Below are 277,083 nucleotides of genomic sequence, written 5' to 3' on the forward strand. Positions count from 1 at the left end.
TGCAAACCTTTGAACATCACAAAATGGGTTCATTACAGAATATTTTATAACCTACTTTTTTTTACTGTTAAGTAAATGGTAAAATTGAACAAGAGTCATTGTCAGTACTCTTCCATGCTAGTAAATATTGATCAACACTATTTACACATGATATTCACAAACACATCATGGTCTGCATAACTAGGTCTCCAATACTGGGCATTTATGTTGTTTTTGCACTTGCTGTGAAGTGTAATTTAAAATAATCATTCCCATTGATAGTTATTCTTAACTTTCTTAGAATAAGTTTTTAGAATTGGAATAAATTAGCAAAACTGTGAAGACTTTTTCGGACTCTTCAGCAAGACTGCATTTTGGGAGCAATAAAAATTACTCCACTTAAGAAATTAATTTTGGTAATGGGGATTTCTTTCGTTTGAGAGCAAAAGTGAGTACTAGGTTAAAGGACTGCCCCAGTTTATAGTGGAAAAAGTCCACATTTTGGGAAGAGACACCTCTTAAAAAGCTTGAGAGATGTCCACCTATTTGCCTTCATAAAATCTATGCTTTAAAGAAAGTTTAGATGCCTTCCTCTTTTGAGGAAAAAAGAGTGCTTTATATTGTATGAAGCAATATCTTATGACTATTGATATACCATTGTTTGAAATTTTGTATCTATATTTGCATGAGAGATTTTTGGGAAGAATCTCATGTTTCCCTAGGAAAAATACAAAATATCAATGTTGAGTTGATTGTGTAAAGCTCAATGTGTAAGAACATCTTTTTTTCTACTTTTTATTTCTGCTCTTTATTGAAGACAGGCATTTACCAAAGGAAAATTTTTTTAAAAGTTTTTACAGAAACTATTTTTCTTTGACAGGAATATTACTTACTATTTTGGCCTACTCGGCTTTCTCTAGTCAGTACTTGAATTCCCTGTGCTAAGTGTTCAACCTATGTATTATTCTATAGATACTCTGGTTAGTCTGTGTCAAATTGATTTCAAAATTACTACAATGAAAATAAACTAATGATTTGATTATTGTTTTTCTTTATAAAGGCTGTATTTGGCATCTTCACAATTCCTAAAATATGCCTGTACATCAGAAATGTCAATAGGAATGACTTTTTTATATGGCTTTAGGATGGCTTCATTTTAATACTACATGCACATTGTATTTTGTTTTATAGTAATAAGTAATGAAAAATGCAGACTTTATATTTTATACAAAATGTCCTGTAAACTATATATATATTTTATGATTTATACATAAATATGTATGTAGTTTTAAGCATTCTCACCACAAAAAATGGTATGTGAGATAATGCATGTTAATTAGCTTGATTTATTCATTCCACGATGTACACATTATTTCAAAACAATATGTTGAACATGCTAAATATATACAGCACAAATTTTATTTGCCAGTTAAAATAAATAAATACATGTATTTTTTAAATGTCCTATATATAAAATTTTGTAAGTTCATAGGAACAACAAAACTAGGTAAAGGGTACAATTCCTTTTATTCAGAATATATCTAACTTTATGCTTTTAACAAATGTTAAAAATCTTACATATATTTTACATCTTTTAATTCAGAAAACTTTATTTTGACAGAAAAACTTTATATATTTGATATTTAATATATTCTTTTATCTAATTTTTAGAAAATGTTAAATGCTGTATTTTTTGGACTAAATAAAGAACACATAAGTTAAAAGAAAAAAGGGTGCTAGGTGTTTAGAAGCGCTCCCCAGGGACTTTGAAACATCCCCAGGTGTCAGTTCCTAACACTACTCTGTCTTCCTTAACAAGTCTGGACTCCAGCCTTCCAGCAAGCAAGCTCTTGCACAGAAGCTGAACTTGAGCCCAGTGATCTCAGTTCAGGCCATCCACTGCCTCAATGTGCCCAGCTTTTCCGGGGTTTCCAGTCAGGACAAATAGGGCCCTCTTCAGCCTGGCCCATGGTCAACACAGTCAACCTCTACGGCGGCTGACATAGCCCACTCCCTAAGTATAACACCTTTTTAGCAGCTATGAGTTTACAGTGTTTGACAGGCGGTATTTTGCTATTGGATGGTATACACTTCATGATACAGCATAAATAATAAGTTGTTCCTTTTATTTATTCCTGTACAGATATCACAAATAATATATTAAAATAAAATTAATCTAAAGTGAAGGAAATGCAGTGCTGATTTAGTAGGAAGTCAAGAAATACTGCCCAAACTTCAGGAATGAAGAAATAGAGTTTTAATTAGAGTATTTAAAGTTATAGAGGTAGCCAATAATGATATTAAAATAAAAAATATGTCTAAATAAGAAGGAGGGAGGGAAGGGATGATGAATGTGAACTTAATTCTCTGTTTCTTATTGAGAAGGTAAATAAACACGGCCTAAGAAATAACCGTATAAGCAGATTATTTAGACTGTTACTTAATTTTTTCATATTACAACTATTTGGATTACCTGACTTTAAATTTTCATTTAAATGTATTGCTTTTCTATAAATAAATAACTAAAAGCACATCCCCTTTTTTCACATGCATCTGTAAGAGTCCTAGGCCAAACCTTCCTTAACAGAGCAAGTACAAGTTGAAATCCTGTCAGATGAAACTCACTTCAAATCTTTGACAACTCTGTGGCTTTATGAAAATTTCTGTACCTCTGAAATCTTCCCCATCTAAAAATTAGATAAAAATTATAGCATCTGCCTTGTGAGACTGTGGAGGAATCACACATGATATCATAGGTAACATGTACTGCATGTCTAACTCAATTTAACTCCAAGTTGTAAGTTCACTGTAGTTTACATTTGGGGTACACTCTATTTTTTTAAATACACTGTTTATTTTATAATAATTTTAGATTTACAGAAAAATTGCAAACATAGTTAAGAATTCCTGTATATCTGCACCCAGTTTCCTTTGTTAATATCTTACATTAATAGTAAATTTGTTACAATCAATTTTCTGTGTTCCTGGATCCCATTTAGGAAATCAAGTTATAGTCGGTGGTCACATCTCCTCAGGTTCCTCTTGACTGTGACTGTTTCTCAGACTTTTTTTATTAAGTTGGTGCAAAAGTAACAGTGCAATTAATTTTGCACCAGCCTAGTATTTTGGATGACTTTGACAGTTTGAGCAGTACTTGTTGGGTATTTCGTAGAGTGTCTCTCAATTGAGATTTGTGTAGTGTTTTTCCTATGATTATAATAGGATTATTGACCTTTGGGAGGAAGACCACAGAGGTAAAGTGCCATTCTCATCACATCATATCAAGGTTATATAGCAATGTGACCTCACTGCAAACACTGACCCTGGACAGCGTTCATCAAGTGTCTCTATTGTAAAGTTACTTCATTTCTTTCCCTTTCTGTACTCATGTCTTAGGAAGGATGTCACTCCACATCACCCATTCCAAGGGCAAGCCACCTCCTTATGGGGCTGGGAGTACATGTTATATTTGCTGTATAAATTATTTGTATTTCTTCTCTATGAGAGATTTTCCTATTTTCCCTCCCTTTTGAAGAACTATACAATCATTTCTTCTTATCAGCATGAACTGATGTATTATTTATGTCATACTTTGGATTATAATCCAATATATGTCATTTACATGTTGCTCATATTTTTCCAGCCTTGGGAGCTCTTTCAGTTGGCTCTTGTGTCTCTTCCCCCATAACACCACCACTTCGTTTTCTGAGCACTCCCTGGCTTTCTGGTCCTACAAGATGCTTCAGACTTATCTTGTATAGTCTCTGTCCTGAACCTGGATTCACTCATTGCTCTGGTGAGCTTTGGTTTCTGTTATTGAAAAACTATGTTATAAACCAAGTGTGTTGGTTGTGCTCATTGCTAGTGGAATGTCATTGCTTCTAAGCTTTCTCAGTGGACAGAGGTTAGAAATATATGTGCATATACTAATCAGCGTATATCCATAATTATTTCAATAGGTATCCAACTTTTTCTATATTAAGCTAACCATTAGTTTATACTGATGTCTTTAATTCTAATTTAGTAGCACATGGTTTATTCTAGCCTTCCTTGCTTATCTATCATTTCTTACTCCAATACTGAGAAATCAGGCTCTCACCACCTACCATATATTCAATTATATGTTCAATCCCAGTTTGCCTATATGGTGTACTCTATTTTAAAAACAAAATTATAAAATGCTCAGTAGTCAGTGTATCCTATGTAAGCAACATTTTTTTCTTGCCTTTGCAGGTTATATGATTGTTGATTGAAAAGAAAGAATGAGTGAGCCAGGGTTCTTGAAACTGGGTAAGGATGGGATCAAGGTAAAGACAGAACATTCTGAAGGTAAAGGAGCTGAACAGAGGCTCAGCATGGTGGCTTAAGGCTGTAATCTCAGTACTTTGGAAGGCCAAGGCTGGAGGATCGCTTGAGCCCAGGAGTTTGAGACCAGTCTGGGCAATATAACAAGATCTCATCTGGACTAAAATGGTAAAAAAAAAAAAAAAAAAAATAGCTTGGCATGGTGGCATGCAGCTGTGGTCCCAGCTACTCAGGAGACTGAGGCAGGAGGATCCCTTGACCCAGGAATTCAAGGCTTCAGTGAGCTATGATTGTACCACTCGCTGTACTCCAGCCTGGGCAACAGAGTGAGACGGTTTCTTAAAAGGAGGAGCAGCTAGTGGGGGTTGGAGGCTGAATAGAAGTAGGCTTTCACTCCATGGGGACCTCCTTCTATCAAAATCTCCTACTTAGCTTCCTCCTCCTGCCATTCCATCTTAAAAGACCCACTTCTGAGAACAAGCTTCCTTCATATAGTTTGGACACAAAGAGTAAGGTTATGGGTATCTTGTATGGAGTTATGGGCATGAGAGAGCCTCACTCCATATAAGGCACAGGTTGAAACAGTTTGGATTTTCCCTATGAAGCAGGACAGGTGTGAGCATAGCATCTCTGTTACACAACTATAAATATGAAATCAGGAAACCATAGGGAACAGGCTGTGAGTAGATAAAAGAGCACATGATATTCAATCTGCAACCTACATAGTTGCTATACCTCAGCCTAATGAGTAGTTCTGAACTTCCTGACACACAGAATATAAAGAGACAGTCTATTATACACTCTTTTTTTCTTCAAAGGAAGGATAGACCATCATAACAGTGGATTCTAAAAGAAATTGTTTGCAATAGTCAGCAAGACACTTAACAACACTCTTACAACAAATACACAGATGGTTGACAAGCCCATACTGCTTTGTCTCCCATTGAAAAATACACAGTACATTGAAACAGAATGCTACTCATGATATGGCAGAAAGGGTCAAGAATGCAAGGAAGCAAAAATGCAGATGCCTAAAAGCAGAAGGTCTCTCATGCTAACCATAGCTTGGCTCACAAGATACATAATTTACCCATCTGCGAAAAGTGGACAATAAAAAACTTAATGCATCACTCTAGCATAAAATGATGTCCAAATAAGATAAAAGAGCCCTAACTAAATGTGTTTCTTACTACTTCATTCACCACCCTTCCCAGATATCATCTAACATCTAGCCAGGGAAGATTTCAATACCACCTACACCTTTTACATACACACACACACACACACACACACGCATGCACGCACACACAGAGTCCATAACTCTTCTCTCTCTAGCAGCTCTGCCAGTTCTCTCGAGTCCTTGTTTCTCACTGACCTCAATCCTCCTCCCCTGAGCTCCAATATGCCCTCCCTACATGGACGTAGAGGTGCCTCCTTCTCTTTCTGATAGTCAGTCCTGGAGTTACATCCTTATCTCTGTTAGAATCTCTCTGCCCTGCTTTGATTGCTGGAGGGGTAGAAATGATTGAGGCATCCTGAACCTAAGGAGAACTCAGCCACTGCCTAGACCAAGGACTAACTCTAATGACTTCTCTAATGTCCAGTTCATTCTCACAGCCTACAGGTGAATATTTTAGGAAACTTTCCCTCTTATGGCTTTATACAATAAGCCTGATATGTGAAAATGGTTCCCCAAGTGTAAGACTCCAACCTTGAATCCTTGCCCAATCCATGTCAGTATCCATTGTCATGGCTGCAGCCCCAATCTATACGTGACTTGGGGTGATTTTTTATAAGGAATGGAGGTGGTCCTGAGAGTGGATTAGGGAGGGTGTTGTGAAACCAGCTTTGCTTAGTCACCAACATGCTCTTTTGGCATTCATGGGTATTCGTAAATCATGGGAGAAATAAAGAGATCATTGAGGGACACTGAACTAAACAAATGATAATAATAATAATAATAATAATAAGAAGAAGAAGAAGAAGAAGAAGAAGAAGAAGAAGAAGAACAGCAACAATCTGTGTTTATATAGTGCTTACTACGTACCGAGTACTCTTCTAAGCACTCTACTTATATTACTTATTTAATTCTTACAATAGCTCTATGAAGGAGATGTTATCACCATTTTACAGATCAGCAACTAAGGCAGAGATGTCAAGTGACAAGCCTAAAGTTTACAACCAGTAAGTGACGAAACCTAGGTTTGAAGTTAGGCGATCTGGCTACCAACACTAAACACTGAGCTGCTATGCTGTGCTCCCAGAAGTGTTATGCTGTGCTTCTAGAAGTGTAGTGCTGGATGGGCATGCTCTCCTCTTGCTACCTTGCATCCCCACTCCTCCTCCATCCACCTCTAGTCATAAACACCGTGTTGGAACTTAACCAACCCTAGGTTTAGTCTTGATTCTGACACTATTTTAACTTTGTGGATTAAGTAAGGTGACTTCTGTGAACCTCCAACTCTTGTTTGTGAAATGAAGGCCTATAACCAAACCCAATGAAATATTTTATTTGTAATTAACTCAATCATTCAATGAACCCCTAGTAAGTACCAACTATATGTAAAGAACTGCTTTATTTAGGTATTATGGTGATTATCTCTTTATAATCGGATCTTATGCATTTATTGGAGAAAAATTTCTTTTCTTTATTATACTTTAAGTTCTAGGGTACATGTGCACAACGTGCAGGTTTGTTACTTATGTATACATGTGCCATGTTGGTGTGCTGCACCCATTAACTCATCATTTACATTAGGTATATCTCCTAATGCTATCCCTCCCCACTCCCCCAACCCCATGACAGGCCCCAGTGTGTGGTGTTCCCCACCCTGTGTCCAAGTGTTCTCATAGTTCAATTCCCACCTATAAGTAAGAACATGCGGTGTTTGGTTTTCTGTCCTTGTGATAGTTTGCTCAGAATGATGGTTTTCAGCTTCATCCATGTCCCTACAAAGGACATGAACTCATCCTTTTTTATGGCTGCATAGTTTTCCATGGTGTACAGGTACCACATTTTCTTAATCCAGTCTATTATTGATGGACATTTCGGTTGGTTCCAAGTCTTTGCTATTGTGAATAGTGCCGCAATAAACATATGTGTGCATGTGTCTTTATAGCAGCATGATTTATAATCCTTTGGGTATATACCCAGTAATGGGATGGCTGGGTCAAATGGTATTTCTAGTTCTAGATCCTTGAGGAATCACCACACAGTCTTCCATAATGGTTGAACTAGTTTACAGTCTCACGAACAGTATAAAAGTGTTCCTATTTTATTGGAGAAAAATTTCTAACAAAGACAACAATGTGGAAAGGAAGGGACTGCCTTGTGAGGTAATGAGTTCTCCAACTAAAAGCATTTTCATTTAGGCCAGGAAGCTCACCACTAGGCATGTGGGTGAGGAGATACAAGCTCCTGGTGGAAAACCACACTACATTCTTGCTAAGGCCTCTGCAAGGCTAAATAAGTTTGTGAGTTTACTATGCTTCCTGCATCTTTCAATTTCCTAGGAAGATCCCTAGAGGAGCTCAGAGGAAGGTGGTAGGACTGTGGAAATGTTGTTACCAGAATGTTTCACGGGCTGGCTATAGTTCTATGGTTCTACCAGAACATGCCAGGACAGTGGCTACCAAACTAGGTAGAATCACCTGGGAAATAGTTAACCAATGTAAATCCTTAAGACCCAATCCTTGGACATTATGATTCTGTAGGTCTTAGTTAGAGACCAGGTGTCTGCTTCTTTGTTTTTATTCGTTTATTTTATTATTATTTTCTTTTCTGACAGAGTCTCGCTTTGTCACCAGGCGGCTGGAATGCAGTGGCACTATCTCGGCTCACTTCAATCTCCACCTCCTGGGTTCAAGCCATTCCCCTGCCTCAGCCTCCCGAGTAGCTGGGATTACAGGCACGTACCACCACACCCAGCTAATTTTTGTATTTTTAGTAGAGATGGAGTTTCACCATGTTGGCTAGGATAGTTTCAATCTCCTGACCTTGTGATTTCCCTGCCTTGGCCAACCAAAGTGTTTGGATTACAGGCATGAGACACCACGCCTGCCCAGGATCTGCATTTTAAAAGTACTTCCAAGATGGCTCATGTTCACAACCAGGTTTGGAATTCTTGATCTATAACAGCACTGAGAGTCCAGGACAGCTTCCTTGCTTTGCGCAGTTCTTTGCCAGGCTTGCCTTATTGCTCTGCAACCTTACAGACTGTGTGATATGCACTTGCTTTTAACTGTCCAGTATTCAGTTTTTCTAGATGCAATAATAACAAACTTTCAAGGTTGTTAAGAAGAGAAAATAAAGTATGTGAAATGCAATACAGTGCATTACAAAGCATGTGAAATGCAACACAACGTATTACAAAGCATGTGAAATGCAATACGTGGAGGGATGTGAGGGGCTTTCCTTGTGTGACCATCATCACTAAAAGAATGAATGGTTTAGAACTACAGGCCCACAGAGTGATGGAACATGGGGTCTTGGTGTCACAGGTGAAGGTATGGGCTCCAGAAAGATTGAGCAACTTGCCTAATGCTTCTTAATGGGTCCCCCCATACCCTTAGGAGTTTTGTAGTGGCTTTCCTAGGTAAAAATACTACTGAAAACAGGCTTTGAGGTGAAGGGTGGTGATAAGAGGGATTCATCTTCCCTACCTTTCTCTTAAGATGTGTTAATTGCAGGATGGAAGATGCAGTCCAGCTGGGTTATTTCCTTTAGGCACAGTGGAGAAAATGATGGAAAGATCAATGGCATGGGGTTGTGATGAGCCAGAGATATTATCAGGACAACTATTTCCAAGAATAGGAGGGTGGTGGAGCCAAAGATCTGTTCTGCTCACCTTAGTTGGTAGAATTCATCTTTAACATCAGCAAAAAGGCATGAAGTTTCACAGGAGTCAGAAAGCTCTGTCATTGTATTCAGTGGAGTCTCCTTTCTTAGAAGATTCAGAAATATATTCTTGGGATCTTAGAAATATATTCTTATTTAAAAATATATTCTTGGGTCTGGAGGAAAATGATAGGCAAGATGATCACTCTTTATCCCTTCCTATTTTAAGATTAACAGGCATCACTTGATGGTGACATGTGTAAACACAGGCTCCTGATAAGATGTTTTAGCTATTGCTCCATTCACCAAAGTCAACCAAGAAGCCAGGGTGGGGCCTAGGATCCAAAGAGGGCATCGTTCCGTGTGTTACATAGGAGAAGGATTGGCGAAGCTATCAGAGACAATAAATCAGGGAGTCACCCAGGCTCTAATATGGTCTAGAGCAACCACAAGTACAGAGATCTCATAATTACCTTAGTGATCAAGATGAAAACAACAACATTCATTTTACAAATGAAGAGCCTGAGGCCCAGAAGAGGCAAGTGGCTCATAGCTGGTCAGAGTAAGGACTAGGCTTGTGCTCCAGGGATGACCTGCTTCTTCTTTCCAAGGGAGTTTTCTACAGCTGGAGATATTAGGGAAAAGAGGGGCCAGAGCACTGGTACCAGATGATATTGGTGTGCATCCCCCAATCCTAAAGGAATAGAGCTCAGCATCTGGAGAATAACTGGGACTGTAATAATAATGCTTATAGTTGTAACTGCAGCTTATGGAACATCAATTAATTGCTGGGCACTGTGTTGGTTTCTTTTCTCACAGTAATTCTTTTAGCCACCATATTATACATGATGGGCCTGCCTCTCTAGTTCACACTATACAGATAGAATTCAGTCACTGTTTTGAGGCCACCTAATAGAGGTGATGAGAATATGTTATGCTGAATAGTTATTGTCCCTTTCTTCTACCCACTAATTCAGATGGGCACAGAACCATGAGGCAGGTCATCGATCATGGGTCATCACTATTCTCTGTGTTCCAAGAGAAACACAAGCAGCATTGGTCCCTCAGTGGCCCTGGTATGAATCCCATCATCCTTGGGCGGACCAAAAATCCTCTCCCAGTGCTGTCCGCCAATCAGACCCACATATGCTCCCTTCCCATGGAGATTCTGGCCCATAAGAGGACTGTTCAAAGAGTTGATTGCTCAGGCAGAAGGATAATCCTTGTTTTCCTTTCTCTCATCACTTGGGAATTAGCTTGATAAGAATCCCATGCATACCAATGCTAGCTTGGCTGGTAACTCACCCTTTTATTAAAGGGCACACCCAACCAGATGGGAGTCCTTAACATTCTTGAATCTTCAGGCAGGCAGGATGGTGAGGAAGTGCATGGGCAGATGAGAGTGGAGTCCAGGAATGCACCAGCTGTGCCCAGATGGCCTGGGCCAAGCAAAGACCTTCCAGTCATCTTCCAACAATTCCCCTTTTCTAGAAGCTGATTAACAAATCTCCTTCCCCCAAGTCCATCTCTGATCCTCATTAAACCATCAGGCTGGTCATTCACCACAGGCTTCAGCTTTGTAGATAACCAAATCAAAACAACTAAGACCACCTTATCCTAGTAATCTTTTTAAAGTGTAAATCTGATCATATTTCTCCCTTGTTTAAATGGTCAGGGATGTCCAGTTGTCTCTGGTCAAACTTTTGAAAGCAGAATCACCCTGTTTTCACATTAAATCATATGTATACCTCCAATATATAAAGAAGGTAAAGGTATAATTACTCTGATTGCAGCAGGGGGTAGGTACAAGGCCCCCACTATTGTCTGCTCAGGGTCTCCTTCCCAGGCAGCCCAAATAGTCAGGGATTAATGGTATTTTTAAGTGGAGCTCAAATTTCTGGAACCCTCATATTAATGAGATGGGAATTAAAATTTATTCTCAACCTCCTATCCATCAAACATGTTAATTGCATTATCACATTACAATAGCTCTGTGAGTTTCTTATTGATAATCCCATTTTATAGATTTTTTAAATGAAGCTCAAAAAATGTTAAATAACATATCCACAGCTCAAATGCCAATGCCCTGATTCTGAGACCCATATTCTCCCAGACTGTATGCCATATAAAGACATGAAGCAGATGCAATAGTCTATGGTGGAGGCATGGAGGGAGGGCTAGGGAGTGCACAAAGGCAGAGAAACTCATGTTGTCTGGAGGCTCTCAAAAGAGATGACAGTCGAGGATCCTTGGCAACAGCATTTTAGGAAATATAATTTGGAAGCCATAAATGTATGCTAAAATCACACAATGCATCAAGTAAAGCTTTTAATGTTTTGGGCCTGTCCTTCCTTTCTGTCCAGCAAACATCCCATCTCTGGTTCTTACACACCCAATATTATGGCCACTATCTGTTTCCAGAGCAAACCAAGCTCATGCACATCTCTGTGCGTTTGTCAATTCTTCTTCTGTTTACTTAGAATGCCAGTTTCCCCTTCACTCCCTGATTAACTCCCACTGATCTTCCAAATGTAACCTCTTCCAAGAGATGTAGTCCAGACAGTACAAGTTTCTGCCTTTGTGCAATCTCCAGCCCTCCCTCCATGCCTCCACCATTGCCTACTGCATTGGCTTCATGTTTTTACACAGCATAGAAGCTGGAAGAGTATGCGACCCAGAATCAGGGCATTGGCACTTGAGACATAGGTATGTTATATAATGTTTTTGAGCCCCCCCGTTTTTTTTGAGACAGTCTCACTCTGTTGCCTAAGCTAGAGTGCAGTGGAGCTATCTTGGCTCACCGCATCCTCCACTTCCCAGGTTCAAGTGATTTTCCTGCTGCAGCCTCCCAAGTAGCTGGGATTACAGGTGCCTGTCACTACGTCTGGCTAATTTTTGTATGTTTAATAGAGACAGCGTTTCGCCATATTAGCCACGTTGTCTCGAACTCCTGACCTCAGGTGATCTGCCCGCCTCAGCCTCCCAAGGGGCTGGGACTACAGACATGAGCCACGAGCCTTATTTTTTCTGTAAAATGAGATTAACAAAAAGACACCCATAGAGCTATTATACTATGATAATTCAAATAACATATTTAATGAATGGTAGGTTGAGAATAAATGTTAATTCCCTTTCTTTCTCTCATATCATCTCACTTGGACCATTCTCTAAGGACAAGAAAATATCTTAATTTTCTTTGAATTCACAAAACTTTGCACATATCAGGCACTCAACAAATGAATTAACATCTTTAAAGTAGCATTTAAAAAGTTACTACAAAAAAGGAGTTTCTGTGGACATAAATAATTCTTCATTATTGAACCGGAAGGTCATTGATGGGTACTAGACCAACACAATAAAATGGTGTTGTCCAACCTTTTTAAATATACTTGTAATACTTTTTGTCAGAAATATCACAGGGAAAGAGCACCATTTTGCCTATCTCTACAGATCTGGGCTTCAGTGGCTCAGAAGAAGAGCCAGAAGAGGCACAACCAGAAGAGAACCACATATATACACTATACTCTGCTTTGGCACAGCAAGGCAAGATGTTAAGTCATTTCCTCTGATAAGTGGGAGAAACTGAATAGACTGTATGGAGTTCCTCCCTCATAATGTGACTTACTTTCAACTATCTCAACTATGTTGGCATAGTCAACATTCCAGCCATCATCTCCACCCTCTTCATCAAGTTCACTGCCACTTCCAATCCCAGATAAAATATGTTCAGGGACAAGATCAGACCTGTGCTGAGTGTAAGCTCCGTGGAGGTCTGAGGCTCATAAATAAAAATACCTACTTGAAGATATACCTAAGATAATCTGGGCCAGCCTCTCCTGAAACCTAGAAGGAGCAGCAGAGCAGGGACCAGAGCACTGGCTCACAGTGCAAAGCTCCTGCTGCTGACTCCGTCCCCAGAGCAGCTTCCCACACCTGCCCCACAGGCCTGCCACTGACCTGGCCTCCCAGGCTACCCTCTCTCAAGGAGTGAAAGGAGGGGAGACCTTTGCCTCAACCACAGATCGCCCATTAATTCATTAAACAAATATTTTTGAGCACTTATATTATGTCAGATTCTGTGTAGGTGCTGGAGATAAAGAGTGAACCCATGAACACTGAGATTTCATTCTATCCAGGATGACAGATATTGAAAAACAAATACAAGCAAGTGTTACCAGGAATACAAGGTGCCATAGGAGCATTTCATAGGAGAAACAATACAATTGAGATTGAAGATGCAAGGATCCAGAGCAAAGGGGTAGGGATAGGTGTTGGAAAAGACAAGGGGCCACTCCTCCCCTGTAACACAGGAAGCTATGAAGGATGGCTGCAGATGTAAGTGGGCTTGAAGACTTAGGAGTAGGAAGCGGAAGTACTTTATGTTTGACAGCAGCTCTTTGCTCCATGTGGTAGAGGCAGTACCATCTATCTAGAGGCAGTAGTGAAGGTTTGGAAGATTCAAGGGAGGAGAAAAGCCATGAGGTATGTACATGGTGAATACAGGGAGGTATATGGGGATCATCAAGCCATGTTTTGGACCAGCCAAGGTGATGATGATGAGTTTATGATGGTGTCATCCTGCCAAAATGTTTATTTTTGTTTTCATTTTTATAGCAACTAGGCACAATAGGGAGAATTCAGCCAGGGATAAGGCTTTGCCAGTCAAATGCAGTGACAAGCCAAATGGGTAACAAAAGAAAGTTTATTATATTGGCAAAAGAGTAGTTGAAACAATGAACTAAGAAAAGTGAACTGGGTGGGGAGTGGCACGAAAAACGGAGGGAGCTTGTGGGCAGGAGAGAGACTAGATCCTAGTGGATGTACCCAAGCAAATCCAAAAGAAGGGGCTGCTGTGAAATGGGGGCCTGAATTCATGATCCCAGAGAGTTAGAAGGTATGGTTTCTAGTTCAGACTCTGCACAACTTTGAGGTCTCCTTTGCCCACTCTGGCCATATGTTCCTGGCTTACGTAGAGTGGAAGTATCCTAAATCTGCTTGCAGCTGGGACTTTCTATGATGCCACATTGTTGATCAATATTTTAGGCACTTTGGTATCTGAATCAAATACACTGAGCCCTCAGTAGTGGCCCATGTGTGCTTAGATTATTGGTTCCAATCTTACTGATAATGCCTGCAGAAACCCCGATCAGTGCCTGTGTTGATCTAACATCTGTGACTTTAGATGCCCAGTCATGCTTTGGATTCCTCCAGAAACCCTAATTTCAATTGCCAAGCTATGTCCTTATAAATACCCTTCTAAGTCATAATCTTCTAATCTTTATGGAAATACCATGAGGGTTTATGAAGGGGAAGGATGCTCTGGGGGATCTGGTAGTGACACATGGTGACAAAGTGAGAGAATGACAGAGCCACTGGAATGTGGGAAGTTGACATCACAACCACCTGGTTGGGAAACAGTTTTCACATCATCTGTGGCTCATTCCCTCGAGTTGAATGCAGTGTGTGTATAAAAGTCTTCCACTCACAGTGTATCTATCCACAGTCCCACTGTTTGCCCAAGGTTAAGAGGACAAGGTGAGTGTTTTTACTGATCTGACGGCAGTTTGGGGATGACTAGGGCTGCTACACCTCCTTTGGGAAAAGCCATTCGAAGTTGGAGAGAATGGAAATTGATAATTCCGGAAAGACCAGGCTCATGGCAATCATCGAGGTGGTTCAGAAGCAGCAAACCCAGAAGGAGTGAAGTTAACCAGAGACTGGGGCAGTGCAGACTTGGGAGTGGTAAGAGGAACTAGTTTGTAGGACAAGAGACAGCCATGCAGGGCTGAAGAGTATGGCTATAGGCACAGCTCATGATGCAAGAAAGAAAAAAAGGGAGATGATGATGAGAGGTGACATAACCATAGACTCAGGTTAAAAATATGGTTTTTAGAATGCATAAATTAGAAGATAGGATAATAACTAAATGAAGATTTGGGGGACTACATAGTGCCCTAAGCGACTGCATAGTGCCCTAAGCGACTGCCTTTGAAGTCAGGAGTCTTGAGAGAATCAGGCCAGGCACAAGAGAAGGTGTCACCAGACTCTAACTTACTCACTGCTGAATTTCTCCTATGTCAGGAAAGCAGGGCTGCTCTGCTATTATGATGTGGCTTCTGGAGCCACATATTCAACTGTAGAATTTCAGGCTCTGTAGAAAAATGTTGATACAAACAAGGTTTACATTAATTAGACTTTTGAAATGTTTGCGTTGTTTTTTAGAATAACTGGCCTTTCTCCAAGATGTCCTATCAGAAAGACCAGCAGAAGTGGCAGCTCCCTGCCAAGTGCCTCCCCAAATATCCATCCAAGTGGGCCCCTCAGGCTCCTGCTTCATGTCCAACTCCATGCCCCCCTCCAGCTCCCTCCTGCTGTGTTCCCAGTTGCTGTATTTCTGGCTTTGGAGGCCACTGCTCTCTGGTTTCACTCCGGTTTCCACGATTCTACCTGTGTCAGCCCCAGCATTCTGACTGCTGCGAGCACGAGTCTTCTAGATGTTCCACTTGCCATAGCTCTGGAGACTGCAGCTGACCTGTGACCTTTGAGGAACCAAAGAACCACAGCCAAGGACCCGCCCTGAGTTGATGTCTTCCCTCACTCTTACCCTCCTCCTTCCTTCTCCTCCTGAACTCAGCTGCCTAGCTCCATAGGTGATGGGCTCCCCATTTTGCTGAGAATCTCAGGCCTCTTGGCCTTGGCTGTGTTCCTGGATCAAGGAGACCTGCATGCAACAGAAAAATCTGCTTTTTGAAGCCTGATCAGTGTGCTAAAATAAAGCTTATCTTTCCTGGTGCCCTATATGTTTGTCGATACTCCATCCTCAGCTCTGAAAAGCTCACATTAATCTGAATTATTTAAGCAGACTCCCACAAGGTGCCAGGCAGGTGGAAATTCCTACCAAGGTAGACCTGGAGTCTGAGCTATCTGAGAAGGCTGTGAAAAGCAGATATTTAGAAGGGCAGAGTAGAGGGAGTTTCCAAAATGTAAGTGAGTGACCCTGTTCCATGGCTGCTGCAGCAGGTGCCACCATCACAGAGTTTTCTTTCTGTTTATCGAGGACATTTTGCTGCCCAGACCCTCCTTATCTGGGAGAATCTCATGCTCAGGAAGGAGATGGTACAGCAGTGCTTGTACTTCTCAGATCTCAGTTTCAGAAGCCATGAGAAATACTCTGCTTGAGCATATTCACTCAACTGAGTCCCTCGCTCCATGTCTTCACACAGAAGCCAGGATGAGGGAGGAATTTGTACGTGGTCCAATCAGCACAATACCCAGGAGACTTCTGGCCTTGGTGTTGCTATCTACCCTTTTCAGATTTTCCCTTGTCTATTCAACAAGCCAAATGGCATAGGTGTAGGGCCTGCTCTTAAAGCAATGTCCTTCCTGACCCAACAGCGGGCATGGGTCATAAGCCACAGCAATGCTTCTGTACATCCTCCAGGGCTATGGCTCTTAGCCACAATCTTGAGACACACGGTGCCTATCAGGTCAGTGGGAGACAAAGAAATAGGGTTATGGCCAGTACCCCAGAAACTGCACATATCCACAGCTTAGAATAACTAAACCGTGGCTATGCTGTCAAAACATCTGGTTTCAGGCAGAGGAGTGTCACACACTTGAATGCCACCCACTAAGTATGTCCTAGCAGAAGAGAGACTGTTCCAGGCTGTCCCTTGGCCCAAAATCAATTACTAAAGGTCATGGCTGGCCCAGGGCACCCAGGGCACTGGGAGTTCTGAGGGTAAGAATGAAGGCAGATTTCATCACCGTCCTTGACATCCCTATGCTCAATCCAAGAGAAGGACTTCCAGATCAGTGTTTTCCAGCCTCTGACAAAAGGAACAGTAGGGTTCCAGAGAGGTTCTTCAGGGGTTCTTGAGATTTCTATTTGTATGCATATGTGTGTGTTTATGTGTGTTGACACGTTGGAGAATATTCAGAATGCCTGTTAAAAAATGTTAAATAACAGGTGATAATGATAACACCTGGGAGATCACCCAGCTCTCCATGTTCATCTGGGCTGTTAGTTTACCTAGTTTACTGTTAGCTGATCTAAATAGTAGACTGCAGAGTAAAAATCGTGTAACATCTTTGTGTGTATTTTTAATTTTTTAATCACAGTTATTGATTTAAGGGGAAATGTTATTTTTATCCATATTATAGCCTCATCTTTAAAATAATATCTTCCATTTCACATTCATTCCTTTCCAATGGAGAGCAAGTGAGTTGTCTGAGAGGTGAAATGGCAAGAGTTCTGCCTTTCTTTGTCTCTGCTTTTCTACTGTGCTCACTCTGGTTGCTGGAAGGGTATCTCTCTGTGGACCAAGTTCTATCCCAATGCAGGCTCCAAGGTTTAGACTTTGAAATAAATATTATGAAGTTCATTTTGGCAGTGGTACAAGTTACATTTGCCAAAGCTCTGATTTATAAACTCTCTGTCTTAAACCATTCTTTTTCTCAATTGTTTAAGAGTTTGGGAAGGAAAGACATATGATTAATTAACCCTCTCAAAAATCCCAATATTACAAAGAGTGTGACTGTGTACAGAATCCACCCCACCGTTTATACATCTAGTTATGTAAAATTTTATTCACACAAAATTGTATTACAGCTCATTGCATTAAATACAATACCAGATAAGTCCAAGTGCACCAATGTCTCATGATAAATTATTTTAACAGCTATCCCCTAGTGACATGGTAATATCATAGTGCAAGGCATTACTCATGTGCTTGTGGTGATGCTGGTGCAAAAAAACCTACCTGGCTGTCAGTTGCATAAAGGTATAGTACATAATTCTTGATAATGATAATAAATGACTATGTTGTTGGTTTTTATGTATTCACTGGATTTTTATCATTATTTTAGAGTATACTCATCTACTTACATAAAAAAGTTAACTCTAAGACAGCCTTAGGCAGGTCCTTCAGGAGATATCCAGAAGAAGGAAGGCACTGTTGTCATAGATGACAGCTCCATGCATGTTATTGTCCCTGAAGACCTTCCAGTGGGACAAGATGTGGAAGTGAAATACAGTGATACTGATGATCCTGACCTGTGTAGGACTAGGCTAATGTGTGTGCTTGGGTCTTAGTTGTTAACAAAAAAGTTTAATTTTTTAACTAGGAAGAAAACTTTACAGAATAAGGATATAAGAAAGACAGTATTTTTGTACAGTTGTACAATGTGTGTTTTAAACTCCTATTACGAAAGAGTCAAAAAGTTAAAAAAAAAAAGTTTATAAAGTTAAAAAGTTATAGTAAACAAAGATTAATTTATCATTGAAGAAATAGAATTTTTATAAATTTAGTGTCCCCTAACTGTATAGTGTCTTTAAAGTCTACAGTAGTATAATGTCCTCGGCTATCACATTCACCCTCCACTCACTCACTAACTCATGTAGAGCAACCTCCAGTCTTGCAAGCTCCATTCATGGTAAGTGCCCTATACAAGTGTACCATTTGTATCTTTTATACTATATTTTCCTGTAAAAAATACATTGGTGTATATACAAACTATATATATACTGTATATATATAATTTTTATATATACTATATATATTCACTGTATATATAATTTATATATACTGTATATATATACTATATATACTGTAGATATATTTTACTGTACCTTTTCTATGTTTAGATACAAAAATACTTACCATTGTGTTACTACTGCCTAAAATATTCAGTATAGTAACATGCTATACAGGTTTATAGCCTATGAACAATAAGCCAGACCATACACCATCTAGGTTTGTATAACTATGCTCTATGATGTTCACACAATGACGAAATCACCTAAAGATGCATTTCTCAAAATGTATCCCTGTCCTTAAGTAACACATGACACTACTACTAGAAAAAAAAGCCTGTTAAAAATGACATGGTATTGATACTGTAAGAAGGATGTTAGATGACCAGCTGATTTAGAAGTACAGTTAGGAGTATTTGCTGATAAAGAACTTCAGAAAGACTGCAGTATGACAATAACCTCACTTCATGAATTATTCTAAGGTTGAGATCATGAAATATTTATAATAAAACTGAACAGGAATATGCCTATTGAGAATATTTCCATTTTGTTTATTTTCATACAATATGTTCAAGCAAGTCAATGGAAAAATGACTGACACATGCGCAACTGAAGAAAACTTTAAATATTGAGATCAGCTTTTTAGCATATTATTGAATAAATCAGCACGATGGGATGTTTATACTGACATTGCAAAAGCAATGACAAGAAAAATTGCAGAAACTATGTTTTATATAGACATTATTGCTAACGTGTGCTTAAGTAATTGTGTGTTGCATGAAGAACAAATGAATTTAAGAAGCTGCAGATATATGGCAAAATGATGTCTGACAAAGCCATTCATAAAAATTGGCTTTAAATTTCCAGCTTTTCAGTGTTATTTGTATGAAATGAGAAGACATGGGATAAGTCCTGGTCACCGGCAATAAGGGACAATGTCCTGGCAAAGATATTTCAAATGAGATAAGAAATAACCATTTTTTGTTGATAAACATCATTATGTTGATAAATATCTCATAAACATATCATAGTTACAACAGCTGGAAATGTTTGCTGATTTGTTTGATAAACTGAAAAAGCTTGTCATGTGCAATATTGCAAGGTCAATATATTTCAAGTAGCAGATAAAGTGTAAACAATCAAATGAAAACTGACTCAACACAGAAAATAAATTCAGCTTTCTGAAACACTTAATCACTATTAATTCATTAAATAATTGTTTATCAAGCGCTTTTTATGTGCTAGGCATTGATCTGAGAGCTGAGGATATGGCTATAAACCAAAACAGTTCCTACTGTCATGGAGTTCAGTTTCATGGAGGCAGCAGACAATAACTACACAATGGCTAAATATATAACATATTACATGGTACTAAATAGTACGGGAAAGAAATAAAGGAAGGCTGGGGGAATGGACAGTGTGAGTGCAGGCCTGCTAGTTTATACAGGGTGGTTAGGGAAGGCTTGTGTGATAAAGCATTCTTTTGTAGGAAGTGAAGAAGCAAATCACATGGATATCTGGAGAAAGAGCACTATTAGGCAGAGAGCACCAGGAGCACAAAACTCAGGACTGTGCAAGATGCTTCGGAGGCACAGCAAAGAGATGAGTGTGCCTGGAAGGAGGGAGTGGCTGCCTGGATTACAAGGATAAGTTGGATTCAATCTATGAGGACCTTATGGGATTTGGGCTTTTACTATGGATGACATGGGTATGCATTGGAGGGTTTGGAGCAGGGGTATGCCACTACCTAAGCTATGGGTTTTTCACTTTTATTATTTTTAATTGACACATAATAATTTTACCTATGTATGAGGTACAGTGTAATAATTTAATACATGTATACAATGTGTAATGATCAAATCAGGGTAATTAGCACATCCATCATCTCAAACATTTATCATTTCCTTGTGTTGGAAACATTCAAAATCCTCTTCTAGCTATTTAAAATATACAGGGAATTATGAATTATAGTCACCCTATAGTGCTAGGACACTGGAATTTACTCCTCTTATCGAGGTCTGCTTTGCATCTGTTAACCCACCTTTGGCTACCTCCCCTTCTGCTTTGTTGAGGAAAGACTAGAAGTTAAGTGCAGACCAGGATAGCCACATAGGAGGCCACCACAATAATCAAGGCAAGAGCTAATGGTGGCTGGGACCAGGGAATTTGTGGTGGAAGAAATTTTCAGATTCTAGATATATTTTGAAGGCTGAAGCAACAGGATGTATGGGTCTATAAGAAAAAGAGGACTCAAGGATTGCTTTCATCTGGGCAATGGGAAGGATACAGTTGCATTTTAAGAGATGAAGACTTTAGGAGTAATTAGTGTTTTTTGAGGCAGGAGGGAAGTTTTGTTTTATATGTGAGATACCTATTTCCTATCCAAGTAGGAACTTTAAGAGACAAACTTGGATACTTAAGTCTGGAGAGAGAAGTTTGAGAATTATCAGCATATGTTTGAGACAGGATGATATCACCTAGAGAGGAAATACAGACAGAGAAGAGAGGATATACAATGACTCAACCCTGGGACACTCCAATATTTGGAAATCAAAGATATGAGAAGTAACCATCAAAGAAAGTTGGGGCGGGGGGGTTAGTGATCAGTGAGGAAGGAGGCCATCTATCTACGAGGGAATGGGGGCCGAGCAGTCAGGTGAAGAAAGTACTGCAAGAAAGAGGTAGTGATTATGCCAGTCACGTGCTGCTGGTGGTGTCAATCACATCCATTATATCTGGCAAAAAGCAGATCAACAGTGACCTTGACAAGAGCATTTTAGGCAAACTGGTGGGACAAAAGCTTGACTGATGAGGTTTAAAGCAGGATTGGAGACAAGGAGTACCAATAATTAAAAAAAAAATTTGAGGAATATAATGCTTTAAAAAAATGGATAATTGAGTGTTGACTTGAAGTGGTTGTGAGATCTAGGGAGAGAGAAAATGAGAGAGAGACAGAGACCAATTTTTTTTAAGGTGAGCATTATAAGTATTTTTTAGATGGAAAATATAATGTTTTATGTGCTGATGAAACAATCCAGTATAGAGAGGAAAAACAATTATGAAGGATGAAGAGCGGAGAATTGCTGGTATGATACTCTTGGGTAGATGAGAGGGATGGAATCCAGGTCACCAATGGAGGGTTGTCCCCAGATAGGAGCATGGAGAGGTTACACTTGGTAGCAAGAGGGACCACAGTAGAAAGGTAGGTGAGTACACAAAACTATATGGATGTTCTTTTATAATTGCTTCTGTTTTCTCAGTAACATAATAAGTATGCTCATCACTGAAAGGGAGAAGAGTGATGGAAATGTTGGAAATGCGGGGAGAGAGACAGCGGGGCAAGAGAGACATGGATTATGCAAGCACATGATTTTAATGATAGTTTGTGGAGCTTATACTGGGTAAGAAAAGAAATGAAGACATGAAGGAGATATTGGCCAGATAAAACATTGTGGTATCAATGAATTGTAGTTTCCAGCGTATTGAAAAACTTTTCAGAGTGGGATACCAGAGCGAGTAAGTTGGTTGGAAATACAGGAAGTCAGGTTTGGGAAATGGACTACCTGAAACTCATTTTACAGAAGGGTTGTAGTTGTTAATAATAATGACTGGTCTAGGCTGGTATGACATGGGAGTAGATGAACTAGGATGAAAAACAAGTTAGAGGTGCATAGGTCAAAGAATTGTGAACTAAATTATTAAATGAATCATTTTTGTGAATGTTAAAAACACCAAAGACCATGACAGAAAGTCTTGGTTTGAGCAACAGTGAGCAGAGTGCCAGATACTTACCTGGGGATTTGCAATGAAGAGAAGCAGTGGTTGGTGTAATGGATGCCTAGCCCATTCCTCGGCCCAATGAGTACAAAGGCATGGGCAAGAAGAAAATAGCCAGACCATGAGAGGACTATGCAGAACTCAGGTTTCACTTAGGGCAAGAAGGTGGAGGTGGCTTTGTGAGAAGAGTTGGTTGATACAGAGCATTTTTTCGATGTACAGCCTTGAGTCTTGAGGGCTTGTGGGGGGTTTAGGGCACTGGAGAAGGATGGAAGATGGAGTCCCATTGGGGACTGTGCAGACCTGTGGGGAAGGGAGGAATCCTGGTGATGGCAGGCAATTTGGGAGTCCTGAGCTTCTGCTGGTGACTGAGACAAACAGGCAGAGGGCATGACCAGTTAGTGCTGAGTGTCATCAAGGCAGAATGAGGGAGCAGGCTGTGAGTGCTGAGGAGGACCCAGGAGGGTGAGCAGAGTCCTGTCCACTCCCACCCCCACTCCCATTCCTCACCACCTCCATTCCTACTGGCTGTGGCTGGATTGCTTTTAAAAGATTCCAGTCAAGGACTGAGGAATCTTAAAATGTTAACAATAGCATCAAGGATTGTCTCACATTATAGATGTGCGAGTAATACATTACATTGCTTTATATAATGTCATATATCTTGTCAAGTTATAGCATATCAAATATTTCTCTATTCAACACTTAGATTATCTGACATAGTTGTTTTTTAAAAATTATTTTGTCATTAAACACTGTTCAGTCAAAGAATGTGAACAGTTCTTAGACATTTCTGCTGATTGTTTCCAAATCCTTTATAACTATCTTTTCAAATATTGAGGTTAATCTAATAGAAAAATATGCTGAAATTGTAAAGTAAGCTGTTGAAAACCAAAACAAAGCAAGAAACAAATCCTGACAACTGTCTAACAGCTGATGCTGTGACTGGTGCTCCCTGGGTTGTGGACTGCACAATCCGGACAGCTCCAAGCAAAGGCCCCAAGGACCATTTGCAAAGTAACTATTATTTTACCAGTACTGCCCAACCAGAAAGAAAAAATACAGAGAAACAGTAGATGCAGAGACTACTTAATAATACTACAACTATCATCTGCATTTCATGAATTGAGTTCTGTATATTCATCAAAATAACCCAATTTTTCTTAATTAACTAATTGATATAAATTTTAGTGTAAAAGATAAATTTAAATAAATAAATAAGCTCTTGTCTGTTTTATGCATAGTGGTCTCAATGTAACTTTCTATTAGACAAATGGTTGCAGTTGTTAAAGTATTTGAAGGCTCTCAGAGACTATTAGAGATTCCATGCTTTGTTAATAGGTGTTCTGTGAAAATAATAATTGCAAATGATAATTATCTTCACAAATGTTGTAAATAATATAAGTATCATTGTGATAAAAATAACACATACTAATTTTATTCTTAGCATACAATCTGCATTTAAGAAAACAACATGCCTAATCGGAGAAGACCAGAAAGTCACTGACAAATTAACTGACCTGGGAGCACATCACCTTTAACTTGGGCATGAATTTGCATGTAGAGTTTCTGGTTCATCCTTGCCTTGATGTATATTGTCTAATGGATGGGAAAAACTCATCAATGCAATTTATCTTATTTTTCTTTTTCTTTTTCTTTTTTTTTTTGAGACAGAGTCTCGCTCTGTCGCCCAGGCTGGAGTGCAGTGGTGCAATCTCGGCTCACTGCAAGCTCCGCCTCCCGGGTTCACGCCATTCTCCTGCCTCAGCCTCTCCAAGTAGCTGGGACTACAGGCGCCCGCCACCAAGCCCGGCTAATTTTTTGTATTTTTAGTAGAGACGGGGTTTCACCGTGGTCTCGATCTCCTGACCTCGTGATCCGCCCGCCTCAGCCTCCCAAAGTGCTGGGATTACAAGCGTGAGCCACCGCTCCCGGCCTTATCTTATTTTTCAATATCAGCATATACTTGAGATACTATTCAACGTTAGTAAATATGTTTAACTTTACTGCACAAATGTATTCTGCTTTGATGTGTTACTGAGAAAATAAATTTGTGAGACCTTTGCATTTTTTTCTCAACCATAATACAAAGGGGCCATTATCTGTATTTCTCTAACAAAGTTAAATGTATTATTTCATTATTAAATTTAAAATATGACATATATTGTGTTCAAATAACTTTGGGAAATGTGGTTCTAGAGCAATGTTATTCAAGCCTCTATTAGTAAGAAATGTGTATACTTTTATTTATTAATGAGTTATCTACACATATTACTATACAAATTTTAAGTACAATATAACAGAAAACAAAAAATGAAAATTTTAAAAGTTGGGACAATAATTAGAAATACTACTTTGAGTCATGGTGGACACCTTCTCGTGTCATGTAGAGTCTTCTTTGGGGACCAAAGTTGGCTTAAATGAAAACAGAGCAACTATTACCAGAGCTAAACCCTCCGCAGGGCTTGGGGCCAACAATATGGTTTGCATAGTGTCAGGTGTTGTTATACACCAGACCACAAGAGGGCAATCGCGGGAAGACCACAGGATCCACCGGGAGATGAGGCCCTCCAATCTACAAGCCAGCAGTGTGGCTTGGGACACCTCTCCGAGCCTCATCTTAGACATTTGAAAATGGAAACAACATTAACAAAGACAAGAGACACTAAGTTGATCTATTTTGCAGGTTAAATAAGGTAATATATTTGAATTTTTTCCTAAGTTGTAAAGTACTGTATAAAATGTTTATTTTCAATAAATTAGAAGACTGATGAATCTCTTGCCTACTAATCTTATTAATCTTACTGCCTATCAGTTTCTTGGATTTTGCTTTATGTGTCTATGTTCACATTTCTTGCTACCTTTTGTTCTCTCTGGCATTTTCTGGCTTATTTTTCTTTTCTGACCGTTTTTCTTTCCTCCCTTTCTCTCTGTCCCGAGTTGGTCCTATGTAACTGCTCACAAACTCTGTACCAGCACTCTTCGAGGAGCTTAATATGTTCTATCTCATTTAATCCTCACACCGACTGCACAGAAAAGTACTGTGTCCATCCTCTTTTTATAGACCAAGAATCTGAAGTTAAGAAATGTGTTCAAAGACGCAGAGCTGGTAAATCATAGAACTAAGCTTTGAGTCTAAGTTATTCCACTGTAGCAGCAAGTCTAATCAGGAGACAGAGCGATGGAGTAAGTTAGACAGAGGCAATTTAATATAAGAATTAGTAACAATAATAAAAGAAAGACTAAACTCTAAGACATAAGAAAAAAGCTCAGGGAGGGTTCCCAAAGAAAGACAAAAGTAGAAGGGGTTCTTACCTATTGGGAAAGGTGTGGTTCAGCCACTGGTCAGCAGCAGAGAAGTGCTCTGGCTTAGCTAGATGGGGTGGGTCTGGAGTTAAACCCTCCAATAGGGGACAAACAATAGGTCACCTTCCCAATGCAGGGCAAGGCTGACATCGGGAACCATGTGGCTTGGATATGCAGTGGGAGTCCAGGCTTACCTTCAGAGTACGTGGGCAGCAAGCAGGCTTGCAAAGGGGGTCGCAGCTCTGTGTGAACTGCCCCTCCCCCACCTACATACAGCTGATATAGGCAGCTCAGGCTATGGAGGGGCTTTGGTTTCAGGATGAGAAGGCTGTGAAAAGGTCATCCTCACGCCAAGGCTGCAAGGAGGCAGAGGTATGTCGCTCTGGGCCCTTGTGGCGGGCGCCACCGGACCTCCACACACTCCCCCCTACCTGCCTCCTCCAACTGCAGTGTCCCTCCAGCGCCCCCTATGGAAAAAGTTTAGCATTGTTCTCACTTTAATGGAGAAAGGATTCGAGGGATTACGTTGTTTATCCCAGGGCACAAATCGAAGGGTGTGTTTGGAGATGAGAGATAATAAATTGGTAACTGACACGCTGATTATCTCGCGCGCGTGCACGCGCGTGCACACACACACACACACACACACTCACTCTCACATACACAGTACCATGGAGACTTGGAATTCATATGTAAGATAAATCAACTAAAGAGGAGTCACTGCTCATGCTTCAGGACTGTTACGGATGGCTGTGTTTTCCACCAGGAGGCAGCAAAGCCAAGCCTTCACCCAGACTGCAGCAGCGATGTGCAGTCAGGAATTACCTGAAGATTCTTATACTTATCACCTTGATGGGTATACTTATACTGATCACCTTGATCAGGCCTAAGGAGAAAAAAGAGAGGACCACGGTCACCTCCAGGAATAGTTATTTCTAATTGAAGTTGGGATCCAAGATGTAGAGTGTAGTTAGGAAAAGGCTGTGATACTTCAACCTCTTGAAAGCGGAAGCATGACAGAGAGGACCTACTCCCAGATCCCAAAGGAGGACAGTTTAGGGCTTAGTTGAAGCCTGCAGCTTTAATTTTGGTTCCAGTTCACCTGGTGGGACACGGGAGGTACTGCTGGTCACCTAGCTACTCTATTTCAGGCTTTTTACAGACCACAAGAAGCTAATGCAAATTCAGAAATTATTTACAGATTGTTCAGAATATTGAGGACCCGAGATGGCCCTGTACTTGTTCTGATCTTGGTGGTGACTGGCCCCAGAGGTAAATAACTCACTAGATGGGCCCAGGGATGGCTTGAGAATATATGCACAACTTAGGGACCGCAATCAGAGCAGGCAAGGAAAGCAGCCAGGAGGCTTGCCTGAAAGCAAGCACCTTTGTTTTTCCTTAGATTATTCAGTGACAGTTCTTTAAAACAGCAAAGTTTGTTAGTCAGGTCAGTCTTCTTACAATATTGAGAATGTGGCAATTGCCCATATTGAACACAAAGGCGCCTCGGCAGAGACACAATCTCTGATTTTAAATCCTTACCCTGAAGAGACAGCACCCGGGAAAAGAAGTGTTCCTCAGGTCTAAGGCCCATGGGAAGGGACCACGACAGATGTGGGAAGCAAGGCAGCACTTCTGGAAGCATTGGAGACGAATCGTATTCACTTCAGTGGGCAAAAGCCAAGCAGATGCAGGGACAACCAGACCATAAATGGAAGGAGGGTCTGAGTCTGACAAAGAGACAACGTGCACCCCTTTGTAGAAGTTCACTAAAACCTGACCAAGAGAAAGCTCAACTTCAGAGCCTTTCTGCTTTCATTGCCAGAGATAGCTCTAACTTTGCCAGTGCTACCCTTGCTAATTCAGTTCCTAGAACTCTGTGGTGGAGAAGTTGTGCAGAGGGTTGTCATTCTATTTCCTGGCTTAGGTGGTAGTCACACAGATGTTTTACTTTATTTAAATGCATTGGCTGAAATGCATTGGGCTGTATTCTAGATGCATGTATGTTACAGTTCAACAAAACCACATTAAAATAATACACACAAATGAATAAATATAAAAATATCCGGGACAATTCTTAAAAATAAAATTAATGTGTAGGAACTAGTTCTACTAGATGTATATCATATTATAAAGCTATTATAGTTAGACAGTTTGTACTGGACCATGAATATTCAGACAGATCAATAGAGCATAATAACAAGTTCAGAGCTGGGAAAAAACATACAGAAGAAGATAGTACATGATAAGCACACCCTCAAATCTGTGAAAAAAGATCAATTAATAAATGATGTTGCTACAACTGGGAAGCCATTAAGAAAATAAAAACTCTCATCTTATACTAGGATGAGTTCCTTAAGGGTTAAAACATTAAAAGTTAACTCTTAAGAAAATCTGGGGTTATTCTTCTACACTTTCAAAATGGGGATCAGTTTTATAATGACAAGACAACAAACAAGAACTATAAAATAAAAAAATTTTTAAATGTTTACATAATTAACATTTTCTATATGGCTGAAATATAACAAAGTCAATGGTCAAAAAACACAGAGGAAGAAATTTAGTTTCTCACAGCACAAAAATAACTTAATTTCTCCAATATTATATAAGTGTTACAAATTGATAATAAAGTCATCAAGAATACAATTAAGTATTAGGTAAGTTATATCATCAGGCAGTTCCCAGAAAATGAATGTTGTGGTTCACTAAATGTAATAAAATATAGTTGAGCTTAGTTACTAAGAGCAACTCAAAACTACTTTGAGATCCCATTTTTAAATGGGCCCAGATGGGCCAAGAACAATTAATTTAAAAATACATCATTTTGATGAGTTTGTGGGGAAAAAAATACAGTCTTATACATTGTAGGGAGTGAAATAAATCAGTGAAACTCATATGGAAGAAACTGGAAATACTGATCAAATTACAAAAGTATTTAGCCTCTGAGTCAGCAATTGCACTTAAATAAATATATTCTATCTCCTGAGGAATGATGTATAAATAATGTGTTCACTGCAGCATTGTTTGCAAGAGCCAAAATTGGGAACTTCTATATATGCATAGGTTATTATCCAGACTGGGAAACAAAGGGAGAAAGTCTTAATGTACTGAAATGGAATGTTCTCCAACAGATGCTGTTGTGAAAAAAGCAATGAGCAAAATGATGTGGAGTTACTCTTATTTGGTTAAAAGAAGAAAAAATATATATGTTTGTGTGGGTTTTTTTGTGCATAAAATAACCCTGAAAGGATATTTCAGAAATTGATCTCTGTTAACTGAAGTAATTGGAGTTGCAAGTGGGGGATTTCACTGTGTATCCTTTGTAACTTCTGATTTTAGGCCCAAGTGAATGTGTGATAATGATCACTATTAATAATATTAAAGGAGATGGGCCAGGCTCCGTGGTGCATGCCTGTAATCCCAGCAGTTTGGGAGGCCGAGGCAGGAGGATCTCTTGAGCTCAGGAGTTCAAGACCAGCCTGGGCAATGTGGCAAAATCCCGTCTCTACAAAAGATACAAAAATTAGCCAGGTGTAGTGGCATGGGCCTGTAGTCCCAGCTACTTGGGAGACTGAGGTGGAAGGATCACTTGAGCCCAGGAGGTCAAGGCTGCAGTGAGGCAAGATCACACCATTGCACCACAACCTGGGCAACAGGGTGAGACCCTGTCTCAAAAAAAAAAAAAAAAAAAAAAAAGGAGAAAAAAATCGCATTAAAGGAGACCTGCAAGAAGCAGAGCCTCAAATGCCGGAATCCAGGAAGACAGCACCATAAGGATTCACTCCGCTCCGTCACTGGAGCTAATTACATCATTACATTAGCAAATTCCTGCAAACTGGCCTCAACTTTTCTCGCCATCAATTAACATAGCCCATGTAGCAAAGAAAGATGGCAATAGTCTTCCCCACTTTTGATAACAGAGGCAGAAAAACATAAGGAGGTAGGAGTGGGGCTGCCACAGGGCGCATTCTGCTAGTTTGGATGATGCATTGAAAACAGCCTTAAAAAATGAGTTCCCCAATTTGGACAAGCAAGTTGGGAGTTATTGGCAGAAAAACTTTGATTTAAAAAAAAAAGACCAACGATCACCATTCATGCATTCAACTAATATTTTTTGAGTATTTACTATGTGTTAGGAACTATTCTGACTGACAGCCTGAGATGTATCAGTAAACAACATTTGCCTTTTTGGCAATGACATTCTAATGAGAGAAGGCAATACATAAAACTATAATAAATAAAAATTAGGTCATTTTAGTGCTATGAGATACTGGTCTCTATATTATATGTATATTATATTGTATGTGAAAAGTACTAGCAAAGGAAAACAAAATAGGACTGTGTAAAGGTGACTGGAATGAGGGCAAGTGTGGAAGATTATCATTTTAATTAGGAAAATCAGTGTGTACCTCACTGAGAAATGGGTATTTAAGCAAAGACTTGAAATACAAACAAAATACCCTTAGTGGCATGCTTGTGCATTCGTATGCATTGTGCACATGTGCACACACCTGGCCTGCTGCAGGAACAGCAAGGAGGTGAGTGTGGCTGCAGCAGAGCAAGTGACAGGGAGAACAGTAGGAGACGAGGTCCAAGGTGTGTGCGGAGTTGGGGGTCAATAATGCAGGGCCTTGTGGGCTATTGCGAGGACTTCAATTTACCCAGCAAGGCATGGAGAGCCACTTCAGGTTTTTGAGCAGGAGAATTACATGATATGACTTCTGTTTTAAAGTCCACCCCAACTGCTCTGCTGAAACAGACAATAGGGGACCAAGAATAGAGCAGAGATACCAGTTAAAAGCTGATTAGAAAAGTCAGCAAGAGATCATGGTGTCTCAGGGTAGGTTGGCCACAGTTACAGATGGATTCATTTTGAAGTTAACAGAAGTTACTGATATTAACTGAGTGTGAGTTTTACAAGACAGAAGCCAAGGAGGACTCAAAAGTCTTTAGCTTGAGCGAATGGAAGAATAGAGTTAGCATCTTCTGGGCTGAGATGTCTAGGGGTAGAGGATGTTTTCAGGAAAATATCAATAGCTCAGTTGTGAGCAAGTTAAATATGAGATGTCTATTAGATATCCGTGTGAGAATACAAAATAAATAAGCAGTTGGATATGAAAGTCTGAAGTTCCGGAGAGATTTCTCAGCTGTTATTAACAAAGTAGACACCATCATCATTGACATATAGATGGCCTTCATGGTCAGGAGACTGAATGTTCTAACCAAGAAAGTAAGTTGGTGGAGAAGAAAAGAGAACCAAGGACTCCAGCAGGAAGTAGTCAGGCAGAAGAACAGGAACACAAAGAGTTCCAAGTTAATGTACTGGTTAAATTATTCTTCCATGTATTTATTTACTAAATGTGGACTTAGTACCTAGGATGTTCCATACATTGTGTTGGAAATAGAATGTAAATGGTGAGCAGAAAGTATATCTATCCTCACCTCCTAGATAGCCTTCATTAGCTTAATTTTAACAAACTAATATGCATCACGGTTAAAAATTCAAATAGTTTGTGTGTATTTGATTCTTCTAGGAAAATATTTATGTATACTAACATATATGTTTATCTTATTTTGTATACATCTTTATATATACATTCTTTTTATAAGAAAAGGGATATACTAACATATTGTTTACTGGATTGCTTTCTTTGATCACATAGTTGGGAGAATTTTTCATAGCATCATCTACAAGTGGACTCTGTTTTTATTAGCTATATACTATCTTATTGCATGATTGTAAAATGAAATCTCATTAACGGATTATGAAAATACCTGTTTCTCAACATATTCATTAATAACTGATGTGATCAAAATTTCATTTTTGTTGCCAGACTGTCATAGAAAAGCCAGTGTCTGGTTGATCTTCTGGTTTGCATTCATTTAGTTATGAATAAGCATTTCTTCATAGATGTGTTGACCATTTCCACCTCTCTCTCTCACTCTACCTCTCTCTCCCTCTCTGTACTCTTCCTAGAAAGAACCTAATTCTTATATATTAAGGCTTTGGTCCCAACTACAATGTTAGGCACTTTGGGAGATGTGAATGAGAGCACACATTGTACTGAGAATAAATTTTAGAGATAACTATAAGCATGAAGACCTGAAGAAGACAAGTAAAAGAGAAACCCTTGAATAGGCTATTATAGAATGAAAAGCACAATTCACATACTTCCCAAGAGTGCTACGCTTTGGCCGAGGTGGTTCTGTCCTGGACTTCAGACTTTAAAGAGTCCTTCTCTGGCTCTCCTCCAGCCATGACCCACCTCCATAGGATGATTTGATAGGTCCAGTGTACAGGCCCAGAGTTGCTGTCTCCCTCACTCCAGCTATCCAGGACCCCAGAAATCTCTGTCAAATGGCCCTGAGATCACCTTTATGTGTCTATCCTCTTGTAGACTCAAACAACCAATACTGTGCTCACTTCTAGGTCTCAATGACCAAGAGAGGGTCACTTTGAGAGATCCATGTGTGAAAAGAACATGGACGTTATGGACTAGGATATTTACACTCATGCACACCCGAGGTCCCTCGTGGCACAAGATGAAGCCAGGGAGTAGGAAGAGAACCAAGGGTGAACCACAGGGGTCAGAAGCCTCTGTTTGTGCTCTTGCCTGGTGTCCTACAAATGTTTATGGCAGGCATGCTTCCCAGAAGAACAGAATTTCCTAGTCACTGTCCTCAAAGAGGCCATGCTACAGGAAGAAAGGGAAAGAGTAAACATAATGAAATGCTTCTCTCTTCTCACTATTTTAGTTAATTCACTATTCAATTGATTCAGTTTCAGAATCTTTTATGTGCCAATTGCTCAGCCAGACACTGGGAACATCAAAGTGAATAAAATAGCGTCCTGGCCCCTAAGGCATCCCCGTTTCTCCTGTTTAAAACCTTTCAGTGGTTCCCATTGTCCTCAGGATAAAGTCCAAACTCTTTTTCTTATGGCATAAAGGGTCCTCACCAACACAGCCTTACCTACCTAGGTAGGTGAATCTCCCCCTTCTCCTTTCTCCCCACTCTGCTCCAGCCACACTGAGCTTCTCCACCAAATAGCCTATACTTTCACGTTTCTGGATCTGAAAATGTCCTCCCAGACACACCCCTATGTCCAGCTTCCTATTTCCAATTTCCAAGTCTCAGCTTAAATATCACTCCCTCCAGGAAGCACATCTGACCCCCAAACCTGACCCCTGTGCTTATCCTACCATCATTATTATCACATGGTATTGTTGGCTACTGACTTGCCTCCATATTGAATTAGATCTTTGAGAATGGGAACTACATCCCATTGAGCTACACTTCACTTTTTAGGACAGAGCCTGGTAGATAGGAGACACTCAATACAGATCTGTGTTTTAGGTCATTGCCTGCTTATGGGTTAGCTAGGGAGCTTTCTTTTTATCTTTCAGGAAAGAAACCAAAGAGACAGACTCTCCAGCAGGCAGGGGGCGCCAGTGAGTGCCCTACGCATAGAGTCCTGCAGAGAGAATTATGGTGTCATAGAGGCTTAGAATCTTAGCATTAGCAGGGAAGGGAACCCATCTGGTTCAGAAGCTTTGGCTTCTGATAGTCATGGACTCACTAGGCTGCTGAGGAAGATCAGTAATATCTACTGGAATCAGTCATGAGAAGTCAAGCACGGAAATTGTGAATTGAGAAGTGCATGGCCAGAACAGGTAACACAGAGAAACCTTGTCTTTTGGGTCTTTTCTCCATGGCTTTTTCATGTGTTCATTCGTTCATTACGTATTTACCTACTGAGACCCATGCGATGCCATTCAGCGTGTTGGATGAGAGGATTCCAGGATTCATCCTATCTTTCAAGAAAAAGCTCCTGCTTCTATTTAAGAGGAAGACATGGGAGCCACTGGGGGTAGGGATAGTGAGAATGTCTGTGCTCATGGAACTAACAGACCACAGAAGTGAGACAATTAGGGAAATAATAACCACTATAAAAATGTAATGAGAAGTATAGGGGATCCAAGAAAGCCTATCAGGGAGATGGAGGCTTTGGGTTAAGGAAGTTTTCCTCGAGGAGTGATGTGTAAGCAGAGACTTCAGGTTTGAACGATATTCAGTGAGCATGTGGGGACAGAGACCCAGGAAGGGTGGTTTAAGCTGAGAAAGAGCACGTTTAAAGACCTGGAAAGAGGTGAGAAAATTCAGCAGGTGCCTGCTCTGAGCCAGTCTGGTGCCTAAGGGAACAGTGGCTGGACATGAGGCTGGGCCGGTGGGCAGAGGGAGAAGGTGCCTTGCCAGGGCCCTCCTGGTGGTTTGGGCTCTGTATCAATCCTCTCTGAATAGAGCAATAAGAGCTAGGAAGATGGCCTTAGCCCTGGACCACAAGTGTTCGACATGATCAGGCAGATTTCCTGAGGCAGGCTGTGCACAGCATGGTTGGGAAGGAAGGGAAATGGAGCTTGGAGAGAATATTTATTTATTTGTCTATTTTTATTTATTTATTGAGATGGAGTCTCACTCTGTCACCCAGGCTGGAGTGCAGTGGTGAGGTCTTGGCTCACTGTAACCTCCACCTCCCGGATTCAAGTGATTCTCCTGCCTCAGCCTCCCAAGTAGCTGGTATTACAGGTGCACGCCGCCACCACACCCGGCTAATTTTTATATTTTTAGTAGAGATGGAGTTTCGCCATGTTGGCCAGGCTGGTCTCAAACTCCTGACCTCAAGTGACTCACCCGTCTCAGCCTCCCAAAGCTCTGGGACAACAGGTGTGAGCCACTGCGCCCGGCCAAGGAGAGAATCTTAAGAAGAAACTCTTGCAGGAGGCAGAGTGGTCCAGGAGGCAGGTTTACTGGACAGGAGCCAGGGTTCTGAAAGTGGAGGATATAGACACTATTCACCAGGCAGAATGAAGACAGTGGAGACAGCACTGGCTCAGAGGGGCAGGACCTGCATCCATGGGGGTGAGGTTGCAGAAGGACTTGATGTTTCCCTCCCTATGCTACAGTCAACACGACTGGTTTCTAACCTGCTGTCCTTCTCTGATATTCAGAACCTCCACATTCAGGACCTATTCCCAAGATCTGACTATGGGGGACATGCTTGGAGTGGGGATGTTGGTGGGACTGGTGAGGCAAGCCCCTGGACCTGGGCTCCAGGTGCCTCTGATGCCTCTGCACCTCTGGTCACTGGAATGAGAATTGCTTCTGTAGAAATAGCTCAGTCCGGACTTGTAAGGATGGACACCAACAAACTGGACTTCCAAGTGGTGATGAGACTCTGCACTTTGGTCAATTCAGGGCACTGACCTTCAGAGTATAGAAAGGTAAACCAGAGACAAAAGACAATAAGATAGAGACAGGATGAAAGACCAGAGGATGATAGAGAGGCAGAGAGGAAAAAAAAGAGCAAAAGGCAAAAGTAAACACAGACAGGAACAACAGAAAATAAAAACAGAGGGGGCTCACTCCTCCCTCGTCCCTCTCAAAACCTAGTCTTAGGTCTGACCCCTAAGGGAGCAGATTCAAACAACAAGGAGATAGGGACAGATACTGGGCTCCCTGCATACCCAGGCCCACCCAAACGCACCCCTGTACAGCTGCAGGGGCACCCACGTGTGTGCTCGTGTGTGCTTGTGGACACACACACACACACACACTTCCTGTCAAACAGCTTTGAACACTGCAAAGGTGGTAGAGAACATAGCCCTGTACTGTCTCACCTCTTCCCTATTCTTATGCTGGTCCGTCTCTGTCTTATTTCCATTTTTGGTGTGCCTCTCCATTGCTCACCTCTCTCCTTCCTGTTCTCTCTCGGGCAAGTCAAGGCATCGCAGGGCCTGTATCTGCCACCTCAGCCTCTTTGCAGCTTCCTCTGACCTAGAAGGAACAACGGGGTGACTTGTCTCCACCCCCATCCTTTAGGAGTCTTTGCTCCAGTGTCTTCCTCTTAAATAGAAGCAGGAGCCTTTTCCTGAAAGATAGGATGAATCCAGGAATAACTGGCAGAGATAGAGTTATGACTGAATTAAAGCCAACATCCTAACCCAAGTCACTGTCCCTTTTTTAGGTGGGAACTACCCTTGACCCGGTTCAGGCTGCAGCCATATAGCCAGGGACTTAGGATCGTGAAAGGTTTATACCAGGTGGCAGGGCCTTAAGAGATCACTTTTCCTTCCCAATCTTCTCTCACCCTAGTGCTCTAGTTCAGGAGATTCAAACATAGGGGTCCTTACAGGGGGTAGCACTGTGCTCCCCTCCTTCCCAGATAAAGTCTCAGGATTTCTCTGTGGGAAGGAGGCCCCTAGCATATGCCCGAGCCTTCTCAGGCACATGCCAGGGGCCTCCTTCCCACAGAGAAACCCTGAGATGAGGCTCCAGTGGTTCAGAAAGTGGAAGTGAAGAGAGTCTGGGCTGGGGCTGGGTCCAACGTGTGAGTCTGAAAGTTACTGTTTCTAGTGGGTGGTGCTGTCCGCCACACCTGGCTCAGTGGGACCCAGTTTGTACACTATGAACTGGATTTAGGTGAATCCCCAGATAAAAAAGGGTTGAGTCTAAGAGCATGTCACCCATCATTCAGGATAGCCACAGCCCTGTGTCTTCTATAAAGTCACAAGGGTGATTCAGATAGCAAAGTAGGTCATCTGACAGGCGTCCTTTAGCAACCACCTGACTGGAGAATCCTGCACACCTTCAGGAGAGAATGATACAGATTTTTGTCCTACTGGGGTGGATTAGTCCATTTCCACACTGCTATAAAGATACTACCCAAGACTGGATAATTTATAAAGGAAAGAAGTTTAATCTACTCACAGTTCCACATGCCTGAGGAGGCTTCAGGAAATACAATCATGGCAGAAGGCAAAGGGGAACGACCTTCTTCACATGTGGCGGGAGAGAGAAGTAAGAACAGGGGAAATGTCAGATGCTTATAAAACCATCAGATCTTGTGAGGTACATACACAGAGCCAAACCATATCATGGGGTAACCCCCAGAAATTATTTTATTTTATTTTATTTTACTTTACTTTATTTTATTTTTTGAGATGGAGTTTTGTTCTTCTTGCCAAGGCTGGAGTGCAATGGCACAATCTCAGCTCACTGTAACCTCCGCCTCCTGGGTTCAAGTGATTCTCCTGCCTCAGTCTCCCAAGTATCTGGGATTACAGGCACCCGCCACCACACCCAGCTAATTTTTGTATTTTTTGTAGAGACAGGGTTTCACCATGTTGGCCAGGCTGGTTGTGAACTCCCGGCCTCAGGTGATCTGCCTGCCTCGGCCTCCCAAAGTGCTGGGATTACAGGCATGAGCCACTGCGTCCAGCCCTCCCCCAGAAAGACTTTAGTGTGAGGAGAGATTTGTAGCTACTGTCCCCAGGAGTCCCTCTATCTACAGGACACAAAAGAAAAGGACAAGACAAGACATGTGGCTTTCTAAACATTAGGGAGAGTGTTTGGAGCAGGGCTGTGGGGAAGCAGCCTGACAGCAGGTCAGGATAGGATGGAGGGCAAGTAGGGAGCACCCAGCAGGAGAGAGAAGGCCAGGACAGAGGCTGGCCCCCACTAGGAGCTATTCACACTGGCTCTAACTGTAAAGACTCATGAGAAAGTTCAAGCAATCTCAATTTGCTAAACAGCCATCATCACAAACCTCAAGTTCTCCTCTCCATGTACCTATAATTATGCATGGACACATGCCTACATGCACTCATGTGCACACACACACATACCCGCACTTTCACAGAGATATGGGCATGTGTGTGCTTAGTGGAAAGCCCACAGCAGTAACTGGCTCAGTTTAAAAAACAAGTTTGGGGTCCGGCGCATTGGCTCACGCCTGTAATCCCAGCACTTTGAGAGGCTGAGGTGGTCAGATCACCAGAGGTCAGGAGTTCGAGACCAGCCTGGCTAACATGGCAAAACCCCATCTCTACTAAAAATACAAACATTCGCTGGGCATGGTGGTGGGCACCTGTAATCTCAGGTACTCCGGAGGCCGAGGCAGGAGAATCGTTTGAACCCAGGAGGCAGAGGTTGCAGTGAGCCGAGATCGCGCCATTGTACTACAGCCTGGGCAACAAGAGCGAAGCTCCATCTCAAAAAAAAACAAAAACAAAAACAAAAATAAAAAACCACTAATTTGGGCCAGAGGCTTTTCTCACAATCCCGAGGATGCCAGAGGCCGGAAGGTGGTTGCCACCTCACCTCAGCAGTTGTCACTCCAAATCCCACACCCATCCTCCCCTACCAATGACAGGGCTCTGACAGGCCTGGCACCTCCCTGACATGGGTTTGTGGCTTTGCGAGCTGAGTCCCCAGAGGGGGTACAGGCTCATTTCCCCTGCTTCTACATTTCCCTGAGGAGGCTAGATAACAACCCACTCACTGTCTGCTGTTTCCTGGCCGCTTCTAGACCCTCTATTCTGCTCTGGGACCACAACAGTGGCGTTCATCCTCTCCTCATGTGCCATAGGAGGGAAAGAGTGGAAACCATTAGGGGCTTCCCCAGGGGCTGCATACCTGGGCTGAGGCCCAGGGACATTCTCAGGAGAACTTGGACTTCCTGGGAGGAGGAAGGTGGGTGGACAGAAGTAAAGTAAGAGTTGTTTGGATTTTCTCTATACCTACAAGAATCAGGAAATTATAAAACTGCTGAGTGGTTGAGTTTGAGGGCACCTACCAGGTCCAGTTCCCTCTTCCTCATCCCCACCACTGCCCCTTTATAGAGGAAGAGATACAAGCCCAGAGAGATGAAGAGAACTGCGCAATCCCTGAGGCCTGGGAGTTGCAGAACCAGGCCTAGAACTCAAGTTCTGCTGTGCCAAGGGCACTGTACTTTTCATTTCATCTCGCTGTAACCACCACAGTGCTCCATGCATGGGACAAGATGATGTATTCAGGAAGGGTGTCACAGTTGGTCACGCTAAGTGCAAGAGTTTCGTTGCACCTGCGTCCCCGGGTGCCACATTAGAGATGAGAACAAGCACATGCTCTGGAGTGGGATAGAGCTTGGCTTGAGTAACTTACAAGCAACTGAGGTGGATTTTTGGACTTCAGTGGTCCTCATATGATGTGAAGTGGACTAAAAATGTCTACCTCAGGCTGGTAGCTGTTATAACATTAGCTGATGTTTGTGAAGTGCCTGACACTTGACTCAGGATCTAGCAACTGAGGGTCACACTGTTTGCTCATTAGCTAAGAGACCTTAGGCACATTGCTTACATATTCTGGTCTTTTGATTCTTTATCTGACAAATGACTACCTAGTAAGGAACAAACATACTGGCATATGCAAAGGTAGAATTATGGGGCTGGCTGGCCTCTCTGAGGGATCCAGCTCTGCTTTCTCAACCCTGGTCTGAGTCATTATCCTGAAGATGGATGTATTTGGTGTCAAGAAAGGAGGAAATGAAAGCAGGCACCCAGATTTCCTTCTGATGAGAATATTCTTTTCTTTTTCTAATACCTCTAAGTGTCCAGAAGATGTGTGACCAGCCAAAACACAGTCAATGCTGCCCAGCAAAGTGCAATCAATGCTGCTCGCCAAAACACAACCCGTGCTGCCAGCCAAAAGGCAATCCATGCTGCCCACCAAAACAGAACCAGTGCTGCCAGCCAAAAGGCAGTCCATGCTGCCCACCAAAACACAATCACTGCTGCCAGCCAAAACCCCCATGCTGCATTCAGGCCAGGTGCTGTGGTTTGGAGACCAAGCCTGAAGTCTCACCCCTTAACATGGGGTCTGAGCCCAACTCACCACAAACTCAGGACAAGGGCTCTCAAACCCAGCAGCAGCCCCACAGCCCAAAAAATGAGTCCAGGCCAAGCAAATGAGAGCAGAAGAAGTCAAACAAATAGATTGTCCCTGGGGCCATGGCTTCCACTTTGTAGGGTGGGGGATTACTGAGTCAGGCTAGACCTGTGTTTAGAGAAGCAGTTTTCACAGTGACTACCATTTCTGCCCAATGAGAGGCTCCTATTTCCCATCATAGCTCCCTACCCCAGAGAGGCCTCCATCTGGAAATGGGAGGATGAAGGGGCTAGAATCATCTTTCCTAGTGATCCTGACATTTAGACAGCACAGAAATAAAGAGCAATAAAAAGAACACTGCCTCCCTTTGTTCCTTTACTTAACCTGTGAAAGCATCTCACCAGCCTGGCCTAGAGCCCAAGAAAATATTATGGGCATGTCCTGGACGTCCAGGGAGCAAGAACTAGCATCCTGAAGAACAAAACGTCTGCTGAGCTGGAGCTTCGTTGACTGACTCATCTTGGTTTTAAAATGAAAGTCCTGCATTCCAGTAACCCCTTCAGTCCTTATAAAAAAAAAAAAAAAAAATGGTCACCCAAAGTGCAAGGATCCTAATTCCTCTGGGTCCCTGGGTACCACATTGCACTCCAGACCAAGCAAAAATATGTAAGTCCCTTGGAGTGATTCCATCCCCCCCATCCAGAGATTTTAGATGGAGGTAGAGTCCCCAGGACTCAGCAAAGCACAGTGGCTGGCGACAAAGAGCGAAATCTTCCAGCATCAGCACTGGCTCCTCCATCACAGAGTAGCAATCTTAAAGCAAGTGGTTCAGTGTCTCTGAGGCTCTATTTCCTCGTGTGTAAAATGAAGATAATGGTGCTTCCTTCAAAGATTTTTTTATGAGAATTAAAAGGTATAATTCATTTAAAGTGCCTGACATAGAGTCTGACACCGCGTGGCTATTCAGTGTGCATAGTTCTCAAACTCCTCTCAGCCACAAGGCCCTATTTCCCTCTAAAGAAGCCATCATCCTCCAAGGATTTGTCCCCAAGCACACCCCCACTAGTCCAGGTAGACAGGTAGAAATACAGAAATCAGCCTTATTAAGCACACTTGTAAACTTCCATTTTTACTGCTTTTTGTTGTGTAATTAACATACCACTTTTAAAATTTTTTCAAGTGCACTTCTGTACTCTCTCTCACACTTCTCCCTGTCCACAATTCCCAGAAAACTACTGGTCTACTTTTGTCCCTTCAAATTAGTGTTTTCAAGAATTTTATGTAAGTGGTATCACACAGTAGGTTTGCTTTTTTATGCTGAGAATTTATTCTTTCAAAGCAGGTCTTCCCCTACCCACTAAACACTGCATATAAGAAGTAGCTCAAAACTGCAGTTTCTATTTTCGTACCATCTAGGGTCTATGAAAGTCATTTTCAATTACTTGGAATTTCAAAATAGAGATTCCCTAGCAACAATGCACCAGTGGCACACAAAATATTCCTGCACTTTGTTTAGTTTGTGGGAGAAAATTTTTTAAATTGGAACAGTTTTGTAGTCCTACAAAGGTTATGTTGGAAGTAGTTTATTTTTCCCTCTAGGAAAGCAGGCAGCCATCTCTCCAAAGTTTTTGTAAATGCTAAGGTTCAGATTTAAAAATGTAAACAGATTTTCATGAAGCATCTAAAATGGGCCACTCTATTTCTATTCCGGGTGGTGGCAACTCTGAGTTATTTTGTATTCCCACACTGCAAAGGGCAAAACCCCATTCCTTGCATATAAACTTTCAGGAGAAGTGATGCAGCACAATTTAGGAGTTTCTTGAAGTAGCTAGCGACCTGCAAGGTCAGGTCATTCCAATAATCTGGCCAGATGGGAGAAATCTTGAGATGCTCGGCACTGGGCTCCTGAAGGCTTCCATGTCTCCCATCTAGCTGGTCCTGGGGGATTCGTGATTGCTGCAGTAGTTGGAGGGTTGCTACTCTTCGCAGCCTGGGTGGTGGGTGCCCTGCTCTCCACCCTGGGAGCCTCCACTGGCTGTCATGCTCCACAGACTACGGGGATTCCAAGGTGAGACCTCCACTCTCCCGTGGCGCCAGCCTCCAATTTGGCATCGCCCCCCAACTCATCAGTGGAAGCCAGTGAGAGTCCTGCTACACTGGGCCTCACCACCATTCTCAGGCTTAATGCGGCTGGGCAAGATCTTGGCAGAGCTGGGCCTTGGGATCTGCACCCTGTGTAAGGACAGCAAAGATGAGCTGGCTCACCCTCCTTTCCCTTGCTGGGGTCTGGGGAAGCCAGCGGTAATTACCCAACCCTCTGTGAAAGGCGAGGCTATGGGTCTGCAGGAATGGTGGGAAGACCCTGCCCAGCCTGGAGACTCCAACCTTCATCCCCGCCCCTTGCCCCACTCCAGTCCCACTCCCTGTTCTCTTCCTGAGTCTCCAGGCAGCTCTCTGGGTTGGCCACCCTCTGTGGGGTGCTCTGGCAGCAAGTCAAGTCCCCCCTCTGCCACTTCCCAGCCCAAATCACTGTGCATTCTTTTATGCCTGGCCCCTTTCACTCAGCTAAATTAGGTTGAGATTCAAACATGTTTTTGCATGTATCCACTGTTCATTCTTTTTCATTGCTGAGTAGCAAATACCCTCATTATTGTGAATATGTCGCTTTTATCAACTAATCCTTTGATGGGCATTTGGGTTGTTTCCAATTTGAGGCCATTACAAATAAAACTGCTATGAACATTCATGCACAAATCTTTGTATGAACATATGCTTTCGTTTCACTTCAGTAAAGACCTAAGAGGAAAATGACTGTGTTATATAATAGGTGTATGTTTTACTTCTCAAGAACCTGCCCAACTGTTTCTCAAAATGGTTCTGCCATTTTACATTCCCACGAGAAGTTTATGGCAGTTCCAGTTGTTGCATAGCCCTGCCGATTATTTGTATGCTCACTTTTTCTAGTTCTAGAGTTGCAGGCATTTTAATAAATGTGCAGTTCTGCTTCATTGTGGCTTTAATGTGCATTTTCCTAATGGCTAATGATATGGAGCATCTCTCCTTAAGCTCTTCTGCCTACGTATATCTTCTTTGGTGAATTTTCTGTCCAAATATTTCCTCCATTTTTTTACTATTTAGAGCTATTTGGAATCTTATTACTGGATTTTAAGGGGATGTGTGTATACATATGTATGTGTGTGTATGTATAAGTGTGTATATATATACACATATGTATGTGTGTGTACATGTGTATGTATGTATATATATCTGTGTGTATGTATGCATATACGTATATATGTATATTCTTGATACAAGTGTCTTGTTAAATAAGTGATTTAACATATTTTCTCCAGACTGTGGCTTATCATTTTATTCTCTTAAAAAATTTTTTTTCAAATAGCAGAAATTCTTAATTTTGATCAAGTCCAGTTAGTTGTTTTTTTATGATTTTGTTTTATTGTGTCATACCTAAGACATCTTTGCCTGATTCTAGGACACAAAGATTTTCTCCTATATTTTCTTCTAGAAGTTAATTTTTGTTCAGGCATACCTTGGAAATATTAACGGTTCAGTTCCAGACTGCCACAATAAAGCGAGTCACACATTTTTTTTATTTCCCAGTGCATATAAAAGTTATGTTTACACTATACTATAGCTTATTAAATGTGCAATAACATTATATCTAAAAAACAATGTACATACCTGAATTAAAAATACTTTATTGCTAAAAAATGATAATCGTCAGAGCCTTCAGCAAGTGGTAATCATTTTGATGGTAGAGGATCTTGCCTTGATGTTGATAGCTGCTGACTGGAGTGGCTGGTACAGTTCCTGTTTTGTTTTGTTTTGTTTTGTTTTGTTTTGTTTTGTTTTGTTTTTGAGACAGAGTTCCACTCTGTTGCCCAGACTAGAGTGCAGTGGTGTGATCTTGGCTCACTGCAACCTCCGCCTCCTAGGTTCAAGCGATTCTCAAGGTACATTTTCTTGAGATAAGACAACAATCAAGCTTGCTGCATTAATTGACTCTTCCTTTCGTGGAAAATTTCTCTTTAGCATGTGATGCTGTTTGATAGCATTTTACCCACAGTAGAACTTCTTTCAAAATTGGAGTCAATCATCTAAAAACCTGTCACTCTTCTATCAACTAAGCTTACGGTATATTCTAAATTCTATGTAGTCATTGCAACAGTGTTCACAGCATCGTCACCAGGAGTAGATTCCATCTCAAGAAACCAATTTCTTTGCTCATCTGGAACTCATCTGTTCCAGTTTTATCAGTTTTATCATGTGATTGCAGCAATTCAATCACATCTTCGAACTCCACTTGTAATTCTAGTGCTCTAGCTATTTCTAACACACCTGTGGTTACTTCCACCACTGAAGTCTTGAATCCATCCAAAGTCATCCATGAGGGTTGGAGTCAACTTCTTCCAAACTTCCCTTTAGTGTGGATATTTTTACCTCTTCCCATGAATCACAAATATTCTAAATGGCATCTAGAATGGTGAATTCTTTCCAGAGAGTTTCAGTTTAATTTGTCCATCAGAGGAATCACTGTTTAAAGCATCTATGGCAGCTATAGCCTTACAAAATGTATTTCTTAAATAATAAGACTTGAAGGTTGAAATTACTTCTTAATCTGTGGGCTGCAGAATCGACATTTTGTTAGCAGGCATGAAAACATCAATCTTCTTTATATCTCTATCAGAGCTCTTGGGTGACTAGGTACTTTTGTCAATAAGCAGTAATATTTTGAAAGGAATCTTTTGTTCTGAGCAGTAGGTCTCAACAGTGGGCTTAAAATATTCAGTAAACCATGCTATAAACAGATTTTCTGTCAACCAGGCCTTGTTGCTCTATTTATAAAGCACAGGAATAATAGATTTAGCATAATTCTTAAGGGCTTTAGGATTTGGGGAATGATAAGTGAGTATTGACCTCAGAGTCATCAGCAGTATTAACCCCTAACCAGAGGGCCAGTCTATTCTTTGAAGCTTTGAGGCCAGGCATTGACTTCTCCTCCTTAGCTATGAAGTCCTAGATCGTATCTTCTTCCAATAGAAGGTTGTTTCGTCTACACTGAAAATCAGTTGCTTAGAGTAGCCACCTTCATGGACTACCTTAGCTAGTCCTTCTGGATAACTTGCTGCAGCTTCTGCATCAGCACTTGCTGCTTCCCCTGGCATTTTTATGTCATGGAGCAGACTTCTTTCCTAAACATCTTGAACTAACCTCTGCCAGCTTCAAACTTTTCTTCTGCAGCTTCCTCACCTCTTTCAGCCTCCATAGAATTAAAGAGAGAGTTAATTCTATGGATTTCTGTGGATTAGGCTTCAGCTTAAGGGAATTAGTGGCTGCTTAGATCTATGCAGACCACTAAAACTTTCTTAATATCAGCAATAAGGTTGCTTTGCTTTCTCGTCATTCATGTGTTCACTAGAGTGGCAGTTTCAATTTCCCTCAAGAACTTTTATTTTGCATTCACAACTTGGTTGTTCAGCATGAGTCCTATCATTTGGCCTATCTCAACTTTTGACATGTCTTCCTTACTAAGCTTAATCATTTTTAGCTTTGGGTTTAAAGTAAGAGACATGTGACCCTTCCTTTTACTTGAACACTTAGAGGCCATTTTGGGGTTATTAATTGGCCTAATTTTAATAGTGTTGTGTCTCAGAGACTAGGAAGGCCCAATGAGAGGAAGAGAAATGGAGGAATGGCTGGTTGGTCTAGTAGTAAGAACACACACAATATTTATCAATTAAATTTGTCATCATCTATGGGCACAGTTCATGGTGCCCCAAAACAACTGCAATAGTAACATCAAAGATCAACAGTCACAGATCACCATAACAAATATAATAATAATTTTAAAAGTTTGAAATATTGCAAGAATTACCGAAATTTGACACAGACATGAAATGAACACTTGCTGTTGGAAAAATGCTACCAATAGAATTACTGGACACAGGGTTGCCATATAACTTCAAACTGTAAAAAATCACAATATCTGAAAAGTGCAATAAAATGGGGTATGTTTATTTACGGTGGAAGGTATGAACAAAGGTTCTTTTTTTTGTTTTGTTTTGTTTTGTTTTGTTTTTACTGTGGGAGAGGCAGAGGGAAGCATAGGGATATCCCATTGTTTTATCACTATTTATTAAAGACTGTCCTTTCTCTAGCCTTTGCATCTTTGTCAAAAATCACCACCATGTCATATTTGTTTAACTCTTTTACATTGATCTATTTGTCTGTCTTGACACTAAAGTCTTACTTACTGCAGCCTTATGCTAAGTGTTGAAGTCAGGTAATATAGTCCTCTAATTTAGTTGTTTATCAAAGTTGTTTTAGCTATTCTAAGTTCTTTGCACTTTCATATTAATTTTAGACTAAACTTGTCAATTTCTAAAAATAAGTGCTGGGATTTTGACTGGGATTTTTTAAATCTATGGATTAAATTTTGGGAGAGGAAATGAACATCTTAAACCATACTGAGTATTTTGATTGGTGAACATGGATTATCTCTCCATTTATTTATGTCTTCTTTAATTTTTTAAAGTTTTATGGTTTTTGGTGAACAATTTGCATGCATTTTGTCATATTTCCCCTAAAATTTGCAAGCATTTTGTCATATTTCCTCTGTGTTAGATGTACTTTGATCATATTATAAATGATATTTTTATTTTGGTTTCTAATTATTCAGTTAATATACAGAAATGCAATTCTTTTTGTATATTAAACTTGTGTATGGCTTTTCTTTCTTTCTTTTTTTTTTTTTTTTCTGAGATGGAGTCTCAGTCTGTCACCCAGGATGGAGTGCAGTGGCACAATCTAGGCTCACCACAACCTCCGCCTCCCAGGCTCAAGCAATTCTCCCACCTCAGCCTCCCGAGTAGCTGGGATTACAGGCGCATGCCACCATGCCACCTAATTATTGTATTTTTAGTAGAGACAGGATGTCACCATGTTGACCAAGCTGGTGTTGAACCCTTGACCTCAGGTGATCCGCCCGCCACAGCCTCCCAAAGTGCTGGGATTACAGGCGTGAGCCACCTTGCCCGGCCTGTGTACTGCTTTTTAGTTTTTACAGCTTTCATGTAAATGCCATAAGATTTTCTACACAAATGATCATGCCGTCTAAGCACAGATTTGACTTTTTTCTTTCCAATGTATTTTATCACTCTGTTTTGCCACTTGAAGATGTTCCTTCTTTTTCTACTTTTTGAGAGTTTATAACAGAAATGAATGTTGGATTTTGAAAAATGTTAGCTCTACATCTATTGAGATGATCATAAGATTTTTTATTTTTAGTCTGCTAATGTGATGAATTACATTGATTGATTTTTGAATGTTAAAAGAAACTTGCATACTGGAGATAAGCCCTCTTTGATCCAGTTGTGTTATCTTTTTTATATTCTTGGATTTGATTTGCTAAAATTTTGCTAAGAAGCTTTGGCTTTATGTTAATAAGGGATATTGCACTTGCTGGTGGTTTTCTTTTTTGTAAAGCTTTGTCTGATATTGGTATCAAAGTAATGCTGTCCTTATGGAATGAGAGGTGTTCTCTTCAATTTTCTGGAGCAGTTTGTGGAGAATTGGTGTGATTTCTTCCTTAGACATTCGACGGAACCCAGGTGTAGTTATCTGTTCCTGGAGGTTTCTTTGTGGGAAGATTTTTAACTGAAAATACAATTTCTTTAATTAATTTTAGTTTTTCAAATTATCTATTTACTTTTGAATGAATTTTACCACATTTTGTCTTTCAAGAAAATCATCTATTTCATCTGGTTTTAAAATTTATTGGTACAAATTTATTCATAAGATGCCCTTTTTATTTTTTATTATTATACTTTGGGTTTTAGGGTACATGTGCACAATGTGCAGGTTTGTTACATATGTATCCCTGTGCCATGTTGGTTTGCTGCACCCATTAACTCGTCATTTAGCACTAGGTATATCTCCTAATGCTGTCCCTCCCACCTCCTCCCACCCCACAACAGTCCCTGGAGTGTGATGTTCCCCTTCCTGTGTCCATGAGTTCTCATTGTTCAATTCCCACCTATGAGTGAGAACATGCGGTGTTTGGTTTTCTGTCCTTGCGATAGTTTACTGAGAATGATGGCTTCCAGTTTCATCCATGTCCCTATAAAGGACATGAACTCATCATTTTTTATGGCTGCATAGTATTCCATGGTGTATATGTGCCACATTTTCTTAATCCAGTCTATCGTTGTTGGACATTTGGGGAATATGTGGAATTTATAGTAAGCTTACCTCTTTCATTCCTGTATTGGTAATTTACACCTTCTCTCTGTATTTCCTACTTAGTTTAGAGAGGATTTTCATCAATTTAATCAATCTCAAAGCCCTGGCTTTTTGTTTCATTCGTTTTTCATGTTGTTTTTGGTTTTCTATTTCATTTATTTTTACTTTGATCTTTATCATTTCCATTCTTCTGCTTATTTGGGGTGTAATTTATTTCTAATTTCTTAAGGTGGAAGTCGAGGTTATTATTTTGAAATATTTTCTTTTTAATATAGGTATTTAATGTTAGAAATTTTTCTTTAGGCATTGTTTTAGTTACAACCAAAAAAATTTTGGAATGTTGTGTTTCTGTTTCTAGTTCAAAGGAGTTCTTATTTTCTCTTTTGATTTACTTTGATCTGTGGGTTAATTAGAAGTGTTTTTATTTATTTTCAAAATGCTGTCAGATTTTCCAAGATATATTTCTGGTTTTGATTTCTAATTTATTCCTCTGCAGTCAAATAACATACTTTACATGACTTGAATTTTTTAAAATTCACTGAGATTTCTTTATGACTCAGAATATGCTCTATCTTGGTAAATGCTTCATGTGCCCTTGAAAAGAAAGTGTATCCTACTGTTGTAGGATGGAGTGTTCTGTAAATGTCAATTAGACTAATTTGTTTGACCATGTGATTTGAGTCTTCTACATCTCTACTTATTTTCTGGTTACTTGTTTATCAAGTATTAAATGTGTGGCATTGAAAAGTCTGACCATAACTGTGAATTATTCTATAGTTTCTTTCAATTTTAGCAGTTTTTGCTTCGTGTATTTTGAGGCTCTCTTATTAGAAGCATAAAGATTTAAGATTTATTGCATCCTTTTCATGAATTGCCTCTTTATTATTACAAAATTACCTTCTTTATCCCTGGTAATATCTTAGCTTTGAAATCTACTTTGAAGTCAATATGTCCACATTTGCTTTCTTTTAATTAGTATTAACAAGACATTTTCCCCATTATTTTGCTTTTAACCTATTTATGTCTTTATGTTTAAAGCAGGTTCCTTCCAAGTAATATATAGGTAGGTCTTTTTTATTTGATGTGATAATTTATGCCTTTTAATTGGAGTACTAAGATCAATAGTGTTAATGTGATTAGTAAATATGGTCGTATTTAAATCTGCCATCTTGCTGTTTGTTTTCTCTGTCTCACCTATTTTTTGTTTTCTTTTGTCTTATTCCTTTTTTTGAATTGAGCCTTATATACAATCCCATCTCATCTCCTTCATTGACTTAATCTCTGTAACTTTTTTGTGTTATTTAGGTAGTTGCATTAGGATTCTATTGTTTAGATTTTTAACTTTGTATAGTCCACCTTATGTTATACTACTTTGCTTACAGTATCAGAACCTGTAAACTATATACTTCCATTTTTCTCCTTCTGATCTTTGTGCTATTATTATAACACATTTTTATTTTACATATCTTAAAATATTCATAATACATTGCTCTCAATTTTGCTTTAAATAGTTATTTATTCTTCCAGTAGGTTTGAAATGTAAGAAAAAAAGGTTTTGTTTTATCCAGATATTTACCATTTATGGTGCTCTTCCGTTGTGTAGATCCATAGTCCCATTTGATATTATTTTCCTTCATCCTGAGGACTTCCTTTAAAATTTTGTATAATTCATAGTCTGCTGGTGTGAAATTATTTCAGCTTTTAAATTCTGAAAAAATCTTTATCTCATTTTAAAAATCTATTTTGCTGGATATAGAAATCTAGTCTTCCAGTTTTTTGTTGTTGTTTTTTCTCTTTGTATTTTTTCTTTCGTTATATTAAGGATGTCGCTTTGCTGTTTTCTGGCTTGTATTGTTTCTAGTAAGAAATTTGCTCTCATTTTTTTCTTTTTCCTGTCATCGTGTGACTTTCCTCACGTGAAATGTCTATTTATCTCTGGCTATTTTATGATACTTTATCATATGTTTGAAGCAATTGTATTGTCCTTGTGCCTTGGTATAATTTTCTTCATGTTTCTTGTTTCTAGAATTTGTGGATTTAGAGCACCCTTCCAATTTTGAAAAATTTTGGTAATTCCCCATCTACTCCATTATTCAAGGATTTCACCTGTTCTTATATTAGGTTGCTCAAAATTTTCCCACACCTCACTGATGTTTTCTATTTGAGTTCTTTTGTTTGGTTGGTTTTTGTCTTTTTTCCTCCTCTCTATGTTTTGTGTTAGGTAATTTCTATTGCGACATCTTCAAGTTCACTATATTTTCTTCTGTACTATCTAATATACTATTAATCTCATCCAAGGTATTTTTTATTTCAGACATGGTAGTTTTCATCTCCACAAATTTAATTTTAAAATATATATATTTCATATATTTACTGAATGTGTTCAATATTTTATCTAGCTAATTAAACATATAGAATGAATTTATAATCATTGTTTCAATGCTCTTGTCTACAAATCCTGTGTCTTTTCTGCGTTGCTTTTATTTTTCTATCATTATTGATGACATTTTACTGTTTCTTTGCATGCCTGGCAATTTTTTTTTTTCTTGTTTTTTTTTTTATTATACTTTAGGGTTTTAGGGTACATGTGCACAATGTGCAGGTTTGTTACATATGTATCCATGTGCCATGTTGATTTCCTGCACCCATTAACTCGTCATTTAGCATTAGGCGTATCTCCTAATGCTGTCCCTCCCCCCTCCCCCCACCCCACAACAGTCCCCGGAGCGTGATGTTCCCCTTCCTGTGTCCATGAGTTCTCATTGTTCAATTCCCACCTATGAGTGAGAACATGCGGTGTTTGGTTTTTTGTAATTGGAAGTCAGACATTGTGAATTTTGTCTTTCTGGGTGCTAAATATCTTTATGTCCCTATAAATATACTTAAGTTCTGTATTGAGATACAGTTAAGTTACTTGGCAGCAGTTTGATTCCTTCAGATCTTTTTTAAGACCAGAAAAACATTTAATCTAAAACTAAATTGTACCCACTACTGAAGCACAACCCTTCTGAGTATCCTATCTGAAGCCATGTGAATTACACATTTTTCCAGTCTGGCTAGTAGAAACAGAAAGTATTTCTGGCCCTTTGGGCTCCAGGGATTTTCCTTCTTAATTCTTTGAAGTAATTCTTTCTCCTGTCTCATATGATTTCTTCACATGAATGTGCCTATTAGTACTCAGTTGAAGACTCAAGAAGAATCTTCTGCAGGTCTACAGAGTTCTCTCTGTGCACAGTTCTCTTCTCTCTGGTGTTCTGCAAACTCTAGCTGCCTAGGCAACCCCGCCTCCCAGTTCTATCTTCACTCACGGAGATAGCCAGGCCCTGTCTGGATTCCCCTTCTGCACAGCAGCCTGCAAACTCTGAGAGTAAGCTGGAGCAATCAGGGCTCACCTCATCTGTCTGTCAAGGTTCACTGTCCTTCGTTGCCTGGTGTGTCTAGTATCTTGAAAACCACTGTCTCAGGTATTTTTTTCTTTTTTTGGTGGAAGGGTAAATCTGCCCCTTTTTACTTTATCTTTACCAGGAGTGGTAGTTCACTTTGTTTTACCAATTATTTGTTTGAGCATCAAATAACTGCAAGGTTCTATGTGATACACTTCAGACATGGAAATAAATAAATCAAGTCTGTTTTGTGATGCTTACAGCACAGACAGCAAGACAGGAAAGCAGATACAAAGGTGTAAGTGTTGTGATGGTAGGAAGCATGTTTTTTTCTAACTCCAACAACCTAATCTTTCCTGCCCATATATCCTTTCTCCAGGAGTCTCCTTGGACTCCTCACTGACTGCATCCTCATGGAGTGAAAACCAAAGACAGGTACACTTTGCTGAGGCTCCAGTGGATATGAATCTGGTTGTGGGTTGGGTGCAAAGACTGAAATGGCTCAGGAGGCTACGGATAGGGCTGGAGGTTTTAAAATACATGGTAAGAAAGCTCTTTGGCCCTTCACTAAATACTAGTGAGAAGCCATGGTGTGGTGGAAATAAATATTGAAATTCGGGATGGATGATCCCTGAGATACAGAGCTTCAAAGCTGCCAAACTGCTGCTGAAACAGAAGACAGCAGCTCTAATATTAAGACAGTGATGCACTCTACTCTAAGAGGCTGTATGCAGCAGGCAGTGAGGGAAGGAAAGCCAAAGAAGCACTTTGTATAAAGGGGAATAATTTCAATGACAGAAAACTCAAGTTACAAAGGTGTCTCTGGAAGTCCAGTACAACTAGTTCCTCCTGCACTCAACACTGGATCAATTGATCTTTGCTTAGTTAAGCACTGGATGAAGTCGTTGTGTTTCATTTAGAACAAAAAATATAAATTCTGTTTTAAAATACCGGTATAATGTTTCACAGAGCAGAGATGTTTGTGCTGTGCAAGGCCGAGAGGGCTGCAATACCAGGTCAAACACAGAAGATTGGGTCCTTGAGCCTTGGCCTGACAAAATGTTCCTCCTTCCTCATGTAATATCACACTGCAAACCCGCTGGGTGCAGCTCCCCTCCCCCTTCACATTTGTCTACCTCCTGGAGGTGGGCACAGGGCAGACTCCTCAGGAGAGCTGGTCTGTCTTAGCTGTATCAGCCATCCAGGGCCCGTGGAAATGCCAAGTCTGCCTTTCCTTGCCTCACCCCTACATGCAGACTTCCCATTCTGTTTGGCCTCATGGCCAGTTAGCCAGTTGCTCCGAGCTGCTTAGACACAGGAGTAAGGAATTGTAATTTCTTATGTCACGGAACCAGAGGAAAGGAATAAAGGAGTGAAACTCTAAGCACAGGAAACCCACCAACCAAGTGCCAGGGCAGATGAAGGAGGAAAAAATTGGGTCTTGTCTTTGTTCTTGGGAGTTTGGAGCTATTAGTGAGGAGAAAGGGATGTTTACAAAATCATATGATCACCATTGCCAAAAAATGGAGAGAGTACTTAGGGGGATGAAATTCTGGAATACCGCAAGCCCGTCTTTTCTCTCACACGAAGCTTCCTCAGAGGCCATCCCATCTAGTCAGCAGCATATACTACTCAGGGGAGGGTCTAGAGCTGGATCCTCCGGACAAAGACTCTTAAGTTTCTAAGTAGGCTTTGGGGATTTGTTGCAGAGATCCAAAAGTATATGCTCTCCATAAAGCAGTCTTAAATGAATCTCCGGTAAGGGGAGAAGGAGCGGGAGAGGAGATTCTACACTGCATGAGGTAAAGCCAGAGCTGACTGAGTTTACTAGGAGTTGAGTACATTGTTTTCTGCAATCAGGGATAGTGACTGGATATTAGAAGTTAAGTTTATTTATGGGAAAATGCATTTATATCTTTTTGACAGGAGTACTCATTTCTTCAACAAACATTTAGAAAGGTGTCATATTGGATGTATTGGACAGACTGACTATGCATCAAGCACAGTTCTAGGTGTTGGGGAAGTCAAGAAGCCAAATACAGTCAAGGGCCCTGTTCTCATGAGCTTAACATTCTAGGGAGGCAAGAACACAACAAATAACACAAGCTCCAATAGTGGTGAGCACTATAATGAGATGAAGAAGGGCATGGGGTAGAGAATCAAATGTAATTGCGGTTTTGGATTGTGAATTTCAAGTTATTATAACTAGGCTCAAACACATCTTTATTAATCAAAATAGGAACCATTGACAATTGACACATTTTTGCCAATGAGAAATAAGTACTTTTTCCTGTAGCATTAAAATCCATGATTCAGGGTTCAACAAACTCTTGGAAAGCATTTTCTTCATCCTGCTGGTTGTGGAAGCATCTTCCCTGCAAAATGTTGTCAAGATGCTTGAAGAAGTGGTAGTCAGTTGGCAAGAGGTCAGGTGAATATGGCAGATGAGGCAAAACTTTGTAGCCCAATTCATTCAATTTTTGAAGTGTTGATTGTGTGACAAGCAGCTGGGCATTGTCATGGAGAAGAATTGGGCCCTTTTTGTTGACGAATGCTGGCTGCAGGCGTTGCAGTTTTTGGTGCATCTCATGAATTTGCTGAGCATACTTCTCAGATGTAATGGTTTCGCTGAGATTCAGAAAGCTGTAGTGTATCAGACTGGCAGCAGACCACCAAACAGTGACCATGACATTTTTTTTGGTGCAAGTTTGGCTTTGGGAAGTGCTTTGGAGCTTCTTCTAGCTCCAACCACTGAGCTGATTGTCACCGGTTGTCATATAAAATCCACTTTTCTTCGCATGCCACAATCCGATCAAGAAATGGTTTGTTGTTGTTGCATAGAATAAGAGAAGGCGACGCTTCAAAAACAACTATTCTTTTTTCTGCTCAGCTCATGAAGGATGCACTTATGGAGCTTTTTCACCTTTCTAATTTGCTTCAAATGCTGAACAACATAGAATGGTCAACATTGAGTTCTTCAGCAACTTCTTGTGTAGTTGAAAAACAATCAGCTTGGATGATTCTTTTCAATTGGTCATTGTCAACTTCTGACGGCCAGCCACTACACTCCTCATCTTCAAGGCTCTTGTCTCCTTTGCAAAACTTCTTGAACCACTACTGTACTGTATGTCTGTTAGCAGTTTCTGGGTCAAACGTGCTATTGATGTTGCAAGTTGTCTGCACTGCTTTATGACCCATTTTGAACTTGAATAAGAAAATCGCTTGAGTTTGCCCTTGTCTAACATCATTTCCATAGTCTAAAATAAATATAAAATAAACAGCAAGTAATAAGTTATTAGCAAAAAACATCTAGTGAGAAGTGTGCATTAAAATGATGTATAACATAACCACATTTACTTAAGAATGTATTCTGATATCAAATGGCAAATTTCAACAACGTAAAAGCCCCACTTACTTTCACATCAACCTAATATTTTAGAGAGGCTAAAGGAGCCATCTCAGAAAAGTGACATTGGGGTAGAGATCTGAATGACATGAAGAAGTAATTCACTGAGATATTTGCAGCAGAGCTCTCCAGAAACAGAACAAGTGGAAAACCTGCAAGGCTGGATCCAAACCCTCCGCAAGTAGGAGCTGAGGAGTAGGGAGGTGAGGTGGAAATGAACAGGGGCTGTGGAACAGTCAGGGCATCACGGGCTTTGGTGTGTCAGTAACAGCTTTATTGGGGAGGAAGGGTGGGGTAATGAGCAGAGTTTACAAGGAGCTGGAGAAAGAAAGTCAGCACTGGCTATTGCCCCATTTATCTGCTTCTCTTAACAATATTTTTAAAAATGCTCTCTATCCTCACTGTTCCCAAGCCCTCTCTTCTCATTCTTTCTTGAATCCACCCCAATCTGGCTTTCATCCTTACCACTGCCTTAGACTGCCGGTGTCAATGTCACTAATGGCCTCTGTGTTGCCCGATCCAATGGGCATTCTTAGTCTTTATCTTTTAAAACATATTTAATTAACAAAGATTGTATATACTCAAGGTGTACAATGTGATGCTTTGCCATATGTGCACGTTGTGAAATAATTGCCACAATCAAATGAATTAACACATCCATCAGGACCCAGGCTGTACCTTATATCCCCAGAACTAAGTTCATCTTATAACTGAAAGTTTGTACCCTTTGACCAACATCTGCCCATTTCCCCAGCTCCCCCCACCAGTTCCTGAAAACCTCTGATCTACTCTCTGCTTCTGTAAGTTTGACTTCATTAGATTCCACATATCTGTACAGCATTTGTCTCACTGTTTATCCCTCCTCCTTGGCAATGTGTCCACTTGTCTTCTAGAACACCACAATATCCTACCATGTTTCTTAACTCTGTCTGCTCTTTCCCTTCTCAATTTTCCTGAACTTTTTCTTCATATCTCCCTGATCACTCAGTACTGGAGTGATTCAGGGGATCATGCTTGAGCCTCTTCTCTTTCCTCTCCACATTCATTCCCTTGGTGATTTCATCCTGGCTCATGTCTTCAAATGCCATTTATATGCTGATGATTTCCAAATGTATTTCCACAGCATAAACCTCTTTCTGAATTCAGAACTAGTATCTCTAACTGCCTACTTGACAACTCTGCTTGGATGTCTCAAGCTTAACATGTCTCAACATTCACTGCTGACCTTTTCCATAAAACCAGCCCCTCGGCCGGACACAGTGGCTCACGCCTGTAATCCCAGCACTTTGGGAGGCCAAGGCAGGTGGATCACCTGAGGTCAGGAGTTTGAGACCAGCCTGGCCAACATGGTGAAACCCTGTCTCTACTAAAAATACAAAAATTAGCCAGGCGTGGTGGTGTGCGCCTATAATCTCAGCTAATCAGGAGACTGAGGCAGGAGAATTGCTTGAACCCAGGAGGCAGAGGTTGCAGTAAGCCGAGATCACGCCATTACACCCCAGCCTGGGCAACAAGAGTGAAACTCCGTCTCAAAAAAAAAAAAAAAAAGCCCCACCTGTGGTCTTCCCCATCACTGTTAATGAATCTTTATGGTCATTCAGGTTGTTCCCCACTGATACTCTATATCTTACTTTATTTGTAAGATGTAAGTCTTATTGGTTCTAGGATGCAAACATGTCTATATTCTGCTCACTTCTCTCTGCCTCTACTGCTACCACCTGACTTCCAAGTCATCGCTAGATTCCTACAGTTCCTCTAACAGTTCAACTTCCTTTCACCCTTGCCAGAGAGAGCCTTTAAAAACTGTCAGATAATGTCACTGATCTGCCACTTCTCATCTCATTGACTATAAAGCTAAAGTTGCTACATGATTTCTCCCCACCGCCTACCTCTACCCAGACCTCCAACCTTGTCTTTCAAAACTCTTTCCCTCATTCACTCAGCCCCAGCCACACCAGCCTCCTTATTGGCTCCAGAGAACTCCTGCCTCTGGGATGCTGCCCATGTTGGGCCCTGTGCCTGCACTCATCCTCATGCTGACCTCCTGGTTTTCTCCAGGTTCCTGTGTGAGGCCTTCCCTGGCTACCCCATTTAAAATAAATGACAACGCCCTCCTCCAGCACTCCATAAACCTCTTCCTTGCCACATTTTTCTACACAGAATTTCTGAACATTTAACTTGATTTAAATTTCAGATGTGTTTACTTTGCATACCTTGATTTATATTTCAGGTGTGTGTTTATTTTGCATAACTCCTCTACCCCCCACTGGAATGAAAGCTCTAGCAGGGCAGAGATTTTTGCCTGTTTTGGTCGATGCTATACCCTAGGTCCTAGAACACAGGCACACAAAGAAACTCTCCAGAAACAGCAGTTGAATAAAAAATCAACCAATAGGAAAGAAGGTAGGAAAGGCATTTCTAGCAGACAGGAGGGATGGAAAGCACAAGGTCCACAGACCTGGGACCTGGAGATCTGCCCTGCCTTCCTGTGTTCTCCTCTTGAGATTATGTCATCCTCTGTAAACTGAATGTTGAATTCCATGCCCTGAAGGCCCCTCTAGCATTAGAATCCCCAAACTCGGACCCTAAGTGGGGTAGAGAGGTGGCCCTGGGGTTACTGGGCATAGGGCTCCTGGCAGAGGTAGGGGAGGTACGGGGAGAAGGAAAGGTAGCTGGAGCTGAGCATGCAAGTACTAGTCTATGAGAGGAAATGGGCTCACCCTTCTTTCCCACAGCACTCTGACCGCTCTCTCCCCTTCCTGCCCACTCCACCCCAAGCAGGCTTTCTAGTAAAACCTGAGTGGCAAGAAAATAACTTTGCAGCTACTCCAGCAATTTCCAGCGTACCTGTCTTCTGACTTGCAGCTCCCCTGTCATCCCCTATGGAAGCCCTGGGCTCTCTCTTACTGGGGCGTACCAGGATTCAGTGTCTATTGCACATGGTGGACATCTCTGCCCCTAGTGGAGAGGGTGGCTTTGGAGCACAGGGACTTGAGCTTGATCAACCTGCTGGCTTTGAGAGCACTGGCCAGCTGCTACACTACTCTGAGCTTCAGCTCCTCCCCTGTAAAGCATAAAGGATTATTACATGAGAGTGAATGAGGGGTTGATGCACAGTGTCTACCAAACAGCAGGTTTGGAAGGCCTGTTCCCTTTGCACTTTCCTCTGCATTCTTTCCAGGGAGACTTTCCAAGCCCTGTTTCTGTTTATACCTGCATCCATGCAGGGTCCAGTTAGTTGAGTGCTCACTTGGCATGGCACTGAATTGCACCCACCTCTCAGTTTCTGCACCTGTCTGTCTATCAGGCTAGGAGTTCCCTGAGGGCAGAATCAGGATCCTCTACTACATCTAGAGCATCCTGAGATCAGGGGTTGTATCGCTTTCAGACAGGGAGGATAGGCCAGGGCCCTTCCCAGCACACTGGCTCAGCTGAGGTCTCAGAGGCCTGCACATGCCCTGACTCTCAGCATTGTGACCTAGTTTAATGTGAGACAGTAAGCAGGGGACATGTGTCTTAGGGAGGGAGGGATAGGCACTATTTTCTACTTTGGACCAGACCATCTCATCTAGTAGCCTGGAGCAGTCAGATTGCTTTGTGACAAACTGTCCATAAATACAGACTAGTTCATGGGGGGCTCACCACGACCCATGCCAGGCAGGAAAATGTGGGCAGCTCACTTTTGTTGGTAAAGTCATGAGCCACACACACACACACACACACACGCATGCACATGCACAAACACATGCATCTCAGTGGCCTCTGCAACCACTTTTAGGAGTAATTGTAAGAGCAATTATGCCTCTCAGGAGGCAGCTGATGCAGGATCAGGTGTCCTCCAACAGTCTCTAATTAGCAAGAGAGAAAGAAGGAGCGGGGAGTGATAAATCAGGAAGCTGGGCAAAGTCCTGGAAAATCCCTGATCCCTTACATTTACTTGTCTGACAATTGAGGACCCTTTGGAGGGAGGCATCATGGCTGGACTTGGTCCCTGTGCTCCCCTTTTGTTCTGTGACTGTCTATCCCCTCTGAAATGTCCCTCCCCCATTCCCTGCACCCAAGGGCCCTGCCACTCCTGGCTGCCCTCAACCAAGCTGTGCTCCTCACAGCCCTGCCTTCTTCTTGTTCACACAGCCCTGTGAAGTCTTACCCCACATGGTATTTTGCCTGTCATCTCCATTCCGTGTGCTTGGCTGAAATCGTACCTTCTACCTTTGACTTGATGGGCTGTGACTGTATGTACACTCCTCATTCTATTACTAGATTCCTTTTTCCAGATAATATTTTGTTCCAAACCACTGTCTGTCCTCTGCCCATGCATATCCCAGGCCCCTCCATGTACCATCAAGCTCTAGAAATGCAAAGCCACTTTAATGTCCCCATGATTCCCACTCAGGGGAGCACACTCAGTGCACACAGGCCATCATCAAAGCACAAGACAGAGTCTCATGTCCTGGGCTGAATCGTCACCTGAGGCCCAGCAGCAGCAGCAGACTGGAAGGAGCAGCAAATGGGAAGGCGACCTGGCTCCCCTCACCACACTACCCCCATGGACTGTGTGACTGTGGGGCTTCATGTTTTTCATGGGCAAAATGAGTTAGTTAAAGCTGATGAACTTTAAAGAACTTACATCCTTAAAACTATCTTTAGGTAGGTAACACACTGTAATCCATCAGCAAACCTTTGCAATGGCCCCCAATGATAAAATAGCCAACTTCCTGAGTACAACCTATGTGCTAAGCACATATATTGCCTCACCAAATTCTCACAGAATTCTAAGGAGTTGTTAGTATCCCCATTTTACAGACAAGGAAACTGAAATTCATAGAGGTGAAATGTCCAGATAAAAAGACATGCAAGTGCAATTCAAACCCAGGCCTGTCTGACGGCAAAGCCAGTGCCCACCATTGAACAGTAACATTCTTTCAGATTGGATTAGGCTGAAATAAGGTTAAACACCAGACCCAGCCGGGAAGTGGAGCTCCCTATTCCCAGGACCAAAGAGGGTCATCCCAAGGGCATGTTGGCCGAATGAGAGCCAGAGAAAACTGACACTCTCTCCAGAAAACCCAGAACTGGCCATGTTGGGGTAAGTGACTGACTCACAGAGCTGGAATGTGTCTTTGAAGTCACCTAGTGGAACCTGTCACAGCCATCAGATGCTCAAGCACCTAGCAAGGCAGCCTGATGGGGAGGAGAGCCCCTGACCGGAGGTCAGGACACATGGGTTCCAGCCCAGCTCTATCACAGCCTCGCTGTAGGCTTTTGGGCAACTCATGTTCTCTCCAGACTTCAATTCCTGTCAGAAGACAGATAAGCCCCAATGGTGGGGAGTAAGCATATGTGTGTTAAGAAGCTCCTATGTGTTAAGGAACACCTACATTCTAAGCTACTTGAAGGCAGGGACTTTTCTATTCATAACCCTATCTCCAGTGCCTTGCACATAGTAGAGGCTCAGTAAGTGTTGGTTGAATGAATACATCAATTATATTAACAACTTTACCTTGTGACCTGGTATTAGGCAAAGACATTACTTCTTTTTTTATTGAGGTACAATTCATATAACATAAAGTTACCATTTTAAAGTGAACAGTGCGGTGGCGTTTAGTACATTCATATATTATGCAACCACCAACCCTATGTCATTCTATAACATTTTCATCATCCCCATTAGCAGCTACATCCCATTCTCTCCTCCTCTCACTTCCTGGCAACCATCAGTTTGCTTTCTGTTTCTATGAATTTATGTATTGTGAATTTAAGTTATTATTACTAGTTATTATTAGATAGATAAATAAAGAAGCTCTTATGCACCAGGCACAGTGTAAGGCATTTCCCATGCATTCTCTGAGGACTCCTCCATCTCAGAGATTCTGCTGCTGGACAGAGAATCAACTGTACAAAATGTGATATCCCCAACAATGAGCCCAAAGGGGAGAGAATTTCCTTTAATTGGAGAAGGGGGAACTGGGTGTCTCTTTTCTCTACTACTGACAGCCTTTATGCCTCTGCTCCTCTTGCTGCCACCAAGAGCAGAGCTGTGGCTGCCCTTCCACAGCTCTCAGATCCAAGAACAAAGGCCAGCACTGGTGACTGAGATCCAGCGATCCAACAAGCCCAGGAGAGAAAGCTATAAGAAGATGTAAGAGAGGAAAGCAGGTCAGGACAGACAGATCCACCCAGAAGGCCAAAAAGGATGAGTCAGCCCTCTTGGCCCTTTCTTGGTCTCATCTCCCTTCCTTGCCCAGCAGACGGGCACAAAAGGTGAGAGAAGAGCCAAGGTCAGGCCCAGGAAGCAATGGAAAAAGACGAGGAGGATTCAAAGTTTGTGGGGAAGGTAGGGCACCGTGGCTCACGCCTGCAATCTCAGCACTTTGGGAGGCTGAGGTGGCAGACCATGAGGTCAGCATTTCAAAACCAGCCTGGCCAACATAGTGAAACCCCATCTCTACTAAAAATACAAAAATTAGCCAGGCATATTGGCACATGCCTGTAGTCCCAGCTACTCAGGGGGCTGAGGCAGGAGAATCGCTTGAATTGGGGAGGCAGAGGTTGTACTGAGCCAAGATTGCACCACTGCACTCAAGCCTGAAAGACAGAGCGGACTCTGTCTAAAAAAAAAAAAAAAAGAAGTGTGTGGGGAGGCAACTAGTGCAGGTTGGCATGTTGAGGACTGAGAGCTGCCGATGTAGGAGACAGTGCCCTGGGGAGAGCAGGAGGCCTGTGAGAGGGAGAGGAGGCTAGCAGCCTCAGAGCACGGGGCAGTGCCATACCAGGAAGCAGACGAGGCATGGCTATCTAAGATGAGAATGCATGATTTTCTGGCCCAAGTCACCTTCCAGGACCATCTGCCATGATCCCTATGGCAATCTGCTAAGAGCTGTCCTCAGCATCCCTCCCCACAGGACATTGAATCACCATAACCAATTTCTTCTGCCCCCTACCACTAAGCAACAGTTCAAATAGGTTGCCTCACTCAGGAGAGAGACAAACCAGCCAGATTCTGCCTCCAAATTTGAACTAGCCAGTGCATCCTTGGGCTGGGGCAGAGTTGGGGCCAAAGCTTCTCCGTGTGTCATGGGATATGAGCTCATCCTCATTATGTTGGGTGGGGGTTGGACAGTTACCCAGACTTGTCATGTGGACTTGGAGCTTATGAGGTCATTCACACAGGCAGTGAAAGAACCTCTCCCATATACATGAATGCCTGTCTCCCAAATGGGGCAACCTGTGGGCAGAATAAGGGACTTCTCAGCCCTAGAATGTTGAGGTTTCCCCAACCCCTCCCACACACACAAACACTCCCTCAGCTTTATCCACTGCCTTCTTTCCCACACCCTAGCTTTGCCCAGCAGTCAAAGGCTCACACATACCATGTTCTCCTTAAGGCTCTTATTATGCCGTGAGTCAGAGGGCGGGAGGCAGATCTGGCAGATACTGAGCCCCTGCTAACCCATAAGACTGGTGTGACTTCCTTGATCTGAGTCTGCTACCCCAGACTGACTGTCACGGGCTGGGAAGAGGCAGATTCCCCCCAGATGAGGTCAGCAGCAGAGCACAAGGGCATCTGGGCCAAAGTAAGGATGCTTGATTAGTTCTTCAAGGCAGAGTGGGTTGTGCTTTCTCTGCCCCAGAAAATGGCACTGTCCCTGTTCTATGGGAAAACGAATGTGAGGTCCCTGGGTGGGCTCAGGGAACAGAGAGGTCATGAGGAGAGGATAGCACTGCAGAAACCAAAGGTCCCTTGTGAGTCCTCCATCTGTCTTTTTAGGCATGATCCAGGAACATGACAAAATTAGTGCTTTAAATATATTTACTTGGGGCTAAGAGAAAGGTGCCTGTCAGGAAAACTATGGGGAATCAGGACACTTCTCAAAATTAGCCCCTCTGAGTATTGTCTTTATAATTCCTTCTTTTTGGATTAGATTGTAAAAAAGATAGTGTAAATGAATGGTGTCCATATAATAAGTTATTAACCAACCATTAAAAAGAAACGGAAGAAATAAATCAGTTTTGTTTTTACACACACACATAAACATTGATCAACACTTAAATGTTTAATAGTCATTATTTTCAGGTGGTAAAATTCACTGTTCTTCAATGAATACTTGTAGAGCACATATTATATGCAGTGGTTTTGATAGGTTCTAGGGGCATAGTGGAAAACATACCAGGTATACCCTGCTCTTAGCTTATTTTCCAGTGGGAGAGATAGACAATAAGCAAGTGAACAAATGCAAATAAATTACTCTAGATTGTTATAAGTGAAATGAAGTACCAATCCTTTAGATATGGTACACAGAGGAGGATCTCTGACAGACCCCAACATTGACACTGAAGCTGAAATGCATAAAAGAGCCAGAGACCTGGGGAGGGGCCTGTGGGCAGAAGGAGAGCAGGTACCAAGCCCCCAGGTGGAGAGCTCTGGGCTCATCTCAGGAACTGAAGGCCCGCAGTGAGGTAGGAATATACCTCTCAGGGAGAGATTGACATGAATTGGGGCCCCAGAGGAAGGCAGAAGCCAGGTACTCAGGGTCTTTTGAACCACGGCAGTGAGTTTGAATGTTACTTCAAGTGTGCTGGCGCACTGCTGGCACTGGGGAGAGATGTGCTCAAATCCCCACTCTGAAAGATTTCTTAAGCTATTTCTTCTAGAGTATGGTTTAGAACAGGAAATGGATGATTTGATTCTGATCTTTATACCTTCATGCATTTAAAAAAGTACTTAAGAAAGTAGTCTGGTTTGTCATTATAAAAAGCAATACTTATTTTTATATTGTGTATATTCAATCCTGTTTCCTTGCCTAGAGTGGGCCATGCTTTGGAGGTCTTATGAGCACGGCATTCCTGAGAACTTCTCTAACTGCAGCCTCGGGCATGGAGGCTGGGCAGCAAGTGGCAGCAGCAGAGGACTCCTAGAAGCCTTCTACTTGACTCTACTTGGCCTAAAGTCAGACTCCCCCAACAAAAGACAGAGTTTATTTCCACATAGAATGGAGTTAAAAATATATTCTGAGAGAGGAAGGGCTTGTGGCCCGAGAGAACACCCCAGAAATACCACCCCTTCATGGGAAGTGACTCTATCTTCAAACATATAACCCTGCCTGGACATCCCCAAAAGACACATAACTTTCCATGTCATGCCCTTGAAAGTGAATCTTTCAGCCTAATACTGAGAACAAACTCATTTTGAAAGTGGAAAAATAGAGATTCGGAGCAGAAGTTTGACTAAGGTCACAAAACAGTAGAATGCCTCACTCAGCTCCCTGCGCCCACATCAGAAAAGCATCACAGGAATAGTTGAGTTCCCAGAATCCTCTGGCCAGGCAGGAGCTGTGTGTCCCTGGGAAATGGGGCCCTAAAGGGTTTGCTGCTTAAGATGCCTGTGGTGAGTCAGGAAGGGGCTAGGGGAAGTTGACCAACTAGAGTGGTGAAACCTGTCCATCACCTTCAACCTGGAGGGAGGCCAGGTTGGGGAATGATATAAATAGTGCCCTGACTCCTGCTCAGCTCAGCACTCCACCAAAGCCTCTGCCTCAGCCTTACTGTGAGTCTGGTAAGTGTCGGACAGTAGAACCATAGTTGGGACTTGGAACCTCCAACAGCATACGATGTGGTGGGGGTGGGCAGCCTGGGTGGGGGTGGGCATTACTCTGGGACTGGATTCAGCTGGACTTTCATTCTGGGGGGACTGGGGTCAGAGTACTGAGAGAAAAGTGCCTTGGCACAGAAGTGCAGAACAGACAGTAATCATCCTATGTCCCATCTTTTCTTGTGACCATATTTTTGGATTTGTGTGTGAGAGAGAATTACAGAAGGGAGGAAGGGAATAGCAGTCAATTTCTTTCCTAAACCTCTTGGGTTTTGACAGACCATCATTTTGCCTTCTTTATGGAGGGAGAGGGTCAGGGAAGAGCTTCTACCTTTTGACTATGCTGCACAGAGGGACAGCAGAATGGGGAAACCTTTCTATTTGGAGAAACCTAAGCAGAGCTGGGACAGGAAAACTCAATTTAGAAGTATAAGACTTGGAAGAACAAGCTCCAACTCTCAGTAACTTTCCAGCTCCCACAGCCCCACCCCAGACACAAAGACTGCAGCTAAAGCTCAGAAGGTCAGGAGAGAAAGCAGCCCTGGGGTTGAATAGGCCAACCTGCTGGCTTTACAGAGGGGAAAACCGAATCCCAGGAGACTAAGTGACTTGCCCAGAAACACACAGCATTCCAATAGGAGATGCAGGCCCAGAGTATGTCCTGTGGCTCCAGTCTGGAGCTCACACCATGACCTCTTGGATCCTCTCTGGCACGGCCTATTGATTTTCTAGGACTTGGTGTTCTTCAAGAGATTCCCTAAGGCCTTACTCCTCACTGCGACATAATCCCAGAACGCATCTCTGCTCCTTGGTCAGTGAAGCGATGAGGGTGGATACAAGGACTAGACAAGAGCAGACAGTGAGCTGGCACCTTGCCCACCCTTGCAGAACAGCCTGCAGACAGATCTCCTTGTTGGCTCTCACCTGGGAACAAGGAGGCTCCTAGGAAGACCTTTCTCTGCCCCTCCACATTTCCACCCTTCACTCTCTGCTGCTTTTGGGAAATGATAGTCCAGAGGTGGTAGGACAGTACCCTGCCCAAGGGAAGAGGGGATGCTAAATAACCAGATACTTCTGCAGGTTTCCAAGGTTTCATCTATTTCCTTTGCCTTCGGCCTGTGCCTCAGACCTCTTCTGTCTTTCAGGTTGACAGCAGCTTCCAAGATGTCCCAGCAACACACACTGCCGGTGACCCTCTCCCCTGCCCTCAGTCAGGAGCTCCTCAAGACTGTTCCTCCTCCAGTCAATACCCAGCAGGAGCAAATGAAACAGCCAACTCCACTGCCTCCCCCATGCCAGAAGGTGCTTGGTGAGCTCCCAGTGGAGGTCCCATCAAAGCAAGAGGAAAAGCACATGACTACTGTAAAGGGACTGCCTGAGCAAGAATGTGAGCAACAGCAGCAGGAGCCACAGGAGCAGGAGCTGCAGCAACAGCACTGGGAACAGCATGAGGAACATCAGAAAGCAGAAAACCCAGAGCAGCAGCTTAAGCAGGAGAAAGCACAAAAGGATCAGCAGCTAAACGAACATCTGGAAGAAGAGAAGAAGCTCTTAGACCAGCAACTGAATCAAGAGCTAGTCAAGAGAGATGAGCAACTGGGAATAAAGAAAGAGCAACTCTTGGAGCTCCCAGAGCAGCAGGAGGGGCAGCTGGAGCACCTAGAACAGCAGGAGGGGCAGCTGGAGCTCCCAGAGCAGCAGGAGGGGCAGCTGGAGCACCTAGAACAGCAGGAGGGGCAGCTGGAGCTCCCAGAGCAGCAGGAGGGGCAGCTGGAGCACCTAGAACAGCAGGAGGGGCAGCTGGAGCTCCCAGAGCAGCAGGAGGGACAGCTGAAGCACCTGGAGCAGCAGGAGGGGCAGCTGAAGCATCTGGAGCACCAGAAGGGGGAGCTGCAGGTCCCAGAGGAGCAGGTGGGGCAGCTGAAGTACCTGGAACAGCAGGAGGGGCAGCTGAAGCACCTGGATCAGCAGGAGAAGCAGCCAGAGCTCCCAGAGCAGCAGGTGGGGCAGCTGAAGCACCTGGAGCAGCAGGAGGGGCAGCTGGAGCACATGGAGCACAAGGAAGGGCAGCTGGGGCTCCCAGAGCAGCAGGTGGGGCAGCTGAAGCAGCTGGAGGAGCAGGAGGGACAGCCAAAGCACCTGGAGGAGGAGGAGGGGCAGCTGAAGCACCTGGTGCAGCAGGAGGGGCAGCTGGAGCATCTGGTGCAGCAGGAGAGGCAGCTGGAGCAGCAGGAGGGGCAGGTGCAGCACCTGGAGCAGCAGGTGGGGCAGCTGAAGCACCTAGAGGAGCAGGAGGGGCAGCTGAAGCATCTGGAGCAGCAGCAGGGGCAGCTGGAGGTCTCAGAGCAGCAGGTGGGGCAGCCAAAGCACCTGGAGAAGGAGGGGAAGCAGCTGGAGCTCCCAGAGCAGCAGGTAGGACAGCCAAAGCACCTGGAGCAACAGGAAAAGCAGCTAGAGCACCCAGAGCAGCAGGAGGGACAACTAAAACATCTGGAGCAGCAGGAGGGGCAGCTGAAGGACCTGGATCAGCAGAAGGGGCAGCTGGAGCAGCAGAAGGGGCAGCTGGAGCAGCCTGTGTTTGCCCCAGCTCCAGGCCAGGTCCAAGACATTCAACCAGCCCTGACCACAAAGGGAGAAGTATTGCTTCCTGTAGAGCAGCAGCAGCAGAAGCAGGAGGTGCAGTGGCCACCCAAACATAAATAACCACCCGTAGTGTCCAGAGGCCCTCAGATCGTCTCATACAAGGGAAGAGAGAGCCACTGGCTCCACTTATTTCGGGTCCCCTAGGTGGCCCGTCTCATCTGTGAACTTGACTCTGTCCCTCTACATGTGTCTTTAATGAGGTGGGGGTGAGAGAGAGAGGGAATTATTGCCCAGTGACACCCCCAGTGAGCCCAATCCCAACCTCAGGTGAGCAGAGCCTCTACTTGAGGGACTATTGTTACTATAGGAATCCTTACTTCCCCAGTATTGAAGCTGAATCAGTGAGTGTGTAATGATACATAATAAATCTTGGAAGTCTTGGGATCCTACATTCTTTTTAGCATTTTCTTCTCTCACACCACATAAAAACCTGTGTATGGGTCAATGGCTGGCAAGAGACTCCCATGGCCCATTCTCAAAGGAGGACAGACCCTTTTTAAATTTTGATCCCCAAATCACTCAATAGATCCAACAGTTCCTGAAAAAGAAACAAACCCCCCCTCCCCACAAAAAAAAAAAAAATCAGCTTCACTTAATATACTTGAAAACAACACTTGCCAGCCATGAAAAGGGGATACGTTGTTCTGGTTGCATCTCAGTGCAACCCTACCTTCTACCACCACACCATACCAAACCCCTGGCAGAGCCCACCCTAAACTTCTTCTCCAGATTCAACTCCTCTCAGGACGGGGACTGGGAAGATGCTAGGAAAGCTTGGGGACTCCATCTGGTTTCTAGTCCCTTCCCTGGAAACATTTCCAGGCTCTTCTGCTTGGGTTTTCTCTCTTAGAAAATCTCATGATTTCCAAAAGTCTTACGGTCTGCCTGCTTGGCTGAGGAAGACTTTAGCAAAGCAATAGAAGTAGAATTGGGCAAGGTGGGGAGAGGAGGTGTTCCAGATTCTCTCTGAGGGAAAGTAACAGCGTTATTAAAGGAAGTAAAGGTTGGACCAGCAGCAGTCATGGAAGCCAAAACTACTGACTAGGCTGGAGAAATACAGACCCAGTCACTGCAGGTGTCACCCTCCTGCTACCTGGCTCCCTGACATTTCCATAGCCTTTACTGCCATCAATCATATCAGGACCTGGGGCTCTCCTTTCCTGGGAAAAGTGCTGCTTTTAATTCTTCAAATTGCTCACTTTTAACTATTTAACCACAGCATTTTAGGCAGGCTGTCTCAAGCTATTCGAAGCTATTTTACTGCAGGACTATTTTATCTATCAGGGACTTCCGTACTGAAGTGTCCAGAGACACTCAAGTTTAATAGATCTGCACATCATGGCACTTAGCATTCCTTCCTCCCCACCCAACCCCAGCAACGCTCACTGTGTTTCCTCCTTAGGTGTTCTCTCATTGAGTTAAGAAAACCGCCATTGCCATCTGTGTATTCACAATCATTCCTCATTCTTCCTCCTCTTCCCTACCCCCATCAAGGATCAAGTCCTTGCTATCTCCATCAACACCTTCTGAGCTCGGCCTGAAGTCATTTCTCACCTGAACTGTTGCAACACCCTTCCAGCTGGTCTCTCTTGCTCTGTATCTCCACATACCCTGCAATCCACTCATTACCCAGAGGACAGGGTGTTCTACTTAAAATTCTAATCTAACCACATCCCTCCCTAGGTTAGCACTTGTCAGTGGTTCTCATGACTTAGACCTTGAGAAGGCAGGCTCAAGTCCTGGGCAGGAAGATTGGGGACAGAAGGTACAGTAATCAGAAGCACCCAGCGTGTGTGCACATTTTCTTAGTTGATTTTTAAAAAATAGCCATTTTAGGACGGTATCAAATTTGTAGAAAAGTTAAGAAAATACTAGAGTTATCATATATTTCACACACAGTTTCCCCTATTATTAATATTTTACATGAGTAGGGTACATTTGCTACAAACTATCACAGCTCAATACGGTGTTATTGGCTGAAGTTCCTGGTTTATTCAGATTTCCTTAGTTTCACCTAATATCTTTTTGCTGTTTCAGTATCCCATCCAGCATATCACATTGCATGTACTTGCCTCCTTAGGCTTCTCCCTTGACAGAATCAGTTCCTCAGACATTTTTGTGGTTGTTGTTTTGATGATCTTGACAGTTGCGAGGGGTGCTGGTCAGATATTTTGTAGGATATCCCTCAATTTGTATTATATTTGTCTGATGTTTTTCTCATGATTAGACTGGGATATGGGTTTTTAGGAGGAAGACCACAGAGGCAAAGTGTCATTCATTCTTACCACATCATATAAAGTATACGTATATCAAACATGACTCATCACAGTTGCTATTAAACTTGATCACTTAGCGAGACAATGTGTGTCAGGTTTCTCCACTGTAAAGTTATTCTCCTCACCCTCCCCCAATTTCCCCTTCTGTACTGTACTCTGGAAAGGAGTCACTATGCAAAGCTCACCATTAAAAAGTGGAATGTAAAGTTTCCATCATGGAGGATGGAGAATCTACTTAAGTTCATAAGTTATTTGGAATTTTCAGTACAGATTGGTCCCCACCCTATTTATTTATATTACTATGGACTCATGACTGGTTATTTTGTACTATGGGCTACAACCCAGTAGTACTTTATTTATTTGTTTGTTCAAATTGTTCCAGCTTTGGCCATTGTGAGCTCTTTCATTGGCTCCTGTGTTCTTTAAAATATACTTCCATCAATATGGTTTTTTTTAATTTTATTTTATTTATGTATGTATTTATGTTCAATTTGTTTTTTTGTTTTTGTTTTTGTTTTTTTTTGCATACTGCCCTACTTTCTGACACTACAAGATACTCTAGGCTCATCTTGTGTATTTCCTGCCCCAGTCCTAGAATTAATTTCTTCAAGGAGTCCCATTTCATTTTATCAGAGAATGGTATTAGAAACCAAGAACTGCGAACTGTGTATGACCATTACTCCTGGGGTATCATTTCCTTTAGGCCCTCTTAACTGGCAAAGGAAGTATATATGTGTATACTAACCTGTGTGTGTGGGCATTTATGTGTATTTTCTAGTAATGATCTATATCTATATTAAGCTAAACAGAGTTCATACTAATGTCTCCAACTATAATTTATTACTACATGGATCTTTCTAGCCTCCTCCCCTTTCTTATCTGAAAATTCTCACTCCAGCTGTGAGAAACCTCGCCCCCAATTGCCATCTATTTTCTTAATTATTCATTTTCAGTATTCAGGAGTGACTGTACTGTTTTACATTCCCACCAGCAATGAGTTCTTCCTGCTTGTTATTTTCACCAGCATTTGGTGTTAGCTTTTTGAATTTTAGTCATATTTATAGGTGCATAGTTATATTTCATTGTTTCAATTTGCAATTTTCTTATGTAATTGAAATAAGCCTTTCTTATGTAGGCTTAACATCATGTTAAGCCTACACTCATATGCTTTTTGCCATCTTCATATCTTCTTTTATGAGGTGTTCAGATCTTCTGCCCACTTTTTTAATGGAGTTGTTCATTTTCTTTCTGTTGAGTTTCTAAAATTATTTTATATATTGGGATTATCAGATATGTGTTTGGCAAATATTTTCTCCTGGTCTGCAGCTTGTCTTTTCATTCCATTAACAATGTCTTTTGCAAAGCACTTGTTTATAATTTTAATAAAGTCCAACTTACCAATTTTTTTTCAAGAATCACACTTTGGTATTGTATCTAAAAACTCATCAACAAACCCAAGATCACTTAAATTTTCTCCCATGTTATCCTATAGAAGTTTTAATTTTACATCCTTCATTTAGGACTGCGATACTATGAATTGATAGGTCTCAAATCATTATTTTGTATCTGGGTATCCAATTGTTTCAACACACTACACCTCTCTTTGCCCCCCAACTCAATCTGCCTGGTACCAAGTGTAAAAAAACAAATTTTTCCCAACTCATGGTTTTTACAACGGAAAAAGATCAAGATGAACAATCAGCTTCCCCACAATCTTGGGTTCCATGGCAGGAGAACAGTCCCTACTTCAACCCATGGGAAACATCATAAATGCCTGAAGGGAGGCATATCTCTGAGGACAGTCAGAGCCAAAGTCAGGGGTGGGCCTACCATCCCCAGCCCTGGAAATTCTGTACTATAGCTCTGCCAAAGGAGATGCCAAAACAGACTGGCTGTTCAGCAGCATCGCACTATGAGAGGTACATTCCACAGGTCCCCAGGTCACAGGTTCCCATGTGTTGAAAAGATTGTGCGTTTATGTTTAAAGTGGGTGTCTTCCAGGCAACATATAGTCAGACATTGGTTTTTATCTATGCTTATAATCCTTGTCATTTTATTGATGTATTTAGACCATTCGCATTTGAAGTGATTTGTGATATAATTGGATTATTATTTACCATGTTTGGAGCTGTTTTTTATTCATAGCACTTCTGTTCTTTCCCTCTTTCTCTGCTTTCTCTAGTTTTAATTGAGACTTTATTATTTTCATTTTATCTTCTGTGTTAGCATATAATTATATAAATAATTATATTTACTTTTAAAAATTAGTGGTTTCCCTGGAGTTTAAAATATACATTTACAACAAATCTAAGTCCACTTTGAAGTAACACTATAGTGCTTTACAGGTAGTGCAGATAACTCATAACAGTATTCTCAACTCTTCTTGCTGTCATTCATATCATGTATTCATTTGCTATAATTATCCAATACATTATTACTTTGAATAGCTATTAGATCAATTAAGAAAAATAAGCATGTTATTTTACCTTTTTTGATACTCCCTCTTATTTTATATAGCTCCACATTTCTGACTTATATCATTTTTCTTCTTCTTTTAACATTTTTAAAAATATTCCTTCCTCTTTTAACATTTATTGCAGCTATTAGGGCTTCTGGCAATGAATTCTCAGAATATCATTTGTCTGAAAAAATATTTATTTTACCTTCAATTATTAAGGATGATATCACTGGATATGGAAGTATAGAGTTTTCCTTTCAACACTCTACATATTTTATTGAGTCTCTTTTTGCTTGTATGATGTCTGACAGGAAGTCTGGTGTAAGTAATGCTTGCCCTTGTTCCTCTATATGTAAGGTTTTTTATTCTGCAGAATTTTCAAGATTTTCTCTTTGCCTTTTGTTTTGTTCGGTTTGAATAGAATAAGCCTAGGGGTAGATTTCTTGGTGTTCTCTGAGCATCCTGGATCTGTTGTTTAATGTATCACTATTTTGGAAAACTCCAATTAGTACTTCAAATATTTTGTCTGCTCCATTTGCTATTTCATTTCCTCTGGTATTGCTGTTACATGTATGTTACATCTTTCAAAATTGTCCCACATTCTTGGATAACTCTGTTGTTGATGTTGTTGTTGTTGTTTTTAATTCTCTTTTTCTTTTTGTGCTTCGGTTTGTGAAGTTTCTACTGACATGTCTTCAAGATCACTGATTCTTATCTCAGCTGTGTCTAGCCTAACGATGAACCCACCAAGGAATCTTCATTTCTGCCAGTTTTCTTTTTTCTAGTCCTTGACTCTTTCCTAGAGTTCCCATTTATCTACTTGCATTACCCGGATATTCTTGTACGTACTGCACTTTTTCCATTACAGACCTTATAACACTAATAATATTTATTTCAAATTATCAAATTTTTCTAGTGTTCTAGGTTTTGTCTCTTCTATTATTTTGGGGTGTCCCTAAGAACTCCTTAAATAGAATTTGCACAAACACAATTGATAAACTCCCTGCTAGAGTGATCAAGGGAATAAAAGAGAGAACACACAAATGACCAAATCATGAATAAAAGAGGTAAGATCCTTACGGATTATTTAGATATTAAAATGAAAATAAAGAATATATTCACTGAGTAGAACACAAATATCTTACCAGAACATCCTGATTACTTGATAATTTCTACTTATGATATTATAATACATGATGCCATTAATATAGCAGATTAGCATGATGTTTTCTGGAATGTTCAGATGATCAATGTCCTTCCATACTTATTGTGTCAGAGAGCAAGAGAGTTAATACAGTTCTAAGGCAAGATCATAAATGTATGTTGCTCCCCATCCTAGATGAATATACCACGTCTTATTCTCCTGCCTCCTAGGTGTTGAACAGACTACACTCATCAGAGACATAGCTGCATATTACACACTAGAAGTTATATTGATCTGTTCTATTAAAAATTTTACATATTATAAAGGAGTTGCAATTGAGTCTACCACTTGGTTAAGTTTATGGAAGTCTACCATTATTGTGTTAGTCAGCATTCTCCAGAGAAACAGAACCAATACATTGTGTGTATGGGTATGTGTGTATGTATGTATGTGTGTGAGTATATGTATATATACACATTACACACACACAACTAGATATATATATGTATGCATACATATATAAATATATTTATTATAAGGAATTGGCTCACACTCATGCAATTATGGAGGGTAGCAAGTCTAAATCTGTGATGTGGGCTGGTAGGCTCAAGTCCCAGGAGAACCGATGGTGCAAATGAAGTTCCAAGGCAATCTGCTGGAGAATTTCCTTTTGCTCAAAGAGGCTGGCCTTTTCATTGTATTCATGCCTTCAGCTTATTGAATGAGGCCCATACATATTATGGAGGGCAATCTGCTTACTTATAGTTCATTTATTTACATATTAATCTCACCAACCTAATGGCATAGAAGAAAGCTGACTTCACTCTCTACAAAAATATTAAAAAGGAAAAAAGAAAGAAGAGAAAGAGAGAGAGAGAAAAGAAAGAAAGGAAAGAAAGAAAGAGAGAGAGAGGAAAGAAAGAAAGAAAGAAAGAAAGAAAGAAAGAAAGAAAGAAAGAAAGAAAGAAAGAAAGAAGAAAGAAAGAAAGAAAGAAAGAGAGAGAGGGAGGGTAGAAGGGAAGGAGGGAGGGAGGAGGGAAAGAAGGAAGGCAGGAAGGAAGGCAGGAAGGAAGGAAGAAGGAAGGAAGGAAGGAAGGAAGGAAGGAGCCAGGCATGGTGGCTCACGTCTGTAATTCCAGCACTTTGGGAGGCTGCAGAGGGCAGATCAACTGAGGTGAAGAGTTCAAGACGAGCCTGGCCAACATGGTGAAACCTTGTCTCTACTAAAAATACAAAAATTAGCTGGGTGTGGAGGCTGAGGCAGGAGAATAGCTTGAACCAAGGAGATGGAGGTTACAGTGAGCTGAGATTGTGCCACTCCACTCCAGCCTGGGCAATACAGTGAGACTCTGTCAAAAGAAGAAAAAGCAAGAAGAAGAAGAAAGAATAAGAAGAAGAAGGAGGAGGAGGAGGAGGGAGGAGGAGGAGGAGGGAGGAGGAGGAGGAGGGAGGAGGAGGAGGGAGGAGGAGGAGGGAGGAGAGAGAAAGGAGAGAGAAAGATAAACAGCACAGAGATTATCACCAGTAATATCCCAGAACTCAAATAGGAGGATGCAACAGTTCCTGTGGCCAAAGAGAAGTAAAAAATCTCTGAGCAGGTGTTAAGAGAATTGGACTTCTGTATTCATGATGCCCCCTGCTTCCCCCATGCTTAATTTTCCTGGTACCAAGTGTAAAAATTTTTCCCCCAACTCATGGTTTTTACAATGGAAAAAGTGAGATCAAGGTGTACAATCACCTTCCCCACAATCTCGGGTTCTCTGGCAAGAGGCCTGTCCCCGTCTCAACCCATGGGAAATATCATAAATGCCTGAAAGGAGGCATATCCCTGAGGACAACCAGAAACAAAGGGGCGAGGGAGGGTGAGACTACCATCCCCAGCCCTGGAAATTCTGCACTGTAACTCTTCCAAAGGAGATACCAAATCAGATAGCTGTCCAGCAGCATCACACTGTAAGAGGTACATTCCACAGGCCCCCTGGGAACAATCCTTAGCCAGCCTTTCCACACTGCTGGGACATTCCCTTGAGGACCTCCCCCATTTAAGATAAGTAGTGCTCTGATCCTTGACTAGAGCTGAGGCAAACCTGGGATTAGGTACCATCTAGTACCAAAAAGGAGGCAGCAACATAGCAGGGGGGAAAAAAGGAAAAAATTCAACAGGTAAATTACAAAGAATTTCTAAGCAAACATATCCAATAAAAACCAAAACAAGCTGGACAGAGAAAATTGGAATAAATAGCTAATCTTTCAATTCAAAGACATACACATAAATTCAGAAGAAACATTAGCAAACAAGGAACCATGGCCTTCCCAAGAGGATAAAGCAGGAAACCAGTGACTGACCCTAGTAAGATGGCAGTATGTGAACTCTCTGACCAAAAATTCAAAATAACAGTTTTATGGAAACTCAGTGATCTCCAATATAATACAGAAAAACAATTTGGAAATTTATCAAAGAAATTTAACAAAAAGATTGAAATAATTTTTTAAAAAATCAGACAGAATGCTTGGAACAGAGAAATACATTTGCTGAACTGAAAATTTTGTTAGAAGCTCTCAACAGCAGAATGGATCAAGCAGAGGAAAGAATCAGTAAGCTCAAAGATAGTCTGTTTGAAAATACACTGTCAGAGGAGAAAAGAAAATATTAATCTTATCCATGATCACACTTTAAGTTGACACACAAAATTAGCCATTACAATAATTCACCATTATCCCTGATTTTTTTTTCAAGAGCTGTAGTGGTCAATTAAATAGGAATGTATAATGGGGACTACTAAAAGAGTGGCACTGATCTCTGCTATTCTGCCCATGATATATTGTTTTCTATTTACTATCTTGGCTATTTGGGAAGGGGGTGCAGTTTTAAGGGTTTCAACTTGACCCTTCTGCTATGATAGCTCTTACTCCGTGGATCAAGGAACAAGTATGAGAAAACTTCCAGGCACTAAATATGTTTGTCCTATAAGTATGCACCCAGAAACTAAGCAAATGGCCACTGGATGTGACCACTGACTTTTTTTTTTTTTTTTAATGGAGTCTTGCTCTGTTGCCCAGGCTGGAGTGCAGTGACGTGATCTTGGCTCACTGCAAGCTCTGCCTCCCAGGTTCACGCCATTCTCCTGCCTCAGCCTCCCGAGTGGCTGGGATTACAGGCACCCACCACCACACCTGGTTAATTTTTTGTATTTTTAGTAGAGGCGGGGTTTCACCGTGTTAGCCAGGATGGTCTCCATCTCCTGACCTCGTGATCCACCCACCTCGACCTCCCAAACTGCTGGGATTACAGGCGTGAACCACCTGAGCGTTGACTTCTTAAACCCATAGTGAAAAGGACTACCTTGGCCAGAACTCTTTATATCACTAACCCCAATACACTCTTATTCTGATGGGGAGGTCAAGGTAATCCCTGGAGTCCCCTGATGTTAGTGTCAGTTCAAATTATATACTCAACAGCCCTCAAAGAACCTGGGTACTTCTCTTTCTCCAAAAGTACAGTTGCTTAGGAAATAAAAGGTTGAATCACTACTGTATACACTTAATTGGTGTTGTACAGTCCTTTCTCAATAGGACTTGAATCTCTTTCAAACAATGGGTTCTGGATCTGAGAACTGGCTCAGGACTATATATTGGGTAAGAAATTGTGACTGATCTTTGAGACAGCTGACATCAGCCACATATGGATACACACACACATACAGATGGTCCTCAACTTTGGATGGTTCAGCTTACAATTCTTTGATTTTCTGATGGTGTGAAAGCAATATGCATTTGGTAAAAAAAAACCATACAAGTGCTTCAAGTATTCATCTAACCATTTTTTTCAGTTTAAGAGCAGCATTCAATTAATTACATGAGATATTTAACACTTTATTATAAAATAGGCTTGTGTTAGATGATTTTGCCCAACTGTAAGCTAATGTAAGTGTTCTGAGCACATTTAAGGGCAGCTAGACTAAGTTATAATGTTTTGTGGATTAGATAGATTCAATGCATTTTCAAGTTATGATATTTTCAACTTACAATGGGTTTATTGGGAACATGACCCCATCATAAATTGAGGAGCATCTGTATGTGGCACGTGTGTGTAATGTCCCTAATGACTTCCCACCTATTTTGTCCCTAAGAAGACCATATTCTACTATCCATTGCTCTAGACCCCTGTGGGTCAGGACATCTTAGTGATTATTCTGACATTCCAATTTTGCTGGCCATGATGGTAGTCACATCTGCTTTGCCTCTGATGGTTAACTAACACAATCTACCCTCTGTTGTTCCCTTATTGTCCTTTCATCCACATTGACACTATGGAATCTAGTTCAGTCGACATTTCCTACCTCAGACCAAGGCAATAAAGGACAGCCACAACTGGGCCTCTCAGTAATGATAGTACCCCCACCCAATCACCAGCACATTTCTTATAACTTTAATGAAATAAGTGTCCTCTGCGACCTCCTGAAAAACATACCCAGTTTCTGAGTTTCAGGATTATGTAATAGGTTTGTTCTTATACACCTGCCTCTCAACCTTTTTATCTTTATCTCAATATTCTGCCAAGATGGTTCTGGAATCTCCGTCTCATTTAATATGGGCCATAAATTTTTCTGAGTTCCAAAAGGCATCCTGGAAGCATGTAAGGACTTTATCTAGGAAACTGAGTCATATGTATTGCCCCCATATCAGGAATTATTCCTCTAATCATTCTCATACCCCACATCCTATGATTTAACACACTCAAGATCCTCTCCTAGAGAATCCCAACCTGTGCTGGTCCATGTTATCCAGGCCCTGCGGATCCTTCAATGAATAATTCTCTCCCTTAGTAGGACAAGTACAAACCCTTGGCTCTGCTAAGACTTCAACCAATACCCAAGAAAGGAGGTGGGGCCAGATCTTGAGTTAGATAAGTATTGTCTTACAAGGCACCTATTTCAGTTCAGCCAATGGGATGTAGAGATTGATATCTTCTATCCAAGAAGGACCACTTCTACAGGCTGAGAAAAATCAGGTATATCAAGCACATCCATGAATATATTCCCATCCCAAGTCTTGAGGTCCCATTCCTTCCTCATCAGGACCATATGCCTTTGCCATAAGGATGCTGTAAAATCAGCTTCCTATAAAGGTTAGTGTTAGTTCCTGTGCCTGGTGTTTAACACCACCTTCCCTCTGCAGGAGGTGAAGTTCTCTTTAAACACTACTATGGAGCCCTTCTCACTTTCATATCATGTCTTAAGATAGTAAATGAACGACTTGAGTTTGTCCTTTTTTTCTCTTTAAAACATCAAGAGCATCCAGAAACATTAGCCAAGTCCTTTGTCCATTTCTTCCATATCTCTCAAACGTCAAAGTTATTTATCAAGTCAGTACACTTCCTTTTGCTGCATCTTGCCCTAAATTACCACAAGAGATCATAATTACAACACTACAACATGCCAAGGGCTATCACTGTTTCACTTACCACCAGCAAAGGGGTTCTTGTATTCTTCTGTGGGGAGCCAACTCCAGAATCCCACAACTAGCCTAGAACTGCAGCTACCAATTGTCATTGTTTGGGTTCCCTGGAAGCACATCCTGAGATGAGGATTTATTTGCAGTATAACTTATTAAAGCAGTACTTCCGGGAGAAACTAGTTAGGGCATAGGAGTAGCAGGACAGAGAAGAAGAGGAAACCAGATTGTCATTTTGGGCAAACGTGTGCAGGTAGCTTCATCCTGATTCTGCAAGAAAACTCTGGAATGTAAAAGAAAAGCTGTACTGATATGAGGCAAGAAAGCTAGGCTGTGATACTCTCGTACCTGTAAGTCATTGGCTAAGGGCCACTCCAGGGAGACATAAAATATCTGGTACTTCAGGCTTTGTGAATGTGAGGACATAGCAAATTCAGTTGTCAAACACATTCATCTGAAGAAGCATCAGAACGAAACAAATGAGAGCAAAAGCATACCCAAACTTAAGTGGTGTTGAACAACACCATGAGAATGAAGTCAGCAAAATCCAGACTGAAAAACTCCATATGACAAATAGTACGTTTCTTTAATAAAAAATTGCAAAGGGACAAAAGAAATAAACAGGGAACCTTTAGATCAAAATAAACTTAAGAGATATATAGATCTATTAATTAATAACAATGTATTTACATTATTTTGATGTCATTTCAAATAAGTCATTAGTAAATTAATGATTTATAGCAAAATTGGAAATGTGAACACTGAGTAGATATTTCATAGTATAAAGATGTTATCTAGTATTTTCAAGGTGTGATAATATTTAACATAACTACTGAAAAAAGTATTTATAGATATAAAGAGATGAAATAACACGAGTCTGGGATTTGCTAAAAGTAACACTGTAGGAGGCAAGTGGTAAGAGAGATAAAATGAACAAGGTTGTCCATAATTTGACAGTTATTAAACCTAGTTGATGTAAATGTGATTTATTCTACTATTCTGTTCATTTATATGTTTTAAATTACCATTAAAATGTCTTTAAAATAATATAATAATTTTATTGGAGTAAACTAACATATACAGTACAAAATTGCATCCTTTGTAACTATACATATAATAAAAAAATTAAGACTTCAACTTAAAAGTGTAACGAGCAGTGCAGAACTTTTAAAACATTCCAGAGAGATGTCTTAGGTTGGTTCCCCCAAAGAAGCATGGTCTGCGACAAGTGAATAGGCACAAGTAGTTTATTTTGAGATGTGACCCCAAGTAGCAGAAGTCAGGGCCACTAGGAAGAATAAAACAATAGAGAGAGAAAGTCAGTCCAACAGTGTGCTGTTGAGCTGTGTATTCCTGTGGGTAACAGGCTAAACCACACCCTGAAGTTTCCAAGGGCCATCCAGAACATATATTAGAACTGTTTGCTGGAGATACTGAAAAGAATGCTTGCTCTCTGTGTACTCCTATGTCTGGTAACCAGTGGTTGTCCGGAGGATGTTAACCTCCTCACGTTTCCACCCTGTGCTTCCACCAGCATGACTGAGTAGTCGGCTGTGAGTGTTCCACAGCCTGGCTGTCAAGAGCCCTGTGGCAGACGTGAGAGACACCTAGTGCAGCTGAAGTGAGGTGCTGTGGGATACTCCTCAGCATAGGTGGTTGCCATAGCTACAGCCTGGGTAAAATGGTGAGCTGAGAAAACAGGAGGTAGGGCATAAAAAATGTTAGACTGTAGACATCTAGAAAGTTTGACAGGAGATTTTTATGGACCTTATAATCAGAGTGTCTTCCTATTGCAATGGTCCGTTTCCCTCCTTGCAATAATCCTTTTGAATAAAGTCTCTCTACAGTAAGAAAGTTCAACAGCAACTGATTAATCTTCCTGTTTTTTCTTTCTCATTTAAGTCTAAGATTTATTATAAATTTGGTTATTTTTGTAATTTCTGTTTTAATTATAATTACAACCCTTTTTTTAACTTCCCAATATTAACTTTTTTCTCTTTTTTATCTTGGTCAACATTTTTAATTTTGACTATTTTTTTCACCTTTTCAAAGAATCAATTTGGCTTAGTCGATTCATATAACATATCTTTGTTTTTTATTTTATTAATTTTTCATTTTATATTTAGTATTTTCTTATATATACTTTCTTTAGCATCTATTTTTTAATTCCACTTTCCTGTATTAGATCATTAATTTTCAGCCTTTCATATTTTATATAAACTTTTAAAGTCTTAATTTTCCTTACTTTTATTGCTTTTTCTGTATATCTAGTGAGTTCTGATATGCAGTATTTATGTTACTGTTTAGTTCCAAGCATTTAAAAATCTCCTCCAGACTGTCCTGTCCAGGAGTAAAAGTTACAGTAATACCACAATATCCCCCATAGGAAGGACAGCATTGGCTCTTATCCCTCAGAAATCAACATTTGGACCATTCTGCTAGGTAATGGAAATAATAAAAATAATAAATAATTTATAACAAATAAAACAAGCTGACCAGGTGAGGCACTGCTGTGGAGGTTAAAAGGATGCCCACTGGAGTCACACACTTGAGATTGAACCCAGCTCTTCTGCTTACATTCTATGTGATCCTGGGCAGGCTACATCATATCTCAGATCTGTTTCTTCATTATTAAAATGCAGACAAAAATATCGACCTTTCAGCATTGATTTCATTATTAAATACCACTTGCAAAGTACTTAGGTTAGTGTCTAGCACACGAAAGGGGCTCAGCACATGGAAGCAGTGGTTCACACAGCATATTTGGGATTTCAGAAGTTCCTTTTGTTTCCCTCTTTGCCTTTTACTCATGTCTAATTGGACCATGAAAACGGGCTTTGCTTCTTTCTTATGTGTCAGGACTTTTTCAAAGCATTTTGCATTCTTGAACCCATTTAATCCCTTAAAATGAAACCCAGTAAAGGGCACGTAATATGTACTAGGAAATCCTAACTGATTTTGATTAACTTACCAGCTAAAGCAAACTGTCTGTGGGGAAGTGAAGAGGTTGCCCCAAAGGGCTACAATGATAGGCTTTGGCTTGTTGTTTTTGGAATGTTCCTAGCACAAAGGAATAAAAATACAGTTTGAGCAAGAAGCTATAATGGATGGCTCACCACTGGTAAAAGCTAGCCAAGAGGAAGAGCACTCAGGATGCCTGGCAGCCTTCCAAAGTATCTGTGATCTCTTGCTGCCCTCTAGAGCTGTGATGTAGAATTGCAGGGCCGAGAGAAAAGGGCTTCACCTGAGGGAGGCTCCTAAATGCAAAGCTTGGGCATCCAGGGTCTGTGTGAGACACCTCCAAGAAAACGGTGACGAGTAAGGAAATTTGTGCCCCGAAGGATTCAGACAGAGCAAGGATATGAAACAAATGCATAAAGGACTTTACTAACAATAACTGCGCCCCATTTACTGAGTGTTGCCACACGTCAATCAGTGTCAAAGGCTTTACATGCATGATCTCAACTTTCTGGTGCAACAATGCCATGATTTGGTACCATTATCCTCCTCATCTGAGAGACAAGGACACTGAGGTTCAGACAAGTTGCTTGGTCAAGGTCACCCAGCTAGCCACTGAAATTCAAATCCAGTTGTCTGAATCCAGAGCTTATACCTATACAATGCTTTGGGCACTGAGGTGGGAAATCCCACAGAGGCTTAGGGTATGCTCATGCACCTTTCTGAAGGAGATGTTATATGAACTGGGCTTTGAAGAATAGGTACTGGGGGATGAACACCAAAAGACGATGGAGCAGGGCCCCAGAGGGAACTAACTGACTTAGGCCTAGATGGGGTTGGAGGGACACTGTGGGTGTGATTGGAATGAATGGTTTAGTTTGTTGGAGCTCAGGAAGCCAAGGGAGATAAAATAGAGACGCAGGCTGACCTTGATACTATTTTGGATCCACTATGTCCTTCTATAATTCTTTTGCAATGGGCATAAGGGAGGTGAAAATCAAGTAAGTGGATGATTTCCAGCCATGTGGAAAGACAGATTCTGCCAGCCTCATGCTTACTCTTACTGGACAGTAGGGCAGCACCAGATTGTTCAAGAACTCTGAGGGGCAGCAGTGGGAGAACAGGATGAAGTTCATGTTAAAATTCTGTAGGGCTGGTCTGAGGCAGAAGCACTGCCAGGGAGACAGGCATCAGGAGAAACTCCTCTGGCAAGAGGCCATGTGGCTACAGTGAACCTCTCCTCTGGACCTCACATGGGCATCTATGGTCTGACAGAGTTGAATGTGCTTAGATGGACAAAAACATATTTTTTAAATTGATGCACTTTTCCAGAAAAACCATGATGTACAATACATGGCAAAGAGATCTGCATTTGTCACCAGTAAGTAGATCATAGCTACCTTACTAAACACTGGTCTCTTCCTGACTAAGTTTAGAATAAACATTTATAATATACATATGCATCCTGCTCCCCTGGCTGGGTTCTGATAAGGATCCCAGGTAAGGGAGAAGACAGGAGCCTCAAAAATTGCCTTGGTTCAGCCTAACTTCCAGGAGCAATCAGAGCGACATTTCTCAAACAAAACTCAGACCAAGTCACTACAAGCTCAGATCCCTCCACAGCCCCCATACCCTGGGGGAGTGGTCCCTGCTTGGCTTTCAGAAGTCCCTGCTCTTCATCCACCCTGCTGTAGTCATACAGTCCTCGCTGAACACACCAAGACCTGCCTGTCTTAGGGCCTTTCCACTTGCTCTTCCTCTGCCTCTGTCCTCAGACCTTTGTGTGACCATCTTCCCATCATTCAGGCCCTGCTTCTGTGTCTTTGTCTCACAGAGTCCTTGTTGACCATCCTAGTTAAACATTACCACATCGTAGTTTCTTCATAGCCCTCATTACTCATCTGAAATTATGTTTTTTCGATTTTTGTTACTTGATCATGTATGTGCTTATCATCTGTGTTTCCCCACCAGGATGTAAGCTCTGAGGGAAAAAAGACCATGTGGGTTTTATAACATGTACCTCGTGTTCTCTGTGCCTACAAAGTGCTCAATATGATGTAGTTCCATTTGTCTATTTTCACGTTTGTTGCTTGTGTTTTTGGTGTCATATCCAAAAATTAATTTCAAAGACCAATATCATGAAGCTTTCCCCTATGTTTTCTTTCAGGAGTTTTACTCGTTCAGATCTTACATATAAATCCTTACTCTATTTTGAGTTTATATTTGTGTATGGTATAAGATAAGGGCCCAATTTCATTCTTCTCCATGTGGGTATCCAACTCTCCCAATAACATTTATTGAAGAGACTATTCTTTCCCCATCATATATTCTTGACAACCTTGTTGAAGATTGGTTGACCATAGATGTGTGGATTTATTTCTCAGCCCTCCATTCTGTTTCATTGATATATATGTCTGTTTTTATGCCAGTAACACACTTTTAATTACAATAGCATTGTCATGTATTTTGAAGCCAGGAAGTGTGATGCCTCCAGCTTCGTTCTTTTTTCCAAGGACTGTGTTGGCTAGTTGGGGTCTTTTGTGATTCCATATAAATTTTAGGACTATTTTTCCTATATCCGTAAAAAATGCCATTGGGATCATTTCTTTTTCTTTTTTTTTAATTATTATTATACTTTAGGTTTAGGGTACATGTGCACAATGTGCAGGTTTGTTACATATGTATCCATGTGCCATGTTGATTTCCTGCACCCATTAACTCGTCATTTAGCATTAGGTATATCTCCTAATGCTGTCCCTCCCCCCTCCCCCAACCCCACAACAGTCCCCGGAGTGTGATGTTCCCCTTCCTGTGTCCATGAGTTCTCATTGTTCAATTCCCACCTATGAGTGAGAACATGCGGTATTTGGTTTTTTGTCCTTGCGATAGTTTACTGAGAATGATGTTTTCCAGTTTCATCCATGTCCCTACAAAGGACGTGAACTCATCATTTTTTATAGCCGCATAGTATTCCATGGTGTATATGTGCCACATTTTCTTAATTCAGTCTATTGTTGTTGGACATTTGGGTTGGTTCCAAGTCTTTGCTATTGTGAATAGTGCCGCAATAAACATACGTGTGCATGTGTCTTTATAGCAGCATGATTTATAGTCCTTTAGGTATATACCCAGTAATGGGATGGCTGGGTCAAATGGTATTTCTAGTTCTAGATCCCTGAGGAATCGCCACACTGACTTCCACAATGGTTGAACTAGTTTACATTCCCACCAACAGTGTAAAAGTGTTCCTATTTCTCCACATCCTCTCCAGCACCTGTTGTTTCCTGATTTTTTAATGATGGCCATTCTAACTGGTGTGAGATGGTATCTCACTGTGGTTTTGATTTGCATTTCTCTGATGGCCAGTGATGATGAGCATTTCTTCATGTGTTTTTTGGCTGCATAAATGTCTTCTTTTGAGAAGCATCTGTTCATGTCCTTTGCCCACTTTTTGATGGGGTTGTTTGTTTTTTTCTTGTAAATTTGTTTGAGTTCATTGTAGATTCTGGATATTAGCCCTTTGTCAGATGAGTAGGTTGCAAAAATTTTCTCCCATTCTGTAGGTTGCCTGTTCACTCTGACGGTAGTTTCTTTTGCTGTGCAGAAGCTCTTTAGTTTAATTACATCCCATTTGTCAATTTTGGCTTTTGTTGCCATTGCTTTTGGTGTTTTAGACATGAAATCCTTGCCCACGCCTATGTCCTGAATGGTATTGCCTACGTTTTCTTGTAGGATTTTAATGGTTTTAGGTCTAACATTTAAGTCTTTAATCCATCTTGAATTAATTTTTGTATAAGGTGTAAGGAAGGGATCCAGTTGCAGCTTTCTACATATGGCTAGCCAGTTTTCCCAGCACCATTTATTAAATAGGGAATCCTTTCCCCATTGATTGTTTTTGTCAGGTTTGTCAAAGATCAGATAGTTGTAGATATGTGGCATCATTTCTGAGGGCTCTGTTCTGTTCCATTGATCTATGTCTCTGTTGTGGTACCAGTACCATGCTGTTTTGGTTACTGTAGCCTTGTAGTATAGTTTGAAGTCAGGTAGCGTGATGTCTCCAGCTTTGTTCTTTTGGCTTAGGATTGACTTGGTGATGCGGGCTCTTTTTTGGTTCCATATGAACTTTAAAGTAGTTTTTTCCAATTCTGTGAAGAAAGTCATTGGTAGCTTGATGGGGATGGCATTGAATCTATAAATTACCTTGGGCAGTATGGCCATTTTCACGATATTGATTATTCCAACCCATGAGCATGGAATGTTCTTCCATTTGTTTGTATCCTCTTTTATTTCACTGAGCAGTGGTTTATAGTTCTCCTTGAAGACATCCTTCACATCCCTTGTAAGTTGGATTCCTAGGTATTTTATTCTCTTTGAAGCAATTGTGAATGGGAGTTCACTCATGATTTGGCTCTCTGTTTGTCTGTGATTGGTGTACAAGAATGCTTGTGATTTTTGTACATTGATTTTGTATCCTGAGACTTTGCTGAAGTTGCTAATCAGCTTAAGGAGATTTTGGGCTGAGACAATGGGGTTTTCTAGATATACAATCATGTCATCTGCAAACAGGGACAAGTTGACTTCCTCTTTTCTTAATTGAATACCCTTTATTTCCTTCTCCTGCCTGATTGCTCTGGCCAGAACTTCCAGCACTATGTTGAATAGGAGCAGTGAGAGAGGGCATCCCTGTCTTGTGCCAGTTTTCAGAGGGAATGCTTCCAGTTTTTGCCCATTCAGTATGATATTGGCTGTGGGTTTGTCATGGATAGCTCTTATGATTTTGAGATACGTCCCATCAATACCTAATTTATTGAGAGTTTTTAGCATGAAGCGTTGTTGAATTTTGTCAAAGGCCTTTTCTGCATCTATTGAGATAATCATGTGGTTTTTGTCTTTGGTTCTGTTGATATGCTGGATTACATTTATTGATTTGCGTATGTTGAACCAGCCTTGCATCCCAGGGATGAAGCCCACTTGATCATGGTGGATAAGCTTTTTGATGTGCTGCTGGATTCGGTTTGCCAGTATTTTATTGAGGATTTTTGCATCAATGTTCATCAGGGATATTGGTCTGAAATTCTCTTTTTTGGTTGTGTCTCTGCCAGGCTTTGGTATCAGGACGATGCTGGCTTCATAAAGTGTGTTAGGGAGGATTCCTTCTTTTTCTATCGATTGGAATAGTTTCAGAAGGAATGGTACCAGTTCCTCCTTGTACCTCTGGTAGAATTCGGCTGTGAATCCATCAGGTCCTGGACTCTTTTTGGTTGGTAAGCTATTGATTATTGCCACAATTTCAGAGCCTGTTATTGGTCTATTCAGAGATTCAACTTCTTCCTGGTTTAGTCTTGGGAGGGTGTATTTGTCAAGGAATTTATCCATTCTGTATTCAGGAAACCCATCTCACTTGCAGAGACACACATAGACTCAGAATAAAGGGATGGCGGAAGATCTATCAAGCAAATGGAAAACAAAAAAAGGCAGGGGTTGCAATCCTAGTCTCTGATAAAATAGACTTTAAACCCACAAAGATCAAAAGAGACAAAGAAGGCCATTACATAATGGTAAAGGGACCAATTCAACAAGAAGAGCTAACTATCCTAAATATATATGAACCCAACACAGGAGCACCCAGATTCATAAAGCAAGTCCTGAGTGACCTACAAAGGGACTTAAACTCCCACACAATAATAATGGGAGATTTGAACACCCCACTGTCAACATTAGACAGATCAACGAGACAGAAAGTTAACAAGGATATCCAGGAATTGAACTCAGCTCTGCACAAAGTGGACCTAATAGACATCTACAGAACTCTCCACCCCAAATCAACAGAATATACATTTTTTTCACCACCACACCACACCTATTCCAAAATTGACCACATAGTTGGAAGTAAAGCTCTCCTCAGCAAATGTAAAAGAACAGAAATTATAACAAACTGTCTCTCAGACCACAGTGCAATCAAACTAGAACTCAGGATTAAGAAACTCACTCAAAACCGCTCAACTACATGGAAACTGAACAACCTGCTCCTGAATGACTATTGGGTACATAATGAAATGAAGGCAGAAATAAAGATGTTCTTTGAAACCAACGAGAACAAAGACACAACATACCAGAATCTCTGGGACACGTTCAAAGCAGTGTGTAGAGGGAAATTTATAGTACTAAATGCCCACAAGAGAAAGCAGGAAAGATCCAAAATTGACACCCTAACATCACAATTAAAAGAACTAGAAAAGCAATAGCAAACACATTCAAAATCTAGCAGATGGCTAGAAATAACTAAAATCAGAGCAAAACTGACGGAAATAGAGACACAAAAAACCCTTCAAAAACTTAATGAATCCAGGAGCTGGTTTTTTGAAAGGATCAACAAAATTGATAGACCGCTAGCAAGACTAATAAAGAAGAAAAGAGAGAAGAATCAAATAGATGCAATAAAAAATGAAAAAGGGAATATCACCACCGATCCCACAGAAATACAATCTACCATCAGAGAATACTACAAACACCTCTATGCCATTGGGATCTTGATAGGTATTGCAATGAATCTGTAGATTGCTTTGTGCAGTATGAACATTTTAACAATATTATCTTACAATCCGTGAACACAGATGTCTTTCCATTTATTTTTTGTGTGCTTTATGTATTTCATCAAATTAAAATGCTTAAGCACAGCAAAGGAAACAATCAACAGAGAAAAGGCAGCTTCAGAATGAGAAAAAAATATTTGCAAACAATATATATGTAAGGGGTTAATATCAAAAATATATCAGGAACTCTTACAACTCAATAGCAAAAATAATAATAACTTTATTTAAAAATTGGTAAAGAACCTGAGTAGACCTGCAAATGGCCAATAGGTATACAAAAAGATGCTCAACATTAATAATTATCAGAAAAATGCAAATCAAAACCACAATGAAATATCACCTAGCACCTGTTTTTTTCTTTTTTTTTCTTTTTTTTGAATCAATCTTGTCAATAAACAACTTTATTTTGGTTTTTACATTCATTTATAATGCATTTACAATTTACTTACATTTACATTCAGGTCACATCCATAAATGTAAACATGTAATTTTCATAAGCCATAATCTTACTTTTGACACTTTCATGGTTTTTTCATTTAGACTGTTTAACTGCATATTCTTTTTTTATCTTTTGTATTTTTTGAAAGCAAAAACACATTAAATTTTACAAAAATTATTTAATCTATATTACTCTTTTGAGTGAATTATAAATTTACTTTTAAATAGTTTTTGGTAATTACACATACAATTTTTATATTTTGTTTGACATTTACATTAAAAGAACAAATGGATGCTAAATGCTCAAGCTCAAAATCTCTACCTTAAAATATCAACCTTGTACTGCATTATCAATTTGTTTTTCTCTGTGTGACAGAAATATTAGCTGCCTTACAAGAATCTTTCTTCCTTTCTTTTTTATTAATAGAATATTGGTTTTGCTTAGGAAGTAAATGTGTCCACTTAAAAATATTCATCAAACCAGATTCCATTCTATCTAGTGGTAGTCATGTGAGGCAGTTCCAGTGGTAGAAGTCTATCAAGTAAGACATTTGCAGGAGCTATTATTTCCTGATATAAAATGAACAGACTTCACTGGCATGTGATTTTTGTTCTCACCAATCCCTTTTTACTGCCCTAAGCACATGCTTGGATATGAAGAAGTTCATTGCTTATGAGAGGTAGGAGGACTGTCCACTTGCTAAAGGTGGCAGAGCAGGAAGCTAGAATAAACTTGGTCCTTGATGATTTCCTTGAGCAACTACAAGGAAGGACTTCCTATATCCTAACTTTCTGTAACATGGTGAAAATAAAATCCTTGTTTAGTTGGATTTCTATTACATGTAAACAAAATGCAATACTGGCTGATAGCACTGGTTTCTTGCCCAGGTCACTCTGATCTTTAAAAAGTTGCATACATAAAACAATCAAAATATATATATATATATATAATCCTTCCATGATATGATTTTAGATAACTAAGCACTTCAGATTTGTAAAGTTACTTTGATTTCATAAAGCAAAGAAGAACCCATGCTTCCTCCTTTTTTTCTGAATTAAAAAATAAAGGTTAGAAATCATTTTATGTCACAAGTAAGGATAAAATCCTTCTGGATATTTTTATTGTGTTATAAGACACAAGCTTTAATTACAGTACTAGATTTGTCTCTTTTCAAATGAGCATATGCGTCTTTAATTTCTACATTCAAGCTCTCCTTGAATGTAGAATACCAATTATATAAAATAATTGTGTGAACTCTTAAAAGGCTCACTGTTTTTCTGTTTTCATAATATTCTTATACTCATCAATAAGTGCAATGAAATGTTCTAAAACGTATATTTCAAACATTACTAAATAATTATCTCCATAGGTCCACATTTATTCCTTCTCAAGAGTTATTTTTATTGCTGTAAATTAAATAAAATATAAAACGTTTCAATGATCAAAGAATAATCAAAAGAACCTTTTTTAGTGGAAGTAATGAACACAAATGTATAGGTAGCCTCAAAAATTGTTATTCAAACAGATTTCTTTAAATCTTCACAACTCACAAAAATCATGTCAGCATTTGTTATGCCTATATCTCTTTAAGTCTTACTCCATTTGTGTTGCCTTCCATTCATACTTCTTCACAATGATTTTCTCCAATTATTTCCTCATTTATGACATTTTCAATCTCTTTCTAATCAATTATTTCTAAAAAAAAAAAAAAAGATAAGCTTTGACAAGAATGCAGAAAAATTGAAACCCTTGTACACCATTGGTAAAAATGTAAAATGGTGCAGCTACTGTATAAAACAATATGAAGATTCCCCAAAAAATTAAAAATAGAACCACCATATGATCTAGCAATCCCCCTTCTGGGCTTATAGACAATAATTTAAGTCAAGATCTCAAAGAGATGTCTGCACTCCCATGTGCATTGTGGCATTACTCACAATAGCCAAATGTGGGAACAACCTAAAATCTCCATCAATAGATGAATGGATAAAGAAAATGTGGCATAAACATACAATAGAATATTATTTAGTCTTTAAAAAAGAAGGAAATCCTGTAATATGTTATAACATAGAGGAACCTTGAAGACATTATAAGTGAAATAAGCCAATCACAGAAGGGCAAATACTGCATGACTCCACTTATATAAAGTATCTAAAATAGTCAAGCTCATAGAAGCAATAGAAACAAAGAGCAGAATGGTGGTTGCTAGGAGCTGGGGTGGGGGAAATAAGGAGTTGCTGCTTAACAGGTATAAAGTTTCAATTATGCAAGACGAAAAAGTGCTAGAAATCTACTGTACAGCATAATGTCTGTGGTTAACAATAGTACATTGTGTACTTGAAAAATTGTTAAAAGGATAGATCTCATGTTAAGGAATCTTACCTCAATGAAAGAAAAAAGAAGGTGGCCAGTTTATGGTAGGCACTCAGTCAGTATTTGCTTCTGACTAATACCCAACTCTCTGTGAACTGAGTTTTCCACATGTCGTGTGTGCTTGCAGCTCTCACTTCTCCCCACCTGACTGGCCTCACAAAGACCTTTGAGATGTAGCAAGAGGACCAGGCCCCATCCTGCAGTTTATGAGCCTAGAAATCAGTCAGTGCCTTAGGCCAATTTCTGGGCACTCCCCACAGATGCCAAATTCTCAGCCTTTTTTGGATGATGATGAAATGATAGAATGGTTTGCTAGAGCATTAGGTAGGGATAGAGATGAACATGTGGAAAGAAAAGAATTTCCTGAGGCAGAGGGATGGGTAAAGTCCCCCAAATCAAGGAACACTTAGGGAAAAAGGGAGGGTGTCCTTGACTTCAACTCACCATGTCACCATTGAGGAGACAAGACTTAGCAGGAGTTACCCCCTCTAGGAAGCCTTTGGTAATGTCACCTAGCTGGTTTATATCCCTTACCTGCTATAACAACCTCTAAATTACTCTATCATAGCATTTACTATATATGATTGAAATCATTTTCTTAGTCTGTTATCTACTTTAGATTCTGACTTATAGAGCAAAAACTTAAGTCTTATGTATCTCTGAATTTTCAGTGCATAGTTCAGTGCCTGAAACATAGCAGGTCTCACTACTTGTTGAGTGAATCGATTTTTTGAAGTACATCTAGCTGAGCCCTCTGTTTCCATATCACTCCTTTCCCACAGTCCTGAAGTGGACTTACGATGCAAATAGCCATTCTATGTTGTTGGCATTCAAGACCACACCCCTGCATAGACCCATGGGCCAGCAGTGAGAACAAGTTCTTGAGTAGCCACACAACAAGAGGAGGAGCCCAGAGAGGCAAATCCGGGACTTGAGTCATGAAGGTAGCATCCTATTTATACCCTTCCTTGAAGAGAAACAGACTTAGCTGTAAACACAGAAAAGTCTTCACACACCCAAGCCTGTAAGTATGCATGTAAGGAGGCTGGTGTGTGTGTGTGTGTGTGTGTGTGTGTGTGTGTGTGTGTGTGTGTGTGTGTGTTTTGCATATGTGTTTGTCGCATGTGTGTGTGATGTATGTGTGCATAGTATGAGGTGTGTGTGTGTGTGTGTGCATGTGTGCACCTCTTCTGGGATAGAAAGTAAAGAAGCTGTTGCCTATATGACTATCTCCCTCACCCCAGCCTCCCATAACCTTCTATATGGACCATTCATTCAACAAATATTGATCATGTTTAGCCCCATATTAGTTTGAGCTTGCTACTGTTGAAACCACTGTTTCACCTTTCCAAAAGCAAAATTCCCCTCAGCCGCTGGTCTCATTCATTGAGATCAGCATGACTTTGACCTCTGGAACTTTTCTGGGACCTTGTTTGAGCCTGGCTCTGTGTTAGTCTTGGGGAGGACATTTGTGGTCTGTCCTCAAGGGTTTAACACTATTGGGGTTAACAAATCATATACCCAAATGTCTCAAGAACCAAGAATATTCTACATATCCCAGTAGATCTGGGAAAGGCTATGGAAGTGAGAGAGTCTCTAGGCAGATACATTCCTTGCGGATGAGAAAAGCTTTATAGAGAAGATGCTGTTTGATTTTGTGTTTCAATATTTTTTTTCTTTTTGGATCTGTGAGAAACTCAGAATATCAAAAGCTGTTCATTTAAAATGGAGGTAGCTGACATCTCATTATGTTCCCACCCTTTCTTCTGGCATCTACATTTCATTTCCAAGAGCACTAGCATGTTTCTTAACTTATCTTTGACCTCCTGGCCAGACAGTACTCCTGTTTGCTCTTTGTCTATCGCTCTAGTCTCTGCTGCCTCTGGGAAACTCCAACCACAGCCCCGTTCCAGCCTGTGAGGTTTCCTCCACTCACATCCTTCCCACCCTAGACCATATCCAAATGACCTCCCCAGCTGCTCCCATCACTAGTCAGGCTTTCTTATCAACCTCCTTAAGGTCCTCAGCCTGAGGTCCTCAGCCAGAGGTCAGCTCTACTCTCTTCTTCCTGGACCTACCGTGATGATGGAAGAAAACAGAACAATTTGTGGGTGCAGCCCTGGCTATCCCCAGTTCATTCACTCCAACTTCCCAGAATTCCATTCTTTTGTGAGCAGATTTTTGAGGTCTCTTCCTCTTCTCAGAGAGTATTATTCCTCTGTCTATAGCCTGATTCTCAATAGAAACCTAGAATTCTATATTTCCATAAAAAATGAGCTCCCCCATTGGCTTGCTTTTATTTTATTCAGCTAGATTCCAGCAGCTCGAGGACAGAATCTTTTTACATGGCTTCCATTTGCCATGGCACCTGATTCTGTGCTTAGATACATGGTAGGTGCTCAACAAATACCCAGGAGGTGCATTTTATTTATTTCCCCAGTGCCTAGCAAAGGACACGGCGCACGAAGAAAGCCCCCTACATAGAAGATAGTAGTGAGGACGAACTGAGTGTGTGTGTGTGTGTGTGTGTGTGTGTGTGTGTGTGTGTGTGTAGGTATGTAGCTGACTATAGAGAGACCCACCCTCACAGAACCTTGGTATGACCCAGAATTCCAGACACAGAGCCTAATCTCTCTTCCTGGAAGCAAGCATGATACCTGCTTGTCTGGGTTCCACACACCCACTTGCCTGTATTGTCCTGGCTGAAGGGTGTGCATGGAAAAGAAGGAGGAAACGGAGGGAGCCACCACTGCCTCCTTCTACTCAGTCCCAGTTTCACTGCTAAGAGCAGAGAGAAGTTAGCCAGGGGCCAGGAGCCATGGATAGTGGGACCAAAGTCTCCTGGGACCCATACCTGGGATCCTCTCTCCCATGCTTTGTAGCATTGTCTTGTTTCATGCCTATGAGAGACGAAACCCCAACTCTTATATCTGATTAGTTACTGCCCAAAATGGAATTATATTTCAAATTGCTTATTTCATGCGTTTCTCTTTAGTTTTCTCAAGAACCAGGAAGCAAGACTACATTTTAACATTGTAAGGATGCATTTTAGGTCATCAGACCTAAATCTAGCAGAAGGTATGTGGTCCTCCTGAATGTTTCTGAGGAAACAGAGACCTGAGCTCAACTGGTCTCTCCCAGGTCAGAGAATGTACAAGAAGATGCCCTATAGGACATCTGTAGGACATCCTATAGATCGATATGTGCTATCATTTTGGACTTATCTATGACTGTGACTCTTTTCAGGCCAGTGAATATCCTTCCTCCTCTGTCACTGGAGCTCAGCAGAATGTCGTCTTGATTGGAGGAGGAGATGTCTCATAAATGCTTTTTAAGATAAGTAACTAGTTGGCAGCCCCAGAGCTGGGGTGAAGGGTGGAGTCCTAGAGGAAGAAGGCAGGTGCAGCTCATCTGACTCTTACTCCTGCTCCCCACCCTGGACACTCACAAGTACAAGCGCTCAAATGCCTTTGGCCTCCAGCTTAAACTAACCTGATGCACTGAAGTCTAAGGGCTTATTGCTCCCTCTTCAAAGGAGACTCACTGGAGGTTAAGTTATTTCTTTTAAGGAAATTGGGAGGGGAGCAGGGCCAGATTAGATGATGACTATCCTGTCCTTTGAGTGACAAGAGATAAAACCAAAGGGCCAGTGGTCTTATTGGGAGATCTAATGTCACCAAAGACACTCCTTATGTTCTCTGCACCTGTCTTTTTCCATTTAGAATCATAGGCTTCTCCTCAGAAACCCTTGTGTCTGTATTCCAGGGATAGGGGAGCCACCCATAACAAAAAGGGAAACAACCATAACCATCTAGAAGGAAAAGGTTTTGGAGAAACTGGAAGCTCATCTAGCTCCTTCGACCATTCTATGTTTGCATCCTCTGGCTTCTCATCCAGTGGCCAGCAAGACCCAGGTGGGCTTTCAGGGATGTCCAGCAGCAAGAATATGTGAGCAAAGAATTCAGGCTACCTTCTGGGAATGACAAGCAGGTACTTATTGATGGGGTGTAAAACCTGAACCAGGGAGTGCTAAGATCAGGCAGGAGAGGTAGACAAGCCATACCCTAACAGAATCCAGACTTTATTCTGTAGGTAGAGGAAATGAGGGGCCTTTGAGAGATTCTGTGTTGGAGAATGAAATGGTCTCATTTACATTTGAAAATTTTTATGTTGACATTTCAGACTTAGAGAAAAGTTTCAAGACTAATATACAGATTCTTTAACACCTTTCACACAGATTCAGCCAGACTCCTAAGTGTTGATCTTTCTCTCTCTCTCCCTCTGTATATGAATTTACATGTACTGATACATGTATATATCATGTGTATATCAAACACATGTAATATAGATTATATATATATGTTTTCTTTTTTTTTCCTGAACATTTTGAGAGTAAATTGCAGATATGATGCCCCTTTGCCCCTAAATATTTCAGTGTATATTTCCTAAAAACAAGAAATTATCTTACATTTGCTTTTAAAAACAATCATTTTGGCTTCTATGTAGAAGAGAGTTTGCAGAGAGACTGTAGACAAGGGAATGGGCAAGGGACCTCTTCAGCAGTGAAGGCAAGAGCTGGGAAGGCCAGGACAGGCCAGGGCAGTGACCAATGGGACTTGGTAAGCGGATGTAGTTAGAGGTAGTTCCCAGTTGCTGCCAGGGATGCCAGGAGGATGGTAGGTGTGGTGAGAGCAAGGAGAAGGGATGACAAGTTCAGTCCTGGACATGCTGAAATCAACGAGCCTTTGAAACAGCTAGATGAAGGTTTTTAAAATAAATGTATTTATTTTTAAATTGACAAATAATTACATACACATATTTATTAACTTATGGGGTATAATATATGTTTACATAGATCAAAACATCATTGTGCCCTAAACAGAGATATTGAGGCAGCAACTGGATATATGGTGGATCTGAAGGACAAGGTGGAGGCCCGGCCTAGGGATCTAGGGATAAAAAGTTGCTGGTCCTTCGTGGAAAGGTGGCAATTTGAACCATGGGCATGAATGAGATCACCACAGAGAGCAGGAGCCTCCTGGAGGCAGAACTGCAGAATTTCAGTCCTTCAGGGACTTCATTCCATAGCATGAGGCCATAAAGGATGAGGGTACGTCTTGGTCTGCTGGGACATCAAAGTACCCCAGTACTCCTCTATCACGATGGTCAAGTCACTGGGTCTGGGCATAGTAAAGCCAGGTGGCTGTGGGGGCCGTGGAGATGAACTGCCCCTGACCCACGACTAAAGGCTCCCTAGGAGTCGGTAAGAGAGTGGGTGATATGAAAGAGTTAATCCTCCAGGATCTGAGAGGCTGGGCAAAGGCAGAGGAGGCATGAGCCGGACTGGGTTCTGTCTCAGTGAAGTCACCGTGCAGGCCACAGCATGTCTCCCAGGCCGAGAGGGATGGACCAGAGCTTCACACTGTGTCCTGGAGAGTCTGGGAGGAGTTGGGAGGGATGGGGTGTGGCTGCTATGACAAGCCTGGCCCTGCCACCTCCGCAAAGGCCTGGCTTTGAGGAACAGGGATGCCAGGAGGGGAGAATTTCCAGCTGAGATTCTGACATCACCCAAAGTCCTCATTTGTTTGGTTGGTTGGTTGGTTTTGGGTTTCGGTCAAGCCCTCTCTATGGCATTTTATAAAATGTGACCTCAAGTAAGTCATTTCTCTTTTTTCATTCACCTTTTCCATATTTGTTAGTGATTAGGCTTGAGAAACCACATTAGTGGTTCTTAGGTGTTTGGGTTTCACTAAACCTAAATTTTAAAAAAAATAGTCAATAAGGAACAACTCTTTATTTTGCCAAGTAAGGGCAAAGGCCCTTTGTAACTACCATCACTTTACAAAATAGAGGTAATTTTAGTACTAGTAACTGTGAAAAGAATATAGCATCAAAAAATAAACAAAAGACCTTCCAAAGAAATAAAAGCCACTAATCTTATACCAACTGCTATAAAATAATGTTACACCAACTGCTCAGAGAAGAAGTCAGCCTCTGAGATGGGGCTGGTGTTGGCAGCAAGGCACTGGGGAAGACAGGAAAGGCCCCTAGACCGTGGACCCCTGAGGGCAGAAACATTTCTCATTTCTCTGTGGCTTGTTGAGAATGTCATCCAGTGTTGGCACAGGGCTTGGGTTGAGAGTTGGGAATGTTTTTTCCTGATTACTGGGCTCCTTCCAGCTCTGGTACCTGTTAGTTCAGGGCACTCTGTGGTCCTTGACCGAGACCTGCTACCAGGGCAGAGGACTGGACCTTCTGGGGCCTAAAGCTTCTTTGCTTAGGCTTCTGTCATTTATTTTCTAGTGCTTGGCACAAATCTGGTGCCCAGCAGGTGACATCCCTGACATCACTCCCTCCTCTCCAGCTGCCCTGCTGTTTCTCCCGGGTATTCTGCTCTGTCAGACACAATGTGTGTGAGCAAAAGTCTTTCTTTTTCCTCCTCTCAGGCCTAATCTCTGTATGCCCCATTTTTGTCACTTAGAATCATGAGGTCCTCTTGCCTCCTCCTTCCCTTTCCTTCCCTCCTCTCCATCCTCCAGTCCTGAGTTTTCTCATTTCAAGTCATTCTTAAGCCTGTCTTCCCTCCCCACTTCTATTGCTGCCATCCTAGGTGAGGGCCCTACCATTTCTTCCCTCCCAACTGGTCTCCCTGCCTCTATCTCATGCATCCTCACCCCTACCCCACCTCACCCTGAGTGCCACTGTCAAATCTGTCCCCAGAATACTTTCAGTCTTGTCCCTCCTTTGGGAAAATTATACTCTGCTCAAACCTGGCACAGACCTTAGGGATGATTCTGTTTACAGAATAGAAAACCTGAGCTCCAGAGAGTGGAAACCAACCATCCAAAGCACACAATTACTGGCTAAGCTAGAAGCTAGAACACCCAGGCCTTCTAAATATACACCAGTGCCTTTCCACCTCCCTATTATAATCAATAGAATTTTGAAAACTACACGTTATACTATACATTATAACATTGGTAGAAGATTCCACCCTAAAGGTCACCTCTGCACTGTTTAGAAACAGGACCCAGCCTCCCACCCTGCAATTTCAGCTCTCCTGGCTAGTCTAGAGTGCAAGGCCTTCGCTAGGGTCTGGTCTCATGTCCACTGCCCACTGCTCATCACCGCTGCTCAGCCACTACACTCATGTTGATCTCTTCTTTTTCCCAGACACACAAAGCATATTTCTACCCTCAAACAGTTTCTCAGACCATTCTTTCATTAATTTCACAGAAAACAATTTAGCTTCAATTCTGAACCATAGTTTTCCTAGGTGCTAGGATACAAAGATGAAGTCAGTGTTTCTGCCCACAAAGGGCCCACAGATAAGGGTCCTTTTCTGTCTTCCCCAGTGCCTTTCTGCCAACACCAGGCCCATCTCAGAGGCTGACCTCTCCTCTGAGCTCCTTCACCACCCTTGTTCCATATCACCCCTCAGGTCCTGACTCGCAGTGCTGGCTGCCAGCACCAGCTCCTCTGTCATAGCTGGGCTAGCCTTATTTCCCCAAGAAGACCATGAGCTCTGGGAGGGTTGGCTGCATGTGCCACACAGCTCCCCATCCCCCACAGGACTTGGCGTGGGGTCTGCCTCCTGCACATGTGCTGAGTGACTGGAACACTGCTAAGCTCTTGCCCTTACCCTCTGCCCAGATAGGTCCTGGTCTTTCTTAGGTTAGATGTGCTGCAGGTGCCCAGAACTAGAAACCAAACGAGTGGGTGTCTATTCACAAGTCAGAGGCATCCTGGTGGGTAGGGCCACCCACCCCCGCCCCTAGTATACACCTCCATCCCCGCCACCTCACCATCAAGTTCATGTTTATGAAAGTGAAATAAGGAGGAGATGAACTCCTAAGAAAATACGAAGAGGAAGATGATGTCCTCAAGAGCCATGTTGTGCCTTAGCCATATGGGAGCAATGCAGACATGGGAAGTCATTTCCTGGCAGATAGGAACCTATGGTAGGTGGTATGTTCACATGTTTTGAAAATTGACAGAAGAGGCCAGGCATGGTGGCTTGTGCCTATAATCTCAGCACTTTGTGAGGCCGAGGCAGGCATATCATTGGAGGTCAGGAGTTCAAGACCAACCTGGCCAACATGGCGAATCCTCATCTCTACTGAAAATGCAAAAATTAGCCGGGTGTGCCAGGCATGGTGGCACACGCCTGTAATCCCAGCTACTTGGGAGGCTGAGGCAGGAGAATTGCTTGAACCCGGGAGGCAGAGGTTGCAATGAGCTGAGATCGTGCCACTGAACTCCAGCCTGGGCAACAGAGTGAGACTCTGTCTCAAAAAAAAAAAAAAAATTGGCAGAAGATACCACCTTCCATCTCATCAACTTTACTGCATGTTGGCCTTATGCCCCCATAAATACCTGGGGCCAGAGTATAGGAAAGACCCCTGTGTTTATGTGTAAATGTGCATGTGTGTGTGTGTGAGAGTCAGGACTGGAGAAAGAGAAAGACAGAGAGTAATGCTAATGAAGGCCAGTGGTTAATACCATTCCAAAATCTAGCATAAGTAATTGGGTTTATTAGTGGCTTCTAGATTACCCATTAATTTTCTCTTCCCTGGTGGCAGAAGCAGTTCTGTGTTATACATTCTTGAGGTAGCTGACTCCACCACACACACACAAACACAAAAAAACCTGTCCTAGGTGGTTGGGGCACATGCAAAAAAATAATTAACAGGATTTAACACCCCAAGCCCCACAAATTAGCTGATGTTCACACTTTCTTCAGCCATGTAGGCATCGTTCCAGTGACATTTGGGTTTGATTTCTTTGGCTAATACAAACCTAACAATTGAAAAGTATCTGTAAGAGTTGGAAGTAAGAAGCTAAGAGGACGTGACACAGTTTTAGTGCCCCTTCCCATCTACAAAGGCCTGATTCACAAGGACAGACTTGCCAAACCAGGCTTTCCTCTGTCCTGTTGCCTTGGAAACAGGAAGGGCCTGGCCATCCTTGCTTCCCCCTGCGTTCCCAGCATGGACATAGTGCCTGGCACATGGAACAATTGCATCTTAATGAATAAATGGTTAGCCCAGGATAACCACTCCACATAGTCTTTCTTCTCTGCTATTAGGGACCTGAGCTGAAATCCCTCTCTCAGGCTTTCTGGGGTTGCTTCTGTCTGAGTGATACCAGCTTAAAGGGATTCTCCTCCTGGAAAGGGCTGGACTCCTCTGGCCCTCCTTAGTTACTAGCCCATGCGCAGCCTGTGATCCCAGAGAGTCAGGACCATGGTTTAAGAGAGAGAACATTGGTTTCCACACCTGTGTCTTCTAGTGTTGCAGCATGACTCCCTAAGGTCTTGGGATGTTCTAAGGCTTTTGTTAAATAGTAGAACCATGGCTAAATTTCATGGCTGAGATTTAAAATGTGCCATCCTTAGGACTAGCTTGCCTATTTCCATTTCTCTCACTCAAAGTCTTTTTAATGTATTTTTAAGGGAAAAGTAAAAATTATATATATGTACAGTGTACAACGTGATGTTTTGATATATGAATATATTGTGGGATGGGTAAACCAAGTTATTTAATACATGTATTACCTCACATATGTATCATTTTTGTGTGGCGAAAACACTTAAAATCTACTCATTTAGCAATTTTCATGTCACATATTGTTATTAACCATAGTCAACATGATGTCCAGTGGATTCCTTGAACTTATTCCTCCTGTCTCTTTCAACCAAGAGCTTATGACACTGGGTGGCAAGTGCCACTACTTGCCTTCAACTTTTTTCAACTTCCTATTCCATATTTCTAAGAGTGTGTCTTGCCCTAGTATTCAAAGCCCATCTCCATGGAGCACCCAACGACTGTTGACCATTCATTTTGTGCCAAACACTTGCACATACTTTAAATAAGTTGTCCATTTTAATCCTTACAACTGACATGGAGAATGGTGCTGTTACCCTCTTTAGCAGGTGAGAAAATTGAAGTGCAAAAACATCTGGTTCCCAAGGTCACTCAACTGGTAAAAGGCAGAGCCTCAGTCTGAGCACCACTTGGGAATTTTTTAAAGATGAGCTCCATCCTTTGCCAGGTATGGGAAGCATCCAAGTCTGTATCCCGTGCCACCCTTCTCTGTCCTGGAACTCCTAACAGAAGTTAGGAGGAAGAGCCAGCACTGGGGCCCCAGGAGCTCAGAACCCAGAACCCAGCCACTGTGACTCCTCCATGAGCTCACTCTAATGCAATGCTTCTTAGCTTCCCCCACCCCCTCCACCTTATGATAATCATTTCCCTGAGAACTCTGGAGTCATGTGTATATGTGATATATGTAGGGAGATTTAGAGATAAGCGCTATCTACTGTAACCACCCAGTTTCCCCGAATTGGGCCTAATGATTTTCCCAATAGCAGAGCAGACAGAGAGTGGCAGCTGCCATTTCTTGTATAAATAACAATAGGTAAAAAACGAAAGCCTCTTGTCTTCCCACCAGTCCAAGCTGAATGTGACTCTGAGCCTAGGTTAAGTCAAAGTCACAACTTTGCTGAGTGTGGTAGGTTTCCAAGAGAGCCATTTGCCACCTCAGATGTTTTCTTATGTTACCTGCATAAGCTGCCCGTCCCATCCCCTCCTCTCTGCCAACCAGAACATCGCGGAACACTGCCCTCACACCCCCACACCCAGCATGGTCGGAATGCTTGCTTCGGACCATCCTAGATGCCAGGGATCTAAATCAAAAGTCATGAGTGGGTTTGGAAATCCAAGGAAGCCAGTCCTCGTAAAATGATGGGGAGGTGAGGCAAGGGGAGGGTGAAGACACTGTCATCTCCAAATTCCGCCATGCCAGCCCTGGAGGTGAGTAAAACTTAAAATTTGAGGAAGGATAGGTGGATCCTATTGTGACTAGGGACTAATTAGGACACCCCAATCCTGGGTCACCTCATGGCCTCAGGCAGGGATGAGAGGTATATAAAAGGTAGACAGGCTCAGAGCATCCCAAACCCCTCCACACCTATCTGCTCCAGTCGCTGGTGAACCTTGGTAAGTCTGGAAAGGTAGTACCTCTTATAGCAGCCTTGCCTTGCCTGCATCCCTAACCAACTATGAACTGGGCTGATTCTCTAGGTGGTGGTCAGAAAGGATGGCTCTTTTGGGGCACCTCTTTTTCCCATATCATTTGTGACAAACCTATTTTAGGTCCAGCAAGTTATCCAGCAGAGTAGTGTGGGAGGCTGGGCTGAGCAGGGAGAAGGGGGTTGTCTACAAGAGGGTCAGTATCTCAACGATGCTGCTGGCATGGTGTGGGTGTTGCATCTTGTCAGGTGCTAAGAGGGAATTAGTAAGAGAGGAGAGATCAGCTCTGGGCAGAGCAACTGGAAGGGCTGTCCTTTCAAAGAAAAGAGAAGGCAAGGAGGAAAGAGAACACACTCCCTTGGGACAGCAGAGGTGTGGATGTCCATGGAGCAAAGGGCAGCAGGGACAAGATGATGTGGCACCATGGAAGGCTCTGCTCTGGGAATCAGGAGACCTCTTTTCCCACCATCTGCGCCGAGTGGCTTTGAAGCGATTCCTTCCCTCTGAGGTTTGCTTTCCTCAACTGTAATTGAGAGAGGCAAGCTAGATAGTCCATTTCATCTATCTCTAGAGTTTTCTCTTTATAAACTCCTTTAGAGAGTGGTTAAGATGCTCCTTTTAAATTGTTTATGAATTTACCTAACAAATTACAACTCTTACATAGTGTTCATTATGTGCTACTACTCTGCATGTGTGTGTCGGTACATACATACCTACACATTCGTTTGTGTATGCATGCTTATTTTTAAGTATGTATTTTTATACACTCATTTAATCTTTGCACCAACTCTAAGAGACGTAAGTATGGAAAACCTTAGTTAGTTGCTCAAAATCATATAGTTAATAAATGATTTAGCCAGAACTCAGATCCCAGGCAATTTATTCCGGATGCCACAGGTTTTGCTATAACAGGATACAACAGTTTGCTCTCATTCTTCCTCTTTCTTTTCCTCTCTCCCTTTTCTTCTCTTTTTTTATGTTTTTCTTTCTTTTCTTCCCCTCCTAACATTTCTGTTTTCCCTCCCTCCCTCCCTTCCTCCTTTCCTATCTTTCCTTCCTTCCATGTTTCTTTGTTTGTCTTGAAAAGAGTTGAAAGAGCTTGTAAACACTTAAAGTTTACACATGCACACACACGCGAGCGCACACACACACACACTCCTCTTAAATCTGTGAAGGGATCAGGGCAAGGTAAAAGCAGAGCAGGACAGGAATGTGGCAGGCGGTTCACCTGGGCTTAGGGTCTCTCTATGGCTCAAGTGTTCCTCATTTCTGTGTCTTTCTGTTTCCAGTTGCAAGTCCAGCCCAGGATGTCTCAGCAGAAGCAGAAGCAGTGTGCTCCCCCGCAGCAGTGCTGCCCCCCACCCCAGCAGTGCTGCCCCCCACCCCAGCAGGGCTGCCCCCCACCCCAGCAGGGCTGCCCCCCTCCCCAGCAGTGCTGCCCCCCACCCCAGCAGTGCTGCCCCCCACCCCAGCAGTGCTGCCCTCCACCTCAGCAGTACTGCCCCCCACCCCAGCAGACCAAGCAGCCTTGCCAGCCCCCACCCAAGTGCCAGGAGCCCTGTGCCCCCAAGCGCCCACCCCCTCAGCAGTGCCAGACGTCCAAGCAGAAGTAAGCCCTGGGCATGTGATCAGAGGCGAACCCCCAGGAAAAACAGAGCATGAAGTTCCTTCTGGGCCAGCATCTTACACTCCACAGGCCAAGCAAAGCCCTGCTCACCAGTGCTTCTGTATGCAGCCACACTTCACACTTGCAGGAGAGGCAGCACCAGGCTGGCGGCTGGCGGCTTCCTCGAGCCCTACTCTTCTTAATTAGCAGCTGCAGTTTCCATCTCAGACAAGGATCTAGTTCTAAACTATCTAATCATCTTTCCTGACTTGCATCTACATTGCCCTGCTGGAAGCATGAGCAGCATGCCCAGACATCTTCTCCTACCACGCTTCCCCTCAGCTCCTGTTTTCAAACAATCAAAATAGAATTCCTCTGGCATGAATGTCTTGGTCTGATGATTTTGTTGTTTGAAAATGTAGCATTTCTGCAGATTTTTTTTTTTTTGACGGAGTCTCGCTCTGTCGCCCAGGCTGGAGTGCAGTGGCGCGATCTCGGCTCACTGCAAGCTCCGCCTCCTGGGTTCACGCCATTCTCCTGTCTCAGCCTCCCAAGTAGCTGGGACTACAGGCGCCTGCCACCACGCTAATTTTTTTGTATTTTTAGTAGAGACGGGGTTTCACTGTGTTAGCCAGGATGGTCTTGATCTCCTGACCTCCTGATCCGCCTGCCTCGGCCTCCCAAAGTGCTGGGATTACAGGCGTGAATCACTGCGCCCCACCGCATTTCTGCAGATTTTTTACCCTGCCCCCAACCCAAAGCTCAAGCAGAGCCACGTGTGGGATGCAGGTGCAGGAGAAGGCACGGGGAGGAGCCTTCTGAGATGCCAGACATTCACAAGGCTCCTACCAGGAAAAGAGGTGGGGACTTCTGCAACACAGACGCACACCACATTCACAGAAAATGAAGATGCAAAAAAGAACCAGGGGGAGACAGTGCCCACCCAGAGAACATGTGCAAGGAAAAGCCATTGTCCTAGGCCCAGACAGAGCAAGAGAGCCTGCCAAAAAGACCTATGCAGTAGAGGAAAAGGATTGAGGGAGGTAAATTCTAACTCAGAGAGCACACTCTAAGGGCTGAAAAGAGTTGAGATGAAGCCTTAAAAATTCTCCCATAGGTAAAAGAAAAAGCCAAAGTTTCTTCAAGCTAGTCAAATGCATAATTAGGAGACAGTCTATGGAAACACTGCATACCCAACACACACACCCGACAGTAAATATTTGATCAAAATATCAGCTCCCATTATTTCTGTTCGGGGATTCTCTTGAGCAATTTCCCCCCACTGCCATCCTGCTTTCAATTCTCTAAATTCCTGGGGGATTGAAGTGACCAAATAATGCAGACCCACAGGGAATCCAAACTTCTGGTTTCTGCTATTTCAAATACCCACTCCCAAGTTTCTCCACTAGACCCCTCTCTTACAAAATAGTCCACAGATTTATGCCCTCAGAATTCAGAGGAGACAGACAGAATGAGAACAGTAAGAGCTGTTGATGATAGGAGGGAGAACTTGGTCCTCTCTGTAGTCATAGCACCTACCACAGGGCTCCCAGGAACTTGCCTGTTCAGTGATGAATACCTGGAGAAGGTGCAGTTTCTAGTGGAAGGAGAGTAGGATTTGGCTAGGACAGAGAGCATCCCAGAACTGGATACAGCAGGAGCCGATGCTGTGGGATCCAGGTGTGCCCAGGAGGGCCAGCCCTCCAGTACATATCTAAGCCCCAGGACCGAGTAGTTGGAAAGCACGGCTGCTCACATCTGCTGTAAACCACAGAAATTTGGGGGATGGCTCCACTTTTGTGATCTATTTCTCCTAACTCTTTTCCCAAGATATTGCATTCATCAGAAACTCAAGTCTTAGATACAGAAAACCAGTGAAAAGTTAAGTAAATCTTAACTGAACTCCCAGGAAGTGATGTAAAGTTTTAAACATTTCCTCATATTCAGATATATCATTGAGCAGTCTCCAAATGTCTCTTTGCTCTAGTCCCATATGTTATCTTTCCCAGATTTCCCTCGTGTAGGCTCTTACCCTACTTGATTCAGCAACTTAACACAAGGTTCCGTTTTTCCTCTCTAGGCTTCATTTAATTTTCTCCTCTACTAATTATCATAATCTCCAGGTGTGCACATGTGCATGGATACACCCGTGTGTGCACACATGCTACAAGAGTGAGCAAGCCATAATCTAGGAATGTCCTTAGAGGAGAAAAACACTGAAAGTATGTGACCTTGCTGATTCTTCTTTGAATCCCATCACACTGGGTTTGGATTCCAGAAACACCCTTCTTTTGCATGTGACCTGGAATGAATCACATAACTTTTCTATGTCTCACTTTTCTCATTTGTATAGTGGGAAAACAACTGCCTCTTTGGGTTGATGGGGCTGTGGAGTGTTCAATGAGACAATGAAAATGAAGAAGAAAACATAGCATGACCCTAGTAGGTGTTGGATAGATTTCAGCTATCGCTTTGATGACTGTTCTCCAGGTCCTGATCAAGCAGCAAGCCTGCAGATGGCACCCTCCCCTTATCCCACGAACCTCAGGACATGGGCTCCAGATCTTCAGTGACACAAAGGTGTGAGGGAGCAGAGCACATATTGAGGGAAGGGGCAAGAATCTGTTATGTGGAGCAAAGGGTCTGAGCAGGTGTTCATGGGGAAACAAGATTTAGTCTAGAGTATAGGCACTCCATTTGGTGGTTGCCCTTCTCTTCCAGAATCTTCACCTTTGTGACATCTGCCCACAATGAATCCTGTCCTCAAGACAGTCCTGGGTGGCTACGGCTCATGGTGACTTTTACCTGTTGCTTTGTAAAGTGAGCTGTGTCTTTTTGAGGCAGGCTGTGTTCCCTGGAGCCTTCTGAGATAACCAGACATTTACAAGGCTCCTACCAGGGTAAGATGTGGGTGACTTCTGCAGCACAGATGCACACCACATTCAAAGGAAAATAAGGATGCAACATATCACCAGGAGGAGATGATGCCCACCAGGAGAACACATGAAAGGAAGGGCATGCTGAGGCTGACAAGCCAAGGAAGCACCTACAGGAGCAGGGACTTGACCGACAGGGAAGTTGCCCAGCATTTATGCACATCAGCCCATTGCATTGTGGCACCATCCTATTGAGGCAGGTGTCATTATTCCCGTGACAGATGGAAGACTGAAGATCAGCAAAGTCCCTTATTTGCTCATAGTGGTAATGGCCTGTAGGTGGTAGGACTGAGGTTCAAACTCAGTGTGTTCTGGCTCTCTGGTCTGTATTCTTTGAAACACAGCAAGTGGTCTTACATTGCTAGTGGCTGGGAGAAGCGTAATGCCTGGACCCTGTCCTCTGAGAGTTTACCATCCACCATTTCACTAGAAAGGCAGAGCTAGGCATGTTTGCAGTCACACACTTACACTTGTATGTACACAAATATATTCATGCGTGTTCATACATCATTTGATGTAGACATCAAAATAATATCTATGCCTTACAGACTGACATTGAGCGTTGAGAGTGGAAGCTGGCGTCAAGTCCTAGAGGCCCCCTGCTGTGTCATGCATCAGCCTCCTTATATCCTTATGGTGTGGGGGGCTGAGTAAGCAACCAGGGTTGTGCCAGGGCATGACAGGAAGGGAAGTTGGTGTGGCAGCCACTGGCCACCTATTACAAAATATTTTTAATATTTTTAAAACCATGGATTCAGTAACATCTGTGCAGACTGGCAGATAACTTCTGAATATCAGCCCTGTGCACACTCACTCTTGCACATTCACGTTTGTCCACACACACTCATATTCCCACAAATATACAGCTCATAAACCCTCACATGAGGGCTCACCACACACCGACACACACTCACATGCTGTCAATCACACTCAAATATGATTACACCCACTGACACACACTCACAGACACCCAGATGCACACACACTCACACTGTCATTCCCACTGTTGAGCATGGCCTCAGAACATCAAGTCCAGCTCTACTCCCGTGACCTAGTGACTTGTCCTCTCCCCTTTCTCCAGGCCTCTGCCACATTCCAGCAAGGATGTCTCACCATCTGGCTTGAGTGAAATTTCCACAGAACAGAGGTCTCAGGATGAAGGGTGTGATGCTAAGTCCTAAATTTGAAGCTCAGAGTTTCTGACAGCAGTGGTGTTCTTGTTCTATCCTTCCCTCATGCCCTCCTCCACAAGCCCTAGGGAAAGGGAACCCCACTGCTAGGTGCACACCCTGCCGTGTATGCCCAGGGTGTGGGGAGCAGGGGGACCCCAGTTGGTAATGGATTTCTGCAATGAAGCTTCAGCACTCGGCAGTCAGTCATCTTTTGAAGGAAGCCCTGCCTGTGATTGCGGCCAGCTTCAGTGTGCTCCAGCATCTCCTGCAGGTTTGTACATGTGCCCTGGCAATCTGACATTCCTGGGGGAATCACAGACGCCTGGCACTGAAGACTCCCTGGGCGTGGCTTATACCCAGCTATGCTCCCTGGGCGTGGCTTATACCCAGCTATGCTGAAACTCCTTCCAGTCACTTTGGGGCTATCAGTTCAGCATGCCATGTTTAAGTGTGCTATTGTTGTCTGGGGGTCTTGTTCATATGCAGAGAACAGTCATTGTTTTACCCCAGACTCCTGACCCTTGGTATTTAGTCTTCTGTCTTCTGGAATTTTTATGTCAGCTCTCTGGAATTGGACTATGCAGCCTCCATCTCACTCTTAAATAAAATAAAAAGGGAACCATTTTCTCTGTCCTGGGCTCTCCAGGCAGCCCTTTGGCTCAAGTCTCCCCTGCCACCAAGGACCGATGATGTGTGTGACATGAATGTTCATCTTCGGTGAACTTAGGAGACACTGGAGCTCTGAATGAGGAGCACTGGACAGAATATATGAGAGCTGAGAATTGTCTTAGTTATTCTGCTGTTCTCCTGCGGGACCCTGGACAAGTCATTCCCTTTTCCCAATGTCCTCACCTGTACATGACAATGTTGGACTTCCTGAACTATTTCTAAGCTTCCTTCAGTTCTGACTCTGTATGAGGTGACTCACGCTAATCTTTGTGTTTAATCTCTTCACCTAATGAGTCATCATCATGGAAAACCCTAAAAGAGGTAAGTTTGGGGTTGAGGCCACCCAGATGCTTCTTCATGGAGGCGTAGAGAAAGCTTAGCTAAAACATGCATCTGTATTTGAAGAGCGCCCAGGCTTAGGACTAACTTTCCTCCCTCCAGGGAACCAACACATCCACAGTCTGGGGCCAGGTGTGTGTGTGTGTGTGTGTGTGTGTGTTTAAGCAGCAATTTACTACTATAAGCAAGGCACTATACTGGGATCTTAATATTTATCTTCTATAATATACATTACTACCATATAAGTAAAATATTTAATTTTGCAAATGAGGAAAGCAAGAACCAAAGAGGTTATAAACTTTGCCAGCTGAAAGAGCTGAGAGTCAAATATAGATCATTCTTGGCACAGAAAGACAAATACCACATGATTTACTTATATGTGGGATCTAGAAAGTCAAACTCACAGAAGCAGAAAATAGAAGGGTGGTTACCAGAGGCTGGGCACTGGGGAAGGACTGGGGAAATATTGGTCAAAACGATATAAAATTTCAGGTTGATAGGAGGAATTAGTTCAAGAGATCTATCCTACAGTTAATAATGTATTATATACTTGAAAATCACTAAGAGTAGATTTTATGTTCTCCCCACAATAAAAAATGGTATGTGAAGGTACACATATATTAATTAGCTCAATTTAGCCATTCCACAATTTATACATATTTCAGAACATTCTGTTGTACACAATAAAGATATACCACATTTGTCAGTTAAAAATAAATTAAATAAAATTCCTTTAAAAATTGTAAAAGAAGAAAAAAAGTCAACATTAGAGAAACTGGAATAAGGATATACAAAACCGCTTTGTACTATTTTGCAATTTTTCTGTAAACCTAAAATTATTCCAAAAAAAATGTGTTAAAAATAACAAATATAGATCTGTCTTTCATACAGGCCCATCCTTTTAACTATGATTCCCATGGCTAAGCTGAATATTTTCCAAGGCAGGCAGGGCTGAGGTTTTTCTCGTCTACATTTCATTGCAGTAGTTGAAAGGGAACTCTGGGTATGTCTAATGCAATGCCTAGATGCAGGTTATGGCCTCTGTGGAGCTGGCCATATCTTGCTCCTCATATGGCCTTTATCTTGCTCCTCATAGCCTGGAGGAAATAAAATATAAATGGCGAAACAAGTGTGCACACTAGGGCTTCTCTGATGGGAAAGGGTGAGAGGTCAGTGATTTTTAAGAGTGATAGGAAGCAGTAAGCCACATTCCTTTTGTCTTCATTGAATGTCCCTATTCCATTCTTAGCATGAGACTAGATTTGGGTGGTGGCCTTTGCCTTGGCACCCTGAGAGCAAAGTGTGTGTGTGTGTATACGTGTGTGTGTGCATGCATGTGTGCATGCCTGTACATGTGTTCATCTGTGTGTACACATGCATATGTGCATGCTATTGTCTTTGTGAACAATCAGGAAAGTGTCGCCAGCTACCATAATCTTAATAGTTTCCCATTGATCTTCCATCGTGCCCTGTTATCACTGGGGCCCCCTGTGAGGAGAGTTGTTAAATTAGAATCTTGGGGTTTTTTTGTTTGTTTTTTAAGCGGCTTATTTTGATTCTCCTTAGTACAGACTGGGAGCAGTCAATAGAATAGTGCTGGCTTTGCCATCCCAGGGGGCAGGTGACCTGTGGTTGTAGGACAGGTAGCAGAGAGCAGTGGGTAAAGTAGGAGAAACCAAATAAAACAGCAGGCTCCAGTGTCAGATGCGTATGAACCAGAGCAACTCCATCTCGAATAGGAGCTGGGTAAAATGAGGCTGAAACCTACTGGGCTACATTCCCAGACAGTTAAGGCATTCTAAGCCACAGGATGAGCTAGGAGGTGAGCACAAGATACAGGTCATTAAGACCTTACGGATAAAACACCTTGCAGTAAACAAGCTGGCTAAAACCCACCAAAACCAAGATGGCCACGAGAGTGACCTCTGGTCGTCTTCACTGCTACAGTCTCACCAGTGCCATGACAGTTATAAGCAAATGGCAATGTTAAGAAGTTACCCTACATGGTCTAAAAGGGGGCAGCATGAATTATCCACCCCTTGTTTAGCATATAATCAAGAAATAACCATAAAAATTGGCAACCAGGAGCCCTCGGGGCTGCTCTGTCTATGGAGTAGCCATTCTTTTATTCCGCTACTTTCTTAATGAACTTGCTTTCGCTTTACTCTAAGGACTCATCCTGAATTCTTTCTTGCACAGGATCCAAGAACCCTTTTGTGGGGTCTGGATCGGGTCCCCTTTCCTGTAACACCAGCATCTTGTAAAAAGGTGTACCAAGGCCAGGTAGAGCCTCATGACTCACCTGCAGATGCCGATAGAAGATGACCTGCAGCTCACAAGGGCTGATGACAAGCTCCTTCTGTCTCCAGATTGGGCCAAGAAGGGCTCTCTGGCCCAGGGCGGGAAGCCAGAGGAGACTTTGCAAGAAGACAACTAGGGTCTGAGTGGTAATTAGAGCAGTCTCTGTGAGAACTCTCCACTACCTTAAATAATTTAAAGACAATCCTCTGAGGTTGGCAATGGAAATCACCCCTGAGACAGGATCTGTGGGCCTTCAGCACAATTCATGCTTCTCAAGAAATCTCCACTTGGAGATTTCTTGCTAACTGTGGTTTCTTTTTTTAAAAGCCCTTGCTTCAGAACTAAAATGAAGCCAGAGTAGCCTTCAAACAAAAAGCATACCAAAGGCTCAGTCACAACCAAAGGTCAATGGACATAGAGGTGACACGTGGCCAGATTATCTGGTCAATAAGCATGGTTTACTCACTTTCAGCACAGGCTTCACTGCAAGGGTGTCTTCCTGGCAAGCTCCTGTCCTGCCTTGATGAGGCCAAAGCCACCATATCCTCACAACCCAGGAGCACACGCAAGCATCTCCCGGCCTTCCAAAGCTAGAACAGCACTTCATACTTCCCCCTGCTCCTTCAACAACAGTGGTTAGTGATGGTAGTGGTTCTTAAAGGGAAAAGATGGCAGAGGTCTTTGCTCAGGTATCACCTTGTCCAGAAGCCCAGGGGAGATTTCAGTATCCTACAGGCTTCCCTGGGTGATGTCTAGTGGTAAGTTGCATTTAGCTGGCCAGGAATTATCACACTCTGTCTAAATCACTTGGTCACTTTTCTCCTTGTCCCAATCACCACCTACTTGTTCCCCAAACACAGGGAGTGACACTTAGAGGTCCTTACAGGTGTACTGATGGAGAACCTCCATGTTCAAACTACTGCTGGGTTTCGGAGGATGTGGCCTCACCCTAGCTTGGGGGTGGCTGCTTTCCCCAACACAGCCTCCGGCCAAGGCCTGCTCTCTGTACACACCATTTGTCTGTGCAGCAACCCCCTCTTTCTGCACTCTACCATCTCTGCGGCTCACTCACTCCCCGAAAGAACCACATGGCATCGGGCGGCCTATGCTTCCTGAGCCCTGCCTGTCCACAAGCCCTGTGCTGGAAGGTGCAGTCAACAGGTGTGGAGAGCTTATGGTTCCCAAGAGAAGCAGTGTGACTCGGTCTAAGTTCTTTGAGCCAAATTACTCAGGCTTGATTGATTTACCAGCTACACAACTTGGGGCAAGTTACCCTCTCTGGGCTTCAGTTTTCTTATTGCTAAACAGAGGTGGTGTTTCTCCTCCTACAGAGACCGGGGCTACAATGTAGCAGCTGTTTAGTAAATGGAAGCCATTGCAGGGAGAGCTCCTGCTCTCTTCCCAGGTTGACTTTCCTGAACTCCACCGAACCCTTCCTCATTTCCCACCCCTTGCAGTGACTGAAGCCAGCCCGTCTGCATCGAGCCCCAGTGACACCTGTACCTGGCAAAGGGACCAAGGCACTGGTTCCAATGGGGAGGTACCTCCTGCGACAGGAGTGTAATCCAGCTTGAAAGGCTGTAGGAATAGGAGGAGTGCCAGCTGAGGGCTCTATGGCCCTGTTTCCCTGCCTGTACAGTGAGGTACATAGATCAATAAGGTCTCAGCTGGGTCCGAGGGCCCCAGGTCCTATGGGTCCTGTGGGTCAACCAACAGCCTCCTGCAGCGAGAACTCCGCGAAATTAGAAGCAGGTGCACCGGCTTAGCCCTGCCCAGCAGGTGGCGCTCTGCCCTAACCGCCTGGAGGGCTGACTTACGTGGTTTGAGGCAAGGTTTCCTGTGGTCAGAGTGAGGAAGGAGATGGTTTATTTAGCTTCCCAACCACAGACAAAAAGTTATTAGCAGAAAAATGTCAGCTGCCCAAAAATAGTTTTTGTCATATACTGTGTATGCCCAGGCTGGCTTCTCCATATTCCCTTCCCCTCTCTCTCTTCCTATATCCCCCACCTGTACACACACAGTCACACGTGGGCACATACACACATCTGAGTCGCCGTCTTAACTGCAGGTAGCGTACACTGGAATTAAGCACTTTCCTTCCCTTTGGCCAGTGTCAAGCAAAACTAGGAAGGAAATCTCCTTGGGAGAAAAAAGTCAGTGCTTGCATGTGCCAGTACGTCAGTCAGGATAGGCTAAGTTACCCCTCAGTAACCAATGAACCACAAATCCCAGGGGCTTAAAACAGAGGCTTATTTATCACCTTTGTTTTTATCCTGCATCTCCACTGAGGATCAGCTGCAGCCCTGCTGCACATTAATTAGATTTCAGGATCCAGACTGACAGAGTAGCCTGGGTCTGGAACATGGTCAGTCTTCCCAGCAGAGAGGAAAGAGAGCATAGTGAACCATGGCTCTTAAGGTTTACATCTTATGAACAAAGCAAGTCACATGGCCAGGGCTGCCATCATCAATGCAGCAGGGAAATGTGCTCCCTGGGGAAGAGGCGGCAAACTGTTTATGAACAATACGACAGTTTACCTCACCCACCGCAGAGATTTCTGCATTATCTGCCCCTTGGAATTACTGATCCCAGCATTGCCTTTTTTTGAACTGTGGATGTCATCTGAGGTAACCCAAGCAAGCTTTGTCAACTTCTCCTGTGTGCCAGTGGCTCCAAGGCACTGAGTGGAGGGAGGGAACCAAGAGTGAGAAAGATAAGCCCCTGCCTTTCACAGGCTCGGAACTGAGTAAGGAAGAAAAGCTCAGATTGAAAATGAAACATATTAGAGGCATGGTTGCCATGGGCCACAGAGACGGAAGGGCCCCAGGTGTGTCTAGCAAACTGCACTGTTCCACATCAGGCAAGCAGGTGTAAGTTCTCCTTTACAACCACATCGTGGGAGAGTCTACAATTATATGTACTCTCTGGACTTACCACATATTTGATTTTTCAAACACATATTCATTGTGTATCTCTTATGGGTCAGGTACGTATACTACACATAGGAGTCAATGGAAACTAGGGAACGTTCCGGCCTTCAAGGAGCTCACAGTTAACAGAGGGACAGACCAGGGGATATTCTATTCTAAAACAGTACAATCAGTGCTAGGACAGGAGCTTCCTGAACCGAGATGGGCACCTGGGTAACATGGGAAATGTTCAGGGAAGAAATGGTTCCATTTCTGAAGTGCTAAGAGGATTAGTCAGGCACAGAGTAGGGACACAGTCCAGGTAGAGGGAACGGCTTGTTGGAGAGAAACTATAGTTTTCTTTCTTTCTTCTTCTTCTTCTTCTTTTTTTTTTTTTTTTTTTTTTTGAGACAGAGTCTCGTTCTGTCGCCCAGAGTGGAGTGCAGTGGCGTGATCTCGGCTCACTGCAACCTCCGCCTCCTGGGTTCAAGCAATTCTCCTGCCTCAGCCTCCCAAGTAGCTGGGACTACAGGTGCCCACCACCACACACAGCTAATTTTTTGTATTTTTGGTAGAGATGGGTTTCACCATGTTAGCCAGGGTGGTCTCAATCTCCTGATCTCATGATCCGCCCGCCTCGGCCTCCCAAAGTGCTGGGATTACAGGCATGAACCACCATGCCTGGCCCTATTCTTCTTTATTTTAATTTAAATTGTGAGTCTTCTCAGAGTGGGGCCATGTGTGAAAGGCCTTTTATACCATGTGAAAAACTGTGGACTTTTTTCTGAGGCCTGAAGGAGTCACTGACGGGTTTAGGCTTGGAGTGGCTTGTTTACCATGGATATGAGGTATAGTCCTGCCTCTTCCCTTCTCATCCAGCTCAGGAGGGATGAGTATGCCACATGGTCTATTTGTATTTCAGCCTACTGACTACATACAAGGCCAATCTCAATCCCCAGTAGCAGCTGTGCAGATCTGTGGGTCCTGGTCCTGAACTCAGTGTCTCAGTGCTCACATGGCACTGTCTGAAAGTGATTCTGGCAGACTTTGCTTGATGCAGCTGATTCTCCAGCAGGTTTCCTGGCCAGCAGTCAGGGCACTGACTTGACAGACTGGCCCAGCTTGTGGTATCAGCTAATTTGTCTGTTTGATTTGGTTCCTTATCTCAGCCACCATCACTGACCTGAGGGACAATCAGAGCCCGAACTCTTCATTCCCAGCGCCCAAAGCATGGGAAATAATCAGGCTCCCCACTGGTTAGTGCCATTGGCAGAAATGTCCTGTTGCCCCAACCATCTTCTTCCAGGAAGAGAGCTACTCTTCCTCCATGGCTGCTGTGGCTGGTCTTTAGTTGACATTACATCCGCTGAGCTTGGTTGACCAGTGACAAAGATTCTTTGCTTGACCAAACTTTACTCAGCCTCCTGAAACTTCTTCTAGGCTCACCTGTGTACTTGCTTGTAAATTCAGTTTTAGCCAAGAACCAACCTTACTAAGTTTACCAAGAACCACCCACCCTCAATATCTGATTACCCTTGATATCTAATCAGGTTCCTTGACCTCCTCCATCCCCCACGTGAAGTCTGATCACCCTGGCTTATCTTCAGCAAGAATCCTGTTGGGTTGGTTTAGCTACAATTCCTCTTAGCTCTGCTGTTTCCTCTTAGTCACTTTTCATCCACTGACTCCCACCCTGCTCCTTGGCTATAGATTCTCATTTGCCCATGCTGTATTTGGAGTTGAGCTCAAACTCCCCTCTGCTGAAAAATTCCTGTTGCAATGGTTCCTATATCTATCACAATGGTCCTGAATAAAGTCTTTCCTCAACACATGCAACAAGTGTCATTGAAATATTTTTTCTTTGACACTAGAAATGAAAATCACAGGGAACTCCTAAGAACTAGAAAGAAAGGAAAGAAAGGAAAGAAAGAAAGAAAGAAAGAAAGAAAGAAAGAAAGAAAGAAAGAAAGAAGAAAGAAGAAAGAAAGAAAGAAAGAAAGAAAAAAGAAAGAAAGAAAGAAAGAAAGAAAGAAAGAAAGAAAGAAAGGAAGGAAGGAAGGAAGGAAGGAAGGAAGGAAGGAAGGAAGGAAGGAAAAGAAAAAAGAAAGAAGAGAAGAGAAGAGAAAAGAAAAGAAAAGAGAAAAGAAAAGAAAAGAAAGAAAATTAAGAAATAATTGTCCTGGCCAGGCGCAGTGGTTCATTCCTGTAATCCCAGCATTTGGAGAGGCTAAGGTGGGTGGATTACTTGAGGTCAGGAGTTTGAGACCAGCCTGGGCAACTCCTGGTTTCACATGGTGAAACCCCATGTCTACCAAAAATACAAAAATTAACTGGGTGTGGGGGTGCATACCTGTGGTCCCAGCTACTCAGGAAGCTGAGGAAGGAGAATCGCTTGAGTCTGGGAGGTGGAGGTTGCAGTGAGCCAAGATCATGACACTACACTCCAACCTGGGCTACAGAGCAAGACTCCACCACACACACAAAAAAAGGAAATAACTGTTCAGCTCACGTGATACACTTCTTAGGGGCTCCTTTGCAGAGCACTTTTTTGTTTTGTTTTCTACCCTTAGCCCCCCATCCTCTACAGGGCTTTCTTTCTTCTACTATACCAGGACCTGCTTTTCTAAATTAGTCATCAGTCAGCCAGCCAAACAGTCGATGTATCAACCACTCAACCAGCCAGCTAGTCAGTTGTTCAGTGAACTGGCCAGTTAGGCAGCTAGTCTATCAGCTCATTTCTTACTTATGCACCCACCTCCTCCCTCCTTCCATCTTTCACTTGCTCACTCACAGACTCACTCACTCAGCAGCATCCTTTAGTCACTGGACACCCGCTCACCAACTAGCTAGTCTATCATCTGGCCAAGCACCCATTTTTACTAGGGTGTAAGTTCTGTCTTGAGCATCCTTCCTGCCCTTAAGGAGCTTGCACTCTGGATGGATATAAAGAGCCACTCCACACACACCACACACACATCAGTGTATTAACATCCAGGCACGAGGCCTCTTACAGGTGACAGATGATTGCAGCATAGATCTTCAAAGTAGAAGAAGGGAAGGGAAGGGCTATGTATATGGTTAAGATAAACAGGGATTGCTACTTAAGCATCGGCCTGAACCTGAAAAGATAAATTAGTCCAAAACACATGCTAGGACTTCATGGGTTCTGCCTGTAAGGACAAACTCTCAGCTTATTCATTTATGTATCATCTACCCATTTATTCTTGTGTCCATTTACTGGTTCACATGTATGAAGTGGATATAATATGCCCTTGGTTAGTGTGAGGGGTAGATGAGAAACACTCAAATAGCATAAATTAAAAGCTGTGGATATTTAGCAAAGGAGGGAAGCTCATCTTTTGGGAAAGATTGGGGAAAGGAGCCACGGGGAAAGTGGTGTTTAAGATGGTTCCTGAAGACTGAATTTCACTGGGAAATCTGGGAGTAGGGCGCCATCATAGATTGAATGGTTTGAGGCAGGAAAATGTTAGGCAAGTTCTGGAAACAGGAATAATTTTGTCTGGAACTGTCTTAAGGAAGCTAAAACAGGAATTATAGGTGGTGGCAGCTTATGCAAGATCTTTAAACAGTTTATATTCCCTCCCCTTCTTCAAGTACATGAAGGACTCTTATGTATACACTCTAGCACACCGCTCCCTGCTTTAGGCTGAATCAGGAATGGTGGCTACCTGTATGCATGTGACCACTCACCTCTCTCATAGCAGACACCATTTACCAAGGAAGGCACTCTTACCCACTGACCCTGAAATCAACCTCAACACCCTCAATTCACTGTCAATTCCACCAGGATGAAACAAGGCTACCTTCCCTGACCTAATCATATATTTACAGACTCTTAGCCCTCAATGGAACCTTAGCAATAATGTTGGCCAATCTTTTCACATTGGAAACCAGGAAAATTGAGGCCCAGGAAAGTTAGGAGTTGTACCCAAGATTTCACAGCCAGTGAGGGGCGAGTATTCCCAGAGCTATCTCCCTCCTGCCTCGGCTCCCTCCCTGTGTCTCTAACTGCAACCATGTCACGTCACAGGAAAGGGGGACTAGTGCTTCAGCTCCACTTGGCTTCCATGAGGCAGATCCTAGCATGCTTCCCAGATGGGCGACTTGGCTACTCACCCCCACCCTTCCACTGCCAGTGCTCAGCTTCCACAGTGCATGGTCTGTGGATGTTCCGTGGAGACTAGTGTCTCACACATGGTCCAGGGCTGGTTTGCCCCTGAACTCCTAGTACTGCCTAGGGTCTTCTAGAAATATATCATTGCAGGATGAGGGGTGGAGCGAGGAGATAAATTAACCACATATTTCTGGAGATTCATCTTCTCACTGTTCTCCCTCCAAGGAAGTCCTTCTGTGAAAGGGACTTCCTTTCATGTTATCATACAGAATATCTAACATTGGTATCAAAACATCTTCTACGCAAACAGATAAATTAGCGGGTGAAATGACTCATGTTGCAAATGGACTTCCAACATTAAAAAAAAAAGTTGCAAGGTCTCCTTAAGTAGCATCTTCCAAAGTGTCTGTTGACAGATTGTTAAGTAATTAGTGAAGGGAGAAACGCAAAACTAAAATTTTCTAAGCCATGACTATCAACCCCAAATTAAGATAAATCAAATATTACATTATTCTGATTTTATTTTATTTTATTTTATTTTATTTTTTGGGACAGGGTCTCATTTGGTCACCCAGGCTGGAGTGCAGTGGCTCGATCATGGTTCACTGCAGCCTCGACCTCCTGGGCTTAAGTGATCCTCCTGCATCACCCTTTCGAGCAGTTGGGACGACAGACATGTGCCACCATGCCTGACTAATTTTTAAATTTATTTTGTAGGGACAAGATCTCTCCATGTTGCCCAGCCTGGTCTCAAACTCCTAGCCTCAAGCCATCTGTCTGCCTGGGTCTCCCAAAGTGCCAGAATTACAGGCATGAGCCACCATGCCTAGCTAAATCTAATTTTTAAAATGAGATGCTACTTGCTCGGTTTTGAATTTTCACTTTACAGGACAAGCAGCTAAAATTCAAGAACCCTGGCCCCAAACCTCCACTGTCTTCTCTACTAAGCTTGGTCCTCCTCCCCTAAAACTCTCTCATGATTCACCCAGGATGCTCCTTTTTGTCTTTTCTTCTTTCATTCCTGGAAATGGCATAATAAATAGGGTCCATTTGTCTCCAGATGAAGTCATTAACAACCTTTCTTTTCTCCAAAATCCAGAGACAAATAGGAAGATGTGTCTGGATTAAGAGTTAAATTATTAACACTGTCTCTGGTAGGTCCCCTCCCAGGGTTCAGGCCTCTGCCAGTTACCCCATTGTTTGCCTGCAGGGTGGAGCTGGGTTTCTCAAGCTTTGCCTCAGCTTCAGAAATGAGTCTTGCCTGCGCCCTCCCTTCCCTGATGGAGCCACAGGCACGCACCTGCTCCCAGGTGCCTGCTCCCCTGAGCGGGAAGATGCAGAGCCCGGCTTTCTGGTTTTTAATACAGCATGGTCCTTTGAAGATGAGAGAGCAGATGAAGAACTCCAGATTGGCCAGGACACAGTCCCATGGCTCGGCTGGGGCAGTGGGGCTGGGAGGGGTGACTGCAGAGTCACCATTCCACGTAGCTTCCCAGGGCCCGCCTTATCTGGAGGGGTTGATTTGAGGGGTGCCAGGAAGTCTCCCCACTCCTTTGAAAGCATAATCCACTGCCCTAGCCAGCCAGGGTGTTTGGAAATCAGCTATTACCCATTTAAGAGACTTGGGTGAACCCTCCCTCCTGGATTCTGGATCCAGCAACCATCAGAGCTAGTTTTCTCGCCTATAAAATGTATAATACAATTAGCTTTCTTCATAGTGTATTGTGAAAACCGCATGTGGAAGTGTTTGATAAGCTTTAGTAACTAATAAAAAAGCAGCTGTGCCTGGCAGTGTGAGACAGGGATCAGTGAAGATCTCTTAGAGGGGGGAGGGAGGACACGCTAGCGCTAGCAGGGAAAAGAGTACCTGGCTTCCAGGGAGGGAATCGGGAGGAAGATTGGGGCAAGAAGAGGTGGAGCCCACCTCAAGCAGCTTCGTAATTTGTCATCAGTGCAGCCTCTGCTAAGAAGCTGCCCAGTATTTCACTCCTATCAGCTGACTGAGAGGAACTGTGGTGTCAGGAGACTTGCAATTCAACCCTGGCTTTGACATCAGCCCTCATGTGACCTTGGGCTAGGCATGGCCTCATTCAAAGTCTCAGTTTCCCTCTCTTTAAAATGGTAATAATGTAGCTGACAGGGAAGTTGAGTGTGGAGGTTTTGAAAGGTGTAACTTGTTGAATGCACATGAGGTTGACTGGGTCTTGAATGTGTACGATCTATGACACATGGTCCCTTTAAGGCCAGCCATATTTAGGTCTCTATCTGGGTCACTCCGGGGGTATCCTCTGAGATGATAGCTGTTTTATAAGCTGAGTTTTATCACATGACAGACTGCTTCAAAACTAAGCAGGAGTTCTTTATTAATAAAATAAAAGGACAATGATTAAATTGGGAAAAATAGGAGTAAAATTCATTGCAGTAAACCCACATGGGTGACTGGAACATGAGGGATGGAGCTGCCCATCTATTCACAGGCGATACATACATACCAGTACCTTCGAGGCACCAGGCATATGAAAAGCCTTGGTCTATGTCCATGCAAATCTGTCTCACTGCGTAGTTTCCTTGTGGAGTGTTCATATCAGCAAAAGCACAGAGGACTGGGGGTATGTGGAAGTGAGGGCTGCAGGTGGAGATGGTGTTCTTCTTGGAGGTGGAATGCAGAACTGGAATCTGGAACCCAGGATATTACATTCTTAATGTTGCTTGGCTTGGGAGGAGGAAGTGGGGGAGGTCTGGCCTGGAGGGGAAGATTAAGGGGCTGATTAAAGTGAGGCTGACCCTGAAACATGAACAGTATTCCATCCACATAAGACAGAAAGCTCAGGAGACGTTATTAGTCATGGTCCCCACCCAATGACAGTGTGACTTGTCCACCATGGAGATGCTGGCCGTGGTGATGGAGTGGAAATGAGCCCCAGGCCAGTCCCCCACCCAGCTCCACTCCAAGCAGCTGCATGTGGTTGAGCAGGTCCTTTAACTTTTTTGGGCCTGCCTCTTTAAACTGTCAGTAAAATTGTCATGAGGATTAAATGAGGCGAGGGATTTGAAAAATGCTTTGGAAAGTACATTAAGGTATTCCTATCATTTCTCAGGCCATCCTACCGCTTCCTCTGGTAATGGCAGTGGTGAGCCCTTGCGTGGCCTCTTGTTCAGCAGCGTCCTGAGGTCCATCTTTGGGGTAGAGGGCTAGAGGTAGACCAGCTTCCCAGAGGCCCTGCCTTTCCCCATCCCAGGGCCTAGGAGGCTAAATGGAGGACCAGGGCTCCTTCTTCCCACCTAGATAAGGCCCTGAGTAGGATTGCTGGATTTAGCAAATAAAAATAGAGCCTGCCCAGTGAAATTTGAATTTCGTATAAACTACAAGTAATTTTTGAGTATGTTTCCTGCAATATTTGGAATATACTTATACTTTTAAAATATTCTGTTATCTGAGATTCAAATTCACTTAACTATATTTTATGTGGCAAGCCTACCACAGGGACCAATTGTATCCCACGTTCTGTAACCACCACGAATACTCCTCAGCACCCTGAGTCCCGATGGGCAGATGGGGACAGCACCACCGTGTGCTGGGGCACCATTCACATTGTCTTCTACCTGTGCCCCAGAGAATCCTCACAGAACACTTCGTGAACTGTCCCCCTGGATTAGGAAAGACACTTGCACTGTGTATTGAGGAAGGCGGATGAGTGGTACCTGGGGCTAGGCATTGAACCATCCAGATCTGAATTCAAATCCCATCTCTGCTGTTTACTACCTGTTTAATCTTTCTCAGCCTCACTTTTTTCATCTGCAAAATGGTAACGACAACACTTTCCCTAGAGGGGCTATGAAGATGAAATGAAATAATAAGCATGACGGGTGGTCCTGGTGCTAGCCTCACAGTGAGTGCTCGAGAAATGGCAGCAATTTGCAGCAAAAGGGATATTCACGTTTTTGTCAGAATTGCCCCAAACCCCATCCTCTCTCTCTTCCTCTTTTTTTCTTCAATGTTTCTTATAACTGTCTGTCTGCAAACAGCTCCTTCAATTTGTACTATATTTAAAAGATCTTGAATCCCTGAGTTTGAGCAAACACCTTTGGTGAGTTAAATCAGCTCAGGTGCAGAGACTTGGAATGCTGAAAATATATGGTGGGTGGCTTTCATCAAAACAGGTCAGCAAAGCAAGTCCCTGGAGGAAGTGCAGGTGGGAGAAGTGGGTGAGGAATTCCCTGGGAGGTGGTAATCAGGACCACACCAAGTGCCCAGGGCAGGCTTGGAGCCCTATAAAGGCTCCTGGAGTGGCTGCCTGTGGACCAGGGCTCAGCCTTCTCTCCTGGGATCCAGCTTGCCGCCTCTGGTAAGTGGGAACTCATCTGTTCTCCTGGGATTTGTGGGGCTCTTTCCTTCTCCTTTAACTCCTTTGAGCCGCTAGGCCAAGATCCTCTTCCATCCTTGGGTAATCAGGGAAGTGACACAAGTCTCCTGACAATTGCGGAAATGGCACACTAATTGGTACTTAGGAAGTTTAATCGCCATTCCGCACCATTGCTCAGTATGACTTATTTTCTGATCGTGGGTTTGACTCCCCAGCAAGGAGATTTTTAATGTTGAAGAAGGAGATATTTAGAGCTATAGAATTTTGTAGCAATTCTGAGCCCTGTTTAAAGGTTTCTCACACCCTATTCTGCATTTTGCTTACCAGTAAGCTTTAAACTTTTCTTCCAGGTGTATGCAAACAGGTATATTGAACATTTTATCCAATCCTATGCAGCTCCCATGCTTCCCTATTCTGATTGCCACCTCTTTACTTCCTGAGGCCTGCACTTCCCATCTATAATCATTAACTTAGACCATAAGGAACATTGCCTACAAAGATAGCCAGAGACACTCATCAGAGCTGGAAAGGCTTCAGGGAACTTCCTGACCAGCATGCTTCTAATAAAGGTGCTGAGGCCCAAAGAAGGCAGGTTGCCCATGCAGTGAATGGCAGGATGGACCTAGAACCTATGCCTGAGCCTTCTTGGCTAGCGCTCCTTCCTTTGAACATCCTCCTGTCATCCTTTGGCTCCAGTGATCTATTTGGCTGGCCCTCAAGCTTCCCAGTTCTTTGTAGAGGGCTGGAACCACTATCCTATAGCCACATAGGACTTGCCTTAGTCTCCCATGGTGAGTCAGGGGTGGAGCAGGGATTAGAGATCAGGCCTCTGCATTCTTGTACACCCGTTCTCCAGCCCGATCACACACACACACACACACGCACACACACATACACACATACACTCACACACACACCATGATGCTTCCCTGTAAGACAGAGACTGTTCTTGTCCTCTCCTCATACCCCTACATTCTTTCCCATTCTCATTGTCTGCATTATCCAAGGGAGCCAGTTGACATTGTCCAGATCTGTCAGCTAAGATGGCATGCTTTGACCTGGTAAAATGTCTGGGCTACTTTTTAACCATCAGACACCCTTCTCATGGTGTCCCTGCCCGGTTTCCTTTAGGCTCACCTGTTCTTAGAGCAATGTCTTCCCAGCAGCAGCAGCAGCAGCAGTGCCCACCCCAGAGGGCCCAGCAGCAGCAAGTGAAGCAGCCTTGTCAGCCACCCCCTGTTAAATGTCAAGAGACATGTGCATCCAAAACCAAGGATCCATGTGCTCCCCAGGTCAAGAAGCAATGCCCACCAAAGGGCACCATCATTCCAGCTCAGCAGAAGTGTCCCTCCGCCCAGCAAGCCTCCAGGAGTAAACAGAAGTAAGGATGGACTGGATATTACCATCATCCACCATCCTGGCTACCAGATGGAACCTTCTCTTCTTCCTTCTCCTCTTCCCTCCAGCTCTTGAGCCTACCCTCCTCTCACATCTCCTCCTGCCCAAGATGTAAGGAAGCATTGTAAGGATTTCTTCCCATCATACCCCTCCCCACACATACCACCTTGGCTTCTTCTATATCCCACCCTGATGCTCTCCCAGGTGGGTGTGAGAGAGACCTCATCCTCTGCAGGCTCCAGCATGGCCACAGCTAAGGCCCATCCATTCTCCAAAGTGAGGAAAGTGTCTGGGCTTCTTCTGGGGTTCCACCCTGACAAGTAGGGTCACAGAGGCTGGTGCACAGTCTCTGCTTCATTCCTCTCCATGATGCCCCCTGCTCTGGGCTTCTCTCCTGTTTTCCCCAATAAATATGTGCTTCATGTAGTAAATGTGTCTGCTTCCTGGGCTAATTGTCCGCTCCCAGTCCCATTCTGTGATTCATTCATTCATTCAGAGGGAACATTTTAGGGAAGTGAAGGTGCAAGTACACACATGCCTGGGAGTTCAGGAAGTCACTCTTATGGACACAGTTACACTCTGGTAACCAACAATGGGGATACATATCCAGACGTATCTCAGGTAAAGGAGGACAGAAAACAAGCTCAGCAACTCATTGGCAAAAGTCTAATAGAGTCTTGCATAACTAATCCCATCTAGGGAAGATCAAAAGGGAGGAAAATTTGGCTCCTACCATTAGAAGCCCAGCCCACCTGATGAATGCAGTTTTTTCCTCTTGGAAGTTGTCATTCTGAAAAAGCAGACAAAGCATGCATATATGACCTGAGCCCTGCAAAACATTTCTACAAACATGTGCAAATGACTTTTTCATGTATTTGTTTATCTTTTTGTTCATTCATTAACCCACGCTCATTCACTTACTTATTCATACTCACTCATCTGATATTTGGCAAGTTCTAGAATGACCTTAGCTTGCCACTCTTAGTGGCAGTCAGAATAGGGAAGCATGGGAGCTGCATAGGATTGAATAAAATGTTCAATAAAATAGAAATATCATTAAAATAGTGGAATTTCCAGAGCTATCCAGAGTCAATTTATCCTGTGTCTCAGTGTACTGTTTGGAAGGCAGTCATTTTCTTACACAGGGAAATATTGTTCCAGGGATGGCCACATACAGAGAGTTTGTGCAAAGTATACGGGGCCTGGTTTTGTCAGTTAGTCTGACTTTACACAGCTTATGAAAGAAACCTGTCTTTACAACTGGCTTCCTGACCCTCCTAACCCACGTGTGAGACCAGCTGCCTATATTGGAAAGAAGCAGCAAGCCTACCAGATATAAAGAAAGGTAAGTATTTGAAGAAGAGACCCTGAGTAGGAAGAAGCAGCTGAACACGGAGTCCGATTTTCTCCCCTTGAGCTTTATTCTTTTCCTGGGATTTGTTCACTCAATTTCAGTTGCCACCATCAAGCATAAATTGCTTTCTCACTTAACACGCTAGCCTAAAAGGGAACAAATAACCACCTTCTCTACTTCCCCTTAAAGTATCTATCCATAGCTGATATTTCCAAGTAGTAGTTGCTTAAAACTTAGTGAGTACTGACATTAACCAGGAAAGCCAAAGTACTGTAAACACAATTAAGATTCAGAAAGAATGCTTCTAGCCCTAAGAATTCATTGACAGCCTTTCTGTGCCCCAATCCCTGCATCCTATAATAACTCCCCTCTGTCAAGTAGAAAGGCCAGTCTGTCTTATTCCCCTTCCTGGCTTCCTTCCATCTAAGCCCTATCCAGTTTCTTGGACACACTGTTTTTCAGAGTTTTCATGTCATTTGCATGTCTCCCAAGAAGGCCTTGGCAAGTCTTCCTACAGACTTTTGAGTACCAGGCTGATAGATTTGCATAGTCTTCAGCTAATTGGACAGATAAGGGTGACTGAAACAATGCATGCTTCTGCTGTGATCTGTGCCTCAGGTTATTAACTCAGTGAGGAAGGGGAGACACCCATGTTTTCCACACCAGTGGCCAAGGACAAAGTCCCATCTCTGCATGAGTAGGTGGGCATCCATTCCCCACTATGAAGAAATTCTTTTATGTAATTCCACCCTTCAGAAGTTCACAAAGCAACATTGGCTTATATCAAAATCCCAGCCATAATTAAACACATAAAGTTAAATTATGAGCCCTTAAAGCACCGGAGTCTTGTTTATCTCACTATCCCCAAATGTGCGATGACTAGCTTTTCAAAAGTACAGAAGAAAGAACTGCTTCTGAGTGGAATAGGACAACCTGTGGCAAGCCAGCAGCCTAGTGTACATCTAGACCAAATTACAAACTATCTGCACCCACCTGGGGACCCTACAACTCCAGAGATAGGAGAGCCTCAGAGAGGTGAGCCAACAAATGTTTACCTGGGATAATCTGTGGATTCTGGGCAAGAGTAGAAGAATGAAAACCAAAGCTTTCTACTGTGGAGGACCATTGCTAGGGACAGAGAGACCAGGAGAATTTATGGGTGCTCTGGGGGGCGGTCTTTAAGCAAGTAGTTGATATTCTACTTGGAACATGTAATGAATTTAGGAATGGTCAGGTCAGGATATTAAATACCTAACCATAAAGTCTTTGAAATGTAGAGTGGAGTTTTTAGTAGGTTTATGAAACAATGAATGGAGTTTGCAACCTGCCAGGTGGAGGGCCTCTGGCAAACACACCAGATAGAGAGTTAAAAACTGAAAGGCCAGGGGTAATTCTAGTCTGTTGGATAGAAGTCAAAATCATGGCCATCGCTGGGGAGAGTACCGACTGGAAGGGGATATGATGAAGCTGTCTGAGATTCTGGAAAAGTTCCCAGCCTAGTGGGTGGCAGTTACCTGGGTTCTTACATATATCAAAACATACACTCAACTGATTTGTGCATTTTTCTTTTTGTTAGTTTAACCTCAATAAAATAGAAATATCATTAAAATAGTATCAATTATCTTAAATAAGTTTAATGAAAGATATGACGTTTATACTAAAAATATAAAACATTACTGAGAGAAACTAAGAAAGAACTCACAAATTTGGAGATGTTTCATGTTCATGTATTAGAAGACTATTTTGTAGAGATGTCAATTATCCTAATTTGATCTAAGATATGCAAATTAGAATGAAAGTGTGATACCACTACACAATGCAACATATTGGCTAAAACTAAAAAGACAATACCAGGTATTGGTGAGAATATGGATAAACAGGAGCTCTTATAAACTGCTGATGGCAACCATTTCAGAGAACTATTGGGCAGTATTTCTAAAGTTGATCATATGCATCCCCATCCCAGCAATTTCACTCTTTATTGTATATGTAACAGAAATGTGTACATAGAATTGCTAAACACATGTATGAAAACAGTTATAGTAGCAGTATTTGTAATAACCCCAATTAAAAATATTCCAAATATCCATTAAAAGTAGGATGGATAAATTAATTGTCAATTTTCATACAATGGCATACCACAACACAATGAGATTAGACAAGCTCTACACCATAACATGGATGAATCTTTCAAACACAGTCTTGAGAGAAAGAAAGCAGATATTAAAAGCATATATTGTATAATTCCATTTATTTTTATAAAGTCAGAATGACTGGAGAGTAAGCTTTACAGGGATCTGGCAAAGTTTTGTGTCTTTATCTGGGAACTGATTAGACAGATGTGGTCACGCAAATTCATTGAGCTGTGTACATTTTCCTGTATAATAATATTATATTTCCTTTTCTTAAAAAAGAGTTATATAAAGTTATATAAAGAGTTATAAAAAAGAGTTATATAAATTTAAGAAGTACTTAGGCAATATTTAAGCCTGATTGGCTTAAACAATTATTTTTCTCACTAGTTGTGTGCATACTTTAACCATTTTCTACCCCATTGTATCTTCATAGCCCATCTGCAACATATCAACAAAATTAAAACATATCTGTTCTTTTGAGGAAAGGAGAATATATTTACAAAACCTCCAAACACTGCCAGGGGAGAAGGGATAGCTCAATACACTGTCCTCCCAGTATTCCTCCTTCTCACCATTTTATTACCTAGAAAATTCTCTCTACCCCCGAAACAGAACAATGCCCCACCAGATCTATCTGTCACAAACACCCAGCAGGCTCAAATTCCCTGCCACCTCCTGTTCTGGCCAGGAGGCCCTCAGAGAAAAAGTGAGCAGGCCCGGGCATCTGCATTGGAGCTGTTCTGACATTCCATTTCCTTTTGCAAAAGGGGCAGGGGCTCTCAGACTGAACAGAGTTGAATCCCAGCTTCTCCATTTCCTGGTTGTGTGATTGCATCCTGTCACTTAGATCCAAAGCCTGTTTTCTCATATGTGAAAAGCTGTCAGGGTCTAACAATTATTTGCAGTATTTTGGGGAGGATTGGTGATAATATCTAGAAAGTGGCTGCGTATAGCATATGCTCATTAAACGATTAATTTTATTTTCATCTACAACTGGGGAAGGTGGCTATCAAAGCATGAGCTAAGGATACTCTTCTGCCTAGAAGTAGAAGGTGGCCATATGGAAGTCTTTTTACTCTAGCTCAGGAGTCTATGCTAATAAGTAATTGTTATCTGTTTCCCAGCCTGGGAAGACTCCATGCTAGAAAAGAGGAGACTTAGATTCTAGTTTTGGGTCTGCTATTGAATAAATCTGTGACCTAGAACAAGTTCCTTAACCTCAGTCCTTTATCCATAAAATGAGAGGTTGGGCTGGATGCCTTAAAATGAGGTCAATCTATGAATTCTTTTGAGTTTTTGCATATGTATAGGTCCTGTTCCCTACCCCACCCTCTCTAACCCCATCAGGGTGGATCTTGTGGTTTCCTAATAAGCAGAGCACATACATGTGTTTGGGGCATGAGCAGAGCTCAAAAAATAAGAGGAGAGTAAGTAAATGAATGAATGAAGATCAGATTCCATGAACCATTTCAGGCTATGGTAACTAGAACATTTAAAAACAAGTGGCAACTATGAGTTTAAGGTAATTTTGAAAAATACAGATTTATCTTATATAGACTGGCAGAGGAGGATGGAAGGGCAGTGATGGGGATCAGGATATGCCACCCTAAAATGTCCCACTTGGCACAAGGATTATTTTGAGCTGAAGGCAGTTGAAGGTCAACAGGGATATAAAGAGTTTTCTGCCTTCCACTTATCTGCCTAAAGGCAGAGCACAAATTTATCCCCTCTCTTGTGCAGGATGAGAGGACCAATTCTTATTACTAGAAATGGAGAGCCAGCACTGAGATGAGTCTGCATGAACAAACCTTACTAAAGTAGCCCTTATATTCCAGAAGTTTCCCCATATAATCCCTAGTCATCTTCCACAGTTTATTCTCTCTTGAAGCCCAAACCCTTTTTCTTTCATAGGAAGAATATACAGGCTCCTAAGCCTAACAACTTCTTTGGGTTTTCATTTCTTTTCTGTGAAGCACCTATGCATGTAAAAATATTGACATCAATATAAATCATATGCCTTTTCTCCTATTAATCTGTCTTCTGTCGGTCAAGTTTGCAGGCCCCCATTACTGAACCTAAGGGGATAGACAAAAAGTTTTTTTCTCCTCAGCAGCAGTATACTTTGTTGGTACTTTGTGCCTCCAAAGGTCATAATTTGGCCCTGCCAGAAGGTTCTGGAGGTAGGAAGCATGAGCCTTTAACCCACCAAAAGGTCTCCATCCCATGTGCATGATGATGTCCAGGAAGGTGGCAGAGGATCATCTCCTGGCCCCAGGACCAGCCTGCCATGCCAGCTTGAGCTAGTGCTTTGATGATTCCCTGCTTGGAAGGGTGACGTTCAAGGGTGTGTGTACTTTGCCTTCCTCAGATGGGACTTAATTACTTCCCAAGGCTCCCAATATCCTCAGGCCAAACACCCACATTCATCAGCATCTAGTTGCATCAACATCAGTATCTGCCCAGGTATCTTAGCACCCACCTGCACCTCCTTCCACCTATTCATAGGACTGGGACTCTCCAGTTGGATTCAGGTCCTAGAAGTTGAGATATTCTGGCAAAGCAGTGACTTTTCAATCCTGGTTTTATCTGATAATTAAAAAACAATCAACTGATTAAATGAAACTTTGGAATGGAGCCTAGACATGGATATTTTTTTAAAGATACCAGATGATGTCAATTGCAATCAAGGTAGAAAAGCCCTTGTGTTTAAAGTCTACTGTTTGCCAACTTGTTTGATTTTAAAAACCACCTGATGCACTTTAGAAATACAGATCCCCAGGGCCTTCCCTTAGCTATTTCTATTTCATTGGAAGGAGCATCCTAAGTCACTCTTATGTTTAGGTCAGTTGGGGAAACCCTCCTCATTGATGGGGTTTGGATCCCAGAAACTCAAAGAATGTTGTCTACTTCCCTACTAGACTTCATAAAGCTGGGACTTCATGCTTGACATTTGACTGTCATTCAGCAAATATGTGTTAAACGAATGACTGACTGGCTACTTCAAAAATGAAGGAAATGATTAGATTTTTCTAAGTCATGGAAGATCAATTTCTAATAACAGGTGTAGTTCAGACCCTAAGGAGAAGAAGTGCACTTGACATCTATGATCCATCTACTATGTTCTAGTCACTACAGTAGTTGTTTTGCATATGTAATCTCATTTAGTAATAGGTCTAAAAACAAATTTTATGGGTAAGATACGCTGAGATTCATAAAGCCTTCAGAGTTATGGTACTGGATTTGCATCTTGGCTCTGCCACATTATTTGCCACGTAAACTTGAACAAGTGATTTATTCTTTGTGCTTCAGCTTCCACATCTATAGACTACGTTTAATGACCTGGTCCTTGCACTGCTATTGTGAGAATTAGTGTCAAGTACCTAGAACACGGTCTGACACTTTGCAGAAGCTAATGAAATGGTAGCTGTTTTTATTATTAGAATACTTTCCTGATATCACACACATAGCTAGTAAGTAGTAGAGTCAGGATTTGAATCCAGGACTTCATGTTTCCAAACCTGTAATCTGTGGAGATCACTCTGCACTCTGGAGAAGGTGCTTTCAGAGGTGGACCAGGGACAAAGCAGGCATAGTTGAGCAAACAGAAGGGACTGGCAACTACACAAAACAGCCACTTCCAATGGGGTTTAGATTCTCTGCAGAAAATTTTTAGCCATGCACTTGTTCCTTTGCCCCCCTCTACAGCCCAGGAGGCAATGATTGATAGGAGGGATAGTACATCAGTCTGAACCTTCCCAGATTCCAATACTTTGCATTTTAAAATATGTCTGTGTCTTTTGATCATCCATACCCGGAGAAGCTCTACTTCTAGTGGAAGATAGGCAGTCGATCAGCTCAGATGTGTGAGACTGTAGGGATCCAGACAGTGTCTCTTCTAAGAGTCACCCTCTGATTTATAGAGTGTTTCACTAGTCTTGAGAAGCAATACAACATAGTTCTCAAGGGACTGTACCCTAACACATCAGACCTTTATGACATGTTGGGAGAGTCACTCAACATTTTTCCGCCTCAGTTTCCTTATCTAAGGTATGTCCGGGTCTTTGTATTATCACCAATAATTTTAGCCACCTCCCATGCCCCAACTCATATAAAACATGAACTATGCAGTCATTGTCACTGTTCAGTAGCTCAAGATATAATTTGATAAACATGTAAACCTGAAATCGAATGTAAAAAAATGAGGGGAGATAAAGCAATCACAAAGGCCAAGAATGTTGCTCCACTGAACGCTGTCCTTGGGCACTCTCTCCCTGCTCTCTCCCTGCTCTCTCCCTGCTCTCTCTCCCTGCTCTCTCTCCCTGCTCTCTCTCCCTGCTCTCTCTCTCTCTCTCTCTCTCACACACACACACACACACACACGCAAACACAAACACACACACCACAAAGAGTGAGAAGGATAAAAGGAAACTCACAGTCAAAAGGAAGACGTTTCAACTGATTTCAAGTGGAAGGGGAGGAAAGAATGAGACAAACTAGCAAGAATTATTACGCTAGATGTATTTAGCTCATTCATCTTAAAGAGTTAGAAGCATCGTTGCATTTAATCTTTACAGCAACTTTGTGAAGTAGAATTTAAAGTTATCCTTTTAAAGATAAGGACAGTAGCGTGCAGAAAGGTTAGGCAACTTGCTCAAGGTCATCCAACTAATAAGGGCATAGCAAGGCTTTGAAACAACTGGGCCAGACATTAAGCCTGGGTCCTTTTATTTCTATATCCCTCAGGCAAGAGAAGCCAGATTTAATTTTTTATCCATCCCTTCAAGGACCAGAAATAAAAAGAGTGAGGGTGAGGGGCATGCTCTGTTCTTAAAGAGATGGTAGAAAGGAAAGGGAATTGAGCATCCCAGGTTTGGGTCTGATTCTGTCACTATAAAGGCTGTCAAGCCTGGAGCAAGTTCGTTCCCCCACCACAGCAGTTCATTCCCTCTCTATAGGATGAGCGGCTGAGTAGAGTTTCTCTGGTGCTGTGATTTCATGTCCTCCCTCCACCTCTGCGCCCACATTTGCAAACTTAACTTTTCCTCCCTGCTGGGCCAAAGTGTTCAGGAGGCTCCTAACACCTGGGATCTGGTGTTACTCCTTTTCCTGCCCTTTCTCAGATGAAGGCCTTGTGTGTTATAGAGACTTTTTTTAAATTATCATGGCCTGAATTGAACAGCCGACACTCTGGGTGTCTCCCTAGCTTCTCAAGGTGATCAGAGAAAGGGAGGGGGGTAAACCTCTTAATACTGCATGTTTCTAAATGTTACTATGCTTTAAATATGCAATCCCCACAGGAAAAGGCCTAGAGTTCAAATTCTGCATGACCTCTTTGCAGGGTCTGGGCTTTAGGGAAGTGGGGAGTAGAGAGTAAACTATGCTGGGAAAAGCCTGATCACTGATTAGACTTAGGGCCATCAATCTTCCTTGCTCTGGGAATGACTGATGAACCTGAGGCACTGCTCAGAGTCAATGGAAGTTCCAGGGACAAATGAGAGCCAGTTTTCGATGTCAGAAGAGCAGCAGCTCCTGGGTCCTAGGCGAGGCTGACCTTGGCCTCAAGTTCACCGGCTGTGGAGCCAGCAGGTGCTCCACAAACATTTAGGTGTCTGTTTGGGTAAAGGAGGGGTTAGATGAGGAGGAGGAACCATCTGCACGCCTGAGTTTTAAGGATGATTTGGATTTTCCAAAGGCCACACCTAGTAACAGTTTGTGTTTTGAGTGCAGCTCTGAATCAGGGACCTCGGTTTTACAGGAATTGCCTATGGAAGGACTGAGGGAACCCCTGTTCTTTTGTCCCCAGGAAAGAGAAGTTCCTTGGCAGGGCAGAATCTGACCGTCGTGGAGTGAAGGCAAGCATGTGCAGGCGCTCAGGGGCTGATCACCTACTGCCTGCCCCAGTGCCTTCACCTCAGCTGTGTCACGATGTCACTCTGAGAGCTCCCCTAGAGTGAAAGCAACTCAGGATCGAAGCAGACATTTTAGTTTTGGCTTTAGTTTTGGCTTTTCCCTTCCTCTCTCAGACCCTGGTGCCCTGAGTAACGATAAACTGAACCTTATTTCCACCTATTGTAATTCATGCCCTTCTTACTTTAGCAGAGCTAGAAACACCCACTGTTTAGAGCCACTCAAATATTAAGCATCTTTATTTCTACTTAAAGGGATTTATCTTAGCACCGATTAAGGCTTACCCACAACGCAAGGCTCTTTCTGTGTCCTCACACTGCCACTCCTAAAACTTGCCAGAACTACAAGTGACCCAGCTCTCAGTCAGGAAGGGCTCCCCTTTCCACCTCTAATCAATTTTCCACCTGGGCTTAATTTCCTCCATAGATATTAGGGAGTCACAAGGAATTAAAACAAAGGAGAACACAGGATTCCTGTGTATAATTCTTTTCTTCCTAGGGTTTGGTTTTTTGACCTTGGTGAGTTATTTCACCTCTGATGGCCTCAGATTCCCCAATCATCCCTTGAGGAGTGTGAACTAAAGGCTCTCTGAGATCCATAATCTCAGTGGCTCTCAACTGTGCTCTGTCTCTTACCCTGGGGAGTTCATGGTCTGTAGGGGGAAAGTGGGCTTCCTCATCAGAGAGCTCCTAGAATGACAGGCATGATGGGCATATGTTAGGCTCCCCACTGAGATTTGTTGAATAAATGAGGAAACAAACACTGTGGTGGGGACACCATTGCTTTGAGCAGGAACAGCTTTGACCCTCGGAAAGCCCCCAGGAGACACAGACCCAGAAGGAGGAGGAAAACCTTGCAGCCAGCAGGATCTCCAGGTATTGGGGCTGGAGCTGGAAGTGGGCAAAAGTTGAGAATGATTCAGCATTGAGGACCCCATGGATGGGCTGCAGGGAAGCAGGTAGAAAAGGCTTTTGGGTTTTCAGGTGGGGGCCAGTCTAGCCTGATTAGAAAGGAGGAAAAGGCCAGGGCCAGATGTCTGGGTGGAGTGGAGGGAAAAAGCGATCCCAGAAGAGGCATTAGCCCCTGAAAGTCCCTGAAGTAGGAGAAGGGTAAAGGTGTGGTTGTTGAAGGAAAGCAGGTTTTCCCAGATTAGCAACCAGTCATAGGGAGGGAAGTGAGGGTGGGAGAGTCATAAGTAAATTACTCTGAATGTGTGTAGTTTAATGGAATTGGGAAGAAGATGGGGGAAATGGATGGAAGGGTCTTGGACTCTGAGTCAAGGGGTCTATAATCAGTCCATTTCATTATTTCTAGCTTCCACCTTCACCAAGGCAGACAAGGAGTGCCCCCCTCAGCTCCTCTGCTCCCCCTCCCTTTCCCACCTATTCATGTGTGCAAGAGTGCCCTGTCCCACAGAACATGGGGAACAACCATCTCAATGACAAGGACAGCAGGTGGCAAGGCCTCAGCAGGACTCAGATCTACCCCCAGGGTTAACTCATGAAACCCTCCACGAAGCCTGCTGCTCACCCCTCCCTCAAGGCAAGCCCTGCACCTGGGTCTGAGGATGAGGGTGGCAGTGAAAATTAGGCCAGTGACATCATTGTCAGCCAGTCAGTGCCAAAAAATATCAGGTGGTGTTCATCAAAAAAGCCGAGCCAACCGGTGATGAGGATGGTAGTGTGAGTCATGTGTGACAGGTGAGGAATGAAAGCAGAGCGCCTGAGAGCTTCTATTTCCTTGAGGCAGGGTTCATTCATCTTATAAAAGCCAGCTGGCCATTCCCTTCACACCAAACCCAAGGGACCACACAGCCCATTCTGCTCCGTATACCAGGTAAGTCTCTGATTGCAACAAACTGGCAATTCTAGTTTACTTTTTCATTATTAGAAATTAGCTAAAGGCAAATATGTGTAAGAAGGTTAATCCAGGATTTCAATGGGAGATAGAGAATAGTGGAATATCTTTATTTTAAGTTAAATTACAATATGGATTTGAAAGGACCTTAGAGATGGTTAGGGCTCCCACCTCAGTAGATAGTCATTGAACTGGGAGTCCTGGAGAAGACTGTTCAAATGCCATGAGAAGTTCATAGCAGAACTAGGGCTCAGGCCCGGAGCACTCTCAGTAACACTGCAATTTCCCCCTGACAAGATATTTATAGAAATTTTAATTTATTAGATGGATCTCTACTGGGCATTTATGCCATTTAAGGCAGTATGCTAGGCACTTTGGACAAATCAATGCCTAACGTACTTACTTAACAAACGTAAAACCTAGCAGGAAGGTAATACATATATATAAGTAAATGAAATGCAAAGTAGATAGTAATTGGCATGAGGGAGATGGGCAGGGAAGGGCTGTGCACTTTTGGGAAACCTTGCTCAAGGAGACCCTCCTAGGGGTGTCAAGTGATGTGAGCTATGATGGAGGAGTATTTGGACAAGCAAAGATGGGAAGAAAAGCATTTGGAAGGGACTGCATAAGCACAGACCAGAAGCAAAACCATAGGGGCTTAGATGAATATAAAGCCATCCTATAAGTCACAGGCTTTCTACATGGTGCTAGGAGAGGATAGACTGCAGTGGTCTGATGCCACTTTCCAAAAGACCTAATATGCGGGCCTCATGTCCCTCAGAAGCCAGCTTTCATAGGGCATTTTTCCAGAACAGATATAAGGTGCCTTGGGTAGGAAGGAAGCCAAGAAAAGAACTCCAATAAAATGGAGCAGAAGAAATTGCCTTTTAGCTCCTCCTCTTAAAAGGGCCTGAAAATTATCCAATCTTATTTCATTTTTAAATGTAATGGGGGAGCTAGGGGAGATGAAAGGCTTTCTCTTCTAAAGGGTCCTGAAATAAAATCTGTTTGGCGTTGAATTTGTATCCATCTTTCTTTACTTGAATCACTGTGTCAGCTTTCTGTCTCTAGAAAAAAACACCTTCGAAGCATGAATTCTCAGCAGCAGAAGCAGCCCTGCACCCCACCCCCTCAGCCTCAGCAGCAGCAGGTGAAACAGCCTTGCCAGCCTCCACCCAAGGAAACGTGCATCCCCAAAACCAAGGAGCCCTGCCACCCCAAGGTGCCTGAGCCCTGCCACCCCAAAGTGCCTGAGCCCTTCTACCCCAAAGTGCCTGAGCCCTGCCAGCCCAAGGTGCCTGAGCCCTGCCCTTCAACAGTCACTCCAGCACCAGTCCAGCAGAAGACCAAGCAGAAGTAATGTGGTCCACAGCCATGCCCTTGAGGAGCTGGCCACTGGATACTGAACACCCTACTCCATTCTGCTTATGAATCCCATTTGCCTATTGACCCTGCAGTTAGCATGCTGTCACCCTGAATCATAATCGCTCCTTTGCACCTCTAAAAAGATATCCCTTACCCTCACTCTGGAGGGCTCCTGAGCCTCTGCGTAAGGCTGAACGTCTCACTGACTGAGCTAGTCTTCTTGTTGCTCAGGGTGCATTTGAGGATGGATTTGGGGAAGGATCAAGTGAACCATCCCTGGTCTTCCCTCAATAAATAACTTTTAACTCCACATCTGGCTGTGTGTGTCACTGGTTGATTCAACCTCTGTTGCTTTCTCAGCATGAAGCAGGAACTAACACTGTGAAGACTGGTTGTGAGGTCTGTAGTCAGAAGGTGCCTGATCCTGACACTGAGAATGTGTGTGAATGTGTATGGCTGCTGTACACACAGGACACTCCTGGGCTGGCAATCGGAGTGTGTTCAGGGCCACCCACCCAATCTGTTACTTTGGGTAGGCACAGCTAGAGCAAGGCTTTTTTCTTTCACCTTAATGTTTATATCTTAATGACTTGCAGCAAGTCACACGTGAGTGTAGATGGTGCCTGCTTCAAGCCATCATCATCTTTGTTTAGTTGATTCCTTTTTAAAAATTATTCTAAAGAAACAGTGCTTGTGCATAGTCCAGCCTAGTGATCTGTTCTGCACTCATCTTCCTTTTCTGATGCCCCCAACACATGGAGCCAAGCACTTGAACACTCACACCATATCCACAAACACATATTCAGTCCCACACTCTCACACAAGGATATACTCGCATGCAGACATTCAAACACACACAGACACACATATGTAGATCTCTAAAATCCCAACACTCACACACACACACTCCTTCACACACTTGGATCTCCCAAACCACCCAACACTGACATACACACACACATGCACTTTCTGTCTCTCTCTCTCTCTCTGTCTCTGTCTCTGTCTCTCTCTCCCTCTCTCTAACTTAATCACCTTAGTCCTATGTTTTTTTATCGAGTGCCTATTGTGAAGATACCTGATGCTGCAGCAGGAAGAAGGAGAGTTGATTCTACACCACCTGCCCTAGAAGAACCCTAAGAGAGGTGATCTTTAGTCTCCTTCCCATACAAACATAAGCTCTCAAAAAAGTAAACATATGCTCCTCTCTCACACACACATGCATGAGCACACACACACTGTACTTCTGTAAGTAAGACATAAAAGTTGAATATTTTATCCAACAACTGCAGAATACACACATTTGTCTCATCAGCACATAAAATATTACAGACCACATGTTAGGCCACAAACAAATCTCAACAAATTTTAAAAATCAAAACCATATCAAGGATATTTTCTTACAACAATAAAATAAAACTAGAAATCAATAAATAATAAGAAAAACTTTAGAATCTGTGCAAATATATGGAAATTAAACAATATGCTCCTGAATGATCAATGGGTCAAAGAAAATGAAAAACATTAAAATTTAAAAATTAAAAATTTTTTGAAACAAATAAAAATAGAAATACAAGATACCAAAACCTGTAGAACATAGCAAAAGCAATACTAAGAGGAAAGGGGTTTTTTTTTTAGCAATAAATGCCTACATCAAAAAAAAAAGAAAAAAACGCTTTAAATGAAGAACTTAATATGCATCCCAAAGAACTAGCAAAACAAGAACAAACCAAACCCAAAAAAAAATAAAGATAGAGCAGAAATAAATAAAATAAAAACTAAAAAGCTTTACAAAAGATTAGTGAAACAAAAAGTGGATTTTTTTGAGAGAAGACTCAAATAAATAAAATCAAAATTGATAAAAGAGACATTACAACTGATATCACAGAAATACAAAGCATCATAAGAGACTATTATAAACAGCAATACACAAACAAATGGAAAACCTAGAGGAAATGAATAAATTCCTGGACACATACAACATACCAAGATTGAACCAAGATCAAACAGAAACCGTGAATAGACCAATAACAAGTAATGAGATTGAAGTCGTTCTAAAAAGTTTCCCAACTAAGAAAAGCCCAGTGCTAGATGGAATTACTGGTGAATTCTACCAAATACTTAAAGAAGAACTAATACTAATTCTTCTCAAACTATTTCAGAAAACTGAAGAGAGAATTCTAAAATCATTCTGTAAGGTTAGCATTATACTAATATGAAAATAAGACTAGAACATGAAAAAAAGAGAAACCTGCAGGCCAAAATCCCTAATGAACATAGATGCAAAAGTCCTTAAAAATGTTAGCAAACCAAATTCAACAGCACACTAAAAAGATCATCTACTAGCCGGGCGCGGTGGCTCACGCTTGTAATCCCAGCACTTTGGGAGGCCGAGGCGGGCGGATCACGAGGTCAGGAGATCGAGACCACGGTGAAACCCCGTCTCTACTAAAAATACAAAAAATTAGCCGGGCGTGGTGGCGGGCGCCTGTAGTCCCAGCTACTCGGAGAGGCTGAGGCAGGAGAATGGCGGGAACCCAGGAGGCGGAGCTTGCAGTGAGCCGAGATGGTGCCACTGCACTCCAGCCTGGGTGAGAGCGCGAGACTCCGTCTCAAAAAAAAAAAAAAAAAAAAAAGATCATCTACTATGATCAAGTGAGATTCATTCCAGGGATGCAAGGATGGTTCAACATATGCAAAGCAATAAATGTAATACATCACATTAACAGAAAGACAGACAAAAAACTTATGATCATTTCAATAGACACAGAAAAAAAGCATTTCACAAAATTCAGCATACTTTAATAGTGAAAATTCACAACAAATTAGTTATAGAAGGTACATACTTCAACGCAATAAAGGCCATATGTGACAAACCCACAGCTAACATCATACAGAATGGGGAAAAGCTGAAAGCTTTTTCTCTAAGATCTGGAACAAGGCAAGAATGCCCACCCTCACCACTTCTATTCAACATAATACTGGAATTCCTAGCTAGAGCACTGAGGAAAGAGAAAGAAATAAAAACTTCCATGTGAAAGATGAAGAATGGGAATGATGATCTGCAGTGAATGTGAAATCCTACCTAACAAGGATATCAAGCCCCTCCTCCCTTTGAGTCTGCTGTCTGGAAGGCACTCCCTGGTCTACTGTTCTCTGTGCCATATAAGTATCTTCTGTGCTCATTAACATCCACGGCCATGCTTGTAAATGCTTAGATATCTTAAGAGAACTCTTGGACAGAATTTACTTTACAGAATTTGCAAAAATTTGAAAGTTTTTACTGAGTTTTTCCTCACCTTCTCTACTCTTGCATGCTGGGTAGGGGCTGTGGGTGAAGATAATTGGTCTTTTAATATAATAATTTTCTGGAACAGGAAGAGTTACATAGGACCTGATTGAGAAGATTGTATATCTTGAACAGGTGAAAATGAAGCTCTTTTGTGGGTGCTATAAAGCATATTAGCAGAGTACTGTTTCCCCAACTTTAGCATCTGTAGTTGTGCATTGTCGCAATGCACATATGCCTCATAATTAGTTTGTATTTTGCTTTATCAAATAAGAAATGATGAAAAAATTAGACTGGCCTTAGGTTAAAAATTACCATGAAATAAGAGCATCGAAATGCAACTTATAAATTATTTTAACATAGATTAAAATATGTATCATAACAGCAATTAAACATGTTATTATTTATCAACTAAGAGTAGTCTTAGTTGTTTATAGCAACACTACCCACAGTAGCCAAGATATGGAATCAAAGACTCAGACTACTCTTAGTTTATAAATAATAACATGTTAATTGGTATAGTCTACGTAAGAACTGATGTCTGCTAATGGAAAATATTCTGGACAAATACTATTCCTATTCTCAAAAGACATTTATACATGACTTTAACCCTTATGTGGCAACTCCTCCTCTGTAGGGCAGAAGCTCTCAAAAATAGAAATATCTGAAGATTGTAGGAACATTTGGGCACTTGAAGAGACATTCTGTGGTGTACTTTACTTTGAGCTAATTGCTTCTGCAGACTACGGAGCTCAGAGTAGAATCCACAGGAGAGATATCATTGAATATTCCCTGGGCCAGGCAGATACCTCAGAGCCCTCAGCCTCTAGAGTAAAACCCCAGAATTCTTCCCTATCCCTTTCACTCCTTCACTCATTCCTGTCTCTCCACTCTGGCCTCTGTACACGCTGGGCATACTTCTGTCTTCAGGTTGTTTTATTAGAAATTCTCTTTGCCTAAATATTTATTTTTCCAGACATCCGTATGTCTCAACTCCCTCACATCCTTCTTTCTCTGCCAAAATGTCAGCTTCTCAATGAGGCCTAACTTGGCAGTACATTCAAGTCATAACAACCCAGTCCACCCATTCTCATTCTTGCAATTACTCACACTAATTTATTTTCCTAAGCAGTAATATATATATTTTGCTTTATGATTCTATGTATTATTTATTGCTGTTCAACCTCCAATCATTGCCACTAACATGTAAGCTCCAAGAGGAAAGGGAATGTCATTTTTCTTCACTCATGTGTTCCAATTAGTGGGACACTTTGGGTGTCCAGAAAATTTTATGAATGAATACATTAAAGAGAGAGCTTCATTGACCTAAAATTAAAGAATTCTCTAATTGTCCAGTTACTACAATCATTCAAACTGCCAGGTGAAGTGGGACCTCCAATCCTGAGCCTTTGCCCCAGTGTAGCAACACAACTGCCTGATCCTTTTAGGAATTCCAGAGGGTTTTTTTGTCAGGTGGGAAATCACAGCCCAGCCTAGTATAGGCTATTCCACTTCTTTATGACTGGGGCTGCCTGACCTTATAACTGGATATTCTTCATAGCTACCATTCTTAAAATCAGATTCCAGATCTGTATTAGAGAAGCAAGTAAGTCAGAACTCTTGGTTCTGTCTTCATGTCTTTTTAAATTTTATTTTTATTATTTTTGTTTGTTTGTTTGCTTTTTGAGACCAAGTTTTGCTCTGTCACCCAGACTGGAGTGCAGTGGCACAATCTCTGCTCACTGCAACCTCCAACTCCAGGGCTCCCACCTCAGCCTGCCACGTAGCTGAGATTACAAGCGTGTGCCACCACACAAAATATAAAAATAAAAAAAAAATTATACTTTTAGTAAAGATGCGGTTTCACCATGTTGCCCAGGCTGGTCTCGAACTCCTGGCCTCAAATGATTCACCCGCCTTGACCACTGAAGTTCTGGGATTATAGGTGTGAGCCACCACACCCAGCCCATGTCTTTTTTCTCAAGAAAACATACAAAAAAATGTCAGAGTATGAGATAAGAAAGTTCTCCTGTGGCAGCATCTGTATCATTTTCTAGACCACTTTAGTTTCATGGTACGTAATGATGATAATTATTCTGAACACAATTCAGAATTTGAACCAACATTTATTGTTTCAGGAAAGCAGTATTTCCTTTGAATGATGGATAAGAATGGTGAAAAAAATGAAAATGGTGAAAAAAAAAGAAAAATGCCAAACAAGAAGTCAGAAGCCATTTATTATCATAATTATAGATTTAGATGATTAGAGACTATCCTCTTAGATTAGAGAATTTCCCAGCATTATACGAGCATTGATTTATCTTACCTCTACTAACGCCTTCACCTATTTCCTTTAGACTCACCTGAGTTTGAGTAAAAGCAAGGGCAGTGCAGCCTTTCCACTGCCACCTGTAATTCTACCTACATGGTCCTCTCCAATGCTTAGAGACATGAACCCGAAGTGCCCAGTACACACCTCCACGGAGCTCACCTTGCCACTGTCAGGACTTGTTCATTCAGCATCCACCTATGGAGTGCCCAACTCTGAAAAGCCCACCTCCCCACTGTCCACAACACAGTGTTCACCCAGCAGTACCCACCATCCACCACCACAGTGCCAGCCAGTGGGAAGGTGCTTCTGTCTGCCTAGTGGCCCTCCAAAATGCAAGAAAAGCCTCAAAAGCTTGCAGGACCCAAACACAACACACAGAAATGGTGCTTTCCTTTGGGGAAGTTCCAAATGAACACATTTTCTTCAAAGCCTGTTATGGCTTGAGGTGACATCCTCCTTAGGTTACAATAGTTGGATTTTTATATCTTCCTCTGCATCCAATCTGTTGTATTATGTTATTTTGGCTGAAGTATGCAAAGAAAATCTGGTCTCATAAAGATGTAGTTTGCAAAATGGATTAATAACTTTTTACATAATTATGGATATTCTTTGACACCATGCCAAATTCAGCAAGTAGTACATACTTTCTTAAAGATTAGTTGCAACATGGAATCTCAAACCACATTAACTAATTGTTCATAGTCTGTTACATTAAAATCCATTCGTCAGAAAATAAAAAATAAAATAATCTCTACAGAAAATGTGATTTTCTATGTAGATAATGCCAAGAGATTTTCTAACATCTTAGAACTAAGAAATGAGTTCAGCATGTCACAGTATACAAGATTAACACAAAAAAAATCAATTGCATTTCTATATGCATACAATGAAGTAAAAACTGAAAAAAAATGCTTATTTAAAATTTCTCTATAGAAAGTTAAACACTATACATTTTAAAATGTGTACCAGAGTTATATGATGAATATAAACTAAATGGGTAAAAGAAAGTGAAGAACACCTAATTGGAGAGACACACTGTGCTTATCTGTTACATGATTCAACATGGTAAAGATGTCAATACTTTTAAAATTGATCTATAACTTTAATACAATTCTTATGAAAAATTAAAATGGCCTAGAATAGCCAAAACATTAAAAGCAAGAATAGAATAGATTCATTCTTTCCAATATTAAGGATTACTCTATACCTCCATTAATCAAGGTGGCACAGCACTAGGGAAAGGACAGACACACAGATCAATGGAGCAGAAAATATATACTCTGAAATCCACACGAATATTCCAATTTTTTTTTAATACAAGGTTAAAGCAATACAATGAAGGAGAGGCCACTTTTTCAATAAATAAATGGTGTTAGAACAACTGGACTGCCATAGGAAAAATATTTAACTTCAATCTAAGCATTACTCCTTACACAAAAATTAACTCAAAATGGACAATGGGCTTAATTAAAAACATAAAACTATATTTTTTACAAACAGGAAAAATCTTTGAGACTTAGGACTAAGTAAAGAGTTTTTAGACTTGGCATCAAAAGCACAAGTCCAAAAAGAAAAAAAAATGATAAGTTGGAATCCATAAAAATTAAATAACTTTTGCTTTGTAAAAGACCGTGTTAAGACAATAGAAAGACAAATTATAGACAGGTAGAAAATATTTCCAGATAGCATAGTCAACAAAGGACTTATATACAGAATACATAAAATGCCCTCAAAACTTAACAATAAAAAATCCCATTAGAAAATGTACGAATGTCATGAGCAGACATTTCATGGAAGACATGCAGATGGCATATAAACACTCAGAAAGACATTCAACATCCTCAGCCATTAAAAATCATACATTACAGCCACAATGATGCATCATTATGGTGAGGACATGAAAAATTGAGTCTTTCAGACATTGCTTGTGGGAAGTAAAATAGAACAACCTCTCCGGAAAATAATTTTGTAGTTTCTTTTAAAATTATGGTGGACTTAGTATAGGACCCATTAATTACACTCTTGGGCATATATCTCAAAGAAATAAAATTTATTTATTTCCAGATACAAGATTGCACATGAATGTCTAAAGCAGCTTTATTAGAAATAACCTAAAACCAGGCCAAGCATAATGGTTCATGCCTATAAACCCAGCACTTTAGGAGGCCTAGGTGGGAGGATCATTTGAGCCCAGGAGTTTGAGACCAGCCTGGGCAACATAATGAGACCTCACCTCTATGAAAAATAAAAAAATTAGCCGGGCTTAATGGTACACACATGTGGTCCCAGCTACTCAGGAGTCTGTGACAAGAAGCTCATTTGAGCCCAGAAGGTCTGCAGTAAGCTATGATCACACCATGGCACCTCCAGCCTGGGTGACAGAATGAGACCCTGTCAAAAAGAAAAGAAAAAGAAAGAAATAATCGGAAACTGGAACCTTGCCAAATGTTCTTCAAAGGAGAAATGGTTAAACAAACTGTGATACATCCATACCATGGAATACTATTTAACAACAAGAAAGAAGAAACTATTGATAGAAATGATTGCCTGAATAAACCTTAAGAAAATTATACTAAGTGGAGAAAAACACCAATTTCAAAAAGATTCAAACTGCAAGATTCTGTGTATGTAATATTCATGAAATAACATAATTATAGAAATGACAAACAGATTATTAGTTACTAGTGGTTCGAGATACAGGGGGAGAAGGGAGAGTGCGGCTGTAAAAGGGTAAATGAGGGAGTCTAGAGGTGATGATAAGGTCTTGTCTCTTGATGAAGGTGGTGGTTACACAAAGCTACATATGTGATAAAATTTCACAGAGCCATACACACACACACACACAAATGAGTGCATATATAACTGGTGAAATCTGAGTTAGCTCAATGGATTTTACCAATATTAATTTTCTGGCTTTGATGTTGTTCTACACTTATGCAAGATGTTAACATTGGAGTAGGCTGGGTGAAGGTGTACGTTTCTTGTATGTTCTTGTGAATCTACAATTACTTCAAAATTGAAAGTAAATACTTATAGCAACAGATTGAATGCAGAAACTAACATGAGAATCTAGCAAAATATTGATGAGATCTGCAAAAATGGAAAACAATTGAATAAATTGATTACAAAGTATTAAAGGAAGTATTACATGTGGAAATGATATAAAACTTCAAAATAAAATGTTTACAGTTTTTTTTAATTAATTGCTCTTATTGCACTCTTACCTATCACCTGTACCTGATTTGGTAGCATCACAAATTGGTCACAATATTTTGAAAATATTGGTTCACTGAGTTATATAGATCTTACAAATGTTGACACATTTCTTTATACAATAGAAAAAGATCGCATTCATTAATCCACCACCAATCTCATGAGAAAATTAATTCTGTATTGGGAAGCTGTGAAACTGGTAATGAACTAATTGATACATTGCAATGAACTAATTGAGTTTTTCAATGTTATAACTTTTGTTTAAAAGTTCACATTTTCTCACTGGCAATAAATATTGTACCAGTTTTCTATTGCTGTATAATGAATTACCACAAATTTAGCACCTTAACACATATTTCATAGTTTCCATGGTCAGGGGCTCAGGTTTCACAACAAGGCTGCAATAAAGGTGTCAGCCTGGCTGCATTCTCATCTGGAGCCTTCACTGGGGAAGAATCCACTTCCAAGCTCATTCAAGCTGTTGGCTGAATTCGTTCTCTTTCAGCTCAACGACTAAGGGCTCCAACTTTTTGCAGGCTTCCCACTAAAGTCCTCCCTCAGGTTTCAGAATGCACCTGTGGTGCCTAGAGGCAGCCCACAATGAAGCAAACATCCCCCCTCTATGGGCCCTTATATCAACAAGGCTGCAAGGAGAGTCCCTTCCTCCAGCCTGCCTGCTGTCAGTCTTGCCTAGGTCACATAATCGTGGAGTGATACCCTGTCACATTTGTTACAGCCTGTTGATTAGAAGGAGGCCAACCTCAGTGGCTCATGCCTATAATCCTAGTGCTTTGGGAGCCTGAGGCTAGAGGACAATCTGAGCCCAGAAGTTTGAGGCTGCAGTGAGCTGTGGTTGTGCCATGGCACTCCAGCCTGGGTAACAGAGCAAGACCCTGTCTGAAATAAAAAAAAAAAAGCGGGTCACACACAGGATTATATAAAGGCATAAATGCCAGGAAGGAGGCCACTGGGGCTCCCTTAGGGGCTTACTGCCACAAATATTGTCTGTTGTTTTCCTCGAAGTGAAAGGCTCATTCAGTTCGTTTTCAAGGAAATGTCTGCCAAATACCCAAGTCTGAGTAAACACAGTTTGCCTGGCTGTTGTTCTTTCAAGTAAAATTTTGTTTTATAAAAAACAGCTAGTTCAGATCAAAATTCAGTTTCATAAATGCTTTTTCTAGAGACAGCCATTGTACTTTGAAATGCAGCAAAATAACTTTACGTGTGTTTCCCATTTGATAACAAATAATTTCTAAAGGGTGAAGATTTTTTTAATGACTTTTATTCAAACAGGAAGATTGAACAGGGCAAGTGATCTGCACAGTGAGGGTCTCTATGGTTCTCAGATTCAATATTTTTTGAAGCTGCCATGCCTATTTGAGGATATGAGCTTTTTTGTAAATATCAGATTTCTGCATTCAAAAATGACAGACAAATAACCAGTTCCTAATATCTGTGAGGACAGGGCATGCAAGTAGATAATAAGATGAACTTTTTTTCCTTGTAATTTGGTCTTATTTCTCAAATCCTCAATAGTCATTTTAGTCCTCCTTCCAACTAATCCTTCTCTAGAGTAATACAGCCTGGCAGGATACTTTATTGAGACAGTAATTGTATAGTTTCTAGGTGTTCCCCATCTCAAGATTTTGTATGTTACCTTGCCGCAGGGTCCAGTGTGGCTGGGCCAACAATAAGAATTGCCTTCATTCTACAAATCCAGGCACACTGATACTGTTATGCTAGATCAGTGTTTCCCAAAGTGTGGTCTGCAGGCTTTCAGGGATCCTTGAGATCCTATCAGGGAGGCTGTGATGTCAAGACTGATAACAAGATAACAATAAGACCATCTGTCTTTTTACGTTGCTCATATAGCACAGATGGCTCCATAAAAATGGGGGGAAAGGAGTCAAATATCTGGCACTTTAGCAAGAACCAAGGCAGTAACATGAAACTGTACTAGTAAACAATGCAGGACATTATTTTATCTACATCTGATTTACAAGTCCTACAGAGCAAGCAGTGCAGGAAGCATTCAAGTTATTGGTACAGGCCGGGCGCGGTGGCTCACACCTGTAATCCCAGCAGTTTGGGAGCCTGAGGCAGGTAGATCAGTTGAGGTCAGGAGTTCAAGACCAGCCTGGCAAACATGGCAAAACCCCATCTCTACTAAAAGTACAAAAATTAGCTGGGCATGGTGGCAGACACATGTAATCCCAGCTACTCAAGAGGCTGAGGCATGAGAATCACTAGAACCCAGAAGACAGAGGCTGCAGTGAGCCAAGATCATGCCACTGTACTCCAGTGAGACTCTGCCTCAAAAAAAAAAAGCTATTTGTACAATCCACTTTGTTATCAGATGCTGTTCAATTTCCACTGACATCTGAAACATGGGATCCTGGTGGACACATCACCTTGTGACAGCTGTGCATCCATCATTGCGGGGCAGCCATGCGCTGGTGATTAGAATCCTGCTGGGTGGTGGGAGCCGTTTTCACTAAGAACAGTAGGAAGATTCTGATGGTAACAGAGATAATGATATTAGACCACAGAGCATGCTTCGGAGACAGAGAATCAAGGCCTAGCTCCCTGAGCCAGCCTCATGCCTGGGGCATCTGCACATAACCCAGACCTAAAGTTGCCAGTGCACTTACCTCCTTTAAATCATGATGTTAACTTGCACTACTTTTACCAGGCCAGCTCCAGGGTTTTAAACTCCAGAAAAATAAATCAGGATCAGAAAATCCTGTTTAGAGGAATATACATAAATATCTGATAACAGGATCTACACCAGAGTTCCAATTGCTCAGAGTGGCCACACTGTTCTTCCACAATCCAGATCCCAAATATCTATTAATACATTTACATTTCAATATTTACATATGACTAGCGCTTACTTTATTGGACAGCTCAGTACCACAGTCTCCAAAGACAGGCCTTACATCAGTTCCAAATTTCTTATATTTACCCACCAGATGATTCCTCTGACCTTGGCCTAGGCACTGATTTCCATCACTGGGCAATGTTTTTCTCTTTCTGTATCTTAAATGGGGCATGTATTTCATTATATACTCTAGCTTGGGTTCCCCCAAAACTAAGCCTAAGACAATATCTTATGTGGAGCTAGTTTCTTTGAGAATGTAATCATAGAAAAGAGGAATATGAAATAAACAGGGGTGAAGCTAGGCAAAAGGAAAAATCAATATATAGAAAGAATATGTTACTAAGTAGGCAACCAGTAAGGGTAACTGGAACTTGATCCCCAGGATCTCAGCTGACAGAGAACTATGTCACAGAAGGGTTTCCCCTAGAAATGAAAGAGGAAAGCATTATCTACCAGCTCATATCCTCCACTGGTGGAGTGTGGCCACCGGATGCTAACACTGAACTTCAAGCTTGCATATCCACAAGTGCATTACAGATTCCTACAGACAGCTCATGCTGGGGCATCAGAGGCCCTCAGGTGAGGAAAGAAGGGGCAGAACTCTAGGCAATGGGTGTGAGTTGTCCACATATCCATGGTAGAAAACAAGAGCAAGATCCAGCAGATTTGGAGAGTGCCTAAGAGGCACCCAGTACCATCCACACACAAGTCCCAATAAAGTCCCAGGACAGTGCAGTTGGATGACTCACAGCCTCCTGCCACCAGAGAAGGGAGCCAGTGGGAAAGATTAAGGTACCTGGGGAAGTGGGACTCGCCTTCAGAAGCCACTCAATGTACCCTCTCTAAAACTGAGGCCAGACTTATCAGCACACCCAACACTGCTCATGAAAAAACAAAGCTTCTCTGAAAGAGGCTTAACGTTCAGGTGCTGAGTGTGTTTGACTAAACAGGAATAACAGGGTTGGGGTAAAACGAGAACTTCAATAAGCTGATGGCAGAGAAGCTTTTGTTGGGGTGAATGAGGCAAGAGTTAGAGAAGGGCAGGTGAGAGCCCGCCCAGGGAAGGAACACAGGAAATTAGAAAGGAATTTCCTCTAGAACCAAGGTGCAGAATCGAGGAAGAAAATGAGGGAGACCAGGATTCATAGAGGAGCTGCCTTCCTCTGGGGAGGAAAATCCCAGGTGGAGCAGCAGGGTCTGGCCGAAGCCCCCTGGGTCTGTGGCTCCTGAGAGGTGGATTTGCTGAGGAGAGAAACTTGGACCCAACCCTGAAAAAGAGCTAATGTGATGACAGAGCCCAGAGTTTAGGCATGGCAGTGGCCCTGGCCCCATCCCAGAGGGAGGTGGCTGGTCAAACAAATGCTAACAGAGAGGGAAGGACATGGGTGTGGAAGGGAGGGTAAGCCTCTTCTCCTTCACGAATTCTCAGCTCACACCTCTTCTCAGCTCACACCAGGAGGCCTGGCACAGGACAGTGAATCATGCCCAAGAAGCTGCCTTGTGGCTTCCTGCCTTCCTCCCTCCCTCCCTCCCTATCTTTCCTCTTTTCTTTTCTCTTTTCTTTTTTTCTTTTCTTTTCTTTTCCTTTCCTTCCCCTTCCCCTCCCCTTTCTTTCTTTCTCTCTCTTGTCTTTCTCTCTTTGTCTTTCTTTCTTTCTCTCTCTCTCTCTTTCTTTCCTTTCTTCTTTCTTTCTCACTTCCTTTCTCCCTTCCACGAACCTACAGCTCTATTCAGGAGAACAATGACTGTCCATTGACTTAACACCCACAATAACCAGGCGCTGTGTGACACTGAAGTAGAACAAGTGGCTTTCAGAACCTGGTGGAAGGAGCTGATGGTGGAGACTGCCTGGGCATCAGGTTCAAGGGAGTAACACAGTGTGGAGTATTGGGAAAGGAGGAGCTATTCACATGCCAGAGATGTAAGGACGTCTGGATTTCCTAAAGGCTGCACCTAGTAAGACAGTGTGTATTGAGGGCAACTCTGAGTTAGTGACTTGAGGTTCACCCTGTAGTGATCAGGGGAAATGGCTGGTGTATGAACCCAGGGAATCAGCACTCTCCTGTTCCTATGTCACCCCTGGAGAAGAAAGATACCACAAGAGGCAGGGTCTTCAGGGCTGAGCCACAATGTCACACAGATCCAGTCAATCCTGCCTGTCCATCTCAATGACATCTGCTATCCCTGATCAACACGGCACCTTAAGGCACCCTTCACAGTGAAAGCAACTTATTTCCAAAGCAGGCATTTTGCCTTCCATTGCCCCTCCCAGGTCCGAATCCACTAAGAGATTGAAAATCAGATGATTCACTTATTCTGCACCATCCCCATGGCCTCGCAGAACCAGAAATGTCTATTGTTATTTCCATGTCCACTTCAACCATGAAGAAGCCCAACAGGACTAATCTGGCTAAAGATTAGGGCCCAGGCCAAGAGGCATGGCTCTTTCTGGTCCTAGCAGCATGGAACTTCCTCCTAATTTAATCCATTGCCATTCAAGAAGATCATTGCCCACAGCAACCATACCACAAAGGGTGGACAGTGAGTCAGGCCCAGGTGACATCACTGTCAGAGCTTAAATGACAAAAAATGTTAAGCCAGAGATATTTATCACAAAAGCTGGAATGAAGGTAGAGCAGTCTTTTAAAAAAATCCAATTTTCTTAAGGCAGGGCTCATTTTCTATATAAATACCAGCTAACAAGAGACTCTTCACCAGAAGAGGTGAACATCTCGACCTTCTCTGCACAGCAGGTGAGTCTCCCCATTGGGAACATCTTAATATTCTCCAATAGTTCCTTTATTTTGAAATAAAGAAACTATTTTCTTTATTTCTATATTTCTTTATTTTGATTGAGATCTCTCTGCTATGCAATGAATATATTTATTTTAAATGCAATAACAACTTTTGTTTAAGGTGACCTTATACATATTTTGACTTTCCACTCAGATTACAGCTGTGGAACTAGGGATCAGAAAAGGGGAGTGATTTCTGTAAAGGCTTGCTAAGTTAGCAAGACAATATACCCACTTCAAGAGCACTCTCCTGTCAACATGTATTGAAAATTTTTAATATAGAAGGCACTACATTGGCAATTTTGATGATCAAAAGATAAGTTTTTCTTTACTGCATGAATGTATAATCCATTAGAAAACATATACTTGACTAAAATTTGCAAACATACAGCATGGGGAGTGATTAGTAGAGAGGGAAAGCAGGTACCACGCTGTGGCAAAACGAGGAAGGTGAGAGCATCAGGGAGGACAGCCATGAGAGGTGGGCATGTGTGGGGAGGCAGCGATGATGTAGAGAGCCTGCCAGAGAGCATGTGCAGCAGGCACAGTGTGAATGGAGGCTCCCAGGTGGATTGTGGGAGCCTTAGGGGGAAGTTTAGATAAGAGTTTTCCTGGGAGAACTATCACACTCTATAAGGAGGACATGAGTGAGTAGATTCTAGACTGCTGACCTTAAAATCTTTCCAACTTACTGAAAAACTGAGGTGTCACATCAATCTTCAGCCAATGACACACAGCCAAGAGAGGTATTAAAAGTGATTTAATCACGGCAGAGCAAGAAACATGCATTTCTTTTCACTCGATTCCTCAGATGAACCCTGAGCAGCTGAAGACCAGAAAAGCCACTAAGACTTTCTGCTTAATTCAGGGGCTTCAGGATTCTTCAAAGAGTGTGTAAGCGAAAGCTTCAGAGTATATATTTGCATATTTGTATGTGTTTTCATGTTGTACATAGGTTTTTAGATGTACCAGGAAGAAAAGAAGCATAGAGAAAGGCTCCATTTACAGGATGTGGAAGAAATCAACTTTACCTTATTCCCTGGAAGATATGTGGGGATCACCAAAGCATCCCATGATCTCAAGTTCAGGGAAAAAGAAAGAAAAGAGAGGCTCTCAGTTCTGAAGGAGAATGAAATGACAGATGTTTGTCATTAAACTGGGCTTCATTCCTATTTAATCAAAGCACTGAATTAGCTGTTTTGTCTCTAGGTCCAGCATCCTTTGAAGCATGAGTTCTTACCAGCAGAAGCAGACCTTTACCCCACCACCTCAGCTTCAACAGCAGCAGGTGAAACAACCCAGCCAGCCTCCACCTCAGGAAACATTTGTTCCCATAACCACGGAGCCATGCCACTCAAAGGTTCCACAACCTGGAAACACAAAGATTCCAGAGCCAGGCTGCACCAAGGTCCCTGAGCCAGGCTGTACCAAGGTCCCTGAGCCAGGCTGCACCAAGGTCCCTGAGCCAGGCTACACCAAGGTCCCTGAGCCAGGCAGCATCAAGGTCCCTGACCAAGGCTGCATCAAGTTTCCTGAGCCAGGCGCCATCAAAGTCCCTGACCAAGGATACACCAAAGTTCCTGTGCCAGGCTACACAAAGGTACCAGAGCCACATCCTTCAACGGTCACTCCAGGCCCAGCTCAGCAGAAGACCAAGCAGAAGTAATTTGGTGCACAGACAAGCCCTTGAGAAGCCAACCACCAGATGCTGGACACCCTCTCCCCATCTGCTTCTGTGTCTTAATTGTCTGTAGACCTTGTAATCAGTCCATTGTCACCCCGAGTCATAGTCTCTCTATTTGTATCCTAAAAATATGTACTATGAAGCTTTTGTTCACACACACTCTGAAGAATCCTGTAAGCCCCTGAATTAAGCAGAAAGTCTTCATGGCTTTTCTGGTATTCAGCTGCTCAGGGTTCATCTGAACATTCGAATGAAAAGAAATGCATGTTTCCTGCTCTGCCCTCATTAAATCGCTTTTAATTCCAGTCTTGGCTGGGTGTGTCATTGGCTGAATCTTCCTCCTTCCTTGTTTCCCCATTGTGAGTCAAGACCTATAGACAGAGAGGAGTTGATGTAGAGGTCGTCTATCTAACCCCAGTACTGTTTATTTCTATGGATGTAAGGGGGTACATTCAAGGTGTTCCTGGAATGGCAATGGGCATGGTGTGATGGTGAATAGAGATTGTCACTTTGGGCAGCCACAGGCTCTCCTCTTGCACTGGACTGAGTCATGCCTGACTCCAAGCCACCTGTTCCAAGACACCTCTGATCCTTAGTATCCTGACAACAAATCTCCTGTTTGTCCCAAGAAAACTTTACTCCTACATATTTTGACTTGATAGTCTATTTTTCTTCATTTGTTTTACCTTCTAGATACCCCACCACACACATACACACACACACACACAGAGTCATTCACAAAGAGAAACATTCATTGTAAATAGCCACACACTCACATAATCACTCACACAAGCTCTACCCTCTCTAGCTCAGACAATGTTATTTTTTCTAAGTAACTTTTATGTGCAGAGATCCCTAAAGATGGACCAGCAAGGGAGAGAGAGAAAGATACACAGTGCCTCCCTTGTAGAATTTGCAGTCTTTTTAACGAGTTAGGATATTCATACCCTTCTAATACAAATGAGTACACAACCATATACACAAACACACACACACACACACACACACACACTCCCAGTGGTGTTCCAAAATAACCCTCAGAAATCTATTAAGTGATTTTTAAAAGGAGATCAGTTTAAACAGGGATTGCAAGGAGAAGGGGTGCTTGATCCAATGTAGGTGAATTATTAGCAACAAATTTGTTAGAAAGCAGGTCATGAAGCTACAGAATGTCAGGCAGGAGTAAAAAGAGAGTTAAACAGTCTATAATAGAGTCCCTGCATTTCAAGATCAAAAACTGATTTCCGGAAAGGCAGAGAAAAGTAATTAAGATCAATCAAAAATTATTTCTGAATCACACCTGGAGTCCAGTTCCCTAGGTTCCCAGCCAGCCCTCTACTCTTTCTCCTGCAGCCTAGTCTTGATTTCAGGAGTGACTGAGAAAGTTTGTGGACTCTGTTGAGCTGGTCTGGAATACTAGGGAGCTGTTTCCAGAAGCAGTGAAGCCAACATAAAATTTCAGAAGGGTCATTGCAGTCACTGGGGGGTGAACCCTATTTTTTGAGAAGGTGGGTGGGCCATAATATCAAACAGGTGTGAGGTGGGTGATAGGTAGCACCTGCACAGTATAGCATTGGCAAGAACTCAGAGACACCTGGAAACTGTAGACTGTAGAAATTGTCCAACAAGGTAATAAGTAGTTGCGAAACTGGCAGGAGAGAGTAAAGTCACTCAGATCTGCTAGATACGTATGTGTTAAGATGGCTTCATATTACTGCAGATTTCAATGATGGAAAAGTCTAGAGACAACTCCAGGACTAACTACAATCAAATAGGCTAATCCAGAATGAAGAAATGTGTTCTATAGTATGCAGCTATTATGCATATAAAGTAGTTCAAACATTTTAAAGGGGAGTTTGGACGGGAAGTACAAAAGGATTTAAAGATCTGCCTGACCGTTGAGCCATGAATTCTATTCTAGAAATTAAGAATTATTCATGCATGTACACAAAGATTTATACATCAAGATACTCATTTCAACATTGTATCTAATAGTAAAAAGCTGATAACAACCTAAATGGATACTAGTGAATAATGGCATCCATAATTGATGGAGTGTCCATGTATTAAAAGCACACAGCAGCTATTAAAGGAAACATTACAGAAGAATTATTAATCATATTGAAAAATGATCAGGTTATATTTAAAAAGCAAGCCTCAAACAATATAAGCGAAAAAGAATCTTGTGAATAATACATGCATGAAAGTGGATTTAGATAAAAAAAAATCCTGATACAAAATTCAGCAAAATATAACTGGTTATTTCTTCCTGTTCACATGATATTGCTCATTTGCTTTTTTGAATGGCTCTGTTTTTTCTTATTATATAATATGTAAAGTTATTTCATTTTTAAAACATTTTATCACGTATTAAAAATACAGAAGTCAGTGAAGATGCTGCTGAGCTAAGGAAAAATGTGTGTCCTACTTATCCAGAACATTCCTCAGGCTCTACACAGATCCCAGATGAACAGTAAAATGGTGGGGGCCTCCCTTCCATGTTGAAGTAGGGTCCATGGAGATAAATGCTTCAACATGCCTGGTAGAAGGCTGATGCCAAGGAACCCTAAACCTCTAGAGTAAATGGAGCGGACAAAACTACTCTCCTATCTTCTCACCCTTCCTCCCTTTAGTCATTCTTGCCTCTCTACAAAGGTTAGTTGGAATGCTTCACCAAAAAGTGCTTTGTAAGCACAGACTCCATAAAATCAATCTTAGCTTCTTAAAAACTGTCTGGTCACAACTAGGTCTATGTGTCATTTTCAAATATGACATTTCAGTCAAAGCCTTGGTTATATAACCAAGATTTTCAGTTATATCCAGTTACAAGAAGGATAAATTCCTATTGGACATATGCAAATAGTTATGTTGTCATGAAAATAAGAATTCTCAATGAGTGCCAAATTCTAGAGGGATTAGGCAAGGAGAAAACGATAAATATTCTATTTCTGTTTATAAAAGTATAATCTAATTATTGTTGCAACTTATGGATACTATAAAAGAGAAAGAAAATAGAACATAAAAGAATCAACAGTTTCAAGTAAAAATCCATAAATATTATAATTGCGCTTCATCAGTTCATCTGGTACCTGTAATTAATTTTTTTTCTGGTTGATCCTGGGTTAGCAGTTTTATCAACCCATCAGCTTCTCCAATATAGTTCCGGAAATCCTTACTCAGTCTAGTGGAATGGTCTTAAAGTCATTTAAGCAATGCCATCAGAAGCCTGTACCCTAGTGCATCTGTTATAGATCTTTTTCCATGTGTCCCTGAGACTTTTCCTTTTTATTTAAGATTAAGCATTTTGGTTTGTAGCTTATTAAAAACATTTTCATACAGGAATCAGAGTAAAACAAAAACTGTGCATGAGAAGACTTAAAATGGCTATGGTTAAAGATACGATAATGTGTCCGGAATTTAGTCCTTCCGGTGGCTCCTTGGACTTGCTGACTTCAAGAATGAAGCCGCGGACCCTCGCGGTGAGTGTTACAGTTCTTAAAGATGGTGTGTTCGTAGTTTGTTCCTTCAGATGTTCAAATGTGTCCGGAGTTTCTTCCTTCTTGTGGGTTCGTGGTCTCACTGACTTCAGGAGTGAGGCTGCAGGCCTTGCAGTGAGTGTTACAGCTCTTAAAAGTGGCGCGTCCAGAGTTGTTTGTTTGTTCCTCCCAGTGGGTCTGTGGTCTCGCTGACTTCAGGAATGAAGCTGTAGACCTTGGCCGTGTTACAGCTCATAAAGGTAGTGCAGCCCCAAAGAGTGAGCAGCAGCAAGATTTACCGTGAGGAGCAAAAAGACAAAGCCTCCACGGCAAAAGCCTCCACGGCAAAAGCCTCCACAGCAAAAGCCTCCATAGCACGGAAGGCAACCCAAGCTGCTTGTCGCTGCTGGCTCGGGTGGCCAGCTTTTATTCCCTTATTTTTCCCGGCCCACATCCTGCTGATTGGTCCATTTTACAGAGCACCGATTGGTCCATTTTACAGAGTGCTGATTGGTCTGTCTTTGCAGAGTGCTGATTGGTGCATTTACAAACCTTTAGCTAGACACAGAGTGCTGACTGGTGTGTTTTTACAGAGTGCTGATTGGTGCATTTACAATCCTCTAGCTAGACAGAAAAGTTCTCCAAGTACCCACTCTACTCAGGAAGTCCAGCTGGCTTCACCTGTCAATAAGAATTTATTATTAAGTAATTGACAAGGAAATTTGGTTGTCTCTGTCATAGATATTTAAAACAACAACCAGATTTATGACTAAAATTATCCCAAGGCATATCCTGAGCAGTGGAGGTATTGACAAATTCCTATGAATGTCATACAATTTCTGAAATAGTCATATTAATAACATTTATCCATGCAAATATCACATAAAGTTAAGCATCTCTTCTCATTTGACAACACATTTAATGCAATTTAACTATTAAAAACCATTACTTTGTTTAAAATTTCTCTTTTTACAAGGTGAAAGAAAAAAATCTTTCAAGATTTTCCAGGGGCCCTCTGGGAAATATCACGGTCAATTTGAGATCAAGATTTCATTTCAGGTTTTATTTTGGGAAGGCAAAACTGCCAAAAATGTTAAAAGGTTTGAACACTTGACTAAATAAGATTGTTAATCACTATGAAACCATACTTGCCTACCTAGTTAACCAAAGTGACTGTAAAAAACTACAAAAGTAACTATAGGAAGGAACCTTATTGTAAAATACCTTAGTTTTTTTTTCAAAGAGAGAAGACATGGTTATTTTAAATAGGACATGGCAAAGGTCAACATAAAAGCACAGGACATCATTCTGATAAGACACAGAACCTTTGTTTCCCAGGCAGTTACATACAAGGTAAACTAAACAAAACCTTTTATAGTCTCTTATTTTTTTTCTTTTTTTCCCTCTGCATTCCTCTAGTCAATCTTGGCTGCCACAATCACAGACAAAAAGCATGAGGACATTTTTTTTCTTGTATCTGTGGTGGAAACTTTAGCAGCAGACAGTACCTGCTCCAGGCATGTCAGATAGATGCATTTCAATCTCGTAAGGAGCAGGACATCCAACCCGGGGGTTACAACTCCTGGCTGACTGACCACTGTGCAACTATAAACCTTGATGATCAAATGAAGGAAGATCCTTGGTTATAATAGACACAATAAGGCAGTAGGATGCTCAACATGCCACCATGTGCTGTGGACAAATATATATCACCCTTTTTGTTGTAGATGGAAAGTTATTGAACAGAATCTAAAATCACAGCCAGTTTCTGTTGGGGTTAAAGAAGTAGGCATTGCATGGTGGATCCAAATTATCCTGGAGAATGTCCCACCCAAAAACAAGGGAGACTCTGAGAGGCCTTATGGAATACTTAGACTAAACCACATCTGAATGTGACCACCACTCCTTTAACCCCAATGTAGGTGTCCAACATTTTGGGTACAAAACATGGCTAACTGATCTCAGGCCATTAGTACACAATGGCAACAATAAGCATGGTGGATTAAACAATATCGGCCCACCTGACAGAAAAGAGCTTTAGGGAACATAGGTGCTGATACAAGCACTGTGGGACAATCAAAATTCCTCACCCTTTCTTAAACAGTTTTATGAAGCTATAATTCACATACTGTACAATTCACCAATTTAAAGTATACAATTAAATTAATTTTAGTATTTCACAGATATGTGTAACCATCACAACAGTGAATTTCAGCACAATTTCATCACTGAAAAAAGAAAATGCCACCTTCAGCTATCATCCTCCTATTTTTTTACCCTCTCCCCCAACCCTAAGCAACCACTAATCTAATTTCTGTCTCCGTAGATTTTCCTACCCTGGACATTTCAAATGAATGACATTATATAATACATGGTCTTTTGTGACTGCTTTCTTTCACTTAGAATAAAGTTTTCAAGGCTCATTTATGTTCTGGTATTAATCAGTTCTTCATGTCTTTTTAAAAATTTTTTGTTGTAGTAAAATATACATAACATTTATCATTTTAACCATTTTAAATATATAGATCAGTGATATTAATTACACTCGTATTGCTGTGTAATCATCACCACCATCCATCTCCATAACTCTTTTCATCTTGTAAAACTGAAATGCTATACCCATAATAATAACAACCCATTTTCTCCTTTCCCCAGGCCCTGGCAACCACTACTCTATTTTATGTCTCCAGAATTTTGACTATTCTATGTACCTCATATAAGTGGAATAATAGAGTATTTGTCTTTTAATGATAAGCTTATTTCACTTGGAATAATATCCTCAAGATTCATCTATATCATAGCATATGTAAGAATTTCCTTTCTTTTTAAGACCAAATGATATTCCACCATAGGTATATGCCACATTTGTCTTATTCATACCTCCATTGATGAACACCTGCGTTGCTTCCACATTTAAGCTATTATGAATAATGCTGCTATGAACATGGGTATATAAATATCTCTTCATGTCCCTGCTTTCAATTCATTGAAGTATATACCCAGATATGGAATTTATAGTTCATATTGTAACTCTAGTTTTAATTTTTTAAAAAAAGGTCATACTGTTTTCCAGAGCAGCTGTAGCATTTTAAACTACTACCAACAGTGCACAAAGGTTCCAAATTATCCACATCCTCATCAACACTTCTTATTTTCTGTCATTTTGATGGTAGCCACCCTAATGGGTATGAGGTGGTATCTCATTGTAGTTTTGATTTACGTTTCTCTAATGGTTAGTGATGTTCAGTATCTTTTCATGTTCTTGGTGGCCATGGTATACCTTGGCCAATGTTTTCTGAACTTATTTAAATAAATGCTTAGGCAAGTTATTTACCTAGTTTTCCTATTTTTTAATTGGGACATTTGGTTTTTTTGGTCGTTGAGTTTCAGGACTTCTCTATGCCTTTTGGATATTAATCCCATACTATATATATGACTTGCAAATACATTTTCCCATTCAGTGAGTTCCCTTTTTCACTGTTGAAGACATTCTTTTAGTATACATTATTTTTTTAATTTACTAAGTCCAATTTATCTATTATTTGTTGTTGTCTCTACCTTTGGTGTCATATCCAAAAAAAATCATTGCTAAATTCAGTGTTGTAAAGTTTTTACCCTATGTTTTCTTCGAAGAGCTTTATAGTTTCAGGTCTTACATTTAGGTCACGAATCCACCTTGAGTTTAATTTTTGTATGCGGTCTTAGGCAAGAGTCCAACCTTATTCTTTTGCATGTGGATATCCAGTTTTCCCAGCACCATTTGTTGAAAAGGCTGTCCTTTCAAAAATAACTTTGTCATGTATTTGATGGTTTATTTCTGGGCTCTCAGTTGTATTCTACTGGTTTAAATGTCTGTATTCATGCCAATACCATACTGTTTTGATTATTAGAGATTCATAGTAAGTTTTGAAATTAACAGGTGTGACTCTTTCTGCTTTGCTCTTATTTTTCAAGTTTCTTTTGCTATTCAGGATCCCTTGAGATTCCAGATGGATTTTAGGATGGGTTTTCATATTTCTACAATAAACATCATTGGGATTTTGATAGAGATTACACTGAATCTGTAGATTGCTTTGGGTAGCATTGACATCTTAACAATATTAAGTCTTCCAGGTCATGAACACAGATGTCTTTCCATTTATTTTATGTCTTCTTTAATTTCTTTCAACAATGTTTTATAGCTTATTGTAAAGTCCATAACTCCCTCTGTTAATTCCTAAGTATGTTATTCTTTTTCATTCCATTATAAATAAAATTTTTTCCTAATTTCCTTCCAGATTGTTTATTATTAGTACATAGAAACGTAATTGATTTCTGTGCATTGACTTTGTATCCTGCTATAATGTGTTATTAGTTCTAACAACTTTTTACAGACTCTTCAGGTCATATCATCTATTAACAGAGATAATTTTACTTCTTTTCCAGTTTGGATACCTTTTATTTTTTCTCCTGTCTAATTACTCTGGCTAAAATGTCCAGAACTACTTTGAATAGAAGTGGCAAAAGAAGACATCCTTGCCTTTTCTTCATCTTAAGGAAAAAGCTTTCAGTCTTTCAGCATTGAGTGTGATGTTGGCTGTGGTTTTTTCACATGACTTTTAGGATGTTGAAAGTTTTCTTCTATTCTTAGTTTGTTGGGTGTTTTTATAATAAAAGAATGTCAAATTTTGTCCAGTGCTTTCTTTGCATCAGTTGAGATGATTATGTGATATTTTTCTTTGTTATTTTAATGTGATATATTATAACGGTCAATTTTCATGTGTTGAACCATTCTTGCATTCAGGAATAAATCCCACTTGGTCGTGGCATATAGTCCTTTTAATATACTGCTGAATTCAGCTTGTTAATATTTGTTAAAGAGTTCATGTGCTTTGTAGGGACATGGATGAAACTGGAAATCATCATTCTCAGTAAACTATCTCAAGGTCAAAAAACCAAACACTGCATGTTCTCACTCATAGGTGGGAATTGAACAATGAGAACACATAGACACAGGAAGGGGAACATCACACTCCGGGGACTGTTGTGGGGTGGGGGGAGGGGGGAGGGATAGCATTAGGAGATACACCTAATGCTAAATGATGAGTTAATGGGTGCAGCACACCAGCATGGCACATGGATACATATGTAACAAACCTGCACATTGTGCACATGTACCCTAAAACTTAAAGTACAACAATAAAAAAAAGATATTTTCATCAATGTTCTTAAGAGATATTGGTCTGCAGTTTTCTTTTCTGTCAGTGTCTATATCTGCGCTTGGCATTGAGATAATGATGACTTCATAAAATGAGTTAGAAAGGGTTCCCTCCTCTTTAATTTTTTGAAAAGTTTGAAATAGATCGCTGTGAATTCTTCCTAAAGTTTTTGATAGAATTCCCCAGCGAAGCATCAAGTCCAGGACTTTTCTTTATGGGGATATTTTCAATTACTGATTCAATATTTTTACTAGTTATAGGTCTTTTTGGATTTCCTGTTTCTTTGTGATTTGGTCTCAGTAGGTTTTGTGTTTCTAGGAATTTATCCATTTCATCTAGTTTACCCAATTTGTGGGTGTACAATTGTTCATAACACTCCCTTATAATCCTTTCATTTATGAAGAATAACTATAGTGTCCCATTTTCATTTCTTATTTTAGTGGTTTGATTCTCTTATCTTTTTTCCTATTCCATTTAACTAAAAGTTTGCCAATGGTGTTAAATCTTTTCAAATAACTTTCAATAACTTTATTGATTTTCTCTATTGTTTATCTCTGTTTTGCTTATCTCTGCTCTAATCGGTATTATTTCTTTCCTTCTGCTAGCTCTGTGTTTAGTTTGTTCCTTTTCTAGTATCTTAAGTTGTAAAGTTAGGCTGTTGATTTGAGATCTTACTTGTTTATATAAGGTAAGCATTTATATCTATAAATTTCCCCCATGGCACTGCTTTCACGCTTTAGGTTTTGGTATGCTGTGTTTTTGTTTTCATTCATCTCCAAATATTTTCTAATTTACATTGTTACTTCTTCTTTGATCCACTGTTTGTTTAAAATTGTGTTACTTTCCATAAATTGGTAAATTTTCCAGTTTTTCTTGTTATTGACATCTAACTTCATTCTGCTCATTGAAAAAGATACCTTGTGTGATATATATTTTTTAAATCTACTGAGAGTTAATTTTTGCCCTAACATATATTTTATCCTAGGAAATGTCCCACATACACCTGAGAAGAATGGCATTCTGTTGTTGGATAGAGTGTTCTGTGTATATCTGTTAGATCTAGTTGGTTTACTGTGTTGTTCAAGTCCTCTATTTCCTTACTTATCTTCTGTCTGCTAGCTCTATTCATATTGAGAGTGATATGCTGAAGTCTCTGGCTATTGTTGTATAATTGTCTATTTCTCCCATCAATTCTGTCAATTTTTGCTTTGTATATTTGATGGTGTGATATTAGGTGCATAAAGGTTTGTAATTGTTGTATCTTCAGCTGTATTAAACCTTTGTGTATATATATATATATGTGTGTATATATATATGTATCCTCTTTTTCTCTTATAAGTTTTTTCATTTAAATTCTGTTTTATCTGATAGTAATATAACTGCTTCTGTTCTCTTTTAGTTACTATTTGCATAAAATATCTATTTTCATCCTTTCACTTTCAACCAACTTGTATCATTGAATCTAAAGAGAATTTTTTCTAGACAGCATATAATTGGATCATGTTTTTTAAATCATTTTGCCCATCTCTGTCTTTTGATTGGAGAATTTAATGCACAGACATTTAAAGCAATTACTGGAGGGGAGGGGCCAAAATGGCCGAATAGGAATAGCTCCGGTCTGCAGCTCCCAGCAAGACAAACACAAAAAGTGAGTGATTTCTGCATTTCCAACTGAGGTACCCAGTGCATCTCACTGGGACTGACTAGGTGTCTGGCATGATCCACAGAGAGCAAGGAAAAGCAGGCTGGGGTGATGGTTCACCCGAGAGGTACACGGGACAAAGGGACCACCCTCCCCCATCCAAGGGAAGTGGTGAGGGACTGTTACCCACCCAGGGTAATATGCTTTTCCCACAGATTTCTGTAGTCCAAGAATCAGGAGATCCCCTCATGAGCCTACACTATCAGGGCCTTGGGTCTCAAGCACAAAACTGGGCAGACCCACCGCAGCTGCTCCCATTGGCGGCTGTTTGGGCAGGCACTGAGCTGCGGAGTTTTTACCTACACTGGCCGCACCTGGAACTCCAGTGAGGCAGGAGAACCAATCACTGCCATGGAAAGGGGGCTGAAGCCAGGGAGCCAAATAGCCTCACTCAGCAGGTCCCACTCCCAAGGAACCCTGCAAGCTAAGACCCACTGGCTTGAAATCCCCGCTGGCCAGCACAGCAGCCTAGAGTCTGCCTAAGACAACTGAGTTCCTGGGAGGAGGGGTGGCTGCCATTACTGTAGCTCTAGTTGGCAGTTTTCCCCTGTCAGTACTAGGGAAACTGGGAGGTTTGGACTGGGCAGTACTCCCCACAGCACGGCACAGCACAGCAGCAATGGCAGATCATGGCCAGACTGCTTCTTTAGGTGGAACCTGGATCCATCCCCCTTCACCAGGCAGGGCCTCCCTGCAGGAATTCCAGCAACTCCAGCCAGGGGCTTACAGACAGAATTCTCATCTCCCTGGAACAGAGCACCTGGGGGAAGTGGCAGCCATGGCCTCAGGTTCAGCAGACTTAAATCTTTCCTACCTGCTAGCTCTGAAGAGTCTGACTGATCTGGACGAGAGGGATTCTCCCAGCACAGCACACCAGCTCTGCTAAGGGACAGTTAGACTGCTTCCTTAAGCAGGTCCCTGATCCCATGCCTCATGACTGGGTGAGACTTCACAAGAGGGGTTGCCAGACATCTCATACAGGAGAGTTCCAGCTGGCATCAGGTTGGTGCCCCTCTGGGACGAAGCTTCCAGAGGAAGAAGCAGGCTGCCATCTTTGCTGTTCTGCAGCCTCCACTGGTGATACTCAGGCAAACAGGGTCTGGAGTGGACTCCCAGCAAACTGTAGCAGACCTGCAGAATAGGAACCTGACTGTTAGACGAAAAGCAAGCAAACAGAAAGCAACAAAAACATCAACAAAAAAGAGCCCACAACAACCCCATCCAATGGTCAACAGCCTCAAACATCAAAGACAGATAAATCCACAAAGATGAGGAAAAAGCAATGCAAAAAGGCTGAAAATTCCAAAAGCCAGAATGTTTCTTCTCCTTCGAATGATCACAACACCTCTCCATCAAGGGCACAGAATGAGACTGAAGCTGAGATGGATGAACTGACAAAAGTAGGATTCAGAAAGTGTGTACTAACAAGCTTCACTGAGCTAAAGGATTATGTTCCAAACCAATGCAAAGAAGCTAAGAACCATGATAAAAGATTGCAGGAGCTGTTAACTAGAATAACCAGTTTAGAGCGCAAAATAAGTTACCTGATGGAGCTTAAAAACACAGCACCAGAATTTCATGATGCAAACATAAGTATCAATAGCCGAATTGACCAAGCAGAAGAGAGAGTATCAGAGCTTGAAGACTACCTTGCTGAAATAAGGCGAGCAGACAAAATTAGAGAAAAAAGAATGAAAAGGAATGAATAAAACCTCTGAGAACTATAGGACATGTAAAAGACAGAACCTGTGATTGATTGGAGTACCTGAAAGAGACTGGGAGAATGGAACCAAGTTGGAAAATGCACTTTAGGATATCACCCAGGGGAACCTCCCCAACCTAGCAAGACAGGTCAACATTCAAATTCAGGAAACCTAGAGAACCCCAATAAGATACTCCACAAGAAGATCTGCCCCAAGACAGATAATCTTCAGATTCTCCAAGGTCAAAATGAAGGAAAAAATGTTAAGGGCAGTCAGAGAGAAAGGCCAGGTCTCCTACAAAGGGAAGCCCATCAGACTAACAGCAGACATCTCAGGAGAAACCCTACAAGCCAGAAGAGATTGGGGGCCAATATTCAATAGTCTTAAAGAAAATAATTTTCAGCCCAGAATTTCATATCCAGCCAAACTAAGCTTTATAAGCAAAAGAGAAATAAAATCCTTTTCAGACAAGCAGATGCTGAGGGATTTCATCACTACCAGAAATGCCTTGCAAGAGCTCCTGAAGGAAATACTAAACATGGAAAGGAAAAACCATTACCAGCCACTACAAAAACACTGAAGTACACAGACCAATGACACTATGAAGCAACTACATTAACAAGTCCACAAAATTAACCAGCCAGCATCATGATGACAGGATCAAATTCACACATAACAATATTAACCTTAAATGTAAATGGGCTAAATACCCCAATTAAAAGACACAGAATGGCAAGCTGGATAAAAAGGAAAAGGCATTAACCGACTTCTTAACAAATGTCATCAAGGTTATAAAAGGCTTCTGGAAGTTATATCTTATGTTCAAGATTTAAATTTTATAGACTGTTTGTAGAATTCTGAAAAACAAACTTAATTGACTTCTTGCTGTTTTTATTAGGGCTTATTGTTTCAAAAATTAAGTATCCTTATTTTGCTTCAAAAACCACAGTACACCTGTTGTTAGATTCCAGTCTTGCCTAATGTTTTTCAACTGTTATTATTTTCTGCAGTTTGGACCAAATTCTAATTTTCTTGGCTACAAGTCTTCAAAATAATGTTTTCAATTCTTTTCCTTCTCTTTCCCCCCATTTTTCCTAATTGAGAGTCACTGAAAACTAAGCTGTGCTTTCTTAAAGCCCTACGAACTGAAGCTGGACAACTTAAACTTTGGAAGAAAATAATAGCAACCTATTTACATACATAAGCCACTTTCATACCCACCTACTAATATATGGACTTCAGAGTCATGTGTCCTACATCGATTTTCCAGAGTTTTCCTTTTGTTTGTTTTTCTCCCTTCCTCCCCCTATTTTCTCTTCATACGACATGAGACTTCACAACCTGCTAAAATGAGCTTTGCTAATAACTCAGGACCTACCCATCTAGGAATAAACCATCCTAGCCATGAGAGATCAGATGAAACCTGGGAAAAGAGACTCAATTTCTTCTAAAATGCTTTCTCCAAAAGATTTTTTAAAAGAAAAGGGGAGAAGAATGGTAGGAAAATAAATCTCGGGGCCCCCAAATCACTAAGCTAAAGGGAAAAGTCAAGCTGGGAACTGCTCAGGGCCCCACCTGCCTCCCATTCTACTCAAAGTCACCCCTCTGCTCACTGAGATAAATGCATATCTGATTGCCTCCCTTGGAGAGACTAATCAGAAACTCAAAAGAATGCAACTATTTGTCTCTTATCTACCTATGATCTGGAAGCCCCCTCTCTGCTTCCTGTTGTCCCACCTTTCCAGACCGAACCAATATTCATCTTACATGTGTTGATCGATGTCTCATGTATAAAACCAAGCTGTGCTCTGACCACCTTGAGCACATGTCGTCAGGACTTCCTGAGGCTGTGTCACGGGCATGCGTCCTCAACCTTGCCAAACAAACTTTCTAAATTAACTGAGACCTGTCTGGTTTCACAGCTGGAATGAAGTTAAAACAGCCCTCCCCAAATCCACTTCCTTATACCAGGGCTCATTTTGCATATAAAAGCCCAGTTGGCCAGAGACTCCTAACCAGACCTGAGAGGCCAGGGAGCTCAATCTTCTGAAGTAAGAGTTCCAACCTGAAACTGTTTAGTATTCACCTAATTGTATCTTATTTTGATTGAGGTCTTCTTGCAATGCTAAGGCTATGGTTATTTAAAATGGATTTGCAATTTGTACTTAAGGGTACTGTAATGCCCAACCTTGTTTTTCCTTTTTCACCTAGCCTTGTTTCCACCTGAATAGACTCTCCCTTAGCTAAAAGAACCAGACAAACCATCTTGGCTCTTTCACTAGTAGCCCCTTCCTCAAGGACTTAACTTGTGCAGGCTGATTCCCAGCACATCCAAGAATGCAGTTAACTGATAAGGTACTGTGGCAAGCTATATCTGCAGTCCCCAAGAATTCATCTGATTGATAACGCCCAAAGCCCCACGTCTACCACCTTGTAATAGTCTTAAAGCCCCTGCACCTGGAACTGTTTACTTTCCTGTAACCATTTATCCTTTTAACTTTTTGACTACTTAACTTCTGTAAAATTGTTTTAACTAGACCCCCCCTCCCCTTTCTAAACCAAGATGTAAAACTTAATCAAGCCCCTTCCTCAGGGCCGAGAGAATTTTGAGCATTAGCTGTCTCTCGGTCGCCGGCTAATAAAGGACGCTTAATTCGTCTCAAAGTGTGGCGTTTTTCTAACTCACTCAGGTACAACATTTTGGAGGCCCCCCCCGGCGAGATTATTATGCCACCCAGTGAGAGCTGGTCTCACTCTGGTCTCCCCCGAAAGGACGGCTGGCTCAGAGTGGGGGGGCGCCACCTGAGGAAAGAATTTTCAGGTCCCCAAAGAGTGACCATCTTCCAGAGGAGAGTAGATCGACTACCATGTGAGTGCCCTAAAATTCAACATCTGAGTCCTCAGCTTCTGACCCCGGGGTCAGGTAGGTCAGATTTGACTTCATTTCTTGTAAGAGAGAAGCGGCCCTGATGAAGGCATCCCTCTTTTGACTCAGCCTGTTACTCTAGGATGCTAGTGGGTTGAGCCTTGGTTTTCTGGTAGGCGCCTTTGTGTCTTGGTTTGGGTGGGAAGTGGTCCTGACAAGGACCCTCCCTTTACTCAGCTCAAGACCCAGGACGCTGGGGAGCCGAGCCTTGGTTTCTAGCAGACCGGTCTCTCCCTCTCTCTCTCTCTCTCTCCCTCTCTCTCTCTCTCTTTTTCTATCTCTCATCTTTCTCTTGTTCAGGTTTCCTGGAAAATCTCTGGGAAAGAGGAAAAAAAAAATGGTGTGTGGATGTGGGAGGACAAAGGCTTGTGTTTGTCTTCCAGTTTGTAGCTCCATGGCGAAAGCTATGGAGTTCGAGAGGGCCCTTACCTGCAGTTCCGTGGTGACCTCATAAGGCTTAAGGCAGCATCGGGCATAGGTTGATGCTTAACTCAGGGGCTTACAGAATTCTTCAGAGTGTGTACAAGCAAAAGGAGCTTCATAGCACATATTTTTAGAATATAAATAAGAGAAAGACTATGACTTGGGGTGACAATGTATTGGTTACAAGGTCTACAGATAATTAAGATACAGAAGCAGATGAGAAGAGGGTGTCCAGCATCTGGTGGTCAGCTTCTCAAGGGCTTGTCTGTGCACCACATTACTTCTGCTTGGACTTCTGCTGAGCTGGGCCTGAAGTGACTGTTGAAGGATGTGGCTCTGGAAACTTGGTGTAGATTGGCTCAAGGACCTTGGCGCAGCCTGGCTCAGGGACCTTGGTGCAGCCTGGCTCAGGGACCTTGGTGCAGCCTAACTCTGGAATCTTGCTGTTTCCAGATTCCAGGTTCTAGGTTTTGGGTAGCATGGCTCCTTGGTTATGGGAACAAATGGTTCCTGAGGGGGAGGCTGGCTGTGTTGTTTCACCTGCTGCTGTTGAAGCTGACGGGGTGAGGTAAAGGGCTGCTTCTGCTTGTGGGAATTCATGCTTCAAAGGATGCTGGACCTAGAGACAAAAAAGCAGATTCAGTGCTTTGATTAAAGAGGAATGAAGCCAAATTCAATGCCAAACATCTTATTGCATGTCCCCAGAGGAATGAGAACCTTGAACTCCTGGGCTCTTCTCTTTCTTCCTGTTTTCTGAATGTAATATCAAAGGAAACTTTGATAATCCCCAAGCAGTTTCAAAGGGAGAGAGTTAAAGTTGATTTGTTCTGCTCCATATAAGTCGTGTCCTCTTAGCTTCCATTTTTCTTGGTATATCTAAGAGCATACACTAGAGAGGGAGCCTAACAAGCCTCCAAGGACTGATGGGAGGTCCCAGATTTGCAATAATTTGGAAAGGTCAATAGTCTAAAGTCTACTCACTTTTGCCTACTTTATACAGTGCCATAGTTCTCATAGGAAAACTCCATCTAAACCTCCTCCTGAGACCCATACGATCCAGCTGTGACCCTGTTTTCACACGTTGCCCACTGCACGTGTTTTCTGGAAGGCTCTCCATGCCAACACTACTTGTCTACACCTGCCTACCCCTCCTGGCTGCCCTCCCTGATCTCATTGTAAGATTCTCCCATGGGCCTGAAAGCTTAAGGAGATGAATAACTGCTCCCTTCCCAGGCCCAGTCCCAAGGTGCAATGCCACTTGTGTCAGCAGCATGCATCAGCAAGATAGCAGAAGCAGGAAGAGAGCTGGCTGGAGGACACCTGCCCCAGCTGGAAGACACGTACCCCTGAAGATCTTGAAAGAGGCCATCCAGGTACAACATAGCAGTTGCGTCAGACTAGGACACTTCCTGTTTACAGGAGACTATAACACCTTTGCCCCGTCCTCACTTGGGGCTGACGCCATTTTAGGCCTCAGCTCGCCTGCACCCAGGCGCTCATTAAAACAGCATGTTTTGTCTCGCGTTGTCTATTGGCACCTTCTCGGGGTTTGAACTGATACAAGAACCTTACACTCATCTTCCTTATTTTGCCACAGCATGGTACATGATTTGTCCTCTCTACTGATCACTCCCCATGCTGTATGTTTGCAAAGTTTGTGCATGCTATGTTCTCTGATAGATCATAGGTTTGTGTAGCAAGGAAGAATTTAACTTTTTTTTTCTTTTTAAGAAGTAGGGTCTTGCTATGTCGCCTAGGCTGGCCTCAAACTCCTGGGCTCAAGTGATCCTCCAGCCTCAGCCTCCAATGTTGGTGGGACTACAGAATGTGCCACTGCACCTAGATTTAAGTTTTGAACATCCAAATTGTCTAATGCAGTGCCTTTGATGCTGACGATTCTCAAAATCATACAGATGATTAAAATGTCACTAAAAGTGCCCTAGGCATGGAGTCTAGTTCATTCCTCCTGCTCAAGGAATAGCACTCTAAAGTAAGTCACTTCCCTTTTCTGAGTCTCAGTCTCACAGCTGTAATCTGAGTGGGAAGTCAAAAAGAACTGCTTTAGTACTGTTGTACCCGAGCGAGTTAGAAAAATGCCACACTTTGGGATGAATTAACAGTCCTTTATTAGCCCGCGACCAAGAGACGGCTAACGCTCAAAATTCGGCCCGGAGGAAGGGGCTTGATTAACTTTTATATCTTGGTTTAGAAAGGGGAGGGGGAGGGTCTAGTTAAAACAATTTTACAGAAGTTAAGTAGTCAAAAAGTTAAAAGGATAAATGGTTACAGGAAGGTAAACAGTTCCAGGTGCAGGGGCTTTAAGACTATTACAAGGTGGTAGACGTGGGGCTTTGGGCGTTATCAATCAGATGAATTCTTGGGGACTGCAGATATAGCTTGCCACAGTATCTTATCAGTTAATTGCATTCTTGGATGTGCTGGGAGTCGGCTTGCACAAGTTAAGTCCTTGAGGAGTGGGCTACCAGTGAAAGAGCCAAGATGGTTTGTCTGGTTCTTTTAGCTAAGGGAGAGTCTATTCAGGTGGAAACAAGGCTAGGTGAAAAAGGAAAAACAAGGTTGGGCATTACATTCCCCACTTGTGTTTTTGGGGAATCAAATCATTGATTCTTCAGGTATGACAAGGGGGTTATATTGAGTCCTAAGATCCATAAGTTTGACAGAAGGTATGCGCTATTTTACCAAATTAAGAAACCAATTAAATATACAAGGCCCAAAAATTAAACTTAATAGTATGATGAGAGGTCCAGCTAACCCAGTGATTAAAGTAGTTAGCCAGGGGTTCCAGCTGAACATGCTTTGATACCAGGGGATGTTATTTTCTCGTTCCTGTTGGCGCCTATCTAGATTTTCTCGAACTTTTTGGAGTGTATCTTTTATGACTCCAGATTGGTTGGCATAGAAGCAACAACTTTCTCCTAGAGCTGCACATAATCCACCTTAAGAGAGGAATAATAGATCTAAGCCTCAGCGGTTCTGAAGTACTACTTCAGCCAGAGATTCTACCTAGGAGTGTAGTATATCTATGGCAGACTGGAGGTTACTTAAATCAGCATCCACCTGTTGAGACAGGGACATTAGTCCAGTTTCTCCTTGAACCAGGGCAGCCGTACCGATGGCTGCTGATCCAGCTATGCTAAGACCAGCCAAGAGGGGAGCCAGAAGTGGGGCAGCTCGGCATGTCCTGGGATGTAGTTCTGGGGGAGCAATGAGGAGCTGTCCTTCTGGTCCACTGTACACATATACCTGGGGAAGAACATGAACTGACATGCACAAGAGAGGTCCTGGTTCAGTTCCATTAATGTGGCAAGTGAGACCTGAGGTGCAGGCCAACCAGGTATTGTTAGGCACTTGGTAAGAGACTGAGGTACTTATGGAAGTAAGCAGGGACTGATTACACATAGCCTGAAAAGGAGAAGCAGACAAGTTATACCCGGTGCTAATCAGACAGGAAGCATTTCCAGACACATCTCCTAGTGTGAGAGCACAGGGTCGGGTATGACAAGATAGAGGGCCACGTTTAAGAGTGGCTTCTACTCCTAATCCTACATAATAAGGGGGTTTTGCTTTTAAACATAGCCAACAATCTTGGCCTAGTTTAGGCTAGGTAATGTTAAGGAGATGGTGTACTCTGCCTAGTATAGACATAAGGCTGGGTTGAAGATGATGTCCTTGTAGCCGGGGCTTAGGAACTAAGAATGGTGGAGGAACAGTTAAATCAACTTTGTCAGGGTGTTTCTGGAACATAGGGTCACCTAGATCAGTTAAAGGCCCGATTGGCTTAGGTGGACTCCATGAGACCAAAATTGTTTTTGGATGGTGAACATAGTTCCAACATCGAATCCTGGGATATAAATCCTCAATCCCCATGACATGCCATAATACCACTGAGCTGAATTAGGGTCATGAATAGTTATAGTAAGAGGATTACAATTCTTTTTAGTACATGATTTAGGATGAGAAGCACGACTTATGGAAAGAGTTGAAGATCTAGTTGATCCCCCAGAGTAGGTGGCTAAAGTTACACCTGTCCAATCAGGGCAGAAAAACTGGTAAATATCTCGACAGCTAGCATCAGGGTGATTTCCAGGACAGAGGTAAAAGTCAACATTTTGGAGTCCCTTTTCTGCACCTTTGGAGTTTCCACATCCATTTTGGCTCCCAGAGTGTCCAAATCCTGCTCCAAGGTCAACACTTCCTGCCCCTATGACCGGTAAGTTGTATTGTTCTTCATGGGTGCAAGCTGGCTCTGGGAACAGTGCACATAAATTGACTGCAAAGGTGACTTCCTTGGAAGTACCAGCCCTCCAAGTAGTGTTGGCGAATACACGTCCTGTTGTGAAAGAGGTGAGGAGGAAGGAGTAGGAAGGCACAGAGGACATTATAGGCAAAAACAAACAAGAGAAGTAAATAAAAAGAATTAATCTAACAGTTTCACCCAACTTAGGCACAGTTTTAAGGGACCTGATCCAAGCTTGGGGACCCATGTTTCTAGTTGGGCTCTGTTGGCCTTTTTGATGCGGGAGTGATGAATCCAAGCAGGAATTCCATCCACCTTCAGAGCTGTCGGCGTTGTGAGGATGATGGTGTGAGGTCCCTTCCAAGCAGGAGTGAGTCCTTGTCTCTGGAACTTTTTAACAAACACTAAGTCTCCTGGCTGGAATGAATGGCAGGGCCCCGTCTGTTCAGGAATTGGATTGGGATGGGCTCCTCGAACAAGTGGCAGAATAATATCTTGTACCTGTTGGAGAGACTGCAGGTACTGCAACAAATTAGCTTGTGATATTTTTGCCAAATGGGCATCTCTTAGCTTAGGCAAGATAAGCAGTGCCCGCCCATACATAATTTCACAAGGCAAGAACCCAGCCCGATAAGGGGTGCACCTTACTCTAAGTAGGGCTAAAGGAAGGAGACTTACCCAATTTTCACCGGTTTTTAAAATTAATTTTGTAAGAGTGTTTTTTAGGGTGCGGTTCATGCATTCTACCTGCCCAGAGCTCTGGGGTCGATAGGCACAATGGAGCTTCCACTGAATGTTTAACTCCTTACTGACCGACTGAGCTATGGACGAGGTGAAGGCAGGTCCATTATCAGACCCTATGGCAGCAGGCAGCCCGTATCAAGGGATGATTTCATTGAGTAAAAACTTAACTACTGTATTGGCAGTTTTGTGTTTGGTAGCAAATGCCTCAGTCCATCCGGAGAAGGTGTCTACTAGTACTAAAAGGTATTTGTACCCAGCCCAGTGTGGTTTTACTTCTGTAAAGTCAATTTCCCACTTTTCTTCTGGCAAGTTTTATTTGGAGACAGTGGCCTGGGATGGGCTTAGGACCTTGCTTGGCATTTACCTGGGTACAGGTTGTGCACCGGAGAGCTGCTTGATCTGTTAGGCTTTGAAGACGGGGGATTCTTCTTTGTTTTTGATGGCCTTTCCTGCTGAGGTGAGTAGCCCGTGCTCCTGGTAGATGGCTCCATGTACATGCACAGTAGCAAAGGCGTACCTGCTGTCAGTGTAAACGTTAATACGTTTATCTTTACCCCATCGGAGAGCCTGAGTGAAGGCGATCAATTCTGCTTTTTGCTATGAGGTGTTTGCTGGTAAAGCCTGAGCCCACAACACATCTTTCTCTATGGTAACAGCTGCACCAGCCTTTCATACTCCCTACTTGAGAAAGCTGCTACTGTTTGTGAACACAGTGGCATCCACCTTCTCTAGGGGCACATCTCGAAGATCGGGTGGGCCAGTTTCGGTAGTTTCTAACGGTTCCTGACAGTCAAGGATGGTAGCTGGATTTAAACACCATGTGGGAGAGAAAGTCAAACGAGGCTGATCTAACAGTAAACTCTGATACTGCAGGATGTGAGCATTTGACATCCATTTGCCAGAGCACTTTGAATTAAACTCTCTATGGCATGAGGAGCCATAAGGGTTAAATTTTGGCCCAGAGTTAACTTATCAGCCTCTTGGACTAGGCTTGCTGTAGCCGCTAAGGCTCGCAGACAACTTGGCCATCCAGAGGCCACAGGATCCAGTCTCTTAGATAAATAGGCCACTGGGCATCTCCAGGGTCCTGAAGTCTGAGTAAGCACCCCTTTAGCAACTCCCTGGCTTTCATGGATAAACAGGTGAAACGGCTTTGAGATATTAGACAGGGCTAAAGCAGGGGCTTCAGTGAATGCCTTTTTCAGGTTTTGAAAAGCCTGCTCTTCTGTGTCTGTCCAAATTAATGGACCATTTCATTCTGTACCTCTTGGATAGCCACCACTAAGATTTTTGTTTGTCCTCTGAATGCATTATCAGTGGCCTTTTCAGCTGCCTGTGTTGCTTGTTTTTGTTTTTCAAACTCTTGGTTGTCAAAAAATCTTTGGGATTTATTCCAGCAAATCCCTCCAGTTTTTGGAGTTTTCTTTTAATATCTGGGGCTGCCTGAGCCACAAATGCCAAATTAAGAGCACGGCTATTTTCAGGGGCTGCTGGGTCAAAAGGGGTGTAAATCTGATAAGCCTCCTGGAGGCACTCTAAAAACACTCCTGGTGACTCATCGGGCCCCTGGACGACTTCAGTCGCCTTAGACAAGTTTATGGGTTTCCGAGTGGCTCCCTTAATACCCGCGAGGAGATACCGGTGAAAATCATCCAAAGCTCTCCTTCCACTTGAGGAATTTGGGTCCCAGTTAGGCCGGGTAGAGGAAAAGACCTCCTCAAAGAGGTCTCTAGCTTCCTCCTCCAGTCTATTGGCTGATGCAAGGAAGTGCTTTCTGGCCTCTCTCTGGATATGCTCCCTCCCCTCAGAGGTAAAGAGAGTTAAAAGGAGCTGTTGGCAGTCATCCCAGGTGGGCCGATGGGTCCAGAGTATGGAGTCCATCAGTGAGGTCAAAGCCTGGGGCTTTTCAGAGAAGGGAGGATTATGGGTTTTCCAATTATACAAGTCAGAAGTAGAAAAAGGGACATAAACCAAGAAGGGGGCTGAGTGCCCGTCACCCAAAGGGACTTGTGCCTCTCTCAGTGGTAGTAGAGGGGCTGCTTCCTCCCACCGCGGCTGCAGTCGAGAGGCAATGGGTGGCGAGCCCACAGGGGACGTTGTCAAGGAGACATGGGACGACCCTAAGGGAGCAAGTTGGTTGTAAGGCGGTGGGACTGGGCGAGGGAGACTCTCCTCTTCTTCAGAGGGAGGCAGTACAGGGGGAGCCGAACTGGCTGAGGGTCAAGGTGAAAACGCGGCCTGGCTCAGGAGGACTTTGGAGGTGGAATTGTGAATGGCACACGAACAGAGCCATGGAGGAGGATTCTTGACCAAACTTAACCATTGATTTATATAGGGAAACTGATCAGGGTGGCCAGGAGCTTCAGTAACAACCCGCCACACAGCTTGAACAATTGTAGGATTCAATGACCCTTTAGAGGGCCCCCCAACTCCAAACTTTGGCCATTCTACTTTACAGAGTGTCCGGAGCTTGCCTTTCTTAAGGCGGACTCCATAATCCTCTGAGAAACCAAGAGAAAAACTTTTCAGCATACACTGGAGGGGGCTCCAACCCTTGCAAGGCCGGGAGGGGGTGTTTCCCTTTTTTTTTTTTTTTTTTGGGAAGGCAATTTAACAGAATTTGAGCAGAGATATCAGATCCGACACGGACAGAGAAACTCACTCCCTGGGTGGCTGCAGTATCAGAAAAACAGAATTAACATAACCAGAAAGAACAGAAAAGCACAACAGCCAATACCACTTGCTACATTGCTGTAGCTTTAAGATTGAGGGAGGGGGACTAGAGGCCAGCCCGAGGTCTCCTGGGTTGTTGGATCTAGGCATTCTCCCTCTTCTTCTAGAACTGTACCTAAATATATTTGGTGTCTCCATGACTCAAAGGCAAATAGCTTAAATTTAGCTCTTTTTTTCAAGGGTTCAAGGAGGGAGAGCAGAACCAAGTCCTAGAGACACTGAACTTGCTGTCACACCAGAAAACGAAATGTGCAGGGTAGGGGGCAGGGACGAGGGGGAAAGGGACCACTCGGGTCATTTTTAAGATAAGAGATTAGCCACAGGGGAACAGAGTAGGAGTCTAAATGAGGTAAAGCATGACGGGCATAGGTTTCCCTACACAGTGTTTTATTTAAGGGCACAGGAAAAGTTACAGAATGACAAAAAAGGTGAGCAAGGAAATCTGCAGAGTGGCTGTTTCGAACCCACCACAGGTTTAATCTAGAGGAGGTGCAATCACTTGGACGTGGGGTATGGCAATCTAAATGCCCACAACCTCCATGGTGCCAGAAATTTCAATCAGATGAATGTTCTTCACACTCGCTCCCGTAACAACACCTGACTTGCCTCTGGCAGAAAAGACAGGACTGTGGTGGCCAGCCTAAACAACTGATGAGAAATTTAACCTCTTGTGACAAAAAATCAGCACTAAGGACCTTGAAGAAGTTTTTACCCAGACATCTTGGGCAATACCAATGTCCTGACATGCAAAACCTTGACAACCACTAAACAAGACAATAAACACTAAACAGAACAATAAACATAAAACAAACAATTTGACCCTAGGGCATGTAAACAGTTTTGACAGTTTTTTTCCTTTTTTTTTTTTTTATTTTAGACAGACAAGGGGAGGGGGTCCCATGATGGGATCAGTCAGATGCTCTCCTGGCTGCTCCCCCTGAGGGGACTTGGGCTCCTCTTAGCATTCATTGGCAGGCCGGTATAAACCCCTGACAGAGAGGAGTTGGTGTAGAATTCATCTATCTAAACCCAGTACTGTATGTTTCTATGTGTTTGGGGGGGGTATACTTGGGGGTGTTCCTGGAATGACAATGGGTATTCTGTGATGGTGCATAGAGATTGTCACTTTGGGTGACCACGGGCTCTCCTCTTGCACTGAACTGAGTCATGCCTGTGTTCCATGGTGCCTGCTCCAGGCCACCTCTAATCCTTAGTATCCTTCCCACTAATTTCCTGTCTGTTCCTAGAAAACTTTACTCCTACATATTTGAACTTGATATTCTATTTTGCTTTATTGGTTTTACCTTCCAGATACCCCAACACATATAGACATACACACACACACACTCACTAAAAGGCAGATTCATTTTAAATAGTCACGCACTCACATAATCACTCACACAAGCTCTATTCTCATGGGCTCAGGCAATGTTACCTTTTGCTGGGTACTCACCATGTACAGGGAGGCCTGAAGTTGGAGGAGCAAGAGGGAGTGGAGGATACACAGTGCCTCCCTTGCATAATTTTGCAGTCTTGTCTAGAAGTTAGGACATTCATATCTTTTTCACACAAATACTCACTATACAGTCTCTCTCTCTCTTTCTCTCCCCCATTCCTTTTTCTTTCTTTCCCTCAGAATAACCCACAGAAACAGATTTATCCAGTAATTCCAAACAAGGTGTGGGTTTTAAATAGGGATTAGGATTGCACAATTTAGGTGAGGTGAATAACTGGCCACCAAGTTAGGAAAGAGTAGGTAATTAAGGTATAAAACCTCAGGAGTGAAAGGAGACTTAAAGAACACCTAGTAGAGTTGCTCCATTTCTTAAAGACATTGATACCCAAAAAGTTAATTAAGGTAACCCTGAAATTATGTTTCTGCATCACCCTGGAGCATAATTCCTCAGACTCCCAGCTTCCAACTCTCCTGCAGCTTGTCTTTTTTATTTCAGGGGTGACCAACAGATTTTCAGGTCTGTGTTGAGTGGCTCTGGGATATTGTAGAATGGTCTCTAACAGTAGAAAGGATGACAAAACTTCTGAAGGGCTACAGTAATCACCGGGGAACAAATTCCATTTCTTGATAGGTTGCATGGTTCATAATATCAAGGAAGTGTGAAGCCAGTGACAGGTTACGCCTGCATGATACACAGGTACTCCAGATAGGTTTTACAAGACCTCAGAGATATTTGGAAATGATGAGACAAAAATTGTCCAAAGAATCATTACAAGATGATGAGTAGTTGTCAAACTGGCAAGAGAGAATGATGTCACTTGGGCCTGTTAGGTATGCGCAGGATGAGGTGGCTTCAAATTACTGCTGATTCCATGATAGAAAGTCTAGAAATAATTTCAAGACAAATCACAATTAAGTAGGCTGATTCTGGGTGGGGAAGTGGACTCTATGATACACAGCTATTATGAATGTAAAGTCATGCACTTACTTGTTCCCATTGTTTGGGGCTGCTTTTTTAAAATACCTATTTATTGTGGAAAATGTATCTCTCACATAAAAATTGTGATTTAAGGCATTTTTATGTGGGCTTTTTTGGTATTCATTCTATTTACAATGTTGTGTGTCTTTGTTTATATATATATATATATATGCATGTGGGTTGATGGAAGAGAAAAACATCTCGATACTTAATATAGCAAAATATAAACAGTGGTTATTTCTGGCTGTTTAATGTTAGTGTTCATTTTAATAGCTATCTGTTTTTCACATTATGAATTATATAATAATTTTTTTTTCCTTTTTTTTTTGTTTTTTGAGATGGAGTCTTGCTCTATCACCCAGTGTGGAGTGCAGTGGCTCAGTCTTGGCTCGCTGCAATCTTCCCTCCCTTTCTTTCAGATATTGCTAAGTAACAAGAATAATGTTCTTCTAGCAGTAGCCTTGCCAGCCAGCTCCTGTAATCTTACCCGCATATTCTGTTACATATTCTTCCTGGGGTCGAGAGACATAGTCTTCAAGTGTCGGGTACCTTTCACGTTTCCACAAAGCCCACCTCACCACTGTCCACCACTACATTGTCTCTCCTCAGTGTCTACCTCTTCAGTAACCACCTAGACAGTGTCTGCCCGAGTCTACTTTGAAGCCTCCTTCATCTGGCCAGCAGCAACACATTCCCCAAAGCAGTCTCAGAAGCTGGCAGGGGGAAAACATGACAAAGACAGATGTATTCTCCCTCTCATGGCTCTCCATCAAATGTTCTTCAAAGCCTGAAATGGTGAAGAAGGCCTCTTCACCAAGCTTCAGTCTCTGATCTCCCTGGGATGAGGCTAAACTAAGAGAAGGATTCTTTCCTGACTTTATTGTCATGCAGCATTCCAGGGTAAGCGAGGAAAGGACAAGCCCCAGCCACATCAACTTTTCTGGAGTCTCCAAAGAAGGAATTTAAATCAAGTTCAACTTTCTTACAGTGATCTGTCCAACTTTCTGTGCTCTGGGCATTGATTTCTATCCTTATAGTGATTGTGTTTATATATCCACTTCCTGAATTATGTGCCTCTTTCATGATTGTCTTAACCTGATTCCTACAGTAAGTTGTGCCTGACATTAATGCCTCATAGGCAGGAAGTTTATTTGGGAATGCAATCCCAAGGAAGAGGAATAATGGACAAAGGGAAATACAAGAAGGAAGGAATGTCCATTCAAGAAGGCATTACCATTTTGCACATCACCCAGAACAGCTGATAGTCAAGTCCATGGGACTGTTTTTTAACAGCAATTCAGTAAATTTATTGACTTATTTTAGGACTGTAACAATAAAATTGTTTTCATTTTAGCACTTACTCATTTATAATTGCAAAGACATTGCCTTATAGGTCCTCGGATGATGGGAAAAGGGAGAGAAAGTGACTTTGTAATGTAATTAGCATATATGATGTAAGTTCATGATTATTGAAAATCCCTGTACTAGTTACTGTTGTAAACACTCTACTGTTATTAACCTATTTAGTCCTCCCAGCAACACTGTGAGATAGCTACTACTATCTTCATTTTATGTACAAAGAAATTGAAACACAGTTTAGGGTAATAACTTGCCCAGAGTCACCAGTAGCTCAGCTGGGACCAGAACTCAGTAAGTCTGGCTGCAGAGTTCACACTTGTAACCACTATTTTACAGTCACTTCTCAAACATAAAGTACCTAATACAGGTGCTCTACTGATAGCTCAACAATGGTTAGTTCCTCCCAACCGTGTACTTTCTTCCTGAAATATTTTATTATAATTACTACAAAGCTATTCAAAATTGAATGCTGAAACTAGTGTCTTACCTCTTTTTTTATTGGGTCATATAGTAGTCCCCCTCCCCCTACCCCTACCCCTACCCCTACCCCTCCCTCTCCTTCTCCCTCTCCCTCTCCCTCTCCCTCTCCTTCTCCTTCTCCTTCTCCTTCTCCTTCTTCTTCTTCCTTGTTCCAGAGGCACACATGCAGGCTTGTACATGAGTAAATAACATCTTGCTCAGGGTTGGTGTACAAATGATTCCATCACCCAAGTTGTGAGCACAGAACCTGACAGGTAGCCTTCCAACCCATTCCCATCTTCCACCTTCCCCCCAAGCACTCCTGAGTGTCTATTGTTCCCACCTTTGTGTCCATGTGTATTCAATGCTTCGCTCCCACTTATAAGTAAGAACATGCAGTATTTGGTTTATTCTTGCATTAGTTCACTTAGGATAATGGCCTTCAGCTTTATCTATATTGTACAAAGAACATATTTTAGCAAAGATATGAAATCAATGAAGACGCCCAGCAACAGTGAACTGAATAAAGAAAATGTGGTACATATACATACATCATAGAATACTATGCAACCATAAAAAAGGTCCATGGATGGGACTTTCTGATGATCTTTAAGAAGTAGTCTCAGAACTCTCTGCCCTGGAGATGAAGGCAGGAAGTATTTATCCATTGTCTTCTTTCACTTCCCCTCACTATCATCATTTGTCAAATCTGTGCCCATATGTATTGACTCCCCCACACTTCCCGGTTGTACACACAAAGGCATTCCACAAGTGCCCTGCACTCCAGTATCATAAGAGCCCCAGATCAAGAAGAAAGAGGTATGCAGTGTGGTCTGCAGAGCAACTTTATCAGGTATCTACTGCACAAAGCCCATCCAAGCTTACGTGAAAAGAGCCATATGACTGTGTATGGATAAAAGGCAGGGCAGAGAGAATTTGTAGGGATATCCACAAGGTGTCAAGTACAGTTAATCAGAAAGGTCAGGCTTTGATGTTAATAAAAACAATTAGCAGCATTCTTTCATCCTGAGAAGGACAGACATAAAAGTCAGAGGCATATGGGGAGATGATAGTTGCAATCAGCAGCCATATGGCTTCCCAGTAAATCCATGGCTGATCCAGCACTACTGATGAGGAAATTGAGCTTTCTTGTATAGTGAAAAAAAAAAAAAAGCAGTGGGGGAGTGGGGGAGTCTTTACACTTAGCTATTCAATGTAATTTAGAAAAAAAAACAGCAGAAGAGTAAAATGAGAAAGTCTAGAAGCTAGAATGAGAACAGTGCTGACTGAGGGAGAGGAGATATATCAAGTGAGTGCATCAGGTCAACACCTAAAGAGCATATTGAATGAAAGTTCCCCCAAGACCTGTGGGTCTAGGAAAGACATGGGAGGCAGGGGCCCAGCCTCAGAGCTGAGGTTCAGGTCAGCCAGGTCCTGGGCCTGGTGGCATGGAGAACTGAGAAGCAGGAAGCAAGTTGCCTTGGGCCTGATAATCCCACCATATTGCAAACAAATTGTGCTTATAATTTCCTTTGTAGGGTCTACAGGGAGCAGGTTTGAGGAGAGGCTTGTGTCCAAGTCCAGAAAAGAGCTCAATTGATGCAAGAGGCATGGTGATGACAGTGGCCACAGACCAAAGTGAGGTGACTACTTAAACAAGGAGAGAGAGAAATAGATAAGTGGATGTATTCATCCGTTTTCATGCTGCTGACAAAAACATAACAAGGACTGGGCAATTTACAACAGAAGAGGTTTAATGAACTTACAGTTCCACATGGCTGGAGAGGCCTTACAATCATGGCAGAAGGCAAGGAGAAGCACATCACATCTTATATGGATGGCAGTAGGCAAAGAGAGAGCTTGTACAGGAGAACTCCTCTTTTTCTAAAACCATCAGATATCTTGAGACTTATTCACTGTCACGAGAACAGCACGGGAAAGACCTCCCCCCGTGATTCAATTACTTCCCACCAGGTCCCTCCCACAACACGTGGGAATTCAAAATGAGAGTTGGGTGGGGACACAGCCAAATCATAGTGGATAAAATGACAGAAACATCTGTCTCTTGCTAAGCTCTTACAGCTTTTCTCAGCTTATACCATGAGGCCTGCCACGAGGAAGGATTTCCCCTATAAAAAAATTTCCTGGTAGTTCTCAAAACAGCCTCTGGTGTCTCTTTGCAAATAACATCATCCATCCATCTCTCCATCCTTCCGTTCATTCATTTATTCTATAATTGTCAATTCTCTGAGCAGCTACTACACACCAGGCATCATGTGAAGATGGAAGGTAGAACAATGGCTAAGCAGAGGAACCTCTGGTGGTAGCTGGGTGGTCCTGGGCTCAAGTTCATGAGAGGTGACACAGCTGTGCAGCCAGCAGTTACTCTACAAACATTTAGATGAGTGAAATAATGAGGGAGGGACCATCCAACACCTGAGTTTGAAGGATAGTTTGGATTTTCCAAAAACCACACTTGCAACAGGTTGTATACTGCAGGTAGGCCTGGATTAGTGACCTAAGTTTCATCTTATCTTGAGGGAGAGTGAACTTTGATGTAAGGGCTCAGGGAATCCCAGCTCCTTTGTTCCTTCCCATGTTGGCTGCAGAGAAGGGATTCCTCATGATAACCAGTGTCTTCAGGGCCTACTGTCACAATGGACAGAATAAATAGATGGACTAAAAGGGCCAGGTTGCTCCAGGGCTTCCGAACGTGACCGTTCTTCCCAGAATTTCACTGCTGAGAACTCTCCTTCACAGACTGAGGTCAGCCAGCCCCTATGCTGTTTACCCTGAGTTCCTCCTTGGAAAAAAGGCCTTTTAGAACCAAAATAATCATTTTAGTTTCTCCTTTCCCCTGCCAGGCACGAGTATACTGAGTGATGTATTAACAGAATATTACTATTTTTCACCTGGTCACCATGCCCTTGGCCTTCCAGAATAACCAGAAATACCTATTGTTTATCTCTACATCCACTTCAAATATTAAACAGCCCTACAAGTGTCACCTGTGCTGAGGATTAGACTCTTCCAGACGATAGGACTGTGTCTGGTTCCAGCAGCCCCAGAATGTCTTCCTTCTCTCTCTTTCAGCCCACGCCGCCCTTCCTGTAAACACTACACCTGGGAGCAAAGGGTGATCAGGGGGATAAAGCCCAGGTGACATCCTCATCAGACAGCAAGTGCCACAAGTTTCATCACAAAAGTTGAGTCAACAGGTGGATGACGGAAGAGGGGTGAATCACATCTGACAGGTAAGGAATGTAGGCACAGCAGCCCAGATAGATCCTGTTTCCTTGAGGCAGGGCTTGTTCCATGCATAAAAAGCCAGTTGGCTGGGAACACTACACCAGTTCTAAGGGATCATACAGAGTATTCCTCTCTGCACACCAGGTGAGTCTCTTTACTTGGAACTCTTTAGCTTCCATTCTAGGTATTTAATTTTTATTAGAGTCTCCTTGGTATTCTTGGTATTTTTTTTCCTCATTATTGAATTTTGTCATAGCCATGCAGACTGTTCAAATGAGTTATAACCTCTAGGAATATCTTCATTTTAAAAGTAATCATACCGTGGGCTTGAAGAGACTCTAGACATTATCAGTTCTTCTTCATTCACTCTTTCTGTGTCAGCAAGAAGGGGGTTAGTTTATTCAAGGATCCATAATAAGTTTGTAATAGGATAAGGACTAGAACCCAGGTCCACAGCACTTTCCCTGACATTATAATTCCTTCTTATTTATAATTTTAATACAGAGAATTTTATTCTTTCAACAGATACTTTTGTGAGAGCTTACTATATTTGGCAATTTGTTTGCAAAGAAATAAGCAGCAGAAAATGTACTCTATGATACTACAATTTAATCAAGAAATAAGAGCTAAAATGCATTGTATAATAGTAACTTATCAGTGCCAGGTGATTACGGCAAGCTCTGTAACAGTTTGGGAATACAGAGATTTCTGGAAGGTTTTCTCTACAGAAGCCACTAAAAGTCCCATATGAAGCGATCTGTGGTGTTTGGTTAGTGCTTGAAAGAGTAGGAACAAGGAAAACATTTAAGACAGAGGAGCACTTGAGCCAGGCCACAGGTGGGATTTTTTGGGCTCTAGAGAGGTCAAAGTTATACAATAGATGATAAGCCATGCTATTTATCAGAAATGAGTAGGTAGATTTCATTTATTAGATTTTTTTCCAAATAACCTCACATTTCCAATGGTCCAGTATTATGAGTCTCATATTCCTGCTAGAAGCCTGTCATTGTGCTGTGTAGGAAGAAAGAGAACACCAGGAGAAGCCCTGCTCCAGTGGAGCAAGAGCAAATCATCTTTAAGTTCCTCTTCTTCAAAGGCTCAGAAATTAATCAAGTATTCTTTGTGGTCAAGAAGGGGAAAGAACATTTGCTTTTTAAGAGACCTGAAGTGGTATTCACCATGGCTTCTTCCCTATTATTCTCTGTTTAAATCATCTGTTCTGTCTCTAGGACCAGCCACTGTTGAAGCATGAGTTCCCAGCAGCAGAAGCAGCCCTGCACCCCACCCCCTCAGCTTCAGCAGCAGCAGGTGAAACAGCCTTGCCAGCTTCCACCCCAGGAACCATGCATCCCCAAAACCAAGGAGCCCTGCCACCCCAAGGTGCCTGAGCCCTGCCACCCCAAGGTGCCTGAGCCCTGCCACCCCAAAGTGCCTGAGCCCTGCCAGCCCAAGGTGCCTGAGCCCTGCCCTTCAACGGTCACTCCAGCACCAGCCCAGCAGAAGATCAAGCAGAAGTAATGTGGTCCACAGCCATGCCCTTGAGGAGCTGGTCACCAGATGCTGAATCCCCTATACCATTCTGAGTATGAGTCCCCTTTGCCTTGCAATTAGCATTCTGTCTCCCCTAAAAAAGAATGTGCTATGAAGCTTTCTTTCCTACACACTCTGAGTCTCTGAATGAAGCTGAAGGTCTTAGTACCAGAGCTAGTTTTCAGCTGCTCAGAATTCATCTGAAGAGACTTAAGATGAAAGCAAATGATTCAGCTCCCTTATACCCCCATTAAATTCACTTTCAATTCCACTCTTGACTGTGTGTCATTTACTCTACAACTTCATTCCTTTCCCTCATGAAGCAGGAGCTGTACACAGAGATGGGTTGGTGAAGAAGGGCTTTGTCCAGAAGGCATCTGATACTCGCACTAGGAGGGTGAAGGGCTGCCCCCCCAAGCATTCCTGGGCTGCCTATGGGAGGTTGTGCAATGCCGCCTAGAGGCTGTTGCTTTGGGCATCCAGGGCTGGAGCAGGGCTCTCCTCTTGCAACTCAGTGAGTCATGCCAGAGTTTAGTTAGCACTTGTCTAAGCTGACTCTGACTCACTAATCCTGATTGCCTTCTCTCCAAATCTGGCTTTTAGACTGCTAACTTACCAGCCAATTCCTGTTTATTCCAAGTAATGTTGTTCCTACATATGCTAACCTGCTCCTTCTCACTGATTTCTCTCTGATATCTACAACCTAGATTCCCAAACACATCCAAAGATGCACAGACTCTGTTCTTTATCTCAATTAGTCATTTCTAGTCTCTAAGTGCCAACTCTGGACCAGAAACAGAATAAAGGGGATTTAAGGTGCTTGCCAGGGGCATTTACAGTGCCCTGGAGGGATGTACTTCACTCCCTACCCCACCCCTCATTCAAACACACATACACACATATACAACCACACACACAAGATCTGGAGTCCTCACAGAGTAATGCACAAAAGCTGATCCAGTTTAGAGACTGTTTCTTTCACATAGGTGGGAACCACAGAAGTGAGAACTGTAAAACTCACCCTCGCTCATCTCCCTATAGTATCAACATGCTTCAAGTCAAATTAAACAAGATAGAATTATCAACAGTGTATTCATGTATATGTACATATATTTTTATATTGATGGAAAAATAGGTTACTTTTGTATGTAACTGGGAGACAAAGCAAGTTGTTCTGCAGTAGTACAAAAGAGATTCTTTTTCTTAGGATAGAAAATGAAATAATAAAAAAATTACATGCCATTGCTATAACTCAAGAAATTGTGATACTTTTGATCATGGCATTTTTATTTGATTGCATTATTTAAAATTACAAAGCCTATATGAAAAATGTTTACCCTAAAAGTTGTATTGCCCTAAGGGTTTTCTTGTTTAATTAGCAGGTAAAATCAACCTTCATATCCAAATACAAGTGCCTCCTAGCACCAAACCAATTAACCAAGCAGAAAAAAAAGTGTTGTAATCATGCTATTATTAGTCAGCATAGGTTAGCTGATATAACAGCACCCCCTATATTGTTGGGGCTCCATCAAGTAAAAGTTACTTTCCACTCATATAAAAGTCCAGTATGGGTTAGTAAAGTCTTTGTTCCACATAGTCATGAAGAGACACAGTCCTTCCTTCATATGGTCTCACCATCTCTGAGTGCTGTGCCTTATAAATCCAAGTACAGGAACAGGGAAATAGACTGAATATAAAGAAGGTGCCCCTGCACTTACTCACTTGGAACAAGAAATGGCATGCGTCCCCTCAGTTCTTATTGACTTGGCTAGAACTTGGTCACATGCCCTGTCAACCTCACAAAGTTAAGAAATGTAGTTTACTGGTGTGCTTAGAAATAAGAAGAAGACAGAGATTTGGGTGAGCTCCTCAAGCTTCAGCTGCAGAATAGCCTTCTTGTTCTCAAATATCCATCTGCTCCTTTTGTCTCATAAGCGGAACACAATCCCCTAAGAAAAGAAAACTTTATGGTCCCCACCAGCTAAAAATCTAGGATCTCTAGATGACGTGAAATTCTCTCCATCATGTCTTCCCATGGCTCCTTTCGTTCAGCAAATTATGAAACAAACAAATGGGCCATTTCTTCCTGTTACCCAGCATCCAATGGCCATGCAGGTACAGGAGAGCTAAATCAAAACTACCGTGTTCAAACGAAGATGGTGACACATGGCAGCGAATCCAACTGGGCAGGCATTGTGAAGCCACACTCTTCCCACTCCAATATACCAGAAGTGGTAGAAGTTCTTTTTAAGGTGTTGATTCTGTTCTCTGAAAGGAACTCCTTTTAACTTTCCTATTCATTGTTCTGCCATCCATAGAATTGTCCTTTTCTTAATACTATTCTCTGTAATCAAACCTGAAGTGTGCATTGTGGATTGTGCCCTTCTTGGTTAGGTAAGCTTTGCAGCTCACTTTTCTTTTTTAAATTTTTTGCTATTTTTTTTCTTTTCTATAATTTCAACTTTTATTTTAGATTCAGGAGTTGATATGGTTTGGTTCCGTGTCCCCATCCAAATCTCCCGTGGAATTATAATCCTCAATGTTAGAGGAGGGGCCTGGTGGGAGGAAATTGGATTATGGCAGCAGACTTTGCCCTTGCTGTTCTCATGATAGTGAGTGAGTTCTCACAAGATCTGGGTGTTTAAAAGTGTGTAGCACTTCCACCTTCGCTCTCTCTCCTGCCCTGCCATGTGAAGATGTGCCTGCTTCCTTTTTGCCTTCTGACATAATTGTAAGTTTCCAGACACCTTCCCAGACATGCTTCCTGTACAGCCTATGGAACTGTGAGTCACTGAAACCTCTTTTCTTTATAAATTACCCAGTCTCAGGTAGTTCTTTATAGCAATGCAAGAACGGACTAATACAAGGGTATACACTTGTAGGTTTGTTACATGGGTGTATTGTGTGATGCTAAGGTTTGGAATATGAATGAATCCATTACCCAGATAGTGAGCATAGTAACCAACAGGTAGTTTTTCAACCCTTACCCCCGCCCCCCGTCTCTTCTCCCTCTGTTACTCACCTGTGTCTATTGTTGCCATCTTTATGTCCATGAGTACCAATGTTCAGCTCCCATTTGTAAGTAAGAACATGTGGTATGTAGTTTTCCGTTCTCACATTAATTTGCTTAGGATAGTGGCCTCCAGCTCCATCCATGTTACTGCAAATAACATGATTTCATTCTTTTTTACGGCTATGTAGCTTTCCATGGTGTATATGTACCACATTTTCTTTATCCAGTCCACTGTTGATGGGCATCTAGTTTGATTCCATGACTTTGCTATTGTGCATAGCACAGCAATGAACATACAAGTGGATGTGTCTTTTTGGTAGAATAATCTATTTTCTTTTATACATATACTTAGTAATGGGATTGCTGGTGAAATGGTAGCTCCATTTTAAGTTCTTTGAGAAATCTCCAAATTGCTTCCCACAATGACTGAACTAATTTACATTCCCATCAACTGTGTATAAACATTCTCTTTTCTCCACAGCCTTGCCAGCAGCTGTTGTTTTTTGACTTTTTAAATAATAGCCATTCTAACTGGTGTGAGATGATATCTCATTGTGGTTTTGATTGACATTTCTGTGGTGACTAGTGATGTTGAACATTTTTTCATGTTTTTTGGCCACTTCTATGTCTTCTTTTGAGAAGCGTCTGTTCACATCTTTTGCCCACTTTTTAATGTGATTATTTGGTTTTTGCTTGTTACGTTGTTTAAGTTCCTTTTAGATTCAGGATATTAGACCTTTGTCAGATGATTTACATATATCTTCTCCCATTGAGTATGTTGTCTGTTTGCTCTGTTGATAGTTCCTTTTGCTACAAAGAGGCTCTTTAGTTTAACTAAGTCCCACTTGTCAATTTTTAGTTTTGTTGCAATTCTTGTTAAGAACTTGCTCATAAACTCTTTCCCAAGACCAATGTCCAGAATGGTGTTTCCTATGTTTTTTTCTAGGATTCTTATATTTGAGGCCTTACATTTAAATCTTTAATCCATCTTGAGTTAATTTTTGCAGATGGTGAAAGATAGAGGTCCAGTTTCATTCTTCTGCATGTGGCTAGCCAGCTATCCCAGCACCATTTATTTAATAGAGAGCTCTTTACACGTTCCTCATTTTTGTTGACATTGTCAACAATTAGATGGCTGTAAGTGTACAGCTTTATTTCTGGGTTCTCTATACTGTTTCATTGGTCTATGTGTCTGTTTTTGTATCAGTATCACGCTGTTTTGGTTACTGTAGCATTATAATATAGCTTCAAGGCAGGTAATGTGATGCCTCCAGGTTTGTTCTTTTTGTTTAGGATTGCTTTAGCTATTTGAGCTCTCTTTTGGGTTTATGTGAATTTTAGAGTAGGTTTTTCTAATTCCGCAAAAAACAGCATTCATAGTTTGAAAGGAATAGTGTTGAATCTGTAGATTGTTTTGGGCGTATGGCCTTTTAACAATGTACAAAATCAATAACGTTTGTATACATAAGTAATGTTCAAGCGGAGACTCAAATCAAAAATGGAATCCCATTTACAATAGCCACTGAAAAAAAATAACTAGGAATACATATAATCAAGGAGGCGAAAGGGAGAATATACAACATCTTTACAGGGACAACTATAAAGCACTTCTGAAAGAAATCATAGATAACACAAACAAATGAAAAAATTCCATGTCCATGGATTGGAAGAATCAGCTCACTTTCTAACCAAGTGGGGTTTAAGGCTCTTGGAAAGCTGTTTTGCTTCATTTCTTTTTGTTTTGCTTTAAGATTTAGCTTGTGGTTACTTTGGGAATATGATTCCTCAAAAATTTAGTGGATTTCTAATCTATTTTCTTCTAGCCAGTTCTATATGCTAGTAAGTATACCCACATTTCTTTCGCAGATGAAATTCTTGTGCTTATTTATTCCTTCCTTTTTCCATGTCTTTCTTCCTCATCTGTGACTTCTTTGACACTATTTGGAAAAATAAACTTAGGTGGGATGACATTAAAACTTAATCTAATCTTAACTGCAAACTTGAGTTTTAATGAACTTTTGTCTCTCAAAATTATTCTCGATTTTATCTCTTTCTATTTAAAAGTGATTGAGTTTCCCACCTCTGCAGATTTTTGGCTTCCCTCTATTCTCTTGCATTTATGTTTACAAAAGAGCCCATTTTCTTTGTTTTTAAAATACCTTTATTGACACAGAATTTACATACCATAAAATTCACCCTTTTGAAGTGTACATTCAATAGTCCTTAGTAGGTTCACAGTTATAGAATTATCACCACTATCTAATTTCAGAATCCTGTACTCACTCCTCCAAATAACTCCATACTGACAAGTCAATCCTCATTCCCCTGCCCCTAGACCCCTAGAAATCACTAGTCTACTTTCTGGTTCTATAAATTTGCCTATTCTGGACATTTCATATAAATAATACACAATATGTGGTGCTTTGTGTCTGGCTTCTTTAACAGCATAATATTTTAAATACTGATTTTTGTTGTAGCGTTTATCAGTATTTCCTTCCTTTTAATTGCCATTTTTATGTCCATGAGTACCCAATGTTTAGCTTCCATTCATAAGTGAGAACATGTGGTATTTGGTTTTCTGTTCTCATATTAATTTGTTTAGGATAATGGCCTCCAGCTTCATTCATGTTGCTGCGAAGGACGTGATTTCTTTATTTTTCATGGCTGTGTAGCATTCCATGGTGTATATGTAATTGTATGTATTCAATTGTAACTTTTTAATTTACTTGTAACTTTGTACCCATTTAATTATTATTTAATCATAATTAAATTGTATTACTTGTATTGTCTTATTATTGTAATAATACAATTAATTGTATTATTTAATTATAAATAAAAATTATAATTCATTATTGCATTTATTTAATTATAACTTTATACCCATTTAATTGTAACTTTGTACCCACTAACTAACCTCTCCCCATCCTTCCTTCCCTCCCCTACACACTCCCCAATCCCTGGTAACCACTGTTCTACCCTCTACCTTCATGAGAGCAACTTTTTTAGCTCCAACATATAAAGGAGAACATACAATTATTTGTCTTTCTGTGTCTTACTTATTTCATTTAACATAATGTCCTGTAAGTTCATCCATGTTGTCACAAATAAGATTTTATTCTTTTCATTGCTGAATAGTGTTCTACTGTGTATATAAACCATATTGTCTTTATCCATTCATCTGTTACTGGACACTTAGGTGGATTCCATACCTTGGCTATTATGCAAAGTGCTGTGATAAACAGGGGAGTTAAAATATCTTTTTGACATACTAATTTCATCTCTTTTGGGTATACACCATGTAGTGGGTTTGCAAGATCATATATTATTCTATTTCTAACTTTTGAGGAGCCTCCATACTGTTTTCCATAATGGCTGTACATGTGGTATTAGGTTTTCTGTTTCTGATTTTGTTGGCTTAGCATAAAGGTCTCCAATTTGATCCATGTTGCTACAACAGACATGATCTCTTTTTTTATAGCTGTGTAGAATTCATGGTGTGTATTTATCACATTTTTAAAATCCACTCTACTATTTATGGGCATTTGGGTTGATTATGTGTCTTTGCTATAGTGAACACGGCTGCAATAAATATACACATGCATGTGTCTTTATGGTAGAACAATTTATATTCCTTTGGGTATATACCCAATAGTGAGACTGCTGGGTCAAATGGTATAGTTCTGTTTTAATGATGATGTACTGCTGCTCATAGACTACTATCAAGTGAGTAGTAATGATATGTCAGGAATTGTGTCAACCAAATTCCTGATATTAACTCCATTTTATGCCTAAGATAAGTTAGTGATATAAATATTATTTTCCACATTTTGCAACGAAGAGATTAAAATTCTGATTGATTTGTCCTTCAAATCAATCAAACACTAATTAAGGAAAATAAAAGGGGTTTAAAATGATATAAAAATAATCATTGATATAGCCCAAAGTTCAGATAACAATAATTGTGAAATCCTGGTCCTGGGGATCAGAGAAAGGTAGAACGAAATCCAAATAATCATATAATATTACTAATAAAGCAGATTCTAAAAGAAACAAAAGATCCATTCACAAATATATATGCATAGATACTTTATTCAGGGAGTGAAAGATAAGTGACAATTGCAAAGGTGGTAGAAGCTCATGACCAGGTGACAGACAAACACAGAACACATCAACAGAATGCTCTGATGATTCCCGAGAGAGCTGCTGCTCTTTCTTCTGAAGCTCTGGGAGCTGGCACAGCTGAGGACTTCCTTTTCTCAGCTCCACCTGGACAGTGGCAGTATGGCAGCCTCAGAAAGGAAACTTTTTGCGGTCACGGATCATCATGGGCAGGTCACAGGTTAAGGAGAAAGAAACTCCCTGTGTATCCATGGTAGGCTTTGATGAGAAGATGCAGGTGGAGATGTGGAACAAGATGAGCCAATTATCCTTATCCTTTCTTGCTCCTGATGAATCCTGAAGCTGTTACTTGCTCTTGGGTGGATACTTTGGCTGGCAGGGTGGGGAAGGTGTCACAGGAGGATATTTCTGCTGGCACTGCTGAGGTGGGCAGAGCTGTGGACACTTTGGTGGTGGGCAGGGCTCAGGGCACTTTGGGGGTGGACATGGCTCTGGGCACTTTGGCGTAGGGCACACAGGAGGTGGCTGGCAGGGCTGCTTGCACTGCTGCTGTTGATAAGACATCCTGCTAGAGTCTCAGGATCTGAAAGAAATGATATGACAGTGTTCACGGGAAGGGAATCCTCCAGAAAGAGCAGCCAATGCTTATGTAATACCTTGAAATATTATTGCTCCGTCTCCAAGAAATTATTTAAACTCTTAACTGCCTTTTCAAGACTCCTTTGTTTCTCCCTTCCACTTTAGCAGATTGCTTCATTGGCCCTGTGGAGTCTTGTGTTTTCTCATACAATTTTTCCAAAGAAAATGTCTCTGTAGTAATGAACCAAGCATGTTATCTCTGTGAAAATAACATCTTTAGGAAAGGCAGTGACAAGTTCAGATACCATGAGCAATCTCACAAGCCATTTCTCTTATCATTATCTGTAGTAAAGTCCCAGTGGGTTGACTTGAGCACAGAACAAAGGGCTCTTTGGGAAGGATTGCAGGCTCTTGGCACCTATTAGACACAAACCTTTGAAAAAGACACCAGGAAAACATGGGGAAAAAATACTTTGTTCTTTTTTCTTCTTCAATTCAAAACTTTCCTATTAACTTCTCCGTCCATATGGACACCTAACTGTACACAAGAAACAAGCTAAAATAGCATATCACTGTACTCTAATTCTAAATTTCCATCTACTAAGCAGCATCAAACCCATGGTTACAGAATCATATCAACCAAACTTGCAGTTTTCAGATTAAATTCAATATTTCAGGTCACAAAGAACCGAGGAACTCAAGGACTCACACTCACCAGGTTCTCCAAAGCAGATTGGTGCTAGAGTACCAGGAGTTTAAGAGTCGTGCGGCAGGGAACCTCTTTATAGGACTTGCTGCCCCACCTCGTGGGAAGTGGAACTGCCTAAAACTGGGCTGGTCCAGCAATGTCCAAAGTAAAATGCAAATGTATCCATATCTGGCATGAAAGGGATTTCAGACTAGGAAATACCCTGTTCTGGGATCTCCCCACTGAGTTAAGTGTTCATGATTCACAGAGGACCTGCCTTAGACCTCAGTTTCAGTGACTTTTTTCAGAGAGATAATTGGGGTATTCTCTAACCGGTTGTCAAGGGCTCTCTTTCTTGATTGGAAACAACGATCCCTTCCTATCTTACCTCCCCTGAGTCATAAAACTTCCTGTCCTGATCCACTCTAGCTGAATGCCGTATTGTTGTACGTGAACCCAACTCTACCTCTAATTTCCTCGTAAAATTGGCGAATGTGCTACAAGGAAGGAGAGACCTAACAAAGGCCTGAGCTAAGCTTTTTCTTTGCTAAGTTCCATGAGGACAGGCATGTCACCTCTCCTCCCTGGGATTATAAACAGGGGAGAATACTACTTACATCTGGGTTTGCAGGCTGACCACACTGTGCTATCTGCTGACCCTGTTCAAGACTGAAATTTTCTTTGCCACCTCTTTCTCGCATAAACCCTCAGATTTTTACCTATATTCCTTTCCTCTTTGAAGCTGTCTTCTACACCACGTTTGTAGCTTCTACACCACATTTGTAGAAGCACTTGCATCCCAGGACAGATTCGAGAGTGAGATCTAGTCTCCCCAAGCACGTTTGCTACTTGCTGCCATGAAGGATGTGTACTACAGCCTTTTTATTTATAAAAGGTAATGAAGAGAAGGAAACTAAAGTTACAAGTATTCACTCAAAATCTATGTAAGGAACCATGCCTATATGGTGCCCTGTGAACATCTTATAGAGAACAAGCTGCACAGACATTATCGTATGTAAATAATTAGAAGTAGGTTTGCAGAGTGAGGAAGGTAAGAGCACTCAAAGTTTAACTCTAGGGGAAAATACAAACAAAGGGTAATCCAATATGTATTCTTCCTCTCTATTTCCAAACAGGTTTTAGATGTTTCTCAGTGTTTTTTAATTTGTTTGCATGTTCTTCCTTGGTCTTTCCCACAAACCTTCTAGTCCCACAAATTGCTAGATTATCAACTCATACCCAATGTACACCTCTCATCTGTCCTTTTTGATACATATTGTTCACTTAACACACATGTTGTCAGTGCGTTCAGTGATTGTTCTTTCACAACTTTTTTAAACTCTTCCCGCAATCAGTGAGCCTTTCTAAGTACTGTATATTAAACATTTAAAGTGATGTTGCTACAGCTTCCTTATATGGACCATTAATCAGGAAGCTTTCCAAGAATGTGATTTTGTAAGTAGATAAGAAGAAAGGGGAATGAGGAAGAGGAAAGACTCAAAATCACTAAAGCAGTCACCAGCTGTGCTCCAGGAAGGGCAGAAGTGTTGAATCAAGGCAGCATCACATCCCTCAGTTGAGTAGGTTAGGTACCCAGAACAGCTGTTGCTCCTGTCAGTAAGGAAGAGCTTTTGGCCAATATCACCACTGGCCAGGACACTACAGAAATACAGCCATCATGTCAGCACCCTGAGGCCAGGTGTTTACAAATGGTGTTCTCACCAAATGCTTCCTCTGGACTATTACACATGCCAAGCACTTCACCAGCCAAAGTAAAAGTCCTTTACTCAATAAATCACCACTACTCCCCAAGAGCCTCACATCACATCTAAAACATAAATCCACAGAGAAATGTCTGATTTCTGCCATGCAAAATTGAAGAATTCACTGCCCAATGAGATCACTGTGTGAGATAACACAGTTTGCTTCACAACCTGAGACTCCCCTTCTGAGGACACCCCACTCAAACAGGCCGCTTATCACAGCAGTACAGGCACCAGAGTGGCAGCAGACCTAGTGCCCTCAGCATCTCAGACAGGCTCACTTCACAAGTTGAGGTGGAGAACTGGAAACTCAGAGTTCCTCACAGACCAGGTACGTGAAGAACAGCCATAGCATGAAGAGGGACAGCTAACCATCACAGTTTCCCCAAGTTAGGACATCCAGGCCCTGAGACATGGAGCGAGGCATACTTCACACACACACACACACAAACACACACACACATACACACACAATACCTCATGGGTCTTTATCATCTATCTTCATGTCTAAAGAGCTTAGCTTTATGTTCTTTAAGAGTCTGATAGCTTTAGGTTCATTCCTATTACTTCTGCTTCCTGATCTTCTAGTGGATCATTAACTATGAGTTACTAGTACATAAAAATGACAGGAAAGAACAAAAAATTTATTTGGTCTAATATTTGATTCAACATTTTATCTCACATCTTACTGTGATACAGTCCAGTAAACCAAATAGTGCTAGCAAATGAAGATTTAAAATTAAATATGTAAACAAATAAAGAAACAAGAATCATGGCAAAATATTCTCCTTATGCTCAGAGAAATGGTAACTGTAAACCCCCATGCATGTCTGCCTTCTGCTCTTGTTTCTGAATGGAAGGCTTAGTCTCCACTGTCTTTCCATAATTTGATGTATCAGATAAACATACGGTAGAATTCTGAAGATAATTAAGAAGGATGCTTTGAAAGATTACTTAATATTATTTAAAACATTCAAATTTTACTAAAAACATGTAAAAATCATAACATTTTCATTAACATATTTATTAAAAGTTAGGAAATAGTAAAACAACATATTAAATGTGATTATATTTGGCTGGTATAATTACAGATGATGTTTATTTTCTTGTTTTACTTTTCAAAATATTCTCCCAATGTTACCTATTATTGAGTAAGGAATCTTAAAATTCTACTTTGAAAAGCTGACAAGAGACAAGCCTGTCCATTGTCCAATTAGTGAGAAAACAGTCTTCCTTCTTTTCAGCATTTTTGGCCGACACTAAAGGTGGGGCTGGATGTAAGTAGCAGTTGTTTTATTGTTATAGCTCTACATTTGATCACATCGCTACTAAAATCTTTCTTGAAGAAAACCTCAGTAATAATCCTTGTCCTCATAGCGTTGACATACACACACAGAAGCCACAGACACTCCATAGCCATATGTATCTATGGAACAGTTCACCAAAATTAGGAGATCATACTAGGTTAAAAAAATCAGGAATGAGTTTGTCTACTATTCAAAAGCCAGTTAGATAGAAAGCATAAATTGGCCATAATATGATGAAATTGGAAGAAATGGGTGATTAGTAGGACAGGTAGTAACGATAATAGAACATAGTGATAATAATAGTACCTACCACTAATTGTCATGAGAAAACAACTAAAGCAGAGACTGCATTTAAAGTACTTAGCACAGGCTACAGATAGTGCTTAAAATGCTAAAGTAACACATTGTTAATGAAAGAGATAGAGGCAAGATATCGAGTTCAAGTTGTTTATGATTGAGAAAGTTATTTGCTTCATCTTTAAGATCTTTTATATTACCTTATTGAAGTGTGTGCCAGAAGTTTTTAGGACAAAGCAAATGCAAATATATGATTTAAATGAAGTGTGCAGAAACAATAAAATGGGATGATTTTGACACTTATCCTATGTGATGAAAATGAGAGTTAACCTAAGCAGAAATTTAGAGCAAAGGATAGAAACCAGATGCTTTAATTGTTCCTTGATGTTTGGACTCTCTAAGACTTTCCTCTGAATTCAGTTAATATAAGAAAATAAATCTAAATACAATAAATAGCAATATATGGATTTGTTCATGTATAAAAACAAATAGCATTTATAGAGATTTAGCATTCTGTGTGAAAAAAATATACAATGTTACCTCCAATTTAGTATGCTGTTACTGTAGTTAGCTGTTTAGGATAATAAAGAAACCACTCATTTAAATATCACATTCCTTCTGGTGGCAAATTACCTAAATTTTAGGCTAAATCCTTATAAGAAACTGAATAGCTCATCAGCATTAACCTTCTCAAAGTGAATAGACCCTATATATTCTACTTTTATTTTCTGTATGTGTTAGATCAGTATATTTAAGAGCATAATTTCAAGAGCTATTAGTAATATAAAGTAATCCTGTATGCTTAGTGTTAAAATGAGAATGAGAAGGATATGTGGTAAATAATGGAATGGATCAGACACTTCTTTTTGTACGAATCTTTTCAAGATAGTGAATGTGCATAGGCCGTGGTTTCCCTCCAAAAAAGTTAAAAAGGAAAACAAAGAAACCCGGACAAAATTGTGAAAACATTTGGAGAGAAAAAACTGTTTGAACTCTAACATATAAGACAAGAGACCTGAATTGTGCTATAAGTGGGAGAAAGGCTAAATAAAATATAAACATTATGAGAAAAGTCAAAACTAACTCACAATCTTAAAGAGATAAACATAATTTTATTATATGAGTCAACAAAAGCACATTCAAAAATTGATCTAACAGATTTCAAAATATGTTGACAAAAAATAACCTGCATTCAAATGATTATAGCAGCTTTATTCATAATCTCCAAGATCTGTGGTCTACCAAGATGCCCTTCAATAATTCAATCGATAAACTGTGGTGCATCACACCCAATCAATGGAATACTATGCAGTGATAACATGGAATGACCTATCAAGACTCACAAAGACATGGCTGAATTTAAAATGCAAGCTGATAAGTAAAAAATAGTCTCAAAGGCTATATACTGTATGATTCCATTTATACAAATTCTGAAAAATGCAAAATTACACATCCAAAAAGCACAAAAAACTTCCAGTTAAATTAATTCAATGACACCCACACTGAGACACATTATAATTAAACTATCAAAAGGGATAATATCAAAAACAGCAAGAGGGAGGTGAATCATCATATCTAAGGGATTATTAATAAATAGTTAACCAAATTCTCACCAAAAGTATTTAGGATCAGGAGGCAGTGGGATGATATATTGAAAATGAAGAAAACCTAGAATTCATTCCACCTAGAATTCTACAGCTGGCAAATTTATCCTTAAAAATGATGGCAAAATTATAACGTTCTTGGAAATCAAAACTTAAGGCAGTTCATTGCCCCTAGATTTTCTGTATGAGAAATGATAAAGAGAGCCTCTGAGGTTGAATAAAATGCTGGAGAGAAATTTGAAACTGTATGAAAACACAAAAATCTCTGGTAAATGTACACAGGTACATAAAAGCCAGCATTATTGTAATTTTAGCTTGTAACTCCACTTCTTATTTCCTACAATATTTAAAATGCAAATGTGTACAAAATAATTACAAATCTGTGTTAGTGAACACACAATGTATAAAGATATAATTTGTGAACTCAACATAAAAGAGGATAGGATTGTATGAGTCAACTTTTCTTTTTTTTATTTTTCTTTTTTTTTTTATTTTTTGAGACAGAGTCTCACTCCGTCACCCAGGCTGAAATGCTGTGGCATGATCTTGGCTCACTGCAACCCCTGCTTCCTGGTTTCAAGCGATTCTCATGCCTCAGAAATTACAGGCAGACGCGTGCCACCACGCCCAGCTAATTTTTGTATTTTTAGTAGAGACAGGGTTTCGGCATGTTGGCCAGCTGGGTATGAGTCAACTTTTCTATGCTATTGCAGTTACATAGTGTTAATTCAAATTAAATTACTATAACTTTAGAATATTATACATAATCCCAATTGAAATCACATAATAAATATTTTCAAGTATACACAAAAGAAAAAAGGCAATAAAATAGTTTTAGTACAAAAAAAATCATAAATCAGAAAGTGTTGAAAGACAAACAATATACAGAAAAGAGTAAATGCAGAAAGAAGACCTCCCTTATCAGTAAGTACTTTAAATGTGAATGAATTAAACTCTCCCCAACAACACAAACTGGAGAACTGAATCAAAAAGAAAAAAAATTTCAACTGTTTGCTGTTTAAAAGAGACTGACTTTACAGCTAAAGACACAAAGGAGGTGAAAGTAACAGTAAAGAAAAAGATATTTCATGTAAATTGCCAAAAGAGACCAGACGTGGCTACACTAACATTAGACATCATTAACTTTAAGTTGAGAACTGTTATAAAATACTACAAAGATAAAGAGATTTATTCTCCAAGAAATTATAGGAGTTATAAACATACACTTACTGAACATCAGAACTCCAAAATATACAAAGATACAGTGAAATAAATTAAAAGAAGAAATTAATAGGTCTAAAAGAAATGTTGAAAACTTGAATACTTCCCTCTCAAAAATGGAAAGAATGATAGAACTTAAAAAAATAGAGGACTTAAATATATAAGCCAATTGGAACAAACAGACAAGTATAGAATACCCCAACCAAAAGGAACAGGATACTCCTTACAGTTTTCTCAAGAGAACATGGAAGAACACTCTCCAGGTTAGACCACATATTAGGCTAGAAAACAAGTTAATATATTTTAAAAGACTAAAATCATACAAAGTACTTTTCCAATCACAATAAAATAATAAAATAAAATTAAAAACCTATAACCCAATTAAAACTGGAAATTTCACAGATTTGTGGAAATTAAACAACAAACTCTTAAACGACCAACAGGTCAAAAAAGAAATCACAAAGAAAATTAGAAATCGCTTGGGACTACTGACAACAAAACACATCAAACCAAAACTTATGGTTTACAGCAAAAGCAGTGCTAACGGGGAAATTTATAGCCAGAACCAAATTTTTTGGTTTTTTTTGAGACGGAGTCTTGCTCTGTCGCCCAGGCTGGAGTGCAGTGGCGTGATCTTGGCTGACTGCAAGTTTTGCCTCCCGGGTTCACGCCATCCTCCTGCCTCAGCCTCCCGAGTAGCTGGGACTACAGGTGCCCATCACTATGCCTGGCTAATTTTTTTGTATTTTTAGCAGAGACAGGGTTTCACCATGTTAGCCAAGATGGTCTCAATCTCCTGACCTTGTGATCCACACGTCTCGGCCTCCCAAAGTGCTGGGATTATAGGCGTGAGCCACTGAGCCTGGCCCACATACATTTTTAATGACAGAAAAATATCTCAGATCAATAACCTCACGTTACAGCTTAGGAAACTACAAAAACTAAAGTACACTAAACCCCAGAAAAGTAAATACGAGCCTAGAGTAGAGATACTAATAAAGTACAGGCAAACCATAGAGAAAAATCGATAAAATTAAGTTTTATTTCTTTGAAAAGGTCAATAAAATTGAAAAATCTTTAGACAGACTAACTACAGGGAAAAAATACAATATAACATTCAAATAGCCAAAATCTAAAAGAAAGTGAGGACATTACTACTGATTTTACAAAAATAAAAAAATTTTAAGCAGAAACTATGAACAATTCTGTCAGTTTATCAGATAACCTGTTGAACAAACTCTTAGATATACACTATCCACCAAACCAAATGATGAAGAAATAGAAAGTTTGAGAAGATATGTAATAAGTAAAAAAATTGAATCATTAATCTAAAATCTCACAAGAAAGAAAAGTGTTGACCCAGAAGGATTTACTGGAGAAGTATATGCCAATCCTTTTCAAAATCTTTCAGAAAAGAAAGCTGAAAATAGGGACTACTTTCTGTCTTGTTCCATGAGGCCCGCGAATACCCAGATACAAAAGCCAGACAAAGACACTACAAGAAATGAAAACTACAAACCAATATTCCTCATGAATATTGATACAAAAAAGCCTCAAAAACATTTAGCATACCAGATCTTTCCTGTGGCCCTGGGCAGGATGGCCAACTGGATGCAGCCAGGTGGAACAGCTGCCACTAAGGGACGGAGATGACAGGTGCACTTCTAACAGATATTCAGAAGGAAGGCACTGAGAGTGAATGAAGAGAAGATCCAGAAGCTAGGCTGAAAAGAGAGAAAGGTGGGAGCTCTGCACAGGGACACTACACACCAAGACTGGTTCCTGGCCTCCAGTGACTCCAGGGGAACAGCTGAGTTGAACCAACAGGGAACAACCCACTCTCGCCATGGGCCTCTGGAATCCCGGCAGGGAGAGACCCCCTTAATCACCAGGGACGCTCCAGTTGGCAGGGAGAGCTGCTTAGGGAAGTGACAGGGGCAGCATGCCAGCTGATGTGGAGCCTAAAGGGTTTGGTAGGGGAGTGTCTGTAATGGAGCAGGGCCAGGGATGGCCATCTCCCTAGGCTCAACTTGCTCGCATAGGAGACTTTAGCCCCTGGGGAACTGTTGGACCTGAACTGTGCAGGGCAATCTTGCCCTTCAGATGGGGCCAGTCTGACCTGAGCACCCCCTGGTCAGCTGGTCTCTCCTGGGATGCCAGACTGGCTGTACCTGCTTGCAGGGCAAACTTGGGTGACCTTGGGACCCACATCATAGCCTCTGTGCTGGCAGATCACAGCTGACAAGTGGAGAACTCCAGCGGGGCAGCCACCCACAGTCACCTACCAGCCCATCTGCTCACTCCACACACTGCAGCTTCCCCTGGGCCCGGAGCAACACTTCACGTCACTTTGCTGGCATGTGTGTGCATGAATGAGTTTTGCTTTCCTCTCCTCACCAGTACATGTGAGTGTGTGCATCCTGCCCTGCCACTGCTGCAGCGAGCGTACGGTCAGCCCATTATCCCTGGCAATGACCACTGCAGTCACAGAGCCATGGCAAGCACAGAGCCAGGAAGCCCCACTCCTGCCAGTGCACCGCCCATGCCAGTGTATACCCTTGTGCCAACACTGCCATGGGAGTGAAACTAGGCACTGAAAACAGTGGAAACTCCCGCACCCCAAACAACCACCCCTGCCCATGGCACAGAGAGAAAGCACACAGACCTGCACAAGCTAGCACCCCATCCACACACCAACAACACTACAAGTGTCACCACACACACACAGTCGCCAGCAGGGACCCTGTACCCTGCCAAGAAACATTGCCTCCACCACTGTGGTGAATGTCCCCACAGAGGCAAGTAGCCTAGCACCTGCAAGAACCCTGCTCCAGCCTAAAAGTATGCACCTTGCCATGCTGCCACTGCTCCTGGAACATACAAAAAAGAATGGACCCCGCTGCTACCACACTACAAAACACTCTGGCTGACACCACTCATCACAGTGTAGTGACCAGGGATCAGGGAGCGCCTCAGCCTCCAAACCACAATGGATTCCTAACCTGGGGGAGCCAAAGAACAAAGTCAAGCCTGATATAGTTCCCCAGAGTTACGGCATGCAGTCCAGGAGTTGGGAGCTGAGTGTTGGGACCCTAAAATCTTTCACAAATGAAGCCAGTCATCTGAATTGACCTTACACCACAATCAAAACCTCAAGGCTATCAAATGAGATTAAAAAAATAAAACCCATCCAAACATCACCAACTTCAAATATTGAAGGAATATAAGACACAAAGATAAGAAAGAAGCAATGCAAGAACTCTGAAAACTCAGAACGCCAGAGTGCCTTCTTTCCTCCAAATGATCACACGACCTCTCTAGCCAGGGTTCAGAACTGGGCTGAGATGGCCGAAATGCTAGAAATGGAATTCAAAATATGGATAGGAAGGAAGATCAGTAAGATGCAGGAGTGTTCTGAAACCCAGTCCAAAAAGGCTGAGAATCACCATATAACAACGCAGGAGCTGACAGAAAATAGCCAGTATAGAAAAGAACATAACTGACCTGATAGAACTGAGAAACACACTAGAAACTATACATTTTGTAGAGTGTTTCTCAGCTCTATCAGGTAGGTTATGTTCTAATGCAATCACGAGTATTAGTAATAGAGTAGATCAAGCAGAGAAAAGAATCCCAGGGTTCAAAGACTAGCTTTTTGAAATAAGACAGTCAGCCAAGAATAGAGAAAAAAGAATTAAAAGAAATGAACAAAACCTCAAAAAATGCTATTTTCTAAAGAAACAAAATCTGTGACTCATTGGTGTCCCTGAAAGAGATAAGGAGAGTGTAATCAGCTTGAAAACATATTTCAGGATATCATCCATGAGAACTTCCCCAACCTAGCTAGACAGACAGACATAAAATTCAGAAAATGCAAAGAACCCTAGTAAGATACTACAGAAGAACATCATCCCCAAGATACATAATCATCAGATTTTTCATGGTCAAATGAAAGAAAGGTCACATCACCTACACAGGGAAACCCAGCAGACTTAACAGCAGACCTCTCAGCAGAAATTACACAAGCCAGAAGATTGGGAGCCAGTATTCAACATACTTAAAGAAAGGAAATTCCAACCTAGAATTTCAATTCTAGCCAAACTAAACTTCAAAAGTGAAGGAGAAATAAGACACTTTTCAGACAAGCAAATGCTGAAGGAATATGTTACCATAAGACCTACCTTACTAGAGCTCCTGAAGGAAGAACTAAATATAAAAGGAAAGACTATTATCAGCCACTACAAAAAACACACTTAAGTACACAGAACAGTGATGCCATAAAGCAACCACATACATAAGTTTGCAAAATAACCAGCTAAATTCATGATGACAGGATCAAATCCACATATTTCACTAGACCATAATTAAGAAGATCTTTGAAACTAATGAGAATAAAGATACAACATACCAGGATCTCTGGAACACAGCTAAAGCAGTGTTAAGAGAGAAATTTATAGCACAAAATGCTGACATCAAAAAGTTAGAAAGGTCTCAATTTAGCAACATGACATCACAACTAAAAGAACCAGAGAATCAAGAGAAAACCAACCCCAAAGCAAGGAGAAAATAAGAAATACCTAAAATCAGAGCTGAACTGAAGGACACTGAGACATGAAAAATCATTCAAAAGATCAACAAATCCAGGAGGTGGGTTTTTTAAATTAATGAAATAAATAGACTGCTAACTAGACTAATAAAGAGGAAAGGAGACAAAATCTAGGTAAACACATTTAGAAATGACAAAGGAGATATTACCACTGACCCCAGAGAAATACAAATAACCATAAGAGAATATTATGAACACCTCTATGCACAAAAGGTAGAAAATCTAGAAGAAACAAATACATTGTTGGACACATACACCCTCCCAAGCCTGAGCCAGGAAGAATTTGAATCCCTGAAAGGACCAGTAATGAGATCCAAAATTGAAACAGTAATAAATAGCCTACCAACGAAAATAAGCCCAGGACAAAACAAACACAGAGCTGAATTCGACCAGATATACAAACAAGAGCTAGTATCTGCTCTTGTTTTCTGCTAAACAAATATTCCTGCTAAAATTATTCCACAATATTGAGGAGGATGAACTCCTCCCTAACTCATTCTATGAGGCCAACATTATCCTGATACCAAAACCTGACAGGGACACACACACACACACACACACACACCATCAGGTCAATATCCTCAATGAACATCAATGCAAAAATTGTCAACAAAATAGTGGCAAACCAAATCCGGCAGCACATCAAAAAGCTTACCCACCACCATCAGGTTGGCTTTCTCCCTGGGATATAAGGCTGGTTCAACAATAAACAAATCAATAAATGCAATTCATCACATAAACAGAACTAAAGGCAAAAATCATATGGTTGTCTCAATAGATGCAGAAAAGGCTATCCATAAAATTCAACATCCTTTCATGTTAAAAAGTCTCTATAAACTAAATACAAAAGAAACTTACCTCAAAATAATACAAGCCATCTGTGAAAAACCCACAGCCAATATCATACTGAATGGTGAAAAGCTGGAAGCATTAACCTTGAATACCAACACAAGACAATTATGCTGTCTTTCACCACTCCTATTCGATATAGTATGGGAAGTCCTGGACACAGCAATCAGGGAAGATAAAGAGAGAAAGGGCATCAAAATAGGAAGACAGAAAGTCAAACTATTGTGTTTGCACACAACATGATTCTATATCTAAAAAAAAAAAAAAACCCATAGTCTCGAAACAAAAGCTCTTTCAGCTGATAAACAACCTCAGCAATGTTTCAGGATTCAAAATCAATGCACAAAAATTACTAGCACTCCTATACACCAACAAAAGACAAGCCAAGAGCCAATTAGCAAACACAATCCCATTCACAACAGTGGCAAAAAGAATAAAATACCTAGGAATACAGCTAACCAGCGAGGTGAAAGATCTCTACATGGAAAGCTACAAAACATTGCTGAACAACATCAGAGATGACACGAATGTAGGGAGCACATTCCGTGCTCATAAATAGGAAGAATCAATGTCATTAAGATGACCATATTGCCCAATTTACAGATTCAATGTGATTCCTATCAAACCACCAAAGACATTCTTCACAGAACTAGAAAAAACCTATCCTAAAATTCATATGGAACCAAAAATGAGCCCAAATAGCCAAGGCAATCCCTAAGCAAAAAGAAAAAATCTAGACACATCACACTACCTGATTTCAAACTATACCAAAAGTCTACAGTAACCAAAACAGTATGGTATTGGTACAAAAACAGACACACACTAATGCAACAGAATAGGGGAGCCAGAAATAAAGCATCACACCTGTAACTGTCTGATCACCTAAAAAGGTGACAAAAACAAGGAGTGGGGAAAGGACTCCCTATTTAATAAATGGTGCTGGGATAACTGACTAGCCATATGTAGAAGATTGAAACTGAATGCCTTCCTTACACCATATACAAAAATCAACTCAAGATGGATTAAAGACTTAAATGTAGAACCCATAACCATAAAAGCTTTGAAAGACAACCTAGGCAATACCATTCTGTACATAGAGGCAGGCAAAGATTTCATGAATAAGACGGCAAAAGCAATTGCAACAAAAACAAAAACTGGCAAGTAGGATCTAATTAAACTAAAAAGCTTCAGCAAAGCAAAGGAAACCATCAAAAGAGTAAACAGACAACCTATAGAACGGGAGAAAATTTTTGCAAACTATGCATATTATAAAGGTGTAATATCTAGCATCTATAAGGAATTTAAAGAAATTCACAAGAAAAAAAAACAGCCCTATTAAAAAGTGGGAAATGGACAGGAACAGACACTTTAAAAAGAAGACATATGTGTGGTACACAAGCATATTAAAAAAAAGTTCAGTATCACTGATCATTAGAGAAATGCAGATCAAAACCACAATGAGAGACAGTCTCACCCCAGTCAGATGACTATTGTTAAAAAGTCAAAAATAAAATGTGCTATCAAGGTTGTATAGAAAAAGGAATGTTTATACACTGCTGGTAGGAGTGTAAATTGGATCAACTATTGAAGAAAACAGTGTGGCAATTACTCAAAGAACTAAAAACAGAACTACCATTCCAAACAGCAATCCCATTACTTGGCATATACCCAAAGGATTATAAACCATTCTATATCATAAAGACACATGCATGTGTTATGTTCACTGCAGCACCACTCATAATAGTGAAGACATGGAATCAAACTAAGTGCCCATCAATGATACACTACATAAAGAAGATATGGTACATATACACCATGGACTACAGGTACATAGATGGAGCTGGAGGCCACTATCCTTAGCAAACTAATGCAGGAACAGAAATTCAAATACCGCATGTTCTCACTTATAAGTGTGAGTTGCATGATGAGAAAACATGGACACCTTAAAGAGAACAGCAGACACTGGCACCTACCACAGGGTATGGAGAAGGAGAGAATCAGGAAAAATAACTAATGGGTGCTATGATTAAACCCTGTGACATGAGCTTGCTTATATAACAAACCTGCACATGTGCCCCTGAACTTAAAAGTTAAAAAAAAAGCTATGCTGGAGAGGGTGCAGAGAAAAAAGAAGCCTTGTATACTCTTGGTGGGAATGTAAATTAGTACAGTTGCTATGCAAAACAGTAAGATTTCTCAAAAAACTAAAAACAGAACTACCATTGAATCCAGCAATCCAGCTGCTGTGTATCTATCCAAAGGAAAAGAAATCAGTATGCAAAAAGGATGCCTGAACTCCCATGGTTATTGCAGTACTGTTCACAATAGAGAAGATGTGTAACCTAAGAAGTGCCCATTAATGAATGAATGAATAAAGAAAATATGTATATACACACAATGAAATACTATTCCATTGTAATAAAAAGAATGAAATCCTGCCATTGGCAGCAACACGGATCGAACTGGAGGTCATTATGTTAAGTAAAATAAATCAGGCAGAGAAAGGCAAATATTGCATGTTCTCACTCATATGTAGGAGCTACAAATGTTGATCTATAAAGGTAGAGAGTAGAATGAGAGATACCAGAGGCAAGGAAGGGTGTTCAGGGGGATGGAGAATGAAGAAATACTGGTTAATGAGTAAAAACATATAGATACATAAAATGAGTAAGTTTTAATATTTGATAGCAGAGGAAGGTGACTATGGTATACAACAATGTATTGTGTTCTTCAAAATAGCCAGAATTAAAATGTTCCCAACAAAGAGCAATGATAAATGCTCCAGGTGATGAATGCCCTAAATTTCCTGATATCCTGACTTGATCATTGCACATTCCATTCATGTAAAAAATCACATGTATGCAGTAAATGTGTACAAGTATTATGAATCAATACAAATAACATTAGAGAGTCTTCTTATTTCCTATTTTAGTTACACCCAAGCCACTCTCTTGCTGGAACAAATATGGTAGTGGTTGTAGTGGGGAGTGATGATGATGATGCTGATGGTGAGGAGGATGGTGATGGTGAAAACAATGATAATATGTTGCTGCGAATACAAATCTATCAAATGACAGCTAATTACGTGTCAGGCATTGTGCCAACCAAATATCAGATAGTAATCAAATTTTATGCCTTAGACTAGTTTGTAATGTAAATGTTATTTTGCTCACTTTGCAGTAAAGAGAAGTTGTCAATTCAGAGAAGTTGAATAATATCCTCCTCAAATCAATCAAACACTAATTAAGGAAAATAAAAGGGGTGTAAAATGATACAGAAATAATCTTTGGTATGACCCAAATTGTGAGATCCTGCTGTGAATCAAAGAAAGATTGAAATAAATCCAAAAGATTACATAATATTGCTAATAAAGCAGATTTGAAAAGAAACAAAAGATCCATTCACAAATATACATGCGTAGATACTTTATTCAGGGAGTGAAAGATAAGTGACAATTGCAAAGATGGTAGAAGCTCATGACCAGGTGACAGACAGACACAGAACACATCAACAGAATTCTCTGATGGTTCCCAGGGAGAGAGCTGCTGCTCTTTCTTCTGAAGTTCTGGGAGCTGGCACAGCTGAGGACTTCCTTTTCTCAGCTCCACCTGGACAGTGACAGTATGGCAGCCTCAGAAAGGAAACTTTTTGCTGTCAGGGATCATCATGGGCAGATCACTGGCTAAGGAGAAAGAAGCTCCCTGTATATCCATGGTAGGCTTTGATGAGAAGATGCAGGTGGAGCTGTGGGACGAGGTGAGCCAATTATCCTTATCCTTTCTTGCTCCTGATGAATCCTGAAGCTGTTACTTGCTCTTGGGTGGATACTTTTGCTGGCAGGGTGGGGAAGGTGTCACAGGAGGATATTTCTGCTGGCACTGCTGAGGTGGGCAGGGCTGTGGACACTTTGGTGGTGGGCAGGACTCAGGGCATTTCGGGGGTGGACATGGCTCTGGGCACTTTGGCGTGGGGCACACAGGAGGTGGCTGGCAGGGCTGCTTACACTGCTGCTGTTGATAAGACATCCTGCTGGAGTCTCAGGATCTGAAAGAAATGATACGACAGTGTTCACAGGAAGGGAATCCTCCAGAGAGAACAGCCAAAGCTTATGTAATACCATGGAATATTATTTCTCCAATCTCCAAGAAATTATTTAAACTCTTAATTCCTTTTTCAAGACTTTCTGGTTTCTCGCTTCCACTTTAACAAATTGCTTCATTGTCCCTAGGAAATCCTGTGCTTTCTCATACAATTTTTCCAAATAAATTATCTCTGTTACAAAGAATCAAGCATGTTATTTCCCTGAAAGTAACCAATTCAAGAAAGGCAGTCACAAGTTCAGACACCCTGGGCAATCTAATAGGCTATTCCTATCATCATTATCTGTTATAAAGTCCAAGTGGGTTGACTTGGGCATAGAGCAAAGGGCTGCTCAGGGAGAATTGTAGTCTCTCATACCTGCTAAGACACAAACCTTTGTAAAGGACATTAGAAAGACAGAGAATAAAGAAAAAAAATACTTTCTTCTTTTTTCTTCTTCATATGAAAGGTTACCCCTTAACTTCTCTGTCCATATGGATACCTACCTGTATAACAAAAGAAAGCTAAAATAGCATATAATTGTGCTCTAATCCTAAATTTTCGTCCACTAAGTAGCATCAAGTCAATGTTCATAGGATTGGATCCACCAAACTTGCCATATTCAGATTAAACTCAACAGTTCAGGGCACAAAGAACAGAGGAACTCAAGGAAGCCAACTCACCAGGTTCTCCAAGGCAGATCGGTGCTCAGGTACCAGGGGTTTAAGAGTCGTGCAGCAGAGTATCTCTTTAGAGAGCCTGCTACTCCACCCAGCAGGAAATGAAACTACCCAAAACAACGCTGATCCAGTAATTTCTTAAGCCAAATGCAAATTTATCCATGACTGGCATGAGCAGGATACTCAAAATAGGAAATATCCTGTTCTGAAATCTCTCCACTGGGTTAAGCACTCCTGACTCACAGAGGCCCTGCCTTGGATCTCAGTTTCAGTGACTTATGGCAAAGAGAGACTTGGGGGAATCTCTAACTGGTGGTCAAGGGATCTCTTTCTTAATTGGGAACAAAGATGTTTTCCTGTCTTACACCTTCCCTAAATCATAAAACTTCTGCCCTGATTCACTTTATCTGAATGCCTTATTGTTGTACATGAACTCAACTCTACCTCTACTTTCCTCATGCAATTTGCCAGTGTGCTAGGAGGAAGGAGAGACCTAACAAAGGCCTGAGTTCTAGCCCAAGCCTTTTCTTTGCACTGTTGTATGACCACAGGCAAGTCACCTCTCCTCCACAGAACTGTAAATAGGGACAATAATACTTACCTCTGGGTTTGCAGGCGTTGACTGCATTGTGCCACCTGATGACCCTGTTCGAGCTTGAAATTTTTTCTTCTACCTCTTTCTTTCTCTCATAAAACCCCAGATTTTACCTATACTATCTTCCTTTTTAAAACTGTCTTCTCCAATCCATTTGTAGAGGCATTTGTCTCCCAGGATAGATTCCAAAGTGAGATCGAGCCTCCCCAGCACGTTTTCTACTTGCTGCCCTTAAGGATGTGTACTATAACTTTTTATTTATAAAAATGTACTCTTGGACACGACCTTAAGGAAATAGAGAGAATGGAACTAAAGTTACAAGCATTCACTCACAATCTATGTATTGAACCATGCCTATATGTTCCCTGTGAACATCCTATCAAGGACAAGCTGCGTAGACTCACATTATCATATGTAAATAATTAGAAGTGGGTTTGCAGAGTGCAGAAGTTCAGAGCACTTAAAGTCTGAAATCTAGGGGAAAATAAAAACTAAGTATAATCCAATATGTATTCTTGCTCTCTATTTCCAAACAGGTTTTAGGTGTTTGAAAGGCAGCGTTTTAAAATTTGTTTGTGTGTTCTTCCTTTGTCTTTTCCATAGACCCTCTAGTCCCACAACCTGCTGGATTATCGACTCACACCCCAATGTACACCACTCATCTGTCCATTTTGGTACATATTGTTCACTTAACACATATGTTGTCCATGCATTTAGTGATTGTTCTTTCACATCTTTTTAAAACTTTTCTTGCAATCAGTAAGGCTTTCTAAATATTGTATATTAAGCATTCAAAGTGATATTGCTAGAGCTTCCTTACCTGGACCATTAATCAGGAAGCTTTCCAAGAATGTGATTTTGTCAGTAGATAAGAAGAAAGGGGAATGAGGAAGAGGAAAGACTCAAAATCATTAGAGCAGTCACCAGCTATGCTCCAAGAAGAACAAGTGTTGAATCAACCCAGCATCACATCCTTCAGTTAACCAGGTTAGGTACCCAGAACTGCTATTTCTCCTGTCAGTAAGGGAGGGCTTTTGGCTAAGATCATAACTGGCCAGGACACTACAGAAATAGAGCCATCACATCAGAACCTTGAGGCCAGATGTTTACAAATGGTGTTCTCACCAAATGTTTCCTATAGACTATTACACATGCCAAGCACTTCACTGGGCAAAGTAAAGGGCCTTTACTCAATAGGTCCCCTACTACTCCCCAACAGCCTGACATCACATCTAAAACACAAATCCTTAAAGAAATATCTGATTTGTGCTATGCAAAATTGAAGAATTTGCTGCCAAATGAGATCACTGTGTGAGATAACACAGTTTGAGTCACACCCTGAGACTCCCCTTCTGAGAATACCCCACTCAAACAGGAGGCTTATCACACCAGTGCAGGCACTAGAATGGCAGCAGCCCTAGTGCCCCCCGCATCTCAGACGGGCTCACTTTACAAGTTGAGGTGGTGAACTTGAAACTCAGAGTTCCACACAGACCAGCCACATGAAGAACGGCCACAATATGAAGAGGGGCAGCTAACAGTCAAGGCTTCCCCAAGTTAGGACATCTAGGCCCTGATACATGGAGCGAGGCATACTTCACACACACACACACACACACACACACACACACAAACATACACACACTCCATGGGTCTTTATCTGTCATCTATCTTCGTTTCTAAAGAGCTTAGCTTTATGTTTCTTAAGAGTCTGATAGCCTTAGGTTCATTCCTATTATTTCTACTTCCTAATTTTCTAAGGGATCATTAAATACGAATTATTAGTTCATAAAAATGATAGGGAAGAACAAAAATTTTATTTGGTCTAATATTTGATTCAACATTTTATCTCACATTTTACTATGATACATTCTACTATACAAAATAGTGCTGGCAAATGAAGATTTAAAATAAAATATGAAAAAAATAAAGAGACAGGCATTATAGTAAAATATTCTTGATATGTTAAGAGAAATGGTAACTGCGAGCCCCCATGCACGTCTGCCTTCTGCTCTCGTTTCTGAATGGAAGGCTTAGTCTCCACTGTCCTTCCATAATTCGATGAATCAGATAAACATACGGTAGAATTCTGAAAGTAATTAAGAAGAATGTTTTGGGAGATTATGTAATATTATTTAAGATATTCAAATTATACTAGAAATTTATGTAAAGCACAATAACATTTTCATTAACGCATTTATTAAAAGATGGGAAACATAAAACAGCATATTAAATGTGATTATATTTGGCTGGTGTAATTACAGATGATGTTTATGTTCTTATTTAACTTTTCAAAGTATGCTTCAAATGTTACCTATTATTGAGTAAGGAATCTTAAAATTCTACTTTGAAAAGCTAACAAGAGACAAGCCTGTCCATTGCTCAGTTAGTGAGATAGTGGGTTTTTTTTTTTTTTTCAGGATTGTTGACTAGACACTAAAGGTGGGGCAGGATGTAAGTAGCGGTAGTTTTATTGTAATAGCTCTACATTTGATCACATCCCTTCTAAAATCTCTCTCGAAGAAAACCCCAATAATAATCCCCCTTCCTCAGAGTATTGACATATACACACAGATGTTTACAAATGGTGTTCTCTCCAAATGTGAGAATTGTAGTAACCACAGACACTCAATAGCTTTATGTATCTGTGAAATCATTCACCAAAATTGGGAGATCCTTCTAGGGTAACAAAATCAGGAATGAGTTTGTCTACTATCCAAGAGCCAGGTGGATAGAAAGCATAAATTGGCCATAATATGATGAAATTGGAAGAAATGGAAGATTAGCAGGACAGGTAATAAGGATAGTAGAACATGGTGATAATAATAGTAACTACCACTAAATTGTCATGAGAAAACAATTAAATCAGAGACTGCATGTAAATACTTAGCACAGGCTACAAATAGTGCTCAAAATGCTAAAGTAACACATTGTTAATGAAAGAGATAGAGACAAAATATCGATTTCAAGTTGTTTATGGTTAAGAAAGGTATTTACTTTCTCTTTAAGATCTTTTATATTATCCTTATTTTAAGTGTGTGCCAGAAGTTTTTAGGACAAAGCAAATGTAAATATATGATTTGAATGAAGGGGGCAGAAATAATAAGACGAGCTGATCCTGACATTTATTGTTGTGTGATAAAAATGAGAGTTAATCTAAGCAGAAATTTAGATCAGTTCCTAGTTGTTTGTACTAAGACTTTCCTCTGAATTCAGTTAATACAAGAAAATAAATCTAAATACAGTAAATAGCAATATGTGGATGTGTTTATTTGTAAAATATTAACATATATAAATATTTAGCATTCCATGTGAAAGTATATATAATGTCACCTCTAATTTACTGTTATGTGGTTAGCTGTTTGGGACATTAATAAAAAACAATCATTCAAATATCACATTTCTTCTGGTGGCAAATTACCTAAACTTTAGGCTAAATCCTTATAAGAAACTGAATAGCTCATTAGCACTAACCTTCTCAAAGTGAATAGACCTTATAGATTCTACTTCTATTTTCTGTATGTGTTAGATCAGAATATTTAAGAGCACAATTTCAAGAGCTATTAGTAATGTAAAGTACTCCTGTATGCTTAATGTTAATGAGATTAAGAAGGACATATGGTAAATGATAGAATGAATCAGACACTTCTCCTTGTAAGAATCTTTTCAAGATAGTAAATGTGCATAGGCTGTGGTTTCCTTCCAAAATATGTCAAAAAGGAAAATAAGGAAACACCAACAAAATTGCGAAAAAAAATTTTTTTATTGTACTTTAAGTTTTAGGGTACATGTGCACAATGTGCAGGTTTGTTACATATGTATACATGTGCCATGTTGGTGTGTTGCACTCATTAACTCGTCATTTAGCATTAGGTGTATCTCCTAATGCTATCCCTCCCCTGTCCCCCCACCCCAAAACAGGCCCCAATGTGTGATGTTCCCCTTCCTGTGTCCATGTGTTCTCATTGTTCAATTCCCACCTATGAGTGAGAACATGCGGTGTTTGGTTCTTTGTCCTTGTCACAGTTTACTGAGAATGATGATTTCCAGTTTCATCCATGTCCCTACAAAGGACATGAATTCATCATTTTTTATGGCTGCATATATTCCATGGTATATATGTGCCACATTTTCTTAATCCAGTCTATCATTGTTGGACATTTCGGTTGGTTCCAAATCTTTGCTACTGTGAATAGTGCCGCAATAAACATACGTGTGCATGTGTCTTTATAGCAGCATGATTTATAGTCCTTTGGGTATATACCCAGTAATGGGATGGCTGGGTCAAATGGTATTTCTAGTTCTAGATCCCTGAGGAATTGCCACACTGACTTCCACAATGGTTGAACTAGTTTATAGTCCCACCAACAGTGTAAAAGTGTTCCTATTTCTCCACATCCCCTCCAGCACCTGTTGGTTCCTGACTTTTTAATGATGGCCATTCTAACTGGTGTGAGATGGTATCTCATTGTGGTTTTGATGTGCATTTCTCTGATGGCCAGTGATGATGAGCATTTTTTCATGTGTATTTTGGCTGCATAAATGTCTTCTTTTGAGAAGTGTCTGTTCATGTCCTTTGCCCACTTTTTGATGGGGTTGTTTGTTTTTTTCTTGTAAATTTGTTTGAATTCATTGTAGATTCTGGATATTAGCCCTTTGTCAGATGAGTAGGTTGCAAAAATTTTCCCCCATTTTTTAGGTTGCCTGTTCACTCTGATGGTAGTTTCTTTTGCTGTGCAGAAGCTCTTGAGTTTAATTAGATCCCATTTGTCAATTTTGGCTTTTGTTGCCATTGCTTTTGGTGTTTTAGACATGAAGTCCTTGCCCATGCCTATGTCCTGAATGGTAATGCCTAGGTTTTCTTCTAGGGTTTTTATGGTTTTAGGTCTAACATTTAAGTCTTTAATCCATCTTGAATTAAGTTTTGTTTAAGGTGTAAGGAAGGGATCCATTTCTACATATGTCTAGCCAGTTTTCCCAGCACCATTTATTAAATACGGAATCCTTTCCCCATTTCTTGTTTTTGTCAGGTTTGTCAAAGATCAGACAGTTGTAGATATGTGGCATTATTTCTGAGGGCTCTGTTCTGTTCCATTGGTCTGTATCTCTGTTTTGGTACCAGTACCATGCTGTTTTGGTACCAGTACCATGCTGTTTTGGTTGCTGTAGCCTTGCAGTATAGTTTGAAGTCAAGTAGCATGATGCCTCCAACCTTGTTCTTTTGGGTTAGGATTGACTTGGTGATATGGGCTCTTTTTTGGTTCCATTTGAACTTTAAAGTAGTTTTTTCCAATTCTGTGAAGAAAGTCATTGGTAGCTTGATGGGGATGGCACTGAATCTATAAATTACCTTGGGAAGTATGGCCATTTTCACGATATTGATTCTTCCTACCCATGAGCATGGAATGTTCTTCCATTTGTTTGTATCCTCTTTTATTTCATTGAGCAGTGGTTTGTAGTTCTCCTTGAAGAGGTCCTTCACATCCCTTGTAAGTTGGATTCCTAGGTATTTTATTCTCTTTGAAGCAATTGTGAATGGTAGTTCACTCACGATTTAGCTCTCTGTTTGTCTGTTATTGGTGTATAAGAATGCTTGTGATTTTTGTACATTGATTTTGTATCCTGAGACTTTGCTGAGGTTGCTTATCAGCTTAAGGAGATTTTGGGCTGAGACAATGGGGTTTTCTAGATATACAATCATGTCATCTGCAAACAGGGACAATTTGACTTCCTCTTTTCCTAATTGAAGACCCTTTATTTCCTTCTCCTGCTTAATTGCCCTGGCCAGAACTTCCAACACTATGTTGAAAAATTTTGAAGAGAAAAAAACTGTTTGAAATCTAATATAGGGGAAAACTGAAATTCTACTGTAAATTAGAAATATATGAAATAAAACATAAACATTATTAGAACAATCAAAACTAACTCACAGTCTTACAGAGATAAACACAATTTTACAATATGATCCAGCAAATTTTGAACTAGTACATTTCAAAATATTTCAACAAAAAATAACCTGCATTCAAATGATTGCAGCAGCTTTATTCATAAATTCCAAGAAGTGTGATCTACCAAGATGCCCTTCAATAAATGAATCAGTAAACTGTGGTGCATTACACCCATGCAGTGGAATACTATGCAGTGATAACATGGAATGATCTATCAAGAAATATAAAGATATGAATGAATTTTAAATGCAAACTGATAAGTTAAAAAAAAGTCAGTCTCATAGGCCACATACTGTTTCTAAAATGGTTCCATTTATATGATTTCTGTAAAATGCAAAATTACACATCCAAAAAGCACAACAAACTCCAAGTTCAATGAATTCAATGACACCCCCACTGAGACACATTATAATTAAATTATCAAAAGAGAGAATCTTGAAAGCAGGAAGAAGGAAGTAAATCATCATATCTAAGGGATCCTTAATAAGTAGTTGACCAAATTCTTATCAGAAGTAGTTTTCTCAATAAGTAATTTTCAATATATCATCCTACTGCCTCCTGATCTCCAAGGCAGTAGAATTCTACGTTGAAAGTGATTTCTTTCAAGGCTGTAGAATTCTAGAAAGAAACCACTTTCAACCTAAAATTGTACAGCCGGCAAAATTGTCCTTAAAAATGAGGGCAAACTTATGACATTTCCAGAAATCAAAACTTGAGGGAGTTCATTGCTCCTAGATTTTCTGTATGAGAAATGATAAAGAGAGCCTCTCAGGTTGAAATAAAAAGATGCTGGGCCAGGCACAGTGGCTCATACCTGTAATCCCAGCATACTGAGAGGCCGAGGTGGGCGGATCACAAGGTCAGGAGTTCCAGACCAGCCTGACCAACATGGTGAAACCCCATCTGTACTAAAAACACAAACATTAGCTGGGTGTGGTGGTGTGCACCTGTAATCCCAATTTTGTTCGTGTTTCCTTATTTTCCCTTTTGACATATTTTGGAAGGAAACCACAGCCTATGCACATTCACTATCTTGAAAAGATTCTTATAAGGAGAAGTGTCTAATTCATTCTGTCATTTACCATATGTCCTTCTTAATCTCATTAACATTAAGCATACAGGAGTACTTCACATTACTAATAGCTCTTGAAACTGTGCTCTTAAATATTCTGATCTAACATACAGAGAAAATAAAAGTAGAACCTATAAGGCCTATTCACTTTGGGAAGGTTAGTGCTAATGAGCTATTCAGTTTCTTATAAGGATTTAGCCTAAAATTTAGGTAATTTGCCACCAGAAGAAATGTGATATTTGAATGATTGTTTTTTATTAATGTCCCAAACAGCTAACCACATAACAGTAAATTAGGGGTGACATTATATATACTTTCACATGGAATGCTAAATATCTATATATGTTAATATTTTACAAATAAACACATCCACGTATTGCTATTTACTGTATTTAGATTTATTTTCTTGTATAACTTAGGAGGCTGAGGCAGGAGAATTGCTTGAACCCAGGAGGTGGAGGTTGCAGTGAGCCAAGATTGCACCACTGCACTCTAGCCTGGGCAAGAGAGAGAGACACTGTCTCAAAAAAAAAAAAAGGATGCTGGAGAGAAACTGTATGAAGATATAAAGGTATCCGATAAATGTGCACAGGTACATAAAAAGCCAGCATTATTGTAATTTTAGCTTGTAACTCCACTTTTTATTTTCTACAAGATTTAAAATGCAAATGTATACAAAATAATTAAAAAACTATGTTAGTGAACATACAATGTATAAAAATGTAATTTGTGAACTCAACATAAAAAGAGGATGGGGTTGTATGAGTTAACTTTTCTATGCAATTGGAATTGTTGGTGTTAATGCTAATTAGATTAGTATAACTTTAAGGTATTATGTACAGTCTTCACTGTAACCACAAAATAAATATTTTAGAATACACACAATAGAAAAAAGACAATTTAAAAAGTTTTACTACAAAAAAAAAACTAAACACAAATCAGGCACTAATGAAAGATAACATAGAGAAAAGAGTAAATGCAAAAAGAGGACCTACCTCATCAGTTATTATTTTAAATGTAAGTGAATTAAACTTTCCCCAGCAACAGAAATTGGAAGTATGGATCTTAAATTAAAAAATCGATTCAACTATTTGCTGTTTACAAGAGACTAACTTTACAACTAAAGACACAAAGAGATTGAAAGTAACAGGATGGAAAAAGATATTTTATGTAAATAGTAGCCACAAGAGACCAGAGGTGGCTACAATAACATCAGACACAATTAAGTTGAGTACTGTTACATGAGACTATAAAGGACATATATATTGATAAAGAGATTTATTTACTCAGAAAATATAGAAGTTATAAACATACATTTCCTAACATCAGAACTCTAAAACATATGAAGATACATTGAGAGAAATTAAAAGAAATTGATAGTTCTATAATAAACGTTGAAAACTTAAATACTTCACTTTCAAAAATGGCTAGAATAGTAGAAGTTCAAAAAGAAAATAGATGACTTAAAAATATAAACCAATTAGTCCAAACAGAAAAATACACAACACTCTACCCACCAACAGCAGGATACACCCTATAGTTTTCTCAGGAGAACATGGAACACTCTCCAGGACAGACCGCATATTAGGCTAGAAAATGAGTTAATATATTTTAAAAGACTAAAATCATACAAGGTACTTTTCCAATTTCTTTGGAATGAGACTAAAAATCTATAACCAACTTAAAACTGGAAAATTCACACATTTGTGGAAACAAACAAACAAACAAAAAAACACTCTTAAACAACCAACAGGTCAAATAAGAAATCACGGGAAAATTAGAAATAGCTTGAGACTACTGACAACAAAAACACATCATACCAAAACTTCAGGATTGCAGAAAAAGCAGTGCTAACAGGGAAATTTATAGCCATAACCACATACATTTTTAATTTAAAAAATTCTCAGATCAATAACTTCATGCTACACCTTAGGAAAATACAAAAAGAAAAGTAAACTAAACCCAAAAAAGTAAATATGAGAGACTAGAATGGAGATAAATAAAATAAAAGACAAGAAAACAATAGTAAAAATCAGTAGATAAAACCAAGTTTTATTTCATTGAAAAGGCAACAAAACTGACAAATTGTTGGATTAACTACAGAAGAGTAAAATGATGTAACACTCAAATAGCTAAAATCTTAAAAGAAAGTGGGGAAGTTACTAGTGATTTTACAGAAATGAAAAGAATTTTAAGGGAAAACATAGAAACAATTCTATTGTCACCTTATCAGATAACCCAGTTGAAATGAACAAATTCTTAGAAATATACGGTCTACCAAACCAAATCATAAAGAAATAGAAAATTTGAAGAGATGTATAAAAAGTAAGGAGATTGAATTACTAATCTAAAGTCACACAAGAAAGAAAAGTGTTGACCCAGAAGGATTTATTGGAGAAGTATATACCAATCCTTCTCAAACTCGATCAAAGAAGAAAACTTAATATAGAGAATACTTCCTGCCTCATTCCATGAAGCCAGGATTACCCTGATAGAAAATTCAGACAAAGACACTACAAGGAATGAAAACTACACACCAGTATTCCTCATGAATATTGATGCAAAAAATGCTCAAAAACATTTAACATACCAGATAATTCCTGTGGCTCTGGGCAAGATGGCCAACTAGATGCAGCCAGGTAGAATAGCTGCCACTGAGGGACAGAGACAACTGGCCCACTTTTAACAGATTTTCAGAGGGGAGGCACTGAGAGTGAAGCAAACACAAAACAGAAGAAAGCAGGGATTGTAATCCCAATTTCAGACAAAAGAGACTTTAAACCAGCAAAAATCAATAAAGACCAAAAAAAGCATCACATAATGGTAAAGGATTCAACGAGAATACCCAGCTGTCTTAAATATAAATGCACCCAACACAGGAGCACTCACATTCATGAAGCAATTTCTTAGTGCGCTTCAAAGAGAATAAGACTCCCACACGATAATAGTGGGAGACTTTAACACCCCACTGACAGTATTAGACAGATCATTGTAGCTGAAATTTAACAAATATATTCAAGACTTGAAGTCAGCACAGAACCAAATGGACCTGATAGACATCTACAAAACTCTCTACCCAAAAACAGAGAATATACATTCTTCTTTTAGCCACATGGCACAAACTCTAAAATCAATCACATGGTGGGAAATAAAACACTCCTCAGCAAATACAAAGGAACCGAAATCATAACAACCAATCTCTCAGAAGACAGCACCATGAAATTTGAAATCAAGACTGAGAAATTCACTCAAAACCATACAATTACATGGAAATTTAATAAGTTGCTCCTGAATGACTTTTGAGTAAATTATCAAATTAAGGCTAAAATCAAGAAGTTCTTTGAAACTAATGGGAATGAACATACAATATACCAGAATCTGTGGACACAGCTAATGCAGTATTAAGAGGAAATATGTAGCACTAAATGCTCACATCAAAAAGTTAGAAAGATATCAATGTAACAACCTAACACCACAACTAAAAGAACAAGGAAACCAAGAGAAAACCAACCTCAAAGCAATCAGAAGACAAGAAATAACCAAAATCAGAGCTAAACTAAAGGAGATTGAGATATAAAAAAATCAAAATGTCAACAAATCTAGGAATTACTTTTAAGAAATAATAAAATAAATTGACTGCTAACTAGACTATAAAGAAGAAAAGAGAAAATATTCAAATAAACAGTTAGAAATGACAAAGGGGATATTCACAGACGAATTCTACCAGATGTACAAATAAGAGCCGGTACCATTCGTGCTGAAACTATCCCAGAATGTTGAAGAGGAGGACTCCTCCCTAACTCATTCTATGAGGCCAGCATCATCTTGATACCAAAACCTGGCAGAGACACAAACACTAAAAAGAAAATTTCAGGCCAATATCCTCGATGAAAATCAATGCAAAAATTCTCAACAAAATACTGGCAAACCTAATCCAGCAGCACATCAAAAAGCCTATCCACCAGAATCAAGTTGGTTTTATCCCTGGGGTGCAAGATTGGTTAAACATACACAAATCAATAAATTTGATTCATCACATAAACAGAACTAAAGACAAAAATCACATGATTGTCTCAATAGATGCAGAAAAGGCTTTCCGTACAATTCAACACCTCTTCATGTTAAAAACGCTCAGTAAACTGGATATTAAACAAGTGAATATTCCTCAAAATAATAAGAGCCATCTGTAACAAATCCACAGTCAATATGATACTGAATAGGGAAAAGCTGGAAGAATTCCCCTTGAAAACCAGCACAATACAAGGATGCCCTCTCTCAGTACTTCTATTCAACATACTATGGAAAGTCTTGGCCAGAGCAATCAAGAAGGATAAGGGTAGAAAGGGGATCAAAATAAGAAGACAAGAAGTCAAATTATCCCTGTTTGCACACGACATGATTCTATATCTAAAAAACCCTATAGTCTAGGAACAAAAGCTCTTTCAGCAGATAAACAACTTCAGCAATGTTTCAGGATTCAAAAACAACATACAAAAATCAGTCAGTCAGTCACTAGCACTCCTATATACGAGCAACAGCCAAGCCAACAGCCAAATCAGGAACACAATCCCATTCACAACAGTGGCAAAAAGAATAAAATATCTAGGAATACAGCTAACCAGGGAGGTGAAGGATCTCTACACAGAGAACTACAAAGCATTGCTGAACAACATCAGAGATGACACTAATAAATGGAAAAACATTCCAAGCTCATGAATAGGAAGAATCAATACAGTTAAAATAGCCAAACTCCTCAAAGCAGTTTACAATTTCATTGTGATTCCTCTCCTATCAAACTACCAATGACATTCTTCACAGAACCGAAAAAGAAAAAACAATTATAAAATTCTATGGAACCAAAAATGAGCCTGAATAGTCAAGGTAATCCTAAACAAAAAGAACAAAGCTGGAGTCATCATGCTACCTGACTGCAAGCTGTACTACAAGGCTGCAGTAACCAAAACAGCATGGTACTAATACAAAACAGACACAGAGACTAATGGAACAGAATAGGGAACCCAGAAATAAAGCAACACACCTGTAACTATCTGATCACTAAAAATGTGACAAAAACAAGCAATGTGGAAAGAACTCCCGATTCAATAAATGGTGCTGGGATAACTGGCTAGCCCTATGCATAAGATTGAAATTGGATGCCTTCCTTACACTATATACAAAAATAAACTCAAGATGAATTACAGACTTAAATGTAGAGCCCCAGATTATAAATACCCTGGAAGACAACCTAGGCAATACCATTCTGGACATAGGGATAGTCAAATATTTTATGACAAAGACACCAAAAGTAATTGCAACAAAAGAAAAATTGACCAATAGGATAAACCAAAGAGCTTCTGCACAGCAAAGAAAACTATCAACAGAGTAAACAGACAACCTACAGAATGGGAGAAAAGTTTTGTAAAGCATGCATCTGATAAAGGTCTAATATTCAGCATCTATAAAGAATTTAAACAAATTTACAAGAAAAAAAACAGCCCCATTAAAAAGTGGGCAAAGGAGAGAAATAGACACATTTCACAGGAAACATACATGTAGCCAACAAGTATATGAAAAACAATGTCAACATCACTGATCATTAGAGAAATGTAAATCAAAACCACAATGAGATACTATCTCACACCAGTCATAATGGCTATTATTACAAAGTCAAAAAATAAAAAGTGCTGGAGAGGTTGCAGAGAAAAACGAATGCTTATACAGTGTTGGGGGAAGTGTCAATTAGATCAACCATTGTGGAAAACAGTGTGGCAATTACTCAAACAACTAAAAACAGAACTACCATTCCAACCAGCAATCCCATTACTTGGTATATACCCAAAGGAATATAAACCATTCTGTGTCATAAAGACACATGCACATGTTATGTTCATTGCAGCACTATTCGTAATAGCAGACATGGAATCAAACTAAGTGACCATCAATGGTAGACTAGATAAAGAAAATGTGATACATACCCACCATGAAATACTATGCAGGCATAAAAAAAGAGATCAAGTCCTTTGTAGGAACATGGGTAGAGCTGCAGGTCATTATCCTCAGAAAACTAATGCAGGAACAGAAAATCACTTATAACTGGGAGCTAAATGCTGAGAAAACATGGACACATAGAGGGGAACAACAGACAATAGGGCCTATTGGAGGGTAAAGGTGAGGGGGACAGAGAGGATCAGGAGAAATAACTAATAGGTACTATGATTAATAACTGGGTAATGAAACAAGCTGTACAGTAAACCCCGGTGACATGCATTTACCTATATAACAAACCTGCACATGTACCCCTGATCTTAAAATAAAAAATTTTTTAAAATAGCAGATACTGGACAGGATGCAAAGAAAAAAGAAGCCGATATACTTCTGGTGGGAATGTAAATTAGTACACCCGCAGTGGAAAACAATACAAAGATTTCTCCAAAAACTAAAAATAGAACTACCATTCAATCCTGCAATCCAACTACTGTATATCTAACCAAAGGAAAAGAAATCAGTCCATCAAACGGATGCCTGAACTCCCATGGTTATTGCAGTACTATTCACAATAGCAAAGATATGTAACCTAAGTGTCCATTAATGAATAAATGGAAAAAGAAAATATTGTATAGACACACAATGAAATCCTATTTTGTTGTAAAAAAGAATAAAATCATGTCATGTGCAGCAACATGAATGGAACTGGAGGTCATTATGTTAAGTAAAATAAGTCAAGCAGGGGAAGACAAATACTGCATATTCTTACTCATCTGTAAGAGCTACAAAAGTTGATCTATAAAGATAGCGAGTAGAATGATAGTTACCAGACGCAGGGAAAGATGTTCAGGGGGTGGAGAATGAAGAGATGCTGGTTAAATAGTACAAACATAGAGGGACGTAAAAGAGGTAACTTTAAACATTTGATAGCGGAGTACAGTGACTACAGTTTACAGCAATGTACTGTATTTTTCAAAATAGCAAAAAGAGAGGAATTAAAATGTTCCCAGGAAAGAGAGAAATGATAAATACTCAAGGTCATGGATTCCCTAAATTTCCTGATATCCTGACGTGATCATTACACATTTGATCCACGTAACAAAATATCACGTGTACCCCAAAAATATGTACAAGTATTATGAATCAATTAAAAATAACAATAGGGAGTCTTCTTATTTCCTGTATTAGTTACATCCAAGCCACTCTCTTTCTGGAACAAATATCTTGGTGGTTGTAGCAGGGGGTGATGATGATTATGATGATGATGATGATGCTGGTGGAAACGATATATCGCTGCTTATTAGCAGCAAATTCAATAAAATGACTGCTGTTATGTGTCAGGCATTGTGCCAACCAAATTTCAAAATTTCAGATAGAAATTAGATTTTATGACTTAGACTACTTTATGATGTAAATATTGTTTGGTTCACTTTGCAGTAAAAAGATAAACATTTGGAAAAGTGGAATAATATATTCTGCAAATCAATCAAACACTAAGAAAAATAAAAGGAGTATAAAATGATACAGAAATAATACTTGCTATGACCCAAAATTCATATAGCAACAATTGTAAGATCTTCCCTGAGGATCACGGAAAGATAGGAATAAATCTAAATGATCATATCACATTGCTAATAAAGCAGATTTGAAAAGAAACAAAAGACCCATTCACAAATATATATGCATAGATACTTTATTCAGGGAGTGAAAGAAAAGTGACATTTGCACAGGTGGTAGAAGCTCATGCCCAGATGAAAGACAGACACAGAACACATCAACAGAATTCTCTGATGGTTCCCAGGCACACAGCTGCAGCTCTTTCTGCTGAAGCTCTGGGAACTGACAAAGCCGAGGTTCCTTTCCTCAGTCTCCACCTGGACAGTGGCAGTATGGCAGCCTTAGAAAGAAACCTTTTGCTATCAGGGAACATCATGGGCAGATCACAGGCTAAGGGAAAAGAAGCTCCCTGTGTATCCATGGTAGGTTTTGATGAGAAGATGCAGGTGAAGCTGTGGAATGAGGTTAGCTAATTACTCTTATCCTTTCATGGTCCTGATGAATCCTGAGGCTGTTACTTGCTCTTGGGTGGATACTTTTGCTGGCAGGGTGGGGAAGGTGTCACAGGAGGATATTTCTGCTGGCACTGCTGAGGTGGGCAGGGCTGTGGACACTTTGGTGGTGGGCAGGGCTCAGGGCACTTCGGGGGTGGACATGGCTCTGGGCACTTTGGCGTGGGGCACACAGGAGGTGGCTGGCAGGGCTGCTTGCACTGCTGCTGTTGATAAGACATCCTGCTGGAGTCTCAGGATCTGAAAGAAATGATATGACAGTGTTCACAGGAATGGAATCCTCCAGAAAGAGCAGCCAAAGCTTATGTAATACCATGGAATATTATTTCTCCAATCTGCAAACATTTATTTAAACTCTTAGCTCCCTTTTCATGACTTCCTGTCTTCTTTCCACTTTAGCAAGTTGCTTCATCAGCCCTAGGAAATCCTGCCTTTCCTCATACAATTTTTCCAAAGAAAACATCTCTGTAATAAAAAAATCCAGCATGTTAATCCAGGAAATTAACATCTTCAGGAAAGGCAGTCACAAGTTCAGACCCCCTGGGCAATCTCACAAGCTATTCCTATCATCATTATCTGTTGTAAACTCCCAGTGGGTTGACTTGAGCACAGAGCAAGGGCTGTTCAGGAAGAAGTGCTGGCTCTCACATCTGCTAACACAGAAACACTTGAAAAGGACACCAGAAAAATATGGAAAAGAGAAAAATACTTCATCCTTTTCTTCAAACCAAAGCTTTCCTATTAACTTCTCTGTCCATATGAACATATAACTGTATATTTTTTAAAAAGCTGTGTAAAACACTCTATCACGTAGTCTAATCCTGTAGTTCCATCCACTAAGTACCATCAAACCCATGATCATAGGTTTGAATACACCAAACTTGCTGGATTCAGATTAAATTCAACATTTCAGGGCAAAAAGAACAGAACTCAAGGAAGCAGACTCACCACGTTCTCCAAAGCAGATCGGTGCTCGAGTACCAGGAGTTTAGGAGTTGGGCAGCAGAGAACCTCTTTATAGGGCCAGCTACCCCACCCAGCAGGAAGTGGAACTGCCTAAAATGGTCTGGTCCAGCAATGTCCCAACTAAAATGCAAATTTATCCATAACTGGCATGACAGGGATTCTCAAACTGGGAAATATCCTGTTCTGGGACCTCTCCGCGGGATTAAGTGCTCCTGACTCATGGAGGCCCTGCCTTAGATCTCAGTTTCAGTGACTTACAGCAAAGAGGGACTTGGGGGATTCTCTAACTGGTGGTCAAGGGCTCTCTTTCTTGACTGGGGGCAATGAATGCTTCCTGTCTTACACATTCCCTAAATCATAAAACTTCCTGCCCTGATCCACTTTAGCTGAATGCCATATTGTTGCACATGAACCCATCTCCACCCCTTCTTTCCTAGTACGATTTGCCAGTGTGTTGGAAGGACCTAATAAAGGCCTGAGTTCTGGCCCCAGATTTTTTTGCTAAGTTGTATGACCACAGCCAGGTCAACTCTCCTCCCTGGAACTGTAAACAGAGGAGCATCATACCTACCTCTGGTTTTGAAGGCAGTGACCACATTGTGCCATCTGTTGACCCTGTTCAAGCCTGAAATTTTCTACTTCACCTCTATCTTTCTCTCACAGAACCCCAGGTTTTACCTATATTCCTTTTCTCTTTGAAGTTGTCTTACACACCTCTCATAGAGGCACTTGTGTCCCCGGACAGACACCAGAGTGAGATCCACTCTCCCTGGTAAGTTTGCTAGTGCTGCTATCAAGGATGTGTACTACAGCCTTTTTATTTATAGAAATGTACTTAGTCACCACATTAAGGAAATGGAGAGAAGGGAACTAAAGTTACAAGCATTCATTTTGAATCTATGTGTTGAACCATGCCTGTATGTTTCCCTGTGAACATCCTATAGAGAACAAAATGCATAGACTCACAGTATCTTATGTAAATAGAGAAGAGAAGGGCTTTTCTCTTCTCAGAGTAGGGAAGGCCAGAGGACTTAAAGTCTGAAATCCAGGGGAAAATATAAACTAAGTGTGATTCCGTATGTTTGCTTTCTCTACCTGTCTTTCCAAACAGGTTTTAGTCTTTGAAAGACAGTATTATTTGTTTGTATGTTCTTCCTTTGTCTTTTCCCAAAGCCCTCTAGCCCCACAACCTGCTAGATTATCAAGTCACACCCCAATGTATACCTCTCATCTGTCCATTTTAGTACACATTGTTCACTCGATACGTATGTTGTCAATGTGAATGTCTTTCACATCTTTTTAAAATTCTTCCTGCAATCAGTGGGGCTTACTAAACATCATATATTAAACATTTAAAATACTGCTGCTGGAGCTTCCTTATCTGGGCCAATAATCAGGAACCTTTCCAAGAATGTGGTTTTATAATTGGAGAAGAAGAAGGATGAGGAAGATAAGAAAAAAAGAGGAAGAGGAGTGACTCAAATTCTTTGGAGCACTCACCAGCTATGCTCCAGATAGAGCAAGAGCACTGAATCAACCCAGCATCACATCTCTCAGTTAAGCAATTAGGTTTCCAGATCTGCAATTGCTCCAGTCTCTAAGGAAGGGCTTTTGGCCAAGATCACCACGGCCAGACACTACAGAAATAGAACTGTCATGTCAAGACCTTGAGTCCAGGTGTTTACAAATAGTGTTCTCACCAAATGCTTCCACATGCCAGGTACGGTGGGTGCAGTAAAGGGATTTCACTCAATAGGTCCTCTACTCCTCCCCAGAGCCTCACATCACATCTACAACACAAATCCTTACAGAAATGTCTTGTTTCTGCCATGCAAAATCAGAAAATTGGCTGCCAAATGAGATCCCTGTGTGAGATAATACAGTTTCAGTCATGCCCTGAGACTCCCCTTCTGAGAACACCCCACTCAAACAGGCTGCTTATCACACCAGTGCAGGCACCAGAGTGGCAGCAGCCCTAGTGCTCCCAGCATCTCAGACAGGCTCACTTTACGAGTTGAGATGGTGAACTGGAAACTCAGAGTTCCTCACAGACCAGCTACATGAAGAGTGGCCACAACATGAAGAGGGGCAGCTACCAGTCACACCTTCCCCAGGTTAGGACATCCAGTCCCTGAGACATAGAGCAAGGCATACTTCACACACACACACACACACACACACCATGAGTCTTTATCTATCATCTATCTGCATGTCTAGAGAGCTTAGCTTTATCTTCTTTAAGAGTCTGATAGCCTTAGGTTCATTCCTATTACTTCTACTCCATAATTTTCTAAGGGATCATTAAGTATGAATTATTAGTACTTAAAAATGACAGAAAAGAACAAACACTTAACTTTTTTGCTATTCACAAAGTATATTTGAATTTTATTAATTATATATTCACTCATTTGTGCGTGTGTGTGTTTATAATGCTATGAAATTTACGTCACATACGTAGCTTTGGCTACTACTACAATCAAGATACATAACTGTTCCATTACCACAAGGCTCCTCTGCTCCCCACTTATAGCCACCCCTCCTTTCTCAAATACTTACCTCTAGTAAATATTACTCTTTTTCTGTCTCATGATTTCATTATTTTAAGAATATTTTAGTGAATTTATACATCATGCAACCTTTTCATAATTGCTCTTTTTTTCATATAACAATCTCATGGATATCCATTCACTTTATGCACTTTTAATTTTGTGTAATACTTGATTCAACATTTTATCTCACATTTCAATACTATACATTCCACCAAACAAAATAGTACTGGCAAATAAAGATTTAAAATTAAATATGAAAAAATAAAGAAACAAAATTGTGGTAAAATATTCTTGATAAGCTCAGAGAAAGGGTAACTGCAATTCCCCATGCATATCTGTCTTCTGCTTTTATTTCTGAATGAAAGGCTAAGCATCCATTGTCCTTCCATGCTGAATCCGATAAATTACAGAACGTTCATATGGTAGAATAGTGAAAATCATTAAGGTGGATGTTGTGGAAAATTGTTTAATATAATTTAAAACATTAGAGTAGTACTAAAAACATATAAAGCATGACATCATTCTCATCAACATTTATTAAAAGATAGGAAACATATGAAACAATATATTAAATGTGATTATATATGGCTGGTGAAATTACAGATGATACCTATTTTCTTGTTTTACTTTTCCAAGTATTCTCCAAATATTACCTATTACTGAGTAAGGAATCTTAAAATTCTACTTTGAAAAGTTGACAAGAGACAAGCCTGTCCATTGCTCAGTTAATCAGATAATGGTCTTTTTTATTTTTTCAGCATTTTTGGGCAGACGCTAAAGGTGGAGCTGGATGGAAGTAGCAGTTGTTATATTGTTATAGCTCTACATTTGATCACATCCCTTCTAAAATCTCTCTTGAAGAAAACACTGATAATACTCCCCATCCTCATAGCACTGACATAAATACACTGAAGCCACAGACGTGCAATAACCATATGTATCTATAAAATAATTCACCAGGCCAGGAACGGTGGCTCATGCCTGAAATCTCAGCACTTTGGGAGACCAACGTCGGTTGATCACGAGGTCAGGAGTTCAAGACCAGCCTGGCCAAGATGGTGAAACCCAGTCTCTACTAAAAATACAAAAATTAGCCAGGCGTGATTGCAGGGGCCTGTAATCCCAGCTACTCGGGAGGCTGAGGCACAGAATTGCTTGAACCCAGGAGGCAGAGGTTGCAGTGAGCTGGCGTCACGCCTCTGCACTCCAGTTTTGGCGACAGAGCAAGACTCCGTCTCAAAAAAATAAATAAATTTCAAAAATTAAAAATAAAAAAAAACAGTTCACCAAAATTGGCAGATCATGCTAGAGTAAAAAAAATCAGGAATGAGTTTGTCTACTATCCAAGAGCCAGACAGGTAGAAATCATAACATTGGCCATAATACGATGAAATTGGAAGAAATGGATGATTAGTAACAGGTGATAAAGATAATAGAACAAAGTGGTAATAATAGTACCTACCACTAAATTGTCATGAGAAAAAAATTAAATCGGAGACTGCATTTAAAGTATTTACCACAGGCTACAGATAGTACTCAAAATAGTAAAGAAACACATGGCTAATCAAAGAGATAGGGGCAAAATATTGAAGTCAAGTTGTTTATGGTTGAGAAAGATATTTGCTTTTCTTTAAGACCTTTTATATCACCCTTATTTTAAGTGTGTGCCAGAAGTTTTTAGGACAAAGCAAATGCAAATATATGATTTGAATGAAGTGTGCAGAAATCATAAGATAGACTGATCTTGACATTTACTCTTATGTGATAAAAACGAGAGTTAACCTAAGCAGAAATTTAGAACAAAGGATAATGTTTCTGTGTTATTTGGACTCTGTACAGCTTTCCTCTGAATTCAGATAATAAAAAAAACTAAAAACCATAAATAGCAATACATTGATTTGTTGATTTGCAAAATATTAACATGTATAGATATATTTATTCTGTGTGAAAAATATATAATGTTTTATTCTTGTGAAAAAATATACAATGTTACTTCTAATTTAGTCTACTGTTACTGTGGTTAGCTGTTTAGGACAATTAAAAAATTGCTCATTTAAGTATCACATTCCTTCTGTAGACAAATTACCTAAATTTTAGGCCAAATCCTTGTAAGAAACTGAATAGCTCATTAGCACTAATCTTTCCAAAGTGTATAAACCTTATAAATTCTACTTTTGTTTTCTCCATATGTTAGATCCAAATGTTTAAGAGCAAAATTCAAGAGCTATTAGTAATGTAAAGTACTCCTGTATGCTTAGTGTTAATGAGATTCAGAAGAATATATGGTAAATGATGGAACAATTCAGATACTTCTACTTGTAAGAATCTTTTCAAGATAGTGAATGTGCATAGGCTGTGGTCTCCCTCCAAAAAAGTCAAAAAGGAAAACAAAGAAACACAAACAAAACTGTGAAAAAATTTGGAGAAAAAAGACTATTTGAACTCTTACATAGGATGAGAGTCCTGAAAATTCTACTGTAAGTTTGAGAAAATTTAAATAAAGTATAAACACTAAGAAAAAAATCAAAATTAACTCACAATCTTAAAAGATAAACATAATTTTATGATACGATCCAGCTACAGCACATTCAAAAATTGATCTAGTACATTTTAAAATATGTCAACACAAAATAATGTGCATTCAAATAATTATAGCACGTTTAGTAATAATATCCACTATCTGTGATCTACCAAGATGTCCTTCAATAATTAAACGGATAAACTGTGGTACATCACACCCATGCAGTGGAATACTACACAATTATAACATGGAATGACCTATCAAGACTCACAAAGACATGGTTGAATTTGAAATGCAAACTGATAAGTTAGAAATGTCAGTCTCAAAGGCTGTAGGCCCATTTATATGATTTCCGTAAAAGGCAAACTTATGCATCCAAAAAGCACAACAAACTCCAAGTTTGATGAGTTCAGTGACACCCACTATGACACACATTACAATCAAATTATCAAAAGAGAGAATCTTGAAAGCAGCAAGAGGGAAGTGAATGATCCTATCTAAGAAATCCTTAAGAAGTAGTTGACCGAATGCTCATCAGAAACCTTGGAGATCAGGAGATAGTGGGATGACGTATTTAAAGCCATAAAAGAACACACTTTCAACCTAGAATTCCATAGCTGGCAAAATTGTCCTTTAAAATGAGGGCAAAATTATGGCATTTCCAGAAATCAAAACTTGAGGCATTTCATTGTCTGTAGATTTTGTGTATGAGAAATGTTAAAGAGAGACTCTCAGGTTGAAATAAAGGGATGCTGGAGAGAAACTATATGAAGATACAAAAATCTCTGATAAATGTACACTGGTACATAAAAGCCGGCAGTGTTGAAATTTTAGCTTGTAACTTCAATTTTTATTTTCTACAAGATTTAAAATGCAAATGAATATGATATAATTACAAATCTATGTTAGCAAACACACAATGTATAGAGATGTAATTTGTGAATGCAAAAAAAAAGGATAGAGTTGTGTGAGTCAAATTTTCTTTTTTTTCTTTTCTTTTTTTTTTTTTTTTGACACAGTCTCACTGCATCACCCAGGCTGGAATGCAGTGGCATGATCTTGACTCACTGCAACCTCCGCCTCTGGGCTCAAGCTATTATCTTGCCTCAGCCTCCTTAGTAGTAGAAGTACAGGCATGTGCCACCACACCCAGCTAATTTTTGTATTTTTAGTAGAGGCAGGGTTTTGCCATGTTGGCGAGGCTGGATATGAGTCAACTTTTCAATGCAATTGGAGTTAAACAGGTGTTAATTCAAATTAAATTACTATAACTTTAGGACACTATACATAATCCCCAATGAAAACACAAAAATATTTTCGAGTGTACACAAAAGATAAAGGCAATAAAATCATTTTACTAAAAAAAATCTAATAAACATAAATCAGACAATATTGAAAAACAAACATTATACAGAAAAGAGTAAATGCAGAAAGACCTTTCTTATCAGTAATTACTTTAAATGTAAATGAATTAAATTCTCCCCAACAACACAAATTGGAAGAATGAATAAAAAAAAATAGTTCAACTATTTGTTGTTTACAGTAGACTGACTTTACAGCTAAAGACACAAAGGAGGTGAAAGTAATAGGATAGAAAAAGATATTTCATGTAAATAGTAGCCAAAAGAGACCAGAGGTGGCTACACTACCATCAGACATAATTAACTTTAAGTTGAGAACTGTTAGACTACAAAAGATGTGTATATATTTTTTTTTAAGGAGTTTACTTTCTTTTTTTATTATTATACTTTAAGTTTTAGCGTACATGTGCACAACATGCAGGTTAGTTACATATGTATACATGTGCCATGTTGGTGTGCTGAACCCAGTAACTTGTCATTTAACATTAGGTATATCTCCAAATGCTATCCCTCCCCCCTCCCCCCACCCCACAACATGACCCAGTGTGTGATGTTCCCCTTCCTGTGTCCATGTGTTCTCATTGTTCAATTCCCACCTATGAGTGAGAACATGCGGTGTTTGGTTTTTTGTCCTTGCGATAGTTTGCTGAGAATGATGGTTTCCAGCTTCATCCATGTCCCTACAAAGGACATGAACTCATCACTTTTTATGGCTACATAGTATTCCATGGTGTACATGTGCCACATTTTCTTAATCCAGTCTATCATTGTTGGACATTTGGGTTGGTTCCAAGTCTTTGCTATTGTGAATAGTGCCACAATAAACATATGTGTGCATAGTGTCTTTATAGCAGCATGATTTATAATCCTTTGGGTATATACCCAGTAATGGGATGGCTGGGTCAAATGGTATTTCTAGTTCTAGATCCCTGAGGAATTGCCACACTGACTTCCACAATGGTTGAACTAGTTTACAGTCCCACCAACAGTGTAAAAGTGTTCCTATTTCTCCACATCCCCTCCAGCACCTGTTGGTTCCTGACTTTTTAATGATGGCCATTCTAACTGGTGTGAGATGGTATCTCACTGTGGTTTTGATTTGCATTTCTCTGATGGCCAGTGATGATGAGCATTTTTTCATGTGTTTTTTGGCTGCATATATGTCTTCTTTTGAGAAGTGTCTGTTCATGTCCTTTGCCCACTTTTTGATGGGGTTGTTTGTTTTTTTCTTGTAAATTTGTTTGAATTCATTGTAGATTCTGGATATTAGCCCTTTGTCAGATGAGTAGTTTGCAAAAATTTTCTCCCATTTTTTAGGTTGCCTGTTCACTCTGATGGTAGTTTCTTTTCCTGTGCAGAAGTTCTTGAGTTTAATTAGATCCCATTTGTCAATTTTGGCTTTTGTTGCCATTGCTTTTGGTGTTTTAGACATGAAGTCCTTGCCCATGCCTATGTCCTGAATGGTATTGCCTAGGTTTTCTTCCAGGATTTTTATGGTTTTAGGTCTAACATTTAAGTCTTTAATCCATCTTGAATTAATTTTTGTATAAGGTGTAAGGAAGGGATCCAGTTTCAGCTTTCTACATATGGCAAGCCAGTTTTCCCAGCACCATTTATTAAATAGGAAATCCTTTCCCCATTTCTTGTTTTTGTCAGGTTTGTCAAAGATCAGATGGTTGTAGATATGTGGCATTATTTCTGAGGGCTCTATTCTGTTCCATTGGTCTATATCTCTGTTTTGGTACCAGTACCATGCTGTTTTGGTTACTGTAGCCTTGTAGTATAGTTTGAAGTCAGGTAGCGGGATGCCTCCAGCTTTGTTCTTTTGGCTTAGAATTGACTTGGTGATGCAGGCTCTTTTTTGGTTCCATAGGAACTTAAGTAGTTTTTTCCAATTCTGTGAAGAAAGTCATTGGTAGCTTGATGGGGATGGCATTGAATCTATAAATTACCTTTGGCAGTATGGCCATTTTCATTATATTAATTCTTCCAACCCATGAGCACGGAATGTTCTTCCATTTGTTTGTATTCTCTTTTATTTCATTGAGCAGTGGTTTGTAGTTCTCCTTGAAGAGGTCCTTCAAAGATGTGTGTATTGATAGAGATTTATTCTCCAAGAAAATATAGAAGCTATAGACCTACATTTACTAAACATCAGAACTACAAAATATGCGAAGATACAGTGAGATAAATTAAAAGAAGTTCGTAGGTCTACAATAAATGAAAACTCAAATAATTCACTCTCAAAAATGGCTAGAATAATAAAAGTTTGAAAAAATAGAGGGCTTAAATATATAAGCCAATTGGACCAAATAGGCAAATACAGAACACTCCACCCAACAGCAGCAGGATACACCTTACAGCTTTCTCAAGAGAACATGGAAGAACACTCTCCAGAATAGACCACATCCATTAGGCTACAGAACAAGTTAATATATTTTAAAAGACTAAAATCATGCAACGAACTTTTCCAATCACAATGGAATAAAACTAAAAACTTATAATCAAATTAAAATGGGAAATTTCACAAATTTATGGAAATTAAAGACACACTCTTAAAAAGTCAAAAAGGAAAACAAAGAAACACAAAATTGTAAAGAAAATTTGGAGAGTAAAGGCTGTTTGAACTGTAACATAGGATGAGAGTCCTGAAAATTCTACTGTAAGTTTGAGAAAGGTTAAATCAAATATAAACACTATGAAAAAATACAAACTAACTCACAATCTTAAAAGATAAACATAATTTTATGATACGATCCAACAACACCACATTCAAAAATTGATCTAGTACATTTTGAAATATTTCGACAAAAAATAAGGTGCATTCAAATAATTATGGCAGCTTTTGTCATAATATCCACTATCTGTGATCTATCAACATGTCCTTCAACAATTGAATCAATAAACTGTGGTACACACTCCTGCAATGGAATGCTGCACAGTGATAACATGGAATGACCTGTCAAGACTCACAAAGACATGGTTGAATTTGAAATGCAAACTGATCATCAAATTATCAAAAGAGAGAATCTTGAAAGCAGCAAGAGGGAAGTGAATCTTCATATCTAAGAAATCCTTAAGAATCCAATGAATTCAGTGACACCAACTGTGACACAAATTATAATCAAATTAACAAAAGAGAGAATCTTGAAAGCAGCAAGGGGAAAATGAATCATGATATGTAAGAAATTCTTAAGAAGTAATTGACCAAATGCTCATCAGAAACCTTGGAGATCAAGAGGTAGTGGGATGACATATTTAAAGCCCTAAAATAAAACACTTTCAACCTAGAATCCTATAGCCAGCAAAATTGTCCTTTAAAATGAGGGCAAAATTATGGCATTTCCTGAAATCAAAACTTGAGGCAGTTCACTGCCTCTAGATTTTCTGTATGAGAAATAACAAAGAGAGACTCTCAGGCTGAAATAAACGGATGCTAGAGAAAAACTATGTGAAGATACAAAAATCTCCGATAAATGTACACTGGTATATAAAAGCCAGCATTATTGAAATTTTAGCTTGTAACTTCACTTTTTATTTTCTACAAGATTTAAAATGCAAATGAACACAATATAATTACAAATCTGTGTTGGCAAACACACAATATATAAAGATGTAATTTGTGAACTCAACATAAAAACAGGATAAGGTTGTATGAGTCAATTTTCCTTTTTTTTTTTTTTTTTTGACACAGTCTCACTCCATCACCCAGGCTGGAATGCAGTGGCAGAATCTTGGCTCACTGCAACCTCCGTCTCTGGGCTCAAGCTATTATCTTGCCTCACCCTTTTTAGTAGTGGAATTACAGGCATGTGCCACCACATCCAGCTAATTTTTGTATTTTTAGTAGAGACAGTGCATCCTGCCCTGTCATTTTGCCATGTTGGGCAGGCTGGACATGAGTCAACTTTTTAATGCATTTGGGGTTAAACAGGTGTTAATTCAAATTAGATTTCTATAACTTTAGGATACTACACATAATCCCCGATGAAACCACAAAAATATTTTTGAGTATACACAAAAGGTAAAAGGCAATAAAATAGCTTTACTACAAAAAATTAAATTAACATAAATCAGACAGTATTGAAACACAAACAATATACAGAAAACAGTAAATGCAGAAAGAAGACCTTCCTTATCAGTAATTACTTTAAATGTAAATGAATTAAGTTCTTCCCAAAAACACAAATTAGAAGAATGAATCAAAAAAAATAAAATAGAGAACACTCCACCCAACCGCAGCAGGATACTTCTTACAGTTTTCTCAAGAGAACATAGAAGAACACTCTCCAGGATAGACCACATCCATTGGGTTACAGAACAATTTTAATATATTTTAAAAGACTAAAATCATACAATGGACCTTTCCAATCACAAGGAAATAAAACTAAAAACTTATAATCAAATTAAAATGGCAAATTTTACAAATTTGTGGAAATTAAACAACACACTCTTAAACAACCAACAAGTCAAATATGAAATCATAGGGAAAATTAGAAATCGCTTGAGACTACTCACAACAAAACACATCATACCAAAACTTATGGTTTGCAGCAAAAAGCAGGGCTAACAGGGAAATTTATAGCCATAACCACATACATTTTTAATGAAAAAAAAGATCTCAGATAAATAACCTCATAGTGCACTTGAGAAACTACAAAAAGTAAATTAAGCTAAACCCCCCAAAAAGAAAATATGAGCCTAGTGTAGAGATACGAATAAAAGACCAGCAAACAGTAGAGAAAAATCAATAACATTAAGTTTTATTTCTTTGAAAAGTTCAACAAACTTGACAAATCTTTAGACAGAATAACTGCATGAATAAAAACGATGTAAGACTCAAATAGCTAAAATCTTAAAAGAAAGGAGGAACGTTACACTGATTTCACAGAAATAAAAAAATTTGAAGAGAAAACTATAAATAATTCTATGTCAGCTTATTGGATAACACAGTTGGAATGAACAAATTATTAGAAATATACTGTCTACCAACTCGTGAAGAAATAGATAATTTGAATAGACGTATAATAAGTATGGAAATTGAATCACTAATGTAAAATCTCACAAGAAAGAAAAATGTTGAACCAGAAGGATTTACTGGAGAAATGTAAAACAATCCTTCTCAAAATCTTTCAAAAAAGAAAGCTGAAAATAGAGACTACTTCCTGTCTTGTTCCATGAGGCCCGCCATTACTCTGATACAAAAGCCAGACAAAGACACTACAAGTAATGGAAAGTACAGAACAATATTCCTCATGAACATGATGCAAAAAAGACTCAAAAACATTTAGCATACCAGATCATTCCTGTGGCTCTGGGCAAGATGGCCAACTGGATGCAACCAGGTGGAACAACTGCCACTAAGGAACCGAGATTACAGGTGCACTTCTAACAGCTATTCAGAGGGAAGGCACTGAGAGTGAACCAAGAGAAGACCCAGAAGTTAGGCTGAAAAGAGAGAAAGTTGGGAGCCCTGCACAGGGACACTACACACCAGAACTCGTTCCTGGCCTCCAGTGACTCCAGGGGAACCACTGAGTTGAACCAGCAGGGAGGAACCCACTCCCACCATGGGCCTCTGGAATCCCAGCAAGAGAAGACCCCCTCAACCAGCAGGGACACTCCAGTTGGCAGGCAGAACTGCTTAGGGAAGTGACGGGCAGCATGCCAGCTGACGTGGAGCCCAAAGGGTTTGGTAGGGGAGTGTCTGTAATGGAGCAGGGCCAGGGATGGCCATCTCCTTAGGCTCAACTTGCTCGCATAGGAGACTTTAACCCTTGGGGAGCTGTTGGACCTGAATTCTGCAGGGCAATCTTGCCTTTCAGATGGGACCAGTCTGACCTGAGCACTCTCTGGTCAGCTGGTCGCTCCTGGGGTGCCAGCCTGGATGCACTTCCTTGCAGAACAAACTCGGGTGGCTTTGGGACCCACATTTTAGGCTTTGTGCTGGCAGATCACAGCTAACAAATGGAGAACTCCAGCAAGGCGGCTGCCCATGGTCACCCCCCAGCCCATCTGCTCGCTCCACAAACTACAGCTTCTCATGGGCCCAGAGCAACACCCCATATCACTTTGTCAGCATGTGATTGCATGAGTGGATTTTGCTTTCCTCTCCCCACCAGTACATGTGAGAGCGTGCATCCTGCCCTGTCACTGCTGCAGCAAGAGTACAGTCAGCTTCCTTCTCCTTGATGATGGTCATTGCAGTCACATAGCCAGCCAGCCCCAACCTTCATGCCAATGTATACCCTTGTGCCAACACTGCCATGGGAGTGAAACTAGGCACTGAAAACAGTGGAAACTCCTGCACCCCAAACAACCACCCCTAACTGTTGCACACAGAAAAACCACACAGGCCTGCACCCGTCAGCCTCCTGCCCACATACCAACAACACTACAAGTGTGACAACACACAGTCACCAGCAGGGACCCCCTATGCCCTCAAGCCACATTGCCTCCACGACTGTGGTGAATGTCCCCACAGAGGCAGGTACCCTAGCACCCACAAGAACCCTGCCCCAGCCCAATAGTATGCACCCTGCCATGCTGCCACTGCTATTGACACATACAAACAAGAATGGAAACCACTGCCACCACACTGCAAAACACTTTAGCTGACACCACCCATCAGAGTGTAGTGAACAGGGGTCAGGGAGCACCTCAGCCTCCATAGCACAGTGGATTCCTAACCTGGAGGAGCCAAAGAACAAAGTCAAGCCTGACACACTTCCCTCAGAGTTATAGCATGCCATCCAAGATTTGGGAGCTTAGTGTTGGGACCCTAAAATCTTTCTGAGATGAAGCCAGTCATCTGAATTGATGTTATACCACAATCAAAACCTCAATGTTATCAAGTGAGATAAAAGAAATTAAAACCCATCCAAATGTCAGCAACTCCAAAGATTGAAGGAATATTAGCACATGAAGATAAGAAAGAATCAGCACATGAACTCTGACAACTCAAGAAGCCAGGGTGTCTTTGTTCCTCCAAACAACCACACAACCTCTCTAGCAAGGGTTCTGTACTGAGCCAGGATGGCTGAAGTGGCAGAAATGGAATTTCGAATATGGATAGGAAGGAAGATCATTGAGATGTAGGAGTATGTTGAAACCCAATCCAAGGAAGCTAAGAATCACAATAAAACAACACAGGAGCTGACTGACAAAATAGCCAGTAAAGAAAAGAACATAACTGACCTGATAGAGCTGAAAAACACTACAAAATTCCTTTTTGTTATGTTATAATGCAATCACAAGCATTAATATCTGAATAGACCAAGTAGAGAAAAGAATCCCAGAGCTCAAACACTGACTTTCTGAAATAAGACAGCCAGACAAGAAAAGATAGAAATGAGTGAAAAGGAATGAAAGAAGCCTCAGAAAAATATGGTATTTCCTAAAGAAATCAAGTTAGTGATACATTGGTGTTGCTGAAAGAGAAGGGAAGAGTGTAACCAACTTGAAATGTATTTCCAGATACTATCATCCATGAGATCTTCCCCAACCCAGCTAGAGAGGTAGACATTCAAATTCAGAAAATGCAGAGAACCCAAGTAAGATACTACAGAAGAACATCATCTGCAAGACATATAATCATCAGTTTCTTCAAGGTCAAATGAAAGAATAAATGCTAAAGGCAGCTAGAGAGACAGGTCAGGTCACCTACATAGGGAAGCCATTGAGACTAAAAACAGACCTCTCAGCAGAAACCATACAAGCAAGAAGAGATTGGGAGCCAATATACAACATTCTTAGAGAAAAGAAATACCAATCCAGAATTTCATATCTAGTCAAACTCAGCTTCATAAGTTAAAGAGAAAAAGGATCCTTTTCAGACAAGCAAAGGCTGAGGGAATTTGTTACCACCAGAGCTACCTTACTAGAGCTCCTAAATGGAGCACTAGATATAGAAAGGAAAAACAATTACCAGCAACTATGGAAACACACTTTAGTACACAGACCAGTGACACTATAAGGCAACCACATAAACACGTTTTTAGAATAACCAGCTAATATCATGACACAATCAAATCCACATATATCAATACTAACCTTGAATGTAAATGGGCTATATGCCCCAATTAAAACGCAGAGTGGCAAACTGAAAAAAGAACCAAGACCCATTGGTATGCTGTCTTCAAGGGACCAACCTCACATACAATGACCCACATAGGCTCAAAGTAAAAGGATGGAGAAAAATCTACCAAACAAATGAAAAACAGAAAAAAGCAGGGGTTGCCATCTTAATTTCAGTCAAAAGAGACATTAAACCACAAACATCCAAAAATAGACCAAAAACAGCATTACATAATGGTAAAAGATTCAAAGCAACAAGACAACCTGTCTTAAATATATGTGGACCCAGCACAGGAGAACTCAGATTTATAAATCAAGTTCTTAGAGAACTTCAAAGAGATTCAGACTCCCCAATAATTATAGTGGGAGACTGAAAAGTAAGATACAACAGAAGAACATCATCTGCAAGACACAGTCATAAGATTCATCACAAGGACAGTATTAGACACATCATAGAGACAGAAAACTAACAATGTTATTCACTACCAAAACTTAGCACTGGATCAAATGTACTTGCTAATAATCTACAACTGTTCGCCTAAAAACAACAGAATATATATTCTTCTCATTGCCACATGGCACATAATCTAAAATCCATCACATGATAGGAAATAAAACACTCCTAAGTAAATACAAAAGGACTGAAATCATAACAATCAATTCCTCAAACCACATTGGAATAACATTAGAAATTAAGACTAAGAAATTCACTCCAAGACATACAATTACTTAGAAATTCAATAGCCTGCTTCTGAATGTCTTTTGAGTAAATAACCATATTAAGGAAAAAATCAAGAAGTTCTTAAGCTACAGCATACCAGAATCTCTGGGACACAGCTAAGTCAGTGTTAAGAGGGAAATTTATGGCACTATAACACAATGAAACCCCATCTCTACTAAAAATACAAAAAATTAGCCAAATGTGGTAGTGGGCACCTGTAGTCACAGCTACTCGAGAAGCTGAGGCAGGAAAATCACTTGAAACAGGGAGGTGGAGGTTGCAGTGAGCTGAGATCGCACTACTGCACTCCAGCCTGGGCAACAGAGAGTGACTCCATCTCAAAAAAAAAACAATCTGGAAAGATCTCAATGTAAAAACATAGCATCACAACTAAAAGAATTAGAGAACCAAGAGAAAACTAACTACAAAGCAAGAAGATTATAAGAAATAACTGAAATCAGAGGCATACTGAATGACATTGAGACACAAAAAACCATTCAAAGATCAACAAATCCAGGAGGTGGTTCTTGAGAAAAATGATGAAATAAGTAGACTACTAGTTAATAAAGAAGAAAAAGATCCAAATAAACACAATTAGAAAAAACAAAGGGGATATTACCACTGACTCCACAGAAATACAAATAAACATCAGAGAATATTACAAACACCTCTATGTATATAAGCTAGAAAATATAGAAAAAACAAATACATTCTTGGACACATACACCCTCCAAACCCTGAGCCAGGAAGAATTTGAATTTGTGAAAGGACCAATAATGAGCTCCAAAATTGAATCAGTAATAAATAGCCTACCAACCAAAATAAGCCCAGGAGAAAACAAATTCATAGCTGAATTCTACCAGATGTGCAAACAAGAGCTTATATCATTCCTGCTGGAACTGTTCCAAAATATTGGGGAGGAACTCCTCCCTAACTCATTCTGTGAGGCCAGCATCATCCTGACACCAAAACCTGACAGATACCCAACAAAAAAAGAAAACTTCAGGCCAATATCCTTGATGAACATCAATGCAAAAATCCTCAAAAAAATACCAGCAAACTGAATCCAGCAACACATCAAAAAGCTTATCTACTACAATCAAGTTAGCTTTACCCTTGGGAAGCAAGGTTGGTTCAACATATGCAAATCAAAAACTGTGATTCATGACATAAACAGAACTAAAGACAAAAATCACGAGATTATCTCAATAGATGCAGAAAATGTTATCCATAAAATTCAACACCCTTTCATGTTAAAAACTAAGTATTAAAGAAACAGACCTCAAAATAATAACAGCCATCTATGACAGACCCACAGCCAACATCATACAGAATGGGGAAAAATTGGAGGCATACCAACACAAGTGAAGGGATAGCCTGCCCCTCCACACCTGTGGGTATTTCTAGTCGGGTGGGACAAGAGACTGAGAAAAGAAATAAGACACAGAGACAAAGTATAGAGAAACAATAGTAGGCCCAGGAGACCGGCACTCAGCACACCAAGGACCTGCACCAGCACCAGTCTCTGAGTTCCCTCAGTTTTTATTGATTATTATTTTCATTATTTCAGCAAAAAGGAATGTAGTAGGAGAGCAGGGTGATAATAAGGAGAAGGTCAGCAAAAAACGTGAGCAAAAGAATCTATTTCATAATTAAGTTCAAGGGAAGGTACTATGCCTGGATGTGCACATAGGCCAGATTTATGTTTCTCTCCACCCAAACATCTCAGTGGAGTAAAGAATGACAAGGCAGCATTGCTGCAAACATGTCTCACCTCCCACCATAGGGTGGTTTTTCTCTGATCTCAGAATTGACCAAATGTACAATCGGGTTTTATACCAAGACATTCAGTTCCCAGAGGCAGGCAGGAGACAGTGGCCTTCCTCTATCTCAATTGCAAGAGGCTTTCCTCTTTTACTAATCCACCTCAGCACAGACCCTTTACGGGTGTCGGGCTAGGGGACGGTCAGATCTTTCTCATCCCACTAGACCATATTTCAGACTATCACATGGGGAGAAACCTTGGACAATACCCTGCTTTCAAGGGCAGAGGTCGCTGCGGCTTTCCACAGTGCATTGTGCCCCTGATTTACTGAGACTAGAGAATGGAGATGACTTTTACCAAGCATACTGCTTGTAAACATTTTGTTAACAAGGCACATCCTGCACAGCCCAAGATCCCTTAAATCTTGATTTCATACAACACATGTTTTTGTGAGCTCCAGGTTGGGGCAAAGCGGCTGGGGCAAAGTGGCTGGGGCAAAGCTACAAATTAACAACATCTCAGCAAAGCAATTGTTCAAAGTACAGGTCTTTTTCAAAATGGAGTCTCTTATGTCTTCCCTTTCTATATAGACACAGTAACAGTCTGATCTCTCTTTCTTTTCCCTACACACAAGAGAAGAATGCCCTCTCTCACCACTCCTATTCGACATAGTATGGGACGTCCTGGCCAGAGCAATCATGGAAGATAAGGAAAGAAAGGGCATCAAAATAGGAAGAGGATAAGTCAAACTATTTCTGTTTATACACGACATGATATTATATCTAGAAAACCCTATGGTCAAAGACCAAAAGGGTTTTTCAGCTGATAAAAAACTTCAGCAAACTTTCAGGATTCAAAATCAATGTAGAAAAATTACTAGTACTCCTGTACACCAACAACTAAGACAAGAGTCAAATTAGGAGCACAATCCCATTCACAATTGCCACAAAAATAATAAAGTACCTAGGAATATAGCTAACCAGGGAGGTGAAAGATCTCTGCAAGGAGACTTCTAAAACACTGCTCAAATAAATCAGTGGTGACACAAACAAACGGAAAAGCATTCCATACTCATGAATAGGAAGAATCAATATGCTTAAAAGGGCCATATTGGCTATGCGCAGTGGCTCACACCTGTAATCCCAGCACTTTGGGAGACCAAGGCAGGCAGATCAAGAGGTCAGGAGATCGAGACCATCCTGGCTAACACAGTGAAACCCCATCTCTACTAAAAATACAAAAAATTAGCTGGGCCTGGTGGTGGACACCTATAGTCCCAGCTACTCAGGAGGCTGAGGCAGGAGAATGGCATGAACCCAGGAGGCGGAGCTTGCAGTGAGCCGAGACTGGGCCACTGTACTCCAGCCTGGGCAACAGAGCGAGACTCCGTCTCAAAAAGAAAAAAAAAAAAAAAGAAAAGAAAAAAAAGAAAAGAAAAGAAAAGAAAAGAAAAAAGGCCATATTGTCCAATTTACAGATTCAATGTGACTCCTATCAAACTACCAATGACATTCTTCACAGAACCAGGAACAAATTTTTTTTAATTCATATGGAATCAAAAATCAGCCCAAATAGCCAAGGTAATTCTAAGCAAAAAGTACAAAGCTGGAGACATCATGCTACCCAACCATAAACTATACTGCAAGGCTACCATAAATGAAACAGCATAGTACTAGTGGAAAAACAGACACATACACTAATGAAACAGAATAGGGAAACCAGAAATAAGACAACACACCTGTAACTATCTGATCTTCTAAAAACTTCAAAAACAAGCATGGGAAAAGGACTTCCTGTTCAGTAAATGGTGCTGGGATAACTGACTAACATATGCAGAAGATTGAAACTGGATACCTTCTTTACACCATATACAAAAATCAACTCAAGATGAATTAAAGACTTATTTGGTAGAACCCAAAACCATAAAAACCCTGGAAGACAACCCAGGCGATATGTTTCTGAACATAGGAACTAGCAAAGATTTCATGATGAAGATGCCAAAAGCAATTGCAAAGAACAGAAAATTGACAAATGAGATCTAACTAAACTAAAGAGCTTCTGCATAGCAAAGGAAACTATCAAGAAAGTTAACAGACAACCTAAAGAATGGGAGAAAAAATTTGCAAGATACACATCTTATAAGGGTCTGAAATCCAGCATCTATAAGGAATTTGAACAAATTTACAAGAAAAAAAACAGCCCCACTGAAAAGTGCATGAAAGACAGGAACAGATACTTTCAAAAGGAGACATACATGCCATATGAAAAAAAGCTCAATGTCACGGATCGTTGGAGAAATGCAAATCAAAACCACAATGAGATACAGTCTCACACCAGTCAGGTGGCTATTATGAAAAGTCAAAAAAAAAAAAGAGGTGCTAAAGAGGTTGAAGACAAAAATAAATGCTTATACACTGTTGGTGGGAGTGTAAGTTTATTCAAACATTGTGGAATACAGTGTGGCAATTACTCAAAGAACTAAAATTAAAGAACTACCATTAAAACCAGCAATTCCATTACTTGGTATATACCCAAAGGAATATAAACCATTCTACCATAAAGACACATGAACGTGTTATGTTCATTGCAGCCCTATTCATAATAGCAAAGACATGGAATCAAACTAAGTGCCTATCGATGATAGACTAGATAAAGAAAAAGTGGTACAATATTCCATGAAATACTATGCAGCCATAAGAAGAAATGAGACTGTGTCCTTTACAGTTACATGGATGGAGCTGGAAGCCATTATGCTTAGCAAACTAATGCAGAAACAGAAAACCAAATACAACATGTTCTTACTTATAACAGCAAGTTAAAATGATGAGAACACATGGACACATAGAGGGGGACAGCAGACAATGGAGCCTACCACAGGGTGGCAGTTATGGGGAAGGAAAAGATCACAAAAAATAACTAATGAGTACCAGAATTAATACCTGGGTGATGAAATAGCTGTATGATAAACCCCTATGACACAAGTTTAACTATATAACAAACCTGCATATGTAGCCCTGAACTTAAAATAAAAACTTTAAAAAAGCAGATGCCAAAGAAGATGCAAAGAAAAATGTCTTATATGCTCTTGGTAGGGATGTAAATTAGTACAGCTGCTGTGGAAAACAGTAAGATTTATCCAAAAAAAACTAAAAATAGAATTATCATTCAATCCAGCCATCCAACTACTGTGTATCTATCCAAAGGAAAAGAAATCAGATTATGAAAAGGATGCCTAAACTCCCATGGTCATTGCAGCACTATTCACAATAGCAAAGATGTGTAACCTAAGCATCCATTAATGAATGAATGGACAAAGAAAAGATAGAATATACATGCAAAGAAATACTATTTCATTGCAATAAAAAGAATGAATTCCCATCATTGGAAGCAACATAGATTCAACTGGCGGTCATTATGTTAAGTAAAATAAATCAACCAGAGATAGACAAATATTGTATGTTTTCACTCATATGTAGTAGCCACAAAATTTGATCTATAAAGGTAGAGAGTAAAATGATAGATACCAGAATCAGGGAAGGGAGTTCAGGGCATGGAGAATGATAAAACACTGGCTAATGAGTACAAACATAGAGATATATAAAAGGAGTAAGTTTTAATATTTGATAGCAGAGTAGGGTGACTACAGTTTACAACAACATATTGTATTTTTCAAAATAGATAGAAGAGAGGAATTAAAATGTTTCCAACAAAGAGAGAAATGTTAAGTGCTCAAGGTGATGAATGCCCTAAATTTCCTAATATCCTGACTTTATCATTACACATTTGATTCATGTAACAAAATATCACATGTATCCCAAAAATGTGTATAAGTATTAGGAACCAATAAAAACAGAGTCTTCTTATTTCTTTTCTTTTTTTTTTTTTTTTTTTTTTTGAGACGGAGTCTCACTCTGTCACCCAGGCTGGAGTGCAGTGGTGCGATCTCGGCTCACTGCAAGCTCTGCCTCCCGGGTTCACGCCCTTCTCCTACCTCAGCCTCTCTGAGTAGCTGGGACTACAGGCGCCCGCCACCACGCCCAGCTAATTTTTTTGTATTTTTAGTAGAGACAGGGTTTCACCGTGGTCTCGATCTCCTGACCTCGTGATCTGCCCGCCTCGGCCACCCAAAGAGCTGGGATTACAAGCGTGAGCCATCGCGCCCGGCCTTTATTTCTTATATTAGTTACATCCAAGCCACTCTATTGCTGGAACAAATATGGTAGTGGTTGTCATGGGGAGTGATGATGATGATGGTGGTGGTGGTGGTAATGGTGGAAACAATGATATGTTACTGCCAATAAACTTCTAAAATGACAGCTAATTATGTGTCAGGCATTGCGCCAACAAAATTTCAGATAGTAATTAGATTTATCCCGAGACTAGTTTGTTAAGTAAATGTTATTTTGCTTGCTTTGCAATAAAGAGATTGACATTCACAGAAGTTGAATAATGTGTTCCTCAAATCAATCAAACACTAATTAAGGAAAATAAAAGTGGTTTAAATAATACAGACATAAACTTTGGTATGACACAAATTTTAAGATTTTGACTGTGGTTGAAAGAAATGTGGAAATAAACCCAAATGATTATATAATATTACTAATAAAGCAGATTTGAAAAGAAACAAAAGATGCATTCACAAATATGTATGCAAAGTTACTTTATTCAGGGAGTGAAAGAAAAGTGACAATTGCAAATGTGTTAGAAGCCCATGCCCAGGTGACAGACAGACACAGAAAACATCAACAGAATTTTTTGATGGTTCCCAGGGACAGAACTGCCGGTCCTTCTTCCAAAGCTCTGGGAACTGACACTGCTGAGGATTTCCTTTCTCAGTCTCCACCTGGACAGTGGCAGTATGGCAGTCTCAGAAAGGAAACCTTTTGCTATCAGGGAACACCATGGGCAGATCACTGGCTAAGAGGAAAGAAGCTCCCTGTGTATCCATGGTAGGCTTTGATGAGAAGATGCAGGTGAAGCTGTGGAACAAGATGAGCCAATTATCCTTATGGTTTCATGCTCCTGATGAATTCTGAAGCTGTTACTTGCTCTTGGGTGGACACTTTGGCTGGCAGGGTGGAGAAGGTGTCACAGGAGGATATTTCTGTTGGCACTGCTGAGGTGGGCAGGGCTGTGGACACTTTGGTGGTGGGCAGGGCTCAGGGCACTTCGGGGGTGGACATGGCTCTGGGCACTTTGGCGTGGGGCACACAGCAGGTGGCTGGCAGGGCTGCTTGCACTGCTGCTGTTGATAAGACATCCTGCTGGAGTCTCAGAACCTGAAAGAAATGATACGACAGTGTTCACAGGAATGGACTCCTCCAGAGAGAGAAGCCAAAGCTTATGTAATACCATGGCATATTACTTCTCCAATATCCAAAAATTTATTCAAACTCTTAGCTCCTTTCTCATGACTTCCTGTCTTCTCCTTTCCACTTTAGCAAGTTGCTTCATCAGCCCTAGGAAATCCTGTCTTTCCTCATACAATTTTTCCAAAGAAAACATCGCCAAGTCAATCCTAAGCCAAAAGAACAAAGCTGGAGGCATCACGCTACCTGACTTTGAACTATACTACAAGGCTACAGTAACCAAAACAGCATGGTACCGGTACCAAAACAGAGACATAGATCAATGGAACAGACAGAGCCCTCAGAAATAATGCCACATATCTACAACTATCTGATATTTGACAAACCTGACAAAAATGAGCAACGGGATAAGGATTCCCTATTTAATAAATGGTGCTGGGAAAACTGGCTAGCCATATGTAGAAAGCTGAAACTGGATCCGTTCCTTACACCTTAAACAAAAATTAATTCAAGATGGATTAAAGACTTACATGTTAGACCTAAAACCATAAAAACCCTAGAAGAAAACCTAGGCAATACCATTCAGGACATAGGCATGGGCAAGGACTTCATGTCTAAAACACCAAAAGCAATGGCAACAAAAGCCAGAATTGACAAATGGGATCTAATTAGACTCAAGAGCTTCTGCACAGCAAAAGAAACTACCATCAGAGTGAACAGGCAACCTAAAAAATGGGAGAAAATGTTCACAACCTACTCATCTGACAAAGGGCTAATATCCAGAATCTACAATGAACTCAAACAAATTTACAAGAAAAAAACAAACAACCCCATCAAAAAGTGGGCGAAGGACATGAAGAGACATTTCTCAAAAGAAGATATTTATGCAGCCAAAAAACACATGAAAAAATGCTCATCATCACTGGCCATCAGAGAAACACAAATCAAAACCACAGTGAGATACCATCTCACACCAGTTAGAATGGCCATCATTAAAAAGTCAGGAAACAACAGGTGCTGGAGAGGATGTGGACAAATAGGAACACTTTTACACTGTTGGTGGGACTGTAAACTAGTTCAACCATTGTGGAAGTCAGTGTGGCGATTCCTCAGGGATCTAGAACTAGAAATACCATTTGACCCAGCCATACCATTACTGGGTATATACCCAAAGGACTATAAATCATGCTGCTATAAAGACACATGCACATGTATGTTTATTGCGGCACTATTCACAATAGCAAAGAGTTGGAACCAACCCAAATGTCCAACAACGATAGACTGAATTAAGAAAATGTGGCACATATACACCATGGAATACTATGCAGACATAAAAAATGATGAGTTCATGTCCTTTGTAGGGACATGGATGAAACTGGAAACCATCATTCTCAGTAAACTATCACAAGGACAAAAAGCCAAACACCGCATGTTCTCACTCATAGGTGGGAATTGAACAATGAGAACACATGGACACAGGAAGGGGAACATTACACTCTGGGGACTATTGTGGGGGGGGGAGGGGGGAGGGACAGCTTTAGGAAGATATACCTAATGCTAAATGACGAGTTAATGAGTGCAGCACACCAACATGGCACATGGATACATATGTAACAAACCTGCACATTGTGTGCATGTACCCTAAAACTTAAAGTATAATAATAATAATAATAATAATAATAATAAATAAATATAAAATAATTTAAAAAGTGTGCCTCATAATAGCTTTCCTTAATTAAAGTGTTGTTCCTTCTGAAAAGGAGAAATGTCTGTGATGCATTTTTCTTCCTCAGAGACTTATATTACCTTTTTATTGACAAGATCATACTGATTTTTCTACGTATATTTTTTCATTTACCCAAAGGGAATGAATCTATTGTTCTACATTATTCATATTATCAATAACATGTAAATACCATGTTTTTTTATTAATCATGTATGCTTATCTGTGATTCATCTGTTTATTCATTAGTTTCATTAAATTACCTATAATTTCAAATAAAAAAAAAAGAAAACATCTCTGTAATAAAGAAGCAAGCATGTTATTCCATGAAAATGACATCTTCAGGAAAGGCAGTCACAAGTTCAGACCCCCTGGGCAATCTCACAAGCTATTCCTATCATCATTATCTGTTGTAAAGCACCAGTGGGTTGACTTGGGCACAGAGCAAGGGCTGTTCAGGAAAAAGTACTGGCTCTCACACCTGCTAAGACACAAACCTTTGAAAAGGATACCAGGAAAATATGGAAAAGAGAAAAATACTTCATCCTTTTCTTCAAACCAAAGCTTTCCTATTAACTTCTCTGTCCATATGGACATATAATTGTACGTTTTTTAAAAAGCAATATAAAACACTGTATCATGTAGTCTAACCCTGTAGTTCCATCCACTAATTACCATCAAACCTATGATCATAGGTTTGGATCCACCAAACTTGCTGGATTCAGATTAAATTCAACATTTCAGGGCACAAAGAACAGAGGAACTCAAGGAAGCAGACTCACCAGGTTCTCCAAAGCAGATTAGTGCTCAAATACCAGGAGTTTAGGAGTTGTAGAGCAGAGAACCTCTTTATAGGGCCTGTTACCCCACCCAGCAGGAAGTGGAACTACCCAAAACTGGGCTGGTCCAGGGACGTCCCAACTAAAATGCAAATCTATCCATAACTGGCATGACAGGGATTCTCAAACTGGGAAATACCCTGTTCTGGGATCTTTCCACTGGATTAAGTGCTCCTGACTCACTGAGGCCCTGCCTTAGATCTCAGTTGCAGTGACTTACAGCAAAGAGGGACTTGGGGGATTCTCTAACTGGTGGTCAATGGCTCTCTTTCTTGATTGGGGGCAATGAATGCTTCCTGTCTTACACCTTCCCTAAATCATAAAACTTCCTGCCCTGATCCACTTTAGCTGAAATGCCATATTGTTTGTACATGAACCCATCTCCACCTCTACTTCCCTTGTACAATTTGCCAATGTGCTAGAAGGAAGGAGAGACCTAACAAAGGCCTGAGTTCTGGCCCCAGATTTTTTTGCTAAGTTATATGACCACAGCCAGGTCAACTCTCCTCCCTGGAACTGTAAACAGAGGATCATCATATTTACCTCTGGGTTTGGAGGCACTGACCACTTTGTGCCATCTGTTGACCCTGTTCAAGCCTGAAATTTTCTACTCCGCCTCTTTCTCTCGCAGAACCCCAGATTTTACCTATATTCCTTTCCTCTTTGAGGGTTGTCTTCTACAACATATACATAGAAAATTTCAGGCTTGAACAGGGTCAACAGATGGCACAAAGTGGTCAGTGCCTCCAAACCCAGAGGTAAATATGATGCTCCTCTGTTTACAGTTCCAGGGAGGAGAGTTGACCTGGCTGTGGTCATACAACTTAGCAAAAAAATCTGGGGCCAGAACTCAGGCCTTTGTTAGGTCTCTCCTTCCTTCTAGCACATTGGCAAATTGTACAAGGAAAGTAGAGGTGGAGATGGGTTGTCTTCTACAACCCTCAAAGAGGCACTTGTGTCCCAGGATAGATACCAGAGTGAGATCCAGTCTCTCCAGTACATTTGCCACTGCTGCCATCAAGGGTGTGTACTACAGGCTTTTCATTTGTAAAACTGTACTCTCATTCACCACATTAAGAAAATGGAGAAAAGGGAACCAAAGTTACAAGCATTCATTTTAAATCTATGTATTGAGCCATGCCTGCATGTTTCCCTGTGAACATCATATAGAGAACAAGATGCATAGACTCACAGTATCTTATGTAAATAATTAGAAGTTTTCCAGAATAGAGGTCAGAGCACTTAAAGTCTGAAATCTAGGGGAAAATATAAACTCAGTGTGATCCTATGTGTTTGCTTTCTCTACCTCTCTTTCCAAACAGGTTTTAGTCTTTGAAAAATGGTATTTTTTATTTGTTTGTATGTTCTTCCATTGTCTTTTCCAAAAGCCCTCTAGCCCCACAACCTGCTAGATTATCAACTCACACCCCAATGTATACCTCTCATCTGTCCATTTTAGTACACATTGTTCACTCGATACGTATGTTGTCAATGTGAATGTCTTTCACATCTTTTTAAAACTCTTCCTGCAATCAATGGGGCCTACTAAACATTGTATATTAAACATTTAAAACAATGCTGCTGGAGCTTTCTTACCTGGGCCAATGATCAGGAAGCTTTCCGAGAATGTGGTTTTATAATTGGAGAAGAAGAAGGAAGAGGAAGATAAGGAAAAAAAGGAAGAGGAGTGACTCAAATTCTTTGGAGCACTCACCAGCTATGCTCCAGATAGAGCAAGAGCACTGAATCAACCCAGCATCACATCTCTCAGTTAAGCAGGTTAGGTTTCCAGATCTGCAATTGCTCCAGTCTCTAAGGAAGAGCTTTTGGCCAAGATCACTGAGGCCGGATGCTACAGAAATACAACTATCATGCCAGCACCTTTGTGCCAGGTGTTTACAAATAGTGTTCTCACCAAATGCTTCCTATAGACTGTTGCACATGCCAAGCACAGTGGGTAAAGTAAACAGACTTCACTCAATAGGTCCCCTACTCCACCCCAGAGTCTCACATCACATCTAAAAGAAAACCTTAGAGAAATGTCTGATTTCTAACATGCAAAATCAGAAAATTGGCTGCCAAATGAGATCCCTGTGTGAGATAATATAGTTTCGGTCATGCCCTGAGACTCCCCTTCTGAGAATACCCCACTCAAACAGGCTGTTTATCACAGCAGGGCAGGCACCAGAGTGGCAGCAGCCCTAGTGCCCCCAGCATCTCAGACGGGCTCACTTTACAAGTTGAGGTGGTGAACTTGAAACTCAGAGGTCCCCACAGTCCAGATGCATGAAGAGCAGCCACAACATAAAGAGGGGCAGCTACCAGTCACAGCTTCTCCAAGTTATGACATCCAGGCCCTGAAACATAGAGTGAGGCATACTTCACACACACACATACACACACACACTCACACACACACATCACGAGTCTTTATCTGTCATCTATCTACATGTCTAAAGAGGTTAGCTTTATCTTCTTTAAGAGTCTAACAGCCTTAGGTTCATTCCTGTTACTTCTACTCCATAATTTTCTAGGGGTTGATTAAGTATGAATTATTAGTACTTAAAAATGATAGGAAAGAACAAATACCTTTAACATTTTGCGATTCAGAAAGTATATTTGAATTTTATTAATTATATATTCACTCATGTGTGTTTGTGTGTGTTTATAATGCTATGAAATTTACATCACATACATAGCATTGGCTAACTACTACTACAATCAAGATATGTAACTGTTCCATTACCACCAGGCTCCTCTGCTCCCCACTTATAGCCATAACCACCCCTCCTTTCCCAAATATTTACCTCTAGTAAATATTACTCTTTTACCCATCTCTATGATTTCATTATTTTAAGAATATTTTAGTGAATTTATACATCATGTAACCTTTTGAGAACTGCTCTTTTTTTCAAATAACATAATTTCATGGAAGTCCATTCACTTTGTGCAAACACTTTTAATTTTGTCTAATACTTTATTCAACATTTTATCTCACATTTCAATACTACACATTCCACTAAGCAAAATAGTACTGGCAAATAAAGTTTTAAAATTAAATAGGAAAAAAATTTAAAAACATGAATTATGGTAAAATATTCTTGATATGCTCAGAGATATGGTAACTGCAACTCCCCATGCATATCTGCCTTCTGCTTTTATTTCTGAATGAAAGGCTAAGCCTAGCATTTTTCCTTCCATGCTGAATCTGATAAATTACAGAACATACATAAGGTAGAAGAGTGAAGATCATTAAGGTGGATGTTTTGGAAGATTATTTAATATAATTTAAAATATTCTAATTGTACTAAAACATATGTAAAGCATGACAACATTTTCGTCAACATTTATTAAAAGATAGGAAACATATGAAACAATATGTTAAATGTGATTATATACGGCTGGTGAAATTACAGATGATGTTTATTTTCTTGTTTTACTTTTCAAAATATTCTCCAAATGTTACCTATTATTGAGGTAAGAATCTTAAAATTCTACTTTGAAAAGCTGACAACAGACAAGCCCGTCCATTTTTCAGTTAGTGAGATAATGGTCTTTTTTCTTTTCAGCATTTTTGGCCAGAGACCAAGGGTGGGGCTGGATGTAAGTAGCAGTTGTTTTATTGTTATAGCTCTACATTGGATCGCATCCTTTCTAAATCTCTCTTGAAGAAAACCCCGATAATATTCCCCATCCTCATAATAGTGACATATGTACACAGAAGCCACAGACACTCAATGTCCATATGTATCTATAAAGCAGTTCACCAAAATTGGCAGAGCTTCCTAGGGTAAAAAACAATCAGGAATGAGTTTGTCTACTATCCAAGACCTAGACAGATACAAATCATAAAATTGGCCATAATATGATGAAATTGGAAGTAATGGGTGATGAGTAGACAGGCAATAAAGATAATAGAACATAGTGATAACAATAGTACCTACCACTAAATTGTCATGAGAAAAAAATTAAATCAGAGACTGCATATAAAGCACTTAGCACAGGCTACAGATAGTACTCAAAATAGTAAAGAAACACGTGGTTAATCAAAGAGATAGAGGCAAAACATCGATTTCAAGTTGTTTATGGTTAAGAAAGGTATTAGATTTCTCTTTAAGATTGTTTATATAATCCTTATTTTAAATGTGTGCCAGAAGTTTTTAGGAAAAAGCAAATGCAAATGTATGATTTGAATGAAGTGTGCAGAAATAAGATAGACTGTTCTGCACATTTGTTCTTATGTGTTACAAATGAGAGTTAACCTAAGCAGAAATTTGAACAAAGGATACAAAAAAAGTTTTAATTTGTCCATGTTATTTGAACTGTCTACAGACTTCCTCTCAATTCAGTTAGTACAAGAAAAAATAAATCTAAAAACAATAAAAAGCAGTATGTTGATTTATTGATTTGCAAAATATTAACATGTATAGATATTTTTATTGTGTGAAAATATATATAATGGTTTATTCTGTGTGAAAAAAATATATAATGTTACCTCCCATTTAGTCTACTGTTACTGTGGTTAGCTGTTTAGGACAGTAAAAATATTGCTCATTTAAATATCACAAACTTCTGCTGGCAAACTACCTAAATTTTAGGCTAAATCCGTATAAAAAACTGAATACCTCATTAGCACTAATCTTTCCAAAGTGTATAAACCTTATAAATTCTACTTTTATTTTCTCCTTATGTTAGACCCGAATGTTTAATAGCGAAATTCAAGAGCTGTTAGTAATATAAAGTACTCCCGTATGCTTAGTGTTAATGAGATTAAGAAGGCTATGTGGTAAATGATGGAACGAATCAGACACTTCTCCTTGTAAGAATCTTTTCAAGAAAGTGAATGTGCATAGGCTGTGGTCTCCCTCAAAAAAAAAGTCAAAAGGAAAACAAAGAAACAAATAAAATTGTGAAAAAATTTGGAGAGAAAAGACTGTCTGAACTCTAACATAGATGAGAGACCTGAAAATTCTACTGTAAGTTTGAGAAAGGTTAAATAAAATATAAACACTATGAAAAAAATCCAAACTAACTTACAATCTTAAAAGATAAGCATAATTTTATGATATGATCCCGCAATAACACATTCAAAAATTGATCTAGTACATTTTAAAATATCTTGACAAAAAATGATGTGCATTCAAATAATTATAGCAGCTTTAGTCATAATATCCACTATCTGTGATCTACCAAGATATCCTTCAAAAATTGAATCGATAAACTGTGGTACATCACACCCATGCAATGGAATGCTGCTCAGTGATAACATGGAATGACGTGTCGAGACTCACAAAGACATGGTTGAATTTGAAATGCAAACTGATATGTAAGAAAAGTCAGTCTCAAAGACTATAGGCCATTTATATGATTTCTGTAAAAGACAAAATTACACATCCAAAAAGTGCAACAAACTCCAAGTTCGATGAATTCGGTGACACCCACCGTGACACACATTACAATCAAATTATCAAAAGAGAATCTTGAAAGCCGTAAGAGGGAAGTGACTCATCATATCGAAGAAATCCTTAAGAAGCAGGTGACCAAATGCTCATCAGAAACTTTAGAGATCAGCAGGTAGTGGGATGACGCATTTAAAGCCCTAAAAGAAAACACTTTCTACCTAGAATTCTACACACAGCAAAATTGTCCTTCAAAATGAAGGCAAAATTATGGCATTTCCAGAAATTAAAACTTGAGGCATTTCATTGGCCCTAGAATTTGTGTATGAAAAATTATAAAGAGAGACTCTCAGGTTGAATTTCAGGATGCTGGAGAGAAACTATATGAAGATATAAAAATCTCTGATAAATGTAAACTGGTACATGAAAGCCAGCATTATTGAAATTTTAGCTTATAACTCCACTTTTTATTTTCTACAAGATTTAAAATGCAAATAAATACAATATAATGACAAGCCTATGTTAGTGAACACACAATGTATAAAGATGTAATTTGTGACTCAACGTAAAAACAGAGTAGGTTTGTATGAGTCAACTTTTTTTTTCTTTTTGACAATCTCACTGCATCACCCAGTGTGGAATGTGGTGGCATGATCTTGGCTCACTGCAACCTCCGCCTCTGGGCTCAAGCAATTCTCTTTCCTCAGCCTCCTTAGTAGTGAAATTACAGGCATGTGCCACCACACCCAGGTAATTTTTGTATTTTTAGTAGAGACAGGGTTTCACCATGTTGGCGAGGCTGGGTATGTGTCAACATTTCGATGCAATTGAAGTTAAACGAGTGTTAATTCAAATAGATTACTATAACTTTAGGATATAATATATTATCCCCATTGAAATCACAATAATATTTTCAAGTATACACAAAAGATAAAAGGCAATAAAATAGTTTCACTACAAAAAAATCAAATAAACATAAATCAGACAGTATTGAAAAACAAACATTATACAGAAAAGACTAAATGCAGAAAGAAGACCTTCTTTATCAGTAATTACTTTAAATGTGAATGAATTAAATTCCTCCCAACAACACAAATTGGAAGAATGAATCAAAAAGAAAAAAAATTCAACTATTTGTTGTTTAAAAGAGACTAACTTTACAGCTAAAGACACAAAGAAGGTGAAAGTAATAGGATGGAAAAAGATATTTCATGTAAATAGTAGCCAAAAGAGACCAGAGGTGGCTACACTAACATCAGACACAATTAACTTTAAGTTGAGAACTATTATAAGACACGACAAAGGACACATGTATTGATAGAGATTTGTTCACCAAGAAAATAGAGAAGTTATAAACATACATTTACTAAACATTGGAACTACAGAATATATGAAGATAGAGTGAGAGAAATTAAAAGAAGTTGATAGGCCTATAATAAATGTTGAAAACTCAAATAATTCACTCTCATTAGTGAATTGTTAGTGAATTATCACTAGTGAATTCCCATGGCTAGAATAATAGAAGTTTGAAACAATAGAGGACTTAAATATATAAGCCAGTCGGACCAAACAGACAAATATAGAACACTCCACCCAACAGAAGCAGGATACTCTTTACAGTTTTCTCAAGAGAACATGGAAGAACACTCTCCAGGATAGACCACATATTAGGCTACAAAACAAGTTAATATATTTTAAAAGACTAAAATCATGCAACAGACTTTTCCAATCCCAAGGAAATAAAACTAAAAACTTACAATCAAATTAAAACAGCAAATTTCACAAATTTGTGGAAATTAAACAACACACTCTTAACCAACAAGTCAAATATGAAATCATAGGGAAAATTAGAAATCATCTGAGACTGCTGACAACAAAACACATCATGCCGAAACTTATGGGTTACAGCGAAAAGCAGTGCTAACAGGAAAATTTATAGCCATAACCGCATACGTTTTTAATGAAAAAAAAGATCTCAGATCAATAATCTCATGTTACACTTAAGAAACTACAGAAAGTAAAGTAAGTAAAACCCCGAAAAAGAAAATATGAGCCTAGTGTAGAGATACTAATAAAGGACAAGCAAACAGTAGAGAAAAATCAATAACATTAAGTTTTTTTTCTTTGAAAAGGCCAACAAACTTGACAAATCTTTAGACAGATTAACTACAGGAATAAAAAACGATGCAAGACTCAAATACCTAAATTCTTAAAAGAAAGGAGGAACGCTACTACTGATTTTACAGAAATGAAAACAATTTGAAGAGGAAACTATAAATAATTCTATGTCAGCTTATTAAATAACCCACTTAAAATGAACAAATTCTTATAAATATACTGTCTACCAAATCAAATCATGAAGAAATAGATAATTTGAATAGATATATAATAAGTAAGGTGAGGCCGGGCGCGGTGGCTCACGCTTGTAATCCCAGCACTTTGGGAGGCCGAGGCGGGCGGATCACAAGGTCAGGAGATCGAGACCACGGTGAAACCCCGTCTCTACTAAAAATACAAAAAAATTAGCCGGGCGTGGTGGCGGGCGCCTGTAGTCCCAGCTACTCGGAGAGGCTGAGACAGGAGAATGGCGTGAACCCGGGAGGCGGAGCTTGCAGTGAGCCGAGACTGCGCCACTGCACTCCAGCCTGGGTGACAGAGCGAGACTCCGTCTCCAAAAAAAAAAAAAAAAAAAAAAAAAATAAGTAAGGTGATTGAATCACTAATCTAAAATCTCACTAGAAAGAAAGGTGTTGAACCAGAAAGATTTACTGGAGAAATGTAAAAAAATCCTTCTCAAAATCTTTCAAAAAAGAAAACTGAAAATAAAGACTACTTCCTGTCTTGTTCCATGAGGCCCGCCATTACCCTGTTACAAAAACCAGACAAAGACACTACAAGAAATGAAAACTACAGAACAATATTTCTCATGAATATTGAAGTAAAAAAGACTCAAAAACATTTAACATCCCAGATAATTCCTTTGACTCTAGGCAAGATGACCAACTGGATGCAGCCAGGTGGAACAGCTGCCACTAAGGGACCGAGATAACAGGTGCACTTCTAACAGATAATCAGAGGGAAGGCACTGAGAGCGAACCAAGGGAAGACCCAGAAATGAGGCTGAAAAGAAAGAAAATTAGGAGCCCTGCACAGGGACACTACACACCAGGACTAGTTCCTGGCCTCCAGTGACTCCAGGAGAACAGCTGAGTTGAACTGGCAAAGAGCAACTCACTCTCGCCACGGGCCTCTGGAATCCCAGCAGGAGGAGACCCGCTCAACCACTAAGGACACTCCAGTTGTCAGGGAGAGGTGCTTAAAGACAGGGGCAGCATGCCAGCTGATGTGGAGCCCAAAAGGTTTGGTGGGGGCTTGTCTACAGTGGAAGAGGGCCAGCAATGGCCATCTCCCTAGGCTCAACTTACTCACATAGCAGACTTTAGCCCTTGGGGAACTGTTGGACCTGAACTGTGCAGGGCAATCTTGCCCTTCAGATGGGGCCAGTCTGACCTGAGCACTCCCTGGTCAGCTGGTCTCTCCTGGGGTGCCAGCCTGGATGCATTTCCTTGCAGGGCAAACACGGGCGACCTTGGGACTCACATTTTAGCCTCTGCGCTGGGAGATCACAGCTAACAAATGGAGAACTCCAGTGGGGCAGCCACCCGGGGTCACCCACCAGCCCACCTGCTCACTCCTAACACTGCAGCCTCCCTGGGGCCCAAAGCAACACCCCATATCACTTTGCCAGCATGTGAGTGCATGAGTGGGTTTTTCTTTCCTCTCCTCACCAGTACATGTGAGAGTGTGCATCTTGCCCCATCACTGATGCAGTGAGAGTACAGTCAGCCCATTCTCCCTGGTGATAGCCATTGCAGTCACATAGCCAGCCAACCTCATCCCTGCCAGTGCACCACCCATGCCAGTGTATACCCCATGCCAACAATGGGAGTGAAGCCAGGCAATGAAAACAATGGAAACCCCTGCACCCCAAACAACCACCCTTAACTCCAGCACACAGAAAAAGGACACAGACCTGCACCCACCAGCACCCTACCCACACACCAACAAGACTACAAGTGTGACAACACACCCAGTAACCAGCAGGGACCCCCTACAGCCCGAAGCCACATTGTCTTCACCACTGTCGTGAATGTCCCCACAGAGGCAGGTACCCTAGCACCTGCAAGAACCCTGCCCCCAGCCCAATAGTATATACCCTGCCATGCTACCACTGCTATTGACACATACAAACAAGAATGGACCCCACTGCCACCACACTGCAAAACACTTTGGCTGACACCACCCATCAGAGTGTAGTGAACAGGGGTCAGGGAGCACCTGAGCCTCCATAGCACAGTGGATTCCTAACCTGGAGGAGCCAAAGAACAAAGTCAAGCCTGACACAATTCCCTCAGAGTTACGGCATGCCATCCAGGAGTTGGGAGCTGAATGTTGGGACCCTAAAATCTTTCAGAAATGAAGCCAGTCATCTGAATTGACATTATACCACAATCAAAACCTCAGGTTATCAAATGAGATAAAAGAAATTAAAACCCATCCAAATGTCAGCAACTTCAAACATTGAAGGAATATAAGCACATGAAGACAAGAAAGAATCAGCGCAAGAACTGTGATAACTCAAGAAGCCAGGGTGTCTTTGTTCCTCCAAACAACCATACAATCTCTCTAGCAAGGGTTTTGAACTGAGCCAGGATGGCCGAAGTGGCAGAAATGGAATTTCGATATGGATAGGAAGGAAGATCATTGATGCGGAAGACTATGTTGAAACCCAATCCAAGGAAGCTAAGAATCACAATAAAACAATGCAGGAGCTGACAGACAAAATAGCCAGTATAGAAAAGAACATAACCTACCAGATAGAGCTGAAAAACACTACAAAATTTATTATTTGTTATGTTCTAATGCAATCATGAGCACTAATATCTGAATAGACCAAGCAGAGAAAAGAATTCCAGAGCTCAAACACTGACTTTCTGAAATAAAACAGTCAGACAAGAAGAGAGAGAAACGAATGAAAAGGAATGAACAAAGCCTCACATAAATATGGTATTTTGTAAAGAAATCAAATTAGTGATTCATTGGTGTTGCTGAAAGAGATGGGAAGAGTGTAACCAACTTGAAAATGTGTTTCAAGATATCATCCATGAGAACTTACCCAACCCAGCTAGAGAGGCAGACATTCAAATTCAGAAAATGCAGAGAGCCCTAGTAAGATGCTACAGAAGAACATCATCTGCAAGACACATAATCATCAGAGTCTTCAGGGTCAAATGAAAGAATAAATGCTAAAGGCAGCTAGAGAGAAAGGTCAAGTCACCTAAATAGGGAAGCCCATCAGACTAACAGCAGACCTCTCAGCAGAAACTATATAGTCCAGAAGAGACTGGGAGCCAATATACAACATTCTTAGAGAAAAGAAATACCAACCCAGAATTTCATAACTAGTCAAACTCAGTTTCATAAGTTAAAGAGAAAAAAGATAATTTTCAGACATGCAAATGCTGAGGGAATTTGTTACCACTAGACCTACCTTACTAGAGAGAGCAGTAAATATAGAAAGACAATTACCAGCAACTACAGAAACACACTGTAGTACACAACCAGTGACACTATAAAGCAACCACATAAACAAGTTTTCAGAATAACCAGCTAACATCATGACACAATCAAATCCACATGTATCAATACTAACCTTGAATGTAAATGGGCTAAATGCCCCACTTAAAACCCAGAGTGGCAAGCTAGAAAAAGAACCAAGATCCATTGGTATGCTGTCTGCAAGAGACCAAACTCACATACAATGACCCACATAGGCTCAAAGTGAGGAGGTGGAGAAAAATCTACCAAGCAAACAAACAAAAACAAAACAAAACAAAAACAGAAAAAAGCAGGGGTTGGCATCATAATTTCAGTCAAAGGAGACTTTAAACCAACAAACATCAAAAAAAGACTAAAACATTACATAATGGTAAAGGGATCAAATCAACAAGAAGACGTAACTACCTTAAATATATGTGCACCCAACACAGGAGAACTCAGATTCATAAATCAAGTTCTTAGAGACCTTCAAAGATACTTAGACTCCCACATAATAATAGTGGGAGACTGAAACATCACAGAGACAGTATTAGACACATCATAGAGACAGAAAATTAACATTGCTACTCACTACCAAAACACAGCACTGGATCAAATTTACCTGCTAATAATCCACAACTGTCCACCTAAAAACAACAGAATATATATTCTTCTTATTGCCACGTGGCACATGGTCTAAAATCCATCACATGATAAGATATAAAACTCTCCTCAGCAAATACAAAAGGACTGAAATAATAATAACCAATTTCTCAAACCACAGTGCAGTGAAATTACCAATCAAGACTAAGAAATTCACTCAAAAATATACAATTACTTAGAAATTCAACAACATGCTTCTGAATGTCTTTTGGGTAAATAATCAAATTAAGGAAAAAAATCAAGAAGTTCTTAAGCTACAAAATACCAAAATCTCTGGGACACAGCTAAAGCAGTGTTAAGAGGAAAATTTATAGCACTGTAACACGGTGAAACCCCATCTCTACTGAAAATACTGCAAGCTACACATCTTATAAACCTCTAATATCTGGCATCTATAAGGAATTTGAACAAATTTACAAGAAAAATAAACAACCCCTTTGAAAAGTGGACAAAAGACAGGAACAGACACTTTCAAAAGGAGACATACATGTGGCCAAGAAGCATGTGAAAAAAGTTCAATGTCACGGATCACTGGAGAAATGCAAATCAAAACCACAGTCAGATACAGTCTCACACCAGTCAGATGGCTATTATTAAAAAGTCAAAAAAAAAAGGTGCTAGAGAGGTTGTAGAGAAAATAAATGCTTATACACTGTTGGTGGGAGTGTAAATTAGTTCAAACATTGTGGAATACAGGGTAGCAATTAATCAAAGAACTAAAATTGAAGAATTACCATTAAAACCAGCAATCCCATTACTTGGTATATACCCAGAGGAATATAAATCATTCTATCATAAAGACACATGAATGTGTTATGTTCATTGCAGCACTATTCATAATAGCAAAGACATGGAATCAAACTAAGTGCCCATTGATGATAGACTAAATAAAGAAAAAATGGTACATATACACCATGAAATACTATGCAACCATAAGAAGAAATGAGACTGTGTCCTTTACAGGTACATGGATGGAGCTGGAGGCCATTATGCTTAGCAAACTAATGCAGAAAGAGAAAACCAAATACGACATGTTTTCACTTATAACAGCAAGTTAAATGATGAAAACACATGGACACATAGAGGGGAACTGCAGACAATGGGGCCTACCACAGGGTGGCGGTTATGGGGAAGGAAAGGATCAGATAAAATAACTAATGAGTACTATAATTAATACCTAGGTGATGAAATTGCTGTATGATAAACCCATATGACACAAGTTTAACTATGTAACAAATCTGCACATGTACCCCTGAAGTTAAGATAAAAGTTTAAAACAAAATAGCAGGTGCTGAAGAGGATGTAAAGAAAAAGTCTTACATGCTCTTGGTGGGAATATAAATTAGTACAGCTGCCATGGAAAACAGTAAGAAGATTTCTCCAAAAAAAACTAAAAATAGAACTATCATTCAATCCAACTATCCAACTGCTGTGTATCTATCCAAAGGAAAAAGAAATCAGATTATGAAAAGGATGCCTAAACTTCCATGGTTATTGCAGCACTATTCACAATATCAAAGATGTGTAACCTAAGCATCCATTAACAAATAAATGGATAAAGAATATATTGTGTATACACACAATGAAATAGTATTCCAGTGTAATAAAAAGAATGGAATCCTGTCATTGGAAGCAACATGGATTCAACTGGGGGTCATTATGATAAGTAAAATAAATCAAGCAGAGAAAGACAAATACTGTATGTTTTCACTTATATGTGGGAGCTACAATAGCTGATCTATAAAGGTATAGAGTAGCATGATAGATACCAGAAGCAGGGAAGGGTGTTCAGGGGGTGGAGAATGAAAAAACACTGGTTAATGAGTACAAACATAGAGATACATAAAAGGAGTAAGTTTTGTTTGTCAAAGATCAGATGGTTATAGATGTGTTATTTCTGAGGCCTGTATTCTGTTCCATTGGTCTATATATCTGTTTTGATACCAGTACCATCCTGTTTTGGTTACTGTAGCCTCGTAGTATAGTTTGAAGTCAGGTAGCATGATGCCCCCAGCTTTGTTCTTTTTGCTTAGGATTGTCTTGGCTATGCAGGCTATTTTTTTAGTTCCATATGAAATTTAAAGTAGTTTTTTCCAACTGATGGGGATAGCATTTAATCTCTTAATTACTTTGGGCAGTATGACCATTTTCATTATACTAATTCTTCCTATCCTTGAGCATGGAATGTTTTACCATTTGTTTGTGTCCTCTCTTATTTCCTTGAGCAGTGGTTTGTAGTTCTCCTTGAAGAGGTCCTTCACATCCCTTGTAAGTTGTATTTCTAGGTATTTTATTCTTTTTGTAGCAATTGTGAATGAGAGTTCACTCATGATTTGGCTCTCTGTTTGTCTATTATTGGTGTATAGGAATGCTTGTGATTTTTGCACATTGATTTTGTAGGCAATATCATTCAGGACATAGGCATGGGCAAAGACTTCATGACTAAAACACCAAAAGCAATGGCAACAAAAGCCAAAATTGACAAATGGGATCTAATTAAACTTAAGAGCTTCTGCACAGCAGAAGAAACTATCATCAGAGTGAACAGGCAACCTACAGAATGGGAGAAAATTTTTGCAATCTACCCATCTGACAAAGGGATAATATCCAGAATCTACAAAGAACTTCAACAAATTTACAAGAAAAAAAAACCCATCAAAAAGTGGGAGAAGGATATGAACAGACACTTCTCAAAAGAAGACATTTATGCAGCCAACAAACATATGAAAAAAAGCTCATCATCACTGGTCATTAGAGGAATGCAAATCAAAACCACAGTAAGATACCATCTCAGGCCAGTTAGAAGGACGATTATTAAAAAGTCAGGAAAACAACAAATGCTGGAGAGGATGTGGAGAAATAGGAATGCTTTTACACTGTTGGTGGGAGTGTAAATTAGTTCAACCATTGTGGAAGACAGTGTGACGATTCCTCAAGGATCTAGAAACAGAAATACCATTTGATCCAGCAATACCATTACTGGGTATATACCCAAAGGATTATAAATCACTCCACTGTAAAGACACATGCACACATATGTTTATTGTGGCACTATTCACAATAGTAAAGACTTGGAACCGACTCAAATGCCCATCAATGATAGACTGGATAAAGAAAATGTGGCACATATACACCATGGAATACTATGCAGCCATAAAAGGGGATGAGTTCGTGTCCTTTGCAGGAAGATGGATGAAGGTGGAAACCATCATTCTCAGCAAACTAACACAAGAACAGAAAACCAAACACCACATATTCTCACTCATAAGTGGGAGTTGAACAATGAGAACCCATGGACACAGGGAGGGGAATATCACACACTGGGGCCTGTTGGGGAGTGAGGGGCTATGGGAGGGATAGCATTAAGAGAAATACCTAATATAGATAATGGGTTGATGGGTTCAGCAAACAACCATGGCACATGTATACCTATGTAACAAACCTACACGTTCTGCACATGTTCCCCAGAACATAAAGTATAATAAAAAATTTTTAAAAAGGAGTAAGTTTTAATATTTGATAGCAGAGTGGGGTGACTACAGTTTACAACAACGTATTGTACTTTTCAAAATAGCAAGAAGAGAGGAATTAAAATGTTTCCAACAAAGAGAGAAATGATAAATGCTCAAGGTGATGAATGCCCTAAATTTCCTAATATCCTGACTTTATCATAATACATTTGATCCATGTAACAAAATATCACATGCAACCCAAAATGTGTATAGGTATTAAGAATCAATAAAAAATAGCAAAGAGAGTCTTCTTATTTTCTATATTAGTTACAACCAAGCCACTCTATTGCTGGAACAAATATGGTACTGATTGTCGTGGAGAGTGATGATGATGATGATCATGATGACGATGATGATGATGATGATGATCATAATGGTGGAAACAATGATGATATGTTGCTGCGAATAAACCTCTATCAAATGACAGCTAATTATGTGTTAGGCATGGTGCCAATAAAATTTCAGATAGTAATTCAATTTTATGCCTTAGACAAGTTTGTTAAGTAAATGTTATTTTGCTCACTTTGCAATAAAGAGATTGACATTCAGAGAAGTTGAATAATATGTTCCTCAAATCAATCAAACACTAATTAAGGAAAATACAAATAAAAAATAATACAGAAATAATCTTTGATATGTCCCAAATTGTGAGATCCTGTCTGCGGATGAAAGAAAGGTGGAAATATACCCAAATGATTATAAAATATTGCTAATAAAGCATATTTGAAAAGAAACAAAAGATCCATTGACAAATATATATGCATAGATTCTTTATTCAGGGAGTGAAAGGAAAGTGACAACTGCACAGGTGGTAGAAGCTCATGCTCAGGGGACAGACAGACACAGAAAACATCAACAGAATTCTCTAATGGTTCCCAGGGAGAGAGCTGCTCTTTCTTCTGAAGCTCTGGGAGCTGGCACAGCAGAGGACTTCCTTTGCTCAGTCTCCACCTGTACAGTGGCAGTATGGCAGCCTCAAAAAGAAAACCTTTTGCTATCAGGGATCATCACAGGCAGATCACAGGCTAAGAGGAAAGAAGCTCCCTGTGTATCCATGGTAGGCTTTGATGAGAAGATGCAGGTGGAGCTGTGGAACGAGATGAGCCAATTATCCTTATCCTTTCTTGCTCCTGGATGAATCCTGAAGCTGTTACTTGCTCTTGGGTGGATACTTTGGCTGGCAGGGTGGGGAAGGTGTCACAGGAGGATATTTCTGCTGGCACTGCTGAGGTAGGCAGGGCTGTGGCCACTTTGGTGGTGGGCAGGGCTCAGGGCATTTCGGGGGTGGACATGGCTCTGGGCACTTTGGCATGGGGCACACAGGAGGTGGCTGGCAGGGCTGCTTGCACTGCTGCTGTTGATAAGACATCCTGCTGGAGTCTCAGAATCTGAAAGAAATGATATGACAGTGTTCACAGGAAGGGACTCCCCCAGAGTGAGAAGCCAAAGCTTATGTAATACCATGGCATATTATTTCTCCAATCTCCAAGAAATTATTTAAACTCTTAATTCCCTTTTCAAGACTCCCTGGTTTCTCACTTCCACTTCAGCGAATTACTTCATTGTCCCTGGGAACTCTTGTGTTTTCTCATAAAATTTTTCCAAAGAAAATATCTCTGTAGTAAACAACAAAGCATGTTATTTCTATGAAAATAACATCTTCAAGAAAGGCAGTCACAAGTTCAGATACCCAGGGCTATCTCACAAGCTATTCCTATCATCATTATCTGTTGTAAAAATCCCAGTGGGTTGACATAGGCACACAGAAAAGGACTGTTTGGGAAGAATTGCATGCTCTCACACCTGCTATGACATAAACCTTTGAAAAGGACACCAGAAAAGCAGAGAAAAAAGAAAAATACTTTGTTATTTTTTCTTCTTCAAATCAAAGCTTCCCCTTAACTAACTTCTCTGTCCATATGAATACCTAACTCTGTACCAAAAGAAAGCTAAAATAGCATATCATTGTGCTCTAATCCTAAATTTCCATCCACTGAGTAGCATCAAATCAACATTCATAGGATTGGATCAACCAAACTTGCTGTATTCAGATTAAATTCAACATTTCAGGGCACAAAGAACAGAGGAACTCCAGGAAACCGACTCACCAGGTTCTCCAAGGCAGATCGGTGCTTAGGTACCAGAAGTTTAGGAGTCGTGCAGCAGAAAACCTCTTTATAGGGCCTGCTACCCCACCCAGCAGGAAGTGTAACTGCGAAAAGCTACACTGATCCAGTAATTTCTTAAGCCAAATGCAAATTTATCCATAACTGGCCTGACAGTGATTTTCAAACTAGGAAATATCCTGTTCTGGGATCTCCCCACTGGGTTAAGCGCTCCTGACTCACAGAGGCCCTGCCTTAGATCTCAGTTTCAGTGACCTACAGCAAAGAGGGACTTGGGGGATTCTCTAACTGGTGGTCAAGGGCTCTCTTTTTTGACTAGGGGCAATGATCCTTTCCTGTCTTACACCTTCCCTAAATCATAAAACTTCCTGTCCTGATCCACTTTAGGTGAATGCCATATTGTTGTACATGAACCCATCTCCACCTCTACTTTCGTTGTACAATTTGCCAATGTGCTAAAAAGAAGGAGAGACCCAACAAAGGCCTGAGTTCTGGCCCCAGATTTTTTTTTTTTTTCTGAGTTGTGTGACCACAGGCAGGTCACCTCTCCTCCCTGGGAATAAGCAGGGGAGAATCATACTTACCTCTGGAGTTGGGAGCTGACCGCATTGTGCCATCTGCTGACCCTGTTCAAGCCAGAAACTTTCTCCTCCACTTCTATCTTTCTCTTTCATAGAACCCTGGATTTTATGATTTTCCTTTTCTCTTTGAAGCGTCTTCTCCACCCAATTTGTACAGGCAATTGTCACCTGGGACAGATCCCAGAGTGAGAGCCAGTCTCCCCAGCACATTTGCTACTTGCTGCCATCAAGGATGTGTACTAGTGCCTTTTTATTTATAAAAATGTATTCTTTGCTACCACATTAAGGAAATGGAGAGACATGAAACAAAATTACAAGCATTCATTCAAAATCTATGTATTGAACCATGCCTATACGATTCCCTGAAACCACTCTATAGAGAACAAGCTGCATAGACTCACATTATCATATGTAAATAATTAGAAGTAGGTTTGCAGAGTGGAGATGGTCAGTGCACCTAAAGTCTGAAATCTAGGGGAAAATACAAACTAAGTATAATCTAATATGTATTCTTCCCCTCTGTTTCTAAACAGGTTTTAGGTGTTTCTCAGTGTTTTTTAATTTGTTTGCATGTTCTTTCTTTGTCTTTTCCATAAACCCCCAGTCCCATGACCTGCTAGATTATCAAGTCACAACCCAATGTACACCTCTCATCTATTCATTTTGGTACATATCGTTCATTCAACATATATATTGTCAATGCATATAGTGACTCCTCTTTCATATCTTTTGTAAACTCTTCCTGCAATCAGTGAGGCTTACTAAACATGGTATATTAAATATTTAAGTTGATATTGCTAGAGCTTCCTTAGACCAATAGTCAGGAAGCTTTCCAAGAATGTGGTTTATAGTTGGAGAAGAAGAAAGGAAAATGAGGAAGAGGAAGAGGAAACACTCAAAATCATTGGAGCAGTCACCAGCTATGCTCCAGGAAGGGTAGGAGTGCTGAATCAACCCAGCATCACATCCCTCAGTTAAGCAGATTAGCTTCCCAGAGCTGCCATTGCTCCCGTCAATAAGGAAGGGCTTTGGGGCAAGATCACTACTGGCCAGGACAGTACAGAAATAAAGACATCACGTCAGCACTTTGAGGCCAGGTGTTTACAAATGGTGTTCTCACCAAATTATCCCTATAGACTATTACACATGCTAAGCACATCAGAGGACATAGTAAAGGGCCTTTACTCAATAGGTCACCTACTACTCCCCAACAGCCTCACATCACATCTAAAACACAAATCCTTAGAGAAATGTCTGATTTCTAACATGCAAAATTGGAGAATTGGCTGCCAAATGAGATCACTGTGTAAGATAATACAGTTTGGGTCACTCCCTGAGACTCCCCTTCTGAGAACACCCCACTCAAACAGGTTGCTTATTGCAGCAGTGCAGAGTGACAGCAGCCCTAGTGCCCCCAGCATCTCAGACAGGCTCACTTTACAAGTTGAGGTGGTAAACTTGAAACTCAGAGTTCCTCACAGACCAGCTACATGACGAATGGCCACAACATGAAGAGGGGCAGCTAACAGTCACAGCTTCCCCAAGTTAGGACATCCAGGCCCTGAGACATGGAGCGAGGCATACTTTACACATGCACATACACACCATGGGTATCTATCTATCTATCTATCTATCTATCTATCTATCTATCTTCTATCTGTCTATCTAATGTGTCATCTATCTATCCATCTGTCTATCTTTCTATTATTGCTCCACATATATAAATAGGTTAGCTTTATGTTCTTTAACAGTCTGATAGCCTTAGGTCCATTTCTCCTACTTTTACTCCATAATTTTTGAAGGGATTATTAAGTTTAAATCATTACTACATAAAAATAACAAGAAAGAACAAAAACTTTTGAACTTTTGTGTTATTCTTGATTCAACTTCTATCTCACATTTTACTACTATGCATTTTACAGCATTAAACAAAATAGTCCTGGCAAATTAATATTCTGCCATCAAACATGGAAGAAGAAACAGGAATCGTGGGAAGATTTTCCTAGTCTTCTTAAATAAATCATTCTAAGTCTCTGTGAATTTCTGCTTCTGTTTTATTCCTGAATATAAGGCTTACATTCCATCATTATTCCATAATTTTGCTTAATCAGATAAATTATAGGACATAAATGTTGCAGAATTCATAAGATCATTAGGGAGGATGTTTTAGAAGACTATTTAATATTATTTAAAACATTCAAATTATAGTAAAAGCATACATAAAGCATGACAACACTTTAACATTTATTTATGAAAAGATAAGAAATACCTAAAACATTTTATTAAATATGATTCTGTTTGGCTGGTGTAATTACAGATGATTTTTATTTTCTTATTTTCCTTTTCAAAATATTCTCCAAATGTTACCTATTATTTTGTAAAGACTTAAAATTCTGCTTTGAAAAGCTGACAAGAGACAAGTCTGTCCATAGCTCAACTAGTGAGATAATGATCTTTTTCCTTTTAAGCACCTCTGGCCAAACACCAAAGGTGGGGCTGGACGTGAGTAGGAATTGTTTTATTATTACACCCCAATATTTAATTACCTCCCTATTATAATCTTTCTTGAAGAAAACTCCTAATAATAATCACCCTTCCTCCTACTAGTGACATAAACACAGAGAAGCCACAGGCACCCAATAGCCATACATGTCTATGAAACAGTTCACCAAAACTGAGAGATCATACTAGGGTAAAAACATCAGGAATGAGTTTGTCTACTATCCAAGAGCCAGAAAGATAGTAATCATAAAATTTGTCTGATTATGAGGAAATTGGAAGAAACTGATAGTTATTACATGTGGTAAGGATAAAAGAACAAGTGATAATAATAGTACCTACCATTAAATTGTCAAAAGAAAAAAATTAAATCAGAAATTGCACATAAAATACTTAGTACTTTATGTACTTAGAGTTTTGACTACAGATAGTACTCATAATAGTAATGTAATACATTGTTAATCAAAGAAATAGAGCCAAAACTTCAAGTTTGAGATGTGTTTGATGGTGAGTAAGTTATTTGCTTTATCTTTAAGATATTTTATATCATATTTCTTTCAGGTCAGAGCCAGAAGATTTTAGGGGGAGGCAAATGAAAATACTTTATTTGAATGAGGTGTGGTGAAATAATAAGATGGGCTAACTTTGACACTTACTCTTATGTGGTGAAAATGAGAGTTAATCAAAGAAGAAATGTAGAATAAAGTACAGAAACAAGATAATTTTTTTTTATTTTTATTTTTTTTTTTGAGATGGAGTCTCGCTCTGTCGCCCAGGCTGGAGTGCAGTGGCGCAATCTCGGCTCACTGCAAGCTCCGCCTCCCGGGTTCATGCCATTCTCCTGCCTCAGCCTCTCCAAGTAGCTGGGACTACAGGCGCCCGCCACCACACCCGGCTAATTTTTTGTATTTTAGTAGAGACGGGGTTTCACCGTGGTCTCGATCTCCTGACCTCGTGATCCGCCCGCCTCGGCCTCCCAAAGCAGAAACAAGATAATTTAATTGTTCTTAGTTATTTGGACTAAGATTGTCTTCTGACTACTGTTAGGTACAAAAATAAAAAACTACAATAAATGCAATATGTTAACTGTGTTAGTTTGCAAAAAATTGACATTGTAAATATTTAGCATTCTGTATAAAAATATATAATGTAATCTCTAATCTAGTTTACTATTACTATGATTAGCTGTTCAGGACAATAAAAAATTCTCTCACTTAAATATCATATTTCTTCTGGTGATAGATTACTTAAATTTCTGTCTGAGTCCTCATAAGGAACTGAATGATTCATTAGCATTAACCTTCCCAAAGCAAATAGGGCCTGTAAATTCTAGTTTTATTTTCTCTAAATGTTAGATCAGACTAGTTAAAAGAATAATTTCAAGAGCTATCAGAAATACAAGATGATCTTGTATGCTTTGTGATAGGGAGATTAAAAACATGGGCTAAGAAATAGAATAAATCTGACACTTCTCCCTTAAGAATATTTTTAAGACAGTGAATATGCAAGGATTTAAAGTTGCCTCCCTTCAAACACACAAAAATAAATAAATAAAGGAAAGCAAGTAAACTGGACAAAATTGTGAAAAACTCTGGCTTGGAAAAGCAGTTTAAACTCTAACATAGAAGAGGGCTGACAACAGTGTACCATAAGTTAAAGAGAAGTTAAATAAAATATAAACAGAAAAATCAAAACTGACTCATGATCTCACAGAACTAAACATAATTTTACCATAGGATCCACCATCATGACTCCTAGAAATTCATGTAACAGATTTCAAAATGTGCCCACAAAAAATAACCTGGATTCAAATGTTTATAGTAGCTTTATTCATAATTTCCAAGAATTATGATCCACCAAGATGTCCTTCAGTAGATGAATAGATAAGTAAATTGTAGTATGTCACACCCATAGAGTGGAATGCTGTACAGTGACAAAATGGAATGACCTATCAAGACTCACAAAGACATGGTTGAATTTTAAATGCAAATTGATAAGTAACAGAAGTCAGTCTTAAAGACTACATACTTCAAGCTTCCATATATGTGACTTCTGTAAAAGATAGATTTACACATCCAAAGAGTTCAACAAACTCCTAGTAAAATAAATTCAAAGAGACACACACAGAGGCACATTATAATCAAACTATCAAAGAGAGAATCTTTAAAGCAGCAAGAGATAAGTGAATCTTCATATATAAGCGATCCTTAATAAGACTGTTGGCCAATTTATCATCAGATGCCTTGGAGATCAGGAGGCAGTGGAATGATATAATGAGAGTGCTGAAAGGGAAAAATGGCAACCTATAATTTCACTTCTGGCAAAATTGTACTTAAAAAATGAGGGCGAAATTTTAACATTCTCTGATAATCAAAACCTGAGGTAGTTCATTGCTCCTAGATTTTCTGTGTGAGAAATGATAAAGAGAGCCTTTCAATTTGAAATAAAAGGATGCTAGAGAGAAATTTGAAACTGTATGAAGATATAAAGATCTCTGGTAAAAGTATATGGTCAAACATAAAAGCCAGCATTACTGTAATTTGAGCTTGTAACTCCACCTTTTACTTTCTACACAATTTAAAATACAAATGCATAAAATATAATTATAAGCCAAAGTTAGTGGACATGCCATGTATAAAGATGTAATTGGTGAAATCAATAACATAAAAAGGGGATAGACTTGTGTCAGAGTTGAACTTTTTATGCATTTACAGTTAAGTTGGTATTAATTCAAACTAGATAACTGTAACTTTAGGATGTTATGTATAATCCCCATTCCTCATCAGTAATTACTTCAAATGGAGTTCCCTGAATGGAGAATTAAACTTTCTAATCAACAAACAGAGATTGGTGGAATGGATAAAAAAGAAAAAAGATCTAACTCTATGCTATTTAAGAGAGACTCACTTTACATTGAAGACACAACAGTTGCGGAATCAGGAGGACCAGAGAGACCACGAGGTAAAAGGAGGAGGATTTATTGAGTGCACTCAGATACAGAGGATTAACATCCGGAAGCTGGGCCAAGAACAAAGACAGCACTTGACTTTTATACACACTTTTAAAAGGGGGTGGGCTAGCTTGAAGCAAGCTTACAGTGGCGTGAAAGTGAGGATACAGAGGCAGAACAAAGACAGTAAATCAAATTTTAACAGGTTTATAACTCAGGGTTACACATGACTGTTGCTATGTAACCCAGATGGCCATTATCTAGGTTTGCCCTAGTGCCTAGCATGGCTTATTCCATGACCTTCACTACAGCGCCCAGGTGGCCATAATTCAGGCCTACTCAGACAGCTCATGTCCTTCACTGTTCCACTTAGATAAAACAGAATACCTGAAGTTACTAGTTACAGAAAACAGGAATCTATGAACTTATACCATAAAAGAAAGGAAAATTTGTTTTTCTCCTCCCTATGTTGAAAGAGTGCTGGGAGGGTTTCCAGAGTACATTTCTTTGTGTCCTAGCTTCTTAGGCAGTGTTTATCAAGGCTTTTCCTGAGTCTGGGCTGTGCCTGTTGCTGCCTCCGGGATAAGTCAGCCTAATACAGGAAAGCTTATTTCTTTTTCTTTTTAATTTTATTTTTCTTTCTTTTCTTAATTTCCCACCTCACAAACAGGGTGAAAGTAATAGGATGGAAAAGTAAATTCTATGCAAATTTACTGAGAGCTGAGGTGGCTAAACTAATATTTTGTAAAGCCATACTTCAAGTTAAATACCATTATCAGAGACACAAAGATAACATATATTGATAAAAGGATCAGTTTACCAAGAAGATATAGCTATTATAATCATACATTCACTAATATCAGAACTCCAATTAATATATGAAGCTACATTGAAATAAATTTTTTAAATAATTGACAGATCTATGATAAAAGTTGAAAACTTCAATATTTCACTTTCAATAATGACTAGAATGACAGAAGTTTGAAAAAAAAATGATAATTTGAACAAAAGTATAGACCAATTGGACCTAAGAGACAAATACAGAATACTCCACCCACCAACAGCAGAATACACATGACAGTTTTCTCAAGAGAACATGGAACACTCTCCAGGATAGACCATATACTATATTATGCTGCAAAACAAGTTAATATATTTTAAAAGGCTAAAATCATACAAAGTACTTTTCCAGTCACAGTGGAATGAAACTAGAAATCTATAATCAAAGAAAAACTGGAAAATTCACAAATTTGTAGAAATTAAACAACACACTCTTTAACAACCAATAGGTCAAAGAAGAAATCACAGGGAAAATTAAATACTTTGAGACTACTAAAAACAAAAGCATGTCATACCAAAACTTGTGGGTTACAGCAAAAGCAGTGCTAACAGGGAAATTTGTAGCCATAACCACATGCATATTTTAATGAAAACAAATACCTCAAATCATTAACCTCATATTATATCTTAGGAACTTTAAAAAATAAAGCATAATGAACCCAAAGCAAGTAAATAAGAGGGAAGAGAGTGAAGATACATAAAATAAAGGACAAGCAAACAATAGGGAAAATCAACACAACTAAATGCTATTTATTTGAAAATGTCAACAAAACTGACAAAACTTTAGGTAAATTAAGAGAAAAACAGATGTAAGACACAAATAAATAAAAATTTCAAAAGTGTGAAATTTACAACTGATTTTACAGAAATGAAAAGGATTTTAAGAGAAGACTATGAAAAATTCTATGTCAGCATATTGGATAACCCAGTTGAAATGAACAAATTCTTAGAAATACACTATTTATTGAACCAAATCATGAAGAAATAGAAAATCTGAACAGACTTATAACATGTAAGAAGATTGAATTACTAATCAAAAACCTCACAGGAAAAAAAGATCTGAAGCAGAAAGATTTACTGGTGAATTATATACCAATTGTAACTCAAAGCAGGGAATATTTCCTGACTTGTTCTGAGACCAGCATTCCCCAGATACAAAAAGACACTATAAGAAATGAAGACTATAGATCAATATTTCTCATAACATTAATGCAAAAAATCCTCAAATAAATTTAGTGCACCAAATTTAGCAACATAATTAAAAAGGATTATACAACATGACCAACTGTGATTCACTCCCCAATCCAAGAATTGCTCAGCATAAGAAAATCAATTAAGGTGATATACCAAATTAGCAGCAGAAGAAAAAAGAAAAGATGATCCTCTCAATCAGTGCAGAAAGAGCATTTCATAAAATTCAACCTTGTTTCATAATTTAAAAAAAAACTGCCAGGCACAGTGGCTCACGCCTTAATCCCAGCCCTTTGGGAGACTGAGGTGGGTGGATTGCTTGAGGCCAGGATTTTGAGACCATCCTGGGCAACATAGTGAAACCCCGTCTTTACAAAAAATACAAAAATTAGCCAGGGGTTGGTGGCATACACCTGTAGTTTCTTCTACTCAGGAGGCTGAGGTGGGAGGATTGCTTGAGCCCAGGAGGTCAAGACTTCAGTGAGTCAAGATAGTGCCACTGCACTCCAGCCTGGGCAACAGAACAAGACCCTGTCTTATCTCCCTTGTTCCCTGAACATTGCTGTTAGCCTGTTCTTTTTTCAGGGTGCCCAGATATCATATTGTTCAAACACTTATGCTCTACAAAAAATTTGTGCAGTTAACACAATCATCACAGGGTCCTGAGGCGACATACATCCTCCTCAGCTTATGAAGATGATGGGATTAAGAGATTAAAATAAAGACAGTCATAGGAAATCACAAGGGTATTGATTGGGGAAGCGATGAGTGTCCACGAAATCTTCACAATTTATGTTCAGAGACTGCAGTAAAGACAGGCATAAGAAATTATAAAAGTATTAATTTGGGGAACTAATAAATGTCCATGAAATCTTCACAATTTATGTTCTTCTGCCATGGCTTCAGTTGGTCCCTCCATTCGGGGTCCCTGACTTCCCGCAACAATCCAGGCAACCCTAGGGCAAGCTTGTATCTGCCCTATACTACTGCAGCTGATGCCATCTTGAAAGTGCCACCTCCTGTTTGGAGGCCAGCAAAACACAAAACCAGAGTGCTAAACAAAACTACAAGCAAGGACCCTCACAGAGTTCACTTCACTCCTCTGCTACCTCCACCAGAGCAGGTGCTG

The 277,083-nt window shown here is 40.6% G+C and overlaps 14 protein-coding genes and 1 non-coding gene across 31 annotated transcripts; 8 read left to right on the forward strand and 7 right to left on the reverse strand.

Moving 5' to 3' along the window:
- The first annotated feature begins 14,622 nt into the window (after window positions 1–14,622).
- On the forward strand, window positions 14,623–15,919 carry LCE7A (late cornified envelope 7A). Its single transcript, XM_063628070.1, has 2 exons — window positions 14,623–14,656; window positions 15,344–15,919. Exon 2 carries the CDS (start codon window positions 15,365–15,367, stop codon window positions 15,650–15,652), a length of 288 nt encoding a protein of 95 aa, XP_063484140.1. The 5' UTR covers window positions 14,623–14,656; window positions 15,344–15,364; the 3' UTR covers window positions 15,653–15,919.
- A 17,296-nt stretch (window positions 15,920–33,215) lies between these two features.
- On the forward strand, window positions 33,216–152,077 carry SPRR3 (small proline rich protein 3). 3 transcript variants are annotated; one of them, XR_010117411.1, is made up of 2 exons: window positions 33,216–33,412; window positions 38,107–38,264. XR_010117411.1 is itself a non-coding variant. In XM_063624766.1 (2 exons), exon 2 carries the CDS (start codon window positions 151,640–151,642, stop codon window positions 152,075–152,077), a length of 438 nt encoding a protein of 145 aa, XP_063480836.1. In that variant the 5' UTR covers window positions 33,216–33,412; window positions 151,621–151,639. The 3 variants fall into 3 exon arrangements, 2 of the variants coding, with proteins under 2 accessions (XP_063480836.1, XP_063480835.1); XM_063624766.1 differs by lacking the exon at window positions 38,107–38,264 and adding an exon at window positions 151,621–152,077; XM_063624765.1 differs by lacking the exons at window positions 33,216–33,412; window positions 38,107–38,264 and adding exons at window positions 151,285–151,305; window positions 151,621–152,077.
- On the forward strand, window positions 39,156–39,798 carry SMCP (sperm mitochondria associated cysteine rich protein). The gene has a single exon (XM_063628071.1). It carries the CDS (start codon window positions 39,176–39,178, stop codon window positions 39,524–39,526), a length of 351 nt encoding a protein of 116 aa, XP_063484141.1. The 5' UTR covers window positions 39,156–39,175; the 3' UTR covers window positions 39,527–39,798.
- On the forward strand, window positions 51,097–67,118 carry IVL (involucrin). 4 transcript variants are annotated; one of them, XM_063624764.1, is made up of 2 exons: window positions 51,097–51,169; window positions 65,232–67,118. In XM_063624764.1, the coding sequence occupies exon 2, from the start codon at window positions 65,251–65,253 to the stop codon at window positions 66,787–66,789; it is 1,539 nt and encodes a 512-aa protein (XP_063480834.1). In that variant the 5' UTR covers window positions 51,097–51,169; window positions 65,232–65,250; the 3' UTR covers window positions 66,790–67,118. The 4 variants fall into 4 exon arrangements, with proteins under 4 accessions (XP_063480834.1, XP_063480831.1, XP_063480833.1 ...); XM_063624761.1 differs by lacking the exon at window positions 51,097–51,169 and adding an exon at window positions 63,730–64,050; XM_063624763.1 differs by lacking the exon at window positions 51,097–51,169 and adding an exon at window positions 63,756–63,882.
- SPRR5 (small proline rich protein 5) lies at window positions 101,382–103,444 on the forward strand. The gene is made up of 2 exons (XM_063628072.1): window positions 101,382–101,424; window positions 102,747–103,444. Exon 2 carries the CDS (start codon window positions 102,765–102,767, stop codon window positions 103,068–103,070), a length of 306 nt encoding a protein of 101 aa, XP_063484142.1. The 5' UTR covers window positions 101,382–101,424; window positions 102,747–102,764; the 3' UTR covers window positions 103,071–103,444.
- SPRR4 (small proline rich protein 4) lies at window positions 122,978–123,717 on the forward strand. The gene has a single exon (XM_063628075.1). It carries the CDS (start codon window positions 123,040–123,042, stop codon window positions 123,271–123,273), a length of 234 nt encoding a protein of 77 aa, XP_063484145.1. The 5' UTR covers window positions 122,978–123,039; the 3' UTR covers window positions 123,274–123,717.
- LOC134734712 (cornifin-A) lies at window positions 134,474–136,214 on the forward strand. 2 transcript variants are annotated; one of them, XM_063628074.1, is made up of 2 exons: window positions 134,474–134,518; window positions 135,597–136,214. In XM_063628074.1, exon 2 carries the CDS (start codon window positions 135,630–135,632, stop codon window positions 135,897–135,899), a length of 270 nt encoding a protein of 89 aa, XP_063484144.1. In that variant the 5' UTR covers window positions 134,474–134,518; window positions 135,597–135,629; the 3' UTR covers window positions 135,900–136,214. The 2 variants fall into 2 exon arrangements, with proteins under 2 accessions (XP_063484144.1, XP_063484143.1); XM_063628073.1 differs by having other exon boundaries at window positions 135,611–136,214.
- Window positions 152,078–156,974: 4,897 nt separating the features above from the next.
- Window positions 156,975–157,107, reverse strand: LOC134735015 (small nucleolar RNA SNORA31). Its single transcript, XR_010117879.1, has one exon. It is a non-coding gene; the product is annotated as a small nucleolar RNA SNORA31 (small nucleolar RNA).
- Window positions 157,108–167,800: 10,693 nt separating this feature from the next.
- On the reverse strand, window positions 167,801–168,123 carry LOC134734715 (cornifin-like). The gene is made up of 2 exons (XM_063628084.1): window positions 168,003–168,123; window positions 167,801–167,949 (listed from the first exon to the last, which is right to left on the reverse strand). The coding sequence occupies exons 1-2, from the start codon at window positions 168,121–168,123 to the stop codon at window positions 167,801–167,803; spliced, it is 270 nt and encodes an 89-aa protein (XP_063484154.1).
- LOC134734714 (cornifin-A) lies at window positions 168,021–184,561 on the forward strand. Of its 8 annotated transcripts, none has more exons than XM_063628078.1 (4): window positions 168,038–168,091; window positions 168,794–168,896; window positions 182,605–182,765; window positions 183,990–184,326. In XM_063628078.1, the coding sequence occupies exon 4, from the start codon at window positions 184,009–184,011 to the stop codon at window positions 184,276–184,278; it is 270 nt and encodes an 89-aa protein (XP_063484148.1). In that variant the 5' UTR covers window positions 168,038–168,091; window positions 168,794–168,896; window positions 182,605–182,765; window positions 183,990–184,008; the 3' UTR covers window positions 184,279–184,326. The 8 variants fall into 8 exon arrangements, with proteins under 8 accessions (XP_063484151.1, XP_063484148.1, XP_063484147.1 ...); XM_063628077.1 differs by having other exon boundaries at window positions 168,046–168,091; window positions 168,757–168,896; XM_063628081.1 differs by lacking the exon at window positions 168,794–168,896 and having other exon boundaries at window positions 168,021–168,091.
- A 6,815-nt stretch (window positions 184,562–191,376) lies between these two features.
- Window positions 191,377–192,759, reverse strand: LOC134734716 (small proline-rich protein 2B-like). 2 transcript variants are annotated; one of them, XM_063628086.1, is made up of 2 exons: window positions 192,717–192,759; window positions 191,377–192,005 (listed from the first exon to the last, which is right to left on the reverse strand). In XM_063628086.1, exon 2 carries the CDS (start codon window positions 191,984–191,986, stop codon window positions 191,768–191,770), a length of 219 nt encoding a protein of 72 aa, XP_063484156.1. In that variant the 5' UTR covers window positions 191,987–192,005; window positions 192,717–192,759; the 3' UTR covers window positions 191,377–191,767. The 2 variants fall into 2 exon arrangements, with proteins under 2 accessions (XP_063484156.1, XP_063484157.1); XM_063628087.1 differs by having other exon boundaries at window positions 192,711–192,759.
- A 14,987-nt stretch (window positions 192,760–207,746) lies between these two features.
- LOC134734722 (small proline-rich protein 2A-like) lies at window positions 207,747–209,141 on the reverse strand. The gene is made up of 2 exons (XM_063628103.1): window positions 209,100–209,141; window positions 207,747–208,380 (listed from the first exon to the last, which is right to left on the reverse strand). Exon 2 carries the CDS (start codon window positions 208,359–208,361, stop codon window positions 208,143–208,145), a length of 219 nt encoding a protein of 72 aa, XP_063484173.1. The 5' UTR covers window positions 208,362–208,380; window positions 209,100–209,141; the 3' UTR covers window positions 207,747–208,142.
- Window positions 209,142–224,373: 15,232 nt separating this feature from the next.
- LOC134734721 (small proline-rich protein 2A) lies at window positions 224,374–225,756 on the reverse strand. Of its 2 annotated transcripts, none has more exons than XM_063628101.1 (2): window positions 225,714–225,756; window positions 224,374–225,005 (listed from the first exon to the last, which is right to left on the reverse strand). In XM_063628101.1, the coding sequence occupies exon 2, from the start codon at window positions 224,984–224,986 to the stop codon at window positions 224,768–224,770; it is 219 nt and encodes a 72-aa protein (XP_063484171.1). In that variant the 5' UTR covers window positions 224,987–225,005; window positions 225,714–225,756; the 3' UTR covers window positions 224,374–224,767. The 2 variants fall into 2 exon arrangements, with proteins under 2 accessions (XP_063484171.1, XP_063484172.1); XM_063628102.1 differs by having other exon boundaries at window positions 224,376–225,005; window positions 225,710–225,756.
- Window positions 225,757–247,367: 21,611 nt separating this feature from the next.
- Window positions 247,368–248,035, reverse strand: LOC134734717 (small proline-rich protein 2D). Its single transcript, XM_063628088.1, has one exon. The coding sequence runs from the start codon at window positions 247,982–247,984 to the stop codon at window positions 247,766–247,768; it is 219 nt and encodes a 72-aa protein (XP_063484158.1). The 5' UTR covers window positions 247,985–248,035; the 3' UTR covers window positions 247,368–247,765.
- Window positions 248,036–266,522: 18,487 nt separating this feature from the next.
- Window positions 266,523–273,997, reverse strand: LOC134734718 (small proline-rich protein 2B-like). 2 transcript variants are annotated; one of them, XM_063628090.1, is made up of 2 exons: window positions 273,881–273,997; window positions 266,523–267,155 (listed from the first exon to the last, which is right to left on the reverse strand). In XM_063628090.1, exon 2 carries the CDS (start codon window positions 267,134–267,136, stop codon window positions 266,918–266,920), a length of 219 nt encoding a protein of 72 aa, XP_063484160.1. In that variant the 5' UTR covers window positions 267,137–267,155; window positions 273,881–273,997; the 3' UTR covers window positions 266,523–266,917. The 2 variants fall into 2 exon arrangements, with proteins under 2 accessions (XP_063484160.1, XP_063484159.1); XM_063628089.1 differs by lacking the exon at window positions 273,881–273,997 and adding an exon at window positions 267,876–267,918.
- Between the last annotated feature and the right edge of the window lie 3,086 nt (window positions 273,998–277,083).

The sequence above is a fragment of the Symphalangus syndactylus genome, chromosome 12 (assembly GCF_028878055.3).
Source record: "Symphalangus syndactylus isolate Jambi chromosome 12, NHGRI_mSymSyn1-v2.1_pri, whole genome shotgun sequence".
In the NCBI taxonomy this organism is placed as follows: domain Eukaryota; kingdom Metazoa; phylum Chordata; class Mammalia; order Primates; family Hylobatidae; genus Symphalangus; species Symphalangus syndactylus.

Coding starts and splice junctions, on each gene's coding strand:
- LOC134734717 (XM_063628088.1), bottom strand. CDS start 247,984: ATGTCTTATCAACAGCAGCAGTGCAAGCAGCCCTGCCAGCCACCTGCT.
- LOC134734722 (XM_063628103.1), bottom strand. CDS start 208,361: ATGTCTTATCAACAGCAGCAGTGTAAGCAGCCCTGCCAGCCACCTCCT.
- SMCP (XM_063628071.1), top strand. CDS start 39,176: ATGTGTGACCAGCCAAAACACAGTCAATGCTGCCCAGCAAAGTGCAAT.
- SPRR3 (XM_063624766.1), top strand. CDS start 151,640: ATGAGTTCTTACCAGCAGAAGCAGACCTTTACCCCACCACCTCAGCTT.
- SPRR4 (XM_063628075.1), top strand. CDS start 123,040: ATGTCTTCCCAGCAGCAGCAGCAGCAGCAGTGCCCACCCCAGAGGGCC.
- LCE7A (XM_063628070.1), top strand. CDS start 15,365: ATGTCCTATCAGAAAGACCAGCAGAAGTGGCAGCTCCCTGCCAAGTGC.
- LOC134734714 (XM_063628081.1), top strand. CDS start 184,009: ATGAGTTCCCAGCAGCAGAAGCAGCCCTGCACCCCACCCCCTCAGCTT.
- SPRR5 (XM_063628072.1), top strand. CDS start 102,765: ATGTCTCAGCAGAAGCAGAAGCAGTGTGCTCCCCCGCAGCAGTGCTGC.
- IVL (XM_063624764.1), top strand. CDS start 65,251: ATGTCCCAGCAACACACACTGCCGGTGACCCTCTCCCCTGCCCTCAGT.
- LOC134734715 (XM_063628084.1), bottom strand. CDS start 168,123: ATGAATTCCCACAAGCAGAAGCAGCCCTTTACCTCACCCCGTCAGCTT. Junction 167,950..168,002: donor TCCCATAACCAAGGAGCCAT/GCTACCCAAAAC, acceptor TTCCAGAGTTAG/GCTGCACCAAGGTCCCTGAG.
- LOC134734716 (XM_063628086.1), bottom strand. CDS start 191,986: ATGTCTTATCAACAGCAGCAGTGCAAGCAGCCCTGCCAGCCACCTCCT.
- LOC134734712 (XM_063628074.1), top strand. CDS start 135,630: ATGAATTCTCAGCAGCAGAAGCAGCCCTGCACCCCACCCCCTCAGCCT.
- LOC134734721 (XM_063628101.1), bottom strand. CDS start 224,986: ATGTCTTATCAACAGCAGCAGTGCAAGCAGCCCTGCCAGCCACCTCCT.
- LOC134734718 (XM_063628090.1), bottom strand. CDS start 267,136: ATGTCTTATCAACAGCAGCAGTGCAAGCAGCCCTGCCAGCCACCTCCT.